Raw genomic sequence first — 204,212 nt, forward strand, 5'->3', positions numbered from 1 at the left:
AAAAAAATACATCTTCATTTAAGAATTTTTAGATATTTGTATTGAAAACAAGACAAAAATACTAAGTAAGAAAGTAATTTTTTGCAGTGTAATTGAGTATGCATGCTTTGAGAAACCCAAATAAATGATTTACACTGCACACTGCAAAAAAATGATTTTCAAGAAAAAAATTATTGGTATTTTTGTCTTGTTTTTAGTAAAAATATCTAAAAATTCTTAAATTAAGATGCTTTTTCTTGATGAGCAAAATGACCCAAGAAAATGAGTCTAGTTTTTAGACCAAAAAATATAAAATTGAAGTGATTTTGTGCATAAAACAAGCAAAAAAATCTGCCAATGGGTAGGCAAAAAAATCTTGAACATTTTTCTTAAACACTAAATTTAAGAAAAATTTGCTTACCCCATTGGCAGATTTTTTGCTTGTTTTATGCACAAAATCACTTAAATTTGATATTTTTGGTCTAAAAACTAGACTCATTTTCTTGGGTTGTTTTGTTTATCAAGAAAAAGCCTCTTAATTTAAGAACTTTTAGATATTTTTACTGAAACTAGACAAAAATACTAAGACATTTTTTCTTGAAAATATTTTTTTTGCAGTGCATAAAATGAGTTTCTTACTTAGTATTTTTGTCTTGTTTTCAGTAAAAATATCTAAAAATTCTTAAATTAAGATGTATTTTCTCATTGAGCAAAATGACCTAGGAAAATAAGTCAAGCTTTTAGACAAAAATATATACATTTTAAGCGAATTTGTGCTCAAAACAAGAAAAAAATCTGACAATGGTGTAAAAAGTAAACTTATTTCAAGAAAATATTTCTTAATCCATTGGCAGATTTTTTTGCTTGTTTTAAGCACTAATTTACTTAAAGTTTATATTTTTTTGTCTAAAGACTTATTTTCCTAGGTCATTTTGCTCATCGAGAAAATGCATCTTAATTTAAGAATTTTTAGATATTTTTACTGAAAACAAGACAAAAATAAGAAAGTCATTTTTTGCAGTGTTCTTACATTTGCAATAATCATCCTCATTTTCCTTGATTCATTTTGTGCTGACCAGACGTTATCTACACTGGTCTCTTTGTTTATGAATCGTATTCCACAAACTAGCCAGAAAGGTCATGGGAGACTAAAGGATTTGTGATCAGATGTCATATCACTTGTTATTCTGAATGCTCAGGACTGGGCAATCTCTTTCGGAAGAATTGTCAGGTTTGGTCATGTGACAAGAATGAAGCCATTACATCACCTGTACACTCTCAACCCACCAGTTCAAGAGATGCATGGCACATATTTGTTTCTAAATTGACCTATACTCTGCCAACTTACTGTTGTTTTCAAGGAAAACAAGATTAAAAAGCCTGTTGTTTGGTCTTCTGCAGAATTTGATTTGATATGATGAACTACACATCATTTAGTTGTCCATCAGTGCATAGTTGGAACTGAACATTATGAATATTATAATAAATGAGGCTCCCAGTCATACTTAAATCTAAACAATGTTGCCCATTTTCATTGATTAGACATCAAAGTTTGTTGCATTAGCTGCAGAGTTTAACATAAAGGCACGCAATATTGCGTATGGTCTAAAGATGCCATATAAATAGCAATTTGCTACAGAAGCAAAGACATGTGAGGATGTGTTAGGTGAAATTAGAACTTGACAAAACAGCTGAACACCGCACTTAAGCTCACGGGTCCTTGTTTGTTTCACAGTGAGTTACACATTGCCTTTGGTTCTGTCTCTCTCCACCCTGTTGACAAGCGATTTATCGAGAACAGATCCTAAGCCATAAATCTACCCAAAGGCAAACACGTTACATTGCTTTCACTCTTTTAGAAATACTATTAAAACTTAGCACTGATACAAATAGATTCATTTAATTGAAGAAATTACAGTATCACTCATTAATGGTGCTTTACAATGATGCTATAATAATGTATTTGGATTAGAAATTTAATCCATAGGAGCCATGACACTGCAAACACTTGAGTGTTAGTAGAGGAACAGACAGCAGCATGACCTTCAGGACATCAACTCAACTAAAGCTGCAAAAATCTTCTTTGCATTAAAATCATAAGCGAAATGTGCCACCACATCCCTAATTGAAACGTTTTGAAAAGTCCAAATGCACTTCACATTTACATCAATGAAATATGCAAGTGTATCAGCCCTGTGTTGCTTTGATAGAGTGGCTGTCCATTTGTTGATCTGAGATAATCCTTTAAACCCTAGACTGGGGCTGTCTCAGTTTCAGGCCAGACCAATCACAGCTCCACGTGTCTAACTGGGGCTACAAAATCCCCTTCTCCCATTAGTTGTCCTTGACACATCTGAGGCATGTACCTTTCACCTCTATCTACAGACCCCTGCAGCAGCCCACTGCAGATTCTTGTATCTTCACATATAAAAACGTCTCAAAGTTGTTTTTTTAGTAATCTGATGTATTTACGGACAAATGGCAGCTTGCATGCATACATACAGGATAAGGTTATAGATAGAAGACACTTTAAGTTGTGGCGGACCACCAAAGTAGAAACAATTACATTGGCCATTTTCCTATCACAAATATATTTTACTGATTAAATTCAACCTTAAGTCCTTGACCCAGCATCGTAAAAATAAAAAAATTGCTCAAAGTGTCAAATAATGTTTGTTAAAGGGATGACATAGTGAGAGACATTTTCTAAAATGCCAGGGTCCACACGTGGGCCCACTTTGTTATTATATAGTTGTAGCATTATTAATGTCCTTTTCTAAACCTAAACAATCTTGACAAACTATATATCATTGGAAAGCTCCAACTTCCAAGAGTGACGTTTTCATATTGCATCACCATTTTGGGAAAATGATGACGTAGTGAGAGTCAGTTTCTAAAATGTCACATGGCCACAGGTGGACCCAATTTGTTTTTATATATTTATAGCACCCCTGTTCATGACAAACTATATATTGTTGAAAAGCTCAAAGAGTGTAATTTTCATATTTCATCACTATTTGTTGAAAAATATGATGTAGTCAGAGTCAGTTTCTAAAAGGTCACAGGCCCACAGGTAGGCCAAATTAATTTTTTCAATATTTATAACACTAAAACCCTACTCTAATCCTAAAAATCTTGATAAATTTTATATCATTGGAAAGCTCTCAGCATGAAGTTTTCATATTTCAATCTGATGACAGAAATAATGTAGTTGATAGTTTTATGTTACATGATTATTTATTATTAACTTGAAATTTGGATCACAACTACCTGAGACTTATAGCTTCATGTTTCCATCATTTCTTTTGTGAAACATTTACATTTTTTAATTTTATCTATAAAATGAATATGTTATTGCATTATTTTTATTTATTAAAATAATTTTAAACTGCTATAAATTTTTTTTAATATATTTTCACCTTCAGTGTCTCAAGATTGGGCTTCTAGACCAACAAATGCCAGAGTTGTACATCACATTTTCACCCAAATTACAAGGACACAAGCAAGCTTAAAGCCCCCTAACCTAAAAAATACATAAAATGAGTCACCATTGTGTGTGCAGAAACATCCTGTTATTATACAAATCCATCTTTTCTTCTTTGTGTAATCTCCTTTAAACAGCAACAGTCACACAAAACAGGCTGTTGGGGATCCCCTAGCAATGTGATGTCACATTGATTACGACCCAACTGTGGTGTATTTTGAGTTGAAGCTTTACAGACACATTCTGGGGATATCAGAGATTATTTTTTATTGCTGAAAACACCTAGCGGCACTTTAAATGTTTATTACCACAGGCAGGAAAATGAAATACTGCTTGGTCACATTAACAATTAGATTATTATTTTTTTCCTTTCTTCTTGCCACCTTTCCCATCTTTTGTTGGTACGTCTTCATCACCATCTTTACCAAGGGCAGCCTTAACCCTCTTTTTGCCAAGGGGCGTCTTGGCGTACCAGTTCTGCAGAAACACAACAGAGTTTGTGTAAAATATACAGAGAAGATTAACCTTTTTAAGGGTTTACTATACTTCCCTCTTAGATGGACAGAAGCAAGCAATGATAAATTATACACTCACAAACATTTATATTTGTTTACTTTAAGAGCTGCTTCTTCTTCCTGAAACACTGGGTCGATTCTTGCAAGCGGAGTCACAAACTCTGCAGCGGTTAGGGGTCGTTTTGCAAGTTGCTGAATGCGCCGTTCGGTCAGGACGCTATTAACCACCTGCACCATGTGACCTGGCGTATAGCCATCAGAGATCTTCGCCAGAGAACTCAGATCCAGATTGTTGGTCGGTTCTCCTCCATTCTTTTTTATCAGCTCTTTCCACATTACTGTTTAAACATACAGGCGTATGATTGAATGACATTCTGATATAGTTTTAAAGGGATAGTTTACCAAAAAATGAAAATTCTCTCATCATTTACCCACTCTCATGTTGTTACAAACCTGTATAAAAATGCTTTGTTCAGATGAACATGAAGGAAGATATTTTGAGGAATGTCTGTAACCAAAACTTTCATGATTCCCATTCACTTCCATAGTATTATCTTACTATGGAAGAAAATGAGGCTCATGATCAGTTTGGATACAAACATTACTCAAAATATCTTCCATTGTGTTCCTCCGAACAAAGAAATTTATACAGGTTTTTGAGAAAATGATGACAGAATTTTCATTTTCGGGTGAACTATCTCTTTAACTTCACTGCCATGCATTAATAATTTATAAATGTGTGCCATCTTAAAAAAGCTGACATTAAACATTATTTCAAAATATAAACTAGATTACCATATCGTGATGCATAGTCTGGTCTAGGTATGAGGATGATCTTATTGTAGAATTTGCATAAGGACTTTAGGTCTGCACTGTGTGGATCATTTGTTGTTCCCACTACCAAAACACAATCTTCTCCTCTGATGGACTTGAGAATCTTGGGCAAATCTTTTTTCAGGCGCTTTGGATCTAACTGTATATGAGAGCAAAACAGTTTATTACGGTACATTTGATCGAAAGAACAGTCACAAATGGGTTACATTAAAAACTCTGTTTACCTCCTTTTCATCTTTTGGTACTTTTTTGTAAAACATCTTTTCAGCATCTCCAATCCATATAACAGAAGGTTGCATCAATCTGGCTACCTGCATAGAATGTCAAATATCTTAAAGTAATCGTTCAGGCCCAGTGAATTTCCATGGCTTTCCAAGTTGCTAAGTCAATAAGGTTAAAAAAAAAATGCTAAAAAGAGATTGCAAAAACGCTTAAAGCGCACATAACACAGACCGTTTTTGCCGAATCTAATGTTAATCTTGGTTACCTATAGAGTAGTATTTCATTCTTCATATGTCCAAAGAGTCTTTCGTGTTGTCAGATTATTAAAAGACCTTTCCGTTTTTTTCTGGAGAAAACGGTGGGCGGACTTAAAGAGTTACGAGTATGCACAGCTTTTGGAAACTAATCTAACATCTTTGACTTCGATGGAAATCAAACTTTTTTTTTATGACTTACATCAAATACAGCCTTACATATATGATCCAGATACTGAGTCAGTAATTGATCAACAGGAGGAACAACAGCAGCAACGATTTACGCCTGTAGTTGTGACTCCTAAACGGGGTCTTTTAAAGATGGGACCGCTCCATCAGTTGTAAACAAGTGGCAAATCCTGCGTCAAACTGAGCTTTGTTTATAAAGCCAACATTTTTTTTGACACTTTGCTTATGTTTAGCATGAGGGTTACAACTCTTAAGAATTAAACTGTGTTAATAAGTCGGATGAAATAGCATTATCCCCCCCAACATAACAAAAAAATTGATTTCACTTTTTTTCAAGTTTTACATTGCAGGAACCCTGTCAATATCACAGTGCTTATTACCTTAAACACCATATGCAGCATCATCTGGAGTCCACTTTTACCAGGGTATTTCCCAGCCACATTTAAAGGTGAAAGGTCAAACAGGTTGGCTCCAGTCTCCTGGCAGATGGCATGGACCAACATTTTCTTTCCCACTCCTGATGGCCCCGCTAGCAGCATCGACTTCACTAGGGGAACTTTCTCATGAACTGTTTGGGAACCTATAGGGCAAGAATTAACTTATAGGTTCATAGGTATCAAATATAAAATTCAGCATTTCCAATATCCTGCCTTTCTTTCTTTCTTTCTTTCAATCTTTCTTTCTTTCATACAGTTTTGAACATAGGGACAAGTCATTTCTGACACAGTGATGATAAAATATTACAAAATTTAAATTTTTGGATTTTGCTTGACTGGCCATCTTGGCATCATTATTTTGACTGCTTTTTCTGAAATGTGTCAATTTAAAGTATACGTTTTCATCAGTACTCACCTAATGGCAAGACAGCATACAGGGCTACAACTTGCCGAACATCAGATAAAGATGGCATAGGTTCAATATCAGACTGTCGCAGAGTTGTTCCAAGATAACTATAGTCCCCTGTAATAAAAAATAAAAAAACATAGATGTGTCCAGGTGTATTTAAATTGTTAGGTATATAAAGATACGTTATATACATGTAATATTTATAAGTTGAACTTTTCAAGGAATATGTAATTTTTCAGTATTTAAATACCTTGATAATCTTGTAGTTTAACACTATTTGGCTTTTTCAGCAATTCCTGTTCAACCAGCTCCTTAAATAGTGATTCTATAGTCCTAAAAAAACAGTTATAATGTAATATTCAATTCAATATTATTCAACATTTAAATCTAAAGAAGATGCAGAACCATGAATAATTAATATAATATTAGTTATTTTACAAACCTATCCGCTGTAAGATCTTTGTCCTTCTTTTTCCTTTTTCCATTTTTTAAAGCCTTCTTTTTCTGTGAAGTATAAAAATAAAAGTGCAATTATGACAGTACAATGTGTGGCAAGCTGTTTTAATTACAAATAATATATCCAATATTATGCATAAAATTAAACAATGCTGTAAACAAATCAACTTGGAGGGTGGGGTTTTAAGAAAGAGTTTGTCTCATCAAGTCAGGTGTACAGCACCTTTACTATAAATTGTAGTTATTGGCCGTTTTATTATTAGTTATTGTTAATGTTAATATTCTACGAATACGACCGTCTTTACAGTGAGAAACTGCCATTTACTGTACCTTTGCAGCCCCTTTGGACTTTCCAATCTTTTCTTTATCCACAGCCAGCTTCCAATTAGCCAGTTCCTGTCTCATCAGTTCATCCACCTGACCAAACATTAATACAAATAATTATGAAGAAAATCATGTAAAACATAAAAAATTCTGTCATAGCACACTGTAAAATCACCTGTTTTCTAATTTCCACTTCAATCTCTTTTCTTTTCTCCTCTTTTATCAGCTCTGTCTCGTGTCTTTGACTGAAATTCTTGGACTCGTTTCTGTTTTGCCAAACCGCTGCAGATCAGATGAAACAGTTACATTTCCTCCCTTGAAAAATTTGTTGTGTTATTGTAACACATAAGTATATAATTTTTCAATTCTTCCTTACCAGCAAATGTTTTGTGTCCCCTCTCAAGATCTTCCAAATAAGCGGATGGTAGCATCTTCAGTCCAGGCTCTTCCTCCTGTGACATTCATTTATATTATGTACTGTAACAAAAGAAGAAAAATTGAACTAAAATGCAGTATGTCCTACCTCATCTTGGACTTTTCCTTTGTTTTTCTTTCCTTTTTCCTTTACCTCCTCTTTTCCCTTCTGCTTTTTGTTGGCATCTTCCTCTTCCTTAGCAGCCAGCTCTTCTGCCAACTTTAAAAAGAGGCATGTTTTACACAGCAGATCGTGTCTGTAAAAACAGTAGCCTATAGCAACACTTTTTACATTTGATTCTTATTTAATATGATATTAAAGTTTGCACCACGACAAAGCAGACAAAAGTTGTATTAAGCATGTTTACCTGCTCAGGTGTTTTATCAGCAAACAGAAGAGCTGAACCTCCATCCTCCTCCTCTGGGTAATCAGGAAATGAACCTGTGGCATCACTATTTAAAAGTACTTAATTTAGGCATTTTCAAGAGTGTTGCCCTACCCTGCTCCTGGTTAGCAGACTTCAAGTCCAACCCAGGTCCATAAACAGACCTTGATTACTGGTTCATCTGTGTTTGATTGGGGTTGGAGCTAAAATCTGCAGGACGGTAGCTTACCAGGAGCAGGGTTGGAGACCACTGCTGATCAATTGGTAGATCACAGCCCTTGCAATGCCAAGGTTATATGTTCGATTCACAGGGAAACCATGTACTTTTACAAATGCATAGCTTGAGTGCATTGTAAGCTGCCTTGCTAAAATGCATACAGTAAATATCTTCTGAAAAATACTCTGCTCTGTAAGCAAAATCTGTAATAGGTCAATTTATGGTCATTAATAATTAGATGGTGATTCAATTTCACTCACCGACACTCCAAGAACCACTGTCGAATCTGATCTTTCATAGCCTCCTTAATTTCTGGACCCTCCACTTCCCTGAGCTGATAAATAACAGAGCCAATTGACTTTTGATAGTCTTCTTCATGATCTTCTTGTCTGATCCGTCTGTTGGCCTCATTGTTCTGGACAATCAGTGTCAATGGGGATGGATAGGACCGTTTTGGATCCATGGCCTAAGAATGCAAAGAAGTGTTTAAAAAACAGTATAATGGTTCCATCTACTGGTAGCATATGGTGGTGACCATTCTCAATGTTGTACTGCTAAAAAAAACATTTATGGTTCACTTATAAATAGCAAACTTTGATAATTTTATTGATGTGCTTTACATGCCATCGATTTAAAGTGTATAAATGGAATCAATACAGTATGCAATTCATGTTACCATTCCAAGAAATATCATTTCCTCTTCCCAAAGCTTTTTGGTCTTTTTTCTTTGCGCATAGCCTCTCCATACCTACACAAAGATTTTGATTAGTTTACGTCCAGCTTAAAAAAACAGATATGCAACCTATTGGTCTCTACAAAAATAGTAAATGTCAATTTCATTGTGCCAAACACAAAAGCATTTTTTACTGTACTTCTGCAGATGAAAGCTCGGATAAATTGGGTAAATACATTTAATGTCAATTTAAAGCAACACTATGTAGTTTTTTTTACCTTTAAATAATGTCTCTAAAATTATTTCAGTGATAGAACAACTTTTAACTGGACAAATTGGACTGTTGCTGCAACCTGAGCAGCCTCCTAGCTGCTACAAGCACACTCTGAAAGTGGCGGTGGAGGGTAGGAAACACAGCCCCGCCCCTCCACCTGCCTGCAGAAGAGTGTCTGATACCAGGCACTGTTGCGCTTTTCAACCACATGGGGGAGCTGTAAGTCATTTTTACATGGAAACTACATAGTGTTGCTTTAACATACAGTAATGGCATATGGAACCTTCTGAATAGTAACTGCAGCCTGGTTGGATGTTATTGCTTCATGTTCTTTCTTCTGTCTCTCAGAACTTTTATTGATCTCTCTCATGAACTTCGCCCTCAGTCGACCTTGTCGTGCTCTTTCAGACACCTGAATGATTTTAACTGCTCTCTCCAGGGTCATCATACGCACTACATGAGGCTTGCAGAAGCAGGAGAGAAGTCATTTCTGAACATCCTAACCAGTGACTGTATTTAACATGTAATTGAACATAATGAACATTTTAAATGAACTCACTTCTGGCTTGTCCATGGGCTTCATTTGATTTAAAACAGTAGCAAACATTGCATCTCTTTCTTGCAGTACTTTGCTCCGCTCTCGGATGAAATACCTGGGGATTGGAATCTCAAGGTCCTCCTTCAAAGATAGAGTATCAGCAATATTTTGTCATATGCTGTTTTAAACAGACATTGCTGGTTTATGCTTTGTGTGTAAAAAGTAGTAATGTACTAATGTGACCAAAATAAAAACAAAGTGGGCGAACATTTTTTCCTAAACCCCAAATAGAACAAATACGTTAAATTCATAAATTGTAGTTTAGAAAATGCTCCATTAAGACTCACAGGGGTTAATTTCAGATCTTGAACGATGTCATCCATATAGTGGTACTCTGAAAATTCCTTTTCCACCATTTCATTTTTGAGCTCCAGAATACGGCCCATCACACCTTCCAGCACTGGTCTAATGACACGCCTCTTCTGAGGGTGAATGATTTGGTCATAGGCCTCTTCTAGTTGCCTAAAGATCTGAATGTAATGGACGTAGAGGGTGACAAGCCTTTGAAAGAACACCACTCTGTCTTTCTCAGGGCGGTGAGGTTCTTTAGGAAGTTCTTGAGCAAGCAAACAGTTGAGCTCTTTGTGAGCTTCTGACCAGAGTCTATTGTATGTGCTGTTGGAGACAAGCTTTGTTTATCTCTGGGCTAATGCAAACAAGCTAAATTATTAACAATTCATTATAGTAAAACATATTTTGATTAGTATGTAAATACATTAAGATGCAATATTAGTATATGTTTAACCTTTAAACACACACTGTACGTTGAAACATTAAAGATTGAGTGTAAAAATGAAAGCAACTTTTTGTGTTTAAAAAGACGGTATTTCATAGGCGTGACTGTATATAGACTACGAACCTGTGAGACATTGTATTCCAATCTGTATATTTACATAAAACATCCGCACTTCAGCGTTCTTTTCAGTGTGTTACTTCCATGAACAATCTATACAAACATAGCGACAAGAACCTTTCAACTACATCCATTTTCAGAGTAGCAATCGCAAACTAACGAGCCTGAAACTTGTTGTCAACTTTGTTTCTATAGTAACGAAGATCAAATAACGGCTACATTTTTCAGTTGTGTTCAACTTCAGACGGCCCTGCAAGACCGATTGAGTATGACATCAAAATACCGCGCGATGCTAAATCTGCGCATAAATTTGAATAACCTAATCGCTCTCGCGATACTTTGATGTATAAATCCGATCAGTCTGTGCAGCAAAACTCCTCAATTTGGCATTAAAATATACAGAGTTTGTTACCCCGATTTGGTTTAAAAGTAACTACATTTTAAAACCCTTAAAACATGTTTACTTTTTGGAGTTTTTCAAGCGGCCAAACGGAAATAGTCAATTTGATGCGTCTCTTTTTATGCTTATGTTAAAATACAACTAAATAAAGTTCCACTTTAAAATACTGCATAAAATATATCCCGTTAACTCAACTGTTTCCAAATATGTTGATATTCCTAGTACCTGCATATTTTGTGGCAATGAAGAGGAAACATTATTACATTTATTCTGTAAGTTTGTTCAGAAATTTAGACTTGTACTCCCATTTAAACAAAACACCTATCCTTGCACAATCTTTTAGCTTGAAAGATACTATCTGCTATTAATCTGACTCTGCCAACAAATCTAAAGAGTATTTATTTAACTTTTTTATTTTGTTTGGCAAATTTTTTATCCATAAGCAAAAATGTATGGGCTCAATTACTTTTTCACATTTCCTGATTGAGGTTGACTCACTGCTCACATCTTTTTGTTTGACTAAAAATAAAAAATGTGTTAAGTTTTTGGATATATATATATAAAAAATGTATTTCTATTGACTCCAACTTAACTTAGATAGCTTTCCTTCATTGCTTTTATATATTTATTGTTATTTTTTTCCCTAAACCTGAATCAGTAAGAGAAAAGAATACACATCTTTCACAGGCAGCATAGATGCAATGCAATGGAATTGAGACAGTCTTTTAAATGGTCGTGTCCTCTTGACTGACGTAGGGAGGCTGAATCAGATGTACCCTAAATTACATGTAGTTTGAATAGATTGGTGGAAGGTCTAGAATGGAAGGCCATTTGGAATTTACCAAAAAAAAATCTATTAGTGAATAAAGTAAAGGAAATTACATTCAAAATATTACACAGATACTATCTAGTGAATACATTTCTTGTTAAATTCAAAAAGGATATTGATCTTTTGTAATACAGTAGAAGAAACTTTATTTATTTTTTTGGCACTGCTCTCATGTAAGAAACTTATGGAAAGATTTATCTAGATTTATAATTGAACATATCAACCCCACCTTTTCTCTAAATGTTTTATTTGGTATTACGAAGATTCCCGCCAATAATAGGAAATAATAATTTATCATTAACTTTTTATATATTTATGCTAAATTAAATGCAAATACCGAAAATATAAACCTTTATTTTGGTTCTTAAAAAAAGAAATTAAAATGTATATAAGAAAAAGAAATTCTCAAGTAATAAGAAAGCAACTTAAACATATGCAATATGTAAATCTTTTAATATTTTTGTGTAATTCCTCATTTACCTCCCCCTGGCTTTATGTATGTTTACTGTTCATTGTATTGTTGTGTTATTTTGACTGTATACCTTGGTCTTATGTGAATTGAATTCATTATAATAAAAAAATTACATGTAGTTTGAAAACACGCCACGTGATGTCACTAAAAAACAATGATGTTGCAGCTTCTCTCTAATCATGTTAGATAAGAGTTCACGTGCGGCATTAACACGTCATATGGTGATAAGTAAACCACAACATTCCAATAATGTCTTATTTAAGGCTATAGTTTTAGGGCACAAAATTATTTTCTCAATGTGCCAATTTTATTGTCAGAAGTTTTGAGAAGTAGACATTTAAATGAAGCAAAATAGTATTTGTGATGAAATACTAACATGCACACATTAAATTCATTTTTTTAATGCCTTAACAATTCAGGTATGCCTACAGTATGCACTGTTAACCAAAAGAAGCAATGATAGGACCTTAATTGTTAACTTTTCACTATTTTCAGAGCATTACACATTTTGTTCTGTACACTGTATGAACACATGTGGATTTGGATGTCAGTTGGGAAAACAGTTTTCCTTAAATTCCCATGTGAAGTGCGCGTTCAGTGACATCCCTGTAGTAACAGTGAACTATCTGTGTCAAAGTACTTTTGACATTTTACTTCTTGCAGAAAAATATTAATAAGCGTATAATGTTAACAAAATAATGCAAATAATATTTATTATATCATTATATAATATTATTCAAAATAAGAACACTAATTATCCTTGCTGTTAAATTTTCGGTCTGTAAGTAGGCGACAAAATAATAAAGAAAACGGGAATTTAATCGTTAAGTATGTAAGACCAGCACGGACAGAGCCATGTGCCAAACTTGAGCTGGGAGGTGGAAACAGGGCTTACCAGGATAGCGCGCTTAAAGCAGTCACAATATTCATCCATTAACAAAAACGTCCAGACCTTATTTTCATAACCCAGAAACAATTAAGCAAGTGTTAAATTTGAGCTTGTGTAGAGCCTGCGGATATTTGAGGTTCTCCGTCATTTTCTTTGGGGACATGGCGCAATGGATATCTCCAGAACCATTTACGCATCCATTCTGACAGGATTCTTTAAAAAAGAAAGGAGAAAGGAGTTTAAGACACTTTTTACAGTTTACTGTATAGTTTCTATAGTTCACTTTTTATACTTTTGTAATGAATTTTAAACGAAAGGAGGGGCGAATGTCAAAGGAACTGACCACTAGTTGAAAAAACTAAAAGAAAGATGTCTGCATTGCTTACCACCCACCCAAAATCGATTGCATTACATCCAAGAAGCTTCGCACTTGACGTATAAAAACAAGACGCATGTTCTCAAGAAAGAGACGAGACAACAGGATCCTTTTAACATCGCTTCACATCAGGAACTGTTGGGAGATTTATTTTTCTCTGACAACTTTGCGCACACGTCATTGAAGGCAGAAGCACCCACCAATACATAACCGCGTAAGTTAGGCTACTTTACGTTATAGTTATTGTATAGAATAAATTGACTTGTGTGTTATCTTTAACTGCGTTTTTATAGATTTCTAAACTATGCCCTGAAATAGTACAGATTTAGATCTGGAATCTGTGGAGCGCATTTTGCGCGCACTGAAGTTGTGCGCACTTAAAATGTAACGACTATTTCTGCTTGTTTTATTCGTTTATCAGGCTTGAAAGCCATGCGGGCTGAGAAGAGATGGCACATAGTATTGAGTATGATTATTTTGCTCATCACCTCCAGCCAGTGCATGGACAGCATGGAGGTAAAGCAGAAAGAAAGGCAAACTCTGCTTAACCTCATCCTGCAAGTGGTCGGGGACAACCAACCTACATCCAGCAGACGCATCACCAGTGGCCTCTTCTCTGTATCTCAAGATGTTAAGTTTTCTTCGCGTGAAAAAACAGCATATTTGTCCAACAGCAGACCAATAGGTAAGCTGATTTAAGATCAGGTGATAATACGAAATGTAATCCTTGCCATTAACTCCTTCTTTGTTAGTTGGAGTTTTATATCCAATGCTGCAATAACACTTTTAATTCTATAATCACTTTGCATGCACAGGAGACTTTGGCAATATAAAGACAGATACAAGAAATTATAACTATAATAGGAGACAAGCATTTTGAAATTATATAGAATGATGACCACTGTTCAGACACTGCTTTGATCAGCAGAGGATACAGTAGTCTTGTTAGGCAGGTCAGATAATGTTAAAGGGATCTTTGTAGATCTAAGGACTGGTCAAAGGCAGGTTTAAAAGCTTAAAAAGTCATTAAAAGTTTAATTTCTTTCATTAAACTATGTGTGAGCGTTACAATTCTGCGCTAAGAATCTATGTGTGAAATTTATGTGCATTTCAGCCCCTAAAGTACAACTATTCCACCTGTTAACAAATGCATATTTTAAAAACATTACTTTACTATTTCTTTAAAAAAGCTGATATGTCAAATGTGCTAAAAAAAGTGTCAAATGTGCAGACAGTTATACATCCCCTGTATACTAACAAATTTTCAAAATTCTTTTAAACAAAACAACAATTTTGTCAATAACTTTTCGGTTGCATGAGTGTACTATTAGGGAATAGAACTGACAGGGTAAAAAATTACTTTTGCTTAGTAGTTGAAAAACATTATATATAACTAAAAACAAACAATCCATACATGTACAGTACAACAGAATTATGAACAAATGTTATTGTGTTTAGCAGATTAGATGTGCAAAAGGGTTATGTAATGGAGGTTGTACTTGCTCAGATTCTGTTGGTAATAAGCTAATGCTCACTGGTTCAATAGTGTTTCAGTTTAATTCATATCAATTTTAAAGGGGCCATGGCATGAAAATCTGACTTTTTCCATGTTTAAGTGCTATGATTGGGTCCCTAGTGCTGCTATCAACCTAGAAAATGTGAAAAAGATCAACCCAGTAACTTAGTTTTGGTAAACCATTCTCTATGAAAAAATAGGTTGTTGAAATTTGTCTCTCCTTATGATGTCATAAGGAGCTCTTATTATAATAACACAGCCCAATAATCCAACCACATCACTGCCATTTAGTGCAGAAAGAAAATAATTCACAGCGCAATTGAGTTTCAATTTCAACAAACCACCATCATTGTGATCAGTGTTTGCACTTCATCCAATCATGTACATTTTAAAGGACACACCCAAAACGGCACATTTTTGCACACACCTATACAAAGGGGCAATTTTAACATGTTATAAAAAATTATCTATGTGGCATTTTGAGCTAAAACTTCACATATGTGATCTGGGGACACCAAAGATTTATTTGACATCTTAAAAAAGTCTTGTGACATGGCCCCTTTAATATGTATTGTCAGTTGTTTGCTATGTTTTGAGACACACCATTTCTGTGAGAATACTTCATTTCACAGTGACTGACCTATGTATTTGTGGTATGTGGCTTCATTCCCTGCCATAAAATGTTTTTAATTTTTGACAGATTTTTGTTAAGGTTCATTCAAATTTGGCTATTTAAATGTCTCTGCCATAACAAGAAAAAAATAAAATTGTAGAGTTGTAACCTGTGCCAAAGAAATAAAATGCACCAAAATGCATCTGGTTGGCCTTTAATAGAGTTCATGTACACTCCTTGTTTAAAGTATTTCAATGAGAATGGGCTGTTGTATTTTCAAACAATCAACACAACAATCTAAATGATGCATATCTACAATATTTACAAAATGGAGAAGAATGCCCTGAACAGTTTGTCTGTTTTTATTTTATACATATAGAAAGTTACAATATCTTAAAGAAAATGAAACTCAAAATCATTCATTATAATGTGGTTATGTCTCTTTCTGAGGCAGGTTAAAATTAGCTCCTGTATGGATTTGTGGAAATGACGTTGATAGGCATTACAACTGTGTGTGTATTAATCTTCTTACTCCAGTAGGCTTTAACTCATATGGTCATATGGTACATGTGGGAGCGGTGTTTCAGGGTCAGGAAGGCCCTTAAATATAATAAGCAAGGTCCCCAATCTTCCAGCAGATTTACTGGGAGCTGAATTATAAATATGGGATTGCATTATAGATAGGCCAGTCCATTTTCTTGCATCAAAAATGTGGTCATCCAAGTTGGACATGTGTGATTGTAATCAGTTACATCATAATCTTGAGAGGTGATATTTTTAAGAGGACAGTCTGAACACTAGGTCAGGAACAGGATGTTATCAGAATTTGTTACGGACAGCAGACCTGATCCAAGACATGAGTGAATTGAAGGGGACATCTCACAAGACTTTTTTAAGATGTCAAATAAATCTTTGCTGTCCCCAGAGTATGTATGTTCTAGCTCAGTGGTTCTCACATTATTCCTGGAGGCCCACTGCTCTGCACATTTTGTATATCTCTCTTATTTAAAACACCTGATTCAAATCATCAGCTCATTAGTAGAGATCCCTATGAACTGAACTAAGTCTGTCAGATAAGAGAGACATACAAAATGTGCAGAGCAGTGGGCCTCCAGGAACGGAGTTGAGAACCACTTTTCTAGCTTAAAATACCATATAGATAATTTATTATAGCATGTTGAAATTACCACTTTTTAGGCGTGAGCAAAAATGTGCATTTTTTGGGTGTGTCCTTTAAAATGCAAATGAGCTGATCTTTGCACTAAATGGCAGTGCCGTGGTTGGATAGTGCAGATTAAGGGGCGATATTATCCCCTTCTGACATCACAAGGGGAGCCAAATTTCAATGACCTATTTTTTCACATGCTTGCAGAGATTGGTTTACCAAAACAAAGTTGACTGTACTTTTTCACATTTTCAAAGTTGAAAGAAGCAATGGGGACCAAATTTAAGCACTTAAACATGGAAAAAGTCAGATTGTCCGGTTTACATTTTTATTAGCATGTGTGTTCCCTGGGTTCAAATTCATGACCTTTTGCCCTGTTAACGCAATGCTCTAACACTGAGCTATACAGGAGCACATACATAACGTCTTTATTAACTTCTAAAAATGCCAACTATTTGGGAGTTAAGATTGGAGTTGGTGTTTATCAATAATAAATGCATTTCTATTAACACTCAGTAAGTCAGTGGGAAATACCAATACCATGTCATGTGCTAAACAGTGTATGACTGAGCTGGATGCAAACTGATGACATAATCATTACCAGACTATATGAATCACATCCATTTATTGCATCATAGTGGTATAACTATGAGTCTTTGGGTTCCAGAACAATTTTGCAAACGATTCAGGTTTGGTTGTTGATGAGTAGGCCTGAAGCTTTTAGTTCCTAAATGATTGCTTTAAATTGTTTCAGCTTTGCACTTCGTTTTTAATTGTACAGTGGTGGAAATTCTAGTATAGAGCTTGTGTTGTTTCGCTAACATTAATACTGTCTGTTCATTTTTGTTTTTCAGATATTGTCCAAAGAGACACAAACATAAAAGATAAATTTATAGAACACTTTACAGGTAAGAACACATCATTGTCTTTTCTGTATTATTAATCTACTTTGCCTTCTTTCCAGTAAATCTGTTTATATGGTATAGATGTGCGCCCATACAACCAACTGTATTTTTATTATCATTTTAGTGCAATCTTATTAGAAATATTTTTTTACTGATGAAAATTAGGTTCAGTTAGATTCAGGCACCAGTACTATAGGTTAACTCAGGTAAAATGTTCCTATAGCCAAATGGGATACAATACAGGAAAAACCTTTCTTCTGGAAAAGCATTTTAGATGATTATTCATTGCAGAATGTTGGTTTCATTGAAGTGAAAATCTGTTATCTGGAAGTTTGTACAATGAATCTTTGTAAGAGCTTTTTTGAAATGATTAAGCCTCTGCCCTTATGGTCTCATGTCAAGCGAGATTTAGCCTAATGCATGAACAGTCATTCTGAAAAAAGCTAAATGATAAAAGACGTCATTGGTTTTAAAGTAACTCAACTGTAAAATCTTTATTCCAACCTTTTTTATCAAGCAGGACCAGTTAAGTTTCCATCTGAATGCAGGACACATTTCCATAGAATTTATCACAACACAAGGGATTGCTCCAGACCAACACGTATGTATCCTTTAATATATTTTAAAAGGAAAATTTACTATGTTCTTACCTCAACTTAGATGAATTAATACATACCCACCTTTTTTCAATGCATGCACTTTTAATATTTGTACAGCGCTTCTTGAATGTGTTAGCATTTAGCCTTGCCCCATTGATTCCTATGGCTCCAAACAAAAGTTTTATTTTGTGCCACCATACTTAACTCGTGTAACTACTCATGTAACATTTTTTAAATAAGGAAAAAGTGTTTGGTGGCTTATAAATTCATCCCTGTCTGGAGCCATAGGAATGAATGGGGCTAGGCTAAATGCTAACACATTCACAAGGCGCTGTACAAAGATTAAAAGTGCACGCATTGAAAAAAGATAGGTATGTATTAATTTGTCTAAGTTGAGGTAAGAACATAGTAAAATATTGAAAAACTGTGGTGTTTTCCTTTAAGACTTACTTGTGATGTGAATTGTTTTTGTCCCACGTTATTACTAACTTTACATGATCTTACGGAAAGTTGTGTCATAGTCACGCAAAAATTTGATTAATTTATTTTTTGTCAATGGCACAAAATTCTCTTTTCTTCGTGCCTTGAGCACAAATGTCTTTTTCATGACACTCGCACAAATTTTTATTAATAGTCCATTTTCGTGACATTTTATGTATTGTTTTCTCTTTTTTCCCCTATTTTTAATCATTGTCGCTTGGGGTAGGTGTTAGATTTGGGGATTGGGTTAGGATGTACTTTTATGTATTGGTTTCTACATGTTTTTCTTCCGCTTTTAAAACTATTCTCGCCTGGAGTTGGGGTTTGGATGTCTAAAAATGTAACAAAAAGTGATTTTAACCATAGATATGTATGAAGGCTAGATGTGTTACGGCGGAGTCTCTAACGTCATCACCTGGCGGCCATCTTACCTCAGACAGCACGCTCACTCGTAGCATTGTGTTTAATGGTGCAGGTATTTTTAAATGACCATAACTTGCTAAATTTTCTACAGATTTTCAAACGGTTTGGTTTCTTACAAACATTATTAACATGGCTATAATTCTGGATGCTTTAACATGATTCATGAAAATTATTTAGTAAGTATGCCGTGTCGTAGGTACATCTCTGAGGTTTATAACCAACCAAACCGTTTAAAAAGCGGTAGAAAACTGAGCAAGTTATGGTCATTTAAAAGTACATGCTCCATTAAACACAATGCTACGAGTGAGCGAGCGTCCTGTGGTAAGATGGCCGCCAAATGCGGACGTTCCACTCAATTGGCCAGCAGCGCGGGCGAGACATCTAGCCTTATACATATCTATGATTTTAACCCCTACCCCAAGCGACAATGGTAGGAAAATAAGGAAAACAATGAGAAAACAATACATAAAATGAAACGAAAAAGAAAGTCGTGCAACGGACACCAAAAACTATTTATAGAAATTCGTGGGAGTGTCACAAAAAACACATTCGTGCTCAAGCCACGAAAAAAGCTGAATTTCGTGCCATGGACACAAATAAATTAATCAAATTTTGCGTAACTAGAACATGACTTTCCGTGAGATAAGTCTGGTTTATAGGGTTGCATAACATTTTTAAATTAATTGTCAAATCATTTACATTACACTTTCACAGATTTGGCAGATATTATTATCAAAAACGACATCAAGGTATACTGTACATCACGTTTGCAGTCCTAACGCAATGCTCTACAAATTGAGCTACAAGAACACAAATTACATTAGCCAACATAGCTGCCCAAAATGGATAACCAGATGCATATTTGGGTCACAGTTTCCACTTTTTGTTTTCGAGTAAAAACATTTGTGTCATACTGACCTCCCATGGAGAATTAAAGTTAGAAAAACTATTGGTGACATAGCTGATCTGGTTCCTGTGGTATTGCAACAATACAGTGGGCTTTGTTTGAGGTCCTTGTTTAGAGTGTGGAAATGTCCTTCTTGATGGACAGGAAGTCAACACACAATACCTTGAGAATGATACTGTGACAGGCAGCAGTGCTTGGAACAGAACGGCAATGGGATGTTCAGACTTCACAAACACCATTAAGGGTGAAACAATGTGGTGCTTGAACCCACACAGTCATTTTAGTCCATCAAGTACATTACTGGCGCAGGGAGATAAAGCTATTTACAGGGATCCATCTCAGCCCCAGTTCACACTTTACACGTCAACCCATGATGACATGAGAGCTTCACTTAAAACATGAATTTCATCGGCGCATTTGAAGTACTGGTGTTTGCGTCATGCTACGACATAGGCCCAAGTATGACTGCCTGTTTTAACATTGAATGAGAACATTTTTTAATAGTTTTCTCTCGTTTTTTGTCTCTGACAGATTATAAAAGATGTGCTCGATTGCTAACAAGGCTAGCTATGAGTCCCCTTTGCACACAGTCTTAGAAACCGTATGTAAGTACAAAGATAAGATCTTTCTTTTACGACTCTTTCTCATGCTACTGAACTGATGTTGTATGCATTAAAACATGTTGAATTTATTCATTCAGTTACTTACAATATTTGTATTAGCATGATGCACATACTGTATGCGTTATCATAACACTTGGAAGAAATATCTTGGAGGACAACCATCATAACCATATTTGTTTGAGAATGTAGTAATTTGTAACATGATATTCAAGCCAAACAGTTTGACAGTTTGATCATGGCCATCTGGCACTATTTGAAGCATGAAGTTAATGCATAAATACAACAATAGTGCAGTCACATTTAAATTCCACTTTTAAATTTGCATTGCACGCATGCAACTTAAACCACAACTTTGAAGAAACCCAACATTTTCACAATTGAAATGCCAGTTAAAAATAAACATTGTGTTATAAATATTTATATTTATGTTTGTGGTCAGTTTTCTCTATTCTGTAGATAAACTGCTGTTTATTGATAAATGCAGAGATATTTAACATTGTATGTGTTTGATAGATTGCAAAATTGAATTTTTAGATAAGAAATAGAGATGTACCGATATAAAACATTTACATCGATGCCGATTATCAGTGGCGGCTGTTGACTGCTCTTCCGAGGGGCGCAAATTCAAGATATGTGTTCATGTGTGTTGCTCGTGTTTTCAAAATATGTGTTTGTTGCATCATGTGAACCATGTGCATCACGTGTTTTGTCAAAATAAGTGCCTGTTGCACACGCATCAAAACCTTTATGATAAAAGCGACGCTCACGTTCACAAAATACACGGAAGATACTCCCTTAACAGTAAACTCTGATTATGCATGAGATTATAAAAGTATCTGGCAAACGCAAGCGTCTCTTTTATCATAAATCCTTTAGACGCGTCTGCAGCAGGCACTTATCTTGACAAGGCACATAGGTTCAGTCGACGCGCCGAACACATATTTTGAAATTAAAAAACCACACCATGACAGGCTACATACATGTTGTGACGAAAAAGAAGTCACCAGCCGCCAATGCCGATTATTGAGAATAATATCTGGTGATACCGATCTTATGGTGTATATATTAACGTACATTAACTAAATTTTAAAGATTCAATTTTTTAAATGTTATTTATTCATGTAATGAACATAAATATTGAACATTAAACTAGTGAATTTTCTTTACCTTTTCTATACACAGAACTCAAATTCATTGGATTTTCCTGTTCTCCTTTGATTGACAGGATCAACCTGATCTCACAAATTTCCGTGAAATAGTCACGCATTATTTTGTTCAGTTTTGCATGACATTGTCACGTATTTCCACCATTTTACGTGCCCCTGCCACGACTTTCTTTTCCGTGACAGTTTCACGTATTGGTTACTCAACAGTTTTTTCTATTGTTAAACAATTGTCACTTCGGTTTGGGGTTAGATTTGCTGTTTGCGTTAGGATGTCACTTAAAGTATTGTTTTTTATAATTTTTTCGTATTCTTTCTAAACCATTGTCGCCTGACGTTAGGGTTAGAGTTGGGTTAAGGATGTCATTTTATGTAACAGAAAGTTGTTCTAAACCCAAACCATAGCGACAATTGTAGGAAAATAGGAAAAACAGTTGAGTAACCAATACGTGAAACTGTCACGGAAAAAAAAGTTGTGGCAAGGGTAAGTAAAATGGTGGAAATACGTGACAATGTCACGCAAAACTGAGCAAAATAATGCGTGACTATATCACATATTTTGTGAGATCAGGCTGGACAGGATATAGGACTATCCGCTGTTTTTAAACTATTAATTAGTGCTTTAATCGACCAATACCAATTATTGGCCAATATACCGCTGCATATCTAATAAGAAGTTCCTTAAAGCAGATGAAATCCCAACAACGCTCATCTATCAAGCAGTATTTAATTCCTAGAAACATATTTTGAGAGTTTTAAAGATGCTATTGAATGTCTGGACAGTGACATCATCAGTATGACAGCTATAGACATTCAATGAACGTGTTAGTGAAAGGTGAAAGAATCCATTACCATCTGAATGATGGTGAATTATGAGGATTTTATTAGGTTATGATTACTAATTTTCCTCTGAATCAATTAGAAACAGTTAAATTGTCTTTTATAATGTGAATAAGTGGTTTCCACTGAAGTGGATTAAGCTGTCTGAAGTTCATTGTTTCTGTATGTGACAGGTTGAGTCTTTGAAAACTGTTTCTCAAGTGTAATTACATAATCTTCAAAGCCTCACTTAAAACCAAAGAGTCAGTGTATTTTGTATTGTTAAAACACTTTTCAAACTATAATTGAATCTATAAGGTATTGATTTGAGGATTACATTTACTATGATTAAATATTTAAACAGGTATATTGCTATAATCAGCATATTGAGTCACTCAAAATTCTGTATTTGCCACAGGTCTTACGGATATAAGAGAAGAAACTCGAGAGATGTTGAAGTAAATATTTTTCCAAGGAAGTGCCTTCAAAATACTGCAGTTAATTTATTTTTTTTAAATTGCTGTCATTTTCATTTCACAGCTTTAATACACTGTTATCTCTTTTATCATGATTAATGTGTGTGTGTTAAAATGCTTTATCAAATATGGTTTTGTTGAATAGCTTTGCATTTTGTATTATGAGTTTTAATATATTATTTAACATGCCTGCCAACTATTTATTAAAATGATATGTACATATTATGTTCTAATACATATTTTAATATCATTATACCATCATTAGTCCTAAATTCTTGTATTTTGTTCCAAAATTTCAAATATAAATCTAAATATATAATTTTATTCCTTACACTTAACATTTGTGACCCTAGACCACAAAACCAGTCATGAGGCATGTATAGGACAATATTTGGCCGATATACAACTATTTGAGCAAAAAAAAATATTCATGAAACATGATCTTTACATAATATCCTTAAGCATTAAACAATAAATTTGACCCATACAATGTATTGTTGGCTATGCTACAAATATACCCGTACAACTTAAGACTGGTTTTGTGGTCCAAGGTTACATTTATTTGTGTATATGAAACCTGAAAAACATCACTACTTACCATGCTGTCATAACCATGACATTTATCATTGGCACTTACAAAATTCAAAGTACAAATTACTTCAAATTATAAAAACACATTGTTTTACAACAATGGTATTATTGCACTGATGCTTTGAAAAAATAAAAACATTCAAGCACAACTACTGTTTCCTGTACTTTTCCTTGTAATTTTTGTTTATAATATTTGTGATGCGATCTGGTAAAACCCATCATGGTGAGATTTAAGGTTTTGACACCATATGGAAGCTGGATTCAAGCCCTTTCATAAAACAAAAGTTATGGTTATCCAAATAGTAATACAGTCAAGTAAAAGACACTTTACTGTGGTAAAATACTTGTTTTAGTCACTGTAAAAAAAATACAAACATTTGAACATTATTATTATTATATATAATCTGAACCATATTTATTCACTTTTTTTGTATTTAGTAAAGTTTTACATTGTTTATCATGAGGCATATTCTCTGAACTTCTTGTTTAGATGGCATGACTTTTACTTTGTAGCATATGTTTAGAATAGCAAGCACAGCACAGGTTGCCCCAATAGCAGCAGCGTGACAATAGCATGACTGGGGTATCATCAGTAAAGTCTCTATCATCTGATCCTTCATCTTTGGATGTAATAAAGTCCAGTATAACATCGGTTAGGGGCACCAGGATTGAGCAGACTGGTGCAATCATTATATCATTAATAAACAGCTCCTTTATTTTAATAGATTAACTTTCTTTGTAGTGTTAAAGGGATAGTTTACCCAAAAGTCACTATCATGTTGTTCTAAACCTGCATGCTATCTATGCTACACCGCCATGTAGGATAGGACTGGACATAATCTTTTCAGCACTATAAATCACATTTTTTGCACTAAACAACTGAATTTTGACTAGATATTTTGAGAGATGATAGAAAAGATGTTTTGGAATAATAGTTTAATGAAAACTCCATTTTGAAAAAACATTTACATTACAGTTTTTTTTTTCTAAAAAAATGTTTCAGCACAACATCCGACGGGTATTCCCAGATAGCATCACATTTATTTATTGGTATATTAATACTCGAACTGAGCAGATTTCATAATAGAAAAATATAATTTTAAATTGAACTTACAATATTACATGCAGCTTACACTCACCTAAAGGATTATTAGGAACACCTGTTCAATTTCTCATTAATGCAATTATCTAATCAACCAATCACATGGCAGTTGCTTCAGTGCATTTAGGGGTGTGGTCCTGGGCAATAAAATCTCCTGAACTCCAAACTGAATGTCAGAATGGGAAGAAAAGTGATTTAAGCAATTTTGAGCGTGGCATGGTTGTTGGTGCCAGACGGGCCGGTCTGAGTATTTCACAATCTGCTCAGTTACTGGGATTTTCACGCACAACCATTTAGGGTTTACAAAGAATGGTGTGAAAAGGGAAAAACATCCAGTATGCAGCAGTCCTGTGGGGAAAAATGCCTTGTTGATGCTAGAGGTCAGAGGAGAATGGGCTGACTGATTCAAGCTGATAGAAGAGCAACTTTGACTGAAATAACCACTTGTTACAACAGAGGTATGCAGCAAAGCATTTGTGAAGCCCCAACATACACAACCTTGAGGCAGATGGGCCTCATACAACAGAAGAAGACCCCACCGGGTACCACTTATCTTCACTACAAATAGGAAAAAAAGGCTAAAATTTGCACAAGCTGACCAAAATTGGACAGTTGAAGACTGGAAAAATGTTGCCTGTTCTGATAAGTCTCGATTTCTGTTGAGACATTCAGATGGTAGACTCAGAATTTAGCGTAAACAGAATGAGAACATGGATCCATCATGTCTTGTTACCACTGTGCAGGCTGGTGGTGGTGGTGTAATCGTGTGGGGGATGTTTTCTTGGCACACTTTAGGCCCCTTAATGCCAACTGGGCATCGTTTAAATGCTACAGCCTACCTGAGAATTGTTTCTGACCATGTCCATTCCTTTATGACCACCATGTACCCATCCTCTGATGGCTACTTCCAGCAGGACAATGCACCATGTCACAAAACTCGAATCATTTCAATGATTCAATGATCGAATCAACAATGAGTTCACTGTACTAAAATGGGCCCTACAGACACCAGATCTCAACCCAATAGATCATTTTTTGGATGTGGTGGAACCTGTGCTTCGTGCCCTGCATGTCATGACTGCTGGGTGATCGATGGCTCTGTGATATCTGTGTGTGTGTGTGTTGTTTACCTGTGGTGCCGGTTCCTCGTGTGTTCACTAACTCCGCCCCCTTGTTTCGGTAATTGTTCACCGGTGGTGTCTCGTTTACCTTTTCCTTTATATTGCACGTAGTCCTGTCTTTCGTTGCGCGCTCATTGTTTTATCACAGTCCTGCTGCCCTGCCTTGTCTTGTCAGTCGCTTTCTGTCTCTTCCTCTTGTTACCCCAGGTTTGGTTTTCGGCGTCCGGGGACTCGTCTTCGCCAGGACCGCTCGCTTGTGCATTACTGGATCCTATTGACTTTGTTTGTCTCTCGGAACAGCTGGTTCGCTTCGTTTCTAGGCGGTACACCAGCTGTCTCAGTTTCTCATCGGTTTGCATCATCACCTGTGAGTGGAGTACACCTTTTTACCATTGTGGATTACATTGACTCTAATGACTGTTGTTTCTCGGAACCGCTGGTTCGCTTCGTTTTTAGGCGGTGACCAGTTGTTTCCGGGTGGCTTCATCTACATCAGGATTTCACAGTGGATTACCCGTCTGAGAACTTGGATTTTCCACCTTCCATCTCCGCCTGTCATCCACCTTCAGGGCGGCGTGTTTCATCCCTCTGTTGCGTGTGGTGACTGTGCTGGTGTTCTCGACGGAGTGCATGGGTGGGTCTCTCTCTCCCTTCGGATCTGTACTGGACTATCGTGTAGCGCCGACTCACTCTCTCCTACTGTGGGAGTGCTTCATTCCCACAGTAGTGTTGTCATCCAGAGTGAGTCAAAGGGTGTGTGCCGTGTGTGGATCTACCAGTGACTTTGCTCTCCAGGTCTCTCATTCTATTTTCTAAATAAATATTGTTAACTTGCACTTGACTCCGAAGTTTTTCCTGACAGATGAGTGCGCCACTAATGGAGTCAGCAAGTTTAGAGAGTCTGGAGGTGCAGACCGCCCTTCACCAGCAGGGGGCGGCCATCGATCAACATTCCTCATTATTGTCTGCTGCTGCCAGAGATTTCAGTTTATTGTCTGAGCAACTTAAGGAGCTCAGTAATCGCTTGGACCAAGTGACTCCTCACTATGAAGCTCCAGCCTCATCCGGAGGAGCCGTTTCGATTGAACGGGAGCCACACACGGCAACACCTCCCACCTACAATGGCGACCCCAACACCTGCAGATCCTTTTTGCAACAGTGCTCTCTCGTCTTTGCCCTCCAACCCCGTCGATTTTCTTCATCCACTTCCAAGGTGGCCTATGTTCTGACATTACTCACGGGAAGAGCGAGAGACTGGGGTATGGCCGCCTGGGGGGCTAAAGCTCCATTTACATTTTCATTCGAGGCTCTTGAGGAGGAGATGTTAAAATTGTTTGATCGGTCACTCAAGGGAGACATGGCAGCGGCTGAGTTGGTGAGATTACGGCAACGTAATGACTCCGTTACTGACTTTGCTATCAGATTTAAAACTCTCGCTATTTGCTGCAACTGGAACGACGCGGCATTAAGAGCTCAATTTCTCGAGGGTCTCACACCGGGCATTCAAGACGAGATTGCACTGAGGGAGCCACCCACGTCACTGGAAGCTGCCATCGATCTGGCTCTGAGGGTTGAGTCTCGCCATCGGCAGAGAGATCTGCGTCGCTCATTTCGCCATCTGATGTCGGAACCAGGGGAGACCGCTTCAGAGACGCTCTCCGAGGAGCCTATGCAGCTGGGCAAGTTTCGTATCTCTGCTGGTGAGAGAAGTCGTCGTCTGTCAAATGGCCTCTGCTTATATTGTGGCAAGCCGGGGCATCTGGCGGCTACCTGTCCGGTAAAAGCTCACGCCCGCCGATGAACCTGGGAGTCTCGGTGGGCGCATCGTCATTTAAATCTCCCGTAAGCAGCACTACATTACCTGTTATTATTAACTCTCTCCCGTCACAGGCGTTGCTGGATTCCGGTGCGGAGGCGTGTCTTTTGGATGCTGGGTTGGCCAAGTCCTGGGGTATCCCATTCATTCCTCTCTCCTCTCCTTTGTCTGCCTGGACATTGAAGGGCCAGCATATGGCTGTGATCACGCACCGTACACCCCCTGTGAGTTTGTTTGTTTCTGGCAATCATCGTGAGGAGATCGAGTTTTACATTTTAGAAGATTCTCAATCACCAGTCATATTAGGTCATGACTGGTTATCCAAACATAATCCTCACGTTGATTGGCAGAACAATGTTGTGTTATCTTGGAAGTCTTCGTGTTATGTTTCTTGTCTTGGTCCTGCTCCTTCTCTTGTCTCTTGTTCTGTCTCCCAGGTTCCGGCTGTCGATCTCTCAGGGGTCCCGGCGGAGTACTCGGATCTGTATCAGGTTTTCAGTAAGTCCCGGGCCACTTCTCTGCCTCCTCATCGGTCGTATGATTGCGAGATCAAACTACTTCCCAACACTTCTCCGCCTAAGGGTCGCATATTTTCCCTAGCTAAACCAGAAAGAGAGGCTATGGATAAATACATTAATGACGCTCTTAAAGCCGGTCTCATTCGCCGCTCCTCGTCTCCAGCTGGTGCTGGATTTTTCTTTGTTAAGAAGAAAGACGGGTCCCTTCGTCCGTGCATTGATAATCGAGGGCTGAATGACATTACTGTTAAGAATAAGTACCCCTTGCCATTAATGTCATCAGCATTCGAGTTGTTACAGGGAGCGTGCGTATTTACCAAGCTAGATCTGCGCAACGCTTATCACTTGGTACGAATTAAAGAGGGCGATGAGTGGAAGACAGCCTTTAATACACCCTCAGGACACTGGGAATATATGTTCTGCCGTTCGGTCTTTGTAACGCTCCGGCTGTCTTCCAGACCATGGTCAATGAAGTGCTGGGTGACATGATTAACAGATTTGTCTTTGTGTATCTCGATGACATTCTCATCTTTTCTCCCTCCATGCAGATACACAGTCAGCACGTTCGCATGGTTTTACAACGGCTTTTAGAGAATCAACTATTCGTTAAGGCGGAGAAGTGCGAGTTCCACAGGAAGTCGGTTTCGTTTCTGGGTTTTGTTATTGCCGAGGGAGAGATTCGTCCCGATCCCGCTAAGGTTAAGACGGTTGCCGATTGGCCAGTACCCGACACTCGGAAGGAGCTTCAGCGATTTCTGGGGTTCGCCAATTTTTATCTACGTTTCATCAGAAATTTTGGTCAGATCGCTAAGCCTCTTACTGCTCTCACTTCACCTAACGTATGTTTCCGTTGGAATAGAGAGGCTCAGGAGGCCTTTGATGTGTTAAAGTCCCGGTTCATCCCTGCGCCTGTCCTCTCTATTCCCGATCCGGCTAAACAATTTATAGTGGAAGTGGATGCATCTGATGTCGGGGTAGGCGCCGTTTTATCACAGCGATCGTCTACTGATGGGAAAGTACACCCGTGTGCTTTTTTCTCTCACCGGTTAAACCCAGCAGAACGTAATTACGACATAGGGAATCGGGAGCTGTTGGCGGTTAGACTCGCTTTGGGTGAATGGCGTCACTGGTTGGAGGGAACCTCGGAGCCCTTTCTGGTCTGGACGGATCATAAAAATCTTGAATATATCCGTTCGGCCAGAAGACTAACATCTAGGCAGGCTCGTTGGGCACTCTTCTTTGATCGTTTCAACTTCACCCTCTTGTACCGGCCTGGCTCGAAAAATACCAAACCTGATGCTCTCTCCCGTCTGTTCGAGAAGTCCGATTCGGAGAGGGCGGAGACCATTCTCCCGGAGGGGAGGGTGGTCGGCGCCCTCGTATGGGGAATCGAACAGCGGGTGAGAGAGGCCGGCCGGGAGGGGGAAGTTCCGGAGGGGTGTCCAGCGGGTCGCCTATGGGTTCCTGAGCGGTTACGTTCCAATGTCATCCGGTGGGGTCACGAGTCCAAGTTTGTCGGCCATCCAGGTATTCGGAGGACGTTGGCTGCCGTCCGTCAGCGTTTTTGGTGGCCTTCTATGTCCACTGACGTCAGACAGTTTGTACTAGCCTGTTCGGTTTGTGCTCGTAATAAAGCATCTAATTTACCACCCGCTGGTCTGCTTAAATCTTTGCCCGTGCCCTCCCGCCCCTGGTCTCATATAGCCCTTGATTTTGTCACTGGCTTACCGGCATCTAATGGTAACACTGTTGTTCTAACTGTGGTGGATCGTTTTTCGAAGGCGGTTCATTTCATACCCCTGCCCAAGCTACCTTCTGCAAAAGAGATGGCTCAGGTTTTGATTAATCACGTCTTTCGGTTACATGGTATTCCGACTGACGTAGTGTCAGATAGGGGTCCTCAGTTCATCTTTCGTTTTTGGCAGGAGTTTTGTAGACAAATTGGTGCCACGGCCGGCTTGTCTTCTGGTTATCACCCGCAGACCAATGGGCAATGCGAACGGGCTAATCAGGATCTCGGTAGAACGCTCCGCTGTCTGTCGTCACAATATCCGAATTCCTGGTGCGATCAGCTCCCGTGGGTTGAGTATTCTCATAATTCTCTTCCCGTTACGTCTACCAATTTATCCCCGTTTGAACTTTCCATCGGTTATCAACCTCCCCTGTTTCCATCACAGGAGCCCGAGGCAGCGGTTCCGTCTGCGTTAGCTTTCGTACGCAGGTGCAGACGCACCTGGAGGAGAGCTAAGACACTGTTATTATCTAATTCCAGACGAACCAAAGCTGCAGCTGATCGTCATCGGCGACCTCCACCCCGTTACGTTTGTGGTCAAAAGGTATGGCTTTCTACCAAGGATCTGTCTCTCCGTGAGCCTTCTCGTAAGCTGGCTCCGAGATTAATTGGGCCATACAGTATTTCTAAGGTCATTAATCTGGTGACGATAAAGCTTAAGTTACCCCTTTCTCTTGGTCGGGTTCACCCTGTTTTTCATGTATCCAAGGTTAAACCTGTGATGTTTGCTCGCTATAACCCTCCTGTCTCTGCCCCTAATCCCCCCGCCCCTCGTCTAGTGGATGGTGCCCCTGTCTATACTGTTAAGAGGTTACTAGACTCCCGCCGCAGGGGCAGAGGATTTCAGTATTTAGTGGATTGGGAAGGATACGGTCCGGATGAGAGGAGCTGGGTTCCGGGTCGGGATTTACTGGATCCTGGGTTGATCGAGGACCTCCGTCGGCGACAGGGTGAGTCTCCCGGTCCGTCTGGTGCCGGTCGTGGAGGGGGGGCTACTGTCATGACTGCTGGGTGATCGATGGCTCTGTGATATCTGTGTGTGTGTGTTGTTTACCTGTGGTGCCGGTTCCTCGTGTGTTCACTAACTCCGCCCCCTTGTTTCGGTAATTGTTCATCGGTGGTGTCTCGTTTACCTTTTCCTTTATATTGCACGTAGTCCTGTCTTTCGTTGCGCGCTCATTGTTTTATCACAGTCCTGCTGCCCTGCCTTGTCTTGTCAGTCGCTTTCTGTCTCTTCCTCTTGTTACCCCAGGTTTGGTTTTCGGCGTCCGGGGACTCGTCTTCGCCCGGACCGGCCGCTTGTGGATTACTGGATCCTATTGACTTTGTTTGTCTCTCGGAACAGCTGGTTCGCTTCGTTTCTAGGCGGTACACCAGCTGTCTCTGTTTCATCGGTTTGCATCATCACCCGTGAGTGGAGTACACCTTTTTACCATTGCGGATTACATTGACTCTAATGACTGTTGTTTCTCGGAACCGCTGGTTCGCTTCGTTTTTAGGCGGTGACCAGTTGTTTCCAGGTGGCTTCATCTACATCAGGATTTCACAGTGGATTACCCGTCTGAGAACTTGGATTTTCCACCTTCCATCTCCGCCTGTCATCCACCTTCAGGGCGGCGTGTTTCATCCCTCTGTTGCGTGTGGTGACTGTGCTGGTTTTCTCGACAGAGTGCGTGGGTGTCTTTCTATCTCCCTTCGGATCTGTACTGGACTATCGTGTAGCGCCGACTCACTCTCTCCTACTGTGGGAGTGCTTCATTCCCACAGTAGTGTTGTCATCCAGAGTGAGTCAAAGGGTGTGTGCCGTGTGTGGATCTACCAGTGACTTTGCTCTCCAGATCTCTCATTCTATTTTCTAAATAAATATTGTTAACTTGCACTTGACTCCGAAGTTTTTCCTGACACTGCATGTGCATCCCACAAATCTCCATCAACTGCAAAATGCTTTCCTATCAATATGAGCCAACATTTCTAGAGAATGCTTTCAGCACCCTGTTGAATCAATGCCACATAGATTTCTGAAGGCCAAAGGGGGTCAAACACAGTATTAGTATGGTGCTCCTAATAATCCTTTATGTGGGTGTATATCAAACTTTGCAAAAGTGCTCACCCTGTGAATCTCAGATGTGTCAGACTGCATTGCTTTTGGCATGTTCTTTATGCTTTAAAAGCATTTTGAGTAAATTTTTAATTCTGACTCCCTTAATTATTATCAAATATCTTTTTATTTTTAAACCAGTTCAAGTTTAACACGAATTATTCAGTAATAGGATTAGAAATAATTGAGCAGACCTACTTATTTTGATTTTGCCCGGGGTTTTAAAAATGTGGTTGCTTGTTTTATCTCACACAAAAATAAGAGCATAAACAGGAGATGTCTCAATTGTGCAAACAAATCAAGATTATTTACTTTTGTAGAACTCGTTTTTTTGGATTAGAATGACAAATATTTTGCAATATAAAAAGTCCCCCTACCAGGACTTTTGCCAAAGCTGAAACGGTGTGATAGATCTGAGATCATCTAGAACTGTGGTATAATCAAAAATTTCTAACCAAATCATTCATGATCTGAAAACAAACATGAAATATGGCCCTGAGTTGTTTGATTGTTACTTGGAGTGTGATGTAAACGTACAAAGTCCACTTCTTAAAATCTGTGCCAGAACTCACAGTACAACAAGTTCTCACGACAGAATGTCTGTGAAAACTCCCCAAAATGATTAGTATTGTTTAACAAACAGCAAATGCTTCACGAAATCTCCTTTATCATATACAGTCTCTGGACATTTTAAAGGTATCATCAAACATTAGTTATTTATTTTTACTCTTTGGTGTCCAATTAAAATGTAAGATTTTATAACCATTTTATGAAGATTTAGTTCATGGCCATTTCCCACATTTCTCTGAGCTTTTAAATTATTCAGACATGCATTCATGCCTTTATGACTCTTTAAGAACAACAGAAGCTATTATAGTACCTGCATCATATCTCCACGTAGTGTCTCTTTGTGACAAAGCTACAAACAAATCATTACTGCACTGACAGAAAAAAATGTTATTTAGGTATAGATATCTATTTAATGCAAAGTATGTTTTGAAAGGATACCACCCTATAGGGACTTTTTTGACCATTAATTCTGACAGTGTAAATGTTTTAAAATAAGATTTCATAAGTGATCAGGGACCTTCATGTCCACCTTTTAATGTCATAAACAATAGTCCATCAATGACGTCACTACCTCTCTGTCAAGAGAAGATTTTTTTCCTGCTCTGTAAAGATTTGGTGAAGTCTAACACCATCAGAAAATAATTTCCTTCACCATTCATCATTGTTATCTTGTCTGACATGGTTTGAGTGGTTTTTGGAGCGTCCTATAAAATAGATCTTTGCTTCACAGCTCTAGAGGGAACATAAACCCCAGTAACTTTAAATGTTTGTCAGCAAACAATTCACCCACTATTAAAAAGGTTGTCAGTGCATATATACCGCAGAAATAAATTATATCTTCAAACTCTAAAAACGCACCCCTCACTCATTGATGCTAGACGCTTAATTAAGACTCTATATGAAAGCATCAATAGATCACTCCTGACTGGGATAATTGAGGAGTCAAATGTCCGGAATCCTGGGCTTTCACAAACAGCCTAATCTGATTTCGATGCTATAAATAAGGTGGGGTCCACCGGGCCACCACAGAGCCCTTGTCTCACCAGGTGGGCATAAACAGTCTATCCCGATCTGAGAAGGATATCACTTATCATAGAGACGAACGGCAAAGATAAGGAGACAAGACAGAAGATGCACATGGGAGAATATGTGGGAGGGTGATAACACAATTACACCCAAACACTCCAATCCTCCAGTTACATCCAAGCTGCCAGGAGATAAGTCTAACAATGGCAAGTCGTTCTCTTATTCAGAGTTGTTCATCATTGAACCGAGATGGCCCGGCTCCATTCATGAAGTGATGAATTGAACAGACTTTCTCCAATAGTTTCCCTGGTCAGGATTCTTATGATCGCATCCTTAATGACTCACCAGAGAGTGATGCGGATGTGTCTATTTAAAGCAAGAGATCAGACCTATTGACTTAACAGATTCTTTCTTCTGCAAGTGAATCTGTACTTTTGAATCACACATGCTTTAAATGTGCATTTCACGTGCCTTCGAATATAATTAGATTGATTCAAAGCCAATTCAGCAAAAGTACGCTGTCGGAAAAAAATGGTCAAAGCTGTCACTGGGGCAGTATACAATATGTGCCATTGAGGTAGTAATATGACCTTTTAGGTACAGGAATAAGGGAGGTGCACTTTTATAAAGGATACTGCCCCAGTGACACCTAGGGACCATTTAGAAGAAATTGAAAAATCCTGACACTGGTGTACAGTACAGGAAGTGGAAATCTTGTGTGCATAGTCCTGACAGCAGTGCAGTTAAATAGAAACACACAACATCTGGAAGAGGAACAACTTTTGCAACATCTTTGGGCACAATTCCTCTTGCAGTCTGGAAACGTGCCATATGGGATTTGAGCCCCTATCCTGAAAGGTTCAAGGTTCAGAGCTTGTGGCTTATAACATTAAAGGTGCCAAAAAATGCATTGAAATAATATGTTAAATTGTTCTTTGATATTAACATTGAAGGTATGTAACTTTATAAAGTACAAAAAAATTATCTAGAAAGGTTTTTACATGTATTTTTTGCCTATTTGTAAAGGTCATGAATGATAATGTTAAAGGCCCAGTTCTTCCTGTGTTTTTGATTGTGTGTTCAGGCGCAATATAACATGTGTTCATGTTTCACGTGTAAAAAAACGCACAAAATGTATTTATCTGTATACCGCTGTCTTAAAGGCAGGATAGGCAGGAATTATCTAAAAAAACTTTTTTACAAATTTGCTTAATTAAACTTGTATACCAATACATAAGTAAAATGTAAGTACTCTGAAAAAGAGAGTATTAAAATCGAGTGTCTGTAGACCTCTCACGACTGTTTTAAACACAGCTCATTTTTCTATTCACTCCACCCCCTCCCTTCTGGGTTTCTTCTAAAGCCACGCCCCCAAAACACATGAACGCGAGAAGCCGACCGGCTCTGCTGGGAGAAGCATTACCTCAGAAGAGCGGAGAAGAAGGAGCGCGGTGCATGTAGTAACATAATGTCAGAATCACATGTAATAATACACCTGACTTTATCACTATGAATAGAAACAAATACGATGGCTTTAAGTACTCACTATTAAGCTAGCATATCGATACTGGTAAAGTTTAAAATATATTTGATTCGATAACGAACAAGCTAGTTATATTTATAAGACAAAGCTAAAAACAGATTGCATTGATACAAGTTCGATACAGATTGAGTGATAGTCGCGCAAGCAAATCATTTGTTTCGTCCCGAATGGAAATAATTAGCTGTGTTTAAAACAGTCGTGAAAGGTCTACAGACACTCGAGTTTTATACTCTCTTTTTCAGAGTACGTACATTTTAATTATGTATTGGTATATAAAGACAACTAATTGTTTGGAAATTGCTAATGGATGTTTCTGAGTGGTAATTGTGTTTTTTCAGTACCTGCAAAACGTAACTGTTTATTTTATTTAAATTTAATGTGAAATTCAATATCTGGAGCATACGTCTCAACTGTAACGTCACAGTTGGTGTTGTGTTGAGATTGGCCTGTTTTCCAGCAGTCTTGCGTGCACAAGGTTTACATAAAAATTAGGAAACAAACACGATATGTCATTACCATACTCTTAGTATTCATCTATGCCTAGGTAAATAAGCTAGTCAATTGAGACTGTCAAATCAATTGATGTAGAAATAATTTTGGTTATGAATAGTTTTAGGCAGTGTGTGAAACCCACTGTGTTTTGTATTAGAAGTTTTTATTTTAGAACCACCTAGAGAGGCAGTAGGAAAGTAGGCCTATTCAGTTGCAAAAATCGATCCAACACTCCTCAGATTAAAAACTTACCCAAACTTGTCGTGATGTTTTAATCTTGCACTGACGTTGCATTTTTTCTCATGATTCACAGACACACAAATATAACACGCCCACTTCAAGGGAAAGACTAACGATAACTGAAACAGGAAGTCAACCATCAAGCATTTTTTGTTTATTTGCATTTGAACAAGTATTAAAATACAGTCTAATAGATTTAGATATCAAATTTGACTTTTATTAGAAAAAAAAAAAAATATATATATATATATATATATATGTACATCCCCGATTACAAGATGAACTCCTAATAAATTAACTTGCCCCATTGTGACTACACGTAAGTCCTGTCTCCATTTACCGCGGGTACATTGTTCTGTTTACTGTTGGTTACTAGGTTACCAATAACATTGTCATTTGCTCGAACAACTTGATGGAAACGCACCTAATTTGCATTTCTTTGTTTTTCTTTTTTTGTCTCCTCTTCTAATATCAGTGCCGTTTATAATCTGAAGGCTGTCTAACCGTTTGTGATGTTTCCGTCACCATGATTTTATGCTTTTTTAAGTAGGCTATCGCTTTAAAAACGAGTGATGGAAACGCCCAATTTCGATTGAAAATCCCTTAATTCGCAAAAAAGTCGTTTGTGGTTGTTTTTGATTTATGCGAAAAAAGAGTTAACGCGATAAAAGGGAGATGGAAACGCATTTGCCAAATTAATTCGGACTAAATCCAAGTGACTGATCGTCTTTTTCCGCTGAAGTTGTCTTTACCATATATTGGGTTCGACGTCGTCGTATGTCCTGGCTAGTGCCTTCATCAAAAATGCTGCATTTCTCCTTCTGTGCACAGCATTAATTACTGCGGCCATTAAAAACTGCACAGCTAATAAATGAATAACTTGCCCCGTTACTACATGCAGTCCTGTCTCTATTTTCCACGCATACCTTGTTTTGTTTACTGTTGGTTACTAGGTTACCGCCGTCATTCGCTCCAACAACTTAAACGCACCTAATTCGCATTTCTTTGTTTTTCTTTCTTTCTTTGTTTGTTTCTTTTTTTAAAAAAAAAGAAGAACAGTAGATTCGCATCACGTTTGGATCGATCCCCAGCTGTATTGTCATCAAAGATTTGCGCATATTATTCGCTCTGTAGTCTCTAGCATATGTGTGTACGTTTTAGCGGCTCCCCATGTTTCCATCACCATCATTTTATGCGCGTTTATCGCATCAAAAATGAGTGATGGAAACGCCAAGTTTCGAAAAATCCCTTAATTCGACAAAAAGTTTTTACGCTAGCTTAAGGTTGTTTTTGACTTTGTGAAAAAATAAAATGCGAATAATGATTGGAGATAGAAACGCATTTGTCAAAAAATTCCGAGGCAGCGAACAAAACCCACGGGACTGACCGTCTGTTTCCGCTGAAGTTGTCTTTACCATATATGGGGCTCGACGTCGCCTTAAATGCCGTGCTGCTAGTGCCTGCAAAAATTCTGCGTTTCTTCTGTGCACAGCATTCAGTTTGGCAAATAAAGCTGCACTGCTATTAAATTTAACTTGCCCCGACTACATGCAGTCTTATCTCCAGGGCTGCGTTCAGCCCCGACAAAACGTTGCACAACGTTTATTAAACAGAAACGGTGATGCATTGAACACCCTGTTGTGATGACGCAAGAGTTGCAACTACGGTAGCTGAGAGGCCATTCTTTGTGTTCTTTTTTAAATGTTTCTAAAGCCTGATGAAATCGTTATAAATGTGTGTTTAATACTGTAAAATACCCTCGATGTTACAATCACTGACCTTGCTGTCCAAAATGAAAGACAACATTCCAACTTGAACCCATTGAGAGAGCTGTCTCTTTACTATCGCGTGGTTTTATACATCTTGACGCTGATTGGGCTGACATTTCTGACACACCCACCAAACAAGAGAAAACGCTTCTAAAACCTGTTGCATTCCGTTGCACACAGTTTCCAGGAAACATGTCGTTCAACCCGGAAACCGTAGCAAAACGTTGCGCACCGGTGTGAGATTGAACATGCCCCAGTCTTGTCTTCCACGAGTGCATTGTTTTGTTTAATGTTGGTTACTAGGTTACCACCCTCATTTGCTCGCCATCATTCGCTCGAACAACTTCGATGGAACGCACTTAATTCGCCTTTGTTTGTTTTTCTTTTTTCTAATAAAAAAGCGCTTCACCGATGACATCAAAATACCGCAAGAGCGATTCGAGAAATCACACGAAGGAGTCTGCTGTCAAATCGCTCTCGCGGTAACTTACTGTGGTGTTCTCCGCAAAACATTTAGGAAAATGGCTGGCTGTTTGCGGCGGCCGCGAAAATGTCAGTGTAATTGACAATTATCAGCAAAAATTAAATTTAGTTGGACTTGATACTAGTGACCCTAGCAAATTGTCAACCCACCTGTGGTCAGTGGACGTTGCATGGACGATCATTTACTTCTCCTTTCTGTGTTTTTTGGCAGTCTGTAAAATGATATCTCCGAATTCTTGTTAAATCTGTTAGTAATACGCACAACAGCTTTTTCCCATTTAGACGCGTTTTCTGTGTTTTCGCTGATTTCACATTGTACACAAATTCTGCCGCTCTGTCTTTTGCCACTCAGTGGGCGTAACCGCTGGCACTTTCGCCGAAGGTGACGTCACATGCATACCCTCTACAGAAGCTAAAGTATACGATGACGTCATAATAATACTAGACTTTTTTGCCCAAGTGTCTATATCCTTGGTATGTACATTTTTTTACACCATTTTATATCCTTAAGCCTAACGTATTTACACTAAAATAAAGTGTAAATACTTTAAAAGAAAAACGTTATCATGCAGACATCGTTTGACATGTGCTGAATTGGCAATTTGTCAATTTGAATACATTATAATTATTTGGCACTTGATTTCCATTGTTGAACTTCGTTTAGCCTTACACACTATTTATTATATATATATTAAAAAAGTATATTTAAAAAATACAGCTTTGCACCTCATATTAGTATCTTAAGTTACCAAATGTTCTCATATCATATTAGGATATTTTTAAAGGGTAGGCTGCTGCCCCAGTGATAGCATGGGTACATTCTAACAGTATATTAACTGTTCACACGTTCAAAGCCTGTGATTTAAAAGTATAGATTCAGTTAAATATCTATGTTCAATTGAATAGACATGAAGCTGAAATACAAGACTTGAGCTACTGTGGTTTTATGAACTGTTGTGGAGTCTACAGCAGCATAGTTCTCTCATTAAAATCATAGGAACCAATCAGGCGAGATGATTTTTCAGGGAAAGGATGAAAGGAAAAAATGGCTTGACTGAAATGTTTGAACAAGACATATGCCATAATTTCGCCTCTGAGGCAACACTCTGCAAAGTAAACATTTTAATCCCATTAGATGATCCTAGAGGCCCTTATGTTAAAAAAGTCCTGTTATTTATAGCAGATTTCATATCCTTTAAACCCACACATCTCGTTCTTAAAAAAAGACCCTTGATCTATTTGGCGTTCTCGGGTTTGTACATCACAGAGAGGGGCAGGGCCAAGCTTTGTGCTTGCCAGTTTATGACTAATACCAATTTGATTTTACAAATCATGAATATGAACTAGTTTACACTCAAGCCCGAGCCATTCAAACAAATCCTTTAACATGTGATTGTATATTAATTTAGTTCCTATTCTAACTAGTTAACATTGTGCCGTTAGTAGGCATCTTTTTGATCTTCAGTGCAAAGTCCTTCTGTTCTTGTTTCATTGGTCCAAAAGGTAGAAGTCGCTTTTCTCCTCAGGAAATGTCAGGTTGCCAGGTCTTCTTCCTGACACGTAAGCATGCAAATGTTTCTCCACCTCCACTCATTTTTCGGCTGTACATCACAGCTCTGATGCAGAGAAGATGAATTAAGAGCCATTGGTTGGCTCTTGTTTCCCTTGTGATCTTAATGTTCTTTAACAATGAAGGCATAATGATGAGACAAGTCTGGGTGGAACTATACACCGCATGCAGGTAATTCACCTGTCACAGTAAATATGGCAGTATTCTCAAACAGGGGGCCAGGCCTTTATCAAACCTCCAAGATGACTCACAATTATTTAAAATACAAGAACAACTGAAAATAAATTTTTAGTTATAAAATTGAGTAGAAATTAGTTGGGGCTTTCAAATATTGTTGTGGCCTTGAATTCAAAAGGGTTGAGATCCATTGCAATGACTTATAGCCTCAGACGAGTTTTGATAAAAGGCAAGAACAGCACCTATAATAGTGAGACCTCATTTGAAGAAAACTAATTTTGTCATTAAGGATTTATAATTTTATAATAATAAGGCTTAATAATAAAAAAAAAATTGAATAATGAGATATTAATGTTTTTCCTGTTCATGTTTGTACTTGTAGCTTATTAAAATGACCAGAACCGAAAAAACCTTATCACATAATCATGTTTGACATGAATGTTTTCCCTGTTCATGTTTTAAAGCTTATTTTGCAATTTAAAAATTACCAGAACTGATGATGGAAATAATTATCGTGTAATTATTTTGACTATTAAGTAGATGGGCTAATTAAATTTTATCAAATATTGGAGAGGGGTTGCAATTGCTAGTTTATTATTGGGGGGTTGTCTCCCCCCATACCCCTGAGAAACCCTGACATCTCCATGTTCCACTATCAGGGCCCTGAAGATAAATGGGAGACTTTTTAACTGTATACTTATAAAATACTTGGGTAATTTTTTGCAATATTTTACCATTTAACATCAGTTTAAAGCGAACTCAATGTTTCACAGTAGGACACACTTTGAGTTTTATTATTTTATGTATAAATCAGCATTTAGATTATTAGATCAAGATTTGTTCATTTGATGTGTTTACATAGCACAACAGAGACACCCTGAGGACAGTCTGAGGAAAGCTGGTGCTCAGTTTACTTAAAAATGTAAGTAACTGTTTCATTGACAATTAACACATAATGCACTGAATATTTCAACTAAAATGACAATATAATGCACACTCAATATGACACAAAAGTCACAAAATACAACAATATTCTTTATACCGTTTCCAATATATAGATTTTAACAAAAGGAATTGTATACCCATATGGCCCAAGTAGGTGAGTTTGTTTCTGCAACAGTTGTTTGCAAATAAATGTAAGAAAGTAAATCTGAGTTCCACAGTCCTGTCTTGGTGCATTTAAGCTATGAGAAAGTAAAACAGATCAAACTGAATGATTTATTGATCACAGTCAGATGTTTTGAGATATACTTTTGCCAGTTCTTTCAGATGGATGTGCACTTAAAATCTGTTGATGCAATATATGGTTGATTTTAGCAGAAAAACAACATGTGCTGAGGTCAAAAATGTATAAGCATTAACAATATTTTGTTTTTAAATTTGGTCAATCTAATCTGGATTCGCCATCCTCAGTCCCGGCATATTCCAAAGACAGTCACATAAGAGCATTATCCATAAATAATGTGACCTCTAGGGTTCAGGTCACTTGAATAACTAAATCCCAGCTTGGACCAGAATATAAGAACCTGCACTACCAAGAAATTGTCTTAGTTACTTTTAAAAAGTACAGCTTTGCACGCAAGGAGTTTATATTAGCACCTCAAAGGTCCATATTAGTAAATGCACATGTTGGCACCCAATGTTTACATTTGTATGTTGTATTTGTACATTTATCTGCAACTAATTGGTCGTAGGACCTTTTTTAAAGGGTACTGTCTCAGTGACAGCTGGGGTACATATACATGAAGGGGGTGTACATGAACTACCACCTTCAGCCTAAGTCAATTTGGTGGCCAATAATTTTTGTTCCTAGAAATGCTGACAGAACAATTAAGAAGTCATTATCATGTCAGAACATTCAGACTATGTTAACTTCAACACTAATTTAGGCATGTTGACAAAGAAACATTTTGTACTACATCAATAAGGAACCAGGAACACACGTAACACACATATTTTTGTTGATTTAAACCCAGATGTTTAATGATCACCAGGCATCTTCGTGTAACAGGCAGGAGTTGTGTTAATCTTAGCCAAATAGTGGTTATTGCTCAATGAAAATGAATGCTTTGAATATTTGTGTGATCTGTTTGCTAAATGCATTATTTTTATTATTATGTTGACAGTATAAATGTGCTGAAATAATTTAAGAGATTATTAACAGTGTAAGTAAGAGTCTTTTTTAGGAATACTTTTAAAGTTAAGTCATTGATTATGTTTGAGTGCTTGGTTACAGAGAACAATAATATTCAGCATGCACACAAGACTCTGAAGACAGATTTACAGCATCAGATATTTAACATGTTTAAACAAACGATTAAACCTGCAATCAACTGTCAACTAATCTCATAAACTAAATAATCACCTATAAAGAGATCTAAACTCGGTCCTTGAAATGGTTAATAATAGCATTTTTTTATCCAAAATTCCTTCTCTTGTCCTCTCCACAAATCTCTTGCAAAAATAAATATATTTTATACTTTACATTCAATGTAACTCTTAACTGCAGAGTTAACTAATAAACATTAAGCCATACTTAATTATTATATCATCATCACTTTAGAGGATGTAAAACTAATAAACCCCATAATAACAAAGCTAAAATCATATTATTTACAATTCATTCAATGATTTATTGAGGTGGTGTTTTTACATTAAGGCAGGTCAACATGCATTTTAGTCTGGGACTAGGATAAGTCCGGGAAACCGCCCCAGAATGTTGTCCTGTCCATGGAGTAACATGGACACTATATCACTAAGTGAATGCAAATAGTGGTACAAAACAAATAAGAGGAGCACAGACATCATCAGTTTAGGGGGTCCACAGTACTGAGTGATTGGAAAACTGAGAAATTTACACTTTCGTAAAGTTGATCTATACCCCTGAAAAAACATTCAGTATTCAAATAAAACACATGTAAATAACAATAATACTTCAACTAGAAGAAAGAAATATTATGGCAAATGAAAATTTTACAGAGGCATCATAAAACAACATAAATACCAAAATCGTTTAATTATAAAACATAATGCATGTTTGTTTAGCTACTGTAATAAAATCACACTGGTGTCACACAGCACATTATTAGAGAATGGGATCAGTATCATTCCAGCTGACCAATGCATTTTGCCATCTGTAAAACATTTAAAAGTTTTATATCAACACATTGTTAATATTTTACAAAATTGACATGTTACATTAAATAAATACACAAATCATAAATCCAAAGCACTTGGGAGCACACATACTGTATATAATGTATAACTTAAAGGAGCAAAAGAGGATGTTTGTTTTATACATTTTTGCAATATTACTTGAAACTGTCTTTACTAAATGATAAAAGACTATTTATTAGCTGCACTGAAAGTAATAATATTAATATATGTCATCTGTGCACAAGATAGGGCCTTAAAAACATCAGCCAATTGCTCATGCGGTCATCGCATAAGCAATTGGCCCTCTGGCTTGTCAATCACTGCCATTACGATCCTTGTGAGAGACGTGCGCTCTCCAGTAACTAAACACAGAAATGAAATGGGAGTAGCGTCGACTGATCTAACGTTTTAACGTCTTACTTGTTTATTATCAAATCATTTCACATAATGAATCCACTGACGCGACACAGCATATGCCAGTGATAAACAAACACTCGTGTTCAAATATTCGTGCACGAGTTTTGGAAGGCGTTCCCTAGAAATGAGCCGTGAAGGAGGGGGGGGGCTGTTCTTATGCATGTGCTCATTTAAAAAACTCAGTAACCGTTTTTGGATTCTCAGTCGGCGAAAAACATCCTCTTTTGCACCTTTAAACGCACTGCATGTTGCTTTGAATAAAAACATTTGCCAAAAACACATACTGTAAATGCAAATGTAGGCACTAATAAATAAACTCACTTGGTCCTGATGCAGAGCTCCAACGGAGGAATGAGATCATTGTCCGCATTGTCATTCTGAGCAGCGGCATCTGGATCTGTCCAAAGACATACAGTATAGTAACTTGCATTAGAGACTTACTGAACAAGTGTACACAAGGTATGTGTTTAAAAAATTGCAATGACCTAAACTAAAAACTCACAGATTGTCAGTCTAATTGGTTCCTGCTGGTTGGCCAGCCCATCATAATAATACAAATCAAACTCTTTCTTTTTCCAGCGGTCAGCTGCCAGCTCTTCGGAGAGAGAGAAGAGGACACTGAAATGGCTTTCGCTGCATATAACCCAAATTGGAAACTTGGGAGTTTTCAGGTGAGACCCAACCTTCAAAAAGACAGTGAAAATTACATTTAGCACCAGATACACGAGTATGGTATATTTATATTGTAGAGCATTTAAAGCATTATTACCTTACATATATTATAGTGCTCAAATAAAGACAAAAGCCCGATGTTACAACGTGCTTTAATTCCCTTTAGAAGTGTAAGATTTCCATTTCCAGAATCAAGCTTCATTTCATCATCAAAGACGTTTGAAACTGCCCGTCCACAAAGTAAAAGATTCACCAATTCCTTAAGAAACATGAGAGGCATAATATAAGACTTCATAAGTGAACTGTGTCATAACATAGTGATATAAAAATTATAATAGTAGTGAAAGCATACTGATAATATCCATGGGTTAACAACGCTGTTTGATCTAAAACAGTAATATGATACTCTCATACATGCATTCATGTTTCATCAAATTGTTAATGTTAAAAACCTGTGTGCAGTATCCATGAGCACCAATGAGAGTGGAGGTTGGCACATCCATGTCACTTTGTACACTAGAACACACATATATATAAAATATATATAAAATATACTGGCACGGCTATCTAAGTCAATAACATAAAGAGTCAATACTGGAAACCTACACCGCAATAGTTCTGGAGAGAATGACAGAGATGGTGAGTAGGATACAGCCAAAGGGACCCGTCTCAAACTATAAGGAAGACAAAGTTTAACATAAACATAACATGATAACATGCCTCAAGTTGTAATGTAATAATATAAACAATATACCTATTGCTTAAAGGAAAACACCACCATTTTTCAATATTTTACTATGTTTTACCTCAACTTAGGTAAATTAGTACATACCTATCTTTTTTCAATGCATGCACTTTTAATCTTTGTACAGCGCTTCTTAAATGTGTTAGCATTTAGCTTAGCCCCATTCATTCCTATGGCTCCAAACAAAAGTTTTATTTTGTGCCACCATACTTAATTCATCCTTGTTTGGAGCCATAGAAATGAATGGGGCTAGGCTAAATGCTAACACATTCACGAGGCGCTGTACAAAGATTAAAAGTGCACTCATGGAAAAAAGAAAGGTATGTATTAATTAGTCTAAGTTGAGGTAAGAACATAGTAAAATATTGAAAAACGGTGGTGTTATCCTTTAAATGATTTAATTTTGTATACCCATTTTTATTTAAAAGACAGTATGCATACATGAAGTGTGTAAGACACCCAGGAAAAGACTTACCTGTCTAACATGCTGCTTAAGAACAGATGTGAGATCATCCAAGGTGTCAACAGTGACACATGTTATCTACATTATGTGGAAAATGCACAAATATTTAAATTAATAGAAGAAAGACAAAAGTTTAGGTAGAAATCAAGAATGCCCTTACCTTTTCTACAACACCATCTGATTTGTAGCGCCCAATTGGGGTGAATAGATTTCTTCCTGTGTTTCTATATGGGCATGCACTTTATTGTAAAACGATTTTTTTCATATAATATTATTATTATTAAAAAGTGCATGACACACTTACACTGCTACAGTGGCCCTCTTCATATCTCCGGCTCTCCATAGTATGTCAGCCAAGGCTAGATATAGACATTTGGTCCTTTCAGTGTTTGATACCTCCAATATCCTGTTGAAATGTAACAAATAAGGGTAAAAGGCAACTTATTTTAAATCAATGTCACAATTTCATGCAACCCTGACTGACCTAAACTCCACTGGCTTATGAAAACGAATGGCAAGGATGTAAATATGTCAAAAATGTAAGCTTGAAATCATTATGTTTTACGGGCGTTCAAGTAATTAGGCTGAAAATAATACCTAATCCCTACAAACAACAGAACGAGCCAGGAAATTATTGGTGCTTGGCACATACTCGTACTGTGAGTCACTGCTTGGTTCTTCAAACAGGAGCTTCTGTAAAACAAAGGCCTGAACTGCTGCAAGTATCCCACAGGGTCCTCCCTGGCAAAGCAAACACAGAACCCATCACACAAGGGACAAATGTACTGATACCGACTGTGACATGTAACGCTGTATATTGATGTAGTCTATCACTATTACAGACAAACCACATAACTGTCATAGAGTACCTTCTTTTGTATAATTCCATATTTTAAACCAAGAGTATCTGAAAAGGTAAAATTCTGTTGTTTCCACTCCTCGGTGAAACAAGCAATAGGAGAACCGAAAAGGATCTTCTTCAGAGCCTGAATTAGAAAAATGTTATTTCAGATTGTGAGTGTTGATGTAACAGAGATTATGGTTGCAGAAGGCTACTGTGCTCACGGTAGCGGTAATCTGGTCCATGGAAGTCCTGTGCAACTTAAGTTTTGCTCCAGATGCTGTAGAAACATCACATAAGCTCCCCTCATTCTCGACATCATCTGTAAGTTTAAAAGGTTTTATTCATGATTTTATGATATTTTGAAGCATGCTTTAAAAGGACAGTCCACTTTTTTTGAAAATATGCTCCTTTCCAGCTCCTCTAGAGTTAAACATTTGATTTTTACCTTTTTCCAATCCATTCAGCTGATCTCTGGGCGCTACCACTTTTAGCATAACTTAGCACAATCCATTAAATCTGATTAGACCATTAGCATCACGCAATTTAAAATTTTAAACTTGACTCTTCTGTAGTTACACCGTGTACTAAAACCAACAGAAAATTAAGAGTTGGGATTTTCCAGGCAGATATGTTTAGGAACTATACTCTCATTCTGGCGTAATAATCAAGGACTTTGCTGCCGTAACATGGCTGCAGGAGGCACAATGATATTACCCAGCAGCCGAAAATAGTCCCCTTAGTAACATGTTACGGCAGCAAAGTCCTTGATTATTACGCCATATGCGATGCTAATGGTCTAATCAGATTCAATGGATTATGCTAAGCTATGCTAAAAGTGAAACAGCCAGATCCGGAGATCGGCTGAATAGGTTCCAAAACGGTAAAAATCAAATGTGTAACTCTAGGGGAGCTGGAAATAAATGAGCATATAAAAAAAGGGGAGTGTCCCTTTAAGGTTCTAAAAACACTAACAATTTAACTACTGTTTTTGAATTCTATAAAATGCATTAATGAGTTAAATGTTTTGGAAAAGTAATGTTGAAATGTTGAAATTTATATTTGATAAATTTCAACATTTGATATATTAAAGCAACACTATGTAGTTTCCATGTAAAAATGACTTACAGCTCCCCCATGTGGTTGAAAGCGCAACAGTGCCTGGTATCAGACACTCTTCTGCATGCAGGGGGAGGGGCGGGGCTGTGTTTCCTACCCTCCACCGCCACTTTCAGAGTGTGCTTGTAGCAGCTAGGAGGCTGCTCAGGTTGCAGCAACAGTACAATTTGTCGTGTTAAAAGTTGTTCTATCATTGAAATAATTTTACAGAGATTATTTAAAGGTAAAAAAACTACATAGTGTTGCTTTAATTCCACATACAAAATTAAACTTTAGAAAATTTAAGTACACTACCTAAAACCATTTCCAACATATGGAGTTCATCCACTTTTGGATTGGGTGGTGAATTCTTCCTGAGGGGAAAAAATAAAAAGTCAATTATTACGACTTGAGAATTGATATATGACAGCTGAGCATGAAAATCAACAGCATTTTTTCATTGTTAATATATAGTGAATAGCATTTAATGGCCAAAAGCCATAATGTCTTATTAATCATGCATTGTTTGAAATCAGCTTTAACGACTCAAGGTAAAAAATAAGAAACCATTTAACCATTTTGCGTTACTATTAATTTCCTAGCATCATGGTTGAATGATTCTGAAGATAATAATTTTGTAATACATTTTTCATTTAACGCATAGTTCACCTAACTCTAACCCTAGCTCTGTCCTCTTTAAAGCGATGCTCCATCCAAATATCAAAATTCCCCCATGAGGTACTAACCCTCAAGCAATCTGAGATACATCCTCTTTCAGACAAACACATTTGGAGTTATAAAAATCCATATTTTACAACGTTATAAACTATAATAACTAGCTTCCGGTAATGACACCATTTTGGACTCACGTGATTCACGTGGGTCATTGCGCAACGTACCCATGTAACCGGAAGGTAGTTATTACAGTTCATAAAGTTTGAAATATGGATGATTTTCTTACAAAATCGCATCGATTACCTGCAGAAAACCTTTATTAACCCCTTGGATCCATGTGGATTACTTCTGTGAAGGATTAACCTCCTAAGACCCAAGTTTTAGTTTTAGATTTCTTCCAGCTATTAGGAAGAACCAATAAATATAATAATCAAATATTCATCTTTGAACATGAAGCAGTGTAATATCTACGTTTGTGTACAACAGGTTCCAGTTACACAGAATTAAGTATTATGGTGCAAACAACAAAAAAATGTGATGTCCACTTATGTTGACACACCAGCTCTTAGGAGGTTAATGCAGTTTTTTTGGGTTTAAAGTCAGAAGTTGTTTCCTGATCCCAGTTTTTTATTCATTATAGAATTATATTTCCCATTATAAAGCTTGGAAGAGCAAGGACATTGATTAAATAACTCCAAATGTGCTCGCCTGAAAGATGATGGACGTGTATCTCGGATTGCTCGAAATACATCATAGGGTAATTTAAATATTTGGCTGGACTATCTCTTTAACTCACCCTTACTGTATGTGAAAAGATCGACACTCTTTTAATCTGTAGTCAATTTTGTAAATTCTGTTTAATATGAGGGTCCGACTACAATCTTAAAACAATGCAACATTGTGAAAAGTGCTATATAAATACTTTTGAATTAAAAATCGAATTCATTTTAATCCCTTGAATAAAAGTATATAAAGTTTGATTGTGCTAATGTATGAAATTCATTTAGAAGAGCATAAGGGTGAGTAACTAATGACTTTATTTTATTTAGAGCTCTGCATCTCACCGGTATTTTGTGGATAAAGAAAATAGATCGGATAAAACCAACTTAGTTCTAAAATTAAGAAAAACGGCAATAAAACTCACAGGCGATGCTGAGGTTTGACTCCTGGAATTTTCTCAAGCCCATTACTACCCAAGACTCCATTATTTAAATGAGAAAACATGCTGCCTTCCCCTTCAGGAGAGGCTGAAGGATTAGACTTTATATGTGTTGTATTGAAACCATTAGTCCAGCCTGTTGTGTCTTTACAATCCTCAGTTGTTGTTCTAAAAGATGAAGACCCAGATGCCTTTCGGGATGGACGTCTTCTGTTACTTTCCTATGAAAAAGTCAATTATTGTCAGTGCTTTCCATATTTCACATTTATAGAGATACGGTAGTGTGTAGTATAGAACATAACAGTCTTTACCTTAACAAACCTATAAAAAATAAGAAAGCATCAAGGTAAATGAATGGTTTCATGCATCACCTGTGAGGAGCTGGCTATTGGACCTGCCATAATGCCTCGTCTCATTCTGTTGCCTCTGTTCTTCTGGCTTTCGGGATCTGGAACCTTTTTCTCCGAGTTCAATTCCTCTTTAATCTCAGTTGTGAGACTATCCTGGCTAGAAGACAAAGAAAACATGCACTTATCGCTCCCCTCAAGGGGAACAGCGAAACTGGGAAGGGTTTTGCTCATCTGTTTGGTTTTATCAGGTGGTGTTCGATAAAGTCCAGTGACCTGAGACAGACTGCTGATTTCAGATAACCTGTTAAAAAAAGTGAATGTTTGTTGCTGTCAACATGGCTTAAAAAGCTTAAACTGACACTACTGTAGGTTTACATTACAAGAGGTACCTTGGTATGTCATAATGCAGTCCTTCCAAAATACGTTCATCTTGCTTAACATTGTCAGACACGTCTAAGGTAGCTCTGGATGGAGTTTGATCTGATGGATGTGGTTGGCTGTCACTATGGTGATGTGCTCTGGCTTTGTCTCCCTCATTTAATCTCTCCTTCACAATAATCTCCAACATTGACTTCAAGGGATGTTCTTCAGTCTGAAACACAAATGCATTTGATGATGTGTGGTTACACCAAAGGAAATTTCTATTGCTCACAGCTTGATCTTTAAAGGGATAGTTCACCCGAAAATGAAAATTATGTCATTAATGACTCATCCTCATATCGGTCCAAACCCGTAAGCCTTTCGTTCATCTTCAGAACCAAGTTTAAGATGTTTTAGATTTAGTCCGAGAGCTTTCTGACCCGCCATTGAAAACCTATGTACGGTATACAGAGCCAGAAGAGAAGACAATGCTGAATAAAGGCATAATTTTTTGACCAAAATGTATCTTCGATGCTTCAAAAATTCTAACTGAACCACTGATGTCACATGGACTACTTTGATTATGTTTTTATTACATTTCTGGACATGGAGAGTAGGGGTGGGCGATATGACCAAAATCTTCTATCACGATAGAATTAATTTTATATCATGATAACGATATGTATCACGGTAGAGTTTTTTATGTTTTAATAAGGTTTAAATCTTTAATACCATAGAAATGTTCATAATTCTCACAAAAAACATATACAAGCATAGAAAGAAGATAAAAACAAACAAAACTCAAGCTCTCTGAAGATACACAGTCAATAAGAATGATAATAAATAATTATGCATGTATGTATAGGCCTATATATATTTTTATTTAAAGGGACACCATGAAACTTTTGGCCACTAGGGGGTGCTAGACACGTATTTTTCACTTCTAGCGCCCCTAGAGCCCACAAGCGCCGCAGCACTGTCGCAAAGGAAAGGAACTGGCCAACCTTAAAACTAAACTAAAAACTAAACATTTAAAATGCTAAACGATCAACATTTTGAGACAACAGGGAGAAACGCAGTCATGTTACAACTTTCTGATGAGGAACTCGTCGTGGCAGAAGCCATTTCTCAATCTGAAGGTTGCAGCCTCCGGATGTCGTATTTCTAATACGTCATCAAGACTGTTATTTCACAATATTAACAATTACAAAGTTGACTATTATACTTAGTTAATCGTAAATTGTTGCAGTATGCTTATGACTTGCGAATGTAATGCTCAGTTTACCTTAATAACCCAGGCTTGATGACGTGTGCAGCCTGCATATTTGACCTCCGGAGGCTGCAGCCTTCCAATTCAGAAACGACCAGACGTATTTCCTTGCCTTTTTCCAAACAAATATTGTTGCATCCGCTCTCTCTCCCTCGCCACCAGGATTTTCCGCAATGGCGCTCGTTATTCCTCTTTTTTGTGTGAAAATCGCTCCAAATCCAAGTAAACCGATGCGTTTAGGTCTGCCGCTTTGTAATACGTCACGCGAGTGACAGCGGAACGCAGCAAATGAGGAAGAGAGAAGAGAGAAACGCTCGGATCTGATTGGTGAATGAATAGGGTTTGGTTTTACACTGTGAGCAAGTTTGAGTGCTATAGCATCCTGGATTGTAATGTAAATATCATAGACACAGTAAAAAGAAAGGTAAATACGTGAACACAGCATCTGAATACAGGGAACTATATGCAATATAATCGCCGTAATTTATAAAGAACATCGCATTTATGTATGAATCAACAGTTTATATAAAAAATTGCCTTAAAGGGGAATCGAACCCGGGTCGCCTGTGTCATAGGTCTGTGACACTAAAGACTGTGCCACAGAGTCACATGTTAGAAACTGCTCTCTACACTCATTAAGTAGCCTCCAGCAAAATTCACGTTAAAAACAAATTGTGTGGAGGAAGTGACGTATGCCGTAAAGCAGTCGAATTTTGTAGTTTTTTTTTGTGCTCTGGTTACTACCACAAACCCTAAGTTTTAAAATACGAGTAAAAGTGATACAGACCCCGTCAGGCTATGGTAGACATGTCATTCAACCTATTTAAAGTCGATGTACTATCACAAGGGTCTTGAAAATGTATTATGAAGGTTGAAAAATTACATGGTGTCACTTTAAGGTAGAAAAGTGATTTAATCAGGAGCAGTGAGAGATTTTTTTCTCAATGCTGTTTGATTAACACGAGTGACAGACAGGAGCAAAATTAGGTAACTTCCCCTTTAAGACCAAAGTCCGGATCCAATACACTGTTACACATGCGCTTTCTCTTTTAGCTGTTTACTTTCTCTTAAGACCTTACTGGTCGTGTTTATGATGATGCTTGCAAAGACGGGAATTTTGACGCATATGTGTATTTAAGGCCAATAAAGCGGGAAAAATGCTCACCAGCTTAATAAGCAGAGGTCGCGCGACTTGCGCGCTCCTCACAGACAGAAAGAGCAGCGGTTGCGCGACTTGTCCGCTCCTGACACACAGAAAGAACGCACGCATACAGATCTGTTGTCTGTGTTTCAATGGCTTAAAATAACTTGTTTTAAAACTGCAGTGCTTAAATACGTGTACAAACGTTACGTTTTCGCGACCACACGCACAGGAGCGTGACGTGGGCACGTAACCTCGATAGAAACGATAGTCCAAAATCTCTACCGGTTGACAAATTTCTACCGGTTAATTTTGTCTACCGGTTTATCGCCCACCCCTAATGGAGAGTATATCGTACATAATATAATGAAGGGTTTATAATGACGGGTCATAAACTGTAAATATCTTAAAATGTGTTTCGAAGAACAACGGAGGTCTTACGGGTTTAGAACAACATAAGGGTGAATCATTAATTACATAAATTTCATTTTTGGGGTGAACTATCCCTTTAACAGCTCAGGAGAGTTCTCAGTATCATTAAACTTAAACTTAGTTTTGCATAGAAGATGAGATAATTATAACAATACATTATGGCCCAGTTTCACAGACTAAGCTAAAGCCAGAACTAGGCCTTAGTTAAATTACGATGTTTTACAATATATAAATAAACTACTTTAGAGGGACTTTGTTGTTATTTATTCTTAGCAGAGTTTACCATAAGTTTTCTATGAAAGCTGCTTGTTTATGTTGTTACTGTTGAAACTCTCTATAAATTTATCATAAATTCAGTTTAATTAAAACTCAGAAAAATAAGGCTAGTAACCACCAACAGCACTACATTGTATAATTTAATGTTTTTGTTTAATTAAAATTTTACACTTGAGATCTTTTCTTTGGGGAGCAGCGAAGGGATACACCTTCCCCAAGGTGGGGCACACAATGGTAAAATAATCTGGTTATGGGTAAATTTGATGAGAAATGTTTAAGCTTATATTAAAATATTTAATAATATTGACCTACAATTGTAGACTGGGCAAATCTGAGCTTAGTTTGTGACATTGTTGGGATCTCAAACTCTATTAATGGATATGTTAGTAAGATTTCTGGGTCCTTTTCGCAGGAGAAATATCTAAAATGCAAAAGGTTGCTCTCCGTTCGATCTCACTGATGTTTAGGAGAAAAAACTGAGATATTAGAGATCTCATCTGTCATTTGTTTCTTATGGGACTCAGCAGCACCATTTTGCTATTCCATATCCTTGATCTTTCAAAGCCAGATGTTTCATACCTTATTCTTTTTGTAGAGGCCTTCAAGGTGAAGTATTCTGCGCAGGTCTGATCTGTTATTGATGCTTGAATCAGTTCGTGGAAGCTCTTCATCCATGCAAGAGATGGTTCTCTTCAGGCCCTAAGTAAGTAAACTTTATTATACTGCTACCAAAGGCATTTAAAACACCTCATTTAGCAGACGCCTTATCCAAAGCGAGAGAGCACTTAACATTTTGTTTAAAGAACCCCCCCCCCCCCCCCCCAAAAAAACAAAACAAAAATACATGTCTAAAAATACACAAGTCGGAGTTAGAGTTGTAGCTAAGGAAAGATAAACATCATTTAAATTTAGCCAATAGCCAGTCCTTACTAGGCAGCCAGTGAACTCAACTACAACGTTTACACTTCTACTGCTGTAAATTGCTGGCTTTTTAACTAACGTTATAAACAGAAAATAACTTATTTCACAAACCTTTCTACTGAGATATTCCCGTACGAGAGACACAGAGACCTCTTCCACATATTTTCCCATCATGGATAACAACACAGCAGCGAGAAATCCGTTGCATGAGATACAGTAGCAGGCTAACAAGTCACTTACATGCGATGTAAACAACAAACTTCACTAGTATCGAATACAGTTTATTATGTTATAGCTATACGCCGTTAAAGCATTTTCGGGATAGACATTTTAACGTTATGTTTTGTTCTGAGGGTATATGAGATAAAGGTTGCTGGAGTATGTTGCTAACTAGCGGTCTAGCTTCTTGGCTTGTTTCTATAGTTACCAGCAGACAGACGTGTTCGACTTCCTGGAGCGCTGCGCAGATCGATCGTGGTATTACACTAAATTACCGCGAGACCACGGCTTTCGAATTAATCTCGTGGTACTTCTGATGTCATACGCCAACCGTCTGCGCAACGCGTCATGAAAGAGTGAAAACAGTTGCGCCTCCCTGTGGAAGTGCTACCAGTTTAATGTTTACTGTACATTATATTTGTATTAAGCGATTTAAGTGCTTTTAATTTACAGCTAGCAAATACTAGTAAATTAAACAAATCAGTAGTAAATTCATGCAATTCGTCATACAGAAGTATACAGGCTAGCGGAAGTGGGAGAGTAGGTAAATATTCTTTTCCAATTTATAAAATAAAATGAAAAATTTTGATATGACCACAAGTTATTAGGTGAAAGAACATTTTAGTAATGTTTCAATTCAGCATTTACAGTATACATATACTGTTTTGTTTACTTGTTTCCGTTTTGTAGAGCAAAGAGGAAAATTCTTTGGACACATAATGCAGGTATGTTCAGATATTCATAAATAAATCTACAATGGCCTAAGTAACATAATGGATATACTGTATAAAAAGAAGACAATCACCACTTAGGTTTTATTCATTTTATTATAATTTTGTACATTACACAGACACTTTGCCTAACTAAAATCACTTCCTGCTAACCTACATATAGCCTATTATTCATACATTTCACTTACTCACTACACTGGGGGATATTATAGAAACATCCAGGGACATTAAAGCTCAATGTGTACATTATATGAAAAACTTGCAATATTTAAATCACAAAGTGAAAAAGTCAGAGTCTCAACAGAGGTGCTTATAGGAATTAAAAAAAAAAGATGCAACCTCAGCCCCCTTTACAGGAAGACTATAATAACAAATACTGAATTCAACTCTCAAGTAATATTTCTCATTCATTCATTCTATCATATGGGTTTGAAATCCATCCTTAGGGTTTAGTGGGATTATGTCATACTGTCCTACTCTATTTATTATTATTTTTTTCAGTTATGCTATGCAGTGATGCTGATCAGTAATGCTATGCAACACCAAAAGACCATGGGAACAATATCTGTGTTTTGGCACAAATTCATCCCAGTTTTCCTGTTAACCGTGAGTGCAACGTCTTATGTAAACAGCGGATTGCACTTAATCATCGAGCGTATCTTCCGGAGGAATGGCAAAAAAAAGAAATACAGCTCCTTCCTCGTCGGTTTTTGGCCCTACTGTGAGAAATGAACTTTTACAAAAGAAAAAAATAGTCTGGGAAAGATCCAGAGGAAGAGAGCATCAGTAGTCCTCAGCTGGAAAGAGAAAGACAGGAAGAAAGAGAGACACCGTTTCAGTAACAAGAAAAAGAGAAACCAAGCGGAAGAGATGCGTACAATCGATTCCAGGTTAGTGGTGGCATAAGAGGTAGCAGCATGCAGGTGGTTAGTTGAGATGTGGAGCAGCTTACTTTCAATGGTAAGAATGCAGGTGCTGGCAGCTGTGCCACGGCTGTTGACGGCTTTGCACATGTACTCTCCTTCATCTTCAGGAAAGGTTTCTGGGAGGTACAGGCAGTAAGTCTCTCCTCTCTCAATGTACTGGTAGTCTTCTGAGTCTGGAAGCAGCTCACCCTCAAACCACCAGGTGACCTCCGGTTTGGGTTCACCGGTGATCTTCACTGTGAACCGTACGGGCTCTGCGTCAACCACCGACTGATTCTTCAGGGGTTTTTTAAACCATGGAGCACCCGACCTGGCATGGTCTTCTTCGTCTTCATAGGCAGCAGAACCATTGATGATGCTACCTTCATCATCCTCCTCTTCTTCCTTTTTCTAAAGACACAAGAGCGTTTCACATTCGATCAGTTAAACGGCAAAACAACAGAAATAACACGCTGACGCACACATGCGGTTCTGTCATGCATTAGTGCTGCCATCATGTCCAGGCAGGGCCATCATTTATCTTTTAAACAGAGCAGCGCACGAGAGGTTTACTTTTTGAAGAGCAGCGTCAATCTCTTGTTGTTCAAACTGCATCCTCTGTATCTTCTGCTCTTCGATTCTTTTCTTCTGCTCCTCTTCTCGGGCTTTTGCCATTTGTTCGAACCGTGCACGCATGTCCACTTTCTGTCTGAATGGGACATCCTCTGCCTTAACTGGGGTTGTTTTGTCATCTTCTTCATCCTGTGAAAGAAAAGTAAAATGCTTAGTGAAATACTTAAATATTAGCACACAGCTTCTTATGGGATTTCAGCAAAAATGTAAAGAAAATATGAGAGATGTGTTACCTCCTGACATCGCTCAGCCTCCCTCTCCTTGATTTTCTCATCAATTTCTTTCCTTCGTGCTCTTTCCTCCTCAATCTTTTTCTGGATCTCCTCCTCTGTGAGCTCCTTAATCTTTTCAAACTTGGATTTCAGGGATTTGGCGTGAATTGAACCGGTCCGCTTCAGCTTTGTCAGCTCTTCGTACTCATTGCTCACCACCTCAGTGCTTTCATTAATCTCATCCTAAACCAAACCCATGAAACATATGTTTACCATTAACATAAGAACTCATAATTTTCTGCTGACAACTAACATAAAATGTCTGTGTCATGTGTTGTTGAGTTTGGCTTAATATATTTGACACTGAACATTATCTTTTACGTTATATATTGCAGTGATTAAATTGAATGATTACATTATTGGCATACGAAACTGACCTCGCCCATCTCTTGCCGCAGCTGTTCAAACTCTTTCTTCTCCATCTCCATTTTCTGGCGTCTGGCCTCCTGTTTGCGCTTCCTCTCTGCATCTTCTTTCATTTTTAGCATCTCTTCAAAGTTGATTTCAAGTTTCCCAGGATGCATTGCTTCCTGTGACTCTGTTCGTACTAGAGATTTATCATCATCATCTGGCACCTGTGCCCAGAGTGAGATGAATGCAAAAAAATTGTCATGTTACAGTATCCTACACTGTAAATGTTAACAAGTAACCTGTTTTACCCTTGTAAATACACTCACCTAAAGGATTATTAGGAACACCATACTAACACTATTTTTGACCCCCTTTCGCCTTCAGAACTGCCTTAATTCTATGTGCCATTGATTCAACAAGGTGCTGAAAGCATTCTTTAGAAATGTTGGCCTATATTGATAGGATAGCATCTTGCAGTTGATGGAGATTTGTGGGATGCACATCCAGGGCACGAAGCTCCCGTTCCACCACATCCCAAAGATGTATTTTAGTACAGTGAACTCATTGTCATGTTCAAGAAACCAATTTGAAATGATTCAAGCTTTGTGACATGGTGCATTATCCTGCTAGAAGTAGCCATCAGATGATGGGTTCATGGTGGTCATAAAGGGATGGACATGGTCAGAAACAATGCTCAGGTAGGCCGTGGCATTTAAACGATGCGCAATTGGCACTAAGTGTGCCATGAAAACATCCCCCACACCATATACCACCAGCGTGCACAGTGGTAATAAGGCATGATTGATCCATGTTCTCATTCTGTTTACGCCAAATTCTGACTCTACCATCTGAATGTCTCAACATAAATCATCAGACCAGGCAACGTTTTTCCAGTCTTCAACTGTCCAATTTTGGTGAGCTTGTGCAAATTGTAGCCTCTTTTTCCTATTTGTAGTGGAGATGAGTGGTACACGGTGGGGTCTTCTGCTTTTGTTGCCTCAAGGTTGTGGCTTCACAAATGCTTTGCTGCATACCTCGGTTGTAGCGAGTGGTTATTTCAGTCAAAGTTGCTCTTCTATCAGCTTGAATCAGTCGAACCCATTCACCTCTGACCTCTAGCATCAACAAGGCATTTTCGCCCACAGGATTGCTGCATACTGGATGTTTTTCCCTTTTCACACCATTCTTTGTAAACCCTAGAAATGGCTTTGCGTGAAATCCCAGTAACTGAGCAGATTGTGAAATTCTCAGACCGGCACCAACAACCATGCCACGCTCAAAATTGCTTAAATCACCTTTCTTTCCCATTCTGACATTCAGTTTGGAGTTCAGGACATTGTCTTGACCAGGACCACACCCCTAAATGCATTGAAGCAACTGCCACGTGATTGGTTGATTAGATAATTGCATTAATAAGAAATTGAACAGGTGTTCCTAATAATCCTTTAGGTGAGTGTATACTAGCATGTATACATTGTATATGAAATTATATTGAAATTAATAAAAACTAAAGTACAAGGTCATTTATATTGTCACAGGTTTTGATACTGGACCCTTTAAATTTAATCCGTACTAATATTTAAAAATATCTTCAGATGCCTACATGACTGCCATACATTATTATCAGTATCTTTGTTGTATTTACAAGTAAAATATGTATTTTTTCAAACAGAGGCTTTTATTAGCGAATGAAGCAACTAAAAACTATATTAAAGCTGACACCGCAGCCCGTGCATGATAGCAGCAAAGCAGTTTTGCTTGTTTCCCATGCCATAGTTTAATTCGGATCAGACGCTCATGCAAACTAAATTGCAATTCTTTGGCACAAATTTTTTTTATTTATTATTATTTCCTTTTAATTTCTTCAGTATGATTAATCTTTGCTGTTCTTTAGCAACGTTTCATAATCTATTAAAAACCTTTCTTACTTTTTCATCTCCATTTCCAGTTACATTATCCCGATCCAGTCCTGGGCTCTTAAAGACACAATTTAAAAAGCATATAACAGAAAAAGCAATGCATGTATACCATATGAGCACACTGTTTCAGACATGTGTTGTGTTAACATTTGTAATTGATTCAGAAACCCAAAGGATGTTTTGAAATGGCCGCATTTGTTAGCTGACCGAGAACATGTGCTCAAATGATATAAATATTTAAGCAGATTGCATTACAAACATACAGCACAAAGTGTTTATGACAAAGCAATAATTATTAGCCAGAACAGCATTTTTTTAAGAGTATAATGCCCATTTATAATTAAGTTGGCCACATGAATGAATGCAGAACATTAGCACATACATGCAGACTTTGTACATCTCGTGGACCTACCATGCTTTTGCGTGCTTCGGCGAAAAGTCTTTTCTCTTCCTCCAGGCGTTTCTTGGCCTCTTCCTCTTTTCTTTTCTGCTCCTCTTCTTGTCTCTGTCTTTCCAGGTCCTCAAAGCTGATGGCCAACTTCCCGGGTTTGGCCCCGTCTGAGTTTATCTTGGCCAGCAGGATGTCATCGTCACTATCAATAATCTGAGAGTGAACAAATTAGATGTGGGGAAAGTAAGTTTTCACAACCATCCAAGTTTGATTTGACTTTCAACTAAAATGTATCACTGTGTCTTTTCGGCAAACCAAAACCTTTGTCTGATTGTAGGGATAACATTTTATTCATAATATTTTGAAATAAACTGTTGGTTTTGTCCTGGTATTCAATGTACTGTAGTTTAAAAAATAGTTATGGTATTACGGTGACATGTCTGAAAGACAGACAATATTTGTTACCATAGTACTTTTACACTAGCTAAGTGTAAATGCACAAGCACAGGAATGAACTGACCATGCTCTTTCTGGCCTCTGCAAAGGCCTTTTTCTCTTCTTCAATTCGTCTCTTTCGTTCTTCTTCCACTCGTTTATGTTCATCTTCCACCCTTTGTCTTTCTAGCTCTTCAAAGCTGAGCTGCAGTTTACCAGGCCTGAATTCTTCCTTCTTCTCCTGGGTGACCTGACCTTCGTCTTCATCTGGGACCTGTGATAAACAGTACCGGTATGTTATTATTATTATGTATAATATTATACAGATTCGCAAAAACTTCACTGACTGTGTAGTGACTACAATGGTCCAGATTTGTTCTGCTCTTTTTTTTAAACAGTATAGAGACTAAGCACTAGTTGTCATAGGGCCTATATTTCAGTAGTTATGATTTCAAAGATTTCGATATAACCATATTTCTTTACTATTTTTGCGTAGGAAACCAACCAAACACAATACTAACAAACAGAGTTTAAAGGAGACATTTCACAAGACTTTTTTAAGATGTCAAATAAATCTTTGGTGTCTCCAGAGTACATAAGTGAAGTTCTAGCTCAAAATACCATATAGATAATTTATGATAGCACGTTAAAATTGCCACTTTATAGGTGTGAGCAAAAATGTGCTGTTTTTGGTTGTCGTTTTAAATGCAAATGAGCTGATATCTGCACTAAATGGCATTGCCGTGGTTGGATAGTGCAGATTAAGGGGCGGTATTATCCCCTTCTGACATCACAAGGAGAGCCAAATTTCAATGACCTATTTTTCAAATGCTTGCAGAGAATGGTTTACCAAAACTAAGTTACTGGGTTGATCTCTTTTCTAAGTTTATAGAAGCACTGGGGGACAAATTCTATCACGTAAACATGGAAAAAATCGGATTTTCATGATATGTCCCCTGTAAATGAAATATTTAGGACAAAGATATTTATTTTTATAAATTCCAGCTTGGGGCAAGTCACATTTTTGTGACGTTTTAAATGTTACAAATTTATACAATTAATTAATCACAATATTTTTCCTAAATAAAATAATAAAAATAAGTATGACAGCTTTTCCCGGTCTCCTTTATCTATGTACCCACCATGCCCAGCTTTGCCTCTTCAAAGGCTTTTTTCTCCTCCTCCAGTCTCCGTCTGGCCTCCTCTTCTGCCTGTTTTTTCTGCTGCTCCTGTCTCTCTTTCTCCTGCTCTTCAAAGGTCAGGCGCAGTTTTCCAGGAGTCGCCTGCTCCTTTTCTTTTGGCAGAGACTCTGTATCCTCCTGTTTTAAAAAAAAACTTACATTCTTTATGTATTTCCATACAAAGCATTATTGTATTTCTGTACTTTATCATTGACATGTCAGTGATCAAGAAGATAAAAAATCCTTTACTTGTTCAACGACGGAGCGTCTCTTGGCCTCGCGGAAAGACCGGCGGTTCTCATCATATCTCTTTTTCTTCTCCTCCTCTGTTCGCTTCTTTAGTTCTTCCTCTCGGTTCTTCTCCATGTCTTCAAAGTTGATCTTTATTTTTCCTGGGGCTTTCTGTGATTTTGCGGGCACCACTCTTACCAAAATGCTCTCATCGCCTTCCTGTGATTTTAACATAATATTCTTAGTTGGTAATCAGTTATATTAAGATCACTTGTTACTCTATTAGAAAAGCTTTTTAACATCCTGTTTTGAAGATTCTTAAAAGAAATCACAAATGTCTATGAAGTCTAATAATAAATTTAAGACTGAATTTATACTGTTTTGACCTGCAACATTTCTGCAGTCATGCACAAACACTCAGACAGGTTTCAGATAAGGCCTGACAGGAGTGGACATTCTTTTAGCGCAGTTGCTTCCATTTGTGTTGTACTATACAGAGATAGGAGACTGCTAATTCAGTCCATGAGCAGAGTTTACAAGTGGTGTGGGAAACAGTTGTCAGTCACATGTTGTCTATGCTTGTTAACTACGGCTCCAGAATGAATGGACATTTGGAGAACGGTTCTTTTACATTTACACATTTGACAGATGCTTTTATCCAAAAGTGCATTTAAAATATAAATTTTATCAGTATGTTTCCTGCTATTAAACCCATGACATTTGCGTTGCTAACACAATGCTTTACCAAATATGCTACATAAACATAAATAATCAGGAATTCAAATAATCATTTTACATTCCAAAACCATCATCTAAATGATCCAAAAATGTAGCTTTCTTTTTCATATTTGTAAAACATAGAAATAAAGTAAAATGCTGTACTGTATAAGATACTGTATGATTGTAAAATTTTCATTTACTGTTTGGTGTTCTGTCCAAACAAAAATGATTAAGAATCATTGTAAACAAAAACAAACATCATGGTTATGTATTCACAGTGCACTAGAATGTGTTACCTTAAAGGCCACGTATTATGCAAAATCCACTTTTACAAGGGGTTTGGACATAATGTGTGTTGGCAGTGTGTGAACACAACCACCCTACGGTGAAAAAAATCCACCCGCTTCCTTGTTTTTAATCTCCAATAAACCAAAGCAGTCTCATTAGACATGCCGTTTTGATTCTCTTATTAAAGGACAAGTTCGGTATTTTACACTTAAAGCCCTGTTTTCAGATTGTTTATGATGAAATAGAACGGTTTTGACTGAAATTTCGACATATGCGGCTGCCCCGAGAATTTTTGGGTGTTTGTGTTTCAGCTCCTACCTTTACAATGGGTTTAATGGTGCACTGGAACAATCCTTCCTAAAATGCATTAAACTTTCGTTTACAAAGACGTGAAACTCAACGAGTGGTCAGGGGTGTTCACTGGTATGCTCACACAAAAATCGCTGCAAAATACGCATTCCAACAGGTTTTATCGTAGTTTTTGCCAACTCCATTGACTTGTATTAGTTGTGCTGTGAGGTACGGTATTACTCCGTGCCGGGAACTTTGTTTCTATTCTTGCAATTGGCAATGGGCTGGAGTGTCTATTATTCAAGCTCTAAGCGGAAGAATGTACGGGTGTGAGGCGTTTGGAAAAATAGGTCCACAAGTTAACAACGAATGCTAAAACGGCTGTTGGAAAGCATCTTTTGCAGCGATTTTTGTATGAGCATATAAGTGAACACCCTTAACCCCTCGGTGAGTTTCACGTCTTTGTAAACAAAAGTTTAATGCATTTTAGAAAGGATTGTTCCAGTGCACCATTAAACCCATTGTAGAGGTGTGAGATGAAACACAAACATCCGAAAATTCTCAGGGCAGCCGCATGTGTCGAAATTTCAGTCAAAACCATTCTATTTCACCAAAAACAATCTTAAAACAGGGCTTTAAGTGTAAAATACCGAACTTGTCCTTTAATGTGAGGTCACATTGATAAACCCCCGCCCACTTAGAGTCCTGCATTGCCATAGTTTCCATCCTCAAAGAGTTGTACTCTGTCCACTAGATACTATTGTCTCACATTGTATTAATCAGATCTATTTTAACTGAAAGCTCTCACTGTCTGTTTGTAAGGAAGTGAGGAGTTGTAGCTCATTTGCATTTAAAGGTACAGACATGAAAACAGCATGTTTTTGCTCCCACCCAATAGGGGCATTTTGGACATGCCAGAGACATTCTGGGCACACCTGAGACTTATATTACATCTTGTATAAAGGTCATAATAGGTGCCCTTTATTGCTGCGATTTTTATACATTGTACTTTATTTTTAGTACTGGCATTAACTAACTTTAACAAAGATTAATAAATGCTAAAAACACACTTGGTTATTGTTAGGTTAGGTTAGCTAATGCACTTTAACAAATACAACCTTATTGTGTTATTTTTATTATATTAAAGGGGAAAGAGAATGAAAAACCATTTTTACCTTGTCTTTGTTGAATAATGGTAGTCTACCCGCATTCATGAACATACAAAAGTGCTAGCCATGCTAAACATCTCAGTCTCATAGAAATTCCTCTTTTATAAATGTCAGCCAGAAAACGGCCCAATATGGAAAACTGATGCTTATGACATCACAGGCATCTCACTGCCCCTCCACTTTAAAATGATTGGCTACATTTTTTGAGTGGCAGCAAAGTCAGCCAGTCAGTAATGAGATTGCAAGTTAAGCCAGTAGGGAGATCCAAATAGGTGCAAAACCACTTGTTTAAAATCCCCCACCCTATTAGAGCTATCTGAGAGAGGTTTTTAGGAAGCTTCTAAGGCATTACAGACGCAAACAAAAACATTTTTTGTCACAGATCAAGGATAAATACCCTGTTCAATCATTCTATGTCACCTTGATGGATGCCATTACACTTCCTAGGAACCAATGAGAATACCCTAGCAACCGTTTAGCAAGACCTATATCTCTGCATCAGAATTACCTGAGGTTTGTTCATTTGTGCCATTGTTGGGCATAACCCCATTATTGCTGCTTGAAGCTTTTTTTGTGATTTAAGATTTTTTTATTTGACTTCTTTTGCTAGAATTTGAAATAAAAGTGTAGATAATAAACCAGGGATTACCCGAGTGATTAAAGAGACTTTTAGTTCAGATTTTCTAATAGTAGATCTGATAAATCAGCTGACTGCCAGGTTGTAGTATACCCATCCTTCTACTGTACATCCACAGCATGTTGTCATCATGACACACTGACATACCTCTTCGGCTTTCTTGGCCAATTCTTTCTGAATCTTGGCCTTCTCTAAAGCCTCCTGTGCAGCCCGCTTCTTTCTCTCCTCTTCTGTTTTTTTCCTCTCCACCTCTTGCCTCTGTTTCTCCATCTCTGCAAACTTCCCCTTTACACTGCCTGTGGACGGACAGAAAACCGACAGCTGGCATCAACGATGGGATTAAAGCATTGTTACAATGATTATTTCCTAATCTATCCCTCCAAAATCAAACATATAAATAAATCATATAACGCCCTACCTGTAATCTTGGGAACGTATGATTTTTCTATCTTGGCCGGTTTCACCTCCTCTTCTTCATCGCTGGAGGCGAGAAGTTCTTTTATCTGTTAAGGATCAGACAGAACGGTTGTGAGGTTAGGAGTTTTATCCTGGATCAGAAGCCATGCGTGTTGCAGCAAGCCAAGCAGATCTTAATCCTTGTATAAGACGGGCACATATGACCTACAGGGGAAGGATGCTGATTGGACCAAACAATATGACACAAGCAGAGGATCAGTAAAGTGTGCATGCAGCAGACAGGCATTAGAGATATTTCATGGGTGTTTTACTGATTAAAGGCTTTTTTGCAAGAAGGATTGTGTACTGTTTATCCTTTAAAATGCTTGAAATAGGCTAAACTGATGCCTAGTCGTAGTTAAACATGTGATACGCAACAAGCACAAGACAAATGTTTTACCACCAAATATTTACCAAGGGCGTAGCAACCAATGAAACTGAGAACGCTATTTCATGGAAGTTCGTATGTATTACGACGTGGCTAATTTATTTGTATGAATTCGTGAGACCACATTCGTACACTTTTGAACGATTTACTTTTGCCGCCCCTGTGACGTTGGGGTAAGGGGTGGGATTTCCCTTATGTGTTTTTTTTTAGAATAATCGTATGTTTATGTACAACTCACTTCGTACAAGATCATCCTAATTAGCCTAATCGTAAAATACATGCAAATTCTCATGAGATCAGGATTGAGTGTGGCACACATCTTACATGTTTCGTAGACTCCAGATTTTAAAAAATGATCTGTATAAAATGTAACAAACTTTATTGACAGTTCCTACGCCCCTGGAATTTACTGTAAGTGACAGAAAGCCGAGCTGAAGCACTCAATGGATAAAGTAACAAAACAAGGTGCCGATGGGAAGGTTTCTGTACTGACCATTTGCTTCTTGCGATTGTATTCTCTCTCTTTAACGTACTGTTCCCTGCGTTTCTTTTGCTCATCCTGACTTCTCTTTTGGTTTCTCTCTTCTCTAGCTTTCTGCATGGCCTCAAATTTATTCTTTACATCTTCTTTGCCCAACTTGGGAACGTAACTCCTCAGTATGGGCTTAGATGTTTTAAGCAGTTTCTTCAGAAGAGAGAGCGAAAAGGATAGAGAGATTGTTAGTAAAATAGAAATGGAAGTCATTATATATTTCAAAATACTGTATACACACACATATCTTGTACCTCTTGTTTAAATGCCACGTCTGACATATTCGTCACATCAGTGTCATGTAATTCATCACCCACATCATTCATATCGTCCACCTGTGTGATGTTTGCTTCATTTTTTTGTACCCTCTCGCGCTTCCTTGCTCTGTCCGTAGTCTTTACCTTCTCTGGTTGCGTGGTCTTCTGTGGTTTATCTGCAACATTGTTCATCTCCTCGTTCATGCAACTGCTGTCACGCTTTTCTGCTGAGCCCGTTGTGTTTTCTTCCTCTTCATGGTTTTTGTCATTAGTTACGTTCTGTGTTTCATTAGCATCATCTGTGTTGTTTTCATGCATCGTGCCTACAGACACATCCGCCGCGCTCATCACTTCAGTCATGTTGCCGTTTTTTCTGACACGCAGTGATGGGGCCTGTTGCAAGATATGTCAGATGAAGCTGACATTGGGAGAAAGACTATTACTGTTATGTCTTTGTAGTGAAAACACTAAATCAGATTTAGGATCAGGTGTTATTTTGAGGATAAAAATGTACATTATAAAAGTTACTTCACACTGTTCTTCAAAAGTAACATTTAACTGCAATCTATATTGTAAGATAGATTGCACTTCTTGCCAAAGACCTACTGCTCAAAATAACATCTCTTATTTACTTTTTTAGAGGATTTGAGCCCTGAGTGTAAGTAATTACAAAAGATAGTTGGTGGTCTACAAGAGAACAGATGAACAGATGTTTGTGATGGGAGACCACCACCAACCATCCAGGCCCTAATTTTAACACCAGTCTCAGTCTGGCCATGTGATTGGCTATTTTTATCTGGAGATATGAGTTGAGACTAAGAAAGGGTCAGCACCCAGATAGCACACATGAGACTTATAACCAATAACAGCATTCAAAGAAACTTTACGATGCTTATTTATGTAACGATCTTTGTCTTCTTCAATGCAAGCCAATTTTGCTACATATTAAGTTACATGACATTTGTTTTTGTTTTTTTACTACATCTGATATCCTTCATTTCAGTTATTGGAATCTGGCAGGATTAACCCATGCTCACAGAAAACACAATTTGTGGTATTCGGTGTAACCTTATACACCTCAAAGTGAGTAATTTTTAGGTAATCATCTATAAACTGCAATGCACAGTCAACAGTCAACTCACTGGTGACTCGATCTCTCAACTGATCACACCTCACTTTTAGAAGATGACAGAGACAAAATGGCTGCCCACATTGCATTTTGATATGCAATTGCATTTTTTTTACCGTTTCTTAAATGCTGAAATCCCATTTGTAATTTTTAAAAGCGTTATTTGAGGTGTACAGCAATCTTTAGGATATTTTTGCCATTATATTCTTACCAAAAAAAGAATATGGTTATACAGTACACTGCTTGAACTGCTTCATTTACTCTCAATCTAAGAATGCTAGATTGTTTAAAACCATGGATAGGTAAATTATGACACTAAATGTCTTGAACTAACCATGTCTTGAAGTGACCAACAAAGGTTAATAAAAACCCAACAGTTGGGTTTTTCCATATGTTATCCAACCATGTGTTAAAACAACCCAGCATGTGTGTAAATACAGTCAGTCTTCCTAATATCTAAGGTAACTTAGTCCTAGCTTTGTTGATAATACATGTTTTTGGATGCTTAACAGGATTTACCCATATTGTTTTGATATCCATGTAAAAATGACCAGACAAAATCAATAAATGGCAGAACAAAAAGTGATTAAACATTTTTAGATAATGTATTGCCGTATTAATTATATACTGTCACATGTTTTTTTATACTGTTATATTTATACATATTTATACCGTTGCCTTTGGAAAAGAACAAACAAAATATTTTGTACTTTGAAATAAATTAAACTGTAATACACACTCTTGCTCAGGCCCTTATGCGCCTGTGGCCCCTTCAGAAATGTTGTGTCCCCGCACATGCCCCAAAAAACTTACCTTCTTTAGATTGATATTCTCTCTCCCTTCATAAGATTGTTTTCCTAAATCAGGTTGGCTTTGATAATGATCAGATTTAAATTCCCAAGGCACAGGTACAGTCTTCTTTCCCAATGCAACTCGGAGTGAAATGAGCGTAGATGAGTAACGGTGGGCTCTGTCCACAAAAATAACTTAACCCCTCTCCATCTACTGCATTCCACACACGCCACCGACCAACGGCCTCAGCTGTCGCACCACATATGACCCTCTCTGAGTGTAAGAGCCTTTTACACCAGTATATAATAATTTTCACATTATAATTGTTATTGGCAATTGTTTGATTGTTAAAGGGTTAATAAATCAAATTGTGCTTTTAATTATTTTTTATTAAAATTATTCTGAATTGTACAATAATTATTTTTAAAAGACATCATGCTTTAATTGTACTTGATCAGGTTTGTTTGCTTTGACTAATATTTTCCACATAAACATGTGCTTGTTTATAGAGAGCTATTGTTGGTTGTGTGAGCCAGTGGGCTTTATCTTAAGAGTCTGTTGTTTGTTCATTCAGTTTTGACCCACTTGTCATAGCCACACAGAGTTTTGTGATAACCCAGACACCTCAATGGATCACTCCAGAATTAAAGAATATCAACATATAGTATTTAAACATACATTATTTAAATCCATCATCCATCTTAGTGATGTGACAGCATCCTTTAAGGATGATCTGCTCTGATGCCATTCTCCAGATTTTTTGTGCATAATACACATTTTGGACACAATAAAGTGAACATATTGATTTGTATGTTAATAAATGATGTACAAACATACACCAAAAACAGTTTAAGCCATTGGAAACTCCCCTCAGCCTGAAGGGCAGCACTGTAACTTGAACCTGTACCCAGCATGCATCTCTCTCTTTGGACAGGGGAAACCATTGGCATTCAGTGTGGGAGACTTGTATTGAAGGGTTATAATGGGATTAACAAGCAGCCTTGAGGAACATCCACACAACTTTTTTATGAGTTTGTATATGAAATGTCATACAGAAGATTGAATAAATTTTTTCTCACCATGGAGTCAGATCATAGCCGAAGTACTGTTTCGACTTCATTTTTTAGAAATATATAATAAAGCTTTTTTTTTGGATAGCAAACACTTTCCATAACCTTTACAAAAAATTGTTTTCCTCAGTGCTAGTGCTAGTCTGGAAGACCAGTTGGGACGTCAAGGGAGAAGCCCAAAATAGTGTCGCACCTGTGGGCAGAGATCAGAGTTATAGAGACAGCTAACATCCTGAAAGCCATCTAATGCTTGATGCTTCAGTGATATGCGCCACTGAGTAATAACCAATGTTTACTTAAGCTGTGTTTTTCAACCATGTTGTTATTCCTGTTTAATATGATTATTTTCACTTTATTTGTTCCAGGAAGCATCACAAAAATATAAGTTTTACTTACAAGATGAAAATGCTTGTTGACATTATATGCTGTATATCTTTCTTCAGGGGGCATAATTTGACAAACTCCAATAGGATGTGATATAAATAACTCAATGCCCGGTTAACCAAACTGCAGCAGGGACTCTTGTACAGGTGGAGTGAAGGCAGTATGGCACTTCCTCAGGTCATGACCCGTGACACCTTTTGGCCAGCTGCCTCTTAAAAATTTTTAATGGAAGTAAGATTATATTGGAAGTAAAACACATATTATTTTGTGGTAACACTTTATTTTACGACCCGCAAAGTACCGCGTAATTAAACCGAATTTACAGCGTACCTATTTGTAACAACAGGGTAGGTAACCTGTAGGTATAAGGGAATAATATTTTAAGTTTGGGGTAATAAGGGGGTAAGAATATGAAGAATTATAAATTATTTATACTCTAAGTATTTTATAACAACAGGGTACCTATTGTAATATTACGTGGTATGTATGACTTAGTCAAGTCTATGGGGAAATTATGTTTTATTTATTTTTTATTGAGAATTTTTCATATTGACTACTGAATGTTGTATACAGTCAATGTCTACGAGCCACATCGGCAAATAAATATAACAGCATATCACTTTTATTTTAGTAGCCTATATTACTTGCTTTTAATAACAAAAGTCAAGCTGATTTAATGTGGTTATCTTTTTTTTAAGGTAAGTACAATAAAAATAGCAACTTATTCCCTATTTACCAGGAAACTCCTACATTTGCGGACATATTTGAAGTGGTGCTTTGCAATTTATTTACTGTAAACACAAGTATTTTAGCCAAATATAATTTATGCAATGGCAAACCAGAATGAAACAACAGCAGATATCAGCTCCCGCTAAAGCAAAAGACGACTACATGCGTAGACTACTGCGCAGGTGTAGAGCGCGCGGTAGTCTGCAGGAAGTTTGCTGGAACGCGATCCTGAAGTTTTTATTTTAAATAAAAATTATGTGATAATAAACATTAAGTGTTGGCTTAATTATAGTGTTTTAAAGATGTTTTGAAATAAGTTGTTTTAAAATAAAAATAACAATATTCTGTATGTTTATGGTATTTACCCTATAACATTTATTAACAAGAGGTGAACAAAGCACCACTTTAGTTTACAGCCCGCAAATATGAGAGTTACCTGGTACATACACAGAACAAGCGGGGAATAAGCCCCACTTCAATTTACAGCCCGCAAATATAAGAGTTACCTGGTACATACACAGAACAATCGGGGAATAAGCCCCACTTCAATTTACAGCCCGCAAATATAAGAGTTACCTGGTAACTCCTGTATACATATACAGATCAAAGAGGTACAAGTTGCTATTATCTTTATTGTGTGTTATATTTTATTTGCCGACGTGGCTTGTAGACATCAACTGTAGGCTATACAAAACACTTCATCAGGTAAGTAGCAAATTTTCATATTATGAAAAAAAACCTATTCCACATAGACCATATTACCCATAGACGTAAGTCATAGCCTACATACCACGTAATATTACAATAGGTACCCTGTAGTTATGAAATACTTAGAGAATAATTTTCCATATATTCTTACCCCCTTATTACCCCAAACTTAAAATATTATTCACTTATAACTACAAGTACGTACTGTAGAGGTACTCTGTTGTTACAAATAGGTACGCTGTAAATTCGGTTTAATTACGCGGTACTTTGCGGGTCGTAAAATAAAGTGTTACCGATATTTGTTACTTTTATTTTTGGTAGTGCAAAACCAATGAATACCATAGTTGTATTTTTCAAAATAATAATGAATAACCAATGCAATGATGTACCCCTCTGTTTAATTTTCAATCATCTATGTCACTTCCTGGCTTTTTCTCTTTGTCTGTCTCGCTCACTCTCTCAGCAAATCAGCTGTTGGTCTAGCTGAGAATTTACTCAACTACAACAAGAACAGGTGCAGATATTGACACAGGACAGGGGCAGGATGAAAAGTTTGCAGTTGGTTTGGAAGAGAAACTTGTAACACTCGAAATACTACTTTTACCAGTGCTGAAATATATGCACAACCCAATTCACTCTTTGTGTGACATTAAGTATTATTTTATTCAACAATCATAAATTAATGAATTATTGTTATTATTCAACTAAAGCCCAATGTTTAAGTATTGTTCACTGAATACTAGAGTATCTATTCCTACTGAGGTCTAGAGAGAGTTAAATTTCCTTTAGATATCTGCTTACAGATAGCAAGTTTTCACTATCGGGTACCAGGGCTAAATTAAGGCTCGTGACAGATGAGAACTGGCTGCCTGCCCAGGAAAGACGTTGATTTATCAATCTCAAATAACTGTACCATGATCTAAAATCCTGATCTGTGTTACAGATCCCAAATAAAAAAATGACATGTAGATTTTCTTCTGTGTATGTCGGCAATTGATCCTGTGAATGTGGTTTTCAGACTGCTTGAGATCACATAAACATGCACCCAGTTCTGGATTTTAGTAACGATGGGTCATGGTTAGTTTCTCTAATACAAATACAGAGCATCCCTTAAAACTGTTAAAAAATATTTGCCAGTAACTGGCAACAAGGCGGCGTGCACACCAAAGCTTTTATGCTGGCGCCCGGGGTATGTTTTCAACTGTTTCCAATGGAAACTTTGCGTTTTTCAAATAAGCCAGCAGTTAGCGGTTTTCTTCCGCGCTCAGCACCAGAATGCTTTGCATGAGGCTGTTATTATAGTTTTATTCTGTAAATATAAAGAATTGTTAATGTTCAACAAACTGTTGCCAGTAAGTAACCTAAATTTAAATCTACAGTAAGGGGGCGTGCACACCAAAGCTTTTTTATGCAGCTGAAAATGCCTGGAGGATGCCGAATGCCAGCTGTTTTTTCAGCTGAGTGCCACCTTTTTCAGCTGAGCGCTTTGGTAGCTGTGATACTTGAGCTGTGAGCCGGTTGGTTGTTGTGATACTTGTCCCGCCCTTCCTCCAATGTGATTAGATGGCCGTGTGAGAACTGACGTTAATGAGTGGAGCTTTTCACCCAAAATTGAATCTCTTTCAACTCTTGATGCTCAAAAATCTGACAGCTCTTCTACTGGAAACAACTGAAAACATGCGCCGGGCGTAAAAGCTTTGGTGTGCACGCCCCCTTACTGTAGATTTAAATTTACTTACTGGCAACAGTTTGTTCAAAGTTAAATGAACATTGAACATTAACAATTATTTATCTTTACAGAATAAAACTAAAATAACAGCCTCATGCAAAGCATTCTGGGAACCAAAATCTAAAGGAAAAAATGAAAAGGTTGATGAGGATTTCGGGTTCCCACAATGCTTTGTTTTTTACCAATGAGGCTGTTTTTTATAGTTCTATTCTGTAACAACAAAGACTTGTTCATGTTTAATGTTCATTTAACTTTGAACAAACTATTGGCGGTAAATAACATAAATTTAAAGGTGACAAAGAATGCGTTAAAATAATATGTTAAATGGTTCTTTGATATTTACATAGAAGGGTTGTAACTTTATTAGGTGCAAAACATATCCAGAAACATTTTTATATGTCCATTTACAACACTAAGATTTGTTCTTTCTATGAAATGGTCTATTTTTGCCTATTTGGAAGGGTCATGAATAATAATGTTGAGCTCTGCTCTGATTGGTTCTGCTCTGCTCTCTCTGAGGCTCATGCCAGTAGCTAGTAAAAATGTTGGGACGTACATCTCGACTGTGAAGTCACAGTCGTTATGTTAAAATTGGCCTTTTTTTCCAGCAGTCTTTTGTATTCATAAGGTTTACATAAGAATGAGGAAACAATCGTGTTTGAGGCTTACATAATGTCATAACCATGTACAGAACTCTTTTTATTCATCTATGCCTATAGGTAAATACAATTTTCTATTCTATGGCACCTTTAAATCTACAGTAAGTCACTGGAAAACTTTTCTGCATAACTACAGCAAATTGTTTACACTTGAACAATAGGTTTGCAAAAAATAATTTTCAGTTAAATCCTAAGAATCAGTGGGTATATTTTGATCAAAAAGTTTTATTCAAATACTCTAAGGAAAAGTTCTCATGAGGTTATTATGACCCCGACTTATGAGTTTCAGTAATATGACTCCCTCATCTGGTGAATTGTAGGAAATTCATGTGACCGGCTCCACTGTATTAAAATTTTACCCCAAAATCCTGAGAAATATCTTCCAATTGATCAACAATTGTTATCAATAGAGTAAAAACAATAGATGTTTTAAAGTATGTAGATCATAAAGATTCAAAGGTTACTAATAAAGAATTAAACTGCACAAAATATTAAACTTAATGTTCCTGCTATTGATTATGAAATTAGTTGATTATGGCAATCCAGAATCCATCATTTTAATATATTTTTTTATTCCCATTAGCTTGCAGAATAGCTATTTAGTATAGTATATGCCCGGTTTCACAAACAAGGCTTAAAATTATTCCCAGACTACCATGAATGTTTAGGCTATAGTGAATTGCCTTAATGTGAGACATTTTTTGAATTTCAGACTTTTGTAAAATTTGCTTCCTATTTGATGATTAGGGCCTACTCCACCCTTATATTTGACTAGAGATTGAGAGGTTATGTGATTTTTTTATTTTTGTGATGCCATTGTTTTACCTGCATTTACCTGTTTTGTCTAACATTAGGCAGTGTCCCACTTTAGAGCAATTTCATCTTAAATGAAAATTACTTGACCTAACATATTACTGTAATAGGTCAATGCCATTGTTTTGTCTCCTAATTTAACCAAGGCACAGTCCTGGCTTAAGCTTAGGCTTGTCTGTGAAGTTTTATTATACCCTTCTGTCATCAAAACTTCTGCAATTGTATGCTAAAAATTGAGCAAAAATTTTAACTAATGCGTTTTTACTAAACCTGTCTGGTTAAAAAATTGTTTTATCTGATGAACATATCTGGTTGTTTACATATATGTTGAATATTGTAGTATATTATAGCAATTGTCCCACTGTGTTAAAGTATTATATAATATTTGTAGTAGGCTATTATATTAACTAACTAGTGATGTAGTAGGCCTATAAATAGGCTTATTAATCACTCTGTAGTTTCTATGAATGTTATTACAGTTTACTATAGTTAATATACTATAGGGCTACGATATTTTTCATTAAGACTTTAGGCTTGTTTGACTTAAATCGGCCCTGCGCAGACCGATCGGCCTATGATATCAAAATATCGCAAGCTGTGCTTTCCAATAGCTCTCGCGATACTTTGATTTCATAATCCGGTCGGTCTGCGCATCACCGCGTGAATTCGAGCTCGTCTTTTATCACTGACTTGTAACGCAGCTTAGTTTTGGTTCAACCCCGGTCCGACAGAGGGCAGAAATGTACATCATATCGCATAATAAGAAACTTACAACCGGAACGACAGAGAAAGGGAAATAGGCGTACGTGAAGACGACAATTTTGTTGCGACTGAGGAAACCAGCCTCCGTGATCCCTGGAGAAGCCCAGGGAATCATTGGAATCAGTAACTGCTGCCATTTCCGACCAAGTACCGGTAAACCGCCTGCCTGTCTGTCTGCAAAAAAGCCTCGGATGTCAATGGCCGTGCGGCTTCAGCACACGGTATGTTATCGTATATATACTGCTACCAGCACAGTGAGTATCGAAACCGATAGCAAGTGTTCAGCAGTTCATATAAACAAGCCCGCGGCAGCAGCAGAATCCTCTGTTGTGACAGGGGAGCGGCCCGCGCCGAGTTTTCGTATCTACCTGCGGCTAACGTTACCAGGTTATGCTAAAGCTAACAGTTAATGAACAGCCAATGTTTGTTATCCTGGAGACAATACTTTTTAAGCACACTCATGCAAAGATGATTTAACGTTGCTGAAAATTGCGATTTAAGGTGAGGAATGAATGCGGAAACTTTTGTTCTTAACGAGACACCGTTGACTGCTTTGATCCGTAAACTGCGGCTCACTATCTTTGTCATCATGTAAAAATAGCGTTGAATAGCTCTTAAACGGATTTGGTTGGGGTTTCACCTTGATCATGAGACGGGAGACTAAGCTTGATTTTGGAGTCTTTGTTTCTTGCTAACAGATTGTTTTTATGAAAAGATGTTAAGCAAGCTAATGCTCAGTTAGCAGGAAACACTGTTGAAATAAACCTGTCATCATGTGTTGTTATCCAAGCACTATATGTTTACTAGCTATTTTATTTCTCTCTCTCTCTCTGTTTAACTTATATACATTACTTAATATAACTCAAATGAATGTAGCCAGTAATATAAAATACTAACTCATATTTTGTTGTTTTATGGTTTACCAGTGTTCATAGTCCTTTAATCAGCATTTTTATCTCATGAAGGCCTTGTTTATTGCTGCGTTTCTGTCTCGTGTCCTTATATGAAACGTCTATGGCACCTCTTTCGAGTGTTTTGTTTTCAACTCAATGAATTTGTCACATGGCTGTCATTTTTTGGGTTCAGTTGAACAAAGTGTTAATTTTGACCGACTAGCCTCACCTGTCAAATGTATAGCGTGTTAAGCTGATGGGAATGTTGCACGTGAAACGCGGATGATGTCTCACATTTCAGCTCGTTGCCTGGTGTGGTGAGATTGCTAAACACAACACAAGCGATCATTGCCCTCCCTATACACCCACAGATGGCAGATGATCAACGACTGTAGCTTAATTTGTCGTTTAGCCTTCCATGTTTGTCGTATTTACCAGCACCTTGGGTCTTTAATGTTGATAAATGGCAATTTTCCAGCTGCAGGCAAGAGTAGTACGCCATATGTTCCCACTGCGGCAACCGATAGTCTGATGCTGTCTCGTGCAAAAGCAACCCTTGTGATTTTCCTTTGTTATGGCATTGCACATGACGCATATTCGTGTATGCATTGACTGAATTTGGGTGATCAGACTTGATCTGTGTCTCTTATGTGGCATTATTCATGTGTTGTCAGGGGATGAGAGGAGAGCAGTTGTTGCGCTCCTGGCTGCGGACTCAGTGACTTTCTGTTTGGGCTCAGGATGGCGCAGGGAGGGCCTCAGTTGGACTATCACATATTGCAGGACCTCAAGCAACGCTTTCCAGAGATTCCTGAAAAGGTTGTGTCTCAGTGCCTTCTTCAGGTATGAATCAACAACTGAAACCAGGAGTTGCAGATGGTACAATCTGCAATTCAGTTGTCATTGTCACCCCAGTTCAAAATATGAATATCTTGTAATGCATTATATCAGTGCGTCCCTAGTTTGAGTTTAAAGGTATAGTTCACCCAAAAATGAAAATTCTGCAGGGTTCGCAAAATTTTAAAATCCCTGGTAGCCCTTCGGACAGGCACTCTTTAATTTTTGGTAGCCCGAAATGAATATAAGTAGCTTGAATAAAAAATACATTGTTTAATGTAGAATATTGATAAATCCTTCCTGACCATCACCAGCTAACAATTTTTGGTTCCCAAAACATTCCCGTAAGGTTAGTTTTTGGTTTCTAGAACGTTATTTTCCAAGGTTTTTGGTTGGCCAGGAATGTTTTCTTTAAGAAAATAGAACGTTATTTCTAGGTTAGTTTAACATTCCCATAATTTTATTTTAGGTTAGTTTAACGTTCCCCTTACGTTAGAATAATTGAATTATTCTATTACTGAAAGATTATATGAATGTATTATAACACAGGTTATTTAAAAAAAAAAAAACTCAACACATCCCACATTGTATTTAGAAAACACGGTATTTTATCAAATATATAAATAACCAGTGACCTTAACACAATCTAGAAGACTTTAAACAGATATTTGCTGAAAAGGAATAAACATTTAATTCCCTTTAGGTTAACAGATCTTAACCTAAAGTTTAGCCGGCGTTATTAAAATTTACAACAATCAATAACAACATCTCTTCATATAGACAGGAATCACTAAAATATATTTTAGTTCTCACATATTTAACATTAAGTTACTAAATGGAGAAAGAGAAATAAAACATTCCTGGATATTATGGTTAAATGAAATGTAAAATAAATAATTTATTTTAGGTTAACAGATCAGTTTACAAGGCTAGCTTTCTGTTTTTACAACCATCAAAAGCTTCTGACATCATATTCTCTTCCTGGAAATCACTAAAAAGATATTTTTGCTAGATTAATCTTATACTCTGAGGTAAAACGAAATGACAAATAAATAAACATTGCATTCGCTTTAGGTTAACAGATCTTACCACCTATCAAAAGCTTCTAACATCATATTCTCTTCATATAGACTAGATGTGTCAAATCGATCGAAAATCACTCAAATATATTTTCCTTCCTTCATATAAGTTAATAATTGAAGAAAGAAAAAAAAATGCTAAAACAATGTTAGTCTATGAGGTAAAAAATAAATTACATTATTTTTTTTAATGACTTGAGTTTGCGCATTTTTACTGAGAACATGACCAAGTGGATGCTCGTGAAGAGCGGAGCCGGGAGAAGGGCGTGCAAAGGAGCGCGCGCAAATCAGGCGTGCACATGAAAGGAATAATGGGTTTAATTATGCTTTCACTTGTTACGTGAGGATAATGACTGACAAGAGGATGTCGAATTACATACAATATAATTACCTAACTAAATCTGAGACAATGCCAAAACATTAAAATATTTTTTCCTTCCCAAGACAGCCTGATGGGCAGGGCGGAAATGCATTTTGGTAGCCCGACAGGAATTCACAATACCCCCGGGACGTCGGGCTAGCAATTTTCCGAGCTCTGTTCTGTCATCATTTACTTGCTCTCATGTTGTTACAAACCTGTATAATTTTTTTGTTCTGATGATCACGAAGGAAGACATTTTGAGGAATGTTTGTAACTAAACCATTCATGGGGCTCACGAACGGTTTGTGCAAAAAAATCTTACTTTGTGTTTATCAGAACAAAAAAATGTATACAGGTTTGTAACAACAGGAAGGTGAGTAAATGATGAGAGAATTTTCATTTTTGGGAAAACTATCCCTTAAAGTTTTATCTGATATATAAATGCACAAGTAGTATGAGGGCATAGGGAATTTTAAGCAACATTTTAGAGTCAGCGGTAAAAGAAAAGTAAAAAAATAAGTTGACTGTCAGGGCTACATACACAATAAATAAAATATTAAGGAAAGTACAATTAAATATACACTATGGATATCTAATAAGATGCACATTATAAGACACTGTTTCTCTAATATATGAATGTTTCACACCTTGTTCGTAGATGAGAAGATAAACATGTCTCTGTATGACAGATAAATTAAAGGGAAAGTTCACCAAAAAAGAAAATTCTGTCATTAACTCCCTCTCATGTTGTTACAAACCTGCATACTTTTCTTTGTTCTGATGAACACAAAGTAAGATATTTTAAGAAATGTTTGTAACACAGTTTGAGTTTGTGGACCCCATAAACTTCCATAGTATTCATTGTTCCTACTATGGAAGTAAACGGGGTCTATGAGCGGTTTGGTTACAGAGATACAAAAAACTTGCTAGATATGTTTTTTCTTTCGGTCATTACACACAAAATAAATACACATACACAATTCTTCAATGTTTAAAGTGTCAGGAAGCTTTTATCACTCATATATTTTGCTATGTCATTCTGGGTGAGTGCCTGGAGTATTGTGTGTTTTGTTGCGGTGTCAGGTGCACTGTCACTGTCTTCCATTTCCTCTTCAGAACAACAACAACCTGGACCTCTGCTGCCGTCTGCTGGCTCAGGAGAGTAATAGATACCTGTATGAGGAATACCACAGCCCAGATGACCTGCACCTGAACCGCAACCACATGCTGCGTATTAGCGTGGGTTATCCTGCTCCAGAGGGGGCTAAAAGTAATCCCGGCGGCCGGGCTTTAGTCCACAGTTCTAGCGACAGCCACATCGAGCATCCTCGTAGTGGCTTCCCTGAGCCCCTCTCTGCCCCCGCTACCATGGCGCCTTCACCGGGATACAATCCCTTCTTCATGAACGACCAAGGACGCTCGAATATCCCCACTCCTCCGCCCGGCATGCAGGGCGTGTCACCCCCATATACCCCTGTCTCGCGTTACATGGCTCCCATAACGGTTACCCTTTCCCAGAACATCCCCTCTGTCCCCCAAGCACTGCAGATTCCTCCTGGTGTGTATTGTAACAGTGGGAATGCTGTGTATATGCGTCCCTCACCCTCTCAAAGTCCTCAGCCCGCTCCCTGGCCCACATCAGGGACACCCGTGTACCAGCAGTCACCTTATGCCACACCGCCGTATCAGTCCCCATACAGCTCCCCCCAACATCAAGTCCAGCAGCCGCCGCATGTGTTCTTGCCCATAAGTCCCCCCACCCTCACTGGCCTGTCATACCAGCAGCCCCAAACAGTGTCCCACAGGCCCTTTATGCCCTCAAAAGTTCCTATGAAGAACCAGATTGAGATCACACTGGAGGGACAGCGATCCCGGAGTAACTCGCCTGTGCATGCTCCACAGGGAACGCTCTATATGACAACCAGTCCTTCTCCTAGTTCTCCGTCAAGGGCCATCAGTGTGACCGGTCTCCCAGGGGCCTCCATTCATCAAGGAATGTACGTCCATCAGGGTGTGGCGAGACCCCGGCCTGCATCCTCTCCCCAGTCTGTCACATCAGCCATCATCAAGATCAAAGTCTCTCCTGGACAGGCACAGCGTTCATCAAGCTCTCCTCCAGTTGAGACCGAATCCCTCCTCAACATTGTAGACCAGGGAGAGCGCCATCCTCCTCCCATCCTGCCTCTCTCTGCGCTGCCAGCAAACATCTGCAGCCAGATCAACCGCATGCCTAGACGATCCAGCTCGGGTTCGGATGACTATGCATACACTCAAGGTATGTGTCTATTCGAAAGGCTATAAGGGCATATAATGACATTTTTGTTTAGATTCAGTAATTTCACTTTAAAGGGCACCTATTTCATTGCTAAAAAACAACGTTATTTTGTGTATTTGGTATAATACAATGTGTTCGCTTGGTTTAAGGTTAAAAAACACATTATTTTCCACATAACGTACATTTTTGTAGCTCCAGATTTCACTCTCTTCCTAAAACACACGGATTTAAAAAGCTCAATGTCCCTGGTTGGTCAGCTAATCTGTACGTTGTGATTGGCCTGAATATTTCTAACCGTCAACCGGAAACGTGACGCTCCTTACCATGTTTGAAAGATTCAGTTGCTAACAGGAGTTAACTTACAGGCTTCGAGTCCGAAGTGGGAGGAATTATGATATGTCGGTCTTTACTACATCAACAATCTTAGGAAGTAAACTGTTGCCTGCAATCGGTGTGTTTTAGTCCAAGAAAAGAGATTTACATTGGAAATGATAAATCGCGTCATCGTTTACTTTGGGGTTTGTACCTTTTGCATATTGTTAACATATACAAATACACACTTACACATCAAAGGAAATGTACACACATGAATCGGACAATAGGTGCTCTTTAATAGCAATGAAATGTTATTAGGCAGTAATTTAAGGGAGGGGGCAGCAAGTCAATGACGATGTCGTCTATGCGACACATCGAAGCAGTTTTGTTTATCCAACATGGCAGTAGACACAAAGCTACTTTTTTAATGCAACCTTAGATAGTGTTTTAAAGTAGTTTTGAACGCAAGTATATGCAAAAAAAGAGCAACTTTTGGCATTAAACAATTTTTATATCCAAGAAGGATGTTTAGATATGGCAAGACATGTTAGCCACAGAGTTTTATAGGTCCAACCTGCTAGGCATCGTCATCGACAAAGTCAATTTAACATATAAATGGTAAGTGGTATTTATATCATATTGTCATTATGCCTGTAGCTCACCTACTGTGGTTGTCACAGTGCCACTAAGTTGTGTTGCTTTTCAATATCAATATACAGCTACCGGTTTAGTTGCATAGATTTCAGCTGTGTGCACATGTACTTGATAAAAGTTGTTGACGCTTGAATTTATGTTGCTCTACATACGTCATCTGGTGTAATTGAAACGATTGGCTATGAGCTACGTACAGTCGCATTTGATAGACATTTGTAGCGCCTAATAAACGGCTCTGGGCATTCGTAAACCACACCTCAAATACGAGAAAAATAGCATGTGGTTCCCAGACCACTTCTCGTTCTCTATGAGACTGGTCTGGTGTTAGCCAGGCTATCATGTATCATCTTTACTTGGGCTTTTTGCTTGTTGGTCAGACAGTTCTTCCTCTTTCTGTCTATGTGGGCAGTTCTTGTGGAGAATAAGCTGCCAAAGTCAAACATCTGGCTTTGTGTGATGCTAATGTAGTCATGATATATAGATTCCTTAGCATGCTTTATAGATTTGGCAGATGCTTCTATCCAAAGCAACTTGAAGTGCATTTAAAGTATACATTTTTCAGTTTGTGTGTTGTGTTCCATAAGTAACAAATCCAGTGCCACGCCAAACCATCAACAAGAACACATTTCAACTATGGTTTGCATTTACTTCCCTCCAAAGGTTTAAACATAATCATCTGTAAATCATAATGCGTAATTATATACATCATCCAAGCAGTTCATCATTCATCCACATCCTTTGCATCCATTTGTTGTTTGTCTGAAAGGGTTGGGTATGTTCGAGTAAGTGTTTCTCAGTCTTGTATCTAACGCTGTACGTCTTCCTTACAGCTCTGCTCCTGCACCAGCGCGCACGGATGGAGCGTCTCATGAAAGGGCTCATGCAGGAACAGCAGAAACTGGAGCAGCTCAAGGCGGAAGTCAATGAAATGGAATTCGACGCCCTGCAGAGACGTTTCAGACGGGTGAACACCACGAGCCTCATCCCTCGGGTAATGAAGAGACACAAGAAGCATTCCATTTATTGCACGTAAATGCATCTTTTCGAAGGGGTGCTGAACACACAGCGAATTATTTTGCATTAGTACTACTAAAGAATTTGAGTGAATAGGTGCATAAAGGTAAAATTCGTTTATAAACACTTTTAATGTAACAATAAAAAATATGGATGGGACTATCTGTGTATGTGTGTTTGCCAGCCTGAGGAAATGACTAGAATTCGGTCACATAACAGACAGCTCCAGATCAACATTGATTGCTCATTAAAAGAGGCCGATCTGCTACAGTCCAGAGGTAACAATTCTACAAATGTAGTCATCCTATATTGACATATAGTATAAACAATGACTATGATGTTTTGTGTGATTGCTTGTCGTTTTTTGTTTGTTTTGTTTTTAGGCAAGTTTGACGTGACCGCTATGAACAACTTTTATGATAATATTCAGCCTGGCCCTGTTGTACCGTCACCAAGTAAATTCCAAAATCTCAATCAACCCTCATTTTTTTAGAAACAAATATCTTCTATGGTTCTTCCAGTTTCTAGATTGTACTGTCTTAAAGGCTTAGTCCATTTAAAAAAAAAATTCAGATAATTTACTTACCACCATGTAATCCAAAATTTTTGTTCAGTCGAGAAGAAATTAAGTTTTTTGAGGAAAACATTCAAGGATTTTTCTAATTTTAATGGACCCCAACACTTAACAGTTTTAATGCACTTTAAAATTGCAGTTTCAAAGGACTCTAAATGATCCCAAACGAGCCATAAGGGTCTTATCTATCGAAACGATTGTCATTTTTGACAAGAAAAATAAAAAATATGCCCTTTTAAACCACAACTTCTCGTCTATCTCTGGTAGTGTGACAAGCCAGTGCGACCTCACGCAATACGTCATCACGTCAAGAGGTCACGGATGATGTATAGAAACTACGCCCCAGTGTTTACAAGCGTAGAGAAAGAGGACCGTTCCGACATTGTTGTATGTGGAATGATACTAATTAATGTCTTTGTGTCAGTCTATTGTTTAAAATGGTCCGTAATGTGGTTTTCATATATGTAACACGTGACCTTTTGACGTTATTACGCAATAACGTGAGGTTGCGCTGGCGCGTCACAGGACCGGAGATAGGCGAGAAGTTGTGGTTTGAAAGTCCTATTTTTTTTCTGTCAAAAATGACAATCGTTTCGCTAGATAAAACCCTTATGTATGCTTCGTTTGGGATCATTTAGAGTCCTGTTACGTGTTGGTGTCCATTAAAATGAGAAAAATCCTGGAATGTTTTCCTTAAAAAACATAATTTCTTCTTGACTGAACAGAGAAAGACATCAACATTTTGGATGAGATGGTGGTGAGTAAATTATCTGGATTTTTTAAAGAAAATGGACTAATCCTTTAAGCCAAAATCAGCCATTTTTTCAACACACTTTTGTTGCTATGTGGCCCACTTACATTGATCTCAAAGGGGTGTGGAAGGCTGGTATTTCTCAGTGTAGAAATGAGCAATGGTATCTTTTTAGACGATTTTACATCTCGTAACATATTGTCTCCTTTGATTAGAAAAGCCTGTGGCCCCGCAAACAGATGAAGATTTCGAGGGTGCTCAGTGGAACTGTGAAAGCTGCACTTTCCTCAACCACCCCGCCTTGCATCGCTGCGAACAATGCGAGATGCCACGCAACACCTGAGTTGGCCGACCATCTTCGTGATGGGCCATGGACCTCGTTCTTTTAGCTAATCTTCTGTTCCACCGTGCAACGTTCAAGTCCCGCCTATTATCCAGTGATGTCTTTCATTTGCACCCTCAGCTTCACCCAGCAATAACTGAGCCGTACCCCATTCAAGAAGAGATGCTAACCCTAGGTAAATTTTATCCAATCAGAGCCCACCCTCTCTCTCCTTTTGAGGAGCTTCCTGCACTTGTATTTTTCTACTGAAAGAAGATGCTTTAAAAGAGGAAGGGAGGGTGTCTTGACTTTGCAGAAACAAGCTAATTTGATTGATTGGCACCGGAGTGGACTGATAAGAAGGAGCTTCCAGCCGTGAAGGAGGTGTGGTTTACCGAGCTACCATTCCAGCAGAATAAGACTGCCGTGTTTACAGAAAAAAGCCCCAAGGATCCTGTGCACAGGGCTTCTCTCCCAACACCTTTAATGTATTGAGATAAGCAGAGGTCTGACAAATTGTAATGTAGACTTTACACTGTATGTGCTCACTGAGAGCTCCTTTCATCGAAGGAAGAACACTATAAGACCTGCATATGAACCTATACCTGGTACTTTTATGCATATTATGCCACACTGTATTCTGTGTTTAAGATGTCGATTTCCTGTGCAAATGAGTCAAATTGCTGTACTTAATAAAGGATCGAATTCTATGTGATACCAGTGTGTATGCTGTGAGGTGTTGGGGTCGCACAATGTATAGAAATCACGGGAATACTGCAAATGGTCATATTGAAATATGCATATAGCAATGGTATGCATTAACTAAATGATTGTAATACTTCAAAAAGTTATGTGTAGTAACATTTTTAGGTTGATGCAGATAATAGAGATAATTGGGACTGGTGAGTTAGAACGATGCCTTCTTTTCCATGGTGGCGCAAAATGGCGACTTCAATGTAAGGGGACATGTGGTGTATGTAGATAAAAGTGGCTTATTTTAAAGAACAAGTTCGGTATTTTACACTTAAAGCCCTGTTTTCAGCATGTTTTGCAGCGATTTTTGTGTGAGCATATCAGTGAACACCCTTGACCACTCAGTGAGTTTCACATCTTTGTAAACGAAAGTTTAATGCATTTTAGGAAGGATTGTTCCAGTGCACCTATGCAGGCATTGTAAAGGTACGTGGTAATACAACAAACACCCAAAAATTCTCAGGCCAGCATCATATGTCCAAATTTCAGTCAAAACCGTTCTATTTCGTCATTAACAAACTGAAAACAGGGGTTTAAGTGTAAAATACCAAACTTGTCCTTTAAGGTTATAAAAGTTCATTTTGTAAGGTCTTTATATGTCGTGTGTGTGTGTTATATATATATATATATATATATATATATATATATATATATATATATATATATATATATATATATATATATATATATATATATATATATATATATATATATATATAATGCATTTCTGTCAAGAGATCCTCCTAAAACTTACACAGTGCACCTTTAAAGGATTAGTCAATTTTCTTTAAAAAATTCCAGATAATTTACTCACCACCATGTCATCCAAAATGTTGATGTCTTTCTTTGTTCAGTCAAGAAGAAATTATGTTTTTTGAGGAAAACATTCCAGGATTTTTCTCATTTTAATGAACGTTAATGGACCCCAACACTTAACAGTTTTAATGCAGTTTAAAATTGCAGTTTCAAAGGACTCTAAATGATCCCAAACAAGGCATAAGGGTCTTATCTAATGAGATGATTGTCATTTTTGGCAAGAAAAATAAAAAAGGACCTCCGGTCCTGTGACGAGCTAGCGCGACCTCACGTAAACGCGTAGTGACGTAGAGAGGTCACGTGTTACATATATGAAACGCACATTTGCGGATCATTTTAAACAATAAACTGACACAAGACATTAATTAGAATCATTCGACATACAACAACGTCGGAACGGTCCTCTTTCTCCACACTTTGGGGCATAGTTTCGCATACGTCATCTGTGACCTCTTGACGTGATGATGTATTACGTGAGGTCGCGCTGGTGCGTCACAGGACCAGAGGAAGACAAGAAGTTGTGGATTAAAAGTGCATATTCTTCTTTTTCTTGCCAAAAATTACAATTGTTTTGCTATATAAGACCCTTATGCCTCGTTTAGAATCGTTTAGAGTTTTTTGAAACTGCAATTTTAAAGTGCATTAAAACTGTTAAGTGTTGGGGTCCATTAAAGTCCATTAAAATGAGAAAAATGCTGGAATGTTTTCCTCAAAAAACATAATTTCTTCTCGACTGAACAAAGAGAGACTTTACTATAAATGAATATATCACATCATTCTTTTTAACTGTTTATTGGTTAGTATATAAATTAGTACAGAATGTCACAACTGCGTTCGGGACAGAAAAATCCCAACAGAAGTCACACAATCGCTCAAAAATGAGAAATTCATTCATACACACTAACGTGCACACAATAGATTGACTGTGCTAAGAAACAACCGTACAGTCTGTCTTAACTTAAACTACCTGTATGGATACATATGCAAAAATAAGACTATGATCATTCAGATCTCAGTCAAAAACTAGTCTATATGCAAGGCTTGGTTACACCACAGGACCTACAGTAGATTTTACTACAATGTAAAGTATCTTTCACTAAATCCCTTATAAACTGAAAATGAGCGATGCAGGCTTCGATGTAGAGATATGCACAAAGAAACCAATGGTTGCCATTAAAAGTAATAGTATATGTGATGTGTACAGTATCTGTGCTCAACATCAGTTTCATAATAATGGTTATGCTTTGTGAAGTGATCTATTGCTTTATGTCCTGACCAGCTTCACTTTGATAACTTATGTTTGGCTGCCAGCCCATGCAAATGTAACATCTGTCATCTTGGTGCCCACAAAAAGTCTTGTTTTTTTTTCACAGTGAACCGTGCAGTTGCTAATATCATTTTATGAGAGTTTCATTTTTGCCTTTGTAATTTACATAATTCTGTCAATAAGGATGCTGATTCTCTCCCAGAATAATTTTAGATCCCGTAACAGATGGAGGTTTCCCTACTGATCGTATCGCTCACTGGCAGTTTTCCTGCGAACATAAGAGCCTGACATCTGGAGTCGGACGCTCATCCGACAGTGAGATGAATATAAGACATGTCGGTATGACCCAAGGAAGGCGAGTTGATCATAATGACAGACTAAAAAAAGAATCAAATTGTAATGATGGGGTTTAATTGCATTATTATAGGCTGATGTAAAGGGATAAGAATTAAGGAGATTTCATCTGTATCTAACAGCTTGCCATTGTTCTGCACTCTGTTTTTGGAAAGTCAAGTTCAGATCCTCAAAAATAACAAATGTTCAGTGCACAAGCTGCTATGATAACAACAGTGAAGTGGACGTTGAAGTGCATCGTGGGTAATCTAATAGTAATCTTCATAGTCTTTGGGGTTCAGGCAGTAGAGAATCGCTCCTCCGAAAGAGAAGATGGTGGCTCCCCAGGCCAGACCGTACCCCCAGTTAAATTCGTGGTATATTTTCAAACTGATGGTCTCGATGAACTTGATGGGATACAGCACCAGACAGCAGGCTTGCAGAACCACTGTGAGAAATGGAGGAGAAAGTTGGCTGTGAAATTTCCAATCATCAAAGAAACAAAAGTAGGTTAAGAACATGAATCAAAAATTTAATCCTCAAAGTCTCTCATTAAGAAAAAGCGTGAAGACTTCAAAGAAATGTCTCTTTATACACATTCACAACAGGGATGACTGATTACTAAATCGGCTGTGCTGTGGCTTGGAAAAAAACTGGTTTGATGCTCTGTGAGGGGTGGATGCAAAATAATGCTTTTGCTATTTCCTGGTCCATTACCTACGGCGGTTGTGTCGTAGAGCCAACAGCACATTTGAAATTCATAATACATGAACCCTAATTTAATGTGCCTGCAGAACAGAAAAGAGAAGCCCATTAATGTGTGCATGTGCGTGTCTACGTCACCTGCAGCAAAGAGCATAATCGCCACCGGTCGGTAGAAACGTCTTCTGGAGCGAATGCATACAGACACGAGAGCCACCAGGAAGGAAAGGAGGATAAGGAATGCTCCACCCAACAACAAAGCAAGTGTGGCAATCTGCCAATCTGTGTTATATAAACACATAAAAAACATCTTTAGTACATTGGATGCAATATCGTCACCATTAATAAAAGCACAGAATACATTAGTTATAGCAAAGTTATTCAAATTGTTTATTTCTGCAATAATTTGTCATAAAAATTGATATGATCTTGAAATGCATAACACAAACAAACAATCATGTTTGTACTGTACACACTAAGCTTCCTGTAACCAGACCTGCATAATGTTACTTTCCATTCTTCTCCTTAAAAGCATAGAAGCAGTACCAGACCGCATTTGCAGATTTAGTCTTAACATAAAGTGATGAACATCAATGCTTTTAGAGGTATTTTTATAACGTTTCTGAGCTTTGTGCAGGTCATACATTTTTAATCTTAGGTGTCAGTAGATCTCTTTTGTTCAAGGCAATGGTTCACCTCAGGGCGTTGTCTGGTGACTATCAAAATTTAGTGTTTTTCATTTAATCTTTGAAACCTTTTTGTTACGCATTTGGCAGACGCTTTTATTCAAACCAACTTAAAGTGCAGCTATACATTTTTTATCAGTGAGTGTGTTTGTATTCCCTGGGAATTGAACCCACAGTCTTTGTAATGCTAATGCAAGGCTCTACCAATTGAGCTACAGGATCACTGCATATATACACTTTTTCAACCCTCCATGGTAAATGAAAGTCTATCAAACTCTAAAGGGCTTTTAACCCCAGGTTTTTCTTAACTTTCTAATTCTTAATGGAATCCTGTGTTATCTGTTTCACATTTCACCCTGTTCATATAGGCTTCTGAAATGAGGTAGGGCTGGAATTGAATTCGTCCATTGAGAATTGATTAGATCTTTGGAAGTTGTGTCATTTTGCTATTTGCTAATCACTGCTATCTTTTCCTGAACCCTATCCATCTGCCATACCTCATAACCGGAAGTAAAGAAAGATCGTTTGGAGGAGTGGAGGAGATTTCCGTTTTTGGTAAAAGATTGTGAGGGTACATGAATTTGAATAATGAGCTTCATAATTTTTTTTTTAAGTCATTTGTAAAAAAAAATACCACAATATTCCCCCCAAAAAATTTATTTCAATTTCATTGTTACTTTAACTTTTTTATTGGCATATTTGCAGTGTCTGATTTAAATTGTGCACTGCCGCTTTAAATAAACGCTTGTCTACCGCTTCCACATGAGGTTTTAAGCCTTCAGGGATGTCTTTTAACTCTAATGCTGCATTTACACCAGCCGCGCTAGAGGCGTCAAGCGCAAGTGATTTCAATGTCAAGTCAATATGAAGATGCATTGACGCGCGTCTGGAGGTCTCGCGGCGCGAATGAGGCATTTAGCGCAGCGCGGTAGATGCGGTTCCGCCTCATGCGCTCGTCCAGTTCGCGCGTTTGGTGCGAATTGAGCATTGCTGCGGGAAACGTGTGAGTTCAAAAATGTGAACTTTGGCGGAAAAACGTGCCGCGTTAACCAATCAGGAGCTTGCTTTAGTAGTGACATAATTACAGAAAGCGAGCGGAGTCGCAGAAGCCCCTCCCATGACGCGAATTTCCGCGTGAATGTCTCGATGATTAGAATTTCACCCGCGAATGAAGCGAGTACACTCAAACTGTTCAAGCGGAAAACTAGGTGCGGTAGACGCAATTTTGACGCCTCAAACGCGGCTAGTGTAATGTGGCATTCACACCAGACGAGGAAGAGGCGGCAAGTGCGAGTGATTTACATTTTAAGTCAATGCAAAGACGCGAATAGGCATCCTGCAAGAGGAATGTGCAAATTGAGCGTTGTCGCGGGAAACACGCAAGTTGAAAAATTGGAACTTTGACAGATATTTGCCCCGTGTTAACCAATCAGGAGCGTGCCCTGTAGTGAGGTGATTACAGGAAGCAAGCGAAGCACCTCCAATGACGCGAATTTCCACGTGAATGTCTCAAATGACTAGAATTTCACTCGCGAATGAAGCGAGTAAACTCAAAATGTTCAAGCATCCAACTACGCCCGAATAACACGTTTTTGCTGCCTCTACTGCAGCTGGTGTAAAACCAGGGTAATGGTGCATTCACACCGGACGCGAAATAGGCGACAAGCGCAAGTGAATGCAAAGATGTGAATAGGCAGCCTGCGGCGTGGTAACAAAACATCAATGGAGGACAATCATCAGCGCTACACAAGACATCTTCGTACTTTTACAGGAATTAAAAGGATCTTGTTTGAAGAAAGTGAGTGAGGAGGTCAAACTATCTGGTAAGTTTACTCAATTTAAGCTATAAAAGCCCCTCCCATGATGTGAATTTACGAGGTGAATGTCTCGAATGACTAGAATTTCACGCGTGAATGAAACTTATAACCTCAAAATGTTAAAGTGTCCAACTAAGGTCTGGTGTGAATGCACAGTCATGCCCTGTCGACACAGACAGGTATGTTTTCAAAAGCGTAACTTTTATTATGCAGTTTGGCTGTCCATCCACATGCAAACGCAGTATCAGGTGACTGAGCTTTTATAAAAACTCCTGCCAGGGTGAAGATTTTTAGAAACTCTGGTTGCAGCATTGTCGTGTAGCCGGTAAAACCAGAGTTTTTGGCCTGTGATGTGCTGAGGGGAAACTCTGCAATGATTGGCCAACATGGCTTTACATTCAGATATGTATCGCCATCTGTTGGTTTGGCATGATATGAAAGTGCTTCATACTAGGTTTTTACGGGTTTTTTTTCCATGAACGAGGGAAAATACCTGTGTTGGTGTGGACTAGGCCTAATTCAGGTGTTTTTACACATAGACCGTGATGTGAGGTACGTGCTCTTCAGTTTCTGATTGGCTGTCTGTTGCTAAGCATCAAAACATTATAGCTTCGTTTCACATTGTACACGTTTGGAAGCTAACCCTGCTTCAGAGCATGGTTTTTATAACCCTAGCTTAATTTTCAGGATTTAGAACGAAGATAACCTAGCCTATAAGTTTTATGTTTTCATTCAAGCAGAGTAGACTGTGTTTGTCTATAATTGAGCCTCAAATGAAATGTAATGACCAATCCACGGTTAACATGATGTGCCATTAAATCTCTTGAGACTCGACTCTCATCTACTTTAAATGCCAATTACCTCTTAAAATAACCGTTAATATTTAACTTTTTTTGAACACATACTGAAGGAATGTCTGTACATGCATACAGACTGGCCAACAGTAACATGAACACTTGCATCTTGAGTTTCGCAACAGTGAACCTCTGTGGGCTGCAATGAGCTTACAGGCTTCTCTGGTGGGCTAAATGGGGCATCCCGTAATATATTCCCCCCTCCTTTTTTATCTCCTTCTGTCCCTCTTGCCTTTCATTCAAGCACTCTGAGAGTCTCAGTTAGAGTATAGTCTAGAAATAGCACCAAATCCTCTATGGAATGCAGGCTTGAGGTGAGGGGGGCTCGTTTGAAACAGTACGCTGTTTCCATATCGGATGACATGAAAATAAATGTGTGGAATCTCACATACACATCAGGACTCCTGGAGAATCTCATTATAGGTGAATTTGGCACAGTGGAAGGAGTTTATAATCTCAGGCGAGTGACTTGCAAAGTTTCTTTAGTTAGACTGTGATTTTTTTTTCATTTAATGTGACAAATAACCATCTGGAATAAATCTGAATACGAGTAAAACCACATGATATGTTTTAAGGTCAATATTCAAAACAAGGGAAATTCATTAAATGATGACAAACAACATACGCATGTATTTATGAAGTAAACCTGCTTATGTTTACATGCTTATTTACATCTAATAAGGGCTGATTTACTTTCTATTATGATTTATGTCTACAAGCATGCAAACAATTTATTGCAACATCTCTCATGCTGAAATAAATTACAGACTGCGAGTCTTTATAACTGTCATACGAGTTACGCCACAAAAAAAAAACAATAGTAATTTATCATGAAAATGGCTTGTTGTTTTAGGCTTGAAATTCCTTTCCCTAACCAATGTTTTATTTTACTATATAAGAGAGTCCAACTACAGCAAACACAATGACTTCTTGAGCAACTCTGTCCTACAGGATCATGTTTACAAAGAATTTGACTGTGACTGTGTTTTGATTCGGGATTGATGGGTTCATGGAAATAAATCTAAAATTGGTTATTATTTCAGAGATTATTATTTCACAATGAGATGCTGGAGAACTTGGTAAAAGAATCAATGTCGTCATTATTTGATAAATGATTTGCTTACTGCAGAAACGACAGCATTTAATAATACATCAAAAACACAAGTTCTGAATCCAATCAAGAAAAACTGTTAATAGAAACAATTTAATCATCTTGGGAAAACAATCTACAATTTTCATGCGTGAAAATGATCTGTTCGATTATTCAAGTCAAAACATCATTTTCTGAGAAGGTCTGGAGTATTTCATCTTCATTCCACCCAAAAAACGCTCTTTTACCAAATAAGGTTTGAGATTCTGATTTATAAATACATCCGTCACTGCAGGAAGTTGGATAGAGATGAAAACTTATTTTTTAGTTATGATCTCAAACCTGACCTCTCTGGATGTCCATCGAACGTCTGTTTATCATCAACAAGAGTGACTCTGCCCAATTGCCCATGCATACAAGAAAAGGATTTTGCGTGACTTTAAAGTAACCTTGAGGTCTTTGTCAGAGGGATCTTAAGTAGAAAGAAGCTTATCCAAAAAACCCTACAGGGCTACAGATGGAAATGAGGATAGCAGATAAAAATCAAACATTCATTACTATAATCTGTTTTTCAGCAAGCAAGTGCCTCATGGCAACTTCTTTTAATCTGATACCATGATGAGGAGAAAAAAGAAGGCCAATGTCACAAACAAATAAGCGAATCCCATCAATAAGACATAATGTCTCCACATTCATTGCCATCCTCAGACACAGGGAGGGATTTCAGTGCATAGTGCATTGCACGGACGATCACACGCCCCTATCACATTTAACCGCCACCCCTCTCCGGTCAAGCATAACATCAACACTACCAGCGTCTCTCTCACACTCCTGCCATATTCCTGTTGTTTGCTATTCCCGCCTCCTGACTTCTTGTTTCTGCGTATGCGTGCATGGAAAAGGGAGTGTGTTTACAAATTTACAAATCTGTGTTTTTAACTTGTAAAAGTAACATTTATGATAAACTTATATCAAAGGAAGAGAGCCAATATTCTGCTCAAGAAGGTAGTGGAGTCGGCCGGTAATTGCAAAGCTAATGAGATTTAGTTTAATGCACACTGCATGACACAGAGAAAACACAGAGGAAATGGAGTGACTGATTACAAAAAGCCCAAAATCAATAATGCGCTGCGGAGGGAAACAGCCATTCACTCAGGCTCTTCATGACTTTATATGGAGTCTAACTGTGCTTTTTAAAAACGGCAGGACAAGGTCCAGAGCCAAACAAGCTGTCAGCACAACACACAACTAAGAAAAACATCTTAAATCCTAACTGCTTGTGGCCGCCCGAGAGTACAGCACAAAAGAACGGACTGACTGATGGCTCTGGATCTGAAAAGGTAAAAATGTTATGGACTGCTCCAAACAGCAAACCTTCATGCAAGCCAAAAAAGGAAGTTTCTTTCTCAGTGCAAAGTGACATTTCTAGAATGCGCCACTTGTTTCCTTGGTAACTAATCTGTCCACATTTGGGCCTCTGGGGAGCTCTCCTCTCAAAAGTTAACCTTACTCCTTGGCCGGTGAGGGGACTATAACAAAGGCTCATTTTGTAGACAACAAAAGCAGAATGAAACCCCAGCTGGACCACTGAGTCCATCCCACATTCCCACATCATCCAAAAGCCCTTCCACTAAACAAGCTGGGAATAAAACACAGCGCCTGATTAAATGTGATAGATCAATATCAATAAAATTAATGATGCCTTCTTTGCCACAATAGTATCTGTGAAGACATTCATCTTGACTGGATAGTTGTTTTTTAACCACAACAAATTCAATATTCTTTTCAAACTTTTAGTTTAAATGCCCTTTCTGTTTGATCCCTTTTGTTTATTGTAATCTGATAAATGATTGTAGGTAAACACAAACTGTAAATTAAGTGTAAAACATGTTTTTTTTATTTTTTATTTAATGATTTGCTTAAAACAGCACAATTTCACCTATTAGTGATAATGATGAATAGGGAGCAAAAGGTCCCTTGTGTTCTTTAAAATCATATAGGCTATACTCCACCAGGGCCATGTAGCTAAACCCAAATAAAGTTAATAAGACTGCACCCATTTTTTTTCTCACCAGAAACACGTTATAAGAAAATGAATTTAACAATGCAAAGTTATAAAAGTAACGGGGTCTCACCGGTCCCCAGCGTGCTGCTGCACCGCCATTTCTCCGAGGCTACGGGCTTCCAGCACGACTCCCATAGAGACAGGTGGTACTGGTCATCCGCGGTGACCCACGCCGGACTCAGCACGGCCCCGACATCCAGGCACAGCGCGAGGAAAACGCACACCAGACCCACCAACTTCAGGGGCGTCAACGCCGACACGCGCACTTCCTCCGCGCCGCTCACGGATGAGGCCATGTCGGCTGGATGCGCCTGTGAGGATGAGTGAGATTGCGGGGACGATGATCCCACGAGTCGGGATGCGTTTTCAGCTCTTTCGCGATCAGTGTTTTGATGTTCGTGGAGCAGCTGCGCGTGAGGGACGCGTTTGCAGCTGCCCTCGCGCTCCTGTTAATAACGCGACTGCACTGCACATTACTGAAAATCCCTGCTGCACCTGCAGGGTCCTAGTGCCTAGACAGTCAGAGATCCCATGCCATGAGCCTCCCATCTAGGCATAGTTCTCTTATCTTTTCTGTTTATCTTTCTCATTCTTTCTTGCTTTCACAAACACAGAGCAACTGGTAATCTGTGCTATTTCAAAACATAGATAATGAACCATTTATCAGACTAATTAGTGCATGATAAACATAAACACAAGATGTTAACAGGTCTTATATTGTTGGTGCCTGTGTGATAAATTGCTTCGGATAAAAGCATCTGCTGAATGATTAAACAGAAATGGAAAATGTATGAATGCAATCCAAAATGTGTGTATAGAAAAGGAAAATCATTAACATATTTTATTGAATGCTAGTACTGAATGGTGTGCAGAGATGCCCAAAATGCTCATTCTTAATATAAAGAGATTTATTTAGTCTCTTCTAAAATATAAATGAGATGTGTCTTGGTACAACAGAAGCACCATTAAACAGGGACATTTCCTTTACTGATATCAAAGTATGCTCCAACCAGAGGGAAATTATTAAGCAATATATATTTATTATCCCCCATATATCCTTGAAAAGTTTCATCCAATAAGGTGCAGGCATGTGGGCCGCCTGAAACTATATTGTTATAGGAAAATCTGACAACAAAGACCTCAAATTTTATGAAAAACATGACCTTGTAGTAGGATAATATCTTTAATTCTTTTTTGTTCAGTTCACAGGACATACAAATGCATGAAAACTACAGATTCTTCCTTAAAAGATTAAATACAATTTTTTTGTGTTTTCATCTTTTGTGTTTTGAGTCTGATTAACAATATAGGTAAGAAAATACATGACGTGCCTTAAGGTGTAAAAACATACTGGCATGTATTCAATGTGTGCTTAGATGCCTTAGGGCGCAGACAACAATTAAGATCATGTTTCATGTCTAAGTTTCATCTAAACCTTTCAAGGAAATTTAACCCATTTGTATATTTAATTCTTATTTAATTCATAATTTCAGTATTTTCCACACACTTTACACACACATACACTATACTGTATATAATTCCTATATAATTAATGCATAATACAACATATACAACATATAAAAAATAAAGGAATAAAATGCATCCAGTAAGCCAGTGGTTCTCAAACTGGGGGCCGGGGTCCCTAGGGGGGCTGCAAGATGGTGCCAGGGGGGCCCAGTTTTATGACATTTTATAAAATAAATTAATTCAACATAAATAAACCTAAAAACATAAGGCTACTAACAACAAACAGCACTACTTTGTATAATTTAATATGTTTTGTTTAATTAAAATGTTGCGTTTTAGAACACATTTGTGATTACTTTTCCTTTAGGGGGGCCACGAAGGAAAGCTCTGTACACACGGGGGGGCCGCATGTTGAAAAAGTTTCAGAACCACTGCAGTAGGCTACAGATTGTCTGGATCATCATATCCTATCAAAAAAAACTAAATCAAATACTTTTTTTAATTTAATTCATGTATTTTACTTTAATTAATTCACTTTTATTAATTTAAGAGACTAGTTTGCCTTAAATCATAATTTCTGCATGTATTGTGACCCTTCTAGTATGAATATAACGAAATATAAACAAAAGCAAACAACAGGGGAGACATAAAGTCACCCAACAGAAAATATAAAAGTCTGAGCCCATGCCAAAGATGGGATTAAAAATTAGGATTATTCCATCCAATATTCATGTTTGTTTCTAAAATAGCCTACATGTAAAACATTAGCATTGTGTTGTTTAAAAATGCATTTAAACTTTTTTTTCATTTGGAGTATTTAAGATGAAAACATTGTATCTTTTTGTTACAATAGCCAAGTTTGACCGGTTTTAGTTTACTGTAAATAAATGCAAATAGAAACATTAGTAATTTCTCAGAAATGTTGTCTTTAACTGACAGAATGAAACAAAAATTATTATTTTACTTAAAACACATAACTATAAATAGTAAAGTAAGATAAACTAAAATAATCTTGAACTGAAAATAATCTTGAAATGGTCTCTTAATTTTTTCCAGGCTATGTGTGTTCTACACCCCGTAACCTCGAAATGTCGCCCCCGTCAGCGGCTTTCTATATTCATCACTATCCGGTTAATTCTGACTGCTGACTGCGCATGCGCCAAATCAGGACCTCGGGAATCTGGACGAACGGTGTACGCATTTGGGTGTTACGGGTAAACACTGTTTTTGCATCTTCTTTTAATGTAAGTCGTTATTTTTGTTTATTATATACAAAAGACGTATTTTTTGGGACGGACATCGACGGTTGAATTTGCGCGTTCTCACGTAAAAACCCCGTCGACATGCTTCAGTCACGGACTCGATAATAATGACGAGAGAATTAGTAACACAGTTATAAATATACACTTTTTTCTTAATTTCTTTTAACAACGAAATTACTGCTTTGTGGTTTATTAACGTGCATTAACAGTGTGTTTCGTTGTCGTTGTGTGTTTGTCTAAATATGCCCGTTTCTATGTGTGTCCTGGCAACCGTTGAATGTGTCCGGTGCTAGGAGGCTAGCTAACAGTCCAAAGCTATATACAATTGTTTATGTTTTAACCTTTAAGTGTTTGTTTTAGTTTAGATTTTTTGCGAAATTTTGTTTGTCTTAACTTAGAAACTAAAAATTGATCGACGCGCTTTATTACAGCATTAAATGGTATAAATGGATGGATTTCGATTAAATGTAACTAAGTTTGTTTCTTCTGTCCAGTCCAAGGCCGATTCCCTCTATTAAAAAGCTGCAGGAATAATGGGAGCTGGTGAGTCCTTTTATATTTCAATTAGAGACCTTATGCTATTCTCAAGGTTGCTGGTTTGTGTTTCTTGACGTTGCCAAGATATTTAATGGGTGTGGATGAGCCTGTCATAGTTGTGATTCAGTGTGAATCAAATGGATCTCACATTAAGATCATGCAAACATGATGCATAACTTTTAGCAGTGTTAGTTAGGGATTGTCAACAAAGAATCTCAGTCTACATATGTAGACCGAGACCAATCCATCACACATGGCATCCGTTGTTGTAGTGCTATAGAACAGTATGCTACTCATTCATAAGCATCCTGTGCTTGTAAAACAGGCCAAAATAATGACTCATATTATCAGCATCCGTCTCTTTTATCTTTACTCTGTTTTGTTTCTCCTGTAGTGTTCCTGCCAGCAGATTCCGCGCACTCGGTGCTGCGAAGGCTCCCGAGAGCAAACTTCTTATTGGAGGAAATGAAACAAGGGAACATCCAGCGAGAATGCAGGGAGGAAATCTGCAGTTATGAAGAAGCGCGGGAGGCATTTGAGAATGATGAGAAAACGGTGAGTTTGGTGAGAGTTACATTTCTCTTTGTATTTATTTTCCGATGTACTTGCATGATCGCAACTTCCTTTCGTGTTATGTTCCATGGAATGTCCCCTCTGCAGGAAGTACGTTTTATTGACAGGAAAAGCTCACTTGTTAAGAATTTGGGGAGTTAATTACGAATCATTTAGATTGAGGATGTTTATGTACACTGTAACACACCCATGTGTGTGTTCTTGGGTATTTTTGGTGTAAATATATGAAGCCATTGCTTTGCATTGGTCATGGTTGTTGGTCATGACATTGCAGAGGGGTGTGGATTTTGTTTTGAATACAACCCAGTACAGTTATGCCTTCAGCTAATTGTGTTCTCCTGTTTCATCATGTTACAGAGGCGATTCTGGGAGGAGTATCAGCGTGAAAGCAGCCCCAGGCCTGGAGGACTGGAGTCTTTTGGTGGTGGTGTACATTCTCTTTACCTGATCTTACCCATCCTACTGGTTTTGATACTCATTGCTGCAGTTTCCATTACCGTTTGGAAATGTCACTCACGCAAAAGATCCCGGCAAAGCCCTGCCATTGGGCGTCCTCAGAGAGATACAACCCTATCAATAGTGTCGATGGACCAGTGGGGGCGGGACTTCCATCCTGACATCAGTCCTCATTCAGAAATCAGTGCAGACAGTAGCCCTGCGTACCCTGGTGCTGACCTCACACTTGGAAGGGGTAGTCGTGGTGACCCGCCCCCTTCATATGAGGAAGCTGTGGGTCATACAGATGTGCACATTGAAGCAGAGCCTCCGCCACAATATGATGACATCATCAGTAACCACGGTGGTACAGCTATCATTGGCCAGGGAAAGTGAGGATCTTTCAGGCAAATTATGCAGCCACATCTACAGAGGCTTCCACCAATACTGCAAACGCTGCCATTCCTGTTTACTCTCTTTCTTGTTTTTGCTTTCAGCTATGCCTGGAGGTTTTTCAAGACAGGGAGATACTTTGCTCATTTATTTTTATTGCTATAAAGATTTTTTTTACAACTTCACTAACTCAGTGACAGCCTTTATTTGGGAATTCCAGCACTAGATGGAATATAGCTAATCTTTTGTATTTAATACAAAGAGAAAACATACATCTGATGCAATACGTTTCCAGTACTGTTACTCTGACATTGTTATACAGTAAACACGGCAATCAATTACCTTTTAGTTTGTTTGGCTACCAGATTGCTTCATTTTCAGGGATGCCATGACAGTGTGAGTCATGACTTAAGCTCTGTTGTGATGATAACAAAGTTAGTAAAGGTTACGGTTGTCAAAATATTACTGGAAACCAACTAAATACTACAGTTGTGGCCGCCTTTCATCAAGATCATGTGGAAAAAATTGCTATAATAGGAGCAATTTGTAAATGAAATGTTACGGACACATTTTTTTTGTCAACTTTAACCTTTTAAGATAACCTTTATTTAACCCTTGTAATTGCATAGGCATCTGTATGCACTGGGCTCACAACCTCAATGTAACATTGATGTTTGGTTGTTTTTATTTTCTAGTTCGACGTTTTAACACTGTGTGTTATATTTTGTTGGAAAAGTGGAATGATACACTAACAATGTGAATGTGAGAGTTATCAAAAACTGATAACTTACTGCAAACTGATGAAACAAATCCAACAAGCAGTCCTGATGTAGCATACAATCATTAATTCTGAATCAGCGCAAGTCCAAGCCGTTTTTGTCTGATGGGCACGAAGTCAGCGTATGTGAGGTTTTGTTGACTTGTCTACTGCGGCAAATACAGAGCATTTGAGTTATGCCACGTTTAGCAGAAGATGTGCTGCAGTAGTGAACCAACTATGTGCCAGAGGGCCCTTTTTAAAGAGTAATGTTTTTTATGGTCACAGCCTTGTGAAATAAATCCTTTTTGTGGCCAAGGATTCAGTAGGGATATTAAGCAAGATTGGATAACTAGGATACGCTAAATAAATAATTGAGGAGAAGGAGGCATGCTTTTTGTTTGTTGTGAGCTGTTTGCTGACTTTATTATAGGTTTGTGTGTAAACGGGTTGATAAGTTGTGTTTGTTTCTCCAACAACCATATAGAGAATTGTGCAATTACCTTAGCCATGCTGATTTTATCTGCCCCATCTGATTCTCTGTATATTCTGGTATATTTTGAATGTTTTTAAGAAACATAAATGCCTTCCATTTATGATTATTTACCTCCACCTCACAACCATATTTGGATACTTGACACTATTTTGGAGTAGACTCCACTTTTTCTTGGTTTATTATGAAGAGTCAGATTAAGGTGTTCTCTTTGGCGCCAGCTACACTAAACACTACCAAGAAAATCTCAGATTAGGATCAAATTATGGGAACAAACCCTGTTACTCCCCCAGAATATAACTCGATGAGGAAACACTCAGTATTAAATGTCAGGAAAGTGTGGATGTGTATTTGTTTGTGGGTGTGCGTGCATGTATGTGTGGGTGTGAGAAAGCATTGCAATGGAAAAATAGTCAATGCATTTGTACTTATTCAGTAAATACGAGTGAATGCACTTTTTAGGGTGGAAATTGCTCTTGATTAAGGAATATTAATTGATGTCTAAGATGTGATGAATTACTAAAAAAATATGGCAAATGCTGTTTGGTCCTACTGGCTTTCTACACGCTCAGCCAACATAAATATGCAAAGAAAACACATAACCACCAGCACTAACTCAGATAAGCTTTGTGAAAATCCAAACAGTCTAACTTTGCCTAATGTTGTTTGTGTTTTTAAAGGTAATGTGAAATAAGACTACCAATATTTGAAATACACAGATGATGTTCCTACTTTGGCTGGTTTTAATGAATGGAATTTATTGATGTGGAAATTTCTGTGGTAGTTTTGAGTGATTTGGTGGTTTATTGCTTAAGCCTTACTCAGAGATAGATAAATAAATTGTATATATGTGTAATAAAATAACCTAATTTTTTGTAATGATGGAGCTTGATTTTTATTTGTAATAAAAGTTTTGGCATTTACCATTCTGACTTGGTTCTCTGACTCCTCTGTATATGTTTTCTAGAATATACTATTTTATATAATTATTGTTATTTCAGTTGTACAGATCTAAATGTGTTTTTGCCACATTTACTACTTTCTTCATTCAATCAATCAATCAATCAATCTCACAGATGTAATCATTTGCAGTAAATCATTAACTTTATAGCAACTTTGCAAGCTTAAGGTCTCTGCTATGCTTGGCTCAGTGTCCAACACACTGCACGTCTTGTTTTCAGTAAAAAATATCTAAAAACTTTTAAATTAAGATGAGCAAAATGACCCGAGAAAATAAGTCTAGTTTTTACACCAAAAGTATCAAATTTAAGTGATTTTGTGCATAAAACAAACAAAAACATCTGCCAATGGGGTAAGAAAAAAAATCTTGAACATTTTTCTTAAACACTAAATTCAAGAAAAATTTGCTTACGCCATTGGCAGATTTTTTTGCTTTTTTATGCACAAAATCACTTAAATTTGATATTTTTGGTCATTTTCTTGGGTTGTTTTGCTTATCAAGAAAAGGCATCTTAATTTAAGAACTCTTAGATATTTTTACTGAAAACAAGACAAAAAATACTAAGATTTTTTTTCTTAAACTTTTTTTTCAGTGCAGTAGTAATGTACATTGTGACACCAAGCCTTGAAAACTTTGTTACATTAGAGACTTATGATTTATATGAAGTGAAACATATTTGTTGTGCTAAAAAAGACTGCACTGCATAAAATTATTTTCAAAAATAAATCTTAGTATTTTTGTCTTGTTTTCAGTAAAAATATCTCAAAATTCTTAAAATAAGATGATGAACAAAACGACCCCAGAAAATATGTCTAGTTCTTATACCAAAAATATCCAATTTAAGTGATTTTGTGCATAAAACAAGCAAAAAATCTGCCAATGGGGTAAGCAAAAAAATCTTGAACATTTTTCTTAAACACTAAATTCAAGAAAATTTAAAAAAAAATCTTACCCCATTGGCAGATTTTTTTTGCTTGTTTCATGCACAAAATCACTTAAATTTGATATTTTTGGTCTAAAAAGTAGACTTATTTTCTTGGGTTGTTTTGCTCATCAAAAAAAAAACATCTTAATAAGAAATTTTAGATATTTTTACTGAAAACAAGACAAAAATACTAAGAATTTTTTTTCTTGAAAATCATTTTTTGCAGTGTGTGGTTTACCAGACCAAGAGTGACAAAGTATAACACATATAAAATGTATGGTTTGTATAATTAACAGAATAACAATACTGTAATGTCCTGAGGGAATATCAAATTTAAGTGATTTTATGCATAAAACAAGCAAAAAAATCTGCCAATGGGGTAAGCAAAAAATCTGGACAAATTATCTTAAACACTAAATTCAAGAAAATTGTAAAGAAATATTAGCTTACCAATTGGCAAATTTATTTGCTTGTTTTATGCACAAAATCACTTAAATTTGATATTTTTGGTCATTTTCTCGGGTTGTTTTGCTCATCTAGAAAATGCATCTTAAATTAAGAACTTTTAGATATTTTTACTGAAAACAAGACAAAAATACTAAGAATTTTTTTCTTGAAAATCATGTTTTGCAGTGCAGTAGTAATGTACATTGTGACACCAAGCCTTGAAAACTTTGTTACATTGGAGACTTATGATTTATATGACACAAAACATTTTTGTTGTGCTGATAAAGATTGTGGTTTACCAGACAAAGAGTGACAAAGTATAACACGTATAAAATGTATTGTTTGTATAACAGAATAACAATACTGTAATGTCCTGAGGGAATACTTTTTACTCTCATCAGCATTAAATATCTATCCTAAAAAAACAGTACTACAAAATACAGAACAGAGATTTGTTACCTGATGACAGGCTGAAATGGCTTTAAGTGAGATAAATAAAGCAGGGCGACGGCTGATTCACCAGTGTCAGCAAAGCAATAATGGCATGGCTAGCATCAGCATACGTTAAACATGGCCATTTAGACAAATGTGCTTGGCAAAAAAAGTCGATGAAGGCCTCTGTGGGTTGTGAACACACCAAACAGTCATGTTTAAAGCAGAGCAAGCAGAAACAAAGCAGTAACTAAGTAACGCTACATCTGCCTCTCCGATGAATCCATACACCCAATGGCAATGTAAGAGAGCTCATTACAGGCAAGCCAATAATGCAATCAATTGGTCAAAACAGTTTGATAATCCTGTCAGAGTCATTTTCTATTTTAGTCAATATTGTTATTTTAAAAGTTACAATATATTGATTTTGCTGTACTTTTTAAAAAAAACACCACCCTCCCACAAATCCCACCCAATGATGGAATTACTGATGACTGGATGAATCAGATCCATTCCTTGGGGTTTCGTAACACCTCCATCATTTTTGCTTCCCTAGTGCCTTTTGCGGGCTCATGCATGTACTCCCACCTGCAATGAGAACATACAGAGGACGGTTGACACATCATATAACAGATAACTCCAGCATCACATTTTTAAAGAGGTTATGTTGTCATGAGGAATCAGATTGTCAAGAGTTATGTAAGCAATAAGGTACGAGAGGTTTTGCTGTATCGTGGATAAGTCACGGCTGAAGGGTGTTGTTAGGCACGACATGAAATAAGAGTGCCTGCAACCCCTTCAACTGTGACTTATTTATGATAAAGCACTAGCCTTGAGTACCTTATTATTACTTTATAAATATGTTATCACACAATTCAAATATTAAAGCAAAATAAAGTATTCTAACGCATCTTTCTTGAAGTAAAATAATTTAAAACCTTCCTTCCTCTGGAAATAAAGTCCCTGACCGACTGAACCACAACTGTTTCACATGTTCGCATTGCTAAGGGTGTTGCGCATTGATATACAGAATTGTTGGGTGCAGAGATCATAGCTGTGTTTTATCATAAATAAAATTTAGCTATTGACTAATCAGAATCAAGAACTGGAACCACGCTGTAAAAATTTACTTTCTTACTTAGTATTTTTGTCTTGTTTTCAGTAGAAATATCAAAAAATTCTTAAACCAAGATGAATTTTCTTAAGGAGCAAAATGACCTAAGAAAATATGTCAAGTTTTTAAACAAAAAATAAACAATTTAAGTGAAAGTGTGCTTAAAACAAGCAAAAATATCTGCCAATGGGGTGAGAATTTTTTAAAAGTGTTTAAGAAAAAAGGAAACTTATTTCAACTTGTTTATTTCTCATTTTCTTAGGTCAGTTTGCTCATCAAGAAAATACATCTCGATTTAAATGGACACTCCACTTTTTTAGAAAATATGCTTATTTTCCTGCTCCCCTAGAGTTAAATTTTTGATTCTTACCGTTTTGGAATCCATTCATCTGATCTCAGGGACTGGCGCTACCACTTTTAGCATAGCTTAGCATAGTCAATTGAATCTGATTAGATTCGAAAATAATCCCCTTAGTAATCTTTCAATTCCAAAACAATAAGAATCAAATGTTTATCTCTAGGGGAGCTGGAAAATGAGCATATTTTCAAAAAACGTGGAGTGTCCCTTTAAGAATTTTTAGATATTTATACTGGAAACAAAACAAAAATACTAAGTAATAAAGTCATTTTTTGCAGTGTAACTAATTTATAAATGAAAATATAGTGCACTTTGAAATTTCCAAACACAAAATTGAAAATAAAGGGGTATTAAAATAGGAATATAATGATTTTAAACTAATTAAAAATATAACTTGCTCAGAAAAGAGTGGTGCACAAAAATATATTGTTGATTTGATAGCCACACCAATATATTTATTCATACACAATATTTTTTACCTTGCAGTAAGTGGCAGGGACATCAGAATACTCTCGATACGAGACCCAGGTGTGGCCAAGCCAAATTTCACCCCTCTGTCATAAACTAAATTAAATTCCACATATCTAAAACCCACAGAAGAAAAGAGGGTTTGGTTAGCAGCTGGACATTTATGCCTGTACTGTATGACATATAACATCAAATTCAATTGAAAAGACAAACCACAAACTATTTACTGGGTTAAAAAATGTCTTTGCTATACAACAAAAATTTATATTAGTGAAAATAAATTAAATAGATTTTTTATAAATAGAAAAATAGACTACCTATGCTGAATTTGCATAAAATATTAAATTCTTCTTTAACTAACCTGCCTCGCCTGACCTGCTGCCAGTCTTTTTCCTCAGGGGTAAAAGAGTCATTCAGATGTTTGGTCACAATGGGCAGGTAACAGGGCACTACAGTTTGAGCACAGCTCTTTACAAAGCTAAAGACCTCCTCCTCATTTGGGGAATTCAAATCGTCAAAAAAGATCCCACCGATGCCTCTGGTCTCCCCTCGGTGACGGATGTAGAAGTAGTTGTCACACCTTGAGAAAAAGAGGTCAATGCAAAGGTTAACAGGATGTTGGGTTTGAAATTTGGCTTAAGCTTGGCACTGTGTGACCTACAAAAGTACATTTAAAGGGATAGTTCAACATAAAATATAAATTTTGTCATCATTTACTCACCCTAAAGTTGTTCCATGTATAAATGTCTCTATTCTGCAGAACACTGAAGAACTGAAAGAGATCTGGAGCACCATTTACTTCCATAGTATTCTATTTTCTATTTCTGCTTGATTACAAACATTCTTTAAAATATATTAATTTTATTCAGCAGAAAATAGAAACTCAAGAATAAGTAAATGATGACAGAATTTTCATTTTTTAGTGAACTATCCCTTTAAGCAATTTTTAAGTTGCATGAAAAATCTGATATATGAATAAATTATAATTAAAATTGTTTGAGTTAGCTCCCAAAGGATTTAAACTTAGATTTTATTTTTTGTATAGTATGAGCAAACACTGTAAAAAATGACTTTCTTACTTAGTATTTTTGTCTTGTTTTCAGTAAAAATATCAAAACATTCTTAAATTAAGATGAATTTTCTTGATGAGCAAAATGACCTAAGAAAATAAGTCTAGTTTTTAAACAAAAATATACAATTTAAGTGAATTTGTAAAACAAGCAAAAATATCTGCCAATGGGGTGAGAACATTTTGCTTGAATTAAGTGTTTAAGAAAAAAAAAACTTATTTCAAGATTTTTTTCTCACCCTATTGGCAGATATTTTTGCTTGCTTTAAGCACAAATTCACTTAAATTGTAAACTTTTGTCTAAAAATTTGACTTATTTTCTTAGGTCATTTTGCTCATCAAGAAAAGGCATCTTAATTTAAAAATGTTTAGATATTTCTACTGAAAACAAGACAAAAATACTAAGTAAGAAAGACATTTTTTGCAGTGTTGTAAAACTACAAGAAAACGGATGTCCCAAAACAACTGCTGACACCAAATAAAGAGGCTAATTATTAGTAAATAATAATTTCAGAAGCTACTGTACTCCTTAAACAAAAATAAAGTAAATTGATATGGTTCCCCATCTATATTATAGCCCCCCTTGACTTAATTTAATAATAAATATACAAGGTGTAGTTGGGGTGGAGGAGGGATGCTAGAGGAATTACTACACTTCTTACTTTACAGTTGTGATTGGTCAGATTAAATAAACTCATTCTCCTCCCAAAACTTTTGTTTAAAACTCCTTTATATATCTTATCATCCCTAAACAGTTGAAAAACACCCAGAAGATAGAACCCTTGTACACCACAAAATTGCACGTATACATACTGACACCCACCGACACACCCATACGAACTGCAACACACCCAAAACTCTTACCACTTTTTGAAGTCTGGGTAATATTTGGGGTGATGCTTGTCACATGCGTCCTTCAATGTTTTGTGAAAATGAGTGGCATCTTCCAAATCAATGTAAACAGGAGTGAGATCTGTACCTCCACCAAACCACCACTGCTTTGAGCCTATAGATAGGAGGATAAGTAAAAATAAGCACTATGGAGAAATTGAGAGAAATAAAAAGATAAGTGCGGGGGTTACAGATAACAACATCTCCCTGCACACAGCTCAAGATCTTCAGTGACCAGGCAAAAACACCCACCATCTGCTTCCTCGATCTCAAAGTATCTGTAGTTGAAGTGCACTGTGGGAATGTGGGGGTTTTTTGGGTGTATGACTGAACTCACACCCATGGCACGGAACGGTAATTTTCCTGGAACACATTGATAAAGCAAGACAGTTAGAACAATAGAGTATCACAAGTCCTGCAGACCATAGCCATTGCATTAAATGTCTTAAGACCACTGGAGTTCAATTCTAAAAACTAGAAGTATGTATTATGATATAAGGAACTCAATCATGCTCTGCATTTATATTAAAATGGGAAGTCAGAATCTCACCATCCTTTCCTTTCAGTTCTTTTCCACGGCTGCGCATTTGCTTGGCGGCCTCTTCAGTGAGATACCCCGACACCACAGAAACGTTCACACCTGCCTTCTCAAAAATCTTCCCATCTTGCATCACACAACTGATGCCCCCACCACCTTTATTAAACACAGAAAAAAATTAGTTTTGTCACAAAGTAAAGTCTGCATATTAGGAAAGGCATATTTTGACTTTTAGGCCTAAGCATAGGCATTTACATTACATTTATGCATCTGGCAGATGATTTTATCCAAAGCCACTTCAATCTATACATTTTACCAGACATTACATGGCCAAATTTATGTAAACATCTTAAAGGGATAGTTAACCCAAAAATAAATATTTGTCATCCCTCACGAAAATTAACATGTTTTTCGTGGTAAAAGTGTAGTAACCATGTTTTTTATTACTATTAGCAAAACCATGGTTTTACTACAGTACAAACCCATGGTTATGGTTTATAAAACCATGGTTATTTTCTGGTAACTATGGTTTTACTACAGTAACCATGTTTTTAACTGTAGTAAAACCCTGGTTAATTGTCGTAAGGTAATATTTACTCATCCTCAAGTTGTTCCAAACCTGTCTAAATGTATTTGTTCTGCTGAACACGAAGCTATTTGAAGAAGTTTATTAGAACAGATCTGAGGCACCATTTACTTCCATAGTATTATTTTTCCTACTATAAAAGTCAGTGGTGCCCCAGATCAATATGACACCCATTACTGCATGTTAAACATTTACTTTTAAAATCTATTAGCACTCATAAAATTTTTTGGGGGGGGCAATAGTGTTTGTTTAAGTTCTAGTGTTTCTCAACCTGGGGTCAAGGACCTGCTAGGAAACCTCAAGATGACTTAGAATAAGACAAAACAAGCATTAAAACAACTAAAATCAATATATTTATAAGGGAAATTATTAAAACATATATATGGGAGGGCCTTTAAAGGGATAGTGAAATGGCCAATCAGAAGCCCCATTGACTTCCACAGTGTTAATTTTCCTACTATGTAAGTCAATGGGGCTTATGTTTGGTTTGGTTCCAAACATTCCTCAACATATCTTTATTCATATCAGATCAAAGACATTTGAATAGGTTTGTAACAACATGAGAGTGAGTAAATGATGACAGAATTTTCATTTTTGGGTGAACTATCCCTTTAAGAAAAAATATTTATCTAGCCCCTGTGTGACCCCTGTTTTGCAACTGGTATTTCACTTTTTCACTGAAGTTCTAATCAAATCATCTTTTAATTGAAACAAAGAGACATTTAAAACAAGAATATTAGTAAACCAGTACACAAAAAATGAGCAAACCTTCTTTTCGACTCCATCTGTCTACTTTAAACGTGCCCCCATCCACTTTCTCCAGAGCTTTACAGAAGGCTGCCTGTGTTTCCATGATCAGCATCTCCATTCTCGTTGACATCTCGTCTTTCCTCTGCTCTAAGACATTGATGTCAGTGACTGGTACAGACATGAACGACTTGCATCTCTCCTTTATGTCCCCCTCGGATTCTTTAACTTTGATGATCTTTGTTGCCATTTCTGCCCGCTGAAAGTGACTTACACCTGCAGCCACTACACCAGTGACAGCGGCCGCTCCAGCTGCCAGGAATACTTTACCGAAACGGAATGAGATCCAGCCCTGCGATGAATGAGACATCGGTCTCGTTGCTGTTCTTATGAATGACCATTTTCCTCCTGGAAGAAAGGCACTTTTACGAAGGGATACAAAAGAATGATAAGCAGCTGTACCATGCGCCGAGCGGTACACTTTGCACAGTCTGGCTGCTGATCTTACAGTGCTGTTTATTGTGTACAAAGTTATCGAAGTCATTTTGCCTGCTGAGCGCAAACAACTGTGTCTGTCTGCTCTTTCCACACCTTCTCAATGGCAAACAGGATCATATGAAGTGGGAGTATTGTGACTATATGCTATTTTGCACGTAGCTTCTGTAACAATTCCGACTTTGGAGGCGTGTCTTGGTGTTTGAAGGCTTGCTGTGCATTATGGGAAATGTATTTTTTTTTCATTCGCGAGCTGTTTTACGCACTGTAATAGTGACTACATATCCCACAAATATGAGAAGTACAAGATAAAGCGTGTGATTTTAATCTTGGCCAGCACGGTACAGTAAAAACGGTGGAATATTTCTCACGTGCTCTGTTAAATCGTACAACAAATATGTAAAACAGATTTTTATTATCATATGCACTTTGGTCAAATTTATTAACGAGAAAGACGAGGTAAAAGTAAGATCAACTACAATTTTATACTATAAAATACAAACATTATAAAATATAAAATAAAATACAATATACAAGGAAAAACGAAGAAGAAGAATCAAAATAAACAATACAAGAGCAAAAGTTAACTTGCAATATAAATACGAGAGCCCGTGCGCAAAACAATTAACAATACAATTTAATTTTACAATGTAATGATGCAATGCAGGTAACAGGTAAAGTGGTCATAAACTGTGAGTGTAAAGTGTGTTTAAATTGTCAATGCTTAGTTCAAATAGTATGAGGTGTTATTTGCTAAAGTGCAGCGTGCAGTTGAGTATTTTATAAAAGAAAATTTTGTGAAGTGTAAAGCTGTGATTTTGTAGATTTTTTATTCAATACATTTTAATGACAACAATATTTATAGCCTATTTAATCTTTATTAAACTGGTCTATTCATTATAAAATATCTCTCATGCATACATTGCTCAGTTTTACGGTTTTTATTTACAAATATTTTAGTCATATAAACCAAAGTATCTTTTGCTGTGCCTTTCTAGTTTTCCATTAACTGTATCATTGATTAAATCTGTCTGGATCTCCCTTCTACATTTACAGAGAGTCTGCGCATGCGCGCGCACCCACTACAAGCAGTGTTGTGCGTCTCCATGTCAACACCTGTTACAAGCCACTTTGAAACTGAGGCCACCAAAGGATTAAAGCGAGCTGTTCTTAAATGAACAGGTGCGCATGGAGACCTGCTTTATAGAATATATAGGACGACCAGTTTTTGTATTCATTTGCGATTAACACGAGATAAGAGCATACAGAAGTTTTGAAGGTAAGGTTATTTTCAGGTAGCCTAAATAATAAACTGTAAAGAAGTTAATTCTATAATCGGCTGGCAAGTCAGATCTGTTATAGACTGACAGGACCACATGAACAAGGCAATGCAGTGTTATAATATTAGGCCAAATGTATGTTTTTAGAACAATACAGTAACTATTATTGCATTGCGTTTAGTGAAATAGACATATCTGGTTAGTGTTCACCAAAAAGTTGTAATTAAATATATAAATTGTGCCTGTAATTTCTGAATTTAAATAAAAAATAACTAAAAGGGAAAAATATTAGTCAGACAATGACAACAGTTTAGAAATATAAGATATTTTCATTTGATATGATGCTTTAATTGATTTCATGACGGCATGATGATGACACACATTTGGCATTATATATTATAAATCTCTTTTGCAATATTCATGTATACATCTGCTTATCTTTCTGAATGCATCCAAGCTGTATAAATTTAAAACCCCAGTGCATTTGCAACCCTAGTAGCCTACATTAATATACACATACAAGCCTATGTTTAAGTTTAAAGGGATAGATCACTCAAAAATTAAATTTCTGTCAATATTTTCTAATCCTCATGTTGTTATGAATTTATTTATCTATTTATTTTTTGATGAACACAAAATAAGATATTTTAATAAATGATGGTAAGCACACAGCTGATTGTAACCATTGACTTCCATAGTAGGAAAACAAATATTATGGGAAGTATTGTTATAAATGATGAAGAAGATATTTTGATAAATGATGGTAAGCACAAAGTTGACGTACCCAATGAATTCCATCATATTTGTTTTTCCTACTATGGAAGTCAATGATCACAATCAGCTGTGTGCTTACCATAATTTATCAAAATATCTTATTTTGTGTTCATCAGAAAAAAATACATTCATACAGGTTTAGAACAACATGAGGATGAGAAAATTATAACCGAATTTTCATTTTGGGTGAACTATCCCTTTAATTATTTCTCCATGTCATCTTTACGATTTTGTTGACATATTAAGCCATACACTGCAAAAAATGATTTTCAAGAAAAAAAAATATTTTTGTCTTGTTGTCAGTAAAAATATCTAAAAATTCTTAAATTAAGATGCTTTTTCTTGATGAGCAAAACGAAATGACACTAGTTTTTAGATATTTTTTTTAGTTTTTATAAATGAAGTCTAGTTTTTAGACCAAAAAATTTCAAATTTAAGTGATTTGGGCATAAAACAAGCAAAAAAATCTGCCAATTGGTAAACAAAAAAGCTTGAACATTTTTCTTAAACACTAAATTGAAGAAAAATTCAAGAAAAATTCGCTTACCCCATTGGCAGATTTTTTTTTGCTTGTTTTAAATACTAAGATTTTTTTCTTGAAAATGTATTTTCTGTGTGTCTATGCTCTTAACAGAAATAAATTTTTAGTAATTTGGTTTGGATGGGACACAGGTTTTATATTTGCAGTGCTTCTGTGAGGTTCCTTCATGGTGGGGAACACAAAAAGAATGAGTGTTTCTGAAGTCAAAAACACTCAGGATGAGTACGAGGATGATTTTGAGAAAGATCTGGATTGGCTTATCAGTGAGGAGAGCAAGAGTGAACAGGTTAGTCTCTGCACAGTGAAAAACAGTGAGGTGCATATCTCTCTGGAATAATGTTTTAATGCGTGGTGTTTGGTTACACAGACGCTGTCTGAAATCCACCCCACTGACACAGATCCATACCCACTTTCACTTAACCAGAAAACTATGTCTGATAGGATTGCATTATTCAACACATGCGCTCTATGTATCTGATTCACCCTTCAGTCAACTTGGGGCTGTAATCTTTTCTTGGAGGGTCCTTTTCTTATTTTGTATTTCTTCATCAGGATCCTGATGATTATGATATTGAAGCTCAAATCGACAAAGAGCTTGCAGAAGATGAGCTTAAAGAAGACAAAAGGAAAGATGGGGATGTGGATAATGATGAAGGAGAGGAAAGGTGGCCAACGCCCATGGAGCCGTTAGAGGGTGTGTTAGATCCTGACAACCAGGTAACCTCTCCACAGTTGAAGAATGATGAAGATCTTGATGAAGAAAAGAAATACATTTTAGATAAGATCCAAGAGGCTAACAGGCAACTGCAAGACCAAGAACCTCCAGACCACAGCCGCCGCAGACGCCTGCAGTTTAAAGACAGTTTAGTAGATCTAGTGGTGCCTGCTCAGGAGTTTGAGACTCAGGAGAGAAACAGAGCCCTCTATAGTGCCTTAGAAGATGATGCTGAGGTGTCAGAACAAATGCAGAAACTAAAGATCTCTCATAGTGAAAAGCCAGGAGATCACACAAATGAGGAGGAACGCAATGAAGGAACAAAAGAAGGACGAGTTTTGGTGGAAAAAGATGGAAAGTTTGACCTAGTTAGTCTAAAGGAGGTGGAAAGTCAAGGATTGCTACCTCCTTTGGCAATATCTCACGGTAATGATAATCTGCAAGGATCCTCAAGGCAAAGTGAGTCTAGCCTCCAACCTAATAAGAGTCCCGTAACTTCACCGAGACAACATTCCACCTCGCCTTTCACCCCTGGCATTGAGTCCCTGTATGTCCCTAAACCTCCAGCGAAACGCAGGAACAGACCCAGTTCTGCCAGACCATCCCAAAGGGGAACATGGGTACATGGCACCAAGCGCAGGGTTCAGTCAGCAAATGGATCATCCACACATGTGACCTTTACCCTCTCACCACAGCAGAAAGAATTACTGGCCAAACATCAGGAGCGAAGAGAAAGGCAGGCTAAAGAGGTGTGCGTTGTTTTTTTAATTGTTTAAAGGCGGGGTGCATGATCTCTGAAAGCCAATGATGATTTTTGAAATCCCCTAAACCAGTGGTTCCCAAACTTTTTCAGTGTGTGGCCCCGCTTGTGTAGGGTGTATTACTTCGCGGCCCCCCAAAGAAAATTTTGTGACAAAAAACTGTTCTAAAACTCAACATTTTAATAAAAAAACATTAAATTATACAAAAAAGTAGTGCTTTTGGTTAGTAGCCTTATTTTTTTAAGTTTAATCACACAGAATTCATGATAAATAAATGTATTTCATAAAATGTCATAAAACTGGGGCCCCCCTGGCACCATCTCGCGGACCCCCCTGCCCTAAACCAGTGGTTCTCAAATTTTTTCAGCGTGCGGCCCCCCTTGTGTACGGTGCATTCCTTTGCGGCCCCCCCAAAGAAAATGTATGACAAAAACTTCTAACATTTTAATTAAACAAAACATATTAAACTATACAAAGTAGTGCTTTTAGAAAGTAGGCTTATATTTATTTGGTTTAATTACACAGAATTCATGATAAATCAATGTGTTGTATAACCTACCCCGGCCCCCAGTTTGAGGACCACTGCCCTAAACAAACACGCCCCATCCCAATAGAATCTGGACCTTCTTTTGATAGACCCGCCCCATGCATATGCAACCCAGGCAACGATGTCGGTAAGTAGACACGCCCCTTACTGCTGATTGGCTACAAGTGTGTTTTGGTACTCGGCCCGACTCCCTTTTCCAAAGTGTTTTTGAAAAATCATGCACCCCGCCTTTAATTGCAATCATTGTCATCTTATTTTAATGATTGATCTGTCATCCTAATGGTGCAACTTTGTAATAAGGGTTTTGATTGATTTAAAGTCATAATTTACATGCACACATTTTTACTGTTGTGTTTTCGTTTCCCTTTTCACTTTTGGTCCTTTCTCAGGACGAGCAGAAGAGAAAAGAGGAAGAAGAACAGAAGCGACAGGAAAACGAGCAGGCCTTCCAGTCATGGCTTATGAGGAAGAGAGACCAATTACATGAAGAAAGGAGGGTCCAGAAAGCACAGGAAATGGAAAGGATGAGCTGCAAGGTGGGTCCACTAGAGGGAGCCATTTAAACATGCACTGTTTATTGGCCCTAATGTAACCACATGTATTTCTGCTTAGATGGCCGATTCAGTAAGCCCTATGAATATGTGAGGTGCCCGCCAAAGCACATTCTATTAATAGTCTCAATTGTAATATTTATTTATTACATATTTTTATACAAGCATGGCCTGGTTTAAGTATGTTAACAACAATACTTAAACATATCAACAATTAAAATAAAATAAAATAAACAAGTAAAACAAAAAAGTTTTGAGTAGACTATATCAAAAAGTAGCCCTCCAGATTGTTTTATCCATTCTGGTAGCCCTTGCCCACAAAAAGGTTGGAGACCCCCAAAAGGTTGGAGACCCCCAAAAATGTTTGAGACCCCTGCTTTAGGGGCTAAGAGTAAACTGAGTGTGGCTTTCATTTTTGTTGTTGGTATGGCAGAGGGACTGTGGTGACCCAGAGAAGTCCTTTAAAAGCTGGCTTCAGAAAAAACAGGAACAGCAGCTAAAAGAAAAACAGCTGGAAGATATGAAGAGACTGGAACAGGAGAGCGGCTTTTGCTTGCACAGCCGAGAAGAGAGTGAAAAGGCCTTCAGACAGTGAGTTATTAGCAGTTCAGTTCTTAAACCATCTCACTTATGCAGAAGTAGACAGAATGAAAACGAAACTATCTACAAGGATATCTCTTGCTTTCTTTTACCATAGTTGGTTAAGACGAAAGCGTGCAGAGAAACGGGCAGAGCAGCAGGCAGCTCGAGAGCGTTCCCGCAGGCTGGTGCTGGAAGAGAGGAGAGCCAGACGAATGCGTGACCTGCTCTGCACTGTTAATGAGATCAAATCCTTTCGATTCAGTGAGCCCTATGGAAATCGCTACTGAAGAGATCCTACTATAGACCATTAATACAACTTTAAACTATTCAAATCATTGTGGTTTCTGCTAATGAATCATCTATTTATCAGTATCTATGGTTTCCTTTTAATATAACATCTACCTGATACAGAAGATGAAAGAACGTTGCTCAGAACACAAAGAGGATAATAAAAGACCTCTAATCTTTCATTCATCCTTTTATTAATATACAAAGATGAAACAGGTGCTTCAGGTCATGTCCAAGAGCTTTAAGCACTTGAAATAATTGCTATACCGAGATAATTTAATTGAGTGAATGTTGAAACATTAGACATTCTCATCACCTTGAACATTATCCAGTAGACTTTTGCTAGTTTACTACTGCATATCTCCTGCAGATACAATAAAATGAAACAGTTCAAACCCAAGGCCACACATTAACGGTAATCCAATCATCCTTATCCTCTGGGCTTTGGTTAGGTGGTCTATATGTGCCACATATTTTATTAATGGTTGCTCTTGGTCTGATATGCATGCAACACTGGGCATGAGTCTTTTTTATTGTGATAGCCTATTATGTTAAATGTTTTAAAATATTTACAAAACTCAACTTACCTATCAAAAATAAAATGTACTTTTGCAATTGTCATGTTTCCACCACAAATAACTGCTGTTGATCAGCGTATATTACTATATATAGTACATTACATGAAATGTAGTGGTGAGGTAAACAGTAATATTTATACTTGATATTATACTGTACATCGTCTGACATAAAAAGTGCATTCAATATTAAACAGATGTCAGCAGATATATTCTATAATAGTTGAATATTTAATTATGTAGATATGTAAGGGTAACCTACTAGGAAACTACATTACCCGTCATACCTTGCTCTGCGCATGCGTGCAACTTTCTTAAGCTTCTGTGAGTCGAGTGAGATGCAACACTCCATAGCAACATCAGTACCAGTGCGAAGGGCCAGCGAAGGACAGCCTGGGATAGATATCTTGAGAATATCTGAAACAGGAGCTGCATGTCGACAGCATGGACGAACAGAGGGTAAGTTGTTATAGATATATTAATATCAAAACGATTCCGATGAGAATGCTGCATTCAACAGAGACTAAATACGAATTAGTGTTAGCTCGTAGCTTCACTTCCAGTCGTCACCAGCTCATTGTGTTAACGTGCAGGTGCATTTTCAAAGATAAAGTCGGATGAAGTTATAACTTAACGTGGGTATTGTTTACGGTGTTTTAAATGCTTACGTGAATATTTGCACAAGTTAACAAACAACAGCATGTCCGATTGCCCAGAAACCGCCCAGGTTCTCTCGGAGCTACGAAACGCAAAATGCAGTCTATTTTTAAGTAAGGATTACAGACATCATTCCTAAGAGACAAAATAACATTTGTGTAAACATCATATTTAAAAAACAAATACAGGCGATGACACATTTTGCTGCAGAGTAACCCTAAACCGGCCTGTATTGTTACTGTAGGAGCCTTCTTGTGTTTGACTTCATGCGGTTATGTGCAGACAGGTCAGTGTATGGCATCGAGGTATCGCGAGAGCAGAACTTATCGAATAATTCTCGCGATACTTTAATGGCATAGGCTGATCGGTCTGCGCAGCGCCTCATGAAATCCAACGCCCCTTCTGGCTTCAGGGAGGTGCCCCGGACATAAAGCCCCTGCTGTGCGGCTCATTATCAATGAATTTAGCCCGATATGGTGAATAAAAAGCGATATTTCTGATTAACAAAATATGAGTTACTTTATTATCCGCGTGTGCTCATTTATTTACCTCTGTGCATCAAGCTCGCGCTCCAAAATAGTCCAGGAAATGCTGACGTCATTTGGAAAGTATCATCAGAATGACACCCAAAAACTGTAACTCGCTTTATGTAAGCGCCTGCCAAATGCATAAATCTAAATTATATTACGTTATGTTTCAGGAGTCACTGAGGAAGATCATCACTACATTGGCCTTGAAGAATGAAGAAATTCAAAATTTCATCTGCTGTTTAAAGCAGAATCTACAAAACTTAGAGGTATCAAAAGCACATTTTAATTTGTGTAATATGACATAACTTTGCTATTGCATTGCTTTTTGTTAAATGAGAAATTCACTTTGTCATATCTATATATGTGGCTAAATAATGCAATTTGCTCTTGTCATGTTATTAGGCGAATGCAAACCGAGTGCAGGGGGATCTAGATTTGGAGTTTAGTTCACTGCATGCGGTTTTGGATGAACTGAAGGAGGGTATGGTCACGCGCATCAAACAGGAAAGAGCAAGCCGGACATATGAACTACAGGTGAGAGCTCTGTGTGTGTCCACTACAATGTGGCATAAACTAGCATAGCATTAATTCATATAGGGTTTCCGAGGGGGTTGTAACAGAGATCACGGTGTCGAATTTAGATGGGTTGGGTCTACTGCCGAGCATTCTGCTCTTTGTGTTTTTCATACAAAGCAGTCAGTGCAATTTTAAAGCTATGCCAGCAGAAACAATGGTCATAAAATGTGAACATCCACTCAGTCGTAGCATAGAGCTTAGATTGCATTTAGGTTTATCAAAAGCGATAATACAACTTAAAACATACTCCAGTGTTTCATGTTTGCTCATCATTAGGTCAAATCAGTAAACAGACCAACTGAGTGAGAGGCTGTAGAGCTCATGTGTGTTCATGTGTCTGGTTAGAAGGATAACCAGAAATCCTTAAGGATTACTGTGTGTGTGTGTGTGTAATCCAGGCAGGATCCTTACAATGCATACCTGAACATCTGAGAGAAAGCATTTAAAGGGACAGTTCACCCAAAAATGAAAATTATGTCATCATTTTCACATCCTCATGTCGTTCTAAATCTGTATGAATTTATTTTATCTGATGAACACAAAAGAAGATATTTTGATAAATGATGGTAAGCACACAGCTGATTGTAACCATTGACTTCTATAGTAGGAAAAACAAATATGATGGAATTCAATGGGAACCCTTAACTGTGTGCTTACCATCATTTATCAAAATATCTTCTTTTGTGTTCATCACAAAAAGGAAATTCATACAGGTCTTAACAGCATATGTGCCTCTGTCATTACGGTTGTTTATTTACCTCCTTGTTACAAGATAATTTGAAGCATACATGGGTATTGGTAGAACAGGTAGCAGACAAGTATGAAAATAAGAATTCAATTCACATGCCAATAAGGTTATGCTTTCAATGCCAAAAATAAGAGCCATCAGAATGCAAAATACAAGAATGCTGGTTATGTCACAATATCTTTCTTTCAATCTATCTGTCTGTCTATTCTTGACACTATAATTATTGTTATTCATCTTTCAGAACCAGCTGAGCGCATGCACCAAAGCCCTAGAAAGCTCAGAGGAGCTGCTGGAATTAGCCAATCAGACGCTTTGCTCCTCTGAGAATGACAGCTTCACCCAGGTACCGCCCATCTGGAATGTTTAATCTTGTTAAATGACTCATCTATTCAAATTAAATAACTTTATTGTGTTGCAACTCATTACCTTTAGTGACACATTATTATGTCAAGTTTTTTATGAACCGTTATGTATACAGTTGCATGTAGCTATGCCCTGTTAACATTTTCAAGCATGTTTAATTGATGCCCTGTTTACACTTTTTGGCACCAGAAAGTGTTGTTTTCTCTAACAAAGTGACAAATTGTGACAGATGCAGCTGGCTTTTTCTGCTTAACACGTGCTGGTATGACTGATGCATTGTTGTATTGTTAAAACTCAATGAGACTCTTGCTCCCTATCTCTCTCTCTCTGCCCCTTCCTCTGTTTTTGTCTGCTGCAGGCGGCCAAAGGCATAAAGGATAGGTACTGTACAGATGTTCATACTTAGATCATGAGTTTAGTACAGAATTAGAGCTTCTAGATTCTTTACATATTCATTTACTTACCTCCCTCACATCAGAACATCTATTCATTTGGATCATTTTTCATTTTTAGTGTCTTTCCTTAGAAAAATCTCAATTTTCTGTTTTAGAATTTGCATCATTCCAGAGTGTTTGCATGCGTGTGTGCATGAAGGGAATAGTGTGCAATATTTCCTTGTGACATTCCCATATTCCCGTTCTCAGTCATTGAGAAGTGGTTTATTGTTAATGACTAAATATAATAATCTGTATTTCTGTAGCGTCACTATGGCTCCAGCGTTTCGTCTGTCCTTGAAAGCAAAGGCCAGTGACAGTATGAATCACATGATGGTGGACTTTACTCAGGAACGAAACATGCTTCGGGCCATCGCATTCCTTCCAGGTCAGTGTACTGTTCCTCACTAATGAGGAAATGCTTTATGAAAAACATGCTCAAACTTTGCATGTAAAGGGCTTTTTTAGTGTCAAGCCAGATTATGCATTATGTAACTTGATGTCTTGGATGAAAAAAGCCCCATTTCCTTTCAATCTTTTTATTTCATGTAAACGCAATCTGGCTTCCTTAAATTCCCTGTTTATTTTAATGTAAACAATAAACAGTGTTGTACCATGAGCTAACTTTAAAATGATAGCGTTTTTTTATATTAAAAAAATTTATTAAATGTTAAATTAATATCAAGTTTGAAATATCCAAATTCCTCTCATCTTTAGTTCCTGCGACGCCAGAGATTCAAGTGGCTGAATGCCAAGTGTTTGATAACACAGTCACAGTGGTGTGGACCTTACCTGAACCTGACTCCAAAATCGACCACTACATTCTTGAACATCGGAGAACCAATCACGAAGGTCCTCCACGGGCCCGAGAAGAGTACCCGTGGATGGTGGTGGAGGGTATAAAAGAAAATGAGTACACACTCACAGGTGAGTACTTATGTTAATTTTGGGTGTGGGGAAAATCCTTCTTGAGTAGATTTAGATAAACTGATAGCTGTGATGTCTGGCTGGTTTTGCAGGCCTTCGTTTTGAAACACGATACATGACCTTTCGAGTGAAGGCGTGCAATAAGGCTGTTGCAGGTGAATTCTCAGAGCCGGTTACTCTGGAAACTCATGGTAAGAAGTGCTTGCACATTTACGTACCTGCTTACACACACATCTGCTTACACACACACACAAAGGCAATGAGGCGTTGAGTTTCTTTCCTTTACGCAGAACAGTCTTACAAAGGTCACTTAAGCACTGTCTTTACTAAATAGACAGTTAAAGACCTACGCAGAGACCATAGTCAAAAGAAACTCTCAGTTATAATTGACTGAAGTAAATAAAAAATTAAAAGGGGACATATCATGAAAATCTACCTAGTTTTCTGCAAGCATGTAAAAAATTAGGTCATTAAATTTAGCTCCCCTTGTGATGTCAAAAGGGGATTTTTTTTAAATACTGCCCCTTAATCTGCACTATGCAACCACGGCACTGCCATTTAGTGCAAAAAAAGAGAAATTGACAGCACAATTGAGATTCAGTTTTAACAAGCCACTATCATGGCGATCAGTGCTTGCATTTTATCAGTTCATTTGCATTTTAAATGACACACCCCAAAACTTCACATTTTTGCTTGCAGTGTCAATTTCAATGTTGAGCTTAAACTTCACATACGCACTCTGGGGACACCAAAGACTTACTTTACATCTTAAAAAAGTCTGATAATATGTCCCCTTTAAACAGACCATTTTTTATTGTATTGTTTTCATCTCACATAATGTAAAGAACATTCTGTGAAAATATGTGACCTTGATATGTTTAATATTGACAGAGTAAGGTCAAAGATGTATATTAAAGTGAAATAAATTATTAAAATCAAACTTTGATGACTAATCAAATACTTAAATGATTAGCCTGGTTTTCACAGACAGGTTCACATTTGATCTGTAACTTGGTTTGGACTTACTGTATGTACTGTAATGAATGACTGCAATCTTATAATGGTTGTCAGATTAAAAGACAAGGGTCAGACTTAAACAGGAGAAGAGACTAACAGACTCAGGGTTCCCACGGCTTTTTGAAATTCTTAAAAGTTTGTGAATCTGGGGGAAATAATTCAAGGCTCTGGAAAGTTTTTAAAAATAAACATAAATAGATACTGGTCATTGAAAGTGCTTGAATATATTTTGTGCAAGAATCTTTCTGGAAAAAATCCATATTTTTCCCTGTGTAGTGTGATGTCATAAAAATTCTAGATTTTTTTAGTGCACCGGCTAAACTGTTAGTTTTGAATGCTTATAGACCATTTCAAAAGATGTAAACAACACTGGTCCAGAAACACTTCCTTTTTCAGTTTGTGACTGTTTTTTATTTTATTTTACATATATCATTATCTTTAAGGTGTTTCTTTGACTTTTTGATTCAGTTCTATATGTTCTGTTGGTTGTATTTTATCCCAACGTTTATCTAGTGTTAAAAAACTGAAACAGGAAGTGCTTCTGGACCAGTGTTGTTTGCATCTTTTGAAATGGTCTATATCTTCTATTATGCACATTTTTGATCCTTACCAAAATGCTTTTTTGCATAGTTGTGTTGCACACATGAAAACTGTAACAATGTATCTTACAAGGTAACACAATGTAACCTTCCTCTCACTTAAAACCCTGCAGACTATTTTTTACATAAATTTACCTCCAAATGAATAAAAAATTAAACTTGACCTAATACCTTTATCTCTCCCTCTTTGCTTCCAGCATTTGTCTTTAAACTGGATGCAGGTTCAGCCCATCAGAATTTAAAAATAGAGGATCTCAGTGTGGAATGGGACAGCAGTGGTGGGAAGAGCGGAACAACGGTTCAAGACATCCGGAAGGATAAGAACAGAACTAACTCTCCCATGCATTCTCCTGCCAGGTCAGATTTGACATTATTCTTACTATGGCTTTCTTACTATGTATAACTCGAATCACAAGAGACTCCGGTTTGATATGTCGTAGTTAGTGGTCGACCGGTATGTTGTTGTGGTTTTTTTATGGTGGGTACCGATTTTAGGAGAGCTGTATGGCTGATTGGCTGATATGAGGCCGATATAACACACATTTAATTACAGTATATAAGAGACAAGCAGAAAATTGGTGAAACTACATAAGCATGTTATGCATAACATTTATAAATGTAGAGGAGAACCGGGGCAAAAGTAAAGTGGGACGAAAGTAACAAAGCGATTTTGTCCGAGCCCTGATAACATTTGCATCCCAAACTAATGACAGCATTTTAGCACACAAACCCTTGACAGACCTGACAAATATTGCGTTTTTACTCCAGAAAGGTGTTTTCAACCATGACAAGTAAATACCTAAAGCGGTCATTTTTGTCTTATAACGCATTGTGTTTTTTGTTTCATGTGTTACTGTACTGATCAACTTACAGGTTATTAAGTGACCTAACACATCCTGAAGTTTCACTTCTCTGATAAAAAAAAAAGTAAATCGTGTTTAAATGTCAGGGGTTTCTGTTGGGACGAAAGTAATACTGCTAATACTGTTGTATATGTTGAAAATTTATATTATTCTGATTAGATTTAATTACATTTTTATAGTGTTCAAACTGTTGAAAAACTGTTTTATTCCCAACAATTTAAGTTTGTACTGTTGGTTGCTTTTGAAACATTTGATAAAACTGAAATTTAAAATAAAAAATGTAATTTCATTATTTTTTACAAAGATAAATGACAAAATATGTTTGCAGTTACAAATTAACATGTATATTTACATGTAAATCTATCTTGTTTTGTTGTGTTACTTTTGACCCACCTGTGTGATACTTTCATCCCTGCACAGCAAAATATATCTCTGTCTATAACATTATGTTTTCAAATTAAGTTTTTCTGAAAAATTTACTTTCGCTCTCGCTCTCCCTAACTCTTTTAGGGGCTGTTTCCCAGACAGGGATTAGACTAGTCCTAGACTAAAATAAATGCAAGAGCCTCAAAATGCACACAAGTAATGTTTTTAGTAAGCATGTTTGTTGAAGCTAGTTATATTTCCTAAATAAACTGAGGCCTAGTCCTGAGATAAGCTCATCTCTGTCCGGGAAACCACCCCATAAAGTACTTAAAACAAAATTAAACAATTAAATAATGAGACAAAATTAACATGGATCTGACATCTCACTGTACTGTTTGAATAAGTGTGTTGAACCACTGTGTTGTTGTGTGTGACACAACATTACGTCATGTTAAAAAGTGAATAACATTTTAGTGTATGTCAGACTTTGGCTTTACATTGAATGTCTTTTCATTACAAATAACAAATTTAAGTAATAGATATATTTACTGCCTGATTGAAAAGATCGGCCCATGCTTATAAAAAAATCCACATACCGGCCTCTGCAATATATCGGTCTATCACTAGTCACTTATACACTGTTGATTATCATATTAGATAGAAAACAGTCTGCCTGAATATAGCCTCTTTATACAGTCTTTACAAATTTGTTTCACTAATATTCTGATTTCAGTGCAGCCTTTTCTAGCTTGTGTAACTATTCACGTAAGTGTGTGTCATACTGTCAAGCCTGCACTGACTCATAATCTGTTTTGTCCCTCAGGACAGCGGTGATGTCACCCAAAAGAGCTCCTACTGCTAGAGTCGGTCGAGACCGCTTCACAGCAGAGTCCTACACTGTCTTGGGTGAATCAACATTACCATGTTACAATTAATGTCAATCACTATTTTCCTTGAACGAAAGTCTGTCATCTACAATTAAAGGGATAGTTCACCCAAAAATGAAAATAATGTCATTAAAAACTCCCTCATGTCGTTCCAAACTCGTAATACCTCCGTTCATCTTCGGAACACAGTTTAAGATGTTTTTTATTTAGTCTGAGAGCTTGTTGACCCTTCATTGAAAATCTATGTACAGTCCAACAATAACAAAAATTATGTCTATTTTCAGTATTGTCTTTTTTCTGTGTCTGTTGTGAAGCACATGCGCAAGACTAAAGTCACGTGACTGCAGTGACATGGCTGACGTGTTATCTGGTGCGCCCCAGCTGTTTTTTTTTGTGCACCTGGGCTTCGTTTATAGACTGAGAGGGAGATGCACGCTATAAGTTTAAAAAAAAAAACTTTGCAAACATGTCTGAGGATAACACGTCATCCGCGTCACTGCAGTCACGTGACTTTAGTCTCGCGCATGCGCTTCACAACAGACGCGGAAGAGAAGACAATGCTGAATAAAGTCGTAATTTTTGGACCAAAATGAATTTTTCGATGCTTCACCACATTCTAACTGACCCACCGATGTCACATCATGGACTACTTTGATGATGTTTTTATTACCTTTCTGGACATGGACAGTATACCTTACATAGATTTTTAATAAAGGGTCAACAAGCTCTCGAACTAAATATATAAAACATCTTTAAACTGTGTTCCGAAGATGAACGGAGGTCTTACGAGTTTGGAACGACATGAGGGTGAGTCATTAATGACATTATTTTCATTTTTGGGTGAAGTATCCCTTTAAAGTACCACTCAAATTTCTGACTTGTGTGCTGTATTTCCAGTGATAAGATGCATCTCAAAATTGGGGCTAATTTCCCAATTACAAAACGTACTTAATGTTTCTCTCCCTGTCCAGGAGACACTATGATCGACGCAGGGCAGCATTATTGGGAGGTGCGCTTCGATAAAGAAAGTAAAGCGTTTGCAGTAGGGATAGCCTTGCGATCTATGGGTCGCTTTGATCAGCTGGGAAAGAGCAATGCATCCTGGTGCATCCACCTGAACAATTGGCTACAGCAGAGCCTCACAGCCAAGCACAATAACAAAGCCAGGACGCTAGACTGCCCCATTCCAGATCGCATCGGCATTCACTGCAACTATGAAGAAGGTGAGTTCCTTCATAAACAAACGAGGAAGTAGTTGAGGGATATAGTTGACTAGTTAGAGTAGTCACTGACTGTATGTTTTAAAATAGTTTAATCTCTAATGAATACAAGGAAATCTTCAAGGTGTGGTTTCGTGTCTCTTCACCATTTACACAGGCGCATTGTCTTTCTACAATGCTAGAAACAAAACTCTTCTTCATACCTTCAGAACCAAATTCCAGCAGCCTGTTATACCAGCGTTTATGGTAAGATGTAACATTTTAAAATTCAGTCTGAAAGTTCTAATGCACATGGAGAAAAAAAAATTAAACCCAGACCCCTTGCATAAATAACAGGATTGAATTGAAGCACATTATCCCTTATGTTTATGCTCTACGTCGCCCCCTATAGGTGTGGAATGGGAGTTTCTCAGTGCAGACGGGACTCCAGGTGCCCAGCATCGTGCTGAGCGGACAGAAGAGAAACAGTAACACGAGCAGCTCCAATGCCAGCCTTACATAAGTCCTTTACTGACAAATATACCCACACACTAGAACTGTTACACGTTTGCGCACGGTTGGAGAACGACAGGAAGCTCTCATCAGCGATTCGTTACAGCTCTGAGGTGAGCTGTTCCCATCTTCCTCACACTCTTAGCTCCCTTATCGTGTGCCTTTCAATGTCCTGAATGAAGACACGGAGGGGTATTTTACATAATGCTTTATTGGCTTGAAACTACGTGTCCATAGAGCCAAAAATTCACAGTATTGGTCGATTAAAGCCACATATTAACAGTTATTTCAATGCAGCAGACATCGTGTTGGTATTGTTGTTCAAGCTGTAACTGTATTATATTCAAACAGTAATTGTCTTACATTTTGCTAGACTGCTTCTTAAAAAACAAAACTTTTTAAACTTACAGTTAGTATCAGAGTAGCACAATAATCCTAAATTTAATCACAGAGAAGTTTAATGCCTTTCATAGATTAATAATTCAAGAAATCCAGGAAGGCTGAGTCAAGACAAATGAATTGGTTGTGCACAGGCAATGATGTTTGTGGTGTGTGTATGTGTGTGCGTGTGTGTCCATGTCACCCAAAAAGGTACATTTGCATTTCAGTGTTTTTGAGATGCAGATATTTACAACACATTTTTTGTATGCTTGTTGCAATACTTGTACATATTATAGAAGAAAATAATTTTGTTTTTGCCTTTTTTTGATTTGTTTGTTTTTGCATTGCTGTCCTCTTGTTAATATAACCTAGCCTGACGTTGTCATACTCAATTCTAGTCAGAATTTGAGTCTGATACCGCTCCATTGAGCTATAATTATGAGGCGTGTCTCAACCGAAAAATGCCTCTGCACTCAATTGGATAGACCTACGACCAATCAGAGCAACGGGGTGTGAGACGTATGTTGAAATGACGTATTTGCAGCTTGACCGAACTGCTAGTTATTTCGCTACGACACACACTACAAGTCTGAGTTTGCGAACGTACATCAACACCTACTATGTTTACAACATTTCATTTATATCACATTAAGTCATACAGTAAGACTATCTCTTACCATTTGTACATTAGTTGAACTTCATCCACGACGATACCCATTACGTTTGCTTGTTATATCCATCTCGTCGTGCACACCGAGTTGCATCGCCGTGATACCCATTTTAGTTGCTTCTTTAACTTGATCTTTCATAAGTGCGACAACTTTTGTCGAATCCCGTAGGACGGCAAAAACATCAACAAATGCCTTGCTCGCGTTTCTCTGTTCCTCTTTTAAAATCAATGCTCTGTCGATATCTTTTAGAACAGACTCAATGTCAGAGTCCACACATCTGATTTCTACCGCGGCAGCCATTTCGTTGTAAACAACAGATTCAACACACGCGCTCTTTGGTGACGTGGTTGATTTACGTTACTGATCATCTGTCCATCATCATATAAAGCCCGCCCTGACAATTTGATTGGTTCGACCAGCTTTGGGTCGAGCATAGTAGCAACTCAACGGTGAAACTCCAGACCGATCTTCCCGTTCCTCAAAATGTTGTGGGCGGGGCTAAGATCGGCTGGCACCCAGGCTAAATATAACCCGCAATGCTGCTAGACACACACTTGAACATTTCTGTCGGGAACTAAAGTCAACCTGCAAGATTGTAATATAACACCACCTGTTACATCAATAAAACAAATACCAACCATACTTGTGTGCGACTTCCTTATAAAACAAACATGAAAATAATGTCTGTGATCATGTATTGTTTCTGAAACATATAAAAGTAATAAGTAATCAAAAAGACATTTAGGTTTCTAAATCGAAAAAAGAAGACCAGCAACTTTTAAAATAATAAAGTGTTTGACATAATATAGTGCTTTGAAAACCTTTTGATCATTAAAGCAAATAATGTGTGTATAAGAGAGGCAGTGAAGAATAAAATAGACCAGCTATTTGACATTAAGGAATTAATGTTACTGTAAAATTATTATACATTCGTTACAGTACTCCTTCATATGTTCGCTTGACCAATCTTTGAAACGGATCAATCTTTATCAGTACGCTAAAATAAGTAGATACAAGAGCAAACCTTGTCATTTGTTTGAGTGTAGCTACTATACTGCACAGTATACACATGGCAGTGATTCAGTGTCTTCAAAACAGTCCAGCCAAAACAGGTTCATTGTGGGCCTGCTGATGTGTTCGTAGATCCTCTTCTGTTGCTGTAGATGTAAGATCCACAATATGACTCTTATAGTGATTGTTCACCAGTTTGAGGATCATTTCGCATTGCTCTTCTCCGAAATATATGCTCAAGTTCCTTTGTAATACCTAGAAGGGGTAAAACAAAAGCGAGTTATTTGTTTTACGGTTACACAAGTTGAAAACATTGCGACACACTGTGACACCACAAATGTAGGCTTGCCTGAGGGTTTTTGTCGATTTTGAGAACTCTCAAAGTTCCCAGTCAAGTCTGATAAACTTTGGCTTCGTGGCACATGGTTAGGGTACCCAGGTGGTTTTAAAGCTTTTCTTTCGCAATCTGCATCAAAAAAGAAAGTAGCAATTTTAGACAAGACCAGGGCATATGAACCAGCAGCCTATTTTTACATTAAAGGTCAGTGACATAGAAACATTATTTACTTATATAAAGAAGTGAAGAAAACTACAATGACAGTAATGCAAACCAGCAAAAAGCATAAAGCCTTAAAGGGATAGTTCACCCAAAAATGAAAATTCTGTCATCATTTACTCACTCTCATGTTGTTACAAACCTGTTTTTATTTCTTTGTTCTGATGAACACAAAGGAAGATATTTAGAGAAATGTTTGTAATCAAACAGGGGTCCACGAACTGTTTGGTTACAAACATTTCTCTAAATATCTTCCTTCGTCTTTATCAGAACAAAGAAATTTATGCGGGTTTGTAACCACATGAGGGTGAGTAAATGATGACAGAATTTTCATTTTTGGGTGAACTATCCCTTTAATGAAAAAACTGTTTTTTGAAATTGAGATTTAAACATCATTAAAACTAATACATTTACATCTGATGGCTAAATAAATAAGCTTTACATTGATGTATGCATCTTATTAGCATATAACAATATTTGACCAAGATACAACTATTTGAAAATCTGGAATCTTAAAAGAGAAAATCGCCTTTAAATTTGTCCACGTGAAGTCCTTAGAAACACATGTTACTAATAATAATAACTTTTTTATATATATATTTACGGTAGGAAATGTACAAAATATCTTAATGAAACATGATCTTTACTTAAAGGCGGGGTGCATGATAAAAAACTCTTTGGAAAAGGGAGTCGGGCCGAGTACCAAAACACAGTTGTAGCCAATCAGCAGTAAGGGGTGTGTCTACTAACCGACATCGTTTCCTGGGTTGCGTATGTGTGGCACGGGTCTATCAAAAGAAGGTCCAGATTCTATTGGGGTAGGGGCGTGTTTGTTTAGGTGATTTCAACATTGGCTTTTAAAGATCATGCACCCCACCTTTAATATCCTATTGATTTTTGGCGTATAAAATCGATAATTTTGACTAATACAATGTATTGCTACAAATATACCCATGCTACTTAGGACTGGTTTTGTGGTCCAGGGTCACATTTATAAAACAATTCATAAAAGATGAAGTTGGTGAACTCACTTGAGCTAGCGTTCAGGGCTGTTAAAGAATTCTGATGGGGCAGTCGGGCTGTGGAAAAAATTATGCTGAAAATTATCCCGTAAATTATAAAAAAAAATGCAATTCAAAATATTTTTCAACCTTTTTGTCACTTTAACCTTTTTCAGTAAATGTTTAAAATTAAAGTGTCATTTCATATCACATTATATACAAAATAATGTTTTCTTTAAAGGGGACATTTCAGAAGACTTCTTTAAGATGTCAAATAAATCTTTGGTGTCCCCAGAGTAAATAACTACCTTCAGGTAGCGCCACGATCTTAGACTCCTCTGTATTCAGGAGAGAGTATTAGTGTAGTGTACGCACTTTTCTTGGTGACGTATGACAAATTCGTAGGGCGGGGGCACAGATCAGCAGCAGAGTAGCCTCCGTAGGCTGCGTAAGCTCTCATTCTGAATGAGGACGCGACTAAGATGGCGGCGCTACCGGAAGGTAGTTATTTTCGTTAATAAAGTTTTAAATATGGATATTTTCTACAACAACACCGCGCGGATTACCCTCAGAAGACGTTTGTTTATCATCCTGGAGCCGTTTGGATTTATTTTGTGAAGGATGGAGCACTTTTTTTGGACTTGAAGGTCGTGGACCCCGTAACATTACATTTAATCAACTAAAAGATCTAAAACATTTTCTAAAATATCCGAAAATGTGTTTGTCTGAAAAACAATGGACATATGCAACTCGGACAGCTTGGGGGTGAGTAAATCATTGGTTTAATATCATTTTTGGCCGAACTATCCCTTTAATAGAAGCCCTGGGGACCCAATTATAGCACTTAAACATGGAAAAAGTCAGATTTTCATGATATGTCTCCTTTAAATGTTAACTAAGAACCAAATATCTGCTGTCTACAACTCATGTAAATACCCAGAAATGCTGGTAAGTTACACTTGAACATTTCAGAAAGAGATATTTACCTGGTACACGTGGTATTAAAGGGGGTCCAGGACAAAAAACGCCCACCTCATCGAACTCGCTATCATCTGCATAAGGAAGCAAAACAAAAGTCTATCAGTTAAATAAAACGAGAACCATCAACTCTTAAAGTGCTTAGAAAATTCGATATTTACCTGGCTCATTGACATAGATGTTTGAAGATGTATCTGAATAAGCTTTGTTATTCCCTTTGCCTAAATATGCAAAAAATACAGTTACAGAATGTCTTGTTCACTGCATTATCCAAGCTAGTGTATTAATTCAGCAACGATACCTCGAAAACGACAGATTGATTGTGTGTGATGCTTAAGATGTGTTACCTGGTTTGGGGGGCGGTGCTGGTGGAGAATGCGAAGGGACACTGATGGCTTTTTGAAAACTTTGCTCACCATTCTCCTCATTGGTTTCAACAAATGCTAATAGAAATAATAAAGACGCACATTAGAGATCCTCAAAGATATAGTCCAGAATGCTGTGCTGCGTTTTTGGCAGCACACTTCAAGATTAAACAAGAAAAATAAAAATCACAAGTCCGTTCTGGCAGGCCATGTCAGTCAAACGGGTTTCAGCTGACAATGGTCTGTCAGAAACAGCTTCATCATATTATGGCATAGCATTCACTTTTAAATACCCAATTATTCACACTCCATTCACATGACTTCTAGGCTAAATTAAACTTCACCTCTCCCAGGCCTTTAACACCTTTAACCTGTAAACTAATCTGGTGTCTTATGATTGTGATTTCAGTGATATGGGTATGTTTAACATTGTAATTATACTTCCTTGTGTATTTTGACATGTTTACTACAAACTCGAGTTCAATTTTGATGATGTATTTTTGCATGATCACTATATCTGTTTTATTATCTCGAAGGGGGTTTGACTTACAACTTATAAAAAACTGAAAGTTTTTACTTGAGTTTGAATAAGCAAAGTCTTAAAAATGAACCCAAAAACTGTATTTCTTTTCAGTTGTCTTTATCAACTCATTTTCATAAGGCTCGATGCACTGAAAAAAAATTCATTCAGTTTACCTAGTTTTTTTTTTTTTTTTAAGGTAAGTGGTTGCAATCAATTTATTTAAGCTACATTTAAACAAAAAACATTTTAGTAAAATAAAATAAAAAACTTTTGTTTAAATGTAGCTTAAATAAATTGATTGCAACCACTTCCCTTAAAAAAATTTGAGTAAATTGAATGAATCTTTTTTTGTGTACTTCGTATCAAAGCTAAAGCACTCAGCTTCTCTATGTTTGTTATTTACCATAAGCTTTTGTTTACAAAACGCTATTAAAATCGTATCTTACTGATAGTGTCTTCATAGTATTCCTCCATCACGAAAGGTTTCAAAACACTGTTGGTCTTCTCCACCATGCAGTTTACAACATCTTGTAAAGTGTTACAGGAGATCTGTGTTGGCAAACAACATTTTACAAAACATAAGTGCAAATACCGGTTACCAGCGAGTTATTTGATTGTGATAAGCTAGGAATGATGTTTGCTTCTTGCCCTAGCTACTTAGTTAAGATCAGGTTAACACTGGCGGTGGCCTTAAAACCCACGTTGTTTTTAGAGGCTTTGCAAGGACACCATTCGGATGCCCCTAACAACTTTGGATCAAACAGGAAGAGAAGACGTGACAGATACTGTAAAAGTGCCGCATCTAAAGCTCTGTCATGATTTCTGAGAAAAGTTTAATGTGTAACTCTTGTGATTAGATCCACCTATTTACCGCAAACTGATGACCAAGATAAGATTTTCTTATCAGTGCTTTCCGTCTGCTTACACAATGAGCATGCATGAATACCTTAGGCAAGAGCTTGGAATATATGTGATGATCCTAGGCAAGCTTTTATTGGGTGTATAGTTGTAAGTCTCTTAAGGGGACACAGAGTAGTTTCAAATCCAGATACTTACAGGAGCCTCGATATCTATGTAGAATCCGCCATCGTGCTTGCGAGTCACACGATAATGTCTGAATATTGATCTACTGGGTGCAAAAGAAAGTGTTACTACAAGTGCCAAAAAGTTATTTTATATAAAAACAATACATTTCCCAATATATGCAGACTACATAATATGGTTCATAGGCAGATATAGCGGGGAAAATAAGTATTTGACACATCAGCATTTTTATCAGTAAGGGTATTTCTAAGTGGGCTATTGACACAATATTTTTCACCAGATGTAGCCATCAAGCCAAATATTGAATTCATACAAAGAAATCAGAACATTTAAGTATACAAGTTGAGTCATAATAAATAAAGTGACTCAACATAGAGTCACTTTACATAGAGCAGAATGTGTTTTACCCGTTGACATCTTCACGGGTGGTTATGGCAAAAGATTCTCCATCTTGGCGGGGTCTCAGCAGCAGATTCCCCTGTTCTGGGTACCGTTCCAGTCGGAGTTCAGCCTCAATACGAGAAACTTTATAGAAACACCTAGAACAAACATGATAATTTTGATGTATTAAACATTAGAACGTTAAATGTAATGATGTTTATGATTTATATAGAGTGAGTTCAACTTACGCGGGCATGTCTGAGATTACAGATACATAAATGTTCGGTTCAGGTGATGAATAAGTCCGCTGCCTCTTTTTCTCTTTCTCAATTATTTCTTTCATTATGTAAATCTGACCAGGAAGAAGGTTCAGAGAGCTGGGCACTGTCAGCTAAAGAACAGAAACAGTGTAAATGATTAGTCTGGGTTTATCTGGACTTGGTATAAAATGAACAAAAGAACTAAACAGATTAAAAATTCTGGGGTTTCTTATGCCTCTGGTCTGGGCTATAGAGTGGTTATGGGCTAATGCCCTGAGTGGTAATAGCCTGGTTCTGTACATGTGACACATTAAGCTGTATACACATTAAGGGCGGCACTGGCCCACTCAGAATAACGGCTGGCACACCCAGTCAGAAGAGACAAAAACTATTTTTGTGGAAAGACAAATAAATTACGCATAAATTATAATAATCTTTTTAATAATGGTCACACAAATATACATCATTCAGAAATAAATAATTTTTTTTGCAGAAAGTTTATCATTTGCATGTGTTTTAAACCTTGCAAATGTTAACATTCAAGCCTTTAAACAATTTAAACGCAAGACGATGTTAATTGAGCTGTTTTCTGTATGCACAGACGCACACGCATACTTAAATGGACACACATGCTTAACGCACAAAGATGTGCATTTTTAAAAAAGTACGCAAACACAGAATCTCTATGCACTTGACAGGATCCATACACACTAAATTATCACAAAATAACACAGTCTTGACAAATATTATCATAAAATAGTCAAGTTATGTCTTAAAGTGAACGCAAACAGTCTAGAAAGTGTGTTTTTTGTGTGTGTCAGTATATGGATCCGTGCTTATTCTGTCTTAAAGTGGAAGTGCCCATAAAAAATCTGTTTATGTTTGTGTCATATGTTGTGTAAGTCAAACAAGAGAAAACACAAGAAAAATCACTTCAGTAGCTTTAAAAAGATTAATTATATTTAATTTAAAGAATGAAGAAGACTGTGTTATTATTCATTTGATTCTATTTTTGTTCCTAAATACTGTAAGGCCTATACTTTATTTGTTACTTTTTTTTTACTTTTTCATAAGTTTATATTTTATTTTCCTTATTTCCGTTTTTTTGCTGATCTAATGATTTGATCCATTACTCAAACAGCGTAATGTAATCTGTTTCATGTAAAATTATGTAATTTGAGAGTAGGCATTGAGGTCCACCCTATTTCACTGAGGTCCTCTTAATTTTTTAAATAACTGGCATCGCCACTGGTTTATACCAGCAATGTGTGTTCAAATCTGGTTTGGAAACATTCCCCAATTGTGTTCCCCCATCATTTACATACTGTAGTTCAAATATAGAAAAAGGCCAACGCAATAAAATTAACTTTAATCTTCTGAAAGCTTTTAAAAGAGCACTTAAAATCGCAAAGGGGCGGTACCTTTTTAAAAGTACACCTTTATACCTTAAGAGTGCATATTGGTGCCAAATGTATATATATATATATATATATACACTAGTCAACATTCGAAGTGGATCAAAACCTTTAATAAATGTTTACATAAAACCAATCCCTTATACCCATTCTTGTCATAGGACAACTTTGATAAACTTTTTTGATCCACTTCAAATGTTGACTAGTATATATATATATCTGTACCTAAATGGTACATTCTGTAGTAGGACCTTTTAAAAGGACACCGCCCCAGTGACAGCTTTTATCAATTTAATTTCTGAGAGTGTAATAGTCAGCAATTAAAGATAATGATATGTCAATCACTTTACAAAATGCAAATTATAAATCAAGTACTACTGGGTTAATCACACATAAATCTTACTTACATAAATTCTCACCCACATTTAGATTTTATTATAGTACAATAAAACTGTCTTATGATGGTTAAATGGCTACCTTTTTGCAAACACTGATAAATGTTATCACTGTAGGGCATTAATTCAACCAGATTAGATTGGCTAAAGACGTGAATACATACAGTATGATGAAATATTCCCACATTAGTGTACTTTTATTATAATGCATTTCTATTAACTCTGGCTAATGGTTTACTTGGTAAACAGTGAGTGGTGTGTTTGTCATACTGTATATTAAACATTATGTAGGACAATTCACAACTGACCTTAGCAACTGATAGTAAATAGCCTTTCCACAGCTCTCGGGCCTCCAGGGTAGGAGCCTGAAAAACAGAAAATAAAATAAAGATAAGTCCTTTAGTTTTACACTGTATACAGTATATCAATGTATACAGCACAGAATATGTATACAGTAGATATTTTTCTGTCACAGCAAGACAAGATCATTTTTACATTGTCTTTAATGTACTTCATCCAACAGACGATGAGAGGTCAGTAGAAGACTTACAATCATTACGATGTCTTCATTTTTCATGTGCAGGGTAAATCGAGCTGCACCCAGGTTTCGGTCACGACAGCAGTCATCAGATACAGACATGAGATCAGACAAATCCAGCTTGTCTATATACTGTTTTCACACACATACACAAGCAAAATACAATCAATGTATCTATAAAACAGATCTGTTATGTGTTTTTAATTGTATATTGTCTTGTATACCATAAACATATCTATATGGAAAGAACAAACAGCATTTAGACATAGCATGCATTTGATCTCATACAAACGTCCACAAACATTGCAAATAGACACACACTAAAATATATATCTTAAACAAATCAGTCTGGAAATACACTTACGGCATTGTCTTTGGTATTATTGAAGAAATATAGAGAATTGCCACATAAAGAGGTCCACAATTTTCGGCCCATCTGTGCAAAGAACAAGATTAAGAACATTGAGACCAAAATAATCAAATAGACACCACATGCGTGTGTCTGACATTGTTGACAAAGCTTATTTTTAAAACATGTCGTAATGTTGGAAAACCTAAACCGGTTTGTAAGGTATGACAGGAATGAAGAACAATGGTAGATTCCTCAGAACGATTACTTGAAGTCACGTAAAGTACTGTACTGCATACTGTATGCTTTCATATTGTAATTAAACTTTAGTTCACATGCAAATATATTAATTTCCTGGTCAATATTTTAAGAATGTTAAGATTAAAGGTTTAAAAAAAAAAATTCAAGTATTTCCAAAATTTAAAGGTGGTAAGCATAAAAACAAAAGCTTTTCAATGTTGTACTCTAACAGAACCTAAGACTTAATGGGACGGTTTCCCGGACTGGGATTAGACTAGTCCTAGACTAAAATAAATGTAAGAGCTTTCCAAACTGAAAACATCTTAAAATACATCAGTACCCTTTGTTTTGCCTCAAAATACACAAGTAATGTTTTTAGTAAGGCATGTTTGCTAAAACTATTTACATTTACTTATTAAACTAAGGCCTAGTCCTGTTTTAAGGTAATCCCTGTTCGGGAAACCACCCCAATGTGTAAAATAAAAGAAACGATTACGGAAAACGATCTTAAAAAGATTTCTACTAAATGCAAATGCATTCCGAACCTGCAAGACCTGTTTTAGATGACATGCTTTTGATTGACATTACCACAGACACTTGTAAAGGCCTAACTTTGACGCGCACATAAATCTTATTTCTTGGCAGTGACGTTGTACGTTAAATATTAGCCCTGGGATCCAAATGATTTGTGAACCTTGTGGCATGTTAAAAGGAATGCCTTTTACAGCCTACTTTGAGGAACTGATTTCAATTTACAGTAAAACAGTAAGTTGCGACACAGTAGAACAGTAACGTTAGTTGCCACACAGTAAATGATAACCGATTATGAAACATTATAAGACTTTAATAATTCAGTAGCTGGAATATAGGATACATAATTTCATTCAAACTATTACAGAACAAGTTCATTTCATGTTATTTCAATAAAAACACGTCATGCATTTGGATATACACTTACATATAGACTAGACATGTAGCCAACTGTTGACATTGACAAACAATCAAGCCAAATGTAAATAATAGAAAATCACAGTCAGATGTATACATAGAGAGAAGTACTAAGACAGGTAATAGCAGGCTAACGTTCCCCAAAATGTCTCAATGCGTTTTACGCACGATGAGGATGCAAGATTTTTAATGAGGATGCATGCTCATGTAAAACCAAACAAAAGTACGCGCTTCCCTTTACACATAGCTATGAGTATGACCCACCTTATCTTGTGAAGATTTCTTTTCCAGAAACCCTTCGTGGTAACATGCTGGCAGTTGAGATCTAGCCCTCCCAGGGCGCCTTGGGGTTGCCATCAGTACAAAATGTATTCCCAGTAGCGACAACTCTTTAAAAGTATTTAGAGTAATTTCTTACAATGTTTTAAATTAAGAAACCTAAACTGTTTTAATCTGTATTACTTTATGATCAATTACATGTTAGTATACATTCGCTACTAAGGCTACATATAAAGCTAGAGACATTCAAAACCGGCGAACGAAGTACAGTAATTATGCTAACGTTAAGTGTTGTCAAACTGTTGTCTGTTTTAAGCAGACAGGGTCGTATAATGCTGGACACGCCCCCGCTTATCCACAGGTAGATGCACACGAGCAGCACTTCTAGAGGGCACAAGAGACCCGCCCACTGAGACCATATAGAGTCTGACACAAACAAACCTATATACTTCCACAGAAACGACACACTGTCACATGGAAATACCCGGGTTTAAAATAGCACACAAAAGCTTTCAATAACATAAAGTAAAGTCGTAAAGTCGTCTTATTAAACAATGTGGTTTTCAATTTCATTTCAATTCAGTTTTATTTATATAGCGCTTTTCACAATTGTTTCAAAGCAGCTTTTCACGTTAAATTTTACATTATTTTCACATTGAAATATTAGGTTTAGTCCATATGCAGACGTTCTTTAAACTTAAAGGAACACTCCACTTAAAAAAAAATTCAGCTCCCCTAGACTTAAATATTTGAGTTTTACCTTTTTAGTGGCGGTACCACTTTTAGCATAGATTAGCATAATTCATTGAATCTGATTAGACCATTAGCATCGGAATCAAAAATGATCAAAGAGTTTCGATATTTCCTTATTTAAAACTTGACTCATCTGTAGTTACATCGTGTACTAATGCTGGGGACACACCAAAAGATAATTGGGCTGATTCCCCCCTTCCGACAATCCTAGCTATGTCTTGATGGGTCTACAGATTATTTGATCAGATTTTCCTTTGATGTGAGGTGTGTTAAGAGTGTCCGAAACTCATCGGAAGAACGTCGGAGTTGCCCAGATCGCGAATTGTAAATATTAAACATGTTTAATATTTACGATCAGAAATCCTGATGTGTGAGGGGAACCCAGAGGACAAACGTGCACTCTCTTGAGATTATCATGTGAAACGAAACGATATCCAATCTGAAAGCGAAATTATGGAAAACGGAAACAGTCATGGCGCACCACAAAGTGAAGTTGATGCAAAGTGAACCTACAGACCATATTCCCGCTGTCTCCACAACTTCAGCAAAACCCTTTTCTTTTTATCCCTTGAATGTTCTGTGAAAATCATTCCAAACACTATCATTGAAATTTCTCCCTGCATATCGTCCGCCATGCTTATTCTGAAGTTTCGCGAGATTTCCTGTGTTCACAGTCGAGACTCTGGTTGAAAATCTGTTTGTGTGTGGTGTGCTGTCTTTGACACATCATGGCACACCACACACTGTAGGTGCAAAATGGTTAAATCTACAATTTTTTATCCTCATGTTTGTGGTTTATCACATTTTGAAAATCTTATAAGATGTAAAAAATCTTTTGGTGTGTACCCATCATAAAGATTGATGGAAAAATAAAAGTTGCAATTTTTTAGGCCTAGGAACTATGGCTAGGAACTATACTCGCATTCCGGCGTAATTATCAAGGAACTTTGCAGCACTACCATGGGTACAGCAGGCGCATTGATATTACACAGCGCCCAAAATATTCCCTAAGCTCTGCAACTACACAAACTTAGTGCCGGTCACATTGAAAGTTACATAGCTGGGGACTTTTTTTTGGCTGCAGCATAATATCTGGCACCTGCTGCACCCATGGCAGCAAAATTTCTTCATTATTATATGCTAAAAGTGGTACCGGCAGACACGGAGCTTGGCTGTATGGATTCCGGAATGGTAAAACTCAAATGTTTACCTTTAGGGGGGGTGGAAAATTAGCATATTTTTTTAAAAAGTGAAGTGTTATATTAAATAAATTTTAAATATTTAGTTCTCATTTTTATCTGCTTAAAAAATTGCCACGTTTTGTTTTGTGCCACCATGCTTACTCATGTAACAGTCTTTAAATGAGGAAAACATGGAAGTGTTTGCAGGCTTCTAAATTCATCCCTGTTTGGATCCTAAGGAATGAATGGGGCTAGGGCTAAATGCTAACACATTCACGACCCGCTGTACAAAGATTAAGTGCACGCATTGAATAAAGATAGGTATGTATTAATTTGTTTAAGTTGAGGTTAGAACGTAGTAAAATGTTAAAAAACTGTGGTGTTTTCCTTTAAAATCTATTAGTCACACATGCAGAACCTCTGGAGCAGTGAGGCTGTGAGATGGTGCCAGAGGGGCCCGAGTTTTATGATATCACAAATACATGAATTTATTATAAATTCTGTGTAATCAAACCTTCTTTTATGTCCTGAATTCTTTTGGGGGCCATGAAGGGATGCACCATGCACAAGTATGACATGGGACTTCCCAAAGTTTTCTCATACACCACTCATCTCTGTGTACATGTTAACAACAACAGGTCACAGGTTCAAGTTCAAAACCCTCTATTTGTCCCCAGAGGACAATTGACATGTTCAGGTAAAGTAACGTACAAAAATACACGCATATAGTTAACAGAATTGAAAGATAAATAAGTAATAATAATAATAATAATGAAAATCAGATCCAAAATACGCATTTACTTGCATTGTATATTTTAATATAGAAAAAAATGTAATCAATCAAATATCGTATATATTTATTTTTATAACAAATATACATCTTTCTAGTTATGCCAAGTTCTATAGTAGACATAGATAAGGGGCATTGAATACTGTTGTGTGGGCAAGGAGGCCTTTAAGTCAAAAAGGGTTGAGGTACACATCTCTAATCTTTAACTGCCACCTAGAGGTCAGAATGAAACAGTGCGCATCATTCATTACCGTAATGCTCTTATTGCACACGCATATTCCCAAAGCATCTGTCCACGTCCGAATCCCAGCTGAATGTTCATTTGACCGCTATCCAGGACCATCAGAAACTGCATCAAAAACTGTCATAAATATACAAATGGTAAACAATTAGATGCGCTTGCTCGCTGTATTTCCCAAGCACGTGTCGACCGTTACTAGCAACGCACAACAAGTACATCCCGCGTGCTGCTGGACACACTATCACAATAAACACCGCTAATTTCTAAAGGGGAGTAAATGACAAGGACGGGTAGGAGGGAAGAAAGGGGAGGGGAATTGACATTAAAGAAACACTACACACAAGGAAACTACACCGCAGACACGCACAAGCCTTCATTTTATGTTTTTGAATAACAGCCTGACGGCGAGTGCGCGCACAAAAGTCTTACATTGAAACAGCGCTCAACTGAAGTGAGCAAAAGAAAAGCATCAGGAGCAGTTTCGCATCAAAGCCGTTTCCCGATCGAAAAATGGGTGAGATTAAAAAAATTATGATTTTGGGTAATAACCGAGTGAAATTAATAATTGCTAGGCCGCGAGGTTGATGAGACGAGCGAGAACAAAACAGTGAAGCGATGAGACGTCTCGCTACATCAGATGGGGCTTTGCTTTAATGTTAGGAAAAATTCTTATCAGACACAGATGGCTGCGAACGGTCACTGCTTCCCATCTGTGCGCTTTCGCCGTGTTGTCCATTTTTTTTTGGTCCCCACATGAATAGAGTTGACTGTCCTGAGAAGATAACATATTTTTATAATAGCATAAAAGTTTGTAGAATAAACACTGCTTTAACTTAATCCTCGCGCGCGTAATGTCAGTACTGACAATGTCCAGTCAGATAACGGGACATCTGTCTTTGTTATCAAATATTTATAAAACAGCCATGTTTTTAAATCATTAAATGAAATATAATATTTTTTTGTTCACTCAGTACGATTTTTTATGTATCTCATAAGAATGGTGCTTTGTGTCACCATCAAACCTCATTAGCATGCATTAAGCATTTGGACCTGCCTATTTAACCCCTTTAATGTATTCTCGTCTGCACCACAGTCATTATTTCTGTCTCTGGTTGTCTTCAGGCTCAGAGCCACCCTCATCTCCTCAGGTGGTTGAGGAAGGAGCTGATGAAGAGGATGAGGAATTGAGTGGTGCTGAAGATGCAGACCCAAAAGCTTCATCTGGCAGGGGTTCCCTTTTAACCAGAAGAGGCATCACATTAAGGGTTCTTTTAAAAGATGGACTTGTGGAGCCCGGAGATGGCTTTCTATCCATACACTACCTGGTACTGACCACCAGCCATTTGCACATCATGTATTTTCACTACTTTAGAAAGGTTTTGAATTAACTAAGGTGGTTTTACCTCAATGTATTTTGATGCATGCAGGGTAAGAAGTTTGTGGGAGATCTTTTGAACGATGGGAAGATCCGTTGGGTGGAGACGGGGCAGATTTTTAATTCTCCAAGTGCCTGGGCCACGCACTGTAAGCGGCTGGTTAACCCGGCGAAGAAGTCTGGATGTGGCTGGGCCTCGGTGCGGTACCGCGGACAGAAACTGGTCCAGTACAAAACCACCTGGCTCCAAAAGTACCAGCCCAGTGCAGACATGGTGAGCAAAAGATAAGTGAATGAATTGAGTAAAATTAATTAATAGGGAATAGGAGATAAATGTTTAAACAAAAATGTGACCCATAAAGTGAAAGCCTAGTGGAAGTCTTTTTTTTGTAATTTACTGTTTTCTATGCAAAATACATAATGTAAAAACATTCAGTGTAAATATAACCTTGATATCTTTAATATTGACTGAGTAAGGTCATGTCAAAGATTTAAATCAATGACTGAAATTAAACTTTAATGCTCCTAATCTCCAGGATTTTACAGGCTGGGTTACATACAGTATGAGATATTTTTGGACAATCAATGTTAAAATGCGTAGCCACATATTTAATTTGTTAACCACAGAGCCTGATAAGTGAAGGAGAGGATGATGAGATGGGTGAAGAAGATGAGGAAGAGGGGAAAACGCCCATGCCACTGGAGGACAAGAATAAAAAGTCCAAACATGAGCTGCATGGTATGACACTGGCATCAAGATTTTGAACAATTTGTTTATTGAGATGTAACAAATTATCCTAATATATTAAAACAATATTATACAATGAAATAGTTAAACGACAATAAAGGAAAAACAATAACTAACAATAATTGAAAAATAAAATAAATAATAATAATTTAAAAAGGGAGGGGGGCACAGGTCAATTTACATATCAGACAAAGAAGAGTTAAAAAATAGTCATCCAGGAAGCAAATATAAAAAGTGGCAAATAAAAACAGTAATTGGTTAAATGACTAATTGTTTAATAGAATGTGGGTGTAAATATGTTGAAAATCAAGATATTTTGTTTTTTTAAACCTCACCTATTACATGACTAAAATCAGAGTTTGAATAAAGGATATAAAAGTTTTCCAAATATCTTCAAATAGGGACAATTTACCCTTTAAAATATATGTGATCTTTTCCATGGACAACAACAAGACATATTATTAATCCCCAAAAGATGGCCATTTCACTTTTCTCCAATACATAGCTATTAGATGTTTAGCTTGAAGTACACACATGTCAATAAGTTTATGAGTGCTGCTACAATATACAATGTTTTCAGGAAAAATAACCAAAATAAAAATTCCTGGATTCATTGCAGAATTAACCGATACCATCTGAAAAATGAGTAAAACTACCTCTTTCCAAAACTACTGCACCATGACACTGGCATCAATATAAACATAAACATCACAGCAGCAGGTTGACTCCATTTAAAGACACGACCAATCTCACAATCATACAGTGGTATGCAAAAGTTTGGGCACCCCTGACCATTTCCATGATTTTCATTTTTAAATAATTGGGTGTTTGGATCAGCAATTTCATTTTGATCTATCAAATAACTAAAGGACACAATAATATTTAAGTAGTGAAATGAGGTTTATTGCATTAACAGTAAATGTGCACTATGCATCAAACGAAATTAGACAGGTGCATAAATTTGGGCACCCTTGTCATTTTTTTTATTTGAATGCCTGTAACTCATTACAGGCTATAGGAAGCATCTAGAGGTGGTTATTTCTGCTAAAGGAGGCTCTACTAAATATTGATGGGATTTTTCTCTCGGGGTGCCCAAATTTATGTACCTGTCTAATTTCGTTTTGATATCATTGCACATTTAAACCTCATTTCACTACTGAAATATTACTGTGTCCTTCATTTATTTAATAAATAAAAAAAAATTACTGATCCACACACCCATATATTTATAAATTAAAATCATTATTTTTGAACAGGGCACATGAGAGGGCAAGATTAAATTATTATACTGTCCTACAATACAGCTTTTGATGCTAAAAGCAGTTTTGTTGTGGAAAACATGATTTCCGCATAGTTGTAGCTTTGGCCACTACTGACCAGTAATATATTCTCTTTTATAATGATTCAAACTCAGTAATTCACGATATGCATTTTCAGATATTGGCCTGATGCAGAGGAGAGAACGAGAGAAAATTCCAGTCAGGTATTGCACTCTTGGCACCAGAGATGCTGCAAGGTAATTACTTTTAAAATACAGTTCAAGTACTGTCATCTACTTGTACATCTACTTGAATTTCAGGTACTGTATTTAGGACAGTTTAACGCAGTTTTATGATGACATTTAATACAAATCAATTTACCTGCCCGAGGCCCGATTATCCTGTTTGGTAGATCCCATAAAAAAACAATAAATTCCTTGCGGCACAAACTTTGTTGGGGAAAGAATGTGTTCCTGTAGCTCAAATGATAGATGGGTTTGATCCCCAGGGAACACACATATTGAAGAAAAATGTATTGTTGGAGTGCACTGTAAGTTAAGTCGCTTTTGATAAATGCATAAATGTAATAAATAATGATAGCAAGTTTGGAGCACTGAAAATAATAAAGATCTGAGTATACCTGAGGTGTTTTTACTATCCTGTCTTCTCAGGGATCCTCACACTCTCATAGAGCTTTCTGCATTTTCCGCGATCAACCGCTTCCAGCCTTTCAATGTAGCCGTGTCCAGCAATGTTCTGCTACTAATGGTACGGATGTCAATTCATGGATCAATATTGATGATTTGAAAATTAAATTTAGGCTGTGTAAATGTGTTAACTGTGAATTCAATATAAACAATAACCTACCTCCACTTATAGGATTTCCACTGTCACCTGACCACCAGTGAGGTGGTGGGGTATTTAGGCGGCCGATGGGACACCAACACACAGTGTAAGTCAGATTTTTTTTCCAATACCAAAAGTATCAGCAAATTTGGAGTTATTGCATGTTCATTATTGTGTTTTACGCAGTGCTGACTGTCTTGCGGGCATTCCCTTGTCGCACGCGGTTAGCGGATAAAGACGCCGCACCTGCTGTCGAAGAAGAGGTAAGTCTGCCAAATCCTTAATGCTTCATATTTGGTTTACGATTAAATCCACAGAAGGACTCGTGACATTAAACATTGTGAATTTAATCTGTTTTTATACTCCTGATTCTCACGGTTCAATTCTGAACGCTATGAACTATGTTGTAGATTTGTCAAAATCTCTTCATGAGGGGACTGTCATTGGTGGGATGGTATCACAGTCACCCGCGAGGTCCCGCCCTTCCGTCAATACAGGATATTGATTCGCAGATGGATCACCAGCTTCGCCTACAAGGCAGCAGTAATGGATTTCAGCCATGTCTGGGGATTATCTGTGGTACGTAATGGAGGATTGCGAATGATTGCTTCTTTTATTGAAGAATTTGTTAGTTAGGAATTTGTTCTTCCTTCTTAAAGGACCATATTACCATGGCAACCAGGGTGTTGCCTCCACCATCACGCCATTCTGGGTTGTGCCGCCTCCAGAGGTAAGAGCCAAGAATATATAGGTTGCCCAAAATGTTATCATCATCTACTCACCCACGCAACACAAAAGGAGATACTGGTGCTCTCAGTCACCATTTAGTTGAATGATTAAAACGCACAGTCAACAACCAGAGGATGAGTAAATGATGACAGATTCTAACATCTGTTGAAAGTATTTTTGTAGTTACATGCCAAACTTTACCAGTTTCTCTTTATCGTCTTCTGCTTAGCAAAGACAGAATGATTACGGAATCCCTGTGGCTGTAGAGGTCACGTACGTGCAAGACAACTTCCTCACTACAGATGTCCTCAATGAGATGGTATGATAAAAACTAGCATGTTATATTTTAAGCTCCTCTGCAGTTCCATGTGCTTCAGAAATGAAGCTAATCATTTACTAGAACTCAGTCAGTTTTCCATTATTCAGAGATGACACATCACTCTACATTGGATTAATAAATGTCTCAATGAGTCTTGGAAACAAATACATTTTCTGTTTAGATGCTGTTGGTGGAGTTTTATAGGTCTGCTCCAGACCTGGTGCATTTTAGTCAGATGTGGAGTCCTAATACCTCAATACTGGATAAAATTAAGGTCTGTGGTGTTGTACCTTCTTTATATACACAAACATTTACAACCAGTCGATTAAACTGCGTGCACACTGCCAGCAACTAGCATCGCCCGAGTGATGCAATCTCATTCATTTCAATGGAAGCTTGGCGACACGAGTGACAATGTCCGTTGGTGACAGGAAGGGGGTGTGTCCAGCGACTTGATAAAGTCGAGAAAAGTTTAATTTATGCAAATGATAAGCGACTATTAATAACCAGTGGCGGCTCGTGACTGTTCTTCCGAGGGGTGCAAATTCAAAATATGTGTTCGAAGTGTCATGTGTGTTGCTCGTTTTTTCAAAATATGTGTTTGTGGTGTCATGTGAATCATGTGCATCGCGTGTTTTGTCAAAATAAGTGCTTGCTGCACACAAGTCAAAACAGTTTATGATAAAAGAGACGCTCACGTTCACAAAATACACGCAAGACACTCCCTTAACAGTAAACTCTGATTATGCATGAGATTGTGCGAGTAACTGGCAAACCCCAGCGTCTCTTTTGTCATAAACCCTTTAGATGCGTTTGCAACAGGCACTTATTTTGACAAAACACGTGATGCACATAGGTTCACTTGACACGCCGAACACATAATTTGAAATTACGAACCACACACATGATGGGCTACATACATGTTGTGATAAACGGTGGCCACTGGTAAGAACATAGTAAAATATTGAAAAACCGTGATGTTTTCCTTTAATGACCTCATTAAAAGAGATGGGTGACACGAGCAACAATGATCCTTGGTGACAGAAAGTGGGTGTGTCCAGCGACTCGACAAAGTCAAGAAAAGTTTAACTTTATGCAAATGATGACCGACTACCGATGAGAGTGAAGCTACAGTAGGAGGACAACCAAAATTAGGAACACCTCCTTAATGACCTTAATGAAAGAGATGACAAAGTCACTGGCTATGTGCACGCAGCATTATGCACATTCTATTAATAATCTCAATTGTAATATTTATTTTACATATTTTTTATATTAGCTTGGCTTGGTTTATGTATGTTAACATTTTAAACAATACTAAAACATATCAAAAAGTACAACAAAAAAGTTTTGAGTAGACTATATCAAAAAGTAGCCCTCCTGATTGTTTTATCCATTGTGGTAGCCCTTGCCCACAAAAAGGTTGGAGACCCCTGTCCTAATGATTTTTGGCATAAAAAGAAAAAAATAGTCAATTTTGACCCATACAATGTATCATTGGCTATTGCTGTGCTAAAAATGCACCCATGTGACGGCTTATGACTGGCTTTGTGACTCAAGATGTTGTGTGTGACTAACTTCTTAATATTGGATTACATTTGTTAATATTTAAAAATAATTAACAACAAGCCAAGTGACATCACTGGACAATTTCACATGCAAACTTATCTTCTATGTTTCTAATCCTTAGGCTTCTCTGAGTGGCCATGCACCCAAAGACCAAGCATATGCACAGATCCTGGAGCATGTGTACAACCAACTGCGCAACACTCAGTGACTGGAGCAGTTTGTGTTAGTTAACCAGTAGAACTGTTTATCAGTCAGTGCTAATTTGGACCTCCTGCCCTGTGCATTACTGCCTGTGCACTGTTATACTGTATATGAAATGCCTTTATGGAGGATATATCATATATGCTTCCGTTCAAACTGTTGCCTTTAGGACTGTTAGGTCTGTATCACTGCTGTGGTTCATGAGGTTCTGCAATATATGTGCTTGTCTTCCTCTGTGGTAGAAAGGTTTGGTGGGTAGTTAGGATAGACGGGTATATAATAAGTTTTTATTCTCTTTATATGCTGGTATTTATCTGTTTGTGTGTGTTTAGATTTGTGCCATGTTAACTCCCCAGTATGGGAACAATGCCTTTCACCTGCTGAATACCTTAAAAATACACTGGAACAAATGATTTGCTTTTCATTTTAGATACTAAACTAATTGTTGCAATTATGTGGTAGAAAATATGTCAAGTAAAACAGGTGCATTTTCTTACATTTATTTACTTAAAGACAACCGGACACAATAAAATACAAACGTTTAAGGTTTGGGATATTTAAGAATAACAACGTAATGCAGTTAAATCTTCCAGACATACAGGAGACTTTAAATCTACGACATATATCAGCCTGCTATGCTATTAAGCTAACATGCAAAACTCATTAATTAAAAAAGGTTGAATAGTTTTGTATACATATAAAAAATAATATAATACTAAAAGAGTCAACCCAGAATGATCTGTTGTCAAAAGACTACTCTGGTACTCTGGTTGAATTAGACGAAACCCATTTGTTTTCATTTCAACTTTTTGTAGTGTCGCAAAGGCACATCTGTACACATGCTTGTACATCACAACTCATGCCAAATATTGAAACCAACAAGCCCTTCGTACAAATATAAAACGGACAGACAAACAAACAAACAGAAACTACATATTATCTTGGATAACTAATTTGTTTGGTATTCTAGATCCGTTCCTGCCATCAAAAAGGCACTAAAACTGTAAATACTTTCTGTTTCTTTCACATTTACATCACATTGACGAGGCCTGTCTGCTTCAGCACATATACAGCTGTCTGTGCTGGTAGGTGAGCAAAAGAACTGTGCACAAAACATGTAAACAGACATTTGGAGGAAAGAACACAGCATGCATATCCAACCGAGAGCCGTTCTGTGCAGACAGGACTTTGAGTCGTGTTAGTGTTATAAAATGCATAAAGATGTTGTATGGGTTCATGTTTTGGTGGAGTGTGAGGTTACAGTACAGACACTTGATCTGGTTTTACTTTACAAAACACATTATTTCTAAACCTCTAAACATTACAGGTAATATGGAGAGCAAGAGATGTAGCACCACCCCTTACATTCTTTCTTTTTTATCAAAATAGGTGCAAATTTGATTTCTTTCAAGTAAGGGCCTATGAACCAAAACCCACCTTAAACATGCCCAAATGCACACATCAGAAATGACAGGACACTGCCAGCAGCATCAGATGGAAAGACTAGTAAACTAATATCAAAGGAGGAGACAGAGAGAAGATCAGTAAGACTCCCATTACACTCCATACTTCTAACTATTTGGCTGGCTGTTTCCTTCTGAAAATAAAGAAAGTTGACAGATAGTTTTTAAATAGTGGATCTGTCTCTAGTGAATTTACAAACGGACTGTATCAGACTTTATAAATGGCTGTAGTGCAGCATTTTTAGAAAACATATCCCTTATAAGCCTTGAGGACCAAGGTGCAATTCAATTTATCTCTTGTAAAAAATATAAACATGAAAATATCAGATGAGCAAAGGCTGATATATATAGAAAAACAGATTACGGAGCATATAAAAGGACTAGATCCTCTCTACAGGTCTGTGGCTCAGGATTGCTGCACATTGGGGCATTGCACGCATGGCCCCACAGTGCGTAGTTAATGTGTTCGTCACAGATGCAAAGTGCTTTCAGATGAATCTGAGGCAGATCTGTGTTGCAGCCTGACCAGCAGGGGGCGGTAAAGGGACCGGTCGAGTCATAATGCAACCTATCATAATTCAACAGTGGATGAAGAATTGTTTCTCTACTCTTTAAAAACCTCATAATTTGACCATAGGGATACCTTAATTTGGTTAATGCATTACAAAACAGTATGATATGTTATGGAGAACATCGGATAAATGAAGAGAATTAGTGTGTCTGAAATTTTAGCTTAAGTCTGTCAGTCAGTCAGTCAGTCAGTCATTCTCTCAATGCATATCAGTCTTGGAATGTGAAAAGTTGTTAATTCCCAAAATTCCCCGTTTTAATAATAAACCGATGTGTAAAAGTGCCCAAGTACAGGTACATTTGGATCAACGGCAATGATGTGAAAACAGGTGAGGATGAAGACCAAGATGACTTCAATTGGCTCATTTCTCCCTACCTCCCTTTCCTCCAGTTTACTTTCTTTTATTTATCGCTTTCTCTCTCTCTCTTTCTCTCGCCCTCCCGGTTGTTTCCTCTTCCCCTCTTAGTGTGACAGAGGAACGACCACCTCCACGTAGTTAAGAGGGAAGAATCCAGATTGGCCGCGCAGCATGCCTTCATACCAATTTTCATCGATCTGATTGGTAAGAGTGATAATGTCGCCCTCGTGGAAGCCCAACTCGCCCTCATTCTCTGGCTCAAAGTCGTAAAGTGCTTTACAGCATGGCTGCTCCGCTGCTGAGGGGAGAGATGGAGAGAGAGTTAATGAAAATGGATAATGAGAAGGGATTTGGGGAATGAAGGATGTTAGCATAAAAACAGATGGAGGCAGAGGATTAAGCATTAGATTTAACCAAACAAAAATACATTTTCGCATAACGACACCCGTGCGAGTGATTACGTTACATAACCGATATTTGGCATTCTGGATAAATACACAATGCAATACCTAAAGGAATAGTTTAAACGGACATTCCACTTTTTTGAAAATATGTTAATTTTCCAGCTCCTCTAGAGCTAAACATTTGATTCTTACCGTTTTGGAATCCATTCAGCTGATCTCCGTGTCTGGCGCTAGCACTTTTAGCATAGCTTGGCATAATCCATTGAATCTGATTAGACCATTAGCATCACGCTCAATTTTTTCTTTATTTTCCTTATTTTCCTATTTAAAACTTGACTCTTCTGTAGTTACATTGTGTACTAAGACCGACAGAAAATTAAAAGCTGCGATTTTCTAAGCAGATATGCTAGGAACTATACTCTCAAACTGGCCTTTTAATTTTCTGTCGGTCTTAGTACACCATGTAACTACGGAAGAGTCAAGTTTTAAACCAGAAAAACATTGAAACTCTTCGGTTATTTTTTTGCGCGATGCTAATGGTCTAATCAGATTCAATGGATTATGCTAAGCTATGCTAAAAGTGGTAGCGCCAGACCCGGAGATCAGCTGAATGGATTCCAAAACGGTAAGAATCAAATGTTTAACTCTAGGGGAGCTGAAAAATTAGCATATTTTCAAAAAAAGTGGAATGTCCCCTTGATCAAATTTGCACATGTTGCAAACATCTCAAGATTATTTATATATATAAAAATTAGTGCTGGGCAAAGATTAATCGCGATTAATCGCATACAAAATAAAAGTGATTTTTGGCATAATATACTATATGAGTGTGTGCTGTATTTTATTTTATTTGTTTATATTCTATATTATATAAAATAAATAAAAAAATTATATATAATTTTTTTTTAATGAATATATGTATATGTGTGGTAAAATATACATAATAATTACAAACAATAAACACACATATAATGCAATTCTTTTATTTTGTATGCGATTAATCACGATAAATCTTTGCCCAGCACTGCAAAAACAAACAAACAAACATTTCATTATTTTAATTGGAATAAAAACATTCATGTATTTGAATACTGTCATTTATTGTATGAAAAAGAAATTTCCATTTTATTGTGACTAAGAAACTAAACAGTGTCTGTCAAACCTTCAATGAGCAGCTGCTTAAAAACAGACAGCTGCACGTGTTAGTTTTACTCTCACTGCAACCATTTGGGTTAGGATGTGTTAGTGAGGGGTCAGAGGGCAAAGCCTGGGTCTATGGTCACGTGACCCCGAGTTTCAGTCTGTAACAGGGGTTCACTCGGTTAGGTGCACTCTGTGCCTGATGCAAATACATTTGCACATTTAAAACACACACACACACACACACACACACACACACACACACACACACACACACACACACACACACACACACACACACACACACACACACACACTCTCGTACAACCTTTCGCGCTATACAGAATTTGGCTAATATATCAACATTCTTTCCTACTAGGATATGGTATGATACAATACCGTATATATATATATATATAGTATGGTCTGATATGACTTTCCTTTCCATCAAAGCTCTGCCATGTACACAGTGGTCAGACATTAGCTTTACATTAAGCTCACCTGTTCTCTCAACAGGGAGAGACACCCAATCTTTAAAATTTGGATTTTTTTTCACCCAAACCTATTTGTTATTTTTCTTAGAATTTTTGGTGAAAATCATTCCAAAAACTATCATTGAAATTTCTTCCTGCATATCGTCCACCTTATTCTGAAGTCTCGCATTTCCTGTGTTCACAGTCGAGACTCTAGTTAAAAATCTGTTTGTGTGTGGTGTGCTATCTTTGACACATCATGGCACACCACACACTATAGGAGCAAAACGGTTAAATCTAAGGTTTTTATCCTCATGTTAGTGATCTATCTCATTTTGAAAATCTTATAAGATGTAAAAAATCTTTTGAAATACCCACTCTAAAAAATGTATGACCTCACCAATCTATCTGATTGTGTATAAAAACCCTGCAAATTGTATTGCTGCATCAGAGACATTTTATTCCCTTAACATGTTTAAAGCTGCAGACCTGCATCGCTATCCTTCAGCTAAACTGTATTATTGATGCGACTGCTTCCTCTAGTTTCTAAAAACCATAACAGGCGTGTTCAAATACTGTTAAAACGGACTGTGGTAAATTTAAACATGCACATCATCAACAACTCACCCTCTTCCTTATTTTCTTCCCACCCACATAAACACACACGCACCGTCTCATGCGCAAACAAACACACATTCTCCGACTCACGCAATCTGGGTTTCCACGACGTCATTCTGCCAAAGTGATGGTATGGGGCTGATGACGTAATGGGAGGAGAACACAAAAAAACATCACTGGATGATAAAATGAGCAGCTGACAGATGACCAACATGTGCACATACAGGCGGTGTCATCACACCCTGCCACCGTGCCGCTAGCACACAAAGCACAATGTGTCTCTCTCTGACTAGTGTCTTGTCAAATTGGTATCCTCAATGTAACAGAGATGTTGACTGATCTAGGAGAAACGCAACTTCTCACTTTAAAATAACAATGGCTGAGCGTAGGATGAAGAAAGCTGATATGCATATTTTGAACGTACAACCATGTTAAGCATGTTAATGGTTTTGTCATACCTGCACTCCGTGTAGGTGGGGCAGATGGCGGGGTGAAACCACCGTTCGACTGTTCGTTGGTCTCTCCAAAGTCGATGACAGGTTTGGGCTTGGGGATGTATTCCTTACGAGGACGAGACTGTGCGTCTTTCATCCTGTTCGGGTAAATAAGAGTCATTTGGGTCGCTTAATTCTTTAAACAGATTCTAGCATATTGTGTTTACGAACAAACACACGTTTTGTAAGAACACGTTCTCACACGCACATACGCACGCGCACACACCTGTCTCTAAGTTTGTCAGAGAGTTCCTCCAAGATCTGAACAGCCTGTTTGTGGTACTGCAGCTGTGATTCAACAAGTGATGACAGCTGGCTCACCTGCTCAATCTGTACAACCAAACACACAAATGTACCGAAAACATAGTGACAATGTTTTTCTCACTTAAATACACATTTATGTACAAACTCAGAGCTGATTTTTCACTTACAACACAAACAATTTAAATGCTAAACATGAGTTCTCATAAAAATGATTTCTCATTACTACAACTTGTTAGATGTACTTTTTGTATTTTATTTATGGTATTTACTTTAACAGAATGCTGCTAACTGTTTCACTATAGTTTAAAGACATTTTCAAACAACTTAAAGATAAGTCTGCCTAGATTCAATTATGGCACATAAAAAAGTAAAATTGCATTGGTTCTCGCAGGTCTAGTCATGAGACTGGCGAGAACCAATGAGGCTGTTTACACTTTGCATTAACATGCATTCTCATCGATTGGATCACAAGTGGACGACGTTAATGCCAGGTGTAAACGGTGTTCAAAACATTTTGAGCTCATCCACTTTCAATCACATTCAGAGGTAGTCGAAACCCCTTTCGATCGGATTGCTTTTGTAGTGTAAACGCACATGTGGTTGAATGTGTTCGAACAGCCACACTCGACCGCCTTCTCTCCGCCCATTTATCTAATCCGAGGTACTAAACACAAGTTTTACGTCTTTTCTGACTTCTGGCGAGAATACAAGGTGAACAGCTTTTCATTGATAAAAATAAAGTGGCTGATCTCCGTATTTTTATTTTGCAAGCTTGTGAAAGTTGTGAAAGCGATCCTATTTCATCAATTGCGCTGAAAATTCAGAGAAAGCTCTAACATATACACGTACAAAGCACTGTGCAGCATGTTTACTTGCTAAACAAGCAGTGGACTCCGACATAACATTAGTTTGCGTCCATATAAACTCATAATTACTCCCGGTCACGTTTAAATGACAGCTGATAGACTCACCCACCGTCTCACAGACCACCCCCTCACAGTATTCAGGACAGAAGCGGTCGAAAGTGGACAAAAGAGACGGATTTAAATACCAGGTGTAGTGGACAAAAGAGACGGATTTAAATACCAGGTGTAAACGTAATGTGTCTCTCTCGTCCACTTGTGATCCGATCAATGAAAACACATCTTAATACCAAGTGTAAACAGCCCCAATGAGACTTCACAAGTCACCATAGTTGAATCCAGAGCTGTTATTGTCCTTTCTCATGCGTCATAACTATTGCTAAAAAGCTCAAAATAGTAATAATTTTTTCCTCACAAACCTATTGTTTCACCTATTAACGCACTGGATTAAAATGGATCTAGGGCTGTCAAGATTAATCATGCAAATGTGCATTTTCGCAATGACTGAATTTTAATGAATTACGGTGAAATCCCAGCACATCCCAAAGCCAAGGGGCGCTCTCGTGAAGAAACTCCCTTTGTGCCACAGAAGTAGCAGCATTACAGAAAATGTATATAGGAATATTTATATCGCTGTTCTTCAAACTGTTTCAGGTGTTTTCATGATAATAAAGAATATTTCGAATTATTTGATTTAACGAGTGTTGGTTTTTTAATTGCACGTTATAAACGACTGCGACTCATAATGATTTTAGATTGATAAGGACTTCCTACTGACCAAATGCCATAGTACACGCATCAGCTGTGCATGAAACACAGAATCGATACCGAATCAATTTCAGAGGCATTTTTAATGGGACACGCGATTAATCGTTGCGGCCCTAGATGGATCACTTTTATGATAAACGAATGCAGTTGGAGCTTTGAAATACTGAACTCTGGTTAATGCTATTATAAAGCAAGGAAGAGCCAGAATATTATTTAATATAACTCAAGATTGTGTTCAGCTGAACAAAGAAAAACATAAATATCTTGGATGACATGGGGATGAGTAATAATTAGTACATTTCTATTTTAAGGGTGAAGTTATCCTTTAAATATAGTAAATCTTGCACATGCAAACAGAAAAGGCTTAGGTTAAAGATGCTCTAAGCGAATTCACGCGTTTTAGGCCATAACAATTTTTTGTTCATACAGTAAACATCTCCTCACTATCTGCTAGCTGCCTGTCCTCTGAACACACTGTAAAATCCGCGGTCTCTGTAGACAGCCCAGGCTTCGCAAACTGCAACAAAAACAAAGTGGTCAAACCTACCACCACGAAACATAACTAAGGGGCTGTTTACACTTGGTATTAAGATGTGTTTTCATCAATCGGATCACAAGTGGACGAGAGAGACACATTACATTTACACCTGGTATTTAAATCCGTCTCTTTTGTCCACTTTCGACCGCTTCTGTCCTGAATACTGTGAGGGGGTGGTCTGTGAGACGGTGGGCGAGTCTCTCTGCTGTCATTCAAACGCGAGCAGGAGTAATTATGAGTTTATATGGACGCAAACTAATATTATGGTTGAGTCCGCTGCTTGTTTAGCAAGTAAACATGCTGCACAGTGTTTTGTACGTTTATATGTTGGAGCTTTCTCTGAATTTTCAGCGCAATTGATGAAATAGGATCGTGCAACTTTCACACGCTTTCAAAATGAAACTACGGAGAACACCCGCAGTAGTTTTATCAATGAAAGGCTAAAAATAGCGCTGTTCACCGTATGTTCATGCCAGAAGTCAAAAAAGACGTAAAACTTGTGTTTAATACCTCAGATTAGATAAATGGGCGGAGAGAAGGCGTCGCGTGTGGCTATTCAAACACATTCAACCACATTTGCGTTCCGCAACTCCAAAGCGATCCGATTGAAAGTGGTTTGACTACCTCTGGATGTGGTTGAAAGTGGTCGAAAGTGGACGCGTTCAAAACGTTTTGAACACCGTTTACACCTGGCATTAACGTCGTCCACTTGTGATCCGATCAATGAAAACGCATGTTAATGCAAAGTGTAAACAGCCTCAAAGTGTTCCAGCCAATAAACGACAAGAAGGATTTGGGAGTGGGGGTTGGGCACATTCATGACTTGTTCAGAAAGCACGGAAGGGAGGGGAGGAGTAAGCTACGCTCCATTTTGTTTGAAAGTCAACAAGAAGGGATATCAAACAGATTCGCTTGGAGCACCTTTAAAGAAGCTGTATGTAAGGTTTTGACTGTACTTAAAAGGCAGGGTGCATGATTTTAGAAAAAAACTTTTGGAAAAGGGAGTCGGGCCGAGTATCAAAAACACTTGTAGCCAATCAGCAGTAAGGGGCATGTCTACTAACCGACATCGTTGCCTCGGTTGCGTATGTATCTATCTAAATAAGGTTCAGATTCTATTGGGGTAGGGGCGTGTTTGTTTAGGTCAGTGTTTCCCAATACTGGTCCTCGGGCACCCCCTCCCAGAAAGTTTTAGATGTCTCCTTATTTAACACACCTGATTTAACTCATCAGCTTGTTAGGGACACGTGTTTACCATTTTGGAAGGAGGCTGATGAGTCGAATCAGGTGTTTTGAATAAGGAGACATCTAAAACTTTCTGGGAGGGGGTGCCCGAGGACCAGGATTGGGAAAAACTGGTTTAGGTGATTAAAAATATCAACATTGGCTTTCAAAGATCATGCACACTGCCTTATATCAAAAAAATATACTATAATATATTTGTTGATATTTGGGAAACATGCCAAATTCACTGAAAAACAATGCTGTAGCTTCACTCTGTTTTGGTCTGTTTTTGTTTTGGTCTGTGTGATCCTGCCACTGCCAAATTACCCAATAGTGTATTTCAACAGCTCGTACGCCAGTTATCACAGTTGCGTAGATGAGACCGCAATAGACCATAAATGTGACCTCCGATGGACGCAACCCCCGAAATGAGCCGCAGATTGAGGCATAAATATCCACACGAGCGGGATTGTAATTGTACACAAAAACATTGTAAATGTAAAATTTAGCAGATGAACCTGAGAGGGGTGCGAAGAATAAACCGTCTCCATTATGTTTAATTTAGACTGCGATACTAATTTCAGATGCTAGAGGTCAATGTTACATACATTTTCTTTAACACTTCCCAACCAATCCATTTTATAAACAGCCAGCCTAGATACTAAATAATTCTTAAAAAGTCTCAATAGACTACTGAATTTAGATCCAGAGACTATATGCTACTGTGTTTACCCTACAAAAAGCTATTTTAAATCAACAGATGGCACTGTGGCGCCTACAGAAAATGCATGCAAATACTAACAGCCCCAGTCAGTAAAGATTTATTGGATTACCTGCCTTGACCCATCGATGGGCTGAAGTGAAAAACAAGACAGGAAACTTTCAGAGTTAACACAGCTAACTGCAACAGTCGCTGCCAGAATATCTTAAGAATTACTGTTCATTCTAATCATGTAACCAAGGCATTCTGGAAACGTCCTAAACACAGTACATACTCAGCAAGTCAAGACAAACACTAAATAATTTAGTGCTGTTAATAGGATTAGCGCAACCCCTAACCTTAAAACACACAGAATTCAGTGTCAAGCTGTCTTACGTCGGTTTCCAGAAGGTTGTACATGCTGATCTCAGCTACTTCCTTGGATTCATGAAATTTTTCCAGGGCCTGCCTGACCTCTTCATCTGGAATCTTCCCTTGACGTTTCTTCTTATAGTCATAATCCAGCCTGCGTCCTTCAAGCTTTTTCAGGTGATGCTGAGAAAGAAACATCCATTTTAATTCAACTGGTGTGTAATACAGATCACGCATAAAAGATCTGTATATAAAATGTAGTCTAAACATATTTAATCCACCTATTACGCACAAACACATCTTTTTTTAAGAATTTGACGATCCCTGTATATGTCTGAAACAGACAGAAAAAAAGCCTACCTGTATCTCTCTCAGGTCCTTGTCACTCAGGCCTTGTAAAGGGTCTATAAAGTTCTGCTTCACATCAATATCTAAGGAATCCTTTACCTCTGCCAGTCTCTTCATACTTTCACCAACATCAATCAGCGCACCACCTGCGCAGACGCAAGCAATACTTGCTCAATGTTGTATAAGTTCTGAGTCCGGCTATTTATACAATAGTGAATCTCAAACAAAATGGCGTTCTTTTTGAAAACCCACCAAAGTTGGTTTCCTCTCCGAGATCTCTGCCGTATTTTCCCATGCATTCCCCCAGCAGTCCTTCTGCCTGTGGATAACCTGGACTCTTCACCTGCCCTCTGATTTTAGACATAGTGTTCAACATAGACAGCTTTGCACGTGATGCTGCAAGAAATACAAAAGGAGGAAATAACAAAGACAAAAAACAGCAAGACATTTTAAAATAATAACCAATGACATGAACTTTCCCATTAAAAAGCTAACTAAAGGACTACAATCTGTCCAAATTTTAAGTAACTTTGCTAAATAAAAGGTGCAGAAAATAAATCAATGTACAGTCAGCTGCCATTACCACAAAATTAATCCGACTGAGTGGATATTTTTGTATGAGAGACTGTACATTATGAAATGAGATTGACGTATGTAACATGAATGTATTGCTGATCGGTCTGACATACACAGCATTAATGAAGGTAAATTTTAAAGACATTTTTGGATTCATCCGACCATTTAGAATCAAGTATCACAGAAAACCATGTAATATATGCATGTGCAAGTATTTTATGATCTTACCTGGATTGGGTTGCAGGTACTCTGATGTTTTAGAGATGACTTCTAGCACAGCTTTATTTGTCACATCTACTTTCTACAGAAGCACACAGGGGAGGTGATAAAACAAACAAACATCACTACAGATCAGACACAATTGTTTTTAATAATAATAATAATAATAATAATAATAATGATAATAATAAAACACTGAATCCAATAAAAAATATACAATATTAAATATTAAAACATAATGGGGCGGTTTCCCAGACAGGGTTTAGATTAACCCAGGACCAGGCCTTAGTTATATTAGGACATTTAAGTAGTTTTAACAAAGATACCTTACAAAAAACAATACTGCTGCTGTGAATCTTGAGATAAAACAATGGGACTGATATGTTAGGGCAAGTTGAGACATCTCAAATAAGCATTTTAGTCCAGGACCAGCTTAAGCCCTGTCCAGAAAACCGCCACATAGAAACAAAAATACACCCATGTTATTGTGATAAAATTGAAGATTAGGCCTACTTGAATCCAAATTCCAAATCTGATCTGTCATTGGCTGTGAGTGTCTTAAATCTCTTAAATGGTACACATAGCACAAGAACCCCCAGAGTCAGATTAATCTAAATCACATTATTAAAGAAGAGTATTGAAAATCCTAACTAGCATACAATTACATTTAATGTGACATCAAAACACTTATCTCCATGTCTATGTAATCTTTATTTGATGGTACATAATAGATACCCACAATATCGATCACAATATAAACAATAGGAATTTAATGAATTAATATGCAACAAACTATGTGAATAAGTTTACATGCATGACCTGGAACCAATCATACTTAATAACATAATGAGTTAATGCCTTAAAGGGCCCCTATTTCATTGCTAAAAACAATGTTATTTTGTGTATTTGGTATAATACAATGCGTTTGTGTGGTTTATGGTTCAAAAACACATTATTCTCAACATACCATACATTTTTGTAGCTCCTTTGTACAAAACTTATCGATTTGAAAAGCGCTGTGTCCCAGATTGGCCAGCTAATCTGTACATTATGATTGGCCTGAATACCTCTACCATCAGCCGGAAATGTGATGCTCCTTACCATGTTTGAAAGATTTGCTTGCTAACAGGAGTCAACTTACAGGCTGTGAGTCCGAAGCGGGAGGAGTTATGATAATGTCGGTCTTTTCTAAGTCAACAAGCCAAGGAAGTAAACTGTTGCCTACAATCTGTGTGTTTGTTGTAGTCCAAGAAAAGAGATTTACGTTGGAAACGATAACGTGCGTTATCGTCTTGTGGTAAATTTTTAACATGTACGAATACATACTTACATATGACTTTTGCCATGTACCCTAATTTTGCTTTGTGGTAAACATCTTTACCTGCATTTTGGGGGGGGGGGGTTATTGGTTGCATACTTGTTGAAGAAAGTGAAGAAAATTTGCAATTCAACATGGTTTTTAGTTTCTTAGGTTTTCAATAAGGAGCTCACTTTTGACAGTATTTTCCTGTAAATACACTCACTGATGCATGTGTGAGACAGGTCAAGTCTTTCAATCACTTATTGTGTTTAAATGAATGTCTTCAGAGAGCACTTTTCCCCAACAGCAGCCAACACACTTTCTACTCACCCTCTCTAGGTCCTTAAACTCCTCATCCAGTTTTGTTCCCTCAGCACCGCCGACCTTCTCACTCACCATCTGCCAAAACAGAGATAAGTCATTTTAATAGACCATCAGTGATCCAGACAGTGACATACAGTAGAGCTCAACATTCTGGTTTCTTTAACCAGATTAATTGCTTTAACAAAATGATGACAAATAAACATGCAGTTTATAAGTATAACCGAAGAATAATCTTATAATTAAAGGGATTCACCCCAAGACCTTCATGACCTTTGGCCCTGTTTGTATCTGGTATTTGGATGCATTTTGGTAGATTGGATCAGTGGACGAGAGAGACACGTCCATTCATGCCTGGTGTTTTAATCTTTAAAGTTTCTTTTGTCCATTTTCGACTGCTTCTGTTCAGGTTTAAGTTGATGTGCAATAATATTATGTGAGAGTACATGCTGCACAACATTTAATATGGGCCTCTGATATTTTAGGGCAATTGACTAAAATGCTTTCACATGCTTGCATTATAAAACACAAATGAAAGAGGTGAAGAGCAGCCGCTTTAGTTTTATCAATGACAGCCTAAAGACCGCGCTGAACACATTGGGTTTGCGCTAGAAGCATAATACTAGATGTAAACAGCCTCAAAGAGAGAGACACATTCTTGTTTAAAACTGGTATTTTAACCAGTCTTTTTTGTCCACTTCTGTCCTGTTTAGTGAGGGGGTGGTCTGTGGGCGAGTCCGTCTGCTTTCATTTAAACGTGAGTGGGAGAAATGACAGGTTTAAATGAACTCGAACTAAAATTAAAATCTATAATATCAGAGTATATAAAATCTTGTATATTAAAGGTTGACCAATTGATCGACTGTGCTGCAAATTAGGCAGATTAATAGGCAGGCACATCGGCGAGCAGCTAAGCATTGTTGTAGAACACGTGATACTAGGGCTGTGCAATAAATCGTTTTTCAATTTCAATTTGGAATTTTGCAAATTAAGATAATTGAGGTAATTCGTTTAGTGTGTCGCATTCAATCTCTGTCATTTTGTTTTGTGTTATAAATCCAGCACGTCATAAGCCACTGCGCCTCTCTCGCACATGCACTGCACGCGCTCTCGCATCTGTCCGAAGTCCGAACACAAAGTAGTAATCATAATGTATTTGTTCAGTTTTATGTGTTTCAAGTGAGCAAAGGCAAACACTTCCTCTTGATTAAAATATAATCAGCTGCATCTTGGCACCTCTCTCTGTCTCTATCTCTCGCACGTGAAGAGAGCTGCACTCTAGCATCTGTCCAAAGTCAGATTACTAGGTAGTAAACCTTGTTTGTAAAGTTAAATGCATTTCAAGCTAAACAAATACATTGAATTGTGTGGGTGTGTGCATGTGTGTGCGAGTGTCTGAGCGCACGTGCATGTTTTAGTCATTAAGTAATCACGTTAAATAATCGGGATTACGATTTTTACCAAAATAATTTTTCCAAAATCGAGCAGCCCTACTTGACAGCACTTCTTGTTCCAAGCAGATCTCTCCCTGAGGCTGCATGTGAGACTCTGCAGTCGTGCCTTGTTCACAGACAGCTAGGGGTGTGACGAGATCTTGTGCGAAACCTTGATGACGTATGCATCCTGCATATGCAACCTCCGGAGGATGCAGCTTTCTGTTTGACCCTTTTATAGTGCATGCATTATATTTGTCTTTTACTGCGTTTGCTTTTTTGTTTGGGTTTCCAATAATGTTTGTTTGTGAACTCGTGTGAATGTAATGTATCTTGGTTTTAATACTTTATTTGAACCAATTATTATTGCATAATCTTCGTTAGGGATGCTCCGATCAAGATTTTTGCAGCCGATACCGATCACCAATTTGTAATCTTCGTGATCGGCCGATACCGATTCCGATTTTTTAAAAGCTGATATGCAAGCTCTTTGATGACTGTAACTGTTACATTTTTATAGATAAAATAATACCACGGATGTTGCCTTTGTTATATTACTTGCAGTAATTGGGTATATTATTGTTTTAATAGAGACTCAAATAAATAAGCACAACAAATATTTATTCTGCAAAGAGAAATTTAATATGGCTTTAAAAAGGTTTATGTCTCCTAAAATTACTGAAAATAAAACACTTCACAGTCTTTACTGTATTAATTAAATATACACGCATTCGTATGAAGTATAAAAGTTCTTTAGTCAAGAGCAGAGAGTGATTTTTTTGAGAGATGAATTAGGTTACTGCAGCTTTAAGACATGAGAGAGAGAGATCGCTCTGTTCACGTGCACTGATGACAGACTGCTGTGTGTGGGCGGCGGCTAAACGCAGACAAGCAGCTGTGAGGGAAATAAAAGTTTAAACGCTCAAAACTTTAAAACGCATGCAAATAATAAACTTTTGGCGTGAGGATGCAATTGTCTGTGATAGATATGTGTTGTATACACAGTTTGATGGGGATGTGAAGACGCCTCGCGCTGTTGACCGGAGCGCGTCCGCATAGAAAATACGCATATCTCTGTAAAGGCAAAGAGAGACATACAAATCTGCACACTGCACATGAGCAACGGGTTGTAAAAATGCTCTCGCTACGTAAAAAATGTCTTTAATTGCAGCCGCATTCAGGATCCTTTTGATGAAAAAAGTAAACAGAAAGATCGGTTTATGAGATCGGCAGATTTAGCGAGCACCGATCGAGTCATTTAATGCCATTATCGGCCGATACCGATCGGCGGCCGATCGATCGGAGCATCCCTAATCTTCGTTATTATGTAATTTTAAAGGCTACTGCTCACTTGGGTCTTTATTACCTTTAACTTTATTTATCCAAAAATAACAAATTACTTCATTATCAGATAGCAAAATAATTGTTATGGACAGTCCTTGATTAGTTAAAATTTTTTAAAAATTCATTTATTTTATCATTGAGGATTTCATAAAAAGTGTAAAAATATCGTCTCGTCTCGTGAACCCAATCTCGTGTCTCGTCTCGTGGATTAAGTGTCTCGTCACACCCCTACAGACAGCTTTAGTAAACAATGGCTGGATCGCGAGAACTAAGCAGCCTGTACAAAAGGCCGGAAGAACAAATTGTTAGTACACCGGTTTCACACCGTAAGCGTGAGCAGCGCATATGCGTAGCATGAGGAGAGCGTTTGCCGCGCATGGCCATTGTGCTTTCATACCGGCTGCATTTGCAGCGTGTACTGTGCAGTTTAACAACAGTATAAAAATCTCATGTTCACATTATTTTACATGCATTTTACAAGCTTTTTGACAGTCAGTGTAATTTATATAACTGTGATTTGTTTAATCCACATCATTTTTGTGCTGTTCTGGTCCGTGTAATGACAGATATACACACAATACACAAGCCCATGGCACATTATTAAATCTGTTTCTCTGAAGTTTTACGATAAAATAAAAAAGCACTCATTGATTGAAAGCATGGAGCAGTCGATTGTGTTTCCCTTCAACAGTTTAAGCATAAGATTTATATATGTATCTATTTCTCTGAAGATTATTAACTTCTAGATAGATGAGGACTCATCTAGTGCTGGACAGCGCAGTCTTCTGGCTACAGTGTGTTTCTAATATTTCATTGCTTTCTTTTAAATTCCTCAAACTCATGACTTGTTTAAACACACTTGGCGTCACATTCATGGTTTTATGGTAAAATGTCACTTTTTGCGCCAATCCTCGACTATTGAAACCATAAACAATGCACTGTCACTTTAATTGAGCGTGAGCAGCGCAGCAAAAATAGAGCCGACGCCGAAACGATCGCAAAACTGCTGCTTCAGCGACGCTCCTGCCATGCGAGCACATGCTGCTCACGTGTAAGGTGCATGCTTTAACTTGTTAACATGGGCACCAAAAAAAACATGCGCCGCTTACGCGCTGCTCACGCTTCCGGTGTGAAACCGTCGTAACACTTTGTTACAGTTTTGCGATGCCCAACCAAGATTGGCACACAACGTGTTCAATCCGCGAATTGACTCCTTTGAACCGATTCGCTTGAACAAACAGATCTGTCCAACACTGAACTCACAAGATGTCACTGTCAGCACTAGTGCTGCAACGACGCGTCGACGTCATCGATTACGTCGACTATGAAAATACGTCGACATGCGTAAAATGCGTCGCTGTTTACATTAATTTCGCCTAATGGCGGCTTCTGCTCCTGGCAGTGTTATAAATACATTGATTTGTTTGTGTGCGCCACAAAATCAACAATGGCCACAACATTTACATTTTTATTTTCATTTAAAACGGCTTCATTTGTTGTTGTGAGCGCTCGGTGGTGCCTCTCTTGTGCACATGCACGCGCGCTCTCTCTCTTTTTCTGCGTGAAGCCCCTAGACAGCGCCTCTCATACATGACACTGAGTGAAAGAATTAAAAGTTGGCTGTGTTTTCCATGCGGATTCCATGCGGATTCCTCTGTGTACTTGCATTTTCACGTAAACGTCAGATGTTACTGGCAGAGAAGACGACTGATTCGAGTTTATCATGAGGTTAGCAGTGTTTTCCCACATACACTGCGCGAGCTCTCTCTCTCTCCTATGCCCGCGCATTCCTTCTGTAGTAACTCTGTGTAATGGCATTTTTTTAATTTGCGCCGAATTGTCTGCGATGTCGCGTTTATAAATCAAGATTTTAGTAACTTAGTAGTTAAAGTAACAGCTGGTTGGATTAAACACAAGGTTATTGGGTCATGTTAAGTCACTATTTTAATAGTCTTTGGGGTGGTTTCCTGGACAGAGATTAGTTTATGCCAGGACTAGACCTTAGTTTAATTAATAAATATAATTAGTTTAAACAAACATGCCTTACTAAAAACAGTTTTTTTTTTTAGGCCAAACTAAGGGCACTGATGTATTTTAAGATATGTCAGTGCAAGATGTTTTCAGTTTGGACAGCTCTTATATTTATTTTAGTCTAGGACTAGTCTAATCCCTGTCTGGGAAACCGCCCCTATATGTCTGACAACAGAACAGATAATATGTGAAAATAGCATTCAGTTGTGTTAAAATACAATAAAACAAACAATGACTGTCAGATCAGACAGAGTAGAAAAACAGATTATCCAACAGATTAAATAGCTAATAAAAAAAGAACACTGTATTAATAATAAAAAATAGTCGTTAGAGTAGTCGACTAATCGGAAAAATAATCGCTAGATTAGTCGACAGAAGAAATAGTCGTTAGTTGCAGCTCTAGTCAGCACCATCAGTTACTCACAGCACCTCAGAAATGAGAATGAAAATGTGCTTCAAATAACAGTCTTAACTAAAAAATTGACATTTACTATGTTAACTTTATGATGTTAAAATAAAAAGAAGGATATTATCTTACAATGCAATGAAAGAAATGGTAAAGAAAATAACAAGAGCAAAGAGCAAGAAATGATGACAGCATAGTAGAAGGTATTATCTGTGTCTGATAAATGCATGGTGTGGAGGAGGTCGTAAAATTATTCAGAAAGACCAGTCATAATTTTTTCTAAAATACTTTGGCTTTAATAGTGAAATTTTACATTTAAAGGACAAGTTCGGTATTTTAGACTTAAAGCCCTGTTTTCAGATTGTTTATGGTGAAATAGAATGGTTTTGACTGAAATTTCGACATTTGCGGCTGCCCTGAGAATTTTCACGTGTTTGTGTTTCAGCTCAGACCTCTACAATGGGTTTAATGGTGCACTGGAACAATCGTTCCTAAAATGCATTAAACTTTCATTTACAAAGACGTGAAACTCACCGAGTGGTCAGGGGTGTTCACTGGTATGCTCACACAAAAATCGCTCCAAAAGACTGAGGTGCAGCGGGCAGGCATGAGATTGATAAACTAACTCAAAAATAAAAAGACTTGCATGTTTCACAATTACTCTGAAGCACTATTTGGATGGGATTAGTTTTCCAAACAACGTTTGAGTTTCAACGTGCCCCCAGGACGTCTGGGATTTTATGTACCGATTCTAACGGGATTAAAATGATGCAGGCTATTCCAGAGATGGGAGTGTCTGTTTCATGCATTTGGGCGTTGCAGAAGAGAACGTGCTCTGGATACGCGTGTTTGTAATGTTTAATATTTTGCTTTAAAAGTAAAATTATGACAGAATGTAATGTAATAATTTAATTTTAACAAATCAAAATAAAATATACAAATCCTACTAAAGTTACATTAGCCTACGTGTTTTATATTAATGTCTGCTTATAATAAACCCAAAGAAATGAAGAAATAATGATTAATAACAATTTATTATCTTTATTAATTAACATTACCATTCCGGAGTTGAAGAACTTTGAACTGAGTTTCTTATAATGTTAATGATATTACAGTGGCCAGTCTTAATAGTGTTTGATATTCAGCTCGTCTTGATTTAAAGGGGCATTTCACCGGTAGAAACATTAATCTTTATTGAAAGTGTTTCATATTTGTAGTTGAAATGTAACATACATTTAGAATTTGGTGCCTATTTGACAGAGAAAAGGGGTGTTTGTAGTCTCACTCCCTCAATAAAGATATTGCACTTCCTTCTTTCAATGATGCAAAATGATGATTTTTACATCATTGAAAGAAGGAAGTGCAACACTGAAATCTGTATTTCTCCTGTCTCAGCGGCAACTGAGGAAATGATGCACGACCATTCAAAAACATGACTGGGGTTCTAACTATACAAAGCTTAATGCAAATGGGTGAAGTGTCCCTTTAATGATTTTATTTTGCCGAATGCGTAAAAACATCCATATCTGAATGAACAGGACTCAGAAAAATACAATATACGCGCAATAGTAAGACCTTACGGCAGATCACGTTGGCCAAAACACGAAATGAACCGCGTTTTCAAAAGATATTGCAGGCAAACATGGACATTTGCATCCGGACGGGATTAAATTTCTCAGAGGACCTCTGAGTTCGGCGAAAAACAGTAGGTTAATTGCTCTGGAATTCTTACGGAGGTCGTCAGAGAAAAACACAGACATGGCCGATTCGGACGGGATTAAAAACACAGAGGACCTCTGAGAAGATCAATTTTCTCAGAGGTCCCCCTGTAAAACTAATCCCATACGAATAGGGCTTAACATAATGCCAATTTCGCTTCTCTGTTTTCCAAAGCTCGTGGAGGCGTAGAGCAGCATACACAGTTAACTTATTTGCGATCTACCGGCATTGCCTTTGCGATCGACTGGTCAATCGTGATCAATGTATTGGACACCCCTGACCTATAGGATGGCTTGAGGGGAAGAAAAATTAGGCAAATTTTCATTTTTAGTCATTGAAGAATTTCCAGCTATCATGAAAGTCACTATTAATACTAAATAAAGGGTTTACGATTAACAAAAAGTCAAAGCCTAGCTAATTTCCATTCTCACTGCAACTATTAAAGAAGAACATTTTATAATGTTATCAGACTGCACTCTGACAAAATTAATAAAGCCTAGGCAGACTCGATTTATATAGATTTTATATGATTTAAAAATAGGATCTGATTCAACCAGCTTGCTTCTATAACTGGCACTGATTATGTAAGTCAATGCCCCTGGAAGTCAGGCCGAGAAAACAGTAATAAAGTTATGTAAATGTGGTTATGTGGTGTGTCTTAAATACAAGCAACTAATTTGCCAGAAAGAGAGCCATTTGTAAATTTACACTTTCCACCTACTGTATGTATTCATATAGATTTTACATTTAAACTACTAAAATAACTTGTATAACCGCACATTTCAGCGCTGTACACATGTAAATCTAATTCCCCTCCCTCAGGCTATCAACAATTAGTTACTTCATAATTATTCTCTCAGCCACTCGCTAATTCAGCTCTTACTCAGTTGGGATCACTCTTCCCTCTGTATTTATGTACATTTCATTTTTAAAACCTCAAAATTAATATTGCTGTGTAGCACATATTGTGTGTTATTATATTATACAGTATATCATATTTAGCCTTGTAACAACTTTATAACACTACTGTAACTGAAACAAAGTGGTGTCTGAACCTGCTTCTGGCACAACAGCTGTTATTATTAAGAGTTAGAAACCCATCTTATGTCACAAGCTAACAGAGAACCAAAGACACCAAATGTGCAACAAGGCCCAATGCTAAGTTTCAGCCTACATGAACATATGTTGGTTGTTTCATTGTTTTTAACCCTCATTCCAGAATGCTTTTTAGATTACATCACTTGTACAATAATCTAAAACACATGTTATTTTGTGGTGATGACTTGAATTGTTGAAAAATCTTGTTTTATGCTATTCTATAGCCATATTAAAAAATTATCTATAACCACCTGTTTCGTTTTTATTGTCACTTTCTTCAGTCTTGATATAATGTTAGCATACAGTACAGAATAATGCTTAACTGGTCTTTTGCAATCCAGAACAATTCAATACAATGACATCACGACAGCTTCTGTGTCGTCATTTTAAGACAAAAACTGAAAACTGAAAACTAAAAACTAAAGCATACATGTGTTTTGGAAGTAGAGGTGTCTGCTTGCAGTGACCTTTTCGCTCCTCAACATCCCGAGCATGTTTGCACATTTGTGCAATCCAGTTCATTTAGTAGACCAGGGCACAAAAGGAAACAGGTTAATAATTAACCAGAGTTTTGTGGCAAGCAGTCAACCGCTGAACCCACATGGCTCCAATATGTTGGGGTAGGGAAAGATACTGGATAGAGTCAACACAATAAACTGGGTGGAAAACATGATACTGCATAGATTAAGGACACAGATAATGATGCTACAGGACTATGGAGCTAGAAGAGTCTCAATAAAGATAAATGCACACACTACATTCACATATGCACACACAGGATTCATAAATACACATGCAGGATACACAAATGCACACAAAATTCACAAATGCACACACAAAATTTAAGAAGCACAGAAGATTCACAAATGCACACAAAATTCAGAAATGCACACAAAATTCATAAATACACAACCAATTCAGAAATGCAAACAACATTTACAAATGCACTCAAGATTCACAAATGCACAGGACAAGATTCAGAAATGTATTTCTGATGCACACACAAATATATCTTGATTTACAAACTGTTTTTGGTCTGTGAACTTTACTGCATTTGTGTGTGAATTTTGAGACTCCCCTGACTTGGCTCGACACACAAATGCCTTTTTTTAAACAGGGAATGATCTGCAACCAATCAGATATCTCCCCCTTGTTTTAGCCAATCACAAGAACGCACCCCACATGGGGGATTGTTTACTTATAAGCCAATCACATGACCTTTAAGCTGGTTTGCCAACCGCCAATAAAACCGAAAAAGATTGTGATTGGCTAAAACAAGGAGGAGATATCTGATTGGTTGCAGATCATTCCCTGTTTAAAAAAAGGCATTTGTGTGTCGAGCCAAGTCAGGGGAGTCTCAAAATTCACACACAAATGCAGTAAAGTTCACAGACCAAAAACAGTTTGTAAATCAAGATATATTTGTGTGTGCATCAGAAATACATTTCTGAATCTTGTCCTGTGCATTTGTGAATCTTGAGTGCATTTGTAAATGTTGTTTGCATTTCTGAATTGGTTGTGTATTTATGAATTTTGTGTGCATTTCTGAATTTTGTGTGCATTTGTGAATCTTCTGTGCTTCTTAAATTTTGTGTGTGCATTTGTGAATTTTGTGTGCATTTGTGTATCCTGCATGTGTATTTATGAATCCTGTGTGTGCATATGTGAATGTAGTGTGTGCATTTATCTTTATTGAGACTCTTCTAGCTCCATACAGGACTGACGTATTCAAGTTCCTACTAATTTAACATTCAAATCAAGGTGAGGAATATATTGTAAAATATAACACTGGATAACTTTCTTAACACAGACCACAGTACATTACCCAAAGTTGTTCATTTGTAGGAGTTGTTAACAAAACGTTTTCAACTGAAACTGGTAACCTTTTATGTAGTTTGGCTGTTCGTTTAAATAACAACAGTGTTTAGAGGACCTGTAAAAGCAAACTCAAAAAGCAAGTTTATGAAAACTATGCCTTTTCATCTCTGTGTAAACCAAAAAATAGTGAATAAGTGATAATGGTGATTTTATGTGCATCGGTTTATTCAGTCTATTGGCATGCCCAAGTATAACCAAAAACAACAATGGCAGCCTACAGGACTGTGTTCGTTCTGCTCAAGAGTTTATTAATGCTTCGCCAACAAAGTTTACAAAACTTTGACTGCTGATGCTTTTGTTGTCTTGTTTGTTGATATGTAAGCAAACATCATTAGTGCTCGACATTACCACTTGACTTGCTCGACTGGACAAGTAGCTTGAAAATTCCCACCAAATCCAAACTGACCGTCACAAACAGATTTTTCCCACATTGCGTTTTGCACTAACTCTCTCTCAGGGCGCACTCACAATATCCTAACCAAACCAGACCATGCCCCAGCATGAACGTCCTCCCTCCCTATTCCCCCATAAGGTACTCACACTGTACTTTTATCGATCCGAGCCCGGGGGCGCTTTCGTCATTAGGATGCGATTGTTTTGAACAAAGCAGGACATAAGGCTCCTTTTTAACACTGGAACCCATCGTAATGTTAAGTCTGTGTTTTTTTTCTGAGTCGTTTGGTGCGCGATGACACACAGTCCTCTCACATACCTATCATATTGCTTAGTTGATAAGGTTTTAACGAAGGCAGATGAAGGTGGGTGGTCGCGTAATTGACATCACTTCTCTTTAAATGCGCTCTGGCGCGATCAGCAATCACACTGGGCCTTCTGCGCCTGCCTGAGCCCAAGTGAACCGCACTCCAGCTCACCTCTGCAAGCCGGCCAGGGCACGATTAACAAAACCGTGCACAGAGCGATCACACTAGTCAAACAAAACAGGTTTTGGGGGTCAAACACATCGGAGCATGGTTTGGATAGTGTGAGTGCGCCCTTACATGACAGGTTCTGTAAACACACCTGTGGTGTTAGGGGCTAATCACACCAACCGCGCTTTAAACGCTTCAAAACGCAAGGCGCGACGCACTGCCTTTTTTAAAAAGAGCAAAGCGACGCAGCTTTTTATATTGCTAAGCAACCACAGAGTCAGCTGTCTTGTCAATCAAATATTGAAGCGTGAGCTCTCTTTTGCTGTTAACTGTCATATTAGCAGAAACTTTAAAAAGAGGATGCTTGCTCTGACCTTGTTGAAGGGTGAGAGGTGCACAAACACGCAGGAAAGAGTGAGTGACTGCAGTCCGGTTCTTCAAAGCAACTGTTCCCTCACTACGACGTAAGGCCCACCTCTCCTCTCATTCGATTGGACAATGGAAAGACGCGGATGACGTCGAGGGCATCTCCGCTCTCAGCACTCCTTCAAAAGCACGTGCTGCGGCTGGCGGCAAAAACCGCAAGGCGCACTGCGTGCATAATCACACCAAAAGCATTTATGGCACTTGCAGGCGCCTTTTTCGAATGATATTCTATGGGCAGGGAGTGTTTGTGCACTGTTTATGCGCGCCGAGCTCGTTGCGGTTTGTGCTGCCAGCCGCAGCACATGCTTTTGAGCAAGCGCTGAGAGCGGAGAAGGGCCCAACGTCATTCGCGTCTTTCCATTGTCCAATCGAATGAAGGGAGAGGCGGGCCTTACGTTGTGGTGAGGGAAGTTTACAGTTGCTTTGAAGAACTGGAATCCACTCCACTGCGTTTCCAAGCGTTTAAAGCGTTTTGGTGGGATTAGCCCCTTAGTTACTTCTCTGCAACAGTTAAATCTCATTTTAGGATGCGGAGCCATGCACAAAGTTACAGAAATGCCATGCACACCACACGCGCAAAAGTGAGCACAGCTGCCCACTCACGACATTTTTGTAAACTTGCGTACCGCTCTGCATCCTACCTGAACGCTCACTGTGTCCCCGCATCCGCAGATCTTTTTGACAGAATTTTTGTGTGTAAATGAATTATTTTTAAGAAAACTGTATATAATTCCTTAAATAATTTAAAGGAAAAACTTTTCATTTTTTTAACTACATTGATGTTGTGTAAACAGAGCCTCAATGTCAGTTATAATGTAAACTTAATTTACACTGACCAAGCTCCATATAAAAGTAAGACTGGAAGAGAACAGAGTTCTTTTTCACGAAGTTCACTACTGGGTCTAAGTTTTACTTCTTTTGGCAGGAAAAATACAGAAAAATCTATTAAGACTTTGTCTTGTGAATTTCATAAACAAATTACACAATTATATGAATAACAACTAGAGCAGTAATTCTCAAAGTGTGGTCCCAAACCCCCTCAGTGGTCCGCCAAAAGATGACATAAACTAGGCAAGTGTTTATACAATCGTCACTTATTTAAGTAGATTTTTAATGCACTTGCAAAACTGTGATATCAGTTCTTGCCATTCTGTTTTAATAACGTAAAAATGGATCGGTGGCTAAACCAAAGAGGAGTCAAAAGAAGGATCAAGCGTCAACTGAAAGCAGCTAAAATCCACAGATCTATTAGTTTTGTAATGTACTTGTTTTTGTTTCATGTGTAAAATCCCTGTAATTTCAGTGATTTTGGACATTAAGGGGAACATTTTTTTCATAATTTTATTGTTACCATAGTTACAACCATAGACTTCACATACCCACCACCTCAGTTTTAAACTAATGGCTCTTTGGAATGACATTAAGTGGGACCTAGGCGGTTACATTATTTTTAATTGCAGTTTTTTTCATATGTGCAGTTTGTTGTTCATATTAAGCTGTAACTCATTTCACATTTACTTGTTCAAATGAAATAAAATTCATATAATAATTTCATAACATAGCATTGCATTTGTGTTTAAAAAAAAATTTTTTGACTTGAAACATTGGCATATTAAACTTAAATGTAGCTTTTTTGTTTTTTGGGGGTGTGTTAGAGTGGGATTCTGTTAGGTGGTCCTCAGAAAAAAATTGGAAGATAAAGTGGTCCTTGGGCTGAAAAAGTTTGAGAAACACTGAACTAGAGAGATAGAAAGAGGTGTCTAGGCTGAATTATAGTGTAATGAATCAACTCCTGAACTTTTCAGACACCAGTTACAAATGCAAAAATCAAAGGGCTTTAAGCATGACGTCAATTTAACAATCATCTCATGCATATTCCAGAAAATATGTTCAAAAGTTCTCGAGAGACAAGAGAGCTAGTTGCTTACACCAAGAATAATGATCTCAGTCCGACACTCCCACAATGCAACTGTTCAACAGACCATGAGAAACACAATGATTATGCACATTTACAAGGAAAAGACGGCTTATCAGCAGCCATAGAGATAATACAGAGGTTCAGTTGTGACAGAATGTTGATAATGAAGGCAAAGTTCTGCTCAGACACAACTACACTCTGGCAGCCACAGGCTAGCCCCAAGAGAAAAATAAAACCGGGACACTCATGAAGATCAGAATGCATGACTGTGATGTATGTATAACAGCCACAGAGACGAATAAAAAAAGCAAACGCTTATTTTTGCATTTCTTTTAGTGACAGTAGTTGAGCAGAAATTACACACTTGGTCTTTAAGACTGGCATTATGCCACTGGCTGGAGTGGGTGAAAGTAAGGTGGAGAAACTGTATTTTATTGAAGCCAGTACACTTTATTACACTTTACCAAGCAGAATGAATGTGCATAACAAGAATGCACTCAAATAAGGATGTTTACTGCTCGCAGTGTCTAAGTAAGAAAGCTGACCAGACTAGGGCTGTGACAGTGGCAGTATTTTACCACCACGATGATAATACACTAATTCACTGCGGCGGTGCTGTGGTTATAGAATGTGTGTGTGTTTGTGTGTGTGTGCGCATGCACTGATGCATATTGGCTTATATATAATACATATATTTTGAAATACAAAAATTTAAAGGAGGATATGTTTCTTATACGTAGGGGTGGGCAATAAATCGGCACGTATAAGCTAGGCTACTGATTGATTGATGGGCGGGGAATGCGCTTAACTCACAAACCATGGATCCGGATAAGGATGCAGCGATTAACTATTTCACTGTTTCACTATTAACCGCGCTTTAAAATGTCACGGTTAAGTAACCGTAAAGCCTCCGCTACACCGCGTGTTTTTGTTTCACGCACGCACACACAAACCAGATCCACGAACCACCAAGAGGCGCGTGCGGCATGCTCGTTAGCGCACTGTATGACAAAGCTCCGCGTTCAAAAGAATATGTGCGCGTGACACGTCCCTTGGTTGTTCGTGCATCGGTGTGTGTGTGTGTGTGTGTGCGTGCGTGCACGGGTGCGTGAAAGAGCCACACTCCAATCAGTCTGTGCAGCATTAAAAACCTCCTCCTCAGGGATCAAATCCGGGCGGGGCTCATGGTGGTCTGACTGCATTTAATAACGTTGAATTATTTTAACGCGTTAATGATTTATGAATTAATAGCATGAGTTAACACGTTAATGCTGCCAGTCCAAAATGACTCGCAGTACCCAGTCCAGGATGACCCTGTGTTATTATTCGTTTTGAGAGGCTCTTATCATTTTACTAATACTTCAAACAAATAAAAATAAAAACATTTATTCAGTCCAAATATAAAATTACATTTATTTCAAAGATCATCAGCCTACAGGTTTCAAAAGGCACCTATACTGTTTAAGTCAAAGCCTGCTAGGTTATTATTATTATCATTTGTCCAAGAATTGGACAAAAAATACACAAACTGAAAATACAAAAGAATTTAGCAATTGTTCAAAAATGTATCCATGTGATTTTTTACATTAATGTTGTAAAATAAATGAGTCCATAATAACCGTACAACCGTGATTATTTATCAGACTATAACCGTACCATCAAAATCTATAATCGTTGCATCCCTAGATGCGGACAAAACAGGCGGCAGCTGATGCAGACCCTCTATTCAATTCTTATAAAAGAAACCCCTGGCCATATTTAAGGGACCACTTTGGATTAGGGTTGTGCCGATAGACGATATCATCGTCCATCGTGATGGTTGACTGACATCACGATGGAGAGACACCATCGTGATGCCACGCCCCCTCCCCACTCCGCTGCGAGTCGACATACACTTACTCTCTTCTATATAGACTATAGTTAACCTTATATCTTTGCGTGAATTGCTCTATAAATTAAATAGAAGACGTGAGACGTGACGTGTGTTAGTCTGTGAAAATATCCTGTCAGGCATTTGATCTTGACTAGGGATGGGCACGGATATTCAAATATTCGAATGGCAATAATAATTCGAATTTAAAAAATGCTATTCGAATGTTTGTTTGTTTTTAATGTGCCACCAAAGGGTAACAACTTATTTAATGCTTTTTCACTTCATCTATACTGTCTTTTACAGACTTAAATGTAAAATATACATGAACATTAATTTGTATGTATTTCTGATTGTTTGGCAATGCAGATTGCAGACGAATTTAAGTTTTTCCTTTTATCTCCGGGTTTGTCCCCGCCGCGCCGTATTTGGCCACTGGCTCAGTGAGGGCTCACGTGTATTAAACGTGCTTTTCCGCCGCCCGAATCAACACATCATGAGAGATTTGTAAGCTTTCTGTTATAAAGTCTACTTTATTTTGTTAATAAAGAGACAGACACGGAGAACGAAATGAAACGGAGAGCATTTATTATATGCGGTGCTTTTTCGAAAATGAACCGGATAACTGCACTTGGCAGTTTAAAGCAAAGCACCGTCTTTGTAAAATGTTGTAAAATTAAGCTAACGTTAGTAACTTTGCACAGTCAAAAATAATGTATCGAGCCAGCTTACGTTATTTGTAAAATAATGTTAAATACAGATTTTCAATCTTGTTCAATCCGTCTGTTGTTTTTATCGGATAACCATCATCAGGAAGAGTTTTCTCCGCAGCACCGGCATTATTGTATCTAGTCAGAAAAACGGGCTTTCACCGAAGCAGGTAGGATAAATATGGTTTTCTTTATTCACAAATACGTCAAACTAAACTGAGAAGATATTTATATGGCGACTGAGCAGTCGGTTATGTAGATGTGTTTTTTCGTTTGCTCCGGGCTCTTGGTGTTTTGAGTCTGTTTAAATGATGATAGCCTACTTTGTCAAGTCCTCAAACTTTAAACTTCGGAAGTCCTCAAACTTCGCTTAGATTTGGGGTTAGTGTATAATATTTGGTATAATATAATGTATGTAACATCAAACAGTAATGAATTAATACTAACGACCGACTTGAAACTAAGGATTTGACTAGACTTCGCTCCGCATTAAGTTTTAACGCATTTTTTTCTGAAGGATATTTTTACATACATATATATACATACAGAATATAAGTTTAGCTTGCTGTGGATATTTCCTAATTATAAGCCTTCTGTGAAATTATGACAAAATGAAAAATACAAAACACGCATGTCTTAATTAACATAATTTAAATAAACGAATATTCGTTCTTTAAGAGCTTAAATATTCGAAAAATTAAATATTAAAAAAATTAGTAAATTACTGGAAAATGCCCATCCCTAATCTTGACATTGCTAGAATCTTGTCTTTTTACATGTTGTACATTTTATCTTAAAATATTTAATTTTGTACAAGAAAACAGCCCATATTAATCATTTATTAGTAGCCTTTTGTAGTGTCTCGGGAGATCGTGCTCATTGTTACATTGAGGCTATACTGCACTGAAGCGGCAGATTAAGATATAAACCCAGAATTCAGGGAACGTCTAGAACAAGAAAAGGGGAACAACACTCCGACCGAAACGCAGGATTTACATACACAGACCATGTTTAAATTTAGATGTGTCTGGCCCTGTTCACTTTGTCTAGTTTTAATAAGCTGCGGATTGAAGTGCTGGCTGCTCCCCGCGGTGCTGAAGACCCGCTCTCTGACGGAGTACTGGTGGCACATATGCACAGATATTTACGTGCAAAATTTGGAAAGCGCGGAGGAGTCGTTGGGTTAGTAAAAAAATGAAATTATAGCTTTTAAATAGAAAAAAATATTTATGTAAAGAAATTTAAAGGTGCTAAAAAAAAACTCTTCTTCAGTGGATTAAAGCTACTTTTTTCCCTTATGTGCAACCTATAGGAAAGAGACATTAGTTGGGATAGTAAAATAACAAAATTATAGATTTTAAGTACAGAATAGTATTTATGTAAAATATATATTAAAATAAAAAGTGCACAACTCTTCTTAAGTGGAAGTAATAAAGTAAAATAACGAATAATAATTATATAATAACGAATAATAACGAAAAATTAAAATACCCCCCCCCCCCCCCGCCTAACGATATCATCGTCCATCGCGATGGTTTACGTAACCATCGTCAACTGCCAATTTATGGGGACATCGCCCAACCCTACTTTGGATCTTAAAAAACTCGACATCAAACTGGCGCAAGCATGTTCAGGTAATGTAATAATACCAGGCAGGCACATAGACTGAAGGTCTTGCTCTGCCCCGTGCAAGTGATCCCACTGGTGCGTGTGCTCTGATGCGAAGCGAGTGTTTCATTCCAATGGAAGGATGCTTCACGCTCGTGAGTACGGAATTGCCGACCGTGTATTTACCGCTCAACGCATCAATTGCGTGCATTATCTTCCAAGGTCTAGCAACTTCGCGCAGGGTCATTAGACATTGCAGAGAGTGAAAGAGAGGGAAGAATAAAGGTCTTAGACATCAAGTACCTATAGGTCAGGAAACTAGAAGACGATAAACGTGTAATATGTAAAGGATAAATGTATATAGCCACTGCACACATCTCATTATATGCTCCTCAACAGGCCAATTATATATATATAATGTTTAATAAAATAATGTATATTAGCAGCAGTAAATAAATTTCAACCTAACTATAGCTCAGTGTTTCCGCTATATACATTCAACCGTGGCGGGCCGCCACGCCTAAAACATCCCCGCCACGCCTGCGGTTGTGGATAGAAGGGATACAGCAAACGAAATCTCGCCGGATGGGCACTGTTTTATCCTAATCCTTCACCCAAACCCAACTCTAAACACAACATTTCACAGGATTGTAGGATGTATGTGTATCTCATGTAGCCAGAGCCGCTGTTTTCATCCTAAAAATCCTACCTCCAAATCTAATCCTAAACTTTTTGCCATTTTCTGTATCCCTTCTAGACAAAACCCACAGCCGCAGCTCGCAAAATAAATTAAGCTATACCGAAATGTCCGCCCAGCAAGAAAGAAAAAAATTCCTTTCTGGATTCGCGTTGTTCACTCATTTATAAATGAATCTCCTAAAATATCATTATTTCCCCCATGGGTTTAGTTCATGCACAAATAGATTTAAATCAATGGATGATGATTAGGCTACGTCTCTGTTTTGAGAAATAATAATAAAATAAATAAGTCTACACGAAATATGTTATAATTATCAGATTGACAAAACGAATAAAAAAGTTTTGAGTTGCTGTTCTTTTTTTGTGATGCGCTGTTAAACCAAAGCAGCAGAAAGCACGTCATGTTTTTAATTATTTTAAATAAGCACAAGGTTTTCTCCTTATTGTGAGTTTACATAAATAAAAATACACAATTTACAGATTCGAATGTTATTTTACTTTTATCTGTCTGGCAATAAATTAAGGGTAATTTAAGTTGCAAGGTCATCAAGCGTATGCTGTTCAGGCTGTGCGCAGGGCTGCGAGAAAAGACATGATTAAACTTTCGATTTAACATATTACGAGTTTTTTGGACATTCATTTGTAATCACTGTACTCATATTATCAACTTATCTGGCCATTAGTTATTCAGTATAGGCTATAAGCGCAGCGCGCTGCTGACCGCTCAGCTGTCAGTCAATCTGTGCTTTAGATCGACACTCACAAAGTTTCACATTAAATGATAAGATATTTGTCCAAAAACAAAAGGCTAAATACTGAATACAACTCATATAGGACTGCAAGACATAAGTTGAATCTGTTTGGAAGGAAACTTATTCCCGTGGAAGAGAAGGACGTTGGTAATAAAAACTGGAGGCAGACGGTGAGACTGTTTCATCTGTTTTCAGACGAAACAACAGGGTCGGGGTACCCGCGGGTGAAACTTCTAATATTTGATGTAACGGGTGTAATAATATTAACGTGTTATATGCGTTGTAGATCCAGGTCGGGACTCAATATGCGAGAGTAAACTGCGGGTCTAACATCCAAGAACAGAATTCGACTCGATTCCGATAGGTAACAGATTTTAAATGTCCCCGTGCTTATTTGTGTTTAAGATCTGTCTGCGAAGGGCATAAAGGTTTCTATAACTGCGCGATTTGCGGTGTGACCGGGTCGGGGTCTTTATGTCAGACAGGCCGGGTGTGGAATAAAATTGCTGCCTGCTGATGTCGGATAAATGTTCTGTCAATCACAGCGGTGCGGATTATCAAACAGGACTGTGCGTGACTTTGCAACAGCAAACCCGAGCACGAACTTGCACACTACATTAAAACTACAATGAAAGATCCCTATGAAGCTATAAAACTTACGTATTTTTAAGAAAATACAGTTTAGATCAAACATAGAAAAGCAATATGCTATAAATATAAGGAAAAGTAAATGACAGCATGAAAATGATAAAAAATACATGTTAGTTTACTGTAGCCTATTTTCTACATTAAAAAAAAATAATGTAAATTTATAATCATCATGGGCGCCCCCTGCCGCCACAGCTGGAAAAAATCCTAGAGGAAACACTGGAGCTGATGTATTTACTAGCTGACCTCATAATTTTGTCTCAAGAGTTCACAAAACAATAAAAGTTTCTTGGTTATAAAAAGCTTTTAATTTTATTTACTTTTTGTAATTGCACAGTAAGTGTAAAGGTTCTCCTTCAATTAAAATCAACTAGTTGGTGATTTATATTCCCTTTGTCCTTTTTGAGCTTTACTAGAATCACCCACTTCACCCCACTGTAAAAAAGTAACTTTTACTCTGAGTAAAGTAAAAATGACTTACTTTTTACTTTTACTCGAGTAAATTCTTGGACCAGTAACGTTACTTTTACTTAAGTACAACATTTTATTACTCTTTCCACCTCTGCAATATATAATGTATTATATGCACATTAAAAGTGACTTTGTCGCTCTCGTCTCTTTCAAAAGAGGCATTTCGTAATCTGGTTGTCATAAACAAAAGTGTACCGTCCACTCAAACTGACGAGAGATGTTTGACGTGAACATCACTGCTTTGTTCTCATTGGTAGTCGCTCCCGAAAGTTGCTCATAATTTGCATAAAGTTAAACATTTCTCAATTTTGTCACGCAACTGGACATGCTCAACCCAGTTACCAACGGCCACTGTTGCTTGTGTCGCTGGAAGTCGGCAAGCTTCCATTGAAATCAATGAGATTGCGTCGCTCTGCTACTTCTAGTCTGAATGCAGCTTTATACGTCACAACGTCAAGCAATAGTTGGGTTACTTAGCAACAGCAGACTCTCTGGAATGGCCAAATATGTTGAAAAGAAGTTTGTAAGTGGCACGGTCACGTTTTCCTCGTGGTTTTATACGTGAAATGTGAAGCAAATGTGAATTAAATGAGCATATGTGCTTGACCATTTCAATGGGTGCTCGAGCCTAGCGCTGGAGCACCCACGGGATCAGCGCCTATGTGCGCGTTTATTGTAGCACTTCCATCCGTAAAACAACACACGGTTCAAGTGAGGAACCTTATTGGGGTTATTATGTTTTCAGCCAAGGTAAAAACACGTTCTGATGGAGTACTGGTAGCGCAGATTGACTTTTCATAGTTTGTGACGTGCACAGAACCGCGGGTCAGACTTCACCACCGCGATGGCCCTTATGACAACTGTCACAGCACTACACCAAATCTATATTTCAGTGCAAGTTGAATCCTGTGCATAACTGTATGTGTGACAAATAAGCTAATTTAATTAAGTGATTTTCCAAATAAAGATTTTAGGTAAATTGCTCAGAGGAGAAAGCTGGATGGAGGGAGTGACTGGTGTGAGAGTGTCTTTTGGCAGGGTCTCCAGCCTCTGTCAAGTATTATTGAATACTGTGGAATGCTGGCATACGTTTTCTGCAGCACTGCAGTCCAATAAAAGGAGCCAAGCAGCGCACCCCCACCCCCCTCAGCGCTGCATGATTCATGCTATGCCTCCAGTTCCCGAGCACTCACCGCCGGCCGTCCATTTTTCTCTGACCCTCTGAGCTCTTCCAGTCATGTCCCCACTGGGAATCTGAATCCGCTCCTAACAGGAAATTGGGCAACAGATTGTCCCTTCCTGCCGAGTATAGCAAACATGCATTGAGATGCACCGTTTCCCCTACATCTGTGATGTGCCCTTAGGAAAAGAAGACCACTGCCGAAGACGAACCAACAAATTATCGAAAACACTTTAACTGAAGTGTTGAGTTAATTGTATCATAAAACACATACAAAAAGTTCAGTGTGACAGCAAGGCTGAATATTATGGAGAGGGCTTTTCCTGATCACAGAAGTGAAACTTTTAAAAGATAAACTTTTAAGACTCCACAATGGCTACTTCTAGCCCAAGAGCATAAACAGATAAATCTGTTTGCCATACCAAACTAAATGTGAACTGATGCAACTTGTAGTTTAATTAAATGCAGGTTTATTTAACCCACTCGCACTAATAAAGTTACATAGCTGGATATGCACACGTTTTAATGAAAGCCAGTTGGTGTAAAGTACCACTTTCCAACTACATAGTCAGCTTAAAGTGTGACCAACTACCATAGAAACACACAAAAAAACAAAACCCACCGAAAATGTACTTGTTAGCAGATGGCACTTAAAGTGCAGCCAAAGGAAACTGCGGTATACCTGATGCAGCAGCACATTCCTAGCCATTTGAATGCAAATTTTGCACAAATACACAGGCACGTATTTCCTAAAACGATTTAGTTTTCTGTCTTCACGCTTAAAATTTCAAACTTACGCATTTACTGCAGTAAACGTGGCAAATGGACTGATACGATAAAACGGGGGCGTTGTATTGCATTATCCAGCTAAAGCAAATGGGTCCCCTTCCGCACAAATGCAACACATTATCACCTCTATTAAGGTGTGATTGCACCACTAAGGTGACACTGGCTATTTATAATGCATAAGAAAGCCATCACATTTGAATAACAAAGCAGAATTAAGGTAACAGTTAGAACAAGACCGACAGTAAACACAAAGATAGCAGTTTGTATCATTTAAGAGCATGACATTACACAATAGCAAAATACACTAATAAACAGGTTACACATAGCATGCAAAAGCACATAAAACAGTTTCTAAGTGCTGAATAGCAAGCTGAAGTTTAGCGCAGCGTTAGCAGGCTAACGTTAACTTTCAGCTAAGCTAGCTGGCACAGCACTGCGGTTCAATGGAAGAAAACAACAAGAAAAAGTATTTTGCAAACCTGGCTGGCTTTATAAAACTGCTTCTTCAAGCCCGCCACGGACATCTTCAAAGCGTAATCCCCTTTTCTCGGCGATAAAACGACTTATAAATTAGATTGTATACAGACACAAGTGTGTGACAAAAAGTCAACGGTCGCTGAGTGAAACATAAAACTCAAGTCCTCAGACAAACGACACCCTCCCAGTCCACAAAAAATATTCCAGCTGGCAATTGGAAAACGTTTAATCACCAATAATATCACTGGTTCTCTTAAGAATTGTGACTTTCTCTTAAATGTGACTTTTATACGCTGTAATTACACCGCATTTGTAAGTCTTGAGAAACTAGCGGTTTCCTGCGCAACGCAAGCACATTCCTTGTGTGAGTGTAGAAGGGGCTGGAAAAGGGATAGGGACAGAGGCGCCCACTACAGGTCAGGAAATGCATTGCACATAAAAAGCAAGTGCTTTAATAGGCCAGATGATGGCGGCAAACTACTACAATTCTACTACAGTTTCTAACTAAACTAGTTCAAGTAGTAGTTTTCTAACCAGTTAGTTAATAAAAACAATACCATCATGGAAAATACTGTAGTATACAGTATTTAGTAAAGCAAATGGTAGTGTTCAGCATTATTTTATAATATGTATTACCCTGATTTAAAGGGATAGTTCACTTTAAAATGAAAATTCTGTCATCATTTACTCATCCTCATGCTGTTCTAAACCTGTATGAATTTCTTTTTTTCTGATGAACACAGCAGTAAGTGACCATTGGCTTCCATGGTAGGATAAACATATTTTGGAAGTATTTTGTTAAATGATGAAGAATATAATTTAATAAATGATGGTAAGCACACAGTTGACGGTACCCATTAAATTCCATTATATTTTTTATTCCTACTATATAAGTCTATGGTCACTTACTGCTGTGTGTTTACCATCATTTCTCAAAATATCTTCTTTTGTGTTCATCAGAAAAAAGAAATTCATACAGGTTTAGAACAACATGAGGATGAGTAAATGATGACAGAATTTTTATTTTAAAGTGAACTATCCCTTTAATGTGTACTTTATATTAACTATAGTGAATTGGTAAACTTTATTAAATACTATAGTATACTTTAATATTAATCATGATAGGATTAAAAAACACTAGTCTCTAAGAATTTTACTAGTAAATGCAAAAGTATAGGCCTAGCCTAATATACAGTATTGTGGGTTTCACAAAAATTTATTATGGTACTAAATTGTAATTATAGTTTAACAACAATAGTACATTTTAATATCTATCATTGTAGGATTTAAAAATACTATAGTCCCTAGGAATTATACTACATTTTACTATGGTAAATGCAAAAGTATACCACTGTATTTTAGTGTGGGGTTCACACTATCGAAACACTATGTATTATGTTCCTTTAGTAAATTGTAATAGTGAATTGATAAACTTTAGTAATAACTGCAGTATACCCTAATAATGGTACAGTTTAAAAACACTGTAGTATCTAGGGATTCTACTACAGATTAGTAAATGTTTAAGTATACTACAGTATTGTTTAGTGTGGATTTCAGATTTTTTTATTATTATTATGGTATTATTTATGACTGCTGTTGTTAGTTAGTTTCCCAATATACACACCGTCTTACAATGTAGTTAGGAAATAACCAATAAATGGTTTAATGGATAATGTAATTGCACGTTTACATTAAAGGTCATCTTATAATTAAATGTATACATAATTATTCAAATTTTTCAAAATTATAAAGTTTCTTTATTAACCACAAATCACTCGATATAAAGTAAAAAGACCTTTATTACATTCTGGAATTCATGGGTTTAATCCTCATTGTACAACAAGAACTCTTTAATGTGCTTGTTTTAAGTTCTGTATCTATAATATATCATAAATTATTCCTTAAAATCTATAACATGACTTAAACACCGTAAAACAATAAAGTTAAAACTGAAAATAACCACAGATGGGTCATGGCAAACAAGAGGACTCTTAAGGGATTTTCTTTTTAAAAATGCTCTTTAAAAAAATAGGATTTGAATTCTTCACGACAAAGGATGACACTAAATGGGTGAAAAATATATATTACAGAAAAGGACTAAAAAAAACAGATCACAAAAACTAAATAAAAAACAACACTAGAATTGAATTAAATTCATCCTTACATTTATCTCCATGCCTTTTAAAATATATACTTTGATCCTATTCTGTTTTTAACTTAAAAAGTCCTTTAAAGCACAAATAAAAGACAGGGGTAAAAGTCTTTGATACTTCTGCGATAAACATTCACAAGAAAAGTTACCATACACAGTGATCAAGGTTTAAGGTCCTCTATTTGGTGCAAGGTGTCTTGCTAGGCTAACTGAAGAAGACATTGCAGGACAGAGAACCCAGCTATCTCCCTGAGTGACTGAGTGTAGATAAAAACGCATACTTCTTTTAGAGCTGCGCTCAAGAACGAGATGATGATCACTTGAGACTTGCGAATTACACTCCACAAAATACAACATCTAAAACTTTAAATGTTTTTTTACAAAGTATTTTCACTTTGCTACAATCTTTCTCTGCCTTCACACGTCCAATTTAGTCAGTTAATACTAGACAAGTATAAAAAAATAAAAAGAAATCTGAGTGTTTACTCAACTTAGCAACTTTGACAGGGTGTTAAATGATCTAAGCTGGAGTGCTTGTGAAACCCAAGGTGACGAATCCTTGGTTTGTAAAGGCCCTCAATACTAAAAATAGAAAGACTGACTATTGCACCGGCAAACATTATGATACTGTATTAAGCACCCAGAAAAGTGTATTACACAACTGTAAAAAACCTTACAAGGAAATATACAATTTGGACAAGCGGCACTGTTCCAGCAGTGCTAAAACTAAACATCAGATGAACTTTAAAGTGTAACTGTCAGGAAGGTTGATAATTATCAATCATTCAAAACGACATTCGTTCATACCCTGTAATCTGACACAGCTACAGAATTTTTTCATTTGCTGTTTTGGCCACTAGGGGGGGGGGGGGTTTAAAAAAACCCTCCACTGAGCCTTGCCTGGTTTTCCTGTTTCTAGGTCACTCCTAAATCTCTTCTCAGCTTTAGGACTTTTTAGGAAAAATAGACATTAAAAATCACGCCATTAATAGATAAATTTTTCCTTAACTTTGAATTGCAAGTTTTAAAACTCTAGTTTCCCTAACTCAGGGGGGTAGCGGATGGCTCTGTCAACCAATAGTTGTGCTATATTTGAACACAAAAAGGTTAGGGGTGGTGGGATAAAACGCAGAGCAAAACAACACTGATCCCCACATCAGACTCGATGCATGAGGTATAGTCTGTGAATCTACTTATCTACTTATGATGACATCTGGGCCTGATTTCCGTGGTGCCCTAGAGACCGACAGTAAGTTCAGGTCGTCTCTAAAAACACACTGGAAAACAACATCCAACATCCTCCCATCCGTTTCCTTCTCTGAACTTTGCAGTCTCTCAAGGCCCTGCTCCCAAATCGGCTGTGAAAATGGTTTCATTCGGGAGCCGTGATGTCAAAAACTTTCTTTCATAGTGCCATTGTCTTTCAGCCATCTAATGTAGGGTAACAGCAAAGTCCCGGCCATGTAAGGTGGTTTCAAAGAAAGCGTTTTATTAGGGTTTTGTGATGTATCAGGATTTTAAGTGCTGTTCATTTGCATCTAAATATAAACTTTCAAAATCAGCAAGTCCATTCATCCCAGAATTCCACTCCAATAGTTGGGAAGTCTCTGAGAACATTCACACAAAGGTGCAACTTTCTATCTTTTTAGTCCCCTGTCTCTCTCTTTCTCTACATATATATCTCACTCTGTTTATAAATATATTTATTTTCAAACATCCAATATTCTACACACATGTGGTTTCTGTTCAAATCAAACAAGGATATTAAAATAGTATCTAACATCTTTATCGAAGTGGCATTTGCATGGGAAAGGGAAGCAGGGATGAGGTTTTCGTTAGTTTAATTGCATTGTCTCAATTTTTATGAGCTCGAAATAGGCATGTGCATGCGTGTTTGTACAATGTCTGCTTTGTATGTTAGTGTCTAAAAACGTGGATGCTCATGTGGCATTTATGACCTCAGGAGTGCTTGCGTTTGGTCCCTTAAAACAGTTTTGCCTTGGATTCAAAACTGTTGCCTCAAGAGCTGTGTACATACGGGCCAGGAATAATACATAATACATTCTGTCCTAACCCTGAGCCACATGTCAGATGGGTTACATTCAGGTAAATGCTCTTGCTAAAGGTACAGAAATAATTATGAAGGAAAAATATCCCTCAATCCACATTTCAAGCACCTAATTTTTATGGAGTACCCTTTCTGGAGTTACGCCATTCTGAGGGAGGTTATAGATGGAGTTTTAAAGTGTAATGTGCAGGATTGTCAGTGTGTTGCTGGTTTCTTTCAAACACTTATCCATCTGCCTCCTATATCCTTCCTCTGTAATTCCTAATCTCTCTCTACCTTTCTCTCTCTCTCTCTCATCAGCACCAGTATAGCACTTCAATGAATGTTAGCCCTCAGTGGAGTCTGGGAAGGTGATCTCGCTGCAGAAAACCTCTCTGTAGAGAGCAGGAAAATTGTAGGCTGTTTCTGGGTGAAGGAGGCGGAAAAACTCCAACTTGTCAATATGAAGGTTGCAAATAGACTTCATCATGGGTAACTTGGACACCATCTGTGAAGCCAAAAGAAAGAAAATACAGTTAAGGTGTTTGCATATACCAGATCTATTTGCATTTAATCATTGGATGAATTTGTTACCTTTGTCAGTTTCTCCTCAGGAGCACCGCCTTTATTAAGACAGTGTTGCAATGCAACATAGACCTTCTCCTGAAGCTTCCGTACCTTCTGGCTATCTGTCAACCAAGGCCGATCTGTGAAATAAAAAAGAAGGTTATTTTCTACATTGATAAGCTCTTTATTTTCTTTCATTGGTCAGTGAATATGTTACCTCATTGTTCGGGTATGTATGTATTGGCGGTAGTGTAGGAGTTAAAGAATTTTTTTATTAATGTTACACTACCTGGAGACAAAAGTACAGTGGCAGAAAACAGTGCCATCTCCTCTTCAGACAGCTGTAGCCGACTCAGGGTTTTAGCCATTTCAAAGACAGCACTCACCATATCATCACAACCTACAGATGAGGAATGAAACAGTAAATACATAAAAGTACATATGTTTATAACCTAATGCTAATGTTAAACACACGTTAAAGGGACAATCCGATCTCCAGGTCTGGCGCTAGCACTTTTAGCATAGCTTAGCATAATCTATTGAATCTGATTAGACCATTAGCATCACGCTAAAAACTAACCAAAGAGTTTCGATATTTTCCTATTTAAAATTTGACTCTTCTGTAGTAACATCGTGTACTAAGACAGACGGAAAATTAAAAGTTGCCATTTTCTAGGCAGATATGGCTAGGAACTATACTCTCATTCCGGCAAATAATCAAGGACTTTGCTGATGTAACATGGCTGCAGCAGGCGTAATGATATTACGCACTGCCCGAAAATAGTCCCCTTGGTTTCTTTCAATAGCAGGGGACTATTTTCGGGCACTGCGTAATGCCACAACTATGCCTGCTGCCGCCATGTTACAGCAGCAAAGTCCTTGATTATTACACCAGTTTGAGAGTATAGTTCCTAGCCATATCTGCCTAGAAAATCATAACTTTAAATTTTCTGTCGGTCTTAGTACACGATGTAACTACAGAAGAGTCAAATTTTAAAGAGGAAAAATATCGAAACTCTTTGGTTAGTTTTTAGCGTGATGCTAATGGTCTAATCAGATTCAATAGATTATGCTAAGCTATGCTAAAAGTGCTAGCACCAGACCTGGAGATCAGCTGAATGGATTCCAAAACGTTAAAAATCAAATGTTTAACTCTAGGGGAGCTGGAAAATGAGCATATTTTCAAAAAAGTGGAATGTCCCTTTAATGCCTAGTAATGATACTGGATAATGCACACACACGCACACACGCACGCACGCACGCACGCACGCACACACACACGCACACACACACACACACAACATAGCCGTGATATCTGTTGTATTGTGTCTATATTCTGTCGAGAAGCTTTCAAGAAAGTCTTTCATTGTACTTGTACATGATACTTACAACAATACTTAGGACAGTACATATAAAAGTACAATAAAATAACAATAAAGGACTCAAAATTACATTGTAATTCACCTCACAAAGCAGGTAAACCTGCAAACACGCTCTTTGTAATGGTGTAAATCACATGAACGGTCTGCTGGAAAGACTCACCAAGTGCTTTGAAGAGCTGAGGGCTTGCATACTTTCCATCAAACAACAGCGTGTTGTTGATGGGATTGTAGACCCGACACGTTCGGATCAATAGCACGTCCAAGCAGCCTGGAGGATCAACACCATAGAGAAGATGGAAAGGAGGGAAAAGCAGGAGAAGTAAGGGAGGCAGAGTGGAGAAATTTGCAGAAACGAATGCACACCCATGCACGAAAACAAAAAAAATTGGGATTCCACAAATTGTGGATTCATGAAAACAGACATAATAATTGTTACCAGCAAATGAATGGTGATGTCATCACCAAGGATGAAGAGAGACAAAAGTGTTTTTTTGTTTTCATTCAAATATCAAATTGGGTAAAAGGCACATAACACAATGCACAAAAGGATGACACACAGGAAAAGAGAGAGAGAGTGAGAAAGAAACAAGAAAAGAGTCATTGTTAGACCACAGACGATAATGAATACTGTATATACTGTACAGTTCAAACTCAAATGACAACTATAAAGACTTTAATTAAATTGCTGAAAAATAACTGCATAGAGAAAAATGTAGAAATATATGGCCAAATAAAACCAGGCACATAATGTAAGAGTATTTACTGAAAGTATTGACGGATTACAGTAATGTCTCATTTGGTTGTGCTGTTGTACAGATTTAGGGCTGACCTGCTTTGAGAAGGATAATCTGGTCATTCTGACACAGGTCCATGAACCCAGTGATACGCTTGGCAAACTCGACCACGTACTGGATGGCATTGGTGACGTGCATGGCACACTCTTGCCACAGTATTTCAGTGGACTTGGAAAAAAAATTTAAACATAGGTTAGACACTTTTAATAAGAATAATAATCAAAATTGAGACAAATTGGTATCTTTAATAAAGCTATGAGAAAATTATAACCTTAACTTTTGTATTCTGCGTGATTCATTCAATTGGAATGTTAGGATGGGTAATTACTAGATCACAATGTTCCGATTACGCAGTTACACCTAGTTTTAAGGTAACAGAAAGTATGACGCATCTCACAGACAGATACCTTGTTTTGATGGGCGCGTATCTCCTCAGGCGTATAGAGGGTCCAAGCTAATCGCTTTAGTTCCTCTGGGCTGTACTGACTCGTTTCAATGTGGGATTTCACCACGTTCTGTGTGATGCGTTCTGCAGAAACATACAATTGTAAAATACCACCCTAACATCCAGACCTGAAGTTGGCGAAAAACTCAGAAAGTGGGATTTTTAAACTAACCAATTTCCAGCAAAGAACAGACTTCTGGTGGATTAAGCATCGAGCGAGAGAAAAGTCCTGACTCATACTCGTGTTTGATGTGCGGTGCGTCTGTAAACTCCTGTCTGTTTTGCTCAGGGGAACTCTGGGAAGATGAAGTGCTTCCTCCGCTGCTCCCCAACAGCTCCAGGCTGCAGCAATCGCCAGCTCCTTCTGGCGTGAGCGGCAGATCGAACAGCAGCCCGTCGGGTAGCATGGTAATGTCATCCAAGTCGCTAAGGGTAGTGCTGGAGCCCCTACTGTAGGTACGCGCGTGGCAGCTGCCATTGTCACCGGATTCTTCACCAGTGTTTCCGGGTCCAGTGCCGCCCAGGCCTCCAGCTCGCTCTTGGGACTGCTGGTGCTTTTGAACCTCTGCATAGAGGCTGTCACGCTGCTTTTTGGACATGCGGCCAAACTTCACAGCTGCAGAAAAAACAATGTTAGATTTTTCATATAAGCTGACACATTTACTAATTAGGCAAGACCTTTTTATCCAAAGCAATTTACAGTGTATTCAAGATATACAGTTTGATCTCTATGTGTGTGTCTTTTATGGGACATTTGCACTGTTAATGCAAGTTAAGCTAGTAACCACTAGGAACATAGATAACTCACAAAACGAGACCAGACAACATTATGCAACATTATGATTGTAATTTCATGCCACATTTTTTTCTTTATGCATATGCCAGTGGGCATTAAATGCAAGCAAAGGAAACTCGAACATCTGGATGAGGAAGTTTGCCCGAGTAAGAGTAGACTCACCATCGCGACTCATGCCCAGCGCAAGACATTTCTGCAGGCGGCAGTGCTGGCAGCGGTTGCGATTGGTTCGGTCAATAAGGCAGTTCCTCTGCCTCGAGCAGGAGTATATTGCATTGTTCTGCTGACTTCGACGAAAGAAGCCCTGGAAAAATACAGAAAATAAGCTTCATAACTATAATTGGACCTAATCTGGGTTCTTAAATTAAATATCATACAGGGATTTCTTTTATCATAAAGGGATACCTTTTAAATAAATCCCAAAGTTTTAAAAGTCTTAAAAGTATCAAACAAAGAAATTATGGATGTGACTTTGTCCCCTAAATTTTGTCCCCAGTGCAACTTTTATTCCTTTATTTCAACTAATTTAAAAAAAAATCTTAATTTGGTAACACTTTACAATAAGGTTCATTAGTTAACATTAGTTAACTACATTAGTTAACATGAACTAATAATGAACTGCACTTATACAGCATTTATTAATTTCAGCCATTAAAATCTTGTAACATAATATGACCAAACAATGGACAGCTTTATTTCTATTGACTAACATTAACAAAAATTAATAAATACTGTAAAAAATATATTGCTCATGGTTCGTTCATGTTAGTTAAACGGGTCATATCACAAGACTTTTTGTAAGATGTAAAATAAATCTTTAGTGTCCCCAGAGTACACATGTGAAGTTTTAGCTCAAAATACCATATAGATAATTTATTATATCATGTTAATTGACACTTTGTTGGTGTGAGCAAAAATGTGCCGTTTTGGGTGTGTCCTTTAAAATGCAAATGAGCTGATGAAATTCAAACACTGATTGCAATGATGGTGGTTTGTTGCAATTGAAACTCAATTGTGCTGTGAATTATTTTTTCTCTCTCTTTCTCTCTGGACTAAATGACTGTGCCGTGGTTGGATAGTGCAGATTAAGGGGCGGTGTTTTTATAAGATCTCCTTATGACATCATAAGGAGAGCCAAATTTTAATGACCTATTTTTTCACATGCTTGCAGAGAATGGTTAAACAAAACAAAGTTACTGGGTTGATCTTTTTCACAATTTTCTAAGTTGATAGAAGCACTGGGGACCCAATTATAGCACTTAAACATAGAAAAAGTCAGATTTTCATGCCATGGCCCCTTTAATACATTATCTAATGTTAAACAATGAACCTTATTGTAAAGTGTTTCCCTAAATTTTTTTAATTAACAGAATAAATGTTTAATCCAGTCAATCATGTCAAATTCATGACAGTTCATGATAACTTTATACTCAAGTTCTGTGGTTAAACATGAATGAGCTTTAATGCACTACAGCTGGGGTTTTTTAACATTTTTGTCAGGCGAACCCCCTTGACCTAAATTATTTACTTTAAGTACCCCCTAAACATTTCAATAATCTAATAGCATATTTGCATGTTACCTTTAAAACATTTATTTTACATCCGTTCAATTTTTTTATCAGTAGTTTTTTAATATTGTTTTTATTACCCATTACTGGACCTTTATCTGGTCCTTTCATTAGGACAAAAAACGTATCTGTCCATTTGCAGTTCTAAGGGTTTTATTTTTTTTTAAATATTTAAAAATTATTTATTTATATTTTATGATTTAACCATTTAATAATCATTTTTCATCAACCCATGACCCCCCCTGCAATTCCCATATGAACCACCAGGGGTTTGTGGACCCCAGTTTGGGAAACCCCTCACTACAGAAACACTTTGCTCAGCTCTGGTACTGCAGAGACTTCAGTATACAATACAGTCGCCCACTGACCAATCAGATAAAGGGGTTGTATTGCATACTGAATCTGAGTCTGAATACATCATCAGGGTGTAGCTACAGTATGCTTGAATTGTCTTGTACAGTAACTCTTTTCACGCAGCTATTTTAAGAAAAAGAAACTTTTAATAAAGGCAAAGAAAAAGGAACCAACTGTAAAGTGTGATCTACCTGTGTTAAGCAGAGGGGTCATATGGTTGAACCCCAAAAGTTCAAATTTTAAAGGGCAAAGTGAGAACGTTGTGCTCACGTACCTTGCAACCCTCACAAGTGATCACTCCATAATGGATGCCTGATGACTTGTCTCCACAAATCTTGCATGGGATTACCTCAATTTGAGCTAAGAAAGAAAACAAGGGGTAAAACATTAGCTTAGACAATTCTGGCTTAGCAAGCACAGGCGGCTATCAATTATCTACATTATAGTACAGTGAACCATGTCCTTTGTTTCACCTGTTGATCTTTGATTGTTCAGTAAAATGTAGAAATACAGGCCAGTGCAAAGGCCTACATGAAAGTGGAAACATTAACAGTGTCATATTTTTTCAATACTACCCACACACAGATAACTCATGATGATGAGACAACTCAAGACTTTGACCTATCCAAGAGGATGACATAATAGCACAAAGCTTTTTAAACAAAGCTTGCTGGCTTGGCAGACTTGCATTCGAATTAAGCGGATTGTGATACGCTGTATTCGAATGATAAACAGCCGCAGGTTCACGAACTGTGTCTTTGTCGTGTCAAAACAGGAAATGAAGAAAATCAGTGCCTCGAAACAAAACAAAACTGTGCACGTATTGTATACTTTAAACAGTGCACAGGTAAGTCGGCGGCTCTTTTTATGTTGTGCTTCCCTAAATAGCAGGTTAATCACATTGAATGCAGGTGGGCACAAAGTTATAAAGTTTCATTGACTCTGTTACACATGAGTCAAATGTAACAAGAAATAGGAAGTCTCCAAATCTGGTTCCTAATATTATATATTTTCAGGTAATCAGGATGTGTGACCCTGTCCTCTCTCATCCACGTTGTAAAAAGGTTATGTGCATTGACGCAATATCTTAGATAACGGCCTTTGTGATGTTACAAAGAGAACCGGCTGTTCAGAGATAATGGCACACAGAATCACACCTCAAAGCAGATGTGTGCATCACACATGAGCAAGGAAGGTCAGACGAAGAACAAGATGTGTCTCCTTTAGTGTAGTTATAAACACAAGCTCACTACTTACTTGTAAGCTTCAAAAGAATAAGAAATTAGAAGTTTTTCCATTATACGAAATGTCCTGCAAAATGAACGGTGCACTAAATGGAACATATTCAGCCTCTCTCTTTCTTTCCTTCTACCCAATTCTGACCCCCCCACACCCTTTCTCTGTTATATAACTGCTGTCTGGCTACATTCCACGAACACACTCATTCAGAGGAGATCACCCTAGCAACGCAGTGACGAGCATCGATTCATCCCACCCCTCCCGCGTTCTCATTGGCTCGTGACAGCACAGGTCTAATGCTAACTGGACAACTCGCATGTCACTCACCTCAAGCTATGGGACTGAGCTGTTCTACTGACACACTTTTCTAGCAGGCCGAAAGAGGCGCTTGTGTGGTAGCTTCGCATGGGCTGTAATCTGATTAAATACTTTTCTTTTTCTTCATCTTGGCATGCTTAAGGTAGCACCACAAAACCAAACAGTGCCATCTTAGACAAGTTTAAAGCAATCGTGATTAACCCTTTGCCGGAGACACAGCTCATTCGTATATGTTTTATGTTCTGGCAAAGGCCAAGGCCAAGTACATGACCTGGGCAATATCTACAGTGGGTTTCAAAGGATCACTGTAACTTACACTTGCCCTTAACATGTGGCAGCTTGACAAGAATTTGAGCGCAGTCCCAGCTGCCTCAAAGTACTCACATCAAACTATTTTTAAATCTACGGCTCCTGTGCATGGTGGCTGGAGGTTATATACTGTCAGGCCTTGACTTGGCCATCCAGTTTTACCAAGTTATGTGCCAGATATGTATATGCAAATTCATGATACAAAACAAAAGGAATTTTGCTGCTTACATAATAGGAATATCACAACTATATGGCACTGACTACTAGCAATCAGTAAAGGCAAAAGATCACAGGTTATGTTTTCGTAAAAATCAGTAAATGAAAAATGGGAAAAAATGTATTGTTATTGTTGCATACATGATTATGACCAAATCTATATGACAACAGAGTCAACCACCTGTTATGCTAACAGCCATTTCCGTCCCATAACATATTATGAGAATTCCCCTTAAAACAGCTCCATCAAAAGCATACATTTCAAACAGCTCTTGATTGATTAAGCCAAGGCTAAATGCAGAAAACTAATTAAGAGGAGATTTATTAGAGTGCTATGTTTATCAGGCAGGCTAGTGTAAGTAATCTACCTCTCCTTATCTTCTTCCTTGGGCCACTCTATGCCAGAAAACTCAGTGTCAGTCCATCAAACACCAGTCAGCAGTTTCACTGTGTAATGCTGGGAAAACCCCATCACCAAGGCAAAGACTTTGCCCTCTTATCGCACCTAAACAAGCAACTTTGTCCGGCAATGTCCAAAGACCCTGTTTGCCATGCACTTTGTATTTGCATAACTAGCTAATCCGAACTGCATGGTTTTGGTGTGAGCAATTCATGTTAGGACAAATAGCTCACAATTTAGAAAACCTCTCTGAGTCCTTAACAAGAAATCTGCTTAAAAATGAGCTTAGTCTCACAGTTTTGTGGTCAGCTGTAATGATTTTTCCTCTCCTACAACAAGTAAAGCGAGATGGTGCAATGACACCAGGAGGCTCTCTTTAAATATGCACAGAGGGATTGAGTAATTCTTTGGTATAAGTAACAACATCAAGTTGAAAAACATGGTGAGCTGATAGGGAGTGTAAGGTGGCTCTTGATGGGCATTAATTATCTTGATAAAGCTTGATTGAGCAATAGTAGGAGTCAGCGCAAAATACAAATAAGCAGAAATTTTTCACATATTCAACCTAAAACATAAAATAATTCTGTTTGAAAGAATATATTAGATGAATTTTAATCGATTAATATTTTTTTTTTATTATTAAAAGGCGCTAATTAAAATAATAGTTAAATGACTGTGTCATTAACACATAAGATCCATTCATCGAAAATTCATTTACAAAATGATCACAACAACAGTCCGTATAGAATATAGTTATTTTAAAATGTGTCCCTTTTATATGGCTGACAAAATGACTAAAATCTTCAAGTTTCAATAGTTTAAGAGGCTGGGCACATTCTCTCACAGTCTGTGCTTAAGTTTAAATGAATGGAAACATGGCCAGGTTTCAAAGTGCCAGTGCTTTAAGCCGCTCAGCATTCATTTATAGATGGCTCATTGCTTAAGTCTTCAAAGCCATCAGAGCTATAGAGCCAAAGGAAAAGGTTTGTCAATGTGCACATTTAATAGCATTTTTGCTCTTGGGGTCTACTTTATCACAATCTGTCAATTAAAGAATAAAACTTTATAAAAAAATAGGATGTGTCAAATACAACAATTACTTTATTGCTATGGGAAATATATGCTCTTGGCACAATAAACCTGATTTTGACATTTAGAAGGATTCTTATTTAGCCGTCAGTAATTGAACCATTAAGAATTTCAATAATGAAACTTACATAAGGACTTTTGCAACAGAATAAAAGACAAAAATAAAAAGTTTAACAACTAATTGCAAAAATAATGTTACATTAAATAATAAACATATAGTGCTATACAAGCCATATAACTCAAATTTTAATGTAGCCTACATTTTAATAAACCCTATTATTATATCATATTGTGATTTTTTTACGACGTCTCACAGACTGGATTGTTGTTACGATGTTGTTAAGATGTTATTACGCATTCGCACCAAAGCAGGCGTTGTTTCCTTCAAATCAGGTTCAACATTGGCGGCAATGTTTTGGGAATGCCGAGATTCAGAGTAAAAGTTATAATCCTTAAGCTAAAATAGCTGAAAACGATAAACTTATATTAAAATTCAATTCAGTATTGATCATTCAGAACTGTTATATGCTATGTAATTCTCAATGACAGAAATAGGTCAGTGGAGCAAATAGACTCACACACACACCGGCAGCCACGCGGTTGAAAAAACAACCACAAACACACGAGATACAGTACAACCCCTCTCTCCTTCCCCTCAACTACTCCTATTGACATTCAGACGGGCTCCCCTGAATCTACTGATGAACCTTGACAATAAATGTCACGCAATGACACTTAAAAATTCACCGGAGCTCAAGTTCAACATGGCGCTTCAGAGCTTATCCCTATACGTGCCCAAAGAATACCACATTCAAAACAATTTTGCACACGGCTATATGAGTTTTTGAACAAAGCAAAGTTTACCAGACAATTCAGACTATGGCAATTCTGCCTTTTAAGCATGTTTGTCACTTTGCGTTATTCTTACATAATCTCGCTTAGCGGCGTTTAACATTAATTACTGCGAGACATTTCCTACAAGCTGCGCTCTCCGGTTCTCGTCCACGCTTGCAAGGGAAAACATAAAGCAAAACAAAACATACGAAGTTTGTAATTTTCGTTTTTTAAGTATTCTGTGCTTGTTTATCTATTGAAAGGACACCAAAGGACGACATATGTTACAAATCACCAACGTTTGCAGATCATCTAAATTACATTTCGGGCTGATTTACTTTGGCAATGAGTTTGAGCAATAAAATATCTAAGCGAATATAACAACAAGTACCGCTGTCAAAATTTGGTTGCAGTCATGAGACAATATTAATTTCGTTTGTAATTATTACATATTTTTTTCCCCATAACTTACCTCTCATTTTGATGTTATATTATCTGCGATAAATAATGCAACTCCGGCGCATTTGATCTCCAAAAGTAAAAATCTGGTAGAAACTGGTAAAACTCCACAAAGGAGTGCTTGCATGAAAATAAAAGGACTAAAACTCATAAGTTATTGTGCTGTCAGACTCGTCTTCCTAAAACAAGCAACGTCCGGTTGTTTAGAATAAATTCCGCCAAATCCTAGTCTTCATTTTTTTTTGCCCAATTGCAAGCGCGCAATGTAAGCTATGCAAACAAAATGACGCGCTCCCCAGTTTCCCTCTCTCCGGGTCGGCGGTGCTCTGTAGTCTAACCTACTTTCGGCGCGTGGACTCTCACATGATCTCGCACCACTGGCTGCTGCGCGTGCACGAGCACCGGGCCACGAGCTTTTTTAAAGGAGGATCCATGCGCCAGAACGCGAGCGCGCGTGGGAAAGTGTGGCAGTGTGTCACCACAACAGTATCGTGGGAATCTCTCGCGGTTTCTGAGGCAGCAATTGTTTGCCATTACACCGCAGCGGCTTTTGGAAAAAAACAGTTTCTTTCTTTTTTTCCTCATAGTCGTGTCTTAAATATTGTTACTTTTATTGTTACTAAGATGACAATGGTGTTGATTTGACACATATTTAAATAACAAACAAAAAAGCCCAGTATGAAGTATAGTTTTAAGTATAAAGTATAGCTTTAGGCTATAATTTAGTTCCACTTGTATATTTGTGTTTAGCCTATTTCTTTTACACAAAAAAACCCTTTTGCAAAGCTGAGACATTTTTTAATGTTTATTTAGGCTATTAATCAATGTAGGTCTACAGTTTATCATTGTGTCTGCTAAATGGTGTTGATTAAATTAGAAAAAAAACATAACAACATACAGTAACAAGTGTATTAGCTTTTAGGAATGTGTAAAGTATAATTCAGCTGTTTGTTATTTCCTTAGACAAATCGTAAAATAAATAACCCATTGAAAATGCAAAACACTTGATCTATGAATCACTTATTCATTTTACGGTTTTATTAAATTAAAATAAAGTTAAGTGCAAATAGTTTAAAATACTATTTACACTAAGTGACAACATCAGCCTTTTCTTAGTGATATGCTTCCAATATAAAAGTTTTATTGAATAGCCTACATAAATTTTATATATTTGCAATAAGTATAAATAGTCATTAAATGCTATCTATATTGGCAGATACTATTTGCACCTTAGTATTTTTGTAGATAAGCAGGATGCAATAACAACAGTGTTTATGATTATATTTATTAAAATGATAAAATGGATGCTGCATTGTTGGGACAATAAAAACCCTGCCTACACTGACCCCTAACCCTACCCAATAAATACTTTATTCTTAATAAACACTAGGCACTTTATTTAAACTTTTCAAACATTGTTTTTAATTTTGATTTAGGAAAATCATTTATTTATTTATTTTTTAATAGGAAAAGTAAAAATCCCTATGCACAACTATATGCCATTGTTTTAGTGCATCTTTTTAAACTTTAGGGGTCTAACCAGACATTGGTTGGCTGAACTAGTGTAAATAGCATTTGGCAACAAGGGATGCACACAGAATAATAAAATGTGCACATGTTGACATCCTGAATATTAAACAACATTTTTTTTGTTACAATCATGGTGAGGGTGACAGTAGTGTCACATGAAGAAAAATCAGGAAAATACCCCATGATTTTATTTTAGTAGAAGTGTAATCATGTTTTTGGGCAGAATAATTATCATTTGTATAGGCTAGTTAACAAACTGTATGGTTATAAAGTGATCAATCAATGCTGAGTTTGTGGTTTCTGTGCAACAAATAGCCTAGTTAAACTACGTTTAATGTAAAACCATTTATTTTTGTAAGAGCCAATAATGTCTTCAGTGTGATGTACGATGCTGTCATCTTGACACGTAGGCCCGGGATGAAAATAACAGGATGTGTGTGAGTGCATGAAGTGTGTGGAAGACAGAAGGGATATATGATGTAACCCGGGACTCTCCATTATGAAATGAGGATAGATTATAGTAAGTAGGTTACTGGAGCAGCAGAAAGCACACAGAAGCTGAGAGAAAGCTTTGTGACTCACTTGCCTGAACACTCCATCATGATTTTCCTCCTAATCTCTTTCATGCCTTATCTTTTTTTAGAATGCATTTACATCAAGCTCTACTGCTAAACTGTGTTGTTTAACTACTAAGTTTATAAAACAGATGCAGTTATGAATTATGTTAGCTTCTTTGTTCCTTCCTTTGTTTTTGTTTTGTCTCATTTTAGACTTTTAGGCCGTGCATGAACTAAAGTTTTCTGTCTTTTACAAAGCACAGGGAAAATCAGCCTTTGTTGCGATGTTTGTGCAGCGTTGTCATAACAGACCTCACCAGAAGTAAATATATGAGCATTTGCTAAATTTCCGCTCCTGGAGCATTGCTTCCTTTTTGTATTATTCTTCTATTTAGATTTCTCTTCCTGTTTCAAAATCTCTTCCTTCAGTCCTTCCATATTTTTGCACAGACGTGAGACTGTTTTCCAACAAACGACTTCTTTTTCTGTCTCTCTCTCTCTATTTCACACATGTGCACAGCCGCACATTATTGACCTCTGCCTTACATAACCATTGTCTCCTAAATTAGAGTTCAGACTGTCAGTGAAAGGCTTTTTATAAAATAAAAAATAATATTAACTTAATAATAAATGTGACATATGCCTGTGAATTCCCAATATTGTAAAATAAAATGCTTTAGTTATGCAGCTGTTTGCCAGTAACTTACTGTAGATTTGGCAACAGTTTGTTTGAAGTTAAACGAGCATTAAACATTAACAAGTATTTGTTTTTACAGTATAAAACTATAAAAAAACAGCCTCATGCAAAGCATTCTGGGAACACGAAATCCTCATCAACTTTCTTTCCTTCAGATTTTGGTTACCAGAATGCTTTACATGAGGCTATATTATTTAAGTTTTATTCTGTAAAGATAAATACTATTTAATGTTCATTTAATTTTAAACAAACTGTTGCAAGTAAATAACATAAATTTTAATCTACAGTAAGTTACTGGCAAACAGCTGGCAGTAATATTGTAATTTCTACAGAATGTTTTTACAGTAAAGTCATTTATTTATTTTAGTCATTAATTTACTGTTTTCTACATACATTCATCATTCATAATGCATTCTGTGAAAACATAATTTTGATATCTTTAATAATGATTGAGAAAGCCATGACTCATGTCAAAGATTAAAATCAATGTGGAATCAAACTTTGATCTCAGAATTTAATTTTAAGACTTTAACCTGGTTAAGGGTCACATACAGTTCTGTGCAAAAGTCTTAGGCCACCACCACCAGACTCGTTGTTTTAAAAGTTTCAATGTCCATCCATATTTATTTTTCAAAATTTTTGTTAAGATACAAACAAAAAATACAGGAAATATGTATACACACACAAAAAAAACTAATTTTGAAGCTAAATGTTTTTTTTTCAGGCATCCGTCAGTATTTAGTGTGACCTCTTTTGGGACTAAACACATCTTGAGCTTTTTTGAGGAGACTGAAGTCCTGAAGTCATTTTAGAATTTCTGATTTAATTTCATTTAGGTTTAAGAGATCCTGCAGTTTTCTGCTATTGCTCAAGTGGAAGGGGAGTGTACCCTAAATAGGCCTACTTGACACTTCAGGTTATACTTTTATACTGTTTTTAATACTACATAGAAGTTTCCTGTATTTTCTGGTTGTATTCTAATAAAGAACCTGATAAATAATTATATATGATCACTATAACATTGCAAAAAACAACACATCTAATTATGGCATAGTGGCCTAAGACTTTTGCACAGTATTGTATGTTTCTAAAATGTTCTTTGTAAAAGTGCGCAGTCCCATATAGAACATCCACAGGTCCTTTCTGATGCAAAAAAGCTTATTTAAAAGATTGAAAAAGATTTAACAGACTATAAAATGGTGAGAAAGAATTGGTTCTTTTAAAATCATTAACCAAAAGTGTTTCTGGAGAAACAAAAATTATTCTTTTATGGAATGCTGTGATTAATAAAGAGTGATTTTAACAGTTTTATGATCTAATGGCAAATGGATTTCAGGAATGGTAATAGAGATGATGAGGTTATGGAAGAATATATTAACCATCAGTGCTACTCTCCTCTGTGTGTTTGGCGGTAGATAAAATGTTGTTTTTGCGAAGGGGATTAATCTAAAATCCAGCTCTCATCACCATAATCCCCTCAGCACTCCTCTTCATTATCTCTATAATCCTCTGCCTCCTCTTCTCTTTCTGAATCTAAATAATCCCTCTCTTTTTCTCCATAAGGATGTAAGCCAGTTTTACTCTTCCCATCCTCTCCTCACTCCTTCATTATCTTTCACATTCAGGTCTTTTCTCATCACCTCGGGTAAACTGCACCCAGGAGCTAAAATCCCTGTTAAATCAATATTGTAAAGTAAATTATAGGCTATTATTATAGGAAAGAGCACTTTTAAAAATAAAGGGTGTTAAAAGGTTCTTCACATTTTTTGGGTTCTCCAAAGAATAACATTTTGGGTGGATTGTTCTTAAAGGATTATTTCATTTTATTGTTTAAAAACCTTTTCACTACAAAGAACCATTTGTGTAACTCAAAGTTTTGTGTTAAGATGGTTTCAGCCAGTGGCGGCGTTTCACGAAAACCTAGGGTATGGCAAAATTTCTTCGTACAAGAAGGCCATTCAAATAACGAATCTATGAAACCACATTATATCCATATGTGTACATACTCCACCAACCTGTATAAAATCATACTATGATTGAACGGATGTACACTTACTGACAAAAATACGAAGCAATACAAATGAAAAACAAAAATAGAAATCATGGTTGTTTAATGCTTTTCAAATGTTGTCATTCTTAACTAAGTGCAACTCCAGCAACAGATAAACTAAAACAAGATAATATCAAAACATACTGTAACATCCCTTCACAAATCTTGTCATGACAACCGCCAATAAACACTTATAAACACACAATAAAGACTTTTAAATGATGTGATAGAGCACACGTAGTTAACCCAGCCAGCTAACCAACTAAGACTAAAACACTAAATAAACTCTTAGTAAAACAGGGCTAAATGCAAAAACAAGTCTTACCTTTTGTCGTCGTGCAGTTTTTATTCCACAAGTCGCCATATTCAAAAACGCGCGCAAATAATAAATACAATTCACTTCCACTTGCTTCAATTTCCCAGTGTAAGAGAACATGTTTATTTATCCACAAAGAACAAATCATTTTACTTCTGGAATAATGTATGCAATATGCATTGCGCGAGTGTGGGGGAGAACCGTGAGTCTGTTTGAACGTTAAAAAAAAAAGAGTTTACTCGCGAAGATTATAACAACAGCGGTCATCATGAAACCTTCTGCACAATTCAAGCTGCGCTGCAAGAACGACAGGTTGATGACATCAAAGTACCGCGAGGGTGAGGCGAGAAATCATCGGAAGAGTTTGCTTTCAGACCGCTCTCGCGGCATGTTGATGTCATCCACATGTCGGTTTCTGTATTATAGCATGAAGTCGAGCACACGCGTAAATTATCCATATTAGTGATGTACCAATGTTCAGATATGTTCTACTGAAAATATTTAACATTATTTTTAATGAGCTTCATTATAGCCTGTTGATTTCTGGTGTTTTGTCTGAATGCTAGGGTATGGCAACTGCCATACCCTGCCATACGCAAACGCCGCCCCTGGTTTCAGCGGCAACAACATAAACAAACAGCTTCGTGGACCAAACTTGACCTCCTGAGACTCAGCAATTCATTTTTGTCTGTGTAGTGGACATGAGTTTTATACGGAGCCCGCGAGGGGACATGGTGGTGGATAATATTTGGGATAAGAGGGAAATTTTTTTTTATAGCTTTTGCGTTCCCCCGAGAAGCTTTTTGCGTTCTCTCGCAAAACTTTTGCGTTCCCCCGAGAAACTTTGCGTTCTCTCGCAAAACTTTTGCGTTCCCCCGAGAAACCTTTTGCGTCCCCCTGAGAAACGTTTTGCGTTCCCCCGAGAAACTTTTTGCGTTCGCTCGCAAAAAGAGCCTACGTTTTTGCGAGAAACTACGGCGCTTACAGCGTCACCTGAGGCAGTTCATTGATGCCAGCTGTTTAAATATGATATATAACTACTGTTATTAAAGAATTATACGGTATTTCTTTGTATTTAAGTCCAAGTTCAAAATAAACAGTGGCATGTAAGTGGCTATAGTCTTGCATAGCCTTAGTTCACTCCAAAATGGTCTAGTATTGTCACTTAACTTATGCTGCTTGGCTCCTCAGCATTAGGATCATTATAGAAATTATATTAATATTTAATATTTCACATTTAGAGGTGGATATAGGCTACCCCATGCCATCTAATAAGGGTACTCCGTATAGCTGCGTGTTCCCAGCACTACACCATATGGCATCATTGATGTCCGCTGTTATAACTACTGTTATTAAATAATGATATTGTATTTCTTTGTATTTAAGTCCAAGTTCAAAATAACACTCTTTAAACCACTCCATTGTGAAACAGGTCATGTTTTTAGTTCAGATAAACACTTTATCTCCCGTCAGCAATGGTTCAGACAGCTCAATGCATTCACAATGTAGCGGTTTATAGAGTGTTATTTTGAACTTGGACTTAAATACAAAGAAATACGGTATAATTCTTTAATAACAGTAGTTATATATCATATCTACAAACAGCTGGCATCAATGATGCCATTACCTTGTGAACTGTCTCAGGTGACGCTGTGAAGCGCTGTGGGTCCTCACGGAAACATAGGCTCTTTTTGCGAGCGAACGCAAAAAGTTTCTCGGGGGAACGCAAAAAGTTTCTCAGGGGAACGCAAAAGGTTTCTCGGGGGAACGAAAAAGTTTTGCGAGATAACGCAAAGTTTCTCGGGGGAACGCAAAAGTTTTGCGAGAGAACGCAAAAAGCTTCTCGGGGGAAAGCAAAAGCTATAAAAAA

At 37.4% G+C, this 204,212-nt stretch overlaps 14 protein-coding genes across 30 annotated transcripts; 6 read left to right on the forward strand and 8 right to left on the reverse strand.

The window, feature by feature from the left end:
* Window positions 1–3,741: 3,741 nt before the first annotated feature.
* On the reverse strand, window positions 3,742–10,658 carry LOC135730000 (dynein regulatory complex protein 11). The gene is made up of 19 exons (XM_065247900.1): window positions 10,525–10,658; window positions 9,953–10,280; window positions 9,627–9,746; window positions 9,351–9,530; window positions 8,797–8,868; window positions 8,381–8,586; window positions 7,886–7,970; window positions 7,627–7,737; window positions 7,480–7,555; window positions 7,279–7,385; window positions 7,110–7,196; window positions 6,766–6,827; window positions 6,574–6,656; window positions 6,330–6,437; window positions 5,858–6,057; window positions 5,037–5,123; window positions 4,774–4,951; window positions 4,078–4,316; window positions 3,742–3,940 (listed from the first exon to the last, which is right to left on the reverse strand). The coding sequence occupies exons 1-19, from the start codon at window positions 10,533–10,535 to the stop codon at window positions 3,821–3,823; spliced, it is 2,460 nt and encodes an 819-aa protein (XP_065103972.1). The 5' UTR covers window positions 10,536–10,658; the 3' UTR covers window positions 3,742–3,820.
* Window positions 10,659–13,094: 2,436 nt separating this feature from the next.
* alkal1 (ALK and LTK ligand 1) lies at window positions 13,095–23,902 on the forward strand. Of its 2 annotated transcripts, none has more exons than XM_065246713.2 (6): window positions 13,095–13,698; window positions 13,906–14,169; window positions 17,633–17,686; window positions 18,201–18,284; window positions 20,624–20,697; window positions 23,116–23,902. In XM_065246713.2, the coding sequence occupies exons 2-5, from the start codon at window positions 13,917–13,919 to the stop codon at window positions 20,686–20,688; spliced, it is 456 nt and encodes a 151-aa protein (XP_065102785.1). In that variant the 5' UTR covers window positions 13,095–13,698; window positions 13,906–13,916; the 3' UTR covers window positions 20,689–20,697; window positions 23,116–23,902. The 2 variants fall into 2 exon arrangements, with proteins under 2 accessions (XP_065102785.1, XP_065102786.1); XM_065246714.2 differs by having other exon boundaries at window positions 13,102–13,698; window positions 18,204–18,284.
* Window positions 23,903–43,078: 19,176 nt separating this feature from the next.
* Window positions 43,079–54,491, reverse strand: mindy4 (MINDY lysine 48 deubiquitinase 4). 4 transcript variants are annotated; one of them, XM_065246720.2, is made up of 18 exons: window positions 54,169–54,490; window positions 53,716–53,835; window positions 50,047–50,249; window positions 49,679–49,814; window positions 49,293–49,528; window positions 47,789–47,847; window positions 46,600–46,697; window positions 46,404–46,520; window positions 46,187–46,275; window positions 45,839–45,940; window positions 45,695–45,758; window positions 45,547–45,612; window positions 44,933–45,000; window positions 44,779–44,842; window positions 44,424–44,585; window positions 44,157–44,337; window positions 43,976–44,051; window positions 43,079–43,215 (listed from the first exon to the last, which is right to left on the reverse strand). In XM_065246720.2, the coding sequence occupies exons 1-18, from the start codon at window positions 54,229–54,231 to the stop codon at window positions 43,167–43,169; spliced, it is 1,953 nt and encodes a 650-aa protein (XP_065102792.1). In that variant the 5' UTR covers window positions 54,232–54,490; the 3' UTR covers window positions 43,079–43,166. The 4 variants fall into 4 exon arrangements, 3 of the variants coding, with proteins under 3 accessions (XP_065102792.1, XP_065102790.1, XP_065102789.1); XM_065246718.2 differs by having other exon boundaries at window positions 46,193–46,275; window positions 49,679–49,958; XM_065246717.2 differs by having other exon boundaries at window positions 49,679–49,958; window positions 54,169–54,489.
* Window positions 54,492–55,084: 593 nt separating this feature from the next.
* Window positions 55,085–68,173, reverse strand: nexn (nexilin (F actin binding protein)). Of its 2 annotated transcripts, XM_065246715.1 has the most exons (15): window positions 68,006–68,173; window positions 66,061–66,481; window positions 65,768–65,959; window positions 64,849–64,933; window positions 64,578–64,726; window positions 61,344–61,544; window positions 61,056–61,232; window positions 59,999–60,187; window positions 59,500–59,691; window positions 59,097–59,144; window positions 57,195–57,392; window positions 56,779–57,000; window positions 56,486–56,674; window positions 55,960–56,323; window positions 55,085–55,804 (listed from the first exon to the last, which is right to left on the reverse strand). In XM_065246715.1, exons 2-15 carry the CDS (start codon window positions 66,421–66,423, stop codon window positions 55,791–55,793), a joined length of 2,583 nt encoding a protein of 860 aa, XP_065102787.1. In that variant the 5' UTR covers window positions 66,424–66,481; window positions 68,006–68,173; the 3' UTR covers window positions 55,085–55,790. The 2 variants fall into 2 exon arrangements, with proteins under 2 accessions (XP_065102787.1, XP_065102788.1); XM_065246716.1 differs by lacking the exon at window positions 59,097–59,144.
* Window positions 68,174–74,837: 6,664 nt separating this feature from the next.
* Window positions 74,838–84,628, forward strand: tab3 (TGF-beta activated kinase 1 (MAP3K7) binding protein 3). Of its 4 annotated transcripts, none has more exons than XM_065246721.2 (7): window positions 74,838–75,059; window positions 76,406–76,574; window positions 79,125–80,283; window positions 82,083–82,243; window positions 82,451–82,544; window positions 82,650–82,721; window positions 83,807–84,628. In XM_065246721.2, the coding sequence occupies exons 2-7, from the start codon at window positions 76,473–76,475 to the stop codon at window positions 83,932–83,934; spliced, it is 1,716 nt and encodes a 571-aa protein (XP_065102793.1). In that variant the 5' UTR covers window positions 74,838–75,059; window positions 76,406–76,472; the 3' UTR covers window positions 83,935–84,628. The 4 variants fall into 4 exon arrangements, with proteins under 4 accessions (XP_065102793.1, XP_065102795.1, XP_065102796.1 ...); XM_065246722.2 differs by lacking the exon at window positions 74,838–75,059 and adding an exon at window positions 75,190–75,339; XM_065246723.2 differs by lacking the exon at window positions 82,650–82,721.
* A 1,630-nt stretch (window positions 84,629–86,258) lies between these two features.
* tmem47 (transmembrane protein 47) lies at window positions 86,259–94,777 on the reverse strand. The gene is made up of 3 exons (XM_065246725.1): window positions 94,367–94,777; window positions 87,926–88,066; window positions 86,259–87,530 (listed from the first exon to the last, which is right to left on the reverse strand). Exons 1-3 carry the CDS (start codon window positions 94,590–94,592, stop codon window positions 87,352–87,354), a joined length of 546 nt encoding a protein of 181 aa, XP_065102797.1. The 5' UTR covers window positions 94,593–94,777; the 3' UTR covers window positions 86,259–87,351.
* Window positions 94,778–96,880: 2,103 nt separating this feature from the next.
* On the forward strand, window positions 96,881–101,136 carry prrg1 (proline rich Gla (G-carboxyglutamic acid) 1). 2 transcript variants are annotated; one of them, XM_065246727.1, is made up of 4 exons: window positions 96,881–96,977; window positions 97,520–97,568; window positions 97,957–98,117; window positions 98,493–101,136. In XM_065246727.1, exons 2-4 carry the CDS (start codon window positions 97,559–97,561, stop codon window positions 98,964–98,966), a joined length of 645 nt encoding a protein of 214 aa, XP_065102799.1. In that variant the 5' UTR covers window positions 96,881–96,977; window positions 97,520–97,558; the 3' UTR covers window positions 98,967–101,136. The 2 variants fall into 2 exon arrangements, with proteins under 2 accessions (XP_065102799.1, XP_065102798.1); XM_065246726.2 differs by having other exon boundaries at window positions 96,897–97,007.
* A 1,730-nt stretch (window positions 101,137–102,866) lies between these two features.
* On the reverse strand, window positions 102,867–109,308 carry cpox (coproporphyrinogen oxidase). The gene is made up of 7 exons (XM_065246730.2): window positions 108,771–109,308; window positions 107,429–107,572; window positions 107,131–107,241; window positions 106,852–106,993; window positions 105,280–105,498; window positions 104,930–105,034; window positions 102,867–103,566 (listed from the first exon to the last, which is right to left on the reverse strand). The coding sequence occupies exons 1-7, from the start codon at window positions 109,291–109,293 to the stop codon at window positions 103,482–103,484; spliced, it is 1,329 nt and encodes a 442-aa protein (XP_065102802.1). The 5' UTR covers window positions 109,294–109,308; the 3' UTR covers window positions 102,867–103,481.
* Window positions 109,309–109,843: 535 nt separating this feature from the next.
* On the forward strand, window positions 109,844–115,906 carry ccdc181 (coiled-coil domain containing 181). 2 transcript variants are annotated; one of them, XM_065246728.2, is made up of 6 exons: window positions 109,844–110,523; window positions 111,971–112,125; window positions 112,392–113,303; window positions 114,252–114,398; window positions 114,847–115,004; window positions 115,111–115,906. In XM_065246728.2, exons 2-6 carry the CDS (start codon window positions 112,006–112,008, stop codon window positions 115,280–115,282), a joined length of 1,509 nt encoding a protein of 502 aa, XP_065102800.1. In that variant the 5' UTR covers window positions 109,844–110,523; window positions 111,971–112,005; the 3' UTR covers window positions 115,283–115,906. The 2 variants fall into 2 exon arrangements, with proteins under 2 accessions (XP_065102800.1, XP_065102801.1); XM_065246729.2 differs by having other exon boundaries at window positions 109,844–110,426.
* Window positions 115,907–116,177: 271 nt separating this feature from the next.
* On the forward strand, window positions 116,178–126,277 carry fsd1 (fibronectin type III and SPRY domain containing 1). 2 transcript variants are annotated; one of them, XM_065246733.2, is made up of 13 exons: window positions 116,178–116,317; window positions 117,216–117,311; window positions 117,448–117,579; window positions 118,611–118,712; window positions 119,091–119,113; window positions 119,433–119,554; window positions 119,884–120,093; window positions 120,186–120,284; window positions 121,907–122,066; window positions 123,762–123,844; window positions 124,797–125,048; window positions 125,255–125,291; window positions 125,437–126,277. In XM_065246733.2, exons 1-13 carry the CDS (start codon window positions 116,303–116,305, stop codon window positions 125,492–125,494), a joined length of 1,389 nt encoding a protein of 462 aa, XP_065102805.1. In that variant the 5' UTR covers window positions 116,178–116,302; the 3' UTR covers window positions 125,495–126,277. The 2 variants fall into 2 exon arrangements, with proteins under 2 accessions (XP_065102805.1, XP_065102804.1); XM_065246732.2 differs by having other exon boundaries at window positions 125,203–125,291; window positions 125,437–126,275.
* stap2b (signal transducing adaptor family member 2b) lies at window positions 125,731–137,205 on the reverse strand. 2 transcript variants are annotated; one of them, XM_065246735.2, is made up of 15 exons: window positions 136,858–137,205; window positions 135,421–135,492; window positions 135,069–135,188; window positions 134,827–134,883; window positions 132,697–132,839; window positions 132,475–132,606; window positions 132,080–132,149; window positions 131,470–131,572; window positions 130,483–130,578; window positions 130,297–130,356; window positions 130,144–130,209; window positions 129,188–129,235; window positions 127,950–128,066; window positions 127,121–127,855; window positions 125,731–126,286 (listed from the first exon to the last, which is right to left on the reverse strand). In XM_065246735.2, exons 1-14 carry the CDS (start codon window positions 136,948–136,950, stop codon window positions 127,776–127,778), a joined length of 1,257 nt encoding a protein of 418 aa, XP_065102807.1. In that variant the 5' UTR covers window positions 136,951–137,205; the 3' UTR covers window positions 125,731–126,286; window positions 127,121–127,775. The 2 variants fall into 2 exon arrangements, with proteins under 2 accessions (XP_065102807.1, XP_065102806.1); XM_065246734.2 differs by having other exon boundaries at window positions 132,080–132,152.
* A 2,585-nt stretch (window positions 137,206–139,790) lies between these two features.
* On the forward strand, window positions 139,791–147,812 carry mpnd (MPN domain containing). The gene is made up of 13 exons (XM_065246736.2): window positions 139,791–140,351; window positions 140,960–141,162; window positions 141,265–141,486; window positions 141,840–141,951; window positions 143,398–143,476; window positions 143,891–143,987; window positions 144,099–144,171; window positions 144,252–144,328; window positions 144,476–144,644; window positions 144,725–144,795; window positions 145,024–145,113; window positions 145,295–145,387; window positions 146,804–147,812. Exons 1-13 carry the CDS (start codon window positions 140,348–140,350, stop codon window positions 146,888–146,890), a joined length of 1,377 nt encoding a protein of 458 aa, XP_065102808.1. The 5' UTR covers window positions 139,791–140,347; the 3' UTR covers window positions 146,891–147,812.
* On the reverse strand, window positions 147,368–182,594 carry sh3gl1b (SH3-domain GRB2-like 1b). Of its 4 annotated transcripts, none has more exons than XM_065246738.1 (10): window positions 182,226–182,594; window positions 159,907–159,975; window positions 158,286–158,358; window positions 157,734–157,877; window positions 157,494–157,627; window positions 157,158–157,316; window positions 152,631–152,734; window positions 152,369–152,502; window positions 152,001–152,048; window positions 147,368–149,570 (listed from the first exon to the last, which is right to left on the reverse strand). In XM_065246738.1, the coding sequence occupies exons 1-10, from the start codon at window positions 182,268–182,270 to the stop codon at window positions 149,380–149,382; spliced, it is 1,101 nt and encodes a 366-aa protein (XP_065102810.1). In that variant the 5' UTR covers window positions 182,271–182,594; the 3' UTR covers window positions 147,368–149,379. The 4 variants fall into 4 exon arrangements, with proteins under 4 accessions (XP_065102810.1, XP_065102809.1, XP_065102812.1 ...); XM_065246737.1 differs by having other exon boundaries at window positions 147,368–149,573; XM_065246740.1 differs by lacking the exon at window positions 152,001–152,048.
* A 1,410-nt stretch (window positions 182,595–184,004) lies between these two features.
* Window positions 184,005–197,570, reverse strand: rorca (RAR-related orphan receptor C a). Of its 2 annotated transcripts, XM_065246741.2 has the most exons (10): window positions 197,206–197,570; window positions 192,603–192,688; window positions 190,569–190,710; window positions 189,783–190,226; window positions 189,573–189,694; window positions 189,201–189,333; window positions 188,532–188,639; window positions 187,279–187,389; window positions 187,017–187,129; window positions 184,005–186,930 (listed from the first exon to the last, which is right to left on the reverse strand). In XM_065246741.2, the coding sequence occupies exons 1-10, from the start codon at window positions 197,210–197,212 to the stop codon at window positions 186,769–186,771; spliced, it is 1,428 nt and encodes a 475-aa protein (XP_065102813.1). In that variant the 5' UTR covers window positions 197,213–197,570; the 3' UTR covers window positions 184,005–186,768. The 2 variants fall into 2 exon arrangements, with proteins under 2 accessions (XP_065102813.1, XP_065102814.1); XM_065246742.2 differs by lacking the exon at window positions 192,603–192,688.
* Between the last annotated feature and the right edge of the window lie 6,642 nt (window positions 197,571–204,212).

Source organism: Paramisgurnus dabryanus, chromosome 11, assembly GCF_030506205.2.
Source record: "Paramisgurnus dabryanus chromosome 11, PD_genome_1.1, whole genome shotgun sequence".
NCBI classification, from domain to species: domain Eukaryota; kingdom Metazoa; phylum Chordata; class Actinopteri; order Cypriniformes; family Cobitidae; genus Paramisgurnus; species Paramisgurnus dabryanus.

Excerpts from the sequence above, each read along its gene's own strand:
- LOC135730000 (XM_065247900.1), bottom strand. Across the intron at positions 7,971-8,380 it reads CAGTGGTTCTTGGAGTGTCG|TGATGCCACAGGTTCATTTC; the intron begins GTGAGTGAAATT and ends ACTTTTAAATAG. Across the intron at positions 7,197-7,278 it reads AAGTGGAAATTAGAAAACAG|GTGGATGAACTGATGAGACA; the intron begins GTGATTTTACAG and ends ATGTTTGGTCAG.
- alkal1 (XM_065246713.2), top strand. The coding sequence starts at position 13,917 with ATGCGGGCTGAGAAGAGATGGCACATAGTATTGAGTATGATTATTTTG. Across the intron at positions 17,687-18,200 it reads ATTTATAGAACACTTTACAG|CAGGACCAGTTAAGTTTCCA; the intron begins GTAAGAACACAT and ends TTTTTTATCAAG. Across the intron at positions 18,285-20,623 it reads GGATTGCTCCAGACCAACAC|ATTATAAAAGATGTGCTCGA; the intron begins GTATGTATCCTT and ends TGTCTCTGACAG.
- mindy4 (XM_065246717.2), bottom strand. The coding sequence starts at position 54,231 with ATGATGGGAAAATATGTGGAAGAGGTCTCTGTGTCTCTCGTACGGGAA. Across the intron at positions 50,250-53,715 it reads GCCTCTACAAAAAGAATAAG|ACTGAAGAACATCCCTTGAA; the intron begins GTATGAAACATC and ends TTTGTGTTTCAG. Across the intron at positions 46,698-47,788 it reads TATGTTGGAAATGGTTTTAG|ATGATGTCGAGAATGAGGGG; the intron begins GTAGTGTACTTA and ends TTAAACTTACAG.
- nexn (XM_065246715.1), bottom strand. The coding sequence starts at position 66,423 with ATGACTGAAGTGATGAGCGCGGCGGATGTGTCTGTAGGCACGATGCAT. Across the intron at positions 57,393-59,096 it reads CTGGAAATGGAGATGAAAAA|GTGCCAGATGATGATGATAA; the intron begins GTAAGAAAGGTT and ends CTCTGGGCACAG. Across the intron at positions 57,001-57,194 it reads TGCGGCAAGAGATGGGCGAG|GATGAGATTAATGAAAGCAC; the intron begins GTCAGTTTCGTA and ends GGTTTGGTTTAG.
- tab3 (XM_065246721.2), top strand. The coding sequence starts at position 76,473 with ATGGCGCAGGGAGGGCCTCAGTTGGACTATCACATATTGCAGGACCTC. Across the intron at positions 76,575-79,124 it reads TGTCTCAGTGCCTTCTTCAG|AACAACAACAACCTGGACCT; the intron begins GTATGAATCAAC and ends TTTCCTCTTCAG. Across the intron at positions 82,244-82,450 it reads CCACGAGCCTCATCCCTCGG|CCTGAGGAAATGACTAGAAT; the intron begins GTAATGAAGAGA and ends TGTGTTTGCCAG.
- tmem47 (XM_065246725.1), bottom strand. The coding sequence starts at position 94,592 with ATGGCCTCATCCGTGAGCGGCGCGGAGGAAGTGCGCGTGTCGGCGTTG. Across the intron at positions 88,067-94,366 it reads CAGCAGCACGCTGGGGACCG|ATTGGCAGATTGCCACACTT; the intron begins GTGAGACCCCGT and ends TATATAACACAG. Across the intron at positions 87,531-87,925 it reads GATTATGCTCTTTGCTGCAG|TGGTTCTGCAAGCCTGCTGT; the intron begins GTGACGTAGACA and ends CATTTCTCACAG.
- prrg1 (XM_065246727.1), top strand. Across the intron at positions 98,118-98,492 it reads TTGAGAATGATGAGAAAACG|AGGCGATTCTGGGAGGAGTA; the intron begins GTGAGTTTGGTG and ends ATCATGTTACAG.
- cpox (XM_065246730.2), bottom strand. The coding sequence starts at position 109,293 with ATGACTTCGATAACTTTGTACACAATAAACAGCACTGTAAGATCAGCA. Across the intron at positions 107,242-107,428 it reads AGAACTGAAAGGAAAGGATG|GAAAATTACCGTTCCGTGCC; the intron begins GTGAGATTCTGA and ends AATGTGTTCCAG. Across the intron at positions 103,567-104,929 it reads TCCCTGCCACTTACTGCAAG|GTGGGAGTACATGCATGAGC; the intron begins GTAAAAAATATT and ends TTCTCATTGCAG.
- ccdc181 (XM_065246728.2), top strand. The coding sequence starts at position 112,006 with ATGGTGGGGAACACAAAAAGAATGAGTGTTTCTGAAGTCAAAAACACT. Across the intron at positions 112,126-112,391 it reads AGGAGAGCAAGAGTGAACAG|GATCCTGATGATTATGATAT; the intron begins GTTAGTCTCTGC and ends TTTCTTCATCAG. Across the intron at positions 113,304-114,251 it reads GAGAAAGGCAGGCTAAAGAG|GACGAGCAGAAGAGAAAAGA; the intron begins GTGTGCGTTGTT and ends GTCCTTTCTCAG.
- fsd1 (XM_065246732.2), top strand. Across the intron at positions 117,312-117,447 it reads AGAATCTACAAAACTTAGAG|GCGAATGCAAACCGAGTGCA; the intron begins GTATCAAAAGCA and ends TCATGTTATTAG. Across the intron at positions 118,713-119,090 it reads AGAATGACAGCTTCACCCAG|GCGGCCAAAGGCATAAAGGA; the intron begins GTACCGCCCATC and ends TGTCTGCTGCAG.
- stap2b (XM_065246734.2), bottom strand. The coding sequence starts at position 136,950 with ATGGCAACCCCAAGGCGCCCTGGGAGGGCTAGATCTCAACTGCCAGCA. Across the intron at positions 130,357-130,482 it reads AGCACCGCCCCCCAAACCAG|GCAAAGGGAATAACAAAGCT; the intron begins GTAACACATCTT and ends TTGCATATTTAG. Across the intron at positions 127,856-127,949 it reads AAATCGACAAAAACCCTCAG|GTATTACAAAGGAACTTGAG; the intron begins GCAAGCCTACAT and ends TACCCCTTCTAG.
- mpnd (XM_065246736.2), top strand. Across the intron at positions 143,988-144,098 it reads GCAATGTTCTGCTACTAATG|GATTTCCACTGTCACCTGAC; the intron begins GTACGGATGTCA and ends CTCCACTTATAG. Across the intron at positions 144,172-144,251 it reads ATGGGACACCAACACACAGT|TGCTGACTGTCTTGCGGGCA; the intron begins GTAAGTCAGATT and ends TGTTTTACGCAG.
- sh3gl1b (XM_065246737.1), bottom strand. The coding sequence starts at position 182,270 with ATGTCCGTGGCGGGCTTGAAGAAGCAGTTTTATAAAGCCAGCCAG. Across the intron at positions 157,878-158,285 it reads GTACCTGCAACCCAATCCAG|CATCACGTGCAAAGCTGTCT; the intron begins GTAAGATCATAA and ends TATTTCTTGCAG. Across the intron at positions 152,735-157,157 it reads ACAACCTTCTGGAAACCGAC|ATTGAGCAGGTGAGCCAGCT; the intron begins GTAAGACAGCTT and ends TTGGTTGTACAG.
- rorca (XM_065246741.2), bottom strand. Across the intron at positions 190,227-190,568 it reads GCTGGGCATGAGTCGCGATG|CTGTGAAGTTTGGCCGCATG; the intron begins GTGAGTCTACTC and ends TTTTTTCTGCAG. Across the intron at positions 187,390-188,531 it reads TCAGCTCTTCAAAGCACTTG|GTTGTGATGATATGGTGAGT; the intron begins GTGAGTCTTTCC and ends CCTCATCTGTAG.